Genomic DNA, 241,122 nt, shown 5'->3' with positions numbered 1-241,122 from the left:
CGCTGTGGTGGATGTTTATATTAACTTTTATGTAGTTGTGTGTCTTGTTGCTTTTTTCTGGTATGACTGTGTGGTAAATCAAATTTCACTGCACCTTAAATGGTACACGTGACAATGAAGGACCATTGGACCATTTCTCCTCAAATTCACTTGGACTATCTCTGACATCTCTCTTCCCTTTTTTGATCTCTCCATCTCCATCACAGTGGACAGACTGTAGATTGACGTCCAGTGCAAACTCACCGACTCCCACAGTTACCATGACTGGCCCTCCTCCCATTAGCCTCTTGCAAGGACATCAGTTACTTTCAATTTCTCCGTCTCTCTCACATCTGATCCCAGAGGATACTTTCCGCTCTGGGACATCCGAGATGTCATCTTTCTTCAGTTAATGTGGTTCCCAACCCTATCTGTTGAGGATGGAGCCCTAAATTGTATCCCCTGTGTCCTGAAGTTCTGCACTTGCCCCCTCCCCCTCCCTCCAGACAGAGCAAGAGATCATCTCGTTCTTGCCTTCCCATCCAAAACATTATCCTCCGATGTTATTGCCGTCTTCGACGCGATCCCTCTGCCAGTCACATCTTCCCGTCTCCACCCGTTTCCACTTTACAAAGTGGTTGCTCCCTCCACAACACCTTGGTTTGCTCATCCCTTTGCACCGAGCCCAGCACCTCCCCATGAATTTTTCCCAGTAATCACAGGCGCTCTCACTTCGATACTCCTACCAAGTGAGGCACACGTTCAAATGCAGTGAGACCAAGCAAAGTATAGGCGACTGTTTAGTTGAACACTTGCACGATGTCCTTCAAGGCCTGCTGGAGTTTCCAGTTGCTAACCAACTTTCCTTTCAATTCCCATGCCGACTTTTCTCTCCACCATTTCCAGAATGACGCCTCGTACACAGATATAGTTATAGACTCACACAGCAGAGATACAGGACTTTTAGCCTAACTCGTCCATGCCGGTCAAGATCCAAATCTAAGCTGATCCCATTTGCCCACTTTGGTTCGCAAGTGTCTTTTAAATATCTCCTCCAGCAGCTCATTTCATATACCCACTACCCTCTGTGATTTCTCCCACCACCCTCATCACCCTGCTCCTTTCCCCTCCTTCGTATGTTTATGTCCCATCCCCAAGTCCTGCATTTCCATTTTATGTCTCCCCTTCACCTTCCAACCATATCCTTTCTTACGGCTTTATAGTTCACACTTCCGTTTCTTTTCCTTGTCTGACAGCCTCTCGCCTCTAGCCTTAGTCACTTACTCCACTCAGCTGCCAATCATTCACCCACTCTCCCACCTGCATCTGCTTATCAATTATAGGCACATAAAGCTGGAGTAACTCAGTGGGACAGGCAGCTTCGCTGGAAAGAAGGAATGGGTGACGTTTCGACTCGAAACGTCACCCAATTAGTGACGTTTCTCTCCAGAGATGCAGCCTGTCCCGCTGAGTTACTCCAGCTTTTTGTGTCTGTTTTCAGTTTAAACCAGCATCTGCAGTTCAATCCTACACATTTCATCAGCTTATCAATTGCCAGGCCTTGTCCCACCCTCACCTCTCCTTTCTAGCTTTTACCTCCTCGACTCGACAAAGGGTCTTGACATGAAACATCTTGTCTATTTCCTCCACAAATGGGTCACGCTAAGGAAGGGCAAGGGGCAGAGGCAGGAACGAGTGAGTACTCCAATGTCGGCACACCTTGCAAATAAGTACTCCTGTTTGAGTACGGAAAGGGGTGACAGTCTGCCCGGGGGTAGCGACAGCGGACGGGCCTCCAGCACAGAGACCGGCCCTGTTGCTCCGAAAGGTAGGAAAAAAAGAAGAGGGCAACAGTAATTGAGGACTATTGTTAGGGGGTCGGATAGGCGATTCTGTGGATGCAGTCGGGAGACCAGGATGGTGGTCTGTCTCCCTGGTGCCAAGGTCTCAGACGTGTCTCAACGCATCCAAGATATCCTGAAATCAGAGGGAGAGGAGCCTGAGGTCGTGGTACATATAGGTACAAATGACATAGGTAAAAAAAGGGAAGAGGTCCTGAAGGGAGGATTTAGGGAGTTGGGAGGAGAGTTAAGGAAAAGGACCAAAAAGGTAACAATCTCAGGATTACTGTCTGTACCACGCGACATTGAGAGTAGGAATGGAGCGAGGTGGAGGATAAATGCGTGGCTGAAAGACTGGTGCAGAGGGCAGGGATTCAAGTTTCTGGATCATTGGGACTTCTTTTGGGGAAGGTGGGACCTGTACAGAAAGGATGGGTTGCACTTGAACTCGAGGGGGACCAATATCCTAGCGGGGAAATTTGCAAAGGCCACTGGGGAGACTTTAAACTAGAATGGTTGGGGCGAGGGACTCAAATAGAGAAAGCTAGTAGACAGAATGGGAGGCAGGAAGCAGAAAAGGGAGGCACTTGGACACAAGAGGAGAAAGAAAAAAAAGGAAATAAACAGAGAAGAAGAGACGGGGGGGGGTTTCTTAAATTTGCATATTTTAATGCTAGGAGCATTATAAGAAAGGTGGATGAGCTTAGAGTCTGGATAGACACCTGGAAGTATGATGTTGTGGCGATCAGTGAAACATGGTTGCAGGGCTGTGATTGGAAACTAAATATTCCAGGATTTTGAGCAAATATGTAAGGAGATTGCAGATATTACTAGTAAGCACAAGGTAGTAATTGTGGGAGATTTCAACTTTCCACACATAGACTGGGAAACACATTCTGTAAATGGGCTGGATGGTTTGGAGTTTGTAAAATGTGTGTAGGATAGTTTTTTGCAGCAATACATAGAGGTACATACTAGGGGAGGGGCAGTGCTGGACCTCCTGTTAGGAAATTAGACGGGACAGGTGGAGGAGGTATGCGTTGGGGAGCACTTTGGGTCCAGTGATCACAATACCATTAGTTTCAATATAATTATGGAGAAGGTCAGAACTGGACCTAGGGTTGAGATTTTTGATTGGAGAAAGGCTAACTTTGATGAGATGCAAGATGATTTAAAAGGAGTGAACTGGGACATTTTGTTTTATTGGAAAGATGTAGAAGAAAAATGGAGGGCATTTAAAGGGGACATTTTAGTACAGAATCTTTATGTTCCCCTGTTTGGTTGAAATAGGAAGGAAACAGTAAAAATTGGAAAGAGCCCTGGTTTTCAAGGGAAATTGGACATCTTGTTCCGAAAAAGAGGGAGATCTACAGTGGAAGTGGTGGTGGCATGTTCGTTGGTATCATTTAAAAATAAATTGGATAGGCATATGGATGAGAAGAGAATGGAGGGTTATGGTATGAGTGCAGGCAGGTGGGACTAAGGGAAAAAAAGTTGTTCGGCATGGACTTGTAGGACCGAGATGGCCTGTTTCCGTGCTGTAATTGTTATATAGTTATATGGTTAAATGTTTTCTGATCTGCTGAGTTCCTCCAGCACATTGTTTTTTGCTTAATGATCGTAACGGTTTAATACACTTGTCTGGAACCATATGCAATTCTTGCTTTGTATGGAATGCATTCTGCACTATTCCCTGTTACTACCTATATTAGCCTGGATATAATATCTTCTTCACAATGAATCAAAACACCAAAAGCTGCATCAATTGAATAAATAAATCATGTTGTGAGTTGGTTACATTTAAGTTTTTGAACAAAGTTCAGTTTCAAAAAAACAGTACTCGATCAATTGCATTGGCTACACACTGCAGACTCCACTTACGGTAGCTTGAATTTGAATGCTATTGGTTCAAACTACAGAAGGTAATCACAGCTGGAAAGAATATGGTTAATTCAATCCTTCAAGCATCATCATATTCCTGGACATTATTTATTGTGCAATACTTCAGAAAATCTCTTCTAAGCTTACTGATCAACATGATGTAGTTGAATTATTATCATGTTACCAGTCCTATAAAAACCCCATTCAAAATGATGGGAAAAAAAAGTAGCAAAGAAAGCAAAAAATAATGAACCCAATGACCCAGTTGACAGAGTAGATATATATGATAACCATGTCCATATCAAATCTCCAGCCACGATTGTCATCTTCAAAATCCAGCCTGTAGGCACCATGAGGGAATTGTCTTCTTGCAACAGGATCTGGACGTCTTCCAAAACCTGTGGGAAAGACAACGTTTATGACATATGGAGTCAGTAGTCTTATACAAATGAGAGCAGTAAATCTGGTACATTAAACAGCAGAGCAGTCTAGGCCTTAAGAGAACAGGCATTTATAAAGCAACAATAAAATTTAAGAACTGATGCCTCTTAGCCAAGTATCAGTGTGCACTCAATAGACCACATGACCTCTTTCTGCGTGATGCCGATTCAATTATTGTTCATTTTCAATCTGTAATGAAAACATTACAGAGCAAAACATTGTTAGAAAGCAGAAACTGCAGGAAACACTCAGTAGAGCAGTCCCCATAATAAAAGGTGAATTTATTATGGGGAACAAGGAAATAGCAGAGGAGTTGAACAGGTACTTTGGATCCATCTTCACTACGGAGGATCTGAAGGAAATCCACATTAGACAGAAAAGGTGTTGGGTAGACTGATGGGACTGAAGGCTGATAAATCCCCAGAGCCTGATGGTCTGCATCCCAGGGTACTTAAGGAAGTGGCTCTAGAAATTGTGGACGCACTGGTGATCATTTTCCAATGTTGTATAGATTCAGGATTAGTTCCTGTGGATTGGAAGGTGGCTAATGTTATCCCACTTTTTAAGAAAGGCGGGAGAGGGAAAACAGGGAACTATAGACCAGTTAGCCTGACATCGGTGGTGGGGAAGATGCTGGAGTCAATCATAAAAGATGAAATAGCGGCACATTTGGATAGCAGTAACAGGATTTACGAATGGGAAATCTTGCTTGACTAAACTTCTAGAATTTTTTGAGGATGTAACTAGGAAAATGGACAAGGGAGAGCCAGTGGATGTAGTGTACCTGGACTTTCTGAAAGCATTTGATAAGGTCCCACATAGGAGATTATTGTGCAAAATTAGTGCACATGGTATTGCTGACTGGATAGAAAATTGGTGGGCAGACAGGAAACAAAGAGTAGGGATTAACGGGTCCCTTTCAGAATGGCAGGCAGTGACTAGTGAGGCTGGGACCGCAGCTATTTACAATATAGATTAATGATTTAGATGAAGGGATTCCAAGAAACATTAGCAAATTTGCAGATGACACAAAGCTGGGTGGCAGTGTGAACTGTGAGGAGGTTGCTATGAGAATGCAGGGTGATTTGGACAGGTTAAGTGAGTGGGCAGATGCATGGCAGATGCAGTTTAATGTGTTGGCATGTTGGCCTCCATAACAAGAGGAGTTGAGTATAGGAGCAAAGAGGCCCTTCTGCAGTTGTACAGGGCCCTAGTGAGATCACACCTGGAGTATTGTGTGCAGTTTTGGTCCCCAAATTTGAGGAAGGACATTCTTGCTATTGAGGGAGTGCAGCATAGGTTTACAAGGTTAATTCCCGGGATGACGGGACTGTCATATGCTGAGAGAATGGAGTGGCTGGGCTTGTATACTCTGGAATTTAGAAGGATGAGAGGGAATCTTATTGAAACATATAAGATTATTAAGGGTTTTGACACGCTAGAGGCAGGAAACATGTTCCCGATGTGGGGGGAGTCCAGAACAAGGGGCCACAGTTTAAGAATAAGGGGTAAGCCATTTAGAACGGAAATGAGGAAACACTTTTTCACCCAGAGAGTTGTGAGTTTGTGGAATTCTCTGCCTCAGAGGCTGGTAGAGGTCGATTCTCTGGATACTTTCAAGAGAGAGCTAGATAGGGCTCTTAAAGATAGCAGAGTCAGGGGATATGGGGAGAAGGTAGGAATGGGGTACTGATTGGGGATTATCAGCCATGATCATATTGAATGGCGGTGCTGGCTCGAAGGGTCGAATGGCCTACTCCTGCACCTATTGCCTATTGTCGATTGCTGAGCATTTCCAGCATTTTCCCTTTTTACTTCAGAGTAACGGGATTTACAGATTTTAAAAAATGCTAGTTAGAAATTTGTTTTAATTATTGTGAACTGAATTAAAAAATCAACAAGTTAAAATTGTTCTTACTACGGCATCCCATGAATTTTGTAATTTCTCTTTGATCATCCCTCTTTAAAATAATACCTGCTATGTCTTGAAGGCCTCTGGGCCCCTACATTTATTTCCCCTCGGGTGCAGCTGCACCATGGGTGTTTCTGGCTGTTGGTCAGGATACAATAGGATGACTGCTAAGACCCAAAGGTCAAGAGAAGGGTTATTTATGGGTGTCTTATTAGAAACTTAGAAAAATAGGTGCAGTAGTAGGCCATTCGGCCCCTTTGAGCTAGCACTGCCATTCAATATGATCAACGCTGATCATCTAAAATCAGTACCCCGTTCCTGCTTTATCCCTATATCCCTCGATTCCCTTAACCCTAAGAGCTATATCTGGCACCCTCTTGAAAACATCCAATGAATTGGTCTCCACTGCCTTCTGTAGCAGAGAATTCAACAGATTCACAACTATATCCCGAAACGGATCATGAAATTCTTACTTGTAGCAGCACAACAAATGTGTAAATATAGTACTCTGTAAACACTATTATAAACAACAACAAAAAACATAGATAGAGATATAGAGAGAGATGGAGATATGGGGAGAGAGAGGGTGGAGAGAGAGAGGGAGAGAGAGAGGGATAGGGAGAGGGGGATAGGGAGAGGGGGAGAGAAAGGGGGGGGGGGAGAGGGGGACAGAACAGACAGACAGACAGACAGACAGACAGACACATAGATAGACTCCTGAACCTGGAAGTTACAGTTTTAGGCTCCCATACCCAATGGCACAGGTGAAATGAGAGCGTGGCCAGGGTACACATATACTGAGGTTTGATTTCAAACATTGGATGTGGTCTGATATGGCCAGCAGGAATGCTGCCCAACCCACCTCCCCTCACTCATCTGATAGATATTAAGCCCTTGGATCACAGATCACAAATAACAAAATCCAATTTCACTGATTCAAATCAACACAAACTTTAAAGTTAATACAATTTCACATCAGAACTGCCTCAGTCATTCGAATGTGTATATTATTCAATATCTACAGAGCACTTCAAAATGTTTATTTTCAAAATATGTTGCAATGATGTAAAATATTTAAGTGCATTTAAAAATGCAGAAATCATTGAAAGACAGCCTATAGAATTTCATGAATCAAATTAGTCGGCAACAAACGCCTGGAGTCTTATGTTCTTCACATAACTTGAGTCACATTAATATAAATTAATTTGCAGGATAAATTACGCTAAAAATGTAATTATTGTGGCCTTGTCAAACATAAGGTTTAGCACTACATGCTACAAATCCCAGTTGTGGAGACACTGGTATCGCTGTTTTGTTGTAGGACATTGATCATTCTTTTTTATTCTGGATTTTACTTCGGAGTCACGTGAGTGACGTCGTGAAGAAGCCCGCCCCAGGACGCATTGCGGCATTACGTTTCAGACATGCAAAGCGGCAGCCGGGAGTCAGGGCTCCCGAAGAAACGAGAAAAAATCTAAGTTTAGGTAAGTACTTACCTTTACTGTTACAGCCCCTTTGCGTCTGCTTGTTTCCCGCAGGGCATGCAAGCGGCCCCCTTGGACTCCGGGAGGAGTTTTCCGTTCGAGGGAGGGGAGGAAAGACGCGACTAGGGAGAGAGAGCGCCGGTGGACCATGAATAGGAGCTGTGCCGGTGCCGGTAAACTCTCCACAGGGGCGACATTGAGAGCGCAGGAAGACGGCGCTAGCACTGCGTTGGGGTCCCCTCAGTCCTCGCTCGCTCGAGAGTACTGTCCAGGTGAGGCAGGCAGGCGGGCGGGAGGAGGCTTCCGACATTTGCGGAGCCGTTAAGGGGACCCACTGTGCAGTGCTGGCGTGGAGTGCGCTGCAGCCCGAGTGCAGGTGAGCAGCAGCCCGAGTGCAGAGAGAGAGAGAGCGAGGACCGCTAATCAGCGCCCCGCTCCCGACTCTGCATCAAGCCCGTCAGCATCAGCTGCGGGCTTGGGGGGGAAATGCTGCACCTGCCCGCTCGACGAAAGGACGTCGTTGGGCAGCAAACAGGGGTGGACCGCTTAGCGGGCGGTCCGCAAACCCGACACCGCGACCGAGCCAGCCCGCTAGCACCTGAGCAGCGGGCTGGATGTGTGTAAAACCCGGCGGTGGAGCTGACATCGGACTGGGACGTCTCTCCACCCAGGAGGGGGAGAGACAGCCGCCTGAGCTGCAGGAGCGGCTCTTGGGCATTGGAAAGGTGAGTTTGCAGTTGTGTTTTATTACAGATTTCAGGAACTCAACGCAAAAAACTCGCAAAGAGAAACTGCCCTGCTCCAACTCTACCAGCGGGGCAGCAACCGGCGGCAGCATCGCTCGCAGAGCGTTTTCGCTATCCCTGAGACCGAGCCAAGCCAGTCTCGCCAGAGCCTACACGGCGGACTGGGAAAGCGGCCAGGAAGCCAAACGGCCGGTCGTCTCCGATTCGTCGGAGGGGGACATGTCTCTACCAAAGCAGAGAGAGACAGCCGCCTGAGCTGCACTTAGCAGCTCCTGGAGGGGAAGGTCCACCGGGAACAGCAGCGCTCCCGGCGAGACAGGACAGGCACCTCCTCCATAGTGTCGTTCAGGCACTGCCCTTTGCTACCCTCATACCACGGGTTGGAGCAGGAGGCTAGCATTGGTGACCAGGGCAGGGCTGGTCTGCAAATGGGGCAGGCGGACAAAAATCGGGAGTATGCATGAGGTGCAGGATCAGGAACAGCTGTTGGGTGTCGTGGACCGCTTCGGTAGCAACCCCACGGGCTGGAGCACCGCCGGAGCCAAAACAATGGCAGCCAGCAAGAATATACAGCACCAGAGAGCTATGAGGCCCTTAAGGGGAATAAGCCTAAAACAGCAAAATCTGGAAGTTGTGGGGGCCCTTATGCGGGCATAAAAACTCAAGCTACAGCGGATCCGAAGGCTCCTGATGTCAGCTATCACAGCCTATGCTTGTTCTGTGGAGATAACGAGATCAACACATGCCACCAGAAAGTGCTGGTATTAAGGTGTACCACGATTCGAACTAAATAATCTCTGAAGGGAAATACAACACCTGCCCTCAATCTCAAAGATGCAGGCTTGAGCAAAGCCCAGCAGCGGAGGCAGACTCACTGCTATTTGGGAGAGATCTGAACAAAAAGCTGAAGGAGATCGAAGAGGTATCAAAAACCTTCGGCATCATGAGGGCAGGCCAAGGGACGAGCAAACCACGACTTTCGATAACCTAACAGCAGCACCTCACGGCATCTACCAGTCTATGTCTAGAATATGGGACTGGTGAAAGCTTGGGGCCGCACTATCCCCAAAGATCTTTTAGATCAGGGCCCGCCGCGGACCCCCTGGAAAATGCGCCCCCCCCCCAACGTCGCCAGCACATCCTCAGAACAAAAGCACTCAGAAAACAGAAAACACAAAACCGCCAATAACCATGGAGGTAGGTGGGTCTGGTTCCTACCAGCATATAGAGCGCTTTCTTGGACTATCTTGGCTTTCATATTAATTCAGTCCACGTAACTATAAGGATGCCAAGAGACAACATAGTTGAATTGGCACAAACAAGCACAAAGTAATGGTCAAACTACCAACTACTCGACAAATAACAGAGTAATTGGGAAAAAATGGTACCATTTCTGTCTACATCATTCAGATGTTAGTATCAAAAACAACATATAGGTTGTCATTGAGCATCTCATGAAGTTACCCACTGAAGTAATATCAGAAAGACAGTGGTGGGGTTACCACTTATACTGGGCATTAATTATCTAAAAAATGTTTGGGTGAATTTTATGAGTTTTAAAGCACTTGCATGTATGGGTATAAATAGACTACACTATGGAGGTGGCCTATATTAACCATATGGCAGCATAAAGTCGGTATCATATGAGAAGTTGGTCAAACCAATTTGGCAATGGTATATCCATAGAGGTATTTGACTATCAACAACTTACCTGCCCGGTAAGCAAAATACAGTGACAGACAACAGGTCACATAATATTAAGGACTACATCAATTAGATGTTTTCATATAAAGTTAACAAAACTATTAAGCTATATGATGCAACAGATATTAATGCATTTCATTGTCGCTGTACTGTACACTGACAATGACAATTAAAATGGAATGTGAAACTGATATCGATTATTTGCATTAACGCTATATCACCAGGTGTTCGGGGATGTCCTATGTATGTCGCGGGGGGAAACCAGACCCTGGGCCAGTGGAATCCTCATTAAAAAATTTCTCTGGGACAGATAGTTCCAGCAGAAAGATCGTCAGCTATATATATTAACTTTTCTGACCTATAGGTCATGTTGTCATTCAAGAATGTATTTATAATATTGATAGACAAATGCGTTCACGCTGCATTGGTGAAATTAATTCTATGTATTTTTCCCTTCTGCCTCACCAATCGAGAACAACGCACAGTACAAAAGGATTCTGCTTCAGGTATTTGATAGTACCTGACGGACTTACGCAGGCCTTGTTTCACTTCACGCCATGACATGGCTGTTGAAACTTGGATGGTGTTTTTCCAGTACCCAGAATTATTAATATCGGAGCCGGGCACAAATCAACTGTGCCATGAGAAATAAGCTCCTGAGCTGCAGATTCTGCGCAAGCCTCTGGGACTGGGATTGTTATACTGAATAATCGACACCATGTCAGCATCCTTTTGAACATCCACTGGACTACAACACTTGTCCAGCATCAAGAGAAGTACTGCAAGGATAAAGGGGAAAACCTACTCATCCGATACAGGTACTACGAACTGGAATTCCTGGAGAACCTTCATCATGATGAAGGATTCGGCTACAGTGCCATCAACACAGCTAGAATTGCCCTGCCTGTTCTTTTTCAAAACAGCTACAGGACAACAGGCCATGGGGTCACTGGCTGGTGGTAAATTTGAAGGGTATTAAAACTCTAAACCCCTAGACTAGGTACACCTATATATGGGATGTCACAGTGGTTAACCACACTTCAGGGGAACCCACAAGCCAGAGTCCTAAACCTGAACCTTCTATGCACTAAAAACATATGTTAAAGGCACATGGAGCAGCACAGAGTGTCCAGTCACTACTCCTATTTTCAACTAGACACCATGCTCACAGCTTCAGACCAGATCTCTATCATTTGTTCAGGGAATGGTCAAACCAGACCAGGAACACCTTATCCAGTCATAAAGAAACGGGCTACCCGCCAGAAAACACGGTATGTGCCAAGACCCTATTACCTTACATAGACACAACCTAATTATGCGAGGGAGATGAAAAGCCTTGTGGGTTGGTCACAAAACACCTTGTGGTCGGGTAACAAGCCTTTTTTGAAATGGCTCAAGCAGGTTAAAGCTCCTGGGATAAAACTAACATGTATAAAGTTGTCATCCCACAGGAGAAGCTTCCACGTCAACGGCAAAAGAATGGACGTGCCTGTAAACCACATCCTGGCTACAGCAGAATAGTGGGGGTAAAACGTTCAGAGAAATAAATTTATTATAAACTGTTGACAAAACCTGTTTTTATTTGCAGGAAAATTCCAATCTGCAAATATTCAAATTAGCCAAGGGGAGCATTTAAAATTCTTCAGTGTTATTGTAAAATACCATTGGTTTTTTCTATAAACAGAATCATTGGTTGATTATGATAACACGCTTCCTCCCTCAAAGGCTTCGGCAGCGAGTGATATAAGCTGTTACACGGTTTGAAATCACAGAGCTTTGAAATCTTCACGAAGTCACTCACGTGACTCCGAAGTAAAATAGTAAGATTAAACGAGAACTTACCAGTTTGAAGTTTGATCTGTATTTTATGAGGAGTTACGATGAGGGATTACGTGCCCTCCGCTCCCACCCTCATTACATGGATCAAACTGATAATTGATGTCTCTTTATTCTTTACTATGTTACTTCAAATACGTGTCTGTCTGTGATTCCACACCGCTGCTTTGAAGTTATGCCGCAATGCGTCCTGGGGCGGGCTTCTTCACGTAATCCCTCATCGTAACTCCTCATAAATACAGATCAAACTTCAAACTGGTAAGTTCTCGTTTAATCTTACTATTTTAATTCATGTATTGTGTTTTTTTAATATATAATTTATGGTGCTTTTATAAGTGATATACTAAGATTTTCACAATACACAATACAATTTATTTGTCACTTGAACCTCACAGAGGCTCAAATGAAATGTTGTTTCTGCAGTCATACACACAAGAAAAAAAGACCCAAGACACAACACAATTTACACAGACATCCATCACAGCGCATCTCCTCCTCGCTGTGATGGAAGGCAAAAAACGTATCTCTCCCCTGCACTCCCCATTCCCCTCCCGATGTTAAAGTCAAAGCCCCCGGCGGGCGATGGCAATTGTCCCGCGGCCATTAAAGCCACGCTGGGTGATGCAAGGCCACACTCCGAGTCTTGTTGTTGGAGCCCCCGGCGGGCGCTAGCAAAGTCCCGCAGCCATTCCAAGCCACGCCGGGCGATGTCAGGCCCCGCTCCAGGTACTCCTCGACCCCGCGACTCGGGCGGGAGAAGTCGCCGCTGCAGAAGCCCCGAAAAGCGGTCTCCCAGCAGGGACTCGCGGGCTCCCGATGTTACCGTCTACCAGACCTGCGGTAAGCCTTCGAATCCCCGGGGTCGGGTCGCAGCAGCGCGCCACCATCGCCTCTCCCGCTCCGGACTCGGCCAGCTGGTGAGTAGCTCCGCAGCTCCGCGACGGGAGCCCCAGGACGTTCCTGCTGGTGGCCGCTCCACGTTGCCAGGCCCCAACGACACGGAGACTCGACAGGGAAAAGGTCAGGTTCTCCGTGCAGGGGATAGATTTAAAAAAGTTTCCCCCTCCCATCCCCCACACACATACACACACATACACATAAAAATATATAATAAAAACTACATTCAAACGGGACAAAAAAATAACAAAAAGACAGACGGACTGCAGTAATGTTGTCCCTTGTCTGGACCTTGAGTCCAAAATAACGTTTATGATTATTTATTATTATGTGGGATAAAAGCATCTTCTAGCTATGTGCTGAAGAAGAGGCCAGAGATTATTATGTGGATTAACAAGGTTGTATTTTAAGCACCACAATATAATCTTCCTGGAGATTACAACGTGGTAGTTCCTAGTTGATGAAAAGAGCCTTTGAATTGTGATGCATGAGATTTATTTATTGCCGACTTCAGCACCACCATTGACTTAAACCCGTGATAAAATGTCTATAAAAAAAAGACAGACAAAACTGAAACAAGCAACCAACCAACAGTGGCAATAACATTTACAAAGTAGACTGCTCCAACTTGCTGAGGCATTTTAAACAGCACTTCCCATACACACATTCTCTCCCCAAAAAAGACAAATGGAAGAAAGGTGTAACAACAAGATCTCCTGCACGTCATAGAAACATAGAAAATAGGTGCAGGAGTAGGCCATTTGGCCCTTCGAGCCTGCCACCGCCATTCAATATGATCATGGCAGATCATCCAACAACCTTCGACTCAGTATCCCGTACTTGCCTTCTCTCCATACCCCCTGATCCCTTTAGCCACAAGGGCCACATCTAACTCCCTCTTAAATATAGCCATGTGGTTGTTACATGGAAAAGTATTCCCTCTTTACCATTTCTGTTAGAGACAACCAAATAACTCAAAGATAGACACAAAATTCTGGAGTAACTCAGCGGGACAGGCAGCCTCTTCTTCAGACTGAAAGTCATGGGAAAGGGAAACAAGAGATATAGACCATGATGTAGAGAGGTATAGAACAAATGAATGAAAGATATGCCAAAAAGTAACAATGATAAAGGAAACAGTTCATTGTTAGCTGTAGCTAGATGAGAGTGAAAGCTGGAGTGACGGGTGGTGGAGGGATGGAGAGAGAGGGAAATGTAGGGGTTACTTGAAATTGGAAAAATCAATATTCATACCGCTGGGTTGTAAGCTGCCCAAGCGAAATATGAAATGCTGTTCCTCCAATTTGCATTTAGCCTCACTCTGACAATGGAGGAGGCCAAGGACAGGAAGGTCAGTGTGGGAATGGGAAGGAAAATTAAAGTGTTTAGCATCTGGGAGATCAGGTAGGCCCAGGCGCACTAAGGTGTTCAGCGAAACGATCGCCCAGACTACGATGGTCTCTCCGATGTATAAGAGTCCACATCTTGAACAAGGGATACAATAGGTGAGGTTGGAGGAGGTACAAGTGAACCTCTGCAAAACCTGAAAGGATTGTCGGGGTCACTGGACAGACTCGAGGGAGGAGGTATAGGGACAGGTGTTACATCTCCTGAGGTTACAGGGGAAGGTCTCTGGGGAGGTGGTGGTTTGGGTGGGAAGGGATGAGATACCAGGGAGTTGCATAGGGAATGGTCTCTGCAGAAGTCGGAAAGGGGTGGAGATGGAAAGATGTGGCAAGTGGTGGGATCCCGTTGGAAATATTGGGGGAATTATGTTTTGTATGCGACGGCTGATGGGGTGAAAGGAAAGGACTAGGTGGACTATGTCCCTGTTGCGACTATGGAGGAGGGAACAAGGGCGAGCTGCGGGGTACCAAGGAGACACGTGTGAGGGCCTCATCTATGATGAAAGAGGCGAACCCCCGTTCCCTAAAGAATGAGGACATCTCAGATGTCCTGATTTGGAACACCTCATCTTGGGCACAGATGTGGAATAGACAGAGGAATTGGGAGTAGGGGATAGAGTCTTTGCAGGAAGCAACGTGGGAAGAAGAACCAAATAATTGACCACCCTAACCATTCATTCCATCTACACGGTGACGCGGTGGTAGGACTGCTGCCTCGCAGCACCAGAGACCTGGGTTTGATCTTGACCACAGGTGCTGTTTGTAAATGTTCCCTGTGGATTTTCTCTGGGTGTTCTGGTTTCCTCCCACATTTCAAAGAAGTGCAAGTTTATAGCTTAATTGGCTTCTGTAAATTGCCCCTAGTGTGTAGGATGCAAAGTGGTATAACATAGAACTAGTATATGGGTGATTAATGGTGGTGATGACTCAGTGGGCCTAAGGGCATATGCTCTATCTCTAAATTAAACTAAACTAATGAAGTTTAAACTAAACTAAACCTTCAAGTGGCTGTAATGGTGTACTATCTATTAAATACGTGGCAGGTTGCTGCTCAGTCTAGTCTGACAGTTTCTCCCAAACTTGTTATGCCTACCACCATGGGCAATGTCCAAGTAATACACCAGCCTGACTCATATAATGAAGGTGCTCCCACTGTGCTGTTTGGACCACAATTTTTGCATTTAGACCAAATGACATTGAAAGATGAAATACTTTGAGGTGTCAAGGTGGTGTAATTCAAGATGGCAGCACATTATAGTAATCAGGATTACTGAGAGTCTGAATACGGTATTTTCACCACAGACACTACTTTCCAAATCAATGAATTTCAAAGGAAAATTGAATAATTTGCAAATGCAACTTTTTAATTCAAAAGAGCAGAATTGAATTAGTTCCGTCACCTACTGCCACCTCAATGAAACCATTCATTTAGACATCACTTTCAGTGCTCCAGCTTTTTATTTTCATGGAACAGTGGATTTGCCGATAAATTTGATTGTACTTTTTGGAATTTGGTTTTGACAATAATTATGATAGACAAAATCCAAGTATGAATTGGTATTTAAACAAGATATTCCTTGGAGTTTACTCAACTATCCCCACTGAAGCAACATCCTTCTTTCTTTCAATGACTTTCTTCACTTCATTATCTCAGGCATGAGAAAAATCTGGCACCTCCAGTCATTTTAACCAACAGCCAGTTCACCATCAGTGAGTGACACTCTTTATGCAACTGAAAATGGTGTTTAAAACATCATTTAGTACCAAATGTTTTATTGGACTACCACTTTCCACAGTGACTTAATTATTTCTGAGTAGTCAAAAGGCTTTGGAGATGAGCTTCTTGGTGACCTGATACCTAAAAATAATCAACTTAGAGAGCATCTGTAAAAATCTGAAGAAGGGTATCGACCTGAAACGTCACCCATTCCTTCTCTCCAGAGAGGCTGCCTGTCCAGCTGAGTTACTCCAGCATTTTGTGTCTATCTTCTCCATATAAGCTGCCTGACCCGCTCCAGCAGTTTGTGCTTTACGCCAGATTCTAGTATCAGCAATTCCTTGTGTCTGGCATAATTTCATGTTGTCTTATGGACACGATGGATGTCTACGTTAACCTAAATCTTTTCCTCAGTACCAGAGGACCATTAGGTGGGCTACTCCAAGAGCATTTTAAGTCTACCCATACTTCACACCAAGAGACATTGTATTGAATTTGACATTTTATGGATAAATGCAGTACCATGGTAAACACTTAAGACTACTGCATTTCATGTAAACATGTTTTTTTGTTATTGTTGAAGGGTTTAAAATTGCAACAGAATTGCAGCCTTTATATATTCTAGATTACCTGCAATCAATTCACTGAAAAAATAAAAATAAATAAGCCACAAGATCATGTTTTTCACTCTTGGTCTCCTTTATTTGCTCGATAATGACTTCTCCTTCCAACCATCATGTTTTTGACACAAACACAGATTACCATGCTTGTAGTGAGTAACCGAATCTAATTAGCCCATTATGGTAGGTTCACAGGTCATTAGCTTGGAGCTTACTGTCATAAAATGTGTGAGATTTGTTCTTTCTTAGTTAAACTGTGACACACAATTATCACAAGTTTAGTAACATAAAGATAGCGATCAAATCGTCCTACGAAAATAAACTTTTTTTGTGACTTCTATGTATTAGGGCTCTGTGGGCTAAGAATATGAATAAGTTTGGAGGAAATATCACAAGGGCCCAAATTATCTGGAGTGTTATCAGGCAATTGAACCATCCTTCAAACAACTATAGTGCAGTCCTGTGCTACTATCTACGTCATTGGAGATCCTCGGACTATTTTTGATCGGACTTTACTGGCACCAAATGTTAGTTATTCTCTTTATCATGTATCTGTCCACTGTGGATGGCTTGAATGTAATTAAGTATTGTCTTTCCACTGACTGGTTAGCACGCAACAAAAGTTTTTCCACTGGACAATAAACTAAACACTACTAAACAAAGGTTCCTTTATTGGTGTGTACACCAACCAGCCTGGTTTCTGATTTTAACTGTCGATTTAAAATGCTAAAAGAATGACTCAACAATAACAACTTGATTTATATTGTCTTTTTAAAATACTAAAATGGCCCAAGGCATTTCTGAGGGTTCTAAAAGACAATCTGAACTGAGACACATAAGTATATAATAAAGCAAATGACCGAAAGGTTGATCTAAGTGGCAAGTGGTTGAAAGGAGGACAGTACAGAAATATCATTTTACGCATGATCACCAGGTGCAAGGATAACTTTTTCCCAACAACCATCAGGCTCTTGAACACTACACAACACTGACCTCAACTATGAAACATGGACTATCTTTGGTTGCACTAAGAACTTCAGGAAATCTTTCTACTGGTTATTACTTTTGTGTTTTTTTTGGGTTATTATACACTATCTATGTGTATTGTGTTTATGGGCCAGTTATGTGGCTGCAAATAAACATTTCATTGTTCCATTGTTCCATTGACAGTACATGTGGCAATTAAACACTCTTGAAATCACTGTGTGGCAGTGGCAGAGAGAGCAAATATGTATGAGTGGGTGCCAATCAAGTGGGTGACCTTGCTCTGGATGTTAAGCTTGTTGAGTGTAATAGACAATAGGCAATAGGTGCAGGAGTAGGCCATTCGGCCCTTTGAGCCAGCTCCGCAATTCACTGTGATCATGGCTGTGATCAATCAGTACCCCGTTCCTGCCTTCTCCCCGTATCCATTGGCTCCGCTATCTTTATGAGATCTATCTAACTCTCTCTTAAAAGCCATCCATAGAATTGACAAGCCCAGTCGCACCATTCTTTCAACATATGACAATCCCGCCATCCCGGGATTTAACTTTGTGAACCTACGCTGTACTCCCTCAATAGCAAGAATGTCCTTCCACAAATTTGGAGACCAAAACTGCGCTCAATACTCCAGGTGTGGTCTCACTGGGGCCCTGTACAACTGTAGAAGGACCTCTTTGCTCCTGTACTCAACTCTTGTTATGAAGGCCAACATGCCATCAGCTTTCTTTACTGCCTGCTGTACCTGCATGCTTACTTTCAGTGACTGGTGAACAAGGACACCCAGATCAAGTTGTACTTCCCCTTTCCTCACATGACACCATTCAGATAATAATCTGCCTTCCTGTTCTTGCCACCAAAGTGGATAACCTCACATTTATCCACATTAAACTGCATCTGCCCACTCACCCAACCTGTCCAAGTCACCCTGCATCCTCATAACATCCTCCTCAAAGTTCACACTGCCACCCAGCTTTGTGTCATCTGCAAATTTGCTAATGTTATTCTTAATCCCTTCATCTAAATCATTAATGTATATTGCAAATAGCTGTGGTACCCTACCCCCAATACCATGTGCTCTAATTCTGCCCACTAATCTCCCATGTGGGATCTTATCAAAGCCTTTCTGAAAGTCCAGGTACACTACATCCACTGGCTCTCCCATGTCCATTTTCCAAGTTACATCCTCAAATGATCCAGAAGATTAGTCAAGCATGATTTCCCCTTTGTATATCCATGTTGACTCAGTACAATCCTGTTACTGCTATCCAAATCTACTGCTATTTCATCTTTTATAATTGACCAGCATCTTCCCCACCACCGATGTCAGACTAACTGGTTTATAATTCCCTGTTTTCTCATCAGGCCCTGGAGATTTATCAGCCTCCAGTCCCATCAGTCTACCCAACACCATTTCCTGCCTAATGTGAATTTCCTTCACTTCCTCCGTCATCCGAGGTCCTCTGGCCACTAGTACATCTGGGAGATTGATTGTGTCTTCCGTAGTGAAGACAGATCCAAAGTACCTGTTCAACTCGTCTGCCATTTCCTTGTTCCCCATAATAAATGCAGTCACCCGTGCAAGTGGGAAGTATTTTCCATCATCCTGTTTTACGCCTTGTAGATGGTGGAATGGATTTGAGGATTCTGGAGTGGAATTATTGGGTTAGTCCAGCCTCTTAACTACTCTTGTAGCTACAGAAGCCCAGTCCTGTATGTCTCTGGTCAATGGTGTCGATGGTAGGGTATTAAAAGTCAGGAGAGTTTGAGTTAGTTTTGTGTTTAATTGTCATATGTGGAGAAACAGAACAGTGAAATTCTTATTTGCAGCAGCAAGACAGGTTTGTAATCACAGTATTCACTAGATAATATAATGAACAAGAAGAATTGCAATAATTTAAAAAACCCAATATAGTGCAAAAACAAACCAATGCCTAAAGTCCCCAGTACAACCAAAGCAGTTTGTATTTCATAAGTTATAAGGTCATATGACCTTATAGGGGTCAAAGTACCTGTTCAACAAATAAATAGGGGTAGAATTATGCAATTTGGCCCATCAAGTCAATCATGGGTGATCTATCCCTCCCTCCTAACCCCATTCTCCTGCCTTCTCCCCATAATCTCTGATACCTATTTCTGCCTTACAAATATCTACTGATGGCCTCCTCAACCTTCTAATGCAAGGAATTCCACAGATTCACCACCCTCTGACTAAATAAATTTCTCATCTCCTTCGTAAAATGTCCAATTCTGAGGCTATCTAGTCCTGGACTCTCCCATGAGTGGAAATTACTTCTTCAGAGAATTCAAGCAAATTTGTCAGGCAAGACCTCCTCTTCACAAACCCATGCTGACTCCGGCCTAGTGCAAAGTTTTGTTGTAGTTTATAGTGTTCAATAGTCTGGTGGTTGTTTGGAAGAAGCTGTTCATGGACCTGGATGTTAATTTTCAGACCCCTATACCTTCTTCATAGAATGGTAACAAAGTTAAATGTTTGAGATAATAATTACAACATTTTCTTTTCAATGTCTTTATTTTCTGATGAATTGTGAAACAACTGAATGCTGTGTCATTGTGGAACAATTAAAACGGGTGATGGTCTCAAACCCCAAATTAAAGAATCACAAATCCCTCATATGATTACGGGGCTAGAGGAGATAGAGTGACAAGGTGAGACCACAGTCTGATAGAACTTGAACATTTAAAAATAGTATTTAACTGGGAGTCCGTTTTTGTCAGAGAGCATGGGGTGCCAAGTAAGATAAAGGCTGCAGTGTTTTGGATGACCTTAAGCCTATGGGCCTAGGCCAATTAAGGGCAGTTAGGAGTGTGAAAACTACTTGTGACAATGACACAGATGAAGTTTTCAGTTGACATAAGGGCAACATCTGTTGGTTATAGATGTTAAATTACTGATGGAATGATGTGATCTGAAGCAACACCAAATATGCAAATTGTGCCGTTCAGCTTCACACAAAGTTCATGGAAGGGAATAGTTAAGATTGCTGCAAAATGGTCTGCAGTAAATATAGCATTTGTGGAAGTGTTTTCATTATTAAAATTTGAATGTATCTTCACTTTTTCCGGAAAAAGTATATATTTTACTTTATTTTCATTAACTCAATAAAACAGAATTTTCCTGATTTATTATATTAAATCTTAATGTGGTCATATGCATGGTGTTGCATTGCAATACACGTCTGTAGTCAACAACTTGTTTATTTGATCTAAAAATCACAACATAAAAACCATTATGAACATTTTTTCTTGATTAGGACCTATGTTGCTTCTTTTCATTCCTTAATTTTCCAAAATAAATGTTCAGTAACTGGATCTAAACTGTGCTTAGAAAACCCAGTTGTTTGTGCAGAAAATGTTGAGACATTGAAGCATTTCCTTACCCCCTAAGACTTTGATCAGTCTCCTGCAGCTAGGCAATGGCCACTTTGCACAGCTTGCTTTTTGAAAGCTTTGTCTTCTGACTAAATACTCCTCAGAGAATAAACTTTTCATAGTGGTGTTCAATTCTATAAGCAGAAAAGAAGAAAGGATATTAGAAGTTGTTGTTAATTAAAACTTATGTATGTTTGCATGTCAGTCTCTGAAGTAAAAAGAGTGTTAATTAAAATGTCACCAAATCCTCAGCTTCGTTTTGCTGTTGTGGAGAACTGAGCAATGAAGGAAAGCCACATCCAAAATGATAGAAAGGGAAAAATTGAAGGGAATTTCATCAAAGCTGTTGTCTAGCTTTGCACCATATTTGTGATGGAATGGAGAAGGTTGGTGAATTTGCTTCAGCTCCTAACGTCAGAGATGGCCAAGGCAACAAGCAGCTGACTGTTGAGAATCTCAAGGTCAATCTGCAGTTTGGCCTAATTAGTAGACAGCAGCTGTGGTTGTGATGGGACATGGCAGTAGAAGTTGACGCCATGAGTAACTGAAAAGAATTTGGCCATAGTTCATATTCCCAGTATGAACATGACTTTTGCTGAAGTTTTGCTGACCGTGTCAATGAATTTGCCGATAGACAAGATGGGACAACAATACCTTCATTGTTAAATAGTCTGCTGGCCCTCATGCAGGATCATACAGGAAGAATGATCAGGTTGGATTGGTGACTATGCAACCATATAAAACAGTAATCAGGCATTTCATGTGGGGGACGAAGAAGTCAATTTCATTGAAAGAAACAAAAAATTTAAAGTCGCTGCTGATTTGGTTGCAGAAGGTTTTCATTGGCATACCACACTCACAGTGGCTTAAATGTGTCTTTAAATGTAAAGGATAATAAATGTTTTCAAGCGTATAGGCTACCTATTGTACATATTCATATATTCAGTTTCAATGCTCCTGATTGTCAATCCATTCACTATCTTGGGTATTCCATTTCTCTATACACTCACAATGTACAGGCATTGACCTTTTTACAACAGCAGCATACTAAAGCCAGAAAGCACTTGGGAATATCACCATCTGCAAGATCACTTCCAAATTACATATTATCCAGATCTGGAAATATATCGGGATCTCTCCTTTGGCATTGGATCAGAATCCTATAGCTTTTAACCTAATATCACAGTTGGAGGGGCTTTTCCTCCAAAAATGCAAAGAATATAATATTGAGTATAGAATTATTTATTTATTAAGTATAGAAGTTGGGACGTTATATCACAGTTGTACAAGACATTGGTGAAGCCGAATTTGAAGTATTGTGTTCAGTTTTGGTCATATGTTCTATGAAGTATGTCATTAAGATGGAAAGAGTGCAGACAAGATTTATGAAGATGTTTCCAGGATTCAAGGGCCTGAGTTACAGTGAAAGGTTGGGCAGGGAAGGACTTTACTCCTTGGAGCAGTGGAGGATGAGGGGTGATCTTACGGTAGTGTATAATATCATGAGGGGAAGAGATAGGGTGAATGCCCAGAGTCTTTTAAGCAGGGAGGGGAATCAAAAATCAGAGGTCATGGGTTTAAGGTGAGAGGGATAAAATTTAATACGAACCTGAGGGGCAACTTTTTCACAAAGAAGGAATAGAGAGATATGGGCAAAACGCAGGCAAATGGGACTATCTTAGATGAGGTATCTAGGTCGTCATGGATGAGTTGGGCCAAAGGGCCTGTTTCTGTGCTATATGAATCTGTGACTGAGCCAAGAAAGCTGCTGTCCACCATTTCCTTAAAGACCATTAGAAGTATCCACCAAATAAGGATCATGCCATTAAGATCTACATCCTAATTGCAAATATTTTATAAAATGCCACATTCCTCAGCTCTTTTCATACTTTCTTCTTTGCACATCATTTTAGAGGTCACTTGTCCACAGTTGATTCATGGGGAAAATCAAAATAATATTCCAAATTATGTTAATAAATCCTAATAGCAAGTACACAGATATGATTTAGTATATAAACATTAGGAAGGTTTAAATGACAAATTTTGTTTTTAGGTTGGTTTTGGGGCTATGTAATGTGAATTAATGTGTAAGGTTAATGTAACAATTGTTTGCATGACCACTGTTATAAGATCATTTATTTTCTGCAGCCCTGCATCATAGTCTTGCTGATTCATTCCTTGTACTGTTCTAGTCACCTTATTACTTATCACTTCAGACTGACCCGTCTGCAGAATGGTCTTGACACGAAACATCACCCATTACTTCTATCCGGAGGTGCTGCCTGTCCCGCTGAGTTACTCCGGCATTTTGTGACTGTTTTGGGTTTAAACCAGCATCTGTACTTCCTTTCTACGCATTTTTAACTACCCTGCCATTTTCAAAGATTTGTGTATGTAAACTCACTTGCTTTTCTGTTGATACACCCTTTTCAAAGATTTGTATTCCCTCTCCTCATTCTTCTTCTCAAAATGAATTAAATTTCATGTTTCTTTTAAATCTGTTTATATGTGATCATTAAGTTGGTGGAAGAAACATAATTTACTGTTTATTTATACATCCAATTAAAATAATAATTCCACTCAACTTGATATAGTCCCTAAGGGCTGCACAGTGGTGCAGTGGTAGAATGCTGCCTTACAGCGCCAGAGACATGGGTTCGATCCCTACTACGGGTGCTGTCTGTACGAAGTTTGTACGTTTTCCCCGTGACCTGCGTGGCTTTTCTCCGTGATCTCTGGTTTCCTCCCACACTCCAAAGATGTACAGGTTTGTCTCTAGTGTGTGCAGGATAGTGCTAGTGTGCTGGGATCGCTGGTCAGTGTGGGCTCAGTGGGCCGAAGACTTTGTTTCCGCACTGTATCTCTAAGCTAAAAAACCTAAACACTGAAAGCCAAACACTTCTGGGATGAGCATGTCAAAAGTTGAATGTTGTGAATTCAAAGTTAGGTTTGAATGTAAGAACCATTAGAATGTAATATGTTAGCTGTTTGATGGTTACAGACTGACCCCGCATCAAAACAACTCTCAAAGCCAGTTGGCCATTTGTTTTCTGCTGGAAATTAAGAGTAATGGGGTAATATTTAAGAGCATTTCACCACTTGAAGTAGTTCTGAAATTTCAGTGATACCTTTGCCAATCACAATTTGTCAATCGTTGCAAATCCTCAAGTAGAAATTTTGTAAATGGCTGTTCAACATGGGAATAAATTCTAATGAAAATGTTAAATTTATGTCAGAGCTACTCGCAGACATATTTGAGGGTATTAATTCAAAAGTTTAAATGCATTTGGTTTGGGATTAAATTACAACATTTGTCTTTTTATTCTTAAATAAACTGATAGAAATTTCTCAGTAACACAGAAATGCGAGTTTTTTTTCAAATGAAAGAAATCTTCCTCACAACTGGAAATTCGATTTAAAGTCCTTGACCTCAGCACAGTAATAGAGTAATACATGAAGCTAACTGAAGTGAGGGGTTGTGTGGGCCTGAAAGATTAGAGAATATTTTGTGGTACATGAGATGGTTGCAGCTGACATAAAACATGTTTGCAGCAGAGCAAATAGCCCTGCCCTATTAAAGAGGTCAGATCTGGGAGGGTGACAAACAATAGCAAACAAACAGCCCACAGGAATGTTCTCTGATGATGTCAAGTGGACTATTGCAGTCTGGAGTAACATCCATGACAATACAAATGAAGATAAACGGGAAAGACAATTGCTCTGCTGGCTCCAGAAAGGCAGAGTTTGAAATAACCACAGGATGCAAAAGAGATTAAAGAAGCCACACACTTGTTCCTAGAATAAGAAAGCTCTGCAGTAATGCAGGGATTGCTAATAGGTCTGTGAACACAGCTGGGCACCAGATGAAATGTGGCTTTCAATAACAGGTCTGTTGTTTACAATGACCTTTGAGAGGATGTGATATTGATTGATTGAATCAAAGCTATGGTTTGTTATGATTGGATACTGACCGGAGGCAGGGTAACTTCTCGGGTTTGTCAAGAACGATAGCAAAATGTCTTGTTAAGCCAAATGTTCTTCTATGACGCATGGCCTTAAAACTGGATGATACAGGCCAAGTAACAATACTCAGGGTATAGTAATCACTCTGGCTTATGATCCTTAAGTCAACCCAGAGCTCTGTATATGGGTACTCAAACAAACCGGTGACCTAACAAAATATTTAAATCCTTTAACTTCATTGTAATCCTGAATGTTCTGGCACACTCAGAGCAGTTAGCACTTGCACCCATGCAATGTTATCGACCGGAGGTTTCTTAACATCAATATTTGTTCAATTTCATGGAGACACTGAAAAAAGATTCTATTGCAGACAGTACTTGTAAAAGAAACGGGGAGAAAATGTCTGTGAGGTTTCTCCTTGCTACATGTGCAGGAATGCTATAACCCATATTTTAAACATTTCATCCACGGTTTCACTGATCTATAGCAAGAGGCTGTGATATTGGAAGAAAAAGAATTCTCCAAGTCTCTCTCATGGAACATATATTTTGAAATATTTTGCTTTGTACCTGTTTGGAAATAGACTCTTGTGATGATGGTGCGGCACAAAGGGCACGGCGTACTGGTCGGGTTGTCCTTTGCAAGGGTCCGAAGACAGGGTTCACAAAAGATGTGATGGCACGGGTAGCACATGTATGGACTGAAGAAAATATCCAGACAGACGGCACAAATGTAGCCTTTCTTCTCCCAATTGATTTCATCATCATCATCTGAAGTGGTTAGGCTGGAACTGGAAGCCTGAAAAACGAAATATCTTCTTTTAAACGCAACATTAATAATTTATTGAATGCATCAAGAGTGCAAATATCTGGCATATTATAGTAGGCCTATCAAACATACATTAGGTTAACCAGTGGGCCAGGTTCAATTGTTTTTCTTTGCTTTTAGCTTTGTTTAGTTTTGAGATGCAGCCTGGAAACAGGCCCTTTGGCCCACCGAGTACATACTAACCATCAATCATCTGTACAATAGTTCTATGTTATCCCACTTTCGCAGTCTCCATACATTAGGAATAATTTACATAAGCCAATTAACCCACAAACCCGTGCGTCTTTGCAATGTGGGAGGAGAAAACCCAGCGGTCATAGGGAGAATGTACAAACTCCACATAGAAAGCATCCGTAGTCAGGATTGAACCTGGGTCTCGGGTGCTGTGAGGTTGCAACTCTACTGCTGCGTCACTGTTCCGCTTTCTTAATTGATTGAAAAACCAAAATGGTGGATTCCTAATGCAGAGATCAAACTCCCTAAAACCAAGTTTTTGTTGAAAGGCTTAACACAACAAAGAACTTTGTGGGCAATTCTGGGATCAAGCTAAAGCTTTATTGATTTTTGGTACAGCCATTTTGATTGATAGGAGGTAATTCCTATCAGATTCTGTGAAATTGTTCACTTAACAAACTGTAAATGATTCTTCAGTGTGGTATCCTTAGGAAAACTTTGACATCTGTAGTAACTGAATGGTGCTGCACAGAACCATTCTATACGAGAGATTTTTCATCCATTGGAACAACACATCCCAATCTTTCTCAAACTTCCTAATTTTTAGTTCAATACTAAGGCTCCCATATTTACTATTCTTTAAGGGAGCAAGTTCCCAATGCCCGCAAGCTGAGTGATGGAAAATTCCTCTCGTCTTCACTCTAATTCTTGTGCAATCACAGTACAGCTATGCACCCGAATAATGACCCCTTGCTAAAATAATTAGTTAATTTCCATTCACTGTCCATATCCATTATAATTTTATATGTTTCAATTAACTCGCCACAATGCGTCTTCTGCTCTAAATAAAACGTTGTCTTTTAATTTTTCCTCACAGCTCTAATTCTATGGGCAACATTTTTGTAAATGTCTTTTGTACAATCTTGCATACTAGCAAATCTGGTAATGTGATGATAGACCTATAAGCAGTATTCTAATATTCTACCCCAAAGCCTAACACAAATATAACTTCCTGTTGCAATTTACTAAGGCTCGGCTACTAAAGGGAATTATACAAACGTCTTGTTCAAAGTCAAATGAGCTCTTAAGGCAGACATCAATATTTTGGGGAATTTTAAACAGCATAACTGGAAATGCACTCTTCAGTAGAATATCCTGGATTAAATTTAAAATCATGAGAAAGAAGGCTTTGCTCCTATGCCACATTCTATTAAAATCTTGTTTTCTCAGGATTGTACTCATTTCAAGGATGTGAAGGAGAAACTATTGCAAAGAAAAATTTCGATTGAATATGCAAATATATAATTACTCTCTATTTAATTCATTGCTCATGGGAAGAAATGAGAAGATGTTCTCCTAACTTAAGAACAGTGCAGAGATATGATACATTTATCGAACACTCCGGGCCATACTAACCCATCTAAATCTACAATGTATTTTGTTTTCATTGCTCTACCATCATACGTTTTTTTTTTACTTGCACAAAAATCATAATGAATTATGGTAATCTAGTCCCTTCCCTTCCCCAGTTGATGCACTACATAGTGAAATACAGCAGATGCTGCAAATCTGAAAGTAAAACAAAAAATCCTGTACTAGCAATGTTCAGCAGGTGAGGCAGCATCTGCAGAGAGAAAGAATTTTAACGTTTCAGGTTGATGATTTTTCATTGCAACGGTTTTTATTTCAGCTTGGAAAGTGTACTAAAGATTATAACCATGCTTCAGATAAACATTATTCCTCATAATTCACAAGTAAAAGGACCATCAATTGTCATAACATCGACAGCTATGAAAACAATTAATCTTATGGCAAAATAAGTAACTTCAGACTTTGCACAAAAACAATTCACAACTTGTCTTTGTTGCTTCACATTAGGTTAGGTGAAAATAATTGCTTTCTAAATGAAATGAGCTTGGGTGATCAGAAGTCAGTTTCCCAGAAGGCACAAACTCCAGCTAAGAACACTTTTAAAGCCCCAATTAACAGCAGGAAGGCGACATGGCACAATGTAATAATTATAAACGCTCTTTTAGTAGGTAATAGCCTTAAAATGTGGTTGAGATTCATGTGCAAAGAGGAGATGAGATTTGTTAACAAAACAAATACGTATGTATTGGGAGATTTATGTCTATTTTATGGTCCACATGATTGACGTCGTGTAATGAGGAAAATCGTACATGACGCAATTTTGATCTGCTGCACTGAATGGATTAACGTAGAAAGCATATAAAGCATGCAGGGGTCAAAAACATCCTTGTGCAATGCCCACTTGAGGTTTCCCTTGTGAATTTGATTCATGTTGATGAAATTAACACTCAATAAGGGCCACATACAGAAAAGCAGGTCTGAACAACTGGTGCAATCATTGCACTGGAGCTATTTAAAGAGATCAATTACTTGCAGTTGCCAGGGGAATCATTTGAAGCTGAGCTCACTGGCAAGGGCTGGTACTAAAAGTCTTGGAGTGACACTTGTTGAATCTTTAACTGAAAGTTGCTTCTTAAAAAGATTGGAATAATTTATTGGAGAAAATATTCCACTCTCAAATATTCCACTCTTTCTTTTAACCTTAGCGAAGAGACCTATCACTTTCTGCAGTTTACTATCATGGAATTCTCCATGAACAAAGAACCTGCGGGGCACCATAGACCTTCCACTAGTGGGAGAGTCTAGGACTAGAGGTTATATCCTCAGAAGTAAAGGGTGTTCCTTTAAGAAGGAGATGAGGAGGAATTTCTTTAGTCAGAGGATGGTGAATCTGTGGCATTCTTTGCCACAGAAGGATGTGGAGGCCAAGTCAATGGATATTTTTAAGGCAGAGATAGATAGATTCTTGATTAGTATGGGTCAGGAGTTATGGGGAGAAAGCAGGAGAATGGGATTAGGAGGGAGAGATAGATCAGCCATGATTGAATAATAATGGTGGAGTAGAGTTGATGGGCCGAAGGGCCTAATTTTGGTTCTGGTTGATTCTACTCCTATCACATGGCTTTATTATCTCAACTGTGCCTTCTCAATGGCAACGCTGTTCTTGCTAGCACCACCCTTAATGCCAAATGAGGATTAGCAACAAATTTGGTCCAAGTTATATTATCTAATCATTACATAACAATAAACAACGTGAACCCTGTCTTCTCATAAAACATATTACCGTCCCTCTTTAAAGACCAAACTAATTTTCACAATTGCACAAATCATGAAAGTCAGAAATAAGGAAAGCAAAAATTTAAATATTTTGCATTTTTAATCAGTTCATCAGTTTAGTTTATTGTCACAAGTACCAAGGTACAGTGAAAAGCTTTTGTTGGGTGCTAACCAGTCAGCGGAAAGACAATACATGATAAAGGAATAATGTTTAGTGCAAGATGAAGCTCATAAAGTCCGATCAAGAGTAGGAAGGGACTGGGGATGCTGGAGATAGATACAAACTGAAGATAAACACAAAATGCTGGAGTAACTCAGCGGGTCAGATCGATCAAGTCCGATCAAGGATAATCCAATGTTCATCACTAAGGTAGATAGTAATAGGTAATAATCATAGCATATGCTCCTGTGCCTTGCCTTACTTAGTTTACGACTTCCAGCAGCGTTTGTATACCTTATTAATCCAGTGCAGTCCTCCCATATTGTCTCCACAAGTTGAGGGTAATTATTCCCATAAATGTAGTGATTGAAGGCAGTTTTTAAAGGTGAACTCAATGGCCTGGCTTTGGACAGAACTGACTCACCATGAGTGGTGGCAGGCTGTACTGATAACTGACTGGCAATTGTGAGAATAATGTTGGGGGGAGCATGAACGCTGTCATTCTGAGAGGGCAGACAACTTCATCGGGAGCCAGGGAGCTCCAACCCGGCGCGGCCCTGTCGGCTTCGGAAGCCGCGGTCCCCAGCTAGGAAGCGGCCGTTCCAGGTGGCCCAGCCGCTGTGAGGACTCTCCCGACGTCGGGGCAACACAACCCGGCCAGAACGGCCAGGAACATCAGGCCTCCATAGAGGCAATAGCGGTGGCCTCAATAGGCCTGACTTTGGGTGAACTGGGGATGAGGACTGGACATTGTGCCTTCCCCCACAGTGGTATCCACTGTGGGGGGATGATTTTTTTGTGTGTAAGTAAACAAGTTAGTCTGTGTCCAAGATGGCTGTCGGAAGGGAGAGTGGACGCTGGCGTGCTTTAGCTGCCGCTGCTCTCTCTTCACATTGTGTTTTATGATTTTTTGTCTTTGGAGCGATTTCTGTCTTTAATTTGTGTATTGGTGATGTCCTTATTATTCTTTTTACTCCGACTATATGTTTTTTTCCCTTCTGTTAATTTCTGTAAGGTGTCCTTGAGACTTTGAAAGGCGCCCGAAAATAAAATTTATTATTATTATTATTAACTTGCTCTCCATGGAACCCATGGAATCTGATGAACAGTTTGCTGAAGCGGTGAGGTACCCTCAAAGTAAACAGTGGAATAGAAGGCTATGATAGCAGAGGTCCAAGCATGTAGTGATGAGTAATGTATGCTCTGCCATCAGACCTTGTACCATGGTAAGTTTATGTGTTGAAATGTCACAGGCCACTATTTTGATGGTGAAAAAAATTCCATGCGTTGTACACAGCCCCATGCTGGATTCCACCATTTCTGAATAAGATTCCACCATTTCTCAAATACGATTTTGGGTAAACCAAACAATGCCACAAACGTCTTGTGTACATGCTCATCAACTTTCATATTCCCACTTTGAGCTGTTGTTCTGATGAGCCAGCACACTGAGTAACCTTTCCCTTGGCCTGCACTAACTCATAACTTCCAATCTCAACTCTGAACGTCTGTCAGCAAAGTGTCAGGACCTGAGCTTCCGAGTATCAGTTGCATTGACCTTGTTCTTTCCTCTTCCATGCTCTATCTATTGTAGATAGACACAAAATGCTGGAGTAAGTCAGCGGGCCAGGCAGCATATCTGGAGAAAAAGAATAGGTGTCGTTTCGAGTCGAGACCTTTCTTCAGACTGAGAGCCAGGGGAAAGGGAAACTAGAGGCAAGATACAAGATACATTTATTTGTCACATGTACCAATTGGTACAGTGAAATGTGTGGCATGAAAAGGTACAAAGAACAAATGAATGATTCATACAAGCTTTTCATTGTACCTTGATAAACCTAGACCTATGTTGAAATGGCATCAAGGAAAAACACATACTATTCCATACTGTGTCAAGGAAGTTGTTTGTTGCATTTAATCCATATAACATTGCAACTTCATACTTGCATAAGAAGGGAAAACATATTTAGCTGGTGACTTCTTCCCTAAATGTGTCAAAATAATACATCAGAATCTTGAAAGTGGAATTCCATTCTACAATTTCACCTTCAATGTTTGGTTTAATCATGGATTACAAGTGTTAAATCTGAACCAAGTACACATACATTACAATATAAAAATGTCCCCCACCAAAGTTTCACCAGGATGATGCAATTCTGTTGATATTTCTTGTCCAAATCCGGTAACATTGCTTTTGTTTCTGCTAACCCAAGGGTTCCCAATATAGAAACCATCTAATGAGATATCATTAACACTGTGAGGTGTCTATACTGTTATGTTTTTGCTCCATGGATAGAATTGCTTTGTACTATTCTAGGAATTCATCACAGTATGGATGTTATTTCCACATGCATAGATCTGCTTCGGACTGCCAAGCTGTTCTATATATTTTACAATTCGTTGAACTATCTTATCCCAGACAACAGTTTATTTTTTTTTAATTAAGAAACTAAAATAATCTTAACTGGGAGTCAGTATCATTTACCCAAAGTGGAGATCAGTCTTTAAAGTGCTTTGGATTTGAATGCAAACTTTAATGAGGCGTTTCTTCGAAATTATTTGATTAGCACATGGATACTCAATAGAATTAGTTTCCTGTTATAATGTTAGAAATATTAATCTGTTCAAAAGAAATTAGCTGGGACTTAAATAAAAATAGTAAACAAAGAAATATTAAATGAAATTCTTAAGCATTTAAATTTAGAAGTTGGAGCCTTAAGTGCATAAAAGCAATTTATTCTTTCTAGGCTGAGCTGCAATCATTTCTTGCAGAAATTGTGCCCATCAGGATATTGCCTGAATATGTGTGCCGTTCATCTTGGTGCATTGACATTTTTTTGGCTTCAGTTATGCATCTAATGGCATCACAAGTTGTACACTGGCCATTTCCACTCACTGCTGGCAGACATTGGAGATCTTGGATACAGCCAATGGCCTTCATCAAAAGCTCACAGAAAACTCAGACACGCTCAGCACTGAGATTGCCAAAGGGTCTAAGATTCTGCTCTGACTGATAGTTTGTGCACGGCATCTGTCAACCTCAGTCTCCAAAGCCCAGGATATTTGAAATCTCATTACTTGCTACTTTATCACTGATTGCAGACTTTTTATACACTTCACATTCGGGCCACTTGCTGAAATAGCTGCTTGGTTGATAAGGCTCGCTCACATTGAGATGGGGTCAGCTGCAACATGGGACGTGATCATGGAAAATGATTGATTGGCTAGATATGCTCACGCAAAGAGGATTATTGTGTCTCCTTCTCCCCTGTGTCCATCCTCTCCTGAAGGCAGACTTTTATATAGCTTAGTCAATGATCAGTATAGCAAATAAGTGTTTCACTCAACTTCCTATAGAAACGATACAGGTCCCATAATATTAATATGCATGATCCATATGCACGATTGCACTGCAGTGGTGACATTCTTAACATGGTTATGGCCAATTTACAATGTTTCAATGGGAAGATGTAAAATGTTTAGTTTAGTTTAGAAAATGTAGATTGGCTATTGTTTCAACCTGTGTGAGTTTGAGCTCTTTACAGAAAATAAGCAGCATGGCCCTTTGACCCACTTAGTCCATGTCTTTCTCACGTCAATGCCACCTATCAAGTAGCTTTCATACAAATCCCATTTACCAGAGTCTGTTCTTTAACCTGCTTTGGCGATTTAAGTGCACTACCAGATGCCTCTTACATTTTATGGGAGTACCTGCCTCACAGGTAGTGTGTTCCTTGTTGCAAGCACACTCACACTGATAAAAACAAACACACTGAAAAGATCTTCCTCAAATTCTCTCTAAACTACTTACCACTCACCTCAAATCTATAATTTCTCACCTTTGGTATCCTTACTGTAGGGACATTATATTGATCAGCTGGTAAATGGGCAGAGCATTGGTAGGGGGAATTTAATCCTGATATGGGCAGATGGAATTTGATCCCTCACGGATCTTTGGACATGCACCAAGGTCTCTGATCATCAATTCTCCCTCGGACCTACCGATCATTCTATACATCGCGCCTTATTAGGAAAGGCAAGGATTGATATGAGGAAAGTCAGCATGGATTTGTTGATCGGAGATTCTAGGTGACTTCTCCAAGAGAGTTTAGAACATAAAATGCATTATCTCCCGCTTACCAGCTTTAAATTCCATCTGCCCATATCAGGATTGAATTCCCCCTGCTGCAGCTCGACCAATTTACCAGCTGCTCAGTATCATTCTGGACCCTACATCTATTCTCCTTACTGTCATCCACAACCAACAAATTTCATGTTATCTGCAAATTTACTAATCAAGCCTCCCACATTCATATCTATGTTGTTAATGTAAATAGTAAATAGCAACAGTCTCAGCATTGATTCCTGAAGTAGGTATGTTACAAAACCTACCTGAATCGTGTCTGAGTATCTGCCCCACCCCGTGTGCGCGATTCTGGCGCTGTTTAGAGGGGGCGGGTTTAAAACGCGATTTTTACTAGGCTGTTGCAATCGAAAATGTTCAGCCTAGTAAATCATTAACGGAAAATCGCTGGAAGACCCTGTCGCAAAAGGTATTATTAATTTTTATGGCCTTGTATAATAGTTATAGTAGTTTAAAAATCACTCTCTCAAACCGCAACCTCTCGCAGCCCCAGGGTTTTATAAAGCAAACAATTAAAGGTATGTACCTTATTTTTACATTAAAAGGGGCTTCTTAAGAACCCTGTATATAAAGTTTTCTATAGCGAATAGTTCATTTTGGGCTCTTTATATCCCGCAGTATTTTTCTGGGCATTTGAGGGCACAAATCCAGCGCAATGTGAACGTTCTAAACCAGCGCGTTCACAGGAACCCACTAGAAAGCTGATTTAAATTGACTTTAATTTACAGCAATTGAACACTAAATTCCTTCCATTTGGCCTATAAATTGATGTAAATGAGATTTAAAAATCATGTTTTATTGTGAATTATTTGTGAATATTATTTGGACACTTAGGCTATTTAAAAATGTTAATCATTTATTAAGAAATTGATAGATGTTTAGATCTAGTAATTGAAGTTTGAAATTAGCTACAATTGGGTAACTAACTAATTATATGCTTTAATTTCAGGTCCTCCAAGTAAGATTATTTTATATTTGTTTCAGAATGGTTCAATCTATGATAACTGAAAATTTCATTCAGTTCTCTTAATTTTTAAGAAGGTTATGGGCTTTTGACTGTCCTCGATCACAGCTTTTTTGTTATGTCCATAGAAAATCAATAGGGAACAAGATGCTAATTTCCGAGTATGAAAATGGCCATAACCTTTTTATTACTTGAGATATGAAAGTGAATTAGGTGTCAAATTAAACTTATTGTTATGCTTTATCTGATGGGATAAATTGCAGAATTGATTTTTTAAATCTCAAAATTTTGTAACATTGCTACCTGAAGTACGCTGCTAGTCATAGGCTTCCAATCACAAAAGCAACCCTTCACCATCACCCTCCGGCTCCTGTAACTATATCAATTTTGAATTAAATTTGTCAATTGTCAAATATATAAGGGAACTCAAGGTAAAGGAACCGCTAGGATGTAGTGACCATAATATGATACATTTTAATCTACAATTTGAGAGGGAGAGGGTTAAATCAGAAGTGTCAGTGTTGCAGTTGAACAAAGGGGACTATGAAGGCATGAGAGAGGAGCTGGCCAAGGTCAACTGGAAAAGGATCCTAGCAGGAATGACGATGGAACAGCAATGGCAGGAATTTCTGGGCATAATCCAGAAGATGCAGGATCATTGCATTCCAAAGAAGAAGAAAGATTTTAAGGGGAGTAAGAGGCCGACAGGGGAAGTTAGGGATGGAATAAAATTAAAAGAAAATGTGTATAACATAACAAAGAGTAGCAGGAAGCCAGAGGATTGGGAAGCTTTCAAAGGACAACAGAAGGTAACACAAAGGGCAATATGGGGTGAAAAGATGAAGTACGAGGGTATGCTGGCCAAGAATGTAAAGAAGGATAGTAAAAGCTTCCTGAGGTATGTTAAGAGAAAAAGATTAGTAAAGACAAATGTGGGTCCCTTGAAGGCAGAAACAGGCGAAATTATTATGGGGAACAAGAAAATGGCAGAAGAGTTCAACAGATACTTTGGTTCTGTCTTCACGAAGGAAAACACTAACAATCTTCCCTATAGTAAGGATACCAAAGGTGAGAAATTATAGATTTGAGGTGAGTGGTAAGTAGTTTAGAGAGAATTTGAGCTGGCTCTAGAAATATTGGACGCATTGGTGATAATTTTCCAATGTTCTATAGATTCAGGATCAGTTCCTGTGGATTGGAGGGTAGCTAATGTTATCCCACTTTTCAAGAAAGGAGTGAGTGAGAAAACGGGGAATTATAGACCAGTTAGCCCGACATTGGTGGTGGGAAAGATGCTGGAGTCAATTACAACGGAGCATTTGGATTGCAGTAAAAGGATTGGTCCAAATCAGCATGGAATTATGAAGGGGAAATCCTGCTTGACTAATCTTCTGGAATTTTTTGAGGATGCGACAAGTAAAATGAATGAAGAAGAGCCACAGGATGTAGTGTATCTAGACTTTCAGAAAGCCTTTGATAAGGTCCCACACAGGAGTTAGTGGGCAAAATTAGAGCACATGGTATTGGGGGGTATTGACATGGATAGAGATTTAGTTGGCAGACAGGAACAAAGAGTAGGAATAAACAGGTCCCTGTCAGAATGGCACGCAGTGGCGATTGGAATGCCGCAAGGCTCGGTGCTGGGGCCGCAACTATTTACAATATATATAAATAATTTAGATGATGGGATTAAAAGTAATACTAGCAAGTTTGCAGATGACACAAAGCTGGTTGGCAGTGTGAACTGCGAACAGGATGTTAGGCGGCTGCAGGTTGACTTGGACAGGTTGAGTGAGTGGGCAAATGCATGGCAGATGCAGTATAATGTAGATAAATGTCGGGTTATCCACTTTGGCAGCAATAACAAGGAGGCAGATTATTATCTCAATGGTGTCAGATTAGGAAAAAGGGAAGTGCAATGAGACCTGGGTGTCCTTGTATACCAGTCACTGAAAATAAACATGCAGGTACAGCAGGCAGTGAAGAAAGCTAATGGCATGTTGGACTTCATAACAAGAGGATTTGAGTATAGGAGTAAAAAAATTCTTCTGCAGTTGTACAGGACCCTGGTGAGGCCACATCTGGAGAATTGTGTGCAGTTTTGGTCTCCTAATTTGAGGAAGGACATCCTTGCTATTGAGGCCGTGCAGCGTAGGTTCACGAGGTTAATCACTGGGATGGCGGAACCGTCATATGAGGAAAGATTGGAAAGACTGGGCTTGTATTCACTGGAATTTAGAAGGATGAGAGGATATCTTATAGAAACATATAAAATTATAAAAAGACTGGATAAGTCTGAATGCAGGAAAATGTTTCCCAATGTTGGGGAGTCCAGAACCAGGAGCCACAGTAGAATAAAGGGTAGGCCATTTAATACTGAGATCAGAAAAAAAAAATTCACCCAGAGATTTGTAAATTTGTGGAATTCTCTGCCACAGAAGGCAGTAGAGGCCAATTCAGTGGATGAATTTAAAAGAGAGCCAGATAGAGCTATAGGGGCTAGCGGGAATCAAGGGATATGGGGAGAAGGCAGGCACGGGTTATTGATTGTGGATGATCAGCCATGATCACATTGAATGGCGGTGCAGGCTCGAAGGGCCAAATGGCCTCCTCCTGCACCTATTTTCTATGTTTCTATCTTACTGAGGTCCATGAAATGCATGCCAACCTCACTGCCCTTATCAACATATTTTGTCTTCTTTTCAAACACTCGCTTAAATTAGTCACCCAAGATCTCCAATCAACAAATCCATGCTGACTTTTTCCAGATTACTCCTTTCCAAATTTTTAAGAAATAGTTCCAGTAATTTCCTACAACCGATGTTAGATAAACTAAGATATAATGATGTGGCTCATCCTATTGCCCTTCGTGAATAAACGTAGAATATGGAGCTTGAATTAGTGTTTGGGACTACGATGTTGTGGCCATTGCGGAAACGTGGTTGTGAGAGAGAAATGACTGGCCGCTCAATGTTCCGGGGTTTCATTGTTTCAGTCGTCGTCGAAAGGGAGGCAAAAGAGGTGGAGAAGTTGCATCAGGGAGATTGTCACAGCGGCAGTCTTATTAGTAACTTGGAGAAGAAACTAGTTGGAGGCTACATGGGTGGAGCTTAAAGGTGTAAGCACTCTGACAAGATTGTAGTATAGGACCCCCCCAATAGTAGGTAGGAAATAGAGAAACATATATGTTGACAGATTACTGAAAGATGCCAGAGCATTTAGTTGGTGACTTTAACTTCCCTAATATTAACTGGAATTTGCTCAATGCCAAAGGCATAGACGGAGCAGAATTTGTGAGGTGTATCCACGCGGGTTTCTTGATACAGTTTGTGGATAGTCCAACCCGAGAAGGGAACATACTGGAATTTGTGTTGGGAAATGAGCCCGGCCAGGTGACTGGTGCTTAGTTTAGTTTAGTTTAGTTTAGCTTAGAGATACAGCGCAGAAACAGGCCTTTCGGCCCGCCGGGTCCATGCCGACCAGCAATCCCCGCACATTAACACTATCCTATACCCACTAGGGACAATTTTTACATTTATCAAGCCAATTAACCTAATACCTGTACGTCTTTGGAATGTGGGAGGAAACCGAAGATCTCAGAGAAACCCACGCAGGTCACGGGGAGAATGTACAAATTCCGTACAGACAGCACCCATAATCAGGATCGAAAATGTTACCTATCCATTTTCTTCAGAGATGCTGCCTGACCCGCATTTTGTGTCTAGATATAAGTTTTAAGATTGTTTTGAATAGGGAGAAGGCTGGACCTTGCAGGAAGGTACAAAATTGGGATAAGCCATACTACAACATTATTAGGCAGGAGCTCGGGAGGTACACTGGGAGCAGTTCTTATTGGGTAAGTCCACATCTAACATGAGTATGGTTTAAAGATGTTCAGACAAGGCCTTTGAAGAATATAAATAGAGGAAAGAATTCAAGCAGATGATTATAATGGCCATAAGGGGCTACAAAATGGTTTTGGCAAGTTGGATTAAAGGAAATCCCAAAACGTTTTCACAGGACTGTTTATTGTCACGTGTACCAATTAAGGTTCAGTGAAATTCGATTACCTGCATTAAAAATAAGAAAGTAACCAGGGAAAAGGTAGGATCGCTGAAGGATAAAGAAGGGAATTTGTGCTTGGAGGTCTGGGGAAGTAAACGAGGTACTAAATAAGTACTTTGCATCAAGATGGGTGTAGAAGGCAGTGAAATCAGTGCTATATCTTATCCTAGGCAGTAGAGCATGTTGATCATTGACAAAAGACTGACACAAAGCATCTCCTGGATGCACTGTAAACATTTATCCCCATATAATCCTGTTACACTAAGGTGATCCAAGTTAATATTATGGAAGTTGAAATCCTCTACTACCATAACCTATTCCTCTTGAAACAGATGTGCTCCTCAATCTGTGGCTGCCTTCAGCATAATCCCAGCCTACTGACTGCCCCACTTCTACTTCTATGTTTTACCTGTATGGCCTTATTTGAAGAATGTTCTAGGTCATCCTCCTTCATTACTGCAGTGATGATAATAGACAATAGACAATAGGTGCAGGAATTGGCCATTCGGCCCTTCGAGCCAGCACCGCCATTTAATGTGATCATGGCTGATCATCCCCAATCAGTACCCCGTTCCTGCCTTCTCCCCATATCCCCTGATTCCACTATTTTTAAGAGCCCTATCCAGCTCCCTCTTGAAAGCATCCAGAGAACCTGCCTCCACCACCCTCTGAGGCAGAGAATTCCACGCTCACAACTCTCTGTAAGTAAGAGTGTTTCCTCGTCTCCGTTCTAAATGGCTTACTCCTTAACTCTCCCAACATCGGGAACATGTTTCCTGCCTCTAGCGTGTCCATGCCCTTAACAATCTTATATGTTTTAATGAGATCCCCTCTCAACCTTCTAAATTCCAGAGTGTACAAGCCCAGCCACTCCATTCTCTCAGCATATGACAGTCCCGCCATCCCGGGAATTAACCTTGTAAACCTACGCTGCACTCCCTCAATAGCAAAAATGTCCTTCCTCAAATTAGGGGACCAAATACTTCAGGTGTGGTCTTACTAGGGCTCTGGACAACCTCCTTGCCTCCTCCTCCTCTATATCCCCCCAACTTCTATATCTTGTAACGCAGGCTTGTCAGTCCTGCCCTTCTATCAACCATGTCTCAGTAATTGCAAAAAGATGATATTCCCATATGCTGATCAATGCTCTCCAATCCTCTGCCCTCCCACTCAGGCACCTTGCATTAAACGTGAAGCAATTTAATCTTCCAAACATCCCAAGTACCTAATCATACACATGGCTGCTCTGCCTACTGAACTGACCTAGTTTTGCTTCTACATTTGACTGAACCTTGCTCCAACTGTGTCCCAAGCCCCAGCCAAATTAATTTAAAATCTGCCCAACAGCATGAGCAAACCTCCCAGCGAGAAGATTGGACCTGTTCTGGTTCAGGAAAAACTCCTCGTGCATATGCAGTTACCATCTATCCCAGAAATGTTCCAATGATTCAAAACTCGAAAACGTTTCTTCCTGCACTATTCCATGAGCACACATTCCTCTGATCTGTATTCCTATTCCTTTACTTAGTAGTTGTGGCACCGGATGTAATCCAGAGAGGACCTGTTTGTTAGTCTGTTATCCAGTTTGTTAACCTGACCTCATTTCTTTCTCTAACCATTCTGTTGCTTCTATTTTGTTGTTTATCTTCCTTCTAAAGAATTCTTCACAACAATGCAGTGACATCTCTAACACTGACATCAATGAGGCAACATACCAGTCACGTTCATGGCCATCGAATTGCATGACTGTTCCATTTACACTCGAGTCTGCTATGACCATAACTCTCTCAGTCCTTTCCTCTCCTATTGTCCAGGAAGCGATGCTGGTGGATGATAAAGCTGATAGGGGGTGAAATTGGTAAGACTGGTGGGTGTGATGATGGGTGGAGAATGGTGTCTTTGTATGAGAGTGGGAAGAGGGAAACCATCCTCAAGAAGAGAAGATGGGTAAAGGAATCTATCTGAGTGGAATTCTCACCCTAGTGTTGCACTGCTCAAGGGGCAATGCTCTGTGTGTGCCCAAAGGCAAAAGCATCACATAATATTGTGACCTAATTTCCTGGACAATGCTCTAACTGAGTGTTACATGGTTATTAATAACGTATGCACATCTGGTATATTACTATTTGGGCAGGCATGATCCATGTTCAACAGAGCCCAGACAATTTTCACTTCAACCCAGATATCACGTTCCATTCCAGACAGAATTGATTTTCATACAGATAGTGTGAAAGGTGTGGTGTTTCATGTGTCTGTTTCAGGGCACCAATCTCAACCAGTCGAATTACAATCAATGCTGCAACCATGTCTGTTTAGTTCCTCCGTCTACCTTTGAAATGACCACTCTCACAAAGTTCCTCTTCCATTGCAATATTTGGCAACTCAGCCAATTTATTTTCCTAATTACTGATTAGTTACTTTCTATTCATAAGTTAAATCAGACAGTGTAAATCAGTGGTCATGCCATCTGTTTCTTCAACAATGCAGTGGGTAAATCATTGCATATTCGTTTATTCCATGATTTGTAATGGGTTCGAGAACATTTTGTTTCTTTATATCTTTTACAAGTCTCAACAACAATTAATCTGTGCTAAATACTTCCTCTCACATCAACACCTTTGATTCCCCAGAAAACACATGAACATTGCTTCCATGTCACATCGTTCACATGCTTTTAGGATTAATTTTCACTTAATTAATACTGGCTGACTTGTTTTTTTTCACACTTCTCTAGTTTCAGTGCTGTCCTGTACCAGGACCATTCTTTTACACGCATTTCTCTCCTTAAAAATGGGCAGCAATTGATTACTTTAGGTTTAGGTGTATTATTGTCACATGTACCCAGTTATTGCAAAAACCTTTTGTTTGCAAGCTAGCCAAACAAATCAGATAATATTATATGCAAATACAATCAAGCCAAACAGAAATATAAAAGGTAATTCGTAGAGAGGAAAAAACCCGTGCAGAATATAGTTTCTCAGCATTGTAGCTTACCAGTTCCAGAGATAAAGACCAATGTCAGCAAAGAAGTAGCTTCGAAAAACAGGACTGTACCCTAGCTTATGAAAGAACTGTTCAGGTCAGATAACAGTGGGGAACACGCTGTTGCTTAGTCTGGTGGTATATGCTTTCAGGCTTCTGTACCTTCTGCCAAATGGGAGGGGGGAGAAGTGGTAATGACCGGGGTTGATAAGGTCCTCGTTTATGCTGACTGTGTTCGTGGGATAGTGTGAAATGTAGATGGAATCAATGGTGGGATAGACAACATAAGCTGGAGTAAATCAGTGGGTCAGACAGCATCTCTGGAGAAAAGGAATAGGTTCAAGTTCAAATTACATTTATTGTCACATGAAGTCTGCTCTATGAGATGGACTGGGTTACATCCACAACTCTACAATTGCAGGCAGTGAAGCAGGCAGTGAAGAAAGCGAAGGCTTTCGACAAGGTCTCGCGTAAGAGATTAGTATGCAAACTTAAAGCACACGGTATTGGGGGTTCGGTATTGATGTGGATAGAGAACTGGCTGGCAGACAGGAAGCAAAGAGTAGGAGTAAACGGGTCCTTTTCAGAATGGCAGGCAGTGACTAGTGGGGTACCGCAAGGCTCAGTGCTGGGACCACAGCTATTTACAATATATATTAATGATTTGGACGAGGGAATTTAATGCAACATCTCCAAGTTTGAGGATGACACAAAGCTGGGGGGCAGTGTTAGCTGTGAAGAGGATGCTAGGAGTCTTCAAGGTGACTTGGATGGGTTGGGTGAGTGGGCAAATGCATGGCAGATGCAGTATAATGTGGATAAATGTGAGGTTATCCACTTTGGTGGCAAGAACAGGAAAGTAGACTATTATCTGAATGGTGGCCGATTAGGAAAAGGGGAGATGCAACGAGACCTGTGTGTCATGGTACACCAGTCATTGAAAGTACGCATGTAGGTGCAGCAGGCAGTGAAGAAAGCGAATGGTATAACCATATAACCATATAACAATTACAGCACAGAAACAGGCCATCTCGACCCTTCTAGTCCGTGCCGAACACATAATCTCCCCTAGTCCCATATACCTGCGCTCAGACCATAACGCTCCATTCCCTTCCCATCCATATAACTATCCAATTTATTTTTAAATGATAAAAACGAACCTGCCTCCACCACCTTCACTGGAAGCTCATTCCACACAGCTACCACTCTCTGAGTAAAGAAGTTCCCCCTCATGTTACCCCTAAACTTCAGTCCCTTAATTCTCATGTCATGTCCCCTTGTTTGAATCTTCCCTACTCTCAGTGGGAAAAGCTTTTCCACGTCAACTCTGTCTATCCCTCTCATCATTTTAAAAACCTCTATCAAGTCCCCCCTTAACCTTCTGCGCTCCAAAGAATAAAGCCCTAACTTGTTCAACCTTTCTCTGTAACTTAGTTGCTGAAACCCAGGCAACATTCTAGTAAATCTCCTCTGTACTCTCTCTCTATTTTGTTGACATCCTTCCTATAATTAGGCGACCAAAATTGTACACCATACTCCAGAATTGGCCTCACCAATGCCTTGTACAATTTTAACATTACATCCCAACTCCTATACTCAATGCTCTGATTTATAAAGGCCAGCACACCAAAAGCTTTCTTTACCACCCTATCTACATGAGATTCCACTTTCAGGGAACTGTGCACAGTTATTCCCAGATCCCTCTGTTCACCTACATTCTTCAATTCCCTACCTTTACCATGTACGTCCTATTTTGATTTGTCCTGCCAAAATGTAGCACCTCACACTTATCAGCATTAAACTCCATCTGCCATCTTTCAGCCCACTCTTCCAACTGGCATAAATCTCTCTGTAGACTTTGAAACTCTACTTCATTACCCGCAACCCCACCTATCTTAGTATCATCTGCATACTTACTAATCCAATTTACCACACCATCATCCAGATCATTGATGTACATGACAAACAACAGTGGACCCAACACAGATCCCTGTGGCACCCCACTCGTCACTGGCCTCCAACCTGACAAACAACCATCCACCATTACTCTCTGGCATCTCCCATTCAGCCACTGTTGAATCCATCTTGCTACTCCACCATTAATACCCAACCATTGAACCTTCTTAACCAACCTTCCATGAGGAACCTTGTCAAAGGCCTTACTGAAGTCCATATACACAACATCCACTGCTTTACCCTCATCAATTTCCCGAGTAACATCTTCAAAAAATTCAAGAAGATTAGTTAAACATGACCTTCCAGGCACAAATCCATGTTGACTGTTCCTAATCAGACCCTGTTTATCCAGATGCTTATATATATTATCTCTAAGTATTCTTTCCATTAATTTGCCCACCACTGACGTCAAACTAACAGGTCTATAATTGCTAGGTTTACTCTTAGACCCCTTTTTAAACAATGGAACAACATGCGCAGTACGCCAATCCTCCGGCACTATTCCCGTTTCTAATGACATTTGAAATATTTCTGCCATAGCCCCTGCTATTTCTACACTAACTTCCCTCAATGTCCTAGGGAATATCCTGTCTGGACCTGGAGACTTATCCACTTTTATATTTCTCAAAAGTGTCAGTACTTCCTCTTCTTTGATCCTCATAGTTTCCATAGCTACTCTACTTGTTTCCCTTACCTCACATAATTCAATATCCTTCTCCTTGGTGAATACCGAAGAAAAGAAACTGTTCAATATCTCCCCCATCTTTTTTGGCTCTGCAGATAGTTGTCCACTCTGACTCTCTAATGGACCAATTTTATCCCTCGTTATCCTTTTGCTATTAATATAGCGGTAGAAACCCTTCGGATTTACTTTTACCTTACTTGCCAAAGCAACCTCATTTCTTCTTTTAGCTTTTCTAATTTCTTTCTTAAGATTCTTTTTACATTTTTTATACTCCTCAAGCACCTCATTTACTCCATGCTGCCTATAATTATTGTAGATCTCCCTCTTTTTCCGAACCAAGTGTCCAATTTCCCTTGAAAACCATGGCTCTTTACAAATTTTACGATTTCCTTTCAACCAAACAGGGACATAAAGTTTCTGTACTCTTAAAATTTCACCTTGAAATGTACTCCATTTCTCTTCCACATCTTTCCCATAAAACAAACTGTCCCAATTTACTCCTTTTAAATCCTCGCATCTCCTCAAAGTTAGCCTTTCTCCAATCAAAAATCTCAACCCTAGGTCCAGTTTTGTCCCTCTCCATAATTATATTGAAACTAATGTTAGCATTCATAGCAAAAGGATTTGAGTATAGGAGCAGGGAGGTTCTACTGCAGTTGTACAGGGCCTTGGTGACACCACACCTGGAGTATTGCGTACAGTTTTGGGCTCCTAATCTGAGGAAAAACATTCTTGCCATAGAGGGAGTACAGAGAAGGTTCACCAGACTGATTCCTCCTCCGTCCCGTTAATATGGATGGGGGTGTGCTTGCCGCCCCTAGACCTTCTGTAGTCCATAATGACTCCTTAAGTTGTCCTATGACAACTTAAAATATATTGTTGTCATAGATCAAAGGCAATCTTCTAGATATGACAGAAGGCACTGAATTTTAAGCTAATGTCTCATATGTGATATTAAATTTGAAATAATATTTCCATGTCCAGGCTTTAAATGGGAATGAGAATCAAAGCAAAGGGGCTTAGTGCGGTAATGTCTGCTGCACTATGTCGCGACGAGTGGGGCGATGCCGAACATAGCACTCTGACCCGACAGTCCCCTCGACCCGAGTAGTAGCAGTCAAATATGGGACAAGGGCGGTCCCGTATGGGACAAATCAATTTAGCCCAATATACAGGAGGTCCCGGCTAATACGGGGCAGTTGGCAACCCTAGCCATAAACTTGCAGAATGGTGGAGTAGGGGGGTGGGACTGATTGGCTTACTTGTTCATAACTTTCATTTGTTATTTCCTTACAATCATGTGTAATGTTGTTATATTGATCAGAAACTTCTGAAACGCTATTCATCCAAAAAAATGCAAAGATATTCTACAGAAATGCTGAAGAAATTGACAGGCAAATAGGAAGGCCGTTTCAGAAACTTGGAAGGGATGGATAATGAAGCTTTTTTAGAAGATAGTCTCAAGGGGAAGGCATGCATAAGAATTTAAGTTTCAAACCACAGCACAATAGTGCCTGTCAGTGATTTTGGAGCGAAAGATATCAGAGCTGGAGTAGCAGATGGTACAAAACGGAGAGAAGACATTTTATACACTGACAAAACCATGAAAGCCTGCAGCAAATTAAGTGAGAAATTTTATTTTGTGAAACTAATGGCAAACAAAAGCTCTGCTATTCACGTTCTGCTTGGCAGAGGAATGTGAAAAGCAGAGCACATTTCTTGCTGTCGCAAGGATAGCTGAAGAGCATCTTATATATAGCAAGGACGTGATTAAATGGGGAAAGGAGCTTGTTGTTAGCAGGTTCTGTCAACCCAAGCAGTGCAATACAGAAGTTAGGGTTCAGTACATGACCCCCACATTACAGCCATTCTGGTAACAGAAATTTACTCTTAGGATCAAATCACTATCCATAAATTTGTGATATGGAATAAAATTTGCTCATTTGAAATTCAAGGTGGACATAAAATAAATAAACACAAAATAAGCAATAAATGTTGCCTATTTATAGTTTTAGTTATTAAATACTGTAGAGCAATATGATTTGGATATGACATTACTCAGTCGATTGAGTTGGCAGTCACAAGTAAGTCCCTCCTTTGTCATGCAAGCTTCAGCCTGAAGTCATGAGAACATACATGGCAGAGTGCAGCACTGCCTTGCGCTTCACCTGGGAGGCTCAGCATAGAGTCATACAGTGTGGAGACAGGCCCTTTGGCCCAACTTGCCTACCCGACTAACATGCTGCATCTAAACTAGCCCAACTTTTCTGTGTTTGGCCCATATCCATCTGAACCTATCCTATCCATGTACCTGTCTAATTGCTTTTTAAACGTTGTGATAGTCCCTGCCTCAACCACCTCCTCCGGCAGCTCATTTTATACACCCACCGCCCTTTCCCCCTTCACCTTAATGGGTAGTTTACACGGGGCGACTTGACGCAAGATGTAGCCAGAGTGGAGTGGTCGTGGTCTAGCACGATATCACACGATATAACGGGGGGTAGACCAAGAGTTCCCATGGTACTCGGCAATTCTGTCATTTGTGCGAGTGACTTGTCCGTCTCCCGATCTTTCCCGAATCAACATCGTGGACTGTAGTGTAGTTAATCACGTGGCACAAATGATGTTACTTTGTTGTCACACACTCTATTCGTTTTTTTCACCCGAGCTCTTTAATGAGCTGAAGAATAATCTGTTTTTTTAGACAAATGTTGTTTGGTGTGATGCACCTTCTCTCAATATGTGCAAGAAGTCGTCTTTTTATTTTGTCAAATATGAATAAAGACTGTATCTCACATTGACCGTGATTATTGTGTTATTTTGTGATCTACTGAGAGGTGAAACTTTCAGTCTGAAGAAACTTTCGGCCCGAAACGCCACCCGTTCCTTCTCTCCAGAGATGCTGCCTGTCCCGCTGAGTTGCTCCAAGCAACTGGTGTCTATCTTCAAAGGACTGACCAGGACTGCCTCTCTCTCTCTCTCTCTCTCTCTCTCTCTCTCTCTCTCTCTCTCCTCCCTCTCTCTCTCCCCCTCCCTCTCTCTCTCTCACACAGGCATGAATGGATGAACTCCGCGGGCCAGGCAGCATCTACAGAGAGAAATGGACAGACGACCCATTCTTCAGGCTGCCCTATGTCTCTCTCCCCCCCCCCCCCCCCTCACCCCCCCACTCTCCCACCCACACACGCGAATGCTGGAGAAACTCAGCGGGTGCAGCGGTGCCGAAACGTTGTCTATTTCCTTCGTTCCATAGATGTTGCTGCACCCGCTGAGTTCTCCAGCATTTCTCTCTGTAGATGCTGCCTGGCCCGCGGAGTTCATCCATTCACGCCTGTGTGAGAGGGAGGGGGGGAGAGGGAGAGAGAGAGAGAGAGAGAGGGAGGGAGAGGGGGGGAGAGCGGGGGAGAGATTGTCCTGGTCAGTCCTTTGAAGATAGACACCAGTTGCTTGGAGCAACTCAGCGGGACAGGCAGCATCTCTGGAGAGAAGGAACGGGTGGCGTTTCGGGTCGAGAGCCTTCTTCACACTCTCCCTCCCTCACTCTCACACAGGCATGAATGGAGGAACTCCGCGGGCCAGGCAGCATTTACGTTCCTTCTCTCCCGAGATGCTGCCTGTCCCGCTGAGTTGCTCCAAGCAAATGGTGTCTATCTTCAAAGGACTGACCAGGACTGCTCTCGCTCTCTCTCTCTCTCGTCTGTCCCTCTCTCTCTGTATAGGTGGTCCGGCCCGCGCAGAGTTCATCCATTCACGCCTGTGTGAGAGGGAGGGAGAGAGAGAGAGAGAGAGAGAGACGCACACACAAGGTGGATGCGAAATCTTACCTGCCTGTTTCAGTGACAGACACCCACCGCCAGTAAATGAAGACACCCCCATCTTTCAGACAAAAAGAGACACACTGACATTAATGAAATGCTTAGCTAGTTTTATTAGATTTGTATGTAAATAGCAAACTGGCTGGATTCACTCAATCCAACTTCCGGGTTCACCGTTGGCAGGAGTTCCCACGGTGACCGCAAGAGTTACTACCGATATCGCACGGGACACTTCGTTCATAAAATGTTGCAATACTCAACCACAAGTGCACAAGACACTCTTGGACAAATTCAAACATGTTTGAATTTTCTCCCGAGTACCCAAGGTACACGATTAACTGCCGTTAGCGCCACGGTGGTCCACGAATGCCGTATTGTTACCGCACGAGGTTCCACGATGTCAAACTCTGGTTACCTCTTGCGTCAAGTCGCACCGTGAAAAGGGGGTTTAAACCTATGCCCTCTGGTTCTCGATACCCCTACTCTGGGCAAGAGAGTCTGTGCATCAACCTGTTCTATTCCTCTCATGACTTTATACGCTGCTGTAAGATCACTCCTCATCCTCTTGCACTGCAGGGAGTCCGAGCCTGCTCAAACTGGAAACATTGTCAAGCTTGAAAGGATTCAGAGAAGATTTACGAGGATGCTGCCAGGACCAGAGGGTGTGAGCTATAAGGGCCTGTCCCACTTACGCAACTTTTCAGCAAATGTCTGCGACCTGCAAGCTCGGGGGCACGTGCCTAAAAAAATGGGAGCTGGATCGACCATCAGCACACACGCACAAACACATCGCAAAGGCAGGAGCCAGGGAAAGCGGGGGAGCGCTGTCTGAAATTCACACGGTGCAAAGCCAAGGTGATACCAGCGATGAACAGGAAGGTAAAAGACGGCTGGCACAGTGCACAGTAATTCCTTTAAAAAGAGCGGAGAGAAGGGGGAGGGAGAATGAGGGAGGGGAGAAGGGGGGGGGGGGGGGGGGAGGGGGGGGTGGGGGGAAGAAGGGGGAGAGAAGGGGGGGGGGAGGGGGGGTAGGAGGGGGGGGGAGAGGGGGGTAGAAGGGGAAGTAGAAGGAGGGGGTAAAAGGGGGGGAGAAGGGGGGAAGAAGAAGGGGGGGGGGGGGAGACACTTTTAAGAAGCCAGACAACTTTTAATAAAGTTTAGCGGGCATTTAACATTACAGGTCAGTTTTCCTTGGTTCTGAAAACTCGTGCTTAAGTTTTTTCCCCCCAATGAGCCAATTAAAATTCACGTTCAGCAAAGGAGATTGCCTACGGCTACCTCAACTAATTATAACTACATGGCAACCCGACTACAAGTTGAAAGGAACCATGCCGACCAATTTTTAATCGGGGAAGATTTTTCAGCATGTTGAAAATTTTTCCTTGCCCAAACTGAGGCCGCGAGTATGCGAGAACTTCTCTCGAGCATGAAGGAGAGTTACAGTGACCTCCTAGGACCACATGTCGACCATGCTGCGAGTTTGTGGTGAGCGCAAACTCTTCTAAACTCGCAAATTAGGTCGCCATAGTGGGACAGGCCCTTTAGGGAGAGGTCGAGTAAGGCTGGGTCTCTATTCCTTGGAGCACAGGAAGGTGAGGGGTGATCTTATAGAGGTGTACAAAATCATGATAGGAATAGATCGGGTAGATGCACACTTGCCCAGAGTAGGGGAATCGAGGACCAGAGGACATAGGTTCAAGGTGAAGGGGAAAAGATTTAATAGGAATCTGAGGGGTAACTTTTTCACACAAAGGGTGTGGAACAAGCTGCCAGATGAAGTAGTTGAGGCTGGGACTATTCCAACATTTAAGAAACATTTAGACAGGTGCATGGGTAGGACAGGTTTGGAGGGATATGGATCAAGCGCAGGCAGGTGGAACTAGTGTAGCTGGACATGTTGGCCGCTGTGAGCAATTGGGCCGAAGGGACTGTTTCACAATGTATCACTCTATGACTCTATCCGCTCAGACCCTTGAGTTGTGGCAACATCCTTGTAAATCTTCTCTGCACCCTCTCCAATTTGACAACATCTTTTCCATAACATGGTGCTCAGAGCTGAACACAAGACTGCAAATATGGCCTCACAAATGTATTATATAACAGCAACATTACCTCCAAACTTCAAAAATCAATACTCTGATGAAGGCCAATGTGTCAAAAGCCTTTTTGACCGCCCCATCTACCTGTGTTGCACCTTATTATCTTCCTGCCCCACGTTCCCATATTCAGTGGGAAGATGCATAGGACAACTCCATGGCAGTTTTCTTCATGGGTGGTAGTGACACGTCTATTGTCTATTGTCTATTGACATGATACATATTTATATCTTAAGACCAGCAATGGAGAGCGCCTGGAGCCGTTGGTGTAGTGAGATTTTCTGCCACTTATGTTATGCCACTGCTGTATAGAAGAACATGATTTATAATAAGAGGAAGAATAGATAGAGTGAATGCACAGACTCTTTTAGCCAGGGTAGTTTAGTTTAGTTTATTGTCACGTGTGAAAAGCTATTGTTGCGTGATAACCAGTCAGTAGAATGACTATACACGATTACAATCGATCCATTTACAGCGTGTAGATACATGATATGGGAATAACGTTTAGTGCAAGGTAAAGCCAGCAAAGTCCGACCAAGGATAGTCCAAGGGTCATCAAAGAGGTAGATAGCAGTTCAGCACTGCTTTCTGGTTGTGGTCGGATGGTTCAGTTGCCTGATAACAGCTGGGAAGAAACTGTCCCCGAATCTGGTGGTATTTGTTTTCACATTTCTAAACTTTTTGCCTGATGGGAGAGTGGAGAAGAGGGAGTAGACAGGGTGCAACTCTTCCTTGATTATGCCACTGGCCTTGCCGAGGCAGCGTGAGGTAGAAATATAGTCAATAGAAGGGAGGTTAGTTTGTGTGATGGTCTGGGCTGCTTCCACAATTCACTGCAATTTCTTGCGGTCTTGGATGGAGCTGTTCTCAAACCAAGCTGTGATGCATCCAGATAAAATGCTTTCTATGGTGCATCTGTAGAAGTTGGTGAGAGTTGTTGGGTACATGCCAAACATCCTAAGCCTTCTAAGGAAGTAAAGGCATTGGTGTGCTTTCTTGGTCGTTGCTTCAATATGGGTGATCCTGGAGAAGTTGTGAATCAAAACAAGAGGACATAAGTTTTGAATCAAAACAAGAGTAGGTGAATAAAAACAAGAGGGAATATCTTTAACCCGTGAGGAACAAGATTTGGGTAAATATGGAATGAGCTGCCAGAGGAGGTAGCTGAGACAGTTACTATAACAACATTTGAAAAACAATTGAACAAATACATGGATAGGAAAGATTTAGATCAGGGGTCGGCAACCTACGGCCCCCAAATCATCCGGCCTGCAGGCGTTTTTTTCCCAGTAATTATCCGGCCCGCAGACTTCCATGATCTCCAGTAACTCCTGGGCCCAAGGCCACGGTGCCCAGGCTTGGTGACGAAAGGACGCAAGGAGGTCGCAATGGCGGAGCCGCCGAACGGATGTTGATCTTAAATTGTGCTTAAGATGAACACAATTTAAGTTGAGATGGACAAGCAATGCCATTCTCGTAGCGCCCTGCCATTCGACCCTGAAACTGTGGTGGGAAGTGGCTGTAAAAGGACAGCGCTGCTGGGGGAGGGGGGGAAGAATTTATTTCCACAGAGTGTTGGGAGTCTTGCGCAAGTCGGCACAGGTCAAACTTGGCTGGGTTGCCAGGGGTAAAGTTGCGGGGAGGGCAGGAGCATTGAGAAGGATGGGTTTGGGGATCATGCCAACAACTCATTCTCTCACTCAGTAGCTCGGGCGCTGCGAGCGGCCGCCGGGACCGGACAGCGGAACTGGCTGTCACCTCAGCGCCTTCTGCCGGCTGCCCGCCAGCCAGCCACGGTGTCCTTTAGCGCAGGCGCAACCGGTGGAAGTGGTGGTTGGCGGGTAGCTATTGGGCAGAAGGCTGGCTGCAACGTCCTGGGCTCTCTCTCTCTCTCTCTCCCCATTATGTGATCTCCCTGAGCCAGGAAGTTCCCGTCCCTCAGACATGAACCACACAGCGCATTGTGCGACAGGCGAAGATGGAGGCTCCACGGTCCTCATTGCTTCCTTGAAGGAGTTTCACATCTTCCTTTCTACTGAACCAAACCCTTGATCCTGTCCCGCCAGCCTTTTTTCTAAATTTAGCAACTCAAAATGGGGGTGCGTCTTCGTCGCCGTGAAATACGGTAACTCAAATTTCACTGGTTAAGTGACAATAAACGCGAAGTTGATCTCGAGCGTTGTTTCAATACCAGTCTCAAACTAATTCCGATGTTCAAAGTCAAGGTCAAAGTCAAATTTATTTCACATGCATCTGAAAAAACAAACACACAATACACAATAGAATTTAACACAAACATCCACCACAGCATTCTTCACAGTGGTGGAAGGCAACAAAGTTCAGTCAGTCCTCCTCCCTTGTTCATCCGTGGTCGGAGCCATAACTCTCCGTAGTTGCCGCTAAGGACAACCGGATGTACAGGCCCTCTAGTTGGGAGGAATCCAAACACTGATGTCGGGACAGTCAAACACACTCCGCGGCTTGAAGTGCCCAAATCGGCACTTTCCTACCGGAGACGGCAGCCCCAAGATGTTATAGGCCGCAGGTCGGCGGTCGTATCTCTTCTCCGATGATTCCCGGCAAGCGATCCCAAATTCCGGATGGTAAGTCCACTCCACGCCCGCGGCCAGAAGGTCCGCAGAGCACAGCCCCATGATGCCAAAGTCAGTAGGCCAGCGATTGGAGCAGTCCTCTCTGGCGACCCCCGGCAATGGAAAAGTCCACGTTGCGCCTGCTGCTGAAGCTCCGGGCCCGACTCCGGGAAAGGCCGCTCCAATCCATGCTGTTAGGCTGTGAGTGGGGTGACATGGAAAAAGTCACCCCTCCGTAAAGGAGGCCTCCGAAAAACAGTTTCCCCCTTTCCCCCCCCCCCACCACCCCCCATACAAGACACACCGAGAAACACCTAAACAAACATTTGGACACACCAAAAAAATAAAAAAAGTCGAAATAACGAACACGCTGTTCCAATGTTCGATCAATTCAGAATCCGTTCCTGTGGATTGGAGGATAGTTAACGTTATCCCACTTTTCAAGAAAGGAGCGAGAGAGAAAACAGGGAATGACACACCATTACCGCTCACCAGTGGTGGGAAATGCCCCTATGCACAATTATCAAAGAGGCCAACCCCTGGTTTAGAGGGATAGCAGTAAAAGGATGGGTCCAAGTCAACATGATATATGACAGGGAATCATGGATGACTAATCTCCAAGGGGTTTTTTGAGGATGTGACAACTCCACAAAGGATGAAGCCTTATGCCAGTAAATGTAGTGTATCTAGACTTAGGTAGGCATAATTCTCCGTGCCTTTCAACGGCAGCACTTGTAACACGCGAAGGTCTGTGCAGCCCATGTGCCATCGGTGCTGCTTCAAGCCGTCAATGACTAGCGGGGCTGAAGGCAGCTGAAATTCTGCCTTTGCTGATTATTTTCGCATGTGCGGCAGCCTACAGAATCAGTTCAGCACAAGCTCCTGGAGGATTTTTCAACGGATTGTCCCATTTTTTTCAGAAAGTATCTTAGAGAAACAAAGAGGGAGAAGACACACCAGTTTGTGTGACAATGGTGTAGTATGTGGACAATTATCAAAGAGGTGCTATAATGGGGCATTTGGATAGCAGTAAAAGGATTAGTCCAAGTCAACATGGATTTATGAAAGGGAATCATGCATGACTAATCTTCTGGAATTTTTTGAGGATGTGACAGGAGGGATCGGGGATGAAGGCCATGCCAAGGAGGGAATGTAGGGATCAGGCCCAGGTGCGGCATAATTCTCCGCGCCTTTCAAGCGGCAGCGCATTGTGGCACGCGAAGGTCTGTGCAGCCCATGTGCCATCGATGCTGCTTCAAGCCGTCAATGACTAGCGGGGCTGAAGGCAGCTGAAATTCTGCCTTTGCTGTACTGCGCATGCGCGGCAGCCTACTGAGCATGTGCAGCACAAGCTCCTTGGCGGGTCTTTCAAATATGGTGCTTATTTTTTCAGAGAACCTTAGGAAACTAAGAGAGAAGAATAGATAGTGTACCAATAACGTATGGGATCTCTTGGTGCTATCTCCGTCTGAAATACCGTATTTCCCGGCCGTTTGCCGGCCTCACTCATGTCAGCCTCTTCCGGCAAATCTTTAAACTCAGACAGCGCGATCAAGGGATTGAGGTTACTCGGCTGTGGGAATTTAAGGATTTGCGGCTGACATGAGCAAAGCCGGCGAGCGGCAGGTGAGAGATGTTCAGTCGGAAAGCAGTGCCAGAGGTGAGCGGGCCGGCAGAAAGCACTGAAGTGGCGGCCGCTCGCAGCCACTCGAGCTGCTTCCTTCCCCAGAAGTGGTGGCCAGTTCTGCCGTCCGTGCCCGGAGCACTGTGGCAGCGGTGAGTGAGTGATTTGCTGACATAATCCCCGACCCCCACCTTCTCAACACCCCTGCCCTCCCCGCAACTTTACACCTGGCACAACCTCTCCACACGCTGTGAAAGGAACTCATGTTTTTCCCACCATCTCTCCATCTGCCTTCATCTCTCCATCCCCATCTATTCAGTAGTTAAAAAAATGAAAGAGATTTGGAAGCTTTGGGCAAATTGAATTGTTACATATTTTTATTTTTTATTTTTATGGAGAGAACAATCTGCGCATGCGCGGTTTAAATTTTTTTTAAAAAGCCGACTGATTGCCTACCCGAAGTATTCACTCACGGCACGTTTGGGCTTTATACTCCTGGCACCCCCGGAAGGGGAGTTACCTTCATCGTGGTGATTGACAGGCCAGAGGACCAATCAGCTCATCTCAAGATTTTTTAAACATTCATAACTTTTTTATTTTTCATCGATCGGAAAAATCCTCGGGGCTGCCTCAGCAGAGTAGGACTTTGAGTAGTCTTTTTCTAAAATCGATAGGGGTGGGGCGCTGCTCTGGCAGCAGCCATGTCAGCAGTGCGTCAGTTTTTTAAACTTTTTCTTATTTTTTAGTATGTTTTAAAGTATGTATTTTGTGTTTCTTTGTGTGTCTTGTGCGGGGGGTGGTGTGGGGGGGTAAGGGTGAAACCGCTTCGATCGCCTCCTCCATGGAGAGGCGACTTTTTGCCACGTCGCCTCCCCCGTGGCCTAACATCAAGGATCGGCGTGGCCTTTCCCGGAGATGCGCCCGGGGCTTCAGCGGCGGGTGCAGCGTGGACTCTCGGCGTGGAGCGGGTGAGCCCTCGCTGGGGCTCGCTGGAGGGGAGCGCTCCGTTTTGCTGGCCCGGGGCAGCCGGAAGCCTGGTCGCAGCCTGAAGTCGCGGTCTGCAGAGCTCCAACTGGTGCGGCGTCTACAGCCTCGTGGGGGACCCGGGGGAAGAAGAAGCCATCAATGCCGGCCCGCAGCCAACTTCTACCGTGGGGCCGGCATGGACTAACCAACACCCCTGGAGGGGAGCTTCGACCGCCGGCCCTGCAGTCTACGGTGCTTCTGGCTGCGGCGGAGACTTTAAATCTCAACCGCCGGCCTGCGGACTACAACAACTTAAAGCCGCGGTCTCCGGTGAGGAAGAGCTGATCCTGGACTGACTCTGGACTCTGGTCTGGTCCACGGAGGGGAAATAGAGGAGGATTGGCCAAATTTTTGTGCCTTCCACCACAGTGATGAATACTGTGGTGGATGTTTGTGTTACATTTTTTATTGTGGTTGTGTGTTCTTTATTATTGTATCGCTGCTGACAACCCAAAATTGCACCAGCCTGGCTGTGTGGTCATTAAAATACAATACAATACAATAGAATACAGTGCAGACAGGAAGTGGTCAAGATGAGACTTTTAGTTATTTAGATATTTTTTAAAAGGATAAGAAAATGATTCTGCTGTTTAATATAACCAGGTTTAGGATGACATTCCTAAGGAACAACTAGGCCAGGCCACCATCAATCATCACAACGATGGCCACTCTCTCTCTCATCAGGAAAGAGGCATAGAAATGTGAAAACGCACACCATATAACCATAAAACCATATAACAATTACAGCACGGAAACAGGCCATCTCGGCCCTACAAGTCCATGCCGAACAAATTTTTTTCCCCTTAGTCCCACCTGCCTGCACTCGTACCATAACCCTCCATTCCCTTCTCATCCATATGCCTATCCAATTTATTTTTAAATGATACCAATGAACCTGCCTCCACCACTTCCACTGGGAGCTCATTCCACACCGCCACCACTCTCTGCGTAAAGAAGTTCCCCCTCATATTACCCCTAAACTTCTGTCCCTTAATTCTGAAGTCATGTCCTCTTGTTTGAATCTTCCCTATTCTCAAAGGGAAAAAGCTTGTCCACATCAACTCTGTCTATCCCTCTCATCATTTTAAAGACCTCTATCAAGTCCCCCCTTAACCTTCTGCGCTCCAAAGAATAAAGCCCTAACTTGTTCAACCTTTTGTTCACACCTCCAGACTGTTTCTTCCCAGCTGCTATCAGACAACTTAACCATCCTACCAACAACTAGAGAGCAGTCCTGAGACCCTTGGGCTATCTTGGATCAGACTTTATTGGACTTTATTTTATCTTGCACTAAACGTTATTCGCTTTATTCGCTTTAGCATGTATCTGCACACTGTGGACGGATCGATTCCAATCATGTATTGTCATTCTGCTGACTGGTTAGCATGTGACAAAAGCTTTTCACTGTACCTCGGTACATGTGACAATAAACTAAAATAAACTAAATATTTACTGTATTAGTGAGACTAATAGTTATTTTATTTGAGGCACAGATGTAAACCTATGTTTCTGAAAAGCAGAAAGCCACCACTTCCACTGTTTGATGGCATGCAAGCATGAGCTTTTCACTGTAGAAACAACTGCAGAAGCTGGTTTACAGACGGAGTGCTGGCGTAATTCAACAGGTAAGGTATCTTTTCCAGCAAACATGGATAGGTGACGTTTTGAGTTGGGGCACTTTTTCAGACTGATGGTCGTGGGGGGGGGGGGGGGGGGGGGGGGGGGGGGGGGGGGGGGTAAGGAGGCTGGAAGAGAAGAGGGCCAGGATAAAGCCAGTCTGAAAAAGGGTCTTGGCCCAAAACGTCACCCATTCCTTCTCTCCAGAGATGCTACCTGTCCTGCTCAGTTACTCCAGCTTTTGGTGTCTATCTTATGGATGTACGTGAGGGGGGTTTTGATGATTAGACATAGGCCCGAAATGAAAAGACAGAGTTCTTCTAGGTGAGCCAGAGGTTCACATGCACCTCCTCTCACCTTATTTGCCGTATCCTGTGTTGCCAATGTGGCCTCCTGTTCTCCAGCCAGACCAAGCAAAGACTCAGCGACCATTTTGGCGATCATTTGGACTCAGGCCTACTGGATCTCTCAGTTGCAAGCCATTTAACTCCTCTTCTCATTCCCATACTACTCTTCCTGCCGCTGGCCTCCTCCATTGCCAGTGTAAGGCCACACAGAAAGTGGAGAAACACCACTTCATATTCCACTTGGAATGCTTCCAGCCCAACAGTTGGAACACTGAATTTTCCAATTTTAGATACTAACCATACCCCCCCCCCCCCCCCCCCCCCCCATGTACTCCCACCTGGACTTGATCCTATTTCTCCCCTCCCTCATTTTCCACCTGCATTCCTCCCTCTAGTTTCACAATTCTTCAATCCTTTTGACTCATTGCCTTTTCATCTCTAGCCTTTGTCTGATCACCTATTACTTGCCAGGCTTTGTCCTGGCCCTCCTTTCTTCCAGCTTCCAGCTTCCTGCGCCCCCCCACCCAACTACAATAAGTCTGATGAAGGGTCTGATCCGAAACGTCACCTATCCATGTTCTGCAGAGAAACTACCTGACCTGACCGCTGAGTTACTCCAGCACTGTGTCTTTGTTTTATAAACCAGCACCTGGAGTTCCTTGTTTAGCCCTTGTGGCTAAAGGGATCAGGGGGAATGGAGAGAAGGCAGGTACGGGATACTGAGTTGGATGATCAGCCATGATCATATTGAATGGCGGTGCAGGCTCCAAGGGCCGAATGGCCTACTCCTGCACCTATTTTCTATGTTTCTATGTTTCCATCCCCCAGAGTATACTACACTATCCAATTTTGACATTGGTGATGTAAAACCTCAGATGACTCAAAGCACTATATTTTCATTCCCTGCTGCTTTTGTTTGTTGGCCCATGTAAGGCATTCTGAATTCTGGCCCTATCCTCCCTTCCTGCGATTATTCCTGACCTTCCATCTCTCCATCCTTTTTTGTTGACTTTAAAATGAAACCACAATTCACATTTTAAAGTTAATTTCAAAAGCAAACAGATGGAAACGCAGAAAAATTGTGTAACTAATTGAAAACCTTTAAAGTTATTAGGGATGGAGAGTAGGGTCGAGGGTGTGTTATTTGTGATATCCGTCTACATGGAAAAACTGCTTCTTTATCATGCGTATTATTCCTATTAACAGGCAGTTCGTGGTAAGAGTCACAGAGAGAGTGATAGAGTCATACAATGTAGAAACAGGCCCTTTAACCCAACTTGCTAAATCAACCAACATGTCCCATCTACACGTCCCACCTGCCTACATTTGGCCCACATCCCTCCTATCCATGTACTTGTCTAAATGTTTCTTAAACATTGTAATAATACCTGCAAATAGTAGGTACTATGAATAATTTAAAAAAATCAGTGTGTGCAAAGCTCATAGGTTTCCATGAGCATATGTCCTAAATTGCAATTCCCATAAGTTCTAATTCTAAAACATTTAATGCTCACCCTTTCAATTAAGTCTTATTATAAGAAAGCTATCCCTAGTGAGGAAATGTGCTACTTGCAATCAGATCAGCTTGGCTGTGTAGGAAGGATGATAACTCCTCAAATTCCAACCCACTTCTGCACACTTCATATGTAGTTTCCACATTACTGTGATAGGTTCTTATACAATCCACATTGTTTTTATCCCATAATTGGCAGTGTTCCTTTAGCCCTCTTGGCCCTCAGCTTTTGAATGCCATTCCTAAACCTTAACCCACACTGGTAATACTCAGCAGGCCAGTTATATGGAGAGAGAAACAAACCTAACATGTCAGATTGATGACTCTTCAATAGATGCAGCTATGACTTGATGAATATTTTCCAGATTGTTTTTATTACAGCTTTTCTTATAAATTGTAATTGTTGATGCAATTATTCAAATGTTTAGATCTAACACTGTCAAAATAGTTCAATGCCTATCAGTATGACTATTGTTAAAAGAGGGCATTTCAGACATTAGCTTTCTATTAGAAAAATACAAAAGCAAATACTGTAAATACTGCAAATCCATTATAAAAGCTGAACATGCTGGAAATACTAATTAGGTCAGGCAGCAGATGCACAACAAAGACAATTGTAGCAATTCAGGTCATTGGACAAAACCAGTTTGCAGTTCATTGTTCAGTTTTGGTACATTTGACAATTAAACACTCGTGACTCTTGAACCTCGGGACTCTATCCCACAGCAACCTCTATAGGCAGGGCTGCCAACATTGGGTGAGAGTTGGGAGTGAGAAATTGTGAGAGACCAAGCCCGAGGGAGCGTAGCGAGAGGAGGATGTCCCCCCTCCCATTGGTACGGAACTTTTGCATTTTCAGCTTGAAGTTGTGCAATATGGTGCATACTATAGCGAGACTTTTAACTTACACTTGAATGCAATATTTATGCTTTAAATTGGATTAGCTATGAATAAGGCTAGACTAAATTACATTCCTAATTACATTCCACAGTAGAGCCCAGGCTCTGATCAACACGTGCAGCACATGAATGATCTTAGTGTATTCATGTATGGAAATCAGATTATAATCAAGCACTTGGCCCATGTTGACCAACCTGGGTCTCACTGCACACCTGGTACTACTCCTGACCCTGACTCCAGTTGCATACCTTCTCTCATTCCTGTCCCTGAGTCCAGCCTTACACCTGGCCCCCTATTCTACCCTGATCATAGCTGCTTACCTGCTTAGGTTCCCAGTGCTGAACACTCCCCTGGTCCCAGCTTTGACTGCACACCTAGTACTATTCCAGACCTTGACCCTGGATGCACACTTGACCTTGCTCCTAGCCCCTCTGCACTGACAATATATCTGGCCCACACATAAAGCCCATATCTGACCCCCTAGACTTAACGTATTACGTTCAAGTCCACAGGTGCTTATCTAGTGCAGTAATCTTTTATGGGGCACTTCACAGACCAGATTATGGATAACAAAATTTACTACATCTTGTTATCTAACATGCTAGTTAGTTTGTCAAAGAAGTCATCAATTGGTTGAACACAATTTCTCATCCATAAAATTATATTCACTCAGTTGTACAAGTATTCTGTTACCATTTCTTTCATTTTCGTAACAGACTGTCCTGAAGTAATTTTCACCCCCAATATTTTCAGTATTTTGCTGTCTTCCTCTCAGCTGCGACTTTTCCGAAATGCAAATTGTGATCAGCGCAAGAATTTGGCGAAATGCATGGGAGTTGGGAGCCCTGCCTCTCTATCCCCCTCTCTTCCCCCTCACTCACACCTCTCTCTCTCTCTCTCTCTCTCTCTCTCTGTGTCCCTCTCTCTCTCCCTCTCTCTCTCCCCTCTCTCTCTCTCTCCACCTCTCTTTCTCTCTCCTTCTCTCTATCCCTCTCCCTCACTCTCCTCCCCACTCTCTCTCTCTCTCTCTCACCCCCCCTTTCTCTCTCCCCCTCTCTCCCTCCTCTCCCCCTCCTTCCTCTCTCGTCCTCTCTCCTCTCTCTCCCTCCTAACTCTCTCCCCTCTTTCCCCTAACTCTCTCTCCCCCTCTCTCCCTCCCTCTCCCCTATCTTTCTTCTCTCTCCCGTCTCTCTCTCTCTCCTCCCCTCCCTCACGTCTTTCTCTATATATCTCCCCCCTCTCCCTCTCTCTCCCTTTCCCTCTCTACCCAGCGCCTAGACTCCTCTCTTTCCCCCCTCTCTCTCCCCTCTCTCTCTCTCCCCCCCCCCCCCCCCACCCCCCCCCCCCCCCCCCCACCCCCTCCACGCCCCCCCCCCCCTCCCCCCTCCCCCATTTCTCCCTCCCATCTCACTCTCCCCCCCTTGCTCTCTCTCCCCCTCTCCCTCCCCCTCTCTCTTTTTTCTCTCTCTCTTTCTCTTTGCCCCCCCTCTCTCTCTCTCCTCCCCCCTTTCTCTCCCCCCTCTCTCCCTCCCCCCTCTCTCCCTCTTCCCCCTCTCTCTCTTTTACCCCCCTCTCCTTTTTCCCTCTCCCCTCCTCCCTCCACCCCTCCCTCTTACCCTCCCCTCTCTCTCTCCCCCCTCTCCCCCTCCCCCTCTCCCTCTCTCTCTCCCCCCTCTCTCCTCCCTCTCCCTATATCTCTCCCCTACCTCTCTCCCCCTTCTCTCCCTCCCTATCTCTGTCCCTACCTATCTCTCCCTCTTCTCTCCTCTCTCTATCCCCTCTCTGTCTCCCTCTTCTCTCTCCCCATTTTCTCCCCCTCTTTCTCTCCCCTCTCAACCACCTCTCTCTCTCCCCCTGTCTCCTTCCCCTCTCTCTCTCCGCCTCCCTTTGAGAGTCTCTGTGCCGAAACTTCACGGCAGCGGCGCAACACTTCCGACGGCCCGGGGGACTCTTGCACTGAGGCTCCATGGCCAGAGCTGCAGCGTGCGACCTGCCAGCCCCGCAAACACTCGCCAGCCCCGGCTCTCCGCATCTGTACCCGCCGCTGATTCTGCTTCCATCCTTCCCTCAGCCCTGGCTCTCCAACACCCGCGGCCCATGCAGTTTATCTGAGTTTTTACATTTTCGTTGATCACAGAATTTCTCACACACAGCGTGAGAAATTTGTGATCAGCGTGAGAGTGTGAGAATTTGACTACGGGTGCTGTCTGTATGGAGTTTATACGTTCTTCCTGTGACTACGTGGGTTTTCTCCGGCTGCTCCAGTTTCCTCCCACATTCCAAATACGTGCAGGTTTGTAGGTTAATTGGCTATGGTAAAATTGTAAATCGTCCCTTGTTTGTAGGATAGTGAGTGTGTGCGGGCTGATGGCTGATCAGAGTTCTCGGTGGCCCAAAGGGCCTGTTTTTGCACTGTATCTCTAAAGTCTAAAAGTAAAGTCTAAAGTCAGAAGCAATCTCTGGGAAACCTGGTGACCACAAGCCTGCATTCTTGCCTCAGTACTTTTCCCAACCTTGCATAACACTTCAAGTAAACTTCACATGGGAATGGAGCTAATGATGAGGGCTAAGGGGGACAATTTCAACCCATGATGACTACATTCCAGACCATGGGCAAACCGCAGTATTCAAGCTACAGTAAGTGTTTACACTACTCAGGGATTGAGGTTCAGGTCATCATCACCTTGTTCAATAAAGTCCATGACAAGATGGGCCTTAAATCAACAGCTGCAGGACAATGGTCGTCTATCAATCTGCAGAAACAAATAACTGCAAATGCTAGTCAATACTCAAAAGGACACAGAAGTGCTGGAGTAACTCGGCAGATCAGGCAGCAACACAGGATAACATGGAGAGGCGACGCTTCGGATCGAGACCCTTCTGAAGACCTGCCGTGTTACTCCAGCACTTTGTGTCCTTTTCTACCAACCTGTCACTGCTACATCACACTATCCAATGAGACATGGTAAAACCTTAGACAAAGATATCTTGGGATAAACAGTAGGTAGACATTAATGATGAAATCCACCATTGCCTACATTGTGCCAGCGCAGCTTTTGATAAATTGAGAAAAAGATTATTTGAAAATCAAGAGCTCAGACCTGGTACAAAACTCATGGTCTACTGGGCAGCAGTGACTCCTGGCCTTCTACAGGCCTCTAAAACTTGGACTACCTACAACAGGAGTATCTTTCCCCTAACTGTGGTAACAGCATGTACCTTGCTACCACAAGTAGATGGGGTTAATAGCGACATCATCAATGTCTACCTCAGATTCAGATTCAGATTCAATTTTAATTGTCATTGTCAGTGTACAGTACAGAGACAACGAAATGCAAACGATACCTATGTCCCAAGGTATCATTGTCTAGGGTATTGCTATGCCTCCTAGGATAGTGTAGTGTAGTTGGGACAGGTTGGTCAATGAGGTTAATAGCAAAGATGCAAGTTAGTTAAATATTTCAGGGGGAAAGGATATACAAAAAGGGTTCAATTAGAGTTTGTTTTTTAAGTGGAGTTAGGAAACATTTCTGCTTTCAAAGAACTGTAGAAGATTGGAAATGTTTCCCCATAAACACCATTTGATACTCTCCCAATTTTAAATCTGAGGTTGATTGACTTTGTTTGCCAAGGGGATTAAATGATTATGGAACAAAGAAATACAGTGTTAGCTGGTCTAATGTCATAGATCAGCCACTGAATGCCAGAACAAGTTTCAGGAGTTAAATTACCCACTTCTGCTCCCATTTTACAATGGAGGGGGAAGAGGAGGTTTGTGTTCAGAATAAATGCCAACATGAAGCAATGGGGCTAAGTGATGTATTTTGGTGCTCCGTATTGTAAGAGCCATTGCACTGGACATTGAGTTTAATGTCATCTGTCAGACAAAGGCAGTGACAGTGTCAAGGGCCTGTCCCACTTAGGTGACTCTTTAGGCGACTGCCAGGGACTAGTTTTAATGGAATTCACCTACGACACCTGGCGACAACCTACGACAGCACCTACGTCAACCCACGACAGCAAAAAATGTAGCCACTATTGCCAAAAGTTTTGCAGTAGTCGCCCAAAAAATCGCCTTTGTGGGACAGACCCTTAACTCCCCCAGAACTACACTGAATTATCAGCTGGAATCACACTGATTTTGTGACTCAGCAAAAATACCACCACTGAGTCTTGCCTGATACTTTAAATCTTTAAGGACAAACTTGATTAGGTAATGCAAGTTTAATATCCCTTCTGAATACAATGTTTACTTCCATTTCACAAATGCAGATAGCAATAAGTTATGGAGAGAAGGCAGGAGAATAAGGATGAGAGGGTAAAAGAGATCAGCCATGATTGAATGGTGGAGCAGGCTCGATGGACTAAATGGCCTAATTCTGCTCCCATGTCTTATGGTCATAATGGTTATGGCTGAAAAATGAAAATCCTGTACAAAAGATCATTTTTCAAAGTTATCATGGGATATTCTGTAAGAAATCCATTGATCTCACACCAAAACACTTATGGGAACCTTTACAATGTATTGAAAAATGCATAATCATAAAAATATTTATGACCGAGTAAGGGTCTACCTGAACGGGCTCGAGTCCGCAGTGTTCGAAGAAACTTCTCCAAGCCCGATGAGTCTCGGGAGAAGCGGCAGCTGAGGTCGCAGTGCGAGCGCCACAATCCGCATTCACCAACCTGCCGCTTGTGCGGCTTCTTGGGGCGACCTGCTGCTGCTTCTTGGGGCGCTGCTGGTGTGGTTAATTCTGCACCCTGGGATGCTGCTGGTGTGGTGACTGGGGGGGGGGGGGGGGGGGGGGGGAGGATGGGGGGAGAGAGAGAGAGGCCGGGGGAGGGGAGATGAGGGGGTGGAGAGGAGGGGGGGAGAGGAGATGGGGAGAGGAGGGAGGAGAGGAGGGGGGGAGAGAGGAGAGGGGGAGAGGGGGGGGGTAACAGTGTGCAGCAGGGAGCAGGCGTCAACCAAAGGAGGAGGGATGGGTGGGGGGGACGACACTCGCAGCGCGAGCAAGACGGCGCAGACTTCAAAGTTTGTCAGACTTTTGAAGATTTTCATTAATAACTCGAGAAATAAAGCATGAAATTTTCAGATTAGACGCTTTGGACTCCAGGGGAAAAATCTCTAATTATTAAACTCTGATCTTGGGTGTGTGAAATCTTTACTGTTAGCGCGTCGTTTTTTCGAGAAGATGTGATTATACACAAATAAACACACACACGAACAAACACACACACATCCAAGATCAGACTTTTAATAGTTACTAGACCAAGTGGGACCAGTTGGGTCCCGTCCCCTCAACGCGTGGTTGCCGGGGGGGGGGGAGGGGGGGCAGGGGGCAGCCTGCGGTGTCACACACACACACACTAACCACTCCCCTTGATATTATATTAATATCATTCATTCACTCCTTTTACCCCATCCCCGCTCTATCCACTCATGCATAGCCCCCAACTCACAGGTGCGAAACAGATCCATTGTGACGTCATCACGTCATCAGCCAAAGCAAGGCGGGGTTTTTTTCTAAGTTCTTTTTCATTTTTGAACGTTTTGATTATTAACTCGAGAAATAAAGCATGAATTTTGCAGGTAAGACGATTTCGGAGTCCATGGGATAAATCTCTACCAGAATATGTAAAAATGTTACCGTTAGAGCATCGTTTTTTCGAGCAGATGGATTGTACACTCACACACACACACCCAAGATCAGAGTTTAATAATTATATAGAGATATGATATGATCAAATGTACTACACAGTTTCTGTGTAGTACATTCTATTGCATTTGTGAGAAATACCGATTTCCCCCACAAAACATTGATTGTCAGCTATCAAAATACGGAAATGCTCGATGGAACTTGGCAGCTCTGCAATTATTCACAATCACATTGTGTTTGAGAATTCAAAATGTGATTTGTGATCTTGTTTATGAGTCATCATGGAACTAGAATTTGTTATAATAGTATGACAGTGAAATAGGTTAGTTTGAAAGCGATCATAGTACATGACGGAAATTGATATTCACATCACTATTCCATGTTGAAATTGATGTGATGTGAAGTTGTTAGGTCAGGAGGACCATTAAAGGTGCACCGCACACACTAACACAGTCTAACAGTAACAGGCAATCAAATCAACACACATAACATTTTCTAAAAAAGGTTTTCTTTACTGCAAAAACTTACAGTATTTTATGTGCAGTTTTTGCATGCTCCTTTATAACAGTTTACATACCATTTTACAACAGTACAACTTGATTATTCAAACAAGGACAATTTAAATTCGTGATTTAAAAAATGTATACGACAATGAACCCATTCATCCCATTTCACCCACTCATTACTCTTGACTCAACCACAATTATTTCTGAAACATTGGTCATAGATTTGGTGCAAAAATGCTCCAAAATAAGGTTCAGAGTGCACTTGAGAGCATCTAAAACCCCAGAGCTTCCAGGGCACTTAAACGGGCCCTGGACCCCGGCCGCGAGGGGCTTCACACTCATGATGTGCGCTGCACTCACATTATTTTACATAAAATGTTTGTAATCCTGTCATGCCCCCACCCCCTCTTTTTGAAAAGCTTTGTACGGACCTGATGTCGGTCAGTAGTCTGTTACCTGCGATGGAGATTGTGAGGTCTAGAAACGGTAGGGAGATGTTGGAAATGGTCCAGGTGAATTTGAGTGCCAGATAGAAGTTAGTGGTGAAATGGATGAAGTCAGTGAGCTCTGCATGGATGCAGGAGGTAGCACCACTGCAGTCGTCAATGTAGCGGAGGTAGAGTTCAGGGATAGGGCCACGGTATGCCTCGAACAAGGATTGTTCGATGTACCCTACAAAGAGGCAGGCATAGCTAGGGCCCATGCGCGTGCCCATAGCTACGCCTTGGAGGAAATGGGAGGAGTCAAAGGAAAATTTGTTGAGGGTAAAGACCAGCTCCGCTAGGTCGAGGAGAGTATCGGTAGATGGGGATTGGTTGGATCTGCGGTCAAGGAAGAAACAGAGGGCTTTAAGATCCTCCTGATGGTGGATGGAGGTGCAGAGTGAAATGACATCCATGGTGAAGATGAGGGAATGGGTGCCTGGGAAACAGAAGTCATGGAGGAGACGAAGAGCGTGTGAGGTGTCTTGGACATAGGTAGGAAGGGATTTGACAAGGGAGGGATTTGACCAGGTGGTATAGGATGAAGTTGAGGTATGTGGAAATAAGTTTGGTGGGACAAGAGCAAGCAGAAACAATGGGTCTGCCAGGATAGTCAGAATAGTGGATTTTGGGGAGAAGGTAAAATCGGGCCATGTGGGGCTGGGGAACTATGAGATTGGAGGCTTGGGTGGGCAGGGAGCCGGAAGTGCTGAGGCCAGTGATAGTGTGTGAGATAATGGCCTGGTGCTCGCCTGTGGGGTCATGGTCCAGGGATAAGTAGGAAGATGTGTCTGAGAGTTGGCACCTGGCCACAGACTGGTAGAGATCAGCGCGCCAGACTACCACTGCACCTCCCTTGTCGGCAGGTTTGTTGCAGAGTGAGTGGAGGGCTGTACGTTCGGGGGAGGAGAGGTGAGAGTGAGAAAGGGTAGTGGAAAAGATGAGGCGGATAATGCCCTGCCGGCAGATTAAAATAAAAAGGTCAAAAGCAGATAGATGGCCATGAGGGGGAGTCCAAGAGGGGATCCGTTGGAGAAGGGGTCATCACTAGGGGGTGAGAACTCCTTCCCATGGCAAAACGCTTGGATGCGGAGGCGACAGAAGAAGAGCTCCACATCGTGGCGGACGCGGAACTCATTGAGGTGGGGACGGAGGGGAACAAAGGTGAGGCCTCTGCTGAGGACAGACCGTTCGGATTCAGAGGGGGCAAGGTCAGGGGGGATGGTGAATACATGGCAAGGATGGGGGTTGAGGCTGGAGGAAGGCAGGTGAGTGGGCTGAGACCGCTTCATTCTATCAACATATGACAGTCCCGCCATCCTGGGAATTAACCTGGTGAACATAAGCTGCACTCAATAGCAAGAATTCCTCAAATGGGGAGACCAAAACAGTTGTATAGGGCCCTAGTGAGACACACAATACTCCAGGTGTGGTCTCACTAGGGCCCTATACAACTGCAGAAGGACCTCTTTGCTCTTATACCCAACTCCTCTTTTTATGAAGGGCAATATGCCATTTGCTTTCTTCACTGCCTGCTGTACCTGCATGCTTACTTTCATTGACTGATGAACAAGGACTCCCGATCCTGTTGTACTTACCCTTTTCCCAACTTGACTCCATTTAGATACTAATCTGCCTTCCTGTTTTTGCCACCAAAGTGGATAACCTCACATTTATCCACATTAAACTGCATCTGCCATGCATCTGCCCACTCACCCAACCTGTCCAAGTCACCCTGCATCCTCATAGCATCCTCTTCACAGTTCACAATACGACCCAGACTATGTAAACATAGTACTCTGCAAACACCATGATAAACAACAAAAAAAAGAGTTCAGTATATATAAAAATTAAACAAGCAAGAATAGTACAAAGACAAAAACAATGCCCCCCAAGCCTATGTCGTTTGGAGTTTATTTGGAAGTTGTAATGTTTAAAAGCCTGATGGGTGTTGGGAAGAAGCTGCTCCCGAACGTGGATGTTACTGTATTCAGACACGTATACCTTCTCTCCGGTGGCAGGGGAGAAATTAGTCTATGCCAACGTCCGTGATGATACTGGTTGCCTTTTTGTGGCCGTGACACTTGCAGATCCCTTCGATGATGGGGACGTCAGTAACCCGTGATGGACTGGGCAGTGTTCACCACTTTTTGCAATCTTCTTAGTTCTCGGCCGTTGGAGTTACCGAACCAAGCCGTGATTCAACCAGGAAATATGCTCTCTACTGTTCACCTTACCGAATCTCCTCAATCTTCTCAAGAACTAGAAGCATTGATGGACTTTCTTTATGATTGCATCAGTGTTCTGGGTCCAGGGCAGATCTTCAGATGTGTATACCCAGGAATTTGAAGATTTTGACTCTCTTCACCCCCGTCCCATTGGTGAAGACAGGTCTGTGGTTCCTTGGTCTTCTTCTTCCACAGCCAACAATCAGTTCCTTGGTTTTACTGGCGTTGAGAGCAAGGTTGTTGTTCTGGCACCGTTCGGTCAGTCGATCAATCTCCCTCCTATACTCTGCCTTATCATCATCTGTAATTCGTCCAACAAAGATGGTTAGGTTGTCAGCAAATTTGAAGGTGGAGTTGGAACAGTGTGCAGCTACATAGTCACGGATATAGAGTGAGTAGAGCAGGGGTCTGAGCACACAGCCTTGAGGTGCTCCTGTGCTGATGGTTTTCGATGAAGAAGTGTAGTTGCCAATTTGTACTGATTGTGTTTTGTTGACGAGGAGGTCGAGGACCCCACCATCTGAAATGAGTAAAAACGTTGCCCCTCAGATTCCTATTAAATCTTTCTCCTCTCACCCTATGTCGTCCTCTGGTTCTTGATTTCCCCCTCCCTGGATAAGGTACTCTGTGCATTCACTCTTTCTATTCTTCTCATTATGAATCATATTCTTCGATGCAGTGGAAGGCTAACATCCTGTGCAAACCTTACCAAAAGACTTCTGCCAATCTAAAAGCACTACATTACTTGATTCCTCCTTGTTGACTCTACTTTATATATCCTAAAAGAATTCAAATTATAATACATATCCTGCTTCTTGGCCTGAAACTAAATACAAAACTGCTCTTGCTCTTCCTGGTCTTGATACATACAATATATTTGAATGCAAGATGGGAATTCTAGAACTTAATACCTTTTACAGTCAATATTAAGGGAATTGAATCAAGGGAATTGAGCCTCAGGTCTCGCACCAGCAGGCTAAGGAACAGCTTCTTCCAAAACACCATTACCCTGCTGATCTCACAGGCCCGGCCCTCTTACTATTACCGATATAGTGACTTTGCATATGTCAGTAATTGGCCCACAACTTTATTCCTCTCCCTTGGATTTTATGAAGATCAAAAGTGGACATTCAATAGTGTTATTGCTTCATGTTTGTTCTTTTGTGCATTCAACACGGTCTCACTTGATGTTCCTTCTTATATCTTGCCCCATCTCAAAGCTGTTTCCACAGAATTCTGTGATTTTGCTGGTTTTCAGTTAAAATTGCATTCAAAACCAATTGATTTAAAAAAAATTCTCAACATTGTTGATCCAGTCCTGCTATGTTTTTTAAAATAAGTGCTTTCTGCATTGTGTCAAATTGCTGTTGCCACAAGATAGGAATGGAATTCTGTTTAATGAAGGACAACAGGCAGGAATACTCCATTTGACAGAAGCACATGTCCTGCTGATCATCACACGGTGTTGACAGCAACTATGGAGTTATTCTTGATCAAAATGCTCCAGCTGTAAAAGTGAATGCAGCAACAATTGCAGAATGTAATGAGTGAGAAGGTGAAATAGAATAACCAATCCCACTTTGTAGAGGAGTTTTGTAAAATTTAACTGCACTATCATGTTTTTTTCATAACTTTATAAAACTTTACAAATGGGAATTTGTTTTTGTCAATTTTCACTGTCTTATATTTTTCTAAACATTTGGATTGTTGGAGGAAGTAATATGTTTAATTAATCCATTTAGTTGCCTGATTATCATCAACTACATGCCATTCTTAGCACAAACATGGAAAATTCTGCAATACCGCACTCATATTACTTGTACTGCTTCAAATACTGATTAGAATGAAACATGCTTACATTTTGTAATTATCATATTTTCATTTACATGGTTGATATTACACCAGTTTCACTTTATCAAGTTAAAATCAGTAACTGTTCAAGAAACAATTTTCTTAGTTTAGAGATTCGGCATGGTAACAGATTCTTCGGCCCACGCCAACCATCAATTTCTCGTTCATTCTAGTTTTATGTTATCCCACTTTCGCATCCACTGCCTACAAAGTAGGGCCATTTTTAAAAGAAAGAGGCCAATTAACCTCAATATGATCAGCCATGATCATATTGAATGGCGGTGCAGGCTCGAAGGGCCGAATGGCCTACTCCTGCACCTATTTTCTATGTTTCTATGTTTCTAACCTACAAATCCGCATCTTTGGTATGTGGGAGGAAGCCAGAGCACCCGGAGGTAACCCTTGTGGTCACAGGGAGAATGTATAAATTCCACATAGACAGCACCCGAGGTCAAAATCGAACCTAGATCTCTGGTACTGTGAGGCAGCAGGTCCATCAGCTGAGCCACTGTGCTGCCCTTAATGTGATGTGGAAAACATCAACATTCAGCTAAATGATAAATAGTTCAATGTGAAATAGTTGATTTCTCAGACAAGTAGACAAACTTGTACATGGACTTGGTAGAATATTATACTTTGCAATGCAAAGCTTACTCCTGTGACCTTCAAGACAGATCATATTATTTCAGATACTAGAAATGAGGTAGATTCTAAAATAATACAGCAGCCCATCTATCAATGTGAGTAAACAATAACTCAATGTTTGCCTTGATCCAAAAATGAAGTCACTGAAGCACAGCTTCAACCTTCACCATGTAGCAACCATTGTGATTAATCTGCCAGAAACATTCCACTGCAGCTAATTTAACTGATATGGAAAGACAGAAACTTCATTTCAAAAACAGTACAAAGATTTATGAACTGTCAGTTCTGACACCTCAAACAAATTTAATGAAAAGTGGTTTACTTACAATATAAAACACAACTGTTTACTGATGTGCCTTTCCCCCTTAATGCTAATTAGATACTATAAATCTTAGGCCTGAAGAATTGCGAAGCAAGATTCCTAACACTTTTCTTTCTGTCCTGTACAAAATTTGATGGAAAACTTGGCAACTCTTCTGCTTTTACCTTTGACTTCCAATCTGCTTCAGTTCCTCCAGTACAATCTTTGGCTTTTCTTTTATTTGTTCATGTAGAACAACTGGTACTTATTTGTGCTGTTAGGTCTATCTTTCTGCACTTGTTTTTTCTGTCATTACAATTGCCCATTTTACTGGTCTGTCTATTACTTCCTCTTCATTGATTACTATATCTCTGTGATTTGTGTCATCTACTAAAAGTATTTCATGTGGTCATAAGTGAGCAGAATTAGGCTATTTGGCCCATCAAGTCGACTCCGCCATTCAATCATAGCTGATCTATCCATCTCTCCCAACTCCATTCTCCTGCCTTCTCTCCATAAACCCCGACACCTGTACTAATCAAGATTCTATTTATCTCTGCTATAAACATATCCATTGATGGCCTCCACAGCCTTCTGTGGCAAAGAATTGACTAAAGAAATTCCTTCTAATCTTCTTCCTAAAGGAACGTCCTTCAATTCTGAGGCAATGACCTCTAATCCTAGACTCTCTCACTGGTGGAAACATCCTCTCCACATGCACTCTATCCTTTCACTATTCGGTACATTTCAATGAGGTCTCCCCTCATTCTTCTAAATTCCAGCGAGTACTGGCCCAGTAAGTTAACCTACTCATTCCCGGGATCATTCTGGTAAACCTCCTCTGGACCCTCTCCAGGGCCAGCAGATCCTTCCTCAGGTATGGTGCCCAAAACTGCTCACAACACTTCAACTGCGGCCTGACCAGTGCCTTATAGACCTAAAGCATTACATCCCTGTTTTTATATACAAGCCCTCTGGAAATAAATGCTAGAATTGTGTTTGCTTTCTGTACTACCGATTCAACTTGCAGATAGCAGATTACTTGCAGATTATTGGAAATCCCACATTGTCAAGTCCATATGCACCTCAGATTGCTGGGTTTTCGCCACATTTGGGAAATAGTCTACGCCTTTATTCCTACTACCAAAATGCATGACTCTACACTTTGCCACACTATATTCCATCTGCCATTTCTCTGCCTACTCTCCCAACCTGTCCAAGCCCTTCTGTAGAGTCCCTGCTTTCTCCACTCTACCTGCCCCTCCACCTATTTTCAGACCATCTGCAAACTTGGCCACAAGGTCTTCAAACTCCTCGTCCAAATCATTAATATACAACATTAAGAGTAGTGGCCCCAGCAACCGACTGCTGCGGAACTGACAGCCAAACAGAAAAAAGCCCCTTTTATTGCCACTCTTTGCCTTCTGCCATCCACCCAACCTGCTATCAATGCTAGTACCTGCCTTTTGATACCATGGGATCTCATCTTTCTTAGCAGTCTCACGTGTGGCACCTTATTAAAGCTTTCTGACTAACATCTACTGACTCTCCTTTGTCTGTCCTGCTCTTTACTTCTCAAAGAATTCCAGAATTCTTGTTTCAATTTCAGGGAGAATTAAAGCTGGAGTCATCCCAATCTATTGCCTTTTCACCATGCAAAATGTTTACCTTTCAAGCTTTTGGCCAATTACCTTTTGAATATTATCAATTTTTATTTATCAGAAATATATCTCCATGTCAGTTCTATTCTTTGGTCAATTACATTTATTATTACTCATGGAGACACTACAAACAATTTCTCACCACTTACTCTAACAAAACTGTTCATTGTTTGAATCTTATAATACCCCGACCAATGCAACCATATAATAACCATATATCAATTACAGCACGGAAACAGGCCATCTCAACCCTTCTAGTCCGTGCCGAACACATAATCTCCCCTAGTCCCATATACATGCGCTCAGACCATAACCCTCCATTCCCTTCCCATCCATATAACTATCCAATTTATTTTTAAATGATAAAAACGAACCTGCCTCCACCACCTTCACTGGAAGCTCATTCCACACAGCTACCACTATCTGAGTAAAGAAGTTCCCCCTCATGTTACCCCTAAACTTCAGTCCCTTAATTCTCAAGTCATGTCCCCTTGTTTGAATGTTCTCTACTCTCAGTGGGAAAAGCTTTTCCACGTCAACTCTGTCTATCCCTCCCATCATTTAAAAAACCTCTATCAAGTCCCCCCTTAACCTTCTGCGCTCCAAAGAATAAAGCCCTAACTTGTTCAACCTTTCTCTGTAACTTAGTTGCTGAAACCCAGGCAACATTCTAGTAAATCTCCTCTGTGCAAGCAACCATTCTATTTGCCTTCTTGACCGAAGATCTTGGAGAAAGCCCACGCGGTTACGGAGAGAACGTACAAATTCCGTACGTACAGCACCCATAGTCGGGATCAAACCCGTAGTCGGGATCAAACCACGTTCTCCCCGTGACCTGCGTGGGTTTTCTCCAAGATCTTTGGTTTCCTCCAACACTCCAAAGACTTACAGGTTTGTAGGTTAATTGGCTTGGTATAAATGTAAATTGTAGGATAGTGTTACTGTAAAACTTGGAACAATTTATTTCAGCCTTTACTGGGGCTTTATTATACTTTAATTGTCCACTATAACTGAGTAACCGAGTATTTTTATATGCAGTTGAAGCGCCAAGGCAATTATCATTACATGCAGTTGGAGCACCAAGGCAAATTCCTTGTATGTAAATACTTGGCCAATAAACGTATTAATTCGTGTTTAAGAAGGAACTGCAGATGCTGGAGAATCGAAGGTTACACAAAAAAGCTGGAGAAACTCAGCGGGTGCAGCAGCATCTATGGAGCGAAGGAAATAGGCAACGTTTCGGGCCGAAACCCTTCTTCAAAGAAACCCTTCTTCAAAAACCCCCGCCCACCTCCGCCCCCGATCAGTCTGAAGAAGGGTTTTGACCCGAAACGTTGCCTATTTCCTTCGCTCCATAGATGCTGCTGCACCCGCTGAGTTTCTCCAGCTTTTTTGTGTAACAAACGTATTCATTCATTCATTAATTCATTAATTCATTCATTCTTTCAAGAAAGATAGAAAGAAAGAACTGCAGTTGATGATTAATACATAAAAGGACACAAAGTACGGGAGTAATTCCGGGTCAGGCAGCATCTCTGGAGAACATGGATAGGTGACATTGGGACCCTTCTTCAGACATTAAATCCACTGAGTTAGTCGTAACTTGGAGAAAACCCACGCGGTTAGTCGTTAGTCATAAACGGGCATGTCCTGTCAGTGGCAGCAGCAGCTGAAGAAAACGCTGTCCCCCTGGCTCCAGGGGCTACAACTTGAGCCGCAACAACATCAATGAGACAACTTGAGCCACATCAATGAGAGAGTGCGGAGAGTGAAGAAAGGTTTGCTGGTGCACTTTGAGAGCTGGAGATGACGTTGGAAGCCGGGACGGGGGAAGTGGTATGAGCCGTGGTGGCTTCGGCAGGTCACCCCGCTATAACCAAAATCCGTTGTAAAGGAGTCCGTTCAAACAAGGATTTACTGTACAGACCACAAAAAACCATTAAAAAAAGATATATATATATTTATATTTTTTATTAGAAGCAATTGTACAAGAATAAAACAGTCGGCATGTAAAATTATACAATTATTGTACAGCTGCAATTTTGAACAATTAACCTAAAAATGAGAGAAAAATAGACAGAAGGAACATGAGAAGGAAAAGGTGAAAAGTGAAAAGATAGGACCCCTAGACTACCAAAGTAGTGTGGCCAAAGAGTGAGTAAAGGTATAAGAGAGGAAATGGAAAAAAGAAAAAAAAGAAAAAAAGATAGTGGTAATATACCTGCCCCTCATCCCCTCCCCCCCCACCCACCCACCTCACCCAACCCATAGATGGATTTAAATCCAAAGTTGTGTTGCTCCATACTATCCTTGTAAGAATTCGGTAAAGGGTGTCCATGTATTGAAAAAATTATCTGTTTTTTCTGCCAAGACGAGCCTAATATTTTCCAAATATAGTGTCTCGGGCATGTTTGTAATCCACACCTTTACAGTAGGGACTGATGTGTGTTTCCAAAATTTGAGTATTAATTTTTTTGCTGTTATCAGGCCATAATTAAGGAAACGCCTTTGAAATAGTGTTAGCTCAGAACAGGCTTCTGACATACCTAGAGTAATCAATTCTGTGTCGGAGTCCAATTTTATTTTAAGTATTTTAGAAAAAAATTCAAAAATTCCCCTCCGGACGTTATGTAGCTTTATACAGGAGGCAAAAGAATGGTTGCTTCCTGAAGGAGATATTTATCACAAATAGGGGAGACATTTGGGAAGATCTTATTCAGTTTAGACTTTGAATAATAACGTTTATGCAGTATTTTAAATTTTATTAACGAATGCCTAACGTTAAGAAAACAGTTATGTATATATAGGTTTTCCTCCCAGCTATCTTTTAAAATTGTTAGGCCCTATTCATCTTCCCAAGCTTTAAAAGGGTATTATAAAGGTACAATATTAACTTATTTGAATCCGAGTTTCTATTCATGCATTTGTCTAGTATGTCTGGAACCATATATTGACAGTCTTGGGTATGTGATTTGAGATAGTCTCATATTTGAGTGTTGGCTACCTTTCAGATGATATTTCAACTGTAATTCTTGAAATGAGATTTAAGGGTTGACCACTTGTTTCCAGATTCGTATGGTACTATGGATAATTGGGTTTTTCTCATGTACTGATTTCTTCAGATTTATGGGAGACAGAAGAATCATGCCTATATTAAAAGGCAAACAATCTTCTCTCTCCATTGTTAACCAGTTTACCTGTTGGCATGTATTGTCCATCCAATAGATTACATTTTTATTTGTTCGTTGCCCAGTAATAGTACAAAAAATTAGGAAGAGCCAGTCCGCCAATTTCTTTGGATTTACATAAATGTCGTTTATGGAATCTGTGTGTTTTATAATCCCAAATAAAGTTTGTGATCACAGAATCCAGTTTTTTTTTTAATTTTAGTGAGAAAAATCGGTATTGATTAAAATAGCTACAGGATTTGTGGAAGGAATATCATCTTTATGGCATTTATTCTACCTATGAGGGAAATCGGAAGCGTTTTTCAAAATTGAGTAAGGACATTTAGTTTGGTAATTAATGGTGGAAAGTTTGCTTGAAATAGAGAAGTATATTTTCTAGTTACGTAAACTCCAAGATATTTAAATTTTTCCGTAGCAATTCTAAAAGGAAATTTTAGAAGTTGTGTCGGATCTTGAGGTTTTATGACATAATTTCACTTTTGTTCCAGTTTATTCTATATCCTGAAAAGGAACCGAATTCCTCAATAAGATTTAGTATGTTTAGAATACTAACTTGGGAATTGGTGATATATAGTAGTACGTAATGTGCATACAACGATATTTTATTATTAGAATATTTAGTATTATAGCCATGAATATTCGGATGTACTCTTATGCTTTCTGCTAAAGGTTCAATCGCAAGGGCAAATAACAGAGGTGATAACCCACACCCCTGTCTATTGCCCCTGGATAACTGAAATTTAGGTGAGAGTGTTTGATTAGTCAGTATTCTGGCAGTCGGCTTGTCATATAACAATTTTATCCATGAAATAAACTTTTCTCCTAATTGAAATGTTTGCAATACTGTAAAAAGATATTTCCATTCTACTTGGTCAAATGCTTTTTCTGCATCTAGTGAAATAATTGATAAGTTTTCTTTTATCGTTCTATGTGAGTGCATTATATTAAACAAGCGTCTCAAGTTATTGATTGAAGGTCTCTTGGGTATAAACCAGTTTGATCAGAATGTATTAATTTACTAATGTACTTGTTTAGTCTTCTTGCCAGGGTTTTAGCTAATATTTTCTGATCTGTATTTAGCAGAGCTATTGCTCTATATGATCCTGGCTCATCAAGATCTTTATCTTTTTTGGGTATCAGTGTAATAGTTGATTCGGCTAAAGTTTGTGGTAGCGTTTGTTCTTTAAATGTGTATATATGAAGGGCTTGTAAATACAGGGAGATTAATTCATAATTTTTTTAATACAATTAATTACTAAACCCATCTGGGCCTGGTTTTACCATTATTCAGTGAATTAATAGTCTCTTCAATTTCTTTTATTGTGATCTGCGCACGTTCCGCCACGTTAAGTGATGGAAGATTGCAATTTTCGAGGTAGTTTTTAATTTTTATCGTTTCTACTGGAGTTTTAGATGTGTATAAATGTTGATAAAATTGTAAAAAATCTTTTGTTAATATCTTTAGGGAGTGTAAACAACTCACATTTTTCTGAATAGTATGATCTTTTTCCATTTTTCTCAACTGGCGTGCCAGAAGTTTATGCGGTTTGTCGCCAAATTCAAAGTTTTTCTGATTAGTAATTTGAAATAACCTGATAACTCTTGCAGAGAGAATTTGATTTAACTTGAATTTTACTACTGCTATTTTATTATGTTTATCCATAGAAGGATCTATAGCATTTTCTGAATCCAGCTGTCTGATCTGTTCTTCTAATTCCAGTTGTTCCATCCTATTATTTTTATTTTGATATGCTTGATATTAAATAATAGAACCTCTAATAAAGGCCTTAAAATATTCCCATAATAACGAAGCCGAGATACCTGGTGTATCATTTGTCTCATAAAAAAAATCCATCTGTTGCTTCAGATATTCACAGCAAGCTGGGTCAGTTAATATTTGAGGATTAAATCTCCAGAACATTTTTTTATTGTACATTCAATTAGAGGAGAATGATCAGAAATAATAATATTATTATGATATTTGGGATTTGTTATAAAAGATATTAATTTTGTGTCCACCAGAAAATAATCAACACATGTATACGTTTATGCACGACTGAATAGAAAGAATATTCTCTTCCGGATGGATTCGCAATCCTCCATACGTCTATTATATTTGTATTTTTTATATAAGAAAACCAAAAATTAGATTGGTTTATTTTCCCAGAAGTATCACTGCAACTTATTTCCTGGTTTAGTTGCCTCTCAGGTGATTAGAATCATTAAAAAAAGATCATCACTGGACAAGTGATTAATTGCAGTTCTTTGACCAAAACAGTCGCCTTCCCGCCCGCTAACAATGAACCATTCTACATGTCCTTGAGCATCGTCTGCTTTGATGTCATTTTCACACCTTACTCTTTCATTTCTCTAATCTCCCCCTCCCCCTCCTCTGAAGAAGAGTCTCAACCCGAAATGTAACACACTCCTTCTCTCCAGAGATGCTGTCTGTCCTGCCGAGCTCCTCCAGCATTTTGTGTCTATCTTCGGTGTAAAACCAGCATCTGCAGTTCCTTTCTTCACTTTAACTCCCCTTCCCGTTCCCAAACTGACCCTTCTGTCCTGAGCCTCCTCCACTGCAAGAATGAGGCCAAACGCAAATTGGAGGAACTGCACCTCATATTTTGCTTGGGTAAACCCAGCGGTATGAATATTGATTTCTCTAACTTCAAGTAACCCTTACATTCCCTCTCTTTCCATCCCTCCCCCACCCTAGTTATCGTACTAGTTGCACTGTCATCCTGCAGGGTTTCAATGTTTGTATCACTCATTATCTTCTCCACAGCCAACAATGCACCTTTGTGTGCTCCACCTTTCCTTTATCATTGTTGCTGGCTTCTATCTGATTTTTTACATATCTTTCATTAATTTGTTCTATGTACCTCATCATATCTCTCGTTTCCCTCTCCCCTGACTCTATCTGAAGATGGGTCTCGACCTGAAATGTCAACCATTGCTTCTCTCCAGAGATGCTGCCTGTTCTGCTGAGTTACTCCAACATTTTGTGCCTATCTTCGGTGTAAATGAGCATCTGCAGTTCCTTCCTACCCAGCAGAACACTTGCCTATTTTTGGTGATGCAAGTTGGTTCAACTAGAGAATTTAGAGAAACTGTAATCAAGTGCAAAATAAAATGTCCCAAGCTTTATCCTTTTCTTAAATAATCGTTATTTTTTTTTTAACAGTATTCCCTTTTGTGTTGCAGTAGTGAATACACTTAAATTGCACCTCCTTTCCAGGAAATACTGTAAAGATAATGCCCATGACAAGTAAAACACACCATCCAGCAATAATCTGCAAATGTACTGAATGTTTTGTTTACCCACAATAAAGACTGCACATTCTCAAAGTGATTCACGCTGTGCAGCGGAAATGTATTTACTGGCAGCATCAGAAACTGTAGATGCTGGAATTTTAAGCAACATACTAACTGCTGGGGGAACAGCAGGCCAGGCAGACAAGTGAAGTTTCAGAGATAGACACAACATGCCGGAGTAACTCAGCGGGTCAGGCAGCATCTCTGGAGAATAAGAATAGAATTGATAGAATTGATTTGCCACACAACCAGGGTCGGTGGAATTTGGGTTGTCAGCAGCGGTACAATAATAAAGAACACACAACCACAATAAAAATGTAACACAAACATCCACCACAGCATTCATCACTGTGGTGGAAGGCACAAAATTTGGCCAATCCTCCTCCATTTCCCCCCAGTGGACAGGACCAGAGTCCAGAATCAGTCCAGGATCGGCTCTTCCTCACCGGAGACCGCGGCTTTAAGTTGGTGTAGGCCGCAGGCCGGCGTTCGAGATTTAAAGTCTCCGCCGCAGCCAGAAGCACCGTAGACTGCAGGGCCGGCAGTCGAAGCTCCCCTACAGTGGTGATGTTAAGTTCACGCCGGGACCACGGTAGAAGTTGGCCGCGAGCCGGCAGTGATGGCTTCTTCAGGCCTGGCAACAGATGACGTAAGAACGGTGGACACCATAATGGCCCATTATTGGCTGGGGAAGGTGTGATAACAAGAGGGATATAAGGATGCAACCATTGGAGCTGGTAGGACAACTAGAGTGGGGGAGGAGAGAGGGGAGGGAATGCAGGGATTACTTAAAATTATGAAATCACTCTAACAGTGGAGAAGGCCCAGGGGAGAAAGTTCAGTATGGGAATGGGAAGGGGTTTAAAATGTTTAGCAACCAAGAGATCACATAGGCCACGGCAGAGTGAGCACAAGTGTTCAGTGAAGCGATCTCCAAGTCTACGCTGGAACTCGCCATTATAGAGGAGCCCACACCAGGAACACCGAGTGCAGTAGATGAGGTACAAGTAAACCTGCCTCACTGCCGGGGACCCGGGATGAAGTCGAGGGTGGAGGCATCAGGCCAGGTGGCGCAGCGGTAGAGTTACTGCCTTACAGCAAAATGCAGCGCCAGAGACCCGGGTTTGATCCCGACTACGGGCGTTGTCTATACGGAGTTTGTACGTTCTTCCCGTGACCTGTGTGGGTTTTCTCCGAGATCTTCGGTTTCCTCCCACACTCCAAAGACGTACAGGTTTGTAGGTAAATTGGCTTGATTAATTGGCTTGATAAAATAAAATGCAAAATTGTCCAAGTTGGCGATATGCAGAATACTGCCCTGCCAACTACAAAATTCAGAAGGTTCAGAAGGTGTTGCATCTCCTGCGGTTGCAGGAGAAAGTCCCTGTTTAGGTGGAAAGGGATGAGTGAAACGGAGTTTTTAGGGTATGGTCTCTGCAGAAAGGGGTGGAAATGGGAAGATGTGACCAATGGTGGGATTGCTTTGGACGTGACAAAGATGTTGGAGAATTACGTGGTGTATGCGAAGGCTGATGGGGTGTAAGATGAGGACTAGACTCTGTCCCTGTTGCGGCTGGACGGAGAGGGATTAAGAATGGAGTCACATGATACAGACGTTTCGGAATGGGCTCCTTCTTCAGGGTCAGAGAGTAGAAGAGAGCGTGGAAGGTGTGGGTCATTCCTGCTGCTGAACGCTTCATCAATTATGTGAAGATAAGAAAGGCTGTTAGCTGCAGCACTGACCTCTAATTGGCAATATTGGCAGTGTTGGACATTGATGTCAACTAAATCTATTTACCCTTCAAAATGTGGCATCCAACGTGACTATTATGTAGATATTGTGACCAAACAGAGCTGACCTTTGCTGCCATAATCTCTTACTAATATGCACAGAGTCAAAAACAACAGTAGGAATCTTTCAATCTTCGTTCACCATTCTGAGAAGCTGCTCTGGTCTTGTACACACTCAAATGAAGTGAATATCCAAAAGTTTGAACTTTACTTCAAATATCAGCATGTAAGAACATGAAATGTTTTTTTTTTTTAAATTGAAGGCACTTTACACAAAATGGATTGATTAATCTCCTGACATTTGTTTTACAGAGTCTGTGTGGACCTGAGACAGCTCAAGGTGGGAACATAATGTGAAGCTCATTGCTCACTTCCAGCAATATGTTGCCTTCCTGATGGAAACAGAATGATGTTCTGTCATACAGTAGTTGTCGTCTGTCATTGCTATCTACCGCTCACCAAAACAAAGCTTGACACAAGGCCCAGAAATTCCGATTATGGTGTTCTGCGGAAGTGACATTGGATATCCATCCTTATCAGGTCAAAAGGTTCAGAAGTGAACTTTGCACAATGGACCTGATTGCATTAAGCAAAAGGATTTTAGATAATTTCATTTGCTCAGTACATAAAAAATATTGCATTTGGCAAAAGAACCGCTTGTCCCATAAGTTGGTGCTGGAGGATACCGGCAACTCCAATATCAACAGGCATGCCAGAAAAAGGTTCTGTGTATTTTCTAGTTTTGTTGCTCGATTCTTCCTTAGATCTCGAAATTAAGATAGCATCGGGAAATCTGTAAATCAACCTCAAGAGCCATTTAAACCATTTCCCACCTAAATTGAGCATCAGAACCATGCTCCAGATTCAGAATACTCATGATTAACATTTTATAGTTTAACTAACAATTCGTAAATTAACATTTGTTATACGTTTCTCAAAACTTGTTTTAGCTTACTTTTTTTTTGGTTTGGATTATTGATCAAAAACAAGATAACCTGCTGTCTTTCAAAGCCAGATTGTACATGGCGTGTAAACCTCTGAAAAATAGCACTTGTCACAAAAAGCCTATAAACATTCAACAGAAGTTATTAAGTTATATTAAATATTTGCAAAATACCAGTTAGTTCTTAGATGGAATATTGTGATCAATTATGAATATTTTACTACAGGAATGAGCAAATGCCTTAGAGACAATGTAGTGGAAACTTACAAGTATAGTAATAGGACAAACATATTTCAGTTAGTTGAAACCATGGGAAAAACAAGAGTTCTCAGTGCACAGATGACAAGGAGAGATTTGATATGGTTATTCAAAGTCTTAAAAGGTTTTATTCAATAAATATAAGGGGAATGTTTTTTTCCAGTGACATAGTGTCAGTAACTACAACAAACAGATTTAGGCCGACTGACAACAAGAATGATAAGCCACACAAAAGAAACAAAAATGCATAGAAAGCTGTGCGTAATGTGATAGAGCTCAGGGTGTACATTCAATAAATAGATAAATACATCAATTGATAAAATGCTACAGGAAAAGAGCAAGGAAGTAGCACAATGGTACAGCTCAGTCAAAGAAACAAAACAAGCATGAAGCCACAAGAGATTGCAGATGCTGATTTACCTGAAGAGATGGATGATAGGTCCCAAACCTACACCTGATCTATCCATTTCTCTCCACAGATGCTGCCTGAGCTGCTATATTCCTCCAGCAGTTTGTTTTTGCTCAACAAAACCAAATACTGGACCGAATGGCTGACTTCTGTGTTGGATTAACTGTGATCTGAGACTGTAAATAATTTGATATAATAACAGCACATGCAGTAAGGCACACAATAAATACCCCACACATCTATCTACACATTAATCATGCAGTTTTAGTAACTGTACTAACTTGTGTTACTTGTCAGTCATAGAGATACAGCATTTACCGCTAATCTCCCGTTTATGCTAGTCTTGCATTAATCGCGTTTTTTATTGTTGCCATAGTCTTTTCAACTAGCCAAATATCAAATGTCAGGTAAAAGACAGTTTCTCTTGACAACCTATCATCCTCTCTCAGTGTTCCTACATCTTGACCAGGTCTTGGAGGAAACATAAACTTAGAAACACAGAAAATAGATGCAGGATTAGGCCATTTGGTTTCTTCGACCCAGCATCACCATTCAATATGATGATAGCTGATCATCCAAAATCAGTACCCCGCTCCTGCTTTCTCCCCATATCCCTTGATTCCTTCATTAGCCCTAAGAGCTATATCTAACTCTCTCTTGAAAACATCCAGTGTATTGGCATCCACTGCCTTCTGTGGCAGAGAATTCCACAGATTCACAATTCCCTGGGTGAAAAGGTTTTCCTCATCTCAGTCCTAAGTGACCTACCCCTTATTCTTAAACAGTGACCTCTGGTTCTGGACTCCCCCAACATCAGGAGCATTTATCCTGCATCTAGCCTGTCCAATCCCTTAATAATTTTATGTTTCTATGATCCCCTCTCATTCTTCTAAATTCCAGTGAATACAAGCCCAGTCGATCCATTCTTTCATCATATGTCAGTCCCGCCACCCCGGTAATTAACCTGGTGAACCAACGCTGCACTCCCTCAATAGCAAGAGTTCTTTCCTCAAATGAAGAAACCAAATGAACACTGAAGGGAGCAAGACAGAAAATGGTTGGGAGACTTCACTGTCCATGTACAAGTGTGGCATAGTGCTACCATCAATCCCTGAACTGGCCAGGTCCTGAAGGTCATAATTGTTAGACTGGATCTGCAGCAGTCGGTGAGTGAACCAACACAAGGGATAAATCAACGTCCTCATTCTCACTAATCCACGACTACAACACATTCATGTAGAGGCAAGACCTTGTTTCAGGTGTTATGTGGCAGTGCAATCTATGTAAATGAGAGAGACAGACTAGGCAGCTCAAAACTGACAGTCCATGACACAAAGTGGACCAGTGGAAACGTACACCACAATAATCTGTAATGGCATCATTTGGTGTGTCCTACCTCTTCCATTACTATCAAAGTATAAACCCTTGTTCAGTGAGAAGAGCAGAACGGGATGCTAGGAACAGCACCAAGTGTGGTCTCAACATCATGAAACTGCAACAAAGAACTACATACATGCTAAACAGCAAGCAATCAACAGAATTCCTGCAAATAAAAACTCCAGAACCTGGAAATCCCACAATTTGGAGAGCACTTAGCGGGCCAAGCAGGACCAGAAGGGGGGCTACGTGAGGATGCTGTTCATAGACTACAGTTCAGCCTTCAACACGATAGTCCCCACCAGACTGGCCGGGAAGCTACTGGAATTGGGGCTCAACACCTCCCTGTGTGCCTGGATCCTGGACTTTCTCACCGCCAGGCCCCAGGTAGTCAAGATGGGAGGGAATACATCGAAGTCCCTCACCCTGAGCACAGGATCGCCCCAGGGTTGCGTCCTCAGCCCCCTATTGTACTCCCTGTACACACATGACTGTGTGGCTAGGTTCAGCTCCAATTCAATAATTAAGTTTGCTGATGACACTGTGGTGGTGGGCCTGATCTCAGACAATGATGAGAGGGCCTACCGGGAGGAGGTGGCTGATCTAGCACTCTGGTGCCAGGAGAACAGCCTCCTCTTGAACATCAAAAAAACGAAGGAGCTGATCATGGACTTTAGGAGGGCACATCATCCGAGGACGTACATCATCCGAGGACGTACACTCTATTGAGTATAAATGGGGATCCTGTGGATAGGGTGAACTGTTTTAAATATCTGGGAGTGCACATCTCTGAGGATATGACATGGTCATCACACGCCTCAGCACTGGTGAGTAAGGCAAGGCAGCGCCTTTACCACCTCAGGCAATTGAGGAAATTCAGAGTGTTTCCGAGGATCCTACAGTGCTTCTACGCAGCGGCGGTGGAAAGCATCTTGTCCGGGAACATTACCATCTGGTTCGGGAATTGCTCTGCCAAGGACAAGAAGGCTCTGCAGAGAGTAGTGCGTTCGGCCGAACGCACTATGGGAACTTCACTCACCCCCCTGCAGGAACTATACGCATGAGTGTCAATCTTCAAAGCAGCGGTGTGAAATCACAGACAACAGTTATTGAACTGAACATAGTAAGATAAGAGAACCATAATACCAGTTGACCTTTATGATAGAGGGTGGGCGAGGAGGGCACGTAATCCCTCAACGTTACTCCTCATAAAATAAAGATCAAACTTCAAACTGGTAAGTTCTCGTTTAATCTTACTATTTTCCTTCGGAGTCACGTGAGTGACTTCGTGAAGAAGCCCGCTCAGGGCGCAGGCGCGGCATTACGCCCAGCAAGTGCAACAGCGGCGGCAGCTGGAGTCAGGCTCTCCAGCTGCACTTTAAAACGCACCATCAGGTAAGTGAACGGTGCGTTGGGAAACCGGAGGGAGTTGGTGTTGGTTCTTTGTTAGGAAACATGTCCCAACGCAGAAAACTCGCTCATAGACCTGCCCGTGCTTTAACTCCACCGGAGGAGTCGATTCCAGCGGGGCAGCAACCGGCGGTACTACCGCTTGAACAGCGGTTTGAAATTCCCCAGACCGAGCCGGTCCCAGTCACGCCAGAGCCTACACGGCGGGCTGGGAAAGCCACCCGGAAGACAAACCGGCCGGTCGATTCCGACTCGTCGGAGGGGGAAATGTCCACCCCAAAGCGGGGGAGAGACAGCCGCCTAAGCTGCATCCAGCAGCTATTGGAGGGGATGGTCTACCGAGAGCAGCAGCGCTCTCGGACAGACAGGACAGGCGCCCCCTCCATGGTGTCGAGCCCGGCACCTCCCTTTGCGACCTCGGACCAGGAATTGGAGGTTAGCATCGGTGACCAGGGCAGGGCTGGTCTGAATATGGGGCAGGCGGAAGGAGTCGAAAGAGAGCAGGGTGTGCAGGAAGAACAGCTGCTGGGTGTTGTAAGCCGATTTGTCGCTACCCCACGGGTTGGAGCACCGCTGGAGCCAAGGATGGCGGCCAGCATTAACCATCTCTCCAATAAACCACTTCAGGAGAAGGTGCTTGCCCAAGTGCTGGAGGAGCACACAGCCCCGGACAATTGTGAGGCTCTCAAAGTAAAGAGTCTCAATCCTCAAATCTGGGGCAATGTGGGGGGACCAATTCGGGCACAGGAAGTCAAACTTCAGCGCATACTTCGCCTCCTCACGTCGGCAATTACAGCCTATGCGCGGTGTGTCCAGACGGAGGAGATGACCACACACCAACAAGATGTGCTTGCACTAATGTGCACAACTCAATATGAGTTAAATAATCTGCGCAGAGAGAACATCAGGCCTGCCCTCAATCCAAAGTTTGCAGGGTTATGCAAAACACCATCAGTCGAGTCCGACTCATTGTTATTCGGGAAGGACCTGAATAAACAACTAAAGGATATGGAGGAGGCATCCAAGACCTTTAGCCTCATGAGGGCAGTACCAGTGACAAACATACCAAAGCCTTTAATTACACCCAGGCGGCAGCACACCACTGTATCTACCAGTCGGCGTCCCGAATATGCGACTGGTCAAAGCTTGGGGCCGCACTATCCCCAGAGACCTTTTTTAGGTCAGGGCCCGCCGCGGACCCCCTGGAAAATGCGCCTCCCCCCAACATCGCCAGCACGTCGACAGGGAAGAACATTGCGAAAGAAAAAACCACAACCCCGCCAATAACCATGGAGGTAGGTGGATCTGGTTCCTACCCGCATATCGAGAATAAGGGTGACTTACTAACGGGTGGAAGGTTACACTTGTTCAAAGAAGCATGGGGAAGGATCACTGATGATAAATATATACTTAATAGTATTCGAGGGTATAAAATAGAATTTATCTCAAAAATACCGCCAGTTCAACACGGGCCCGAAAGGGTATTTGTGCTCTCCAATAAGGAACAACAGGAGGGACAAGCTGAACTGGTGAGGCTTATAAACAAAGGGGTCATAGAAAAAACTAGTCATGAGCCCTTGGAATTTGTTTCCAACATATTTACTAAAAGTAAAAAGGATGGTGGATGTCGCATCATCATTGACTTAACATCCCTGAATGAATTTGTTAAGTATATACATTTCAAAATGGAAACGTTTGTAACTGCTAGACAACTGATTTCCAAAGGATACTATATGGCCAGCATTGATCTCAAAGATGCTTACTATCTGGTACCTATACATAAGGATTATAGCAGATATCTTAAATTTATCTGGATGGGGGAGCTTTGGCAGTATAAAGCACTGCCTAATGGGCTTACTTCAGCTCCAAGACTATTCACAAAAATATTAAAACCAGCCATGGCAACGTTAAGGAAACTTAACCATATAGTCATGGCATATTTGGACGACATCCTCATAGTTGGGAAAACTATGGAATTGGCTGTAGCAGCAGTATCAGCTACTAAACAGCTCCTAGAGACTCTAGGCTTTGTCTTACATCCAGATAAATCCAAGTTAAATCCATCCACAATTATGGACTACCTGGGTTTCACAATTAACTCAGTCCAAATGACTATTACCCTGCCAAGGGGAAAGATGATTGCATTAGTACAATCATGTAATAACTTAAAGATAAACAAAAAACCAACTATTCGACAAGTGGCAGCAGTAATTGGCAAAATGGTAGCAGCATTTCCAGCTATCCAATTTGGACCTTTGCACTATCAAAATTTACAAAGAGCAAAGATAAAGGCACTAAAACAACATAAAGGTCATTATGACCGAGTCATGAGTTTACCCCCTGAAGCAATATCAGAGCTACAGTGGTGGATACAAAATATTTGGCACAGTTATAGTCCTATTGTTATTACTAATGCTACTGTAGTACTCCAAACAGATGCTAGTGCTCAAGGCTGGGGAGCAACTAACTCCATATCCAGCACAGGTGGTAGATGGACTAACTTAGAATCATCATTACTATCTACACTGGGCATTAATTCTTTGGAAATGTTGGGCGCCTTTTATGGTTTAAAAGCATATGTATCCAATATGCATCACTTGCATGTTAGATTACAAATAGATAATACTACGGTGGTGGCTTACATTAACCATATGGGCGGCATAAAATCTTTATCATGCGACAAATTGGTCAATACGATTTGGCAATGGTGTGTCGAAAGACATATTTGGCTTTCAGCTACCTATCTACCAGGTAAGCTAAATACAGTGGCAGACACCAGGTCACGCAAATTCAATGACAACATCGAATGGATGTTAAATCCTAAAACATTCGCTAAAATTGTAAAGCAATATGGGAAGCCAGATATAGATTTATTTGCATCAAGACTGAATCACCAACTACCTATCTATGTCGCGTGGGAACCAGATCCAGAGGCAGCAGCGGTAGATGCATTCACGCTGGATTGGGGAAAGTTTGTTTTCTATGCCTTTCCTCCCTTCTGCCTCATCAGTCGGGTACTTCGAAAAATCCAGATGGATTCAGCATCTGGAATTTTGGTAGTGCCCGACTGGCCTACACAGCCATGGTTCCCAATACTCCATGACATGGTGGTGGAAGCACCTATGGTGTTCCCCAGTCATCCAGGGTTACTGACTCACCCAGTGTCCGGCATCAGCCACCCATGCCATCAAGACATGAATCTCCTGGGTTGCAGATTCTAGACCGACCTTATCTGGACCTGGGATTATCACAACAAACCATCACCACCATTCAGCATCCCTGAGAACATCTACAAAGAGGCAGTACCTAACCAACATCAGGAAATGGGAGAGGTACTGCCAGGAAACGGGGACTGCTTACGAAACAGCCACAGTAGCGAATGTTCTAGAGTTCCTGGCCGATTTACATCATCGTGAAGATATGAGCTACAGTGCCATCAACACGGCACGTAGTGCACTCTCCAACTACCTCAAACCTGCAGGACATCAGCCCATGGGGTCCCATCCGCTGGTGGTCAAACTAATGAGGGGCATATTTAACAGCAAGCCCCCCAAGCCTAGATATACTCAAATTTGGGATGTCAGTATTGTGCTCGCATACCTTCGGGACAGACCACCAGCAAGATCTCTCAGTTTAGAGCAATTGACATTAAAAACGCTCATGCTGATGGCTCTAGTATCTGCTCAGAGGGTCCAGTCATTACATAAACTTCGACTGGACAGCATGGAAACAACGTCAGATCAGATAACCTTCACAATACAAGGTCTGATAAAGCAATCCAGGCCAGGAACATCCAACACGCTAGTGGCATTCCGGTTGCAGATTCTAGACCGACCTTATCTGGACCTGGGATTATCGCAACAAACCATCACCACCATGTCAGCATACCCACCAGAGCCACGATTGTGTGTTGTGACCCACATAAAAATTTACATTGACACAACCCATAATATCCGAGGAAGTGAGAGAGCCTTATGGGTCAGCCACAAAAAACCACATGGCAGGGTAACGAGCCAGACCATTTCAAGATGGTTAAAACAGGTATTGGAAGCTGCTGGGATAGACATTAATGTATATAAATCTCATTCCACCAGGGCAGCATCCACATCATCGGCAGCAAGGATGGATGTGCCTATTGACATTATCCTCAACAAAGCAGGATGGTCAAGGGAATCCACATTCCGAACATTTTATCACAAGCCGTTGGTGAAACCTGATGTATTTGCAGCCAGAATTTTAGAAACTGCAAATATTTAATTTAAAGCCCGGGGGAGCTATTTTGTTTTTGTTGTTGTTAATAAATACCGTTTTGTTTTCAAAACAGATTCATTGGTTGATTACAATAACACTTCCTTCCTCAAGAGCTTTCGGTAGTGAGTGAGTAAAACTGTTACACGGTTTGAAATCACAGAGCTTTGAAATCTTCACGAAGTCACTCACGTGACTCCGAAGTAAAATAGTAAGATTAAACGAGAACTTACCATTTTGAAGTTTGATCTGTATTTTATGAGGAGTTACGATGAGGGATTACGTGCCCTCCGCTCCCACCCTCATTACATGGATCAAACTGATAATTGATGTCTCTTTATTCTTTACTATGTTACTTCAAATACGTGTCTGTCTGTGATTCCACACCGCTGCTTGGGAGCATGCCGCGCCTGCGCCCTGAGCGGGCTTCTTCACGTAATCCCTCATCGTAACTCCTCATAAAATACAGATCAAACTTCAAACTGGTAAGTTCTCGTTTAATCTTACTATTTTACTTCGGAGTCACGTGAGTGACTACGTGAAGATTTTAAAGCTCTGTGATTTCATGCCGTGGAAAACGAGTCCAGGCGTCATACACTGCATCAGTAGGCCAATGATGAGTGAACATTAATATTGCATTCAGACATGACATTGATATAGACATGTTGATGCTATTAATGAACAATAGTGGCAATAGTAACCACCCTCAACGGGGAGGAAACATACCTAACATAGAGTTGGCAAATACCCCCAATCTGGCAATGGTTGTTCTGAATATTTGGACAGATCAATAGTTTGACCATCCTGCTGCTGAGGTATAGGTGTCCTGGTGGAGTAAGACTCAAATGTCAATGTTCACTCCTGTATAGGCCAGACCCATTTAATCCTCTGGAGAAGGTTTGTAGTGATTCCTTCTAACGAGGTTTTATGAAACTAACAACATTGCTAGTCAGAGTCTATAAGGCTCTTAGGGACCTTGACATACTGGTGTAGATGCGTGATTACACGCAACCCAAGGTCCATGGGATATGCAACATCTAGTTTGGTCTAATGTCCCTGTCTTCTCTGCTTGGCTTATCATAAACAAACCATGTTATTATGGCCCGCAGATATGATATCCTATCCAGTGTAGCAATGACTGGACCCGTAGCGCTGTACTCAGCACCATGGCATAACCACTAGTAAGTGAGTTTGACCAAAGACAGGGATGTTGCTAGTGCCCATCGGCGAAATGACGTAGCACAATGTTAACAACCCATATCTCTACGTCCCTAGACCTGGGAGGTTTTAAGTTGACGATACCCTTCATAATCTAGACATCAGAGGGTGAGACCGAACAGAGTGGTTTATGTTCCCCACAGCCAAATGATGAGGAGGTACTTCAGGCGCAGTAAATGGAATATTAACTTAATGTTATAATCCCATAAAACTGAATTTCAAGATGTCAGTCGTGCCGAGTTAAACGTAAAGAAGCATAAACAATACTTTCCATCTCCTATGAGGAATGCTGCTATTTGATGCTATTCCTGCAATCTGCAGTGAGCACTCCCAATACTTTAGGTTTGACAACCCGAGCCGCAGGAACGGTCTCTGAGTCTGTAAGTCAATGATTTGATTATATCATGCAAAGGATGGTTTCAACATCACAACTGTACCAGCATCTTTGTGTCCAGAAATAACCATGTAAGGTTTTATGCTCATTCCCCACATTAGCGCGAACCATGGGTAAATAACCCAGGCAGACACTATCAAAAGCCGGAAGCGGGAATTTTGCTGAATATTGCAAGACCCGTCCTATGAGGCCAAATGGAGGAAGACATAAAAAAACATTCCTCTCTAGTGTAGCGAGAATGCTCCCTTCGCCACTAATATGCCTCCTATTTTTTGCAATTGGTGATTGAGCCTGGATGCAAGCATCTCGATCGTTATTGTACTTCCGGTGGCGCTGGTGCCAGCAGCCTCCACCTACAGCCCGGTATCTTTTTGTTTTTTTGTTTATTTTTGTTATGTTAAAAGTGTTTTTTTTTTGTGTTTTTTGGTGTCTTTATGTGGGGGAAGAGGGCACGGTGCGGGGGATACCGTACTTCAGCCGCTTCCTGGTGAGGACGCGACTATTATTCGAGTCGCGTCCTCCCCCCCCCCCCCCCCACACAGCGGCCTACCTACCTGGATTGGCGCAGCCTTTCCTGCCGGGATCGACCGGAGCTCCAGCAACGGCGGGACAGCGCTGAAACATCGCGGGGCTGGTGATGCCTTGCCGGGGGTCGCCGTCTGGAGCCCGGAGTGCTGGACCTGCTGCCGACATCATGGAGCTGCGGGTTGCAGAGCTCCCAACGCGGGCGGCGCTGACTACAACGCGGGGTCCTGCGACTCTGCCCAGCTCGACCTGCGGACTCGGGAGCTGCAGACTCCGGCAGCGGGAGGCGGCTGATCGGGAGGTCCGGGCCGCTGAGGAGGAGGATACTCACCGTCGGGGTTCGGCGTCGGCGTCGGCGTTCCACCAGCCCGGCGTGAGGGCCTGAACATCGGGCCACCCGGGGCGGCGACTGCGGGTGCTCGGAAGGCCCCGACTACGGATGGACACGGAGGGGAGGCTGGCTGGACTATGGTGCCGTCCTCACCTGGGTGCCATTTATATTATGTTGTGTTGTGGACTTTTTGTGTTTGTGCTTTTGTTAAATTTTTAATTCAACTTCAATTTTATTTTTAATATGTTTTATTATTTATTTATTATTTATTTTTATTATTTTTCTTGTGATTTTTTTAACGATACTGCTGTACGGGAAATTCATTTCGTTGTCTCAAAGTGAGGCAACGACAATAAAATTTGAATACAAGAATACAAGATTATTGTTCCATCGATCCACAATGTCATTAAATACCTTGTGATCGCACATTCATTCTGTGTTGTTATTGATTTGCATGATAATACACCAGTGCTAAATGCAGTTAGGTAAAACTATCACCGGTTACTTTGATTTGATTGTACCTTAGTGATTAACATATACCACCACCAAAGTGTATCACCTTGGACTTGTGCATGCAGATTATGCAGATTCACACACCCTTTAACGAACAGAATGCACCTGGTGTCCATTGGCAGTTGATACCATGACTGAACAATTGATAACATGCTAATCCCATCTGCCTCCGTAACTAGAGATGGTATTAGTAAATTTCCCATCTTTGAGCAATAGCATCAGTTTGGGAATGACTGAAGATTTACGGATGAGCGGTTTAGTGGAGCTACACTGAATACTGTTCATCCACCATTGTGACTTTGATAGTTTCAGCTGGGAATAGCAGATGTCTAATCTTTTGTCTCAGAGCCGAATCCCAGACAAATAAATGTATTCCAATAATCAATAGTTTCAGTTGGTATCAGCTTAATTTAAATTTAACTGGACGGGTTAGAACCCCAATTTCTCAAATATAGCTATGTGGCTGATGAGGCTAATTTAGTAAGATTCAGTATTCAATATCATCCAGATTGGTCATAACACTTATTTGTTAGCTCTGTGCAGTCGAAGCACTGATTGTAGTGATTTGGTAAATAATCTGGAAACTGAAGTTAGCCCATTTTGCAACGCGTCTGAGTGTATCATGCCTCATCCAGTTCAATTTCAAATATCTCCGAACCCTGGGAGCGGAAATGATCACATGGAAGTTATTCAGAAATGTCTATACTGCACATGCGGGTTGAGGCTGTTGACAATGATCAGTTCACATCTCCATAATTGTGAGCCTGCCTTGAAAGACAACTCCAACCATACCTATTGTGCAGTATAAACTAATCTCATGTTATCCCAAACCAGGGTAAATATTCAAACCAGTGTAAATATTACCAACTTGTATCCGTGAAAGGAGACATCATCGATGTGGCTCCCTACCTTCACACCACCGGATGGGGAACTTCCAGGAGTTGCCTCAATCAGCTTTATCCTTCCACATCCAAATGGGAGGACTTATGCAACCCGACCCAGGAGCTGCCTCAACCATGTGTGCATGATTTTGCACTTCTGCTCCTGGGAGGTAGAGGAGCTCGGGTACGGGGTTGGCGCATCTTCCAGGAAGGCCGTTCTGGGCTGTGGCCTAAAAAAGACCATTGTCCTGGTTGTACGGCCTTCAAGCTTTCACCAGCTTCAGTGTATCATGGTTTGCTGGTGGGTGCGTAGGGGTGCTGCCGTCGGAGATGTGAGGTCTTGCGTGATGATGTGTCCTTCATGAGCCCAACGGCCCTTGTTTCATCAGCTTGCCCAAATGGCAGTATCCCCCTGATAGCTGTTCACCGCAGGGACACTGAGCGAAACCCAGTTCCCTGGTGCTGGGCCTGCTCCTGCTGCTGGTTGTGTTGTTCCTGCACCCCCTGCACACTTGTGGTATCTTCAGCCAAACCCCTGTCTTCAGAGTCAGCCCAGAAGTGACTCCTAATGCTCCCCTGTCGAGGGAGATGTATTTTGCAGCCCTCGATAAGGTGCTGCCATGGGCGTCCTAGGACCCCATGGTGACTAGACTCCATATACCGGAGCATGTCACATTGGAGCATCTGCTCCATCAACCGCTCCATGCGGGATATGCGATCACAGTCGCTCCCGCCGGCAGTGAGTCTTCACAGCCCGACTCGTCCGAGTCTTCGGGCCTGTCCGACTTCTGCTTGGTCTTCCCGCCAGTCTGTGGTGTCGATTCCGACTGTGCAGGTGCCAGGTCGGAGACTGCTGATTAATAGCGATCCAGGTGCAGACTATCGCTGCTGACTGTCCGCAATTCCGCGGTCCTCCGCAGTCAGTCTGGATGCGGTCCATTCCTGTAATATTCTCACAAAATAGCACAAAACGACCTTAGAGTTAGGAATTTACCTGCATGTCCTGTTTTAAACCTTCTGCAGGGGCAACGTTCCTCCCGAGCCTGGTCTCCTGGTCGTAGTTTGTTGCAGCTGGGGTTCCCTCTGTTGCCCTTGTAGAAAGGCTTCCATTGTCGGGTATTTCTCCCCCGAGCTTTACCTCCGCGGTCCCTGTAGCAGGGCTTCTCCGTGATGTTCTCCAGTCGGGGCTCCCCCCCCCCCCCCCCCCCCCTTGAGCTGGGTAACCCCGCAGTAACTGCAGACGGGATATCCCCGCGGTCCCTATAAAAGGGATAGCCGCGATTACAAAGACGGGGGGGGTATCCTGCTCTAGGTGCCACCAGCACCAATATGAAGCCGCTGGTTTTGCTGCCAGTGGCTCGGAAGGCGAATCCACCGCTGCCCGCTCCCCGCATTCCGCGGTCTCCCGAGCGGGTTCTCCACCTATATGAAGCTGCTGGCTCCACCACCAGCGGCTCGAAAGGCGAATCAACCTCCGCCCGCTACTCGCATTCTGAGGTCTCCCGAGCGACTCGTTCCGTGGGCAGGCATGCCCGTGACGGGGTTCCCTGGAAGTTCGTGACTGGGGTTCCCCCTTCGTCCTGACTTTGCCCCGGACTTTTAGCAGGACCTCTAAGTGGAGGTTCCTGCAAGAGGATGAAAACCTGAAAAAGTTTTTTAAAAACTTATCTCAGGTCTGCTGCTGGCAGGAGAATCACGTCCACCCTGCCAGTCGTAACGCAATGCGATAGACTATATAGAAACATAGAAAATAGGTGCAGGAGTAGGCCATTCGGCCCTTCGAGCCTGCACCGCCATTCAATATGATCATGGCTGATCATCCAACTGAGTATCCTGTTCCTGCCTTCTCTCCATACCCCCTGATCCCTTTGTCGACAAGGGCCACATCTAACGCCCTCTTAAATATAGCCAATGAACTGGCCTGAACTAACCTCTGTGGCAGAGAGTTCCAGAGATTCACCACTCTGTGTGAAAAAAGTTTTCCTCATCTCGGTCCTAAAAGATTTCCCCCTTATCCTTAAAATATGACCCCTTGTTCTAGACTTCCCCAACATCGGGAACAATCTTCCTGCATCTAGCCTGTCCAACCCGTTAAGAATTTTGTAAGTTTCTATAAGATCCCCCCTCAATCTTCTAAATTCTAGCGAGTACAAACCGAGTCTACCCAGTCTTTCTTCAGATGAAAGTCCTGACATCCCAGGAATCAGTCTGGTGAACCTTCTCTGTACTCCCTCTATGGCAAGAATGTCTTTCCTCAGATTTAGGAGACCAAAACTGTACGCAATACTCCAGGTGTGGTCTCACCAAGACCCTGTACAACTGCAGTAGAACCTCCCTGCTCCTATACTCAAATCCTTTTGCTATGACACGCATGGGTACTGGCGGGGTCTTCACGTAGTCTCCGAAGTAAAATTGCTGTTATTATACCTGCCTCAAGGACTTCATCCAGTAGCTCATTTCATTAACCACCATCTTATGTGTGAAAAAGACTGCATCTCAGGTTCCTTTTACATCTTCTCTCTGTCACCTTAAACTTATGCCCTTTGTTTACCCATTAGTTGCCTAATGTTATCAGGTAACTGAACCATTCTGTAACCATCTAGAGCGCAGTCCTGAGTTACCATCTACTTCATGGAAGATCCTCAGACTATCTTTAATGTGACTTTACTGGACCTTATCTTGTACTAAACATTCTTCCTTTTATCCTGTGCTTGTACACTGTGGACGGCACGATTGTAATCATGCATAGTCTTTTCGCTGACTGGACAGCACGCAACAAAAAACGTTTCATTGTATCCTCGGTACATGTGACAATAAACTAAACTAAACTAATCTTCCGTCCAAGTGATATCAAGAAATAGCCTGATACAGTCCAGGCGAATTGACCAACATCCCAGCTGAAGCACTGAGGATTTGTGCTCCAGAATGAACCACACCAACAGCTAAGCTGTTTCAATACAATGACAACACTGCCATTTACGCAACTATGTGGAGACTTGCCCAGGAATATTCTGTTCAACAAACGGCAGGACTAACCCAATCAACATGCTGATGGATGATATTTTTGACAGGAATATCAAGCAAAAGCTACTTATCAATGCCCACTTTGTGTTTTGCCACAACCATTTGATTCCAGACTGATTGTATCCTTCGTTCAAATATGACCAAATAACTAAATTCCAGATGTGAGGTGAGAATGGCTGCCATTGATATCAAAGCAGCATTTGGCTAATAGTGGTTCAAGGAGCCTTGGCAAAATTGTAGGCATTTGCATCAGGGGGCAAAACTCCAAATGTTGGAGCCATACCTCACACAAAGGAAGAAGGCAATAATTGAAGATCAATCATCCCAATACCAGGGCATCCCAATACAACGTCCTTATTGAGGTGTTCGTGGTCCAACCATCTTCAGGCAATTTACTGATGATCTTCCTTCTATCCTAAGGTCAGAAGTGGGGCTATTCACTGTTGATTGCAGTGTCCCACTCAACTTCACTAGAAAATGAACCAATCCAGGACTGCATGCAGCAAGATCTAGACAACATTCAAGCAGAGGTGCATGTGAAAGGAAACTACAAAAATGTCAAGCAATAACCAGGTCAGAGTGAAGCGTGTCTAACCATCCATCCACCATACAAATCAACATCCTGTGGTTTACACTGAACGGAAGTGTAATAAACGTACAATGGTTATGAGATGGACAGAGCTTGGCAAACTGCAATGAATAGCTCACCTCCTAAGTCCAACTGAAAACCACAAATTGGAAGCATGCTGAAATACTTTCCAATTATGTGGATGCGTGCAATTCCTACAACTCTCAAAATATTTGATACCAATCATGACAAAGCTGCCCCCTTGACTGGACCTTTATCAATCACACAAAATATTAATTTCCTCCGCCACTGATGCACAATGGCAGCAATGTGCATCTTCTACAAAATGCAGTGCAGTTACTTACAGGTTATCATGTCAGCTCCGCCCAAACCCATCACCTTCATCGCTAGAAAGGACAAAGGCATTAGGTGTTTGGGAGCATTGTCACTTGCAGTTACATGGTACTTGATCTGCATTAAACAGAACAGTACAGCACAAAAACAGGCCCTTCAGTCCACAATGTCTGTGCCAAACATGATGCCCAAACCATAATTTATCGCTTATTTGCAAATAACCCATTTTCCTCCATGTCCCGCCTGCCTATCTATCCAAAGGCTTTGAAATGCCACTAACATACTTGTTTCATCCACCACATTCCAGGTACTCATTAACCTCTAGGAAAAAAACTTGCCCTGCACATTTCCTTTAAACTTTGCCCATCTCGCCTTAAAGCTGGTGACTTTATCTTTATCTGGCTGTGACTTCTGGCATTTAGGAGGAGCAGAAGGGTTAACAGTAGGGCGGTGGCAAAAAGACAAAGATTGCTTATCCGAGGAGCTCATAAAATCATGGCCAGAATAGAACAGATAGCAAACACCATTAAAAATCTTGGTATGCCATTCAATAAAAGCAGAATTTGCTGTATTCACTTAATGCATGTCCTGATAGCATGTCCAAATGTTGTAAAATACTGCATTCTCCGACTCACCATGTAATTGTTGGAAATATGATATCACTGACCAGCAGCTGAGTGTCATATGATAGTGGGTCCAAAACACATCATATAGTACAGTCTGAACATGAGGTTATGTTCCTCATATTTTGGTTTACGACTATCACCAATGAATCTTTGCAAAGTCATTGTGAAGGCTTTGCTGTGCAATAAAATACAAAGTTCTGGGGAATTCAGTGGGTCAGGCAGTGACCATGCAGGGCATGGACAAGCGACGTTTTGCGTTGGGTCCTTTTTTCAGACTGATTAGAATAGAGGGGAAGAAAGCTGAAAAAGAGGTGGGGTGGGACAAGGCTGGTAGCTACAGGGGAGCGGGGTGATCAGCACATGGGTGGGGTAACTTAGCGAGAAGGAGACAAACAGGGGTCAGATAAGGAAAGAAGAGAACTGTGATGTAAAGCTGAAGGGAGGGATATTGTTGGAAGGGGACACGGGGGAGGGCACTGATGGAAGCCTAGGACTCAGATGGGAGATGAGCGTACAGAGGAGGGGAAAGGAGCAGGGTAACTGCCATGGTGGGAAATTGTGGAAGAGATATGTGTGTACTGAGTTGGGGGGCACGGGAAAAAGAGGTAGAGGGGCTATTACTTGGGGAATGGGGAATTCCATTTCATACCATTGGGTTGTAAACTACCCAAGTGGAATACAAGGTACTGTTCCTCCAGTTCGTATGTAATTTCACTCTGGCAGTAAAGGAGGTCAAGGACAGAAAGGTCAGCATGGAAATGGGAAAGTGAGTTAAAATAGTTAGCAATCGGGAGCTCCAGCAGGCGGACAGAGTGATTGGTTTACTGTTTTTATTATGATTGGTTTACTGTTTTTTTATGATTGGTTTACTGTTTTTAACATTGTGTTTTTTACCTGATTTTAACTATTTATTCTGTTCCATCAGGGACTGGATTGTTTTTTTTAGTGTTATTATGTGAGAAGTGTTTTAAATTTCATGTGCGAGGCTCCGCTATTCACTGGGAAACGTCTTTTCATTTTGCACTGTACTTGTTGCTTGCAAGATGACAATAAAGGTTGATTGATTGATTGATTGATTGATTGACGTGTTCGGTAAAAAGGTCACATAGTCTACGCATGGACTTGCCAATGCAAAGGAGGCCACATCTGGAGCACTGAATGCAATAGATAAGGGTTGGAAGAAGTGCACATGATCACCTTTTTTTATGTGGAAGAGCTATGGCCAAGGACTGCTCTCACCCCAACCAGACTGTTTACCCTCCTACCATCTGGGAGGCACTACAGGTCTCTCAAGTCAAGTCAAGTCAAGTTTATTTGTCACATACACATACGAGATGTGCAGTGAAATGAAAGTGGCAATGCTCGCGGACTTTTGTGCAAAAGACAAACAACAAAACAACCAAGCAAATTATAAACACAATCATAACACGCATATTCTTTTACATAATAAATAATGGAAGGAAAAATGTTCAGTAGAGTTAGTCCCTGGTGAGATAGGCGTTTACAGTCCGAATTGCCTCGGGGAAGAAACTCCTTCTCAACCTCTCCGTTCTCACCGCATGGCAACGGAGGCGTTTGCCTGACCGTTGCAGGGGTGGAAGGGGTCTCCTATGATTTTATTTGCTCTGGAGTTGCACCTCCTGTTGTATAGTTCCTGCAGGGGGGCGAGTGAAGTTCCCATAGTGCGTTCGGCCGAACGCACTACTCTCTGCAGAGCCTTCTTGTCCTTGGCAGAGCAATTCCCAAACCAGATGGTAATGTTCCCGGACAAGATGCTTTCCACCGCCGCTGCGTAGAAGCACTGGAGGATCCTCGGAGACACTCTGAATTTCCTCAATTGCCTGAGGTGGTAAAGGCGCTGCCTTGCCTTACTCACGAGTGCTGAGGCGTGTGATGACCATGTCATATCCTCAGAGATGTGGACTCCCAGATATTTAAAACAGTTCACCCTATCCACAGGATCCCCATTTATCCTCAATGGAGTGTACGTCCTCGGATGATGTGCCCTCCTAAAGTCCATGATCAGCTCCTTCATTTTTTTGATGTTCAAAAGGAGGCTGTTCTCCTGGCACCAGAGTGCTAGATCAGCCACCTCCTCCCGGTAGGCCTTCTCGTCGTTGTCTGAGATCAGGCCCACCACCACAGTGTCATCAGGCCCACCACCACGTTGCTGGACCAGCATGTCCAGGAACAGCTTCTTCCCTGCGGCTGTTACATTAGTCAACACTGTACCTCGGTGATTGCCAATCACCCCCCCCCCGGACACTCCTTCTACCAGGAAAAAAAATAATTGCACTACCATGAATGTATACACTTAAATATATTTATTTATTGCTCATATTCTATGTCGCTCTTCTAGGAGATGCTAACTGCATTTTGTTGTCTCTGTACTGTACACTGCACAATGACAATAAAGTTTGAATCTGAATCTGAATCTGGGCAGGCCCTAGATGGACATGTAGGGATGGGCATCACATCTCCTGTGGTTGCAGGGATAAAATGCCCGAGGAGGGTCAGGTTGGGTGGGAAGGAATGAGCGAACATAGGAGTTGCGGAGAATCCCGGGTGGGGTGGTATTTTACAATACATTGTTTAGACACATTACAAACTTTTCGAAATATCAACTTTTATTTCACGATTTGGGCATGGGGCCAACATTTTTTGCATTTCCATAATTGCCCTGGCAAAGGTGGTGATGAACTGTAATCTCTCTGGTATAGGGATTTCCATGACACAAGATGGGTAGGGAATTCCACAATTTAGATCCAATTAAAAATATGTTGAAGGAAATGGTTCCAGTTGCACATCATCCTGACACTATGCTGCTGGTCAAGAACCTCACCCTAGTGCTCAGCGCCTCATGCGGTCCACAGCATCTATCTCCTTTGTTGAAGTGTGACGTGTTAAAATGGATAGAAATTATTGCACTGTAAAAGCCAACTATCATAATGGCACAGTGGCAGAGTTGTTGCCTTATAGCACTAGAGACCCAGGTTCGATCCTGACTACAGGTGCTGTATGTACAGAGTTTGTATGTTCCCCTGTGACTGCGTGGATTTTCTCCTGGTGCTCCAGTTTCCTCCCACACTCCAAGGACGTACAGGATTGTAGGTTAATTGGCTTTGGCAAATTGTCCTTAGTGTGTAGCATAGTGCACAAGGATCACTGGTCGGTGCAGACTCGGTGGGCCGAAGGGCTTGTTTCCGTACTGTATCTCTAAAACTAAAACAGATGAAAATATAACTGGATAGCTACTTAAGCTAGTAATATGTACTTAATAACATATTCCTCTGTTCACAATTTTTATTCTGCCTTTTTATTCCAGTTACTGATTCTATTATAATAGCAAGCAGATTAATGTCATATTATATGTTTTCAGTTTAAATCATTATCAGTAGTTTTTAACCTTGCAATTCCTGTTAATTGTAAGGAACGTTACTCGGTTACACTTGCGAGTGCTCTGGGATTTATGCATCAATGAAGATCCATTACAACTAAGTAATTGTGCAGTGCAGCTTGCCATCTTTGATAAGAATAAATTCTTCAAAGTTGGAGTTTAACTATCAGTTGCTTACTTTCACAAATCAGTTATAAAGACGAAAAATCAGCTTCAATCTCCTCTAAACAGATCTGTTTAAACAAACGTTTAAAGAAACTGATTATTGGTTAAGCAAGCAATGTGCTCACATTACCAGTTGCATTTTAGTTTAGAGATACAGTGCAGAAACAAGCCCTTCGGCCCACAGAATTCACATTGACCAACAAACCCATACACACTCGGGCCAATTTACAATTGTTTTCCCAAAGCCAATTAACCTACAAACGTGTATGTGTTTGGATTGTGGAAGGAAACCGCAGCACCCCGGGGTACACCCACCCAGTCACAGGGAGATCAGGATCGAACCCGGGTCTCTGGCACTGTAAGGCAGCAACTCTACCGCTGCGCCACCATGCACCCCCTATTTGAGTTGCAAAAAGGCTGGCGGGACAGGATCAAGGGTTTGGTTTAGTCAGTAGAAAGGAAGATGTGAAACCCCTTCAAGGAGGCAATCTGGACCGGGCAGTCTCCATCTTCGCCTGCCCACTATAGGCTGTGTGTATCAGGTCTGAGGGACGGGGACTTCCTGGCTCAGGGCGATCACAAAACGGGGAGAGAGGGAGAGAGAGAGAGAGAGAGAGAGAGAGAGAGAGAGAGAGAGTGGCGGCCGATTCTGCTGTCCAGTCCCGGCGGCCACTATCAGCCACCTAGGTTGGCTGTGTGCCCCGCAAATGGCTGCAGTTCCCAGGTCCGCTCAGTTGCCCCAGGTCTGGCTGTTGTGGCCAGGTCAGCCTCCTTACCCCAGGTCTGGCTGCAGTTCCCAAGTCAGCTCGCCTGCCCCGGAACTGGCTGTAGCGCCCAGGTCGGCTGGCAGCCTAGCGGTAGCGCCCAGGTGCCCTGGGACTGGCTGCAGTTCCCAGGGCGCAAAAACGAGTTGAAAAAAAACGCTTGCGGGCCGGTTAAGTTCGGGTTACGGGCCGGATCCGAGCTGTAGGTTGCCGAACCCTGTGTAAGGCATTGCCCCCCTCCATGTTTTGGCCCAAGTCTATCTTTCTTGGCTAACAAGCTAACCTTTGGCCTCCAAGACGCAGGTACATTTCCGGGCCTTATTTTAGGGTAAAAAATTGCGTCTTCATTGCCGGGAAATTCGATAAGTATCTATAAGGTAATTCAAGGGCAAAACTGAACTAACATTACATTCCAACTTATTTATAATTGAGATCACAATGAGTATGGTTTAGCAATAAATCGGTGACTCTGATAACACAATGAGCATAAGATCATGTTGCGCCCCTAATGTTATAAAATCCACTGTCACAGGAGATCCACGTGTTTTTATAAAAATAGTATTTACATTTTTTTTTAATGAAACAGTAATTAATTGAAACACACCACTGGCACCTTATGTTTGATCCTTAAATCACCACCTTTACTTCAGCTGGAGCAATTTCCAAAGCCCGTTGTAGAGGTCAGTCTAACTACAGCCCTCCCTATTGATGTACTGCCTACCTTGTTAAGTCTACCTGGAAACAAACTGTTTCTTGCCCATTTTGTCTCCAATGTTTTGATCGCTAGTTTGGATTGGCACTGGCATACATTCAATCAAAGCCAATCCTGGCCTCAGTGACACTGTTTAAAGCCAACATGGCATAAGCATTGGGAAAAATAGACAGGGTGATCCCATTGAATTTTCGATCCATTTCCTGTAAGGGCCATCTGAATCAGATTCAGCCCCACCTTCCTGGTCTGGCTAATATGTGACTTCAGACCCACAGTAAAGCGACCAACTCATTTTGATATTGACACCATCACAGTAACTAAATAATGTCATGACAAAGCTGCCCCCTTGATTGGAACTTTATCAATCACACTAAACACTAATTTCCTACACCACTGATGCACAATGGCTGCAATGTGCATCTTCTACATAATGCAGTGCAGTTACTTACAGGTTACCATGTCAGCTCTGCCCAAACCCATCACCTTCATCACTAGAAAGGACAAAGGCATTAGGTATTTGGGAGCATTGTCACTTGCAGTTACATGATACTTGATCTGCATAAAACAGAACAGTACAGCACAAAAACAGGCCCTTCAGTCCACAATGTCTGTGACAAACATAATGCCTAAACCATAATTTATCGCTTATTTGCAAATAACTCATTTTCCTCCATATCCCGCCTGCCTATCTATCCAAAGGCTTTGAAATGCCACTAACGTACCCGTTTCATCCACCACATTCCAGGTACTCATCAACCTCTAGGAATAATGTCTCTGCTGACATTAATACCAACAGCATAGACTCCATCTATCTATCTATATACAAAAGTCTCATCTTGTTTCTGTGTGTGAGTGTGTGTACTTGTGTTATCTATTGTGTTATAGTGTATCTTCAGCAAAACGATACACGGTAGCATTGAAATATTTGCAGAACCTTACTGAAAAATTTCCCCGTCGGTTTTGTTAAGTTTCCTTCAGATCAGATATTATATTTCAAAAGTTATTGGTGATTAAAGTTTTTTAAAAAGCCGACTTTGAAAATAATAGTGGCTTCTGAGAGAGACAGTCTTCCAGCAGCTTCCAGTGATGATGCCACAATGCCATCTCACAGTCCACCAATCACAATGGCCTCTCATTTACGTAGGCTGCTGAGTCCAACAATGACATCACAATGGGACCTGCCCATGAAGTCTTCAAGCCCACACCATTGCCAATGGTAATGGCAGCCATGACTTCGTGAATTTTACCCCCAGCCCTCTCCCCACGGCTCACTCCCCGGAGCCCACTCCCCACAGAATTTTGAGAGAATTTTGGAGATGCCCCTCTCTGGCATTGGTGGCCCAATCGTTGAGCAGCAGCAGCATCACCATTAGCAGAATCACGTGGGAAGGATTTATTGGTTCCACGGAGCGCTAACACCGATTCAAGTAGAGTCCACTCATTGGCTCCAGGAAGCGCTGACTGCCCCACTCCCCCACCCCCCCACGTGGAAAGGATTGATTGGCTCCAGGGAGCGCTGACGGGTTACGTTGGGGGACCAGGCCTCCCTTGAGGACTAGGGGTGAGTGGTGCAATATTTTAGTTGGGGGAATGGGTGAGCGGTGGAAACAGGTTGCGTTGGGGGAACGGGTTAGTGGTGGGTTATTGTGTTGGGGGACAGGGCCCAACGCGTCCCACTTGGTCTAGTATTTATATAAAACTATGGATAATATTAACCTCTAAAGCTCATGGTACTGCCTCCTGGTGGTCACCAGGTCTTTTTGTTTTAATATCTGAAAATATACGATAGAAGATAAAATAAGACAGAAACAAAATATGTAATAAATCAATAAAACCCGGGAGATTGAGAAATTCATCAAAAAGGCAGGCAAAACCATAAAGCACTATTGAACTGTATAAATGCACAACAAAAATTCCAATAAACGTAACTTCTTTTAACATTTACCTGATGAAGAAATGTATTTTAGGGCCGGCTATTAATACTGCACAAATTTAAATGAGATTCAGTGCTCTCTGCTGGCAGATATTCCCCATTGCTTGCTTCACAAAGTACTATTATTTAACTGATCTCAAGTTGTCTGCAAATTAATTACAATATGGGACATAGGGACTGTTATTTTGCACAGAACAAATCTCTCAGCTGTGGTTTATTTTTGAATGTTTACCACTTATTGTGGAAGTTGCAACCTATCTTAGTAGATGGGAGATTCCTGACAGTTGCACCAAAAGGAAGAACATACCACAAGCAATAGTTTTAGTTTTAGAGATACAGCATGGAAACAGGTCCTTTGGCCCACCGAGTCTGCAGTGACCAGCAGTAATTCCCCCACATTAACACTATCCTAGTCACACACTACGGACAATTTACACTTATACCAAACCAATTAACCAACAAACCTGTACTTCTTTGGAGTGTGGGAGGAAGATCTCGGAGAAAACCTATGCAGGTCACGGGGAGAACGTACTAACTCCGTACAGACAGCATCCGTAGTCAGGATCAAACCCGGATCTCTGGTGCTGTGAGGTAGCAACTCTACCACTGTGCCCACTTGCTGCTGGGTAACAAATGCCTTACAGCTGTGTGGTCATATTAAAATCATTTGTCACTATATTGATGTGAATAACATTAAAAATATATCTTTTATGATCCTTCTAACTTATTTGCTGAAGTATGTCATGTTATTACATAGTATTACAAAGTAAGTATGTATTCTCCACAGGTATGTATGACCGACGTATGTATGTATTCTTCACAGGAATAAATTTGCTATCTGTAGCCTATAAGGGACTCAAAACCCACAGTAATGTGACCTTTGAAACAGCATGTAGTCTACGTATGAGTCAGCATTGGGCAGTAAATGTTGCACTTGCTCACAAGTAAATTGAGATTAACTGCGAAGTTATGTCCTGATACAAGATATATAGAGCTCTGAATTCACCTCATACTCCGGCGGGTAATCGAACTACCTCAGTGCCACAGAGCTGGATGGCACTGCTCTATTCACAGAAGGCAGTTTTTTAATATTTTTCCACATTTAATATAATTATAAGTGACATATAAATGACCAGATTGCAGCAGCAGCAAAAAATAAATAAATGTAAAGAATGGAGCCAGCAAAGAGCTGGGTATAGTTGGTCAGACAATGGGCAAGACTGAACTGAATATTGTTCAGTAATAGAAAATAACAACAAAAGAATGCCAAACTTTCTTTTAAACCAATAATTGTCCTAACTAAATGAAATTATACTCTACCCTTCCATTGCATGAAATGAATACATTCAGGTACAGCAACAAATATTCTACCTCAAATAAAACTGCTAATCGGTTTTCATTTACGTAGAGTATAAGGGAACATGGACTGAACCAAAGTTTACCAAAAGGATTAAATGTTCATGTAATCAGTTTTGAATTATTGCTATACTGAGATCTGTGTGCTCTCTTTTTATCCGAGATCTGTCCATCTTGAATCATGTTAACAGACTTTGATGTTAGGTCTCCATTGAAAAGCACCAAAATATATGCTTCGTTTAAGAAGGAACTGCAGATGCTGGAAAATCGAAGGTAGGCAAAAATGCTGGAGAAACTCAGCAGGTGAGGTAGCATCTATGGAGCGTAGGAAATAGGCATCGTTTCGGGCTGAAACCCTTCTTCAGACTGATGTGAGGGGGGGGGGGGGGGGGGGGGGGGGGCGCGGGAAGAAGAAAGGAAGAGAAGGAACCAGTGGACTGAGGGAGAGCTGAGATGGGGAGGAGAAAGTAAGGACTACCTGATATTAGAGACGTAAATGTTCATACCGCTGGGGTGCAGATTGCCCAAGCGAAATATGAGGTGCTGCTCCTCCAATTTACGGTGGTCCTCACTCTGGCCGTGGAGGAGGCCGAGGACAGAAAGGCCGGATTTGAAATGGGAGGGGGAGTTGAAGTGCTGAGTCACCGGGAGATCAGGTTGGTTATTGCGAACCGAGCGGAGGTGTTCGGCGAAGCGATTGCCAAGCCTACGCTTGGTCTCACCGATGTGGAGCATAGAAACATAGATAATACGTGCAGGAGGAGGCCATTTGGCCCTTCGAGCCAGCACCGCCATTCATTGTGATCATGGCTGATCGTCCCCTATCAATAACCCGTGCCTGCCTTCTTCCCATATCCCTTGACTCCACTAGCCCCTAGAGCTCTATCTAACTCTCTCTTAAGTCCATCCAGTGACTTGGCCTCCACTGCCCTCTGTGGCAGGGAATTCCATAAATTCACAAATCTCTGGTGAAAAAGTTTTTTTCTCACCTCAGGCTTAAATAACCTCCCCTTTATTCTAAGACTGCGGCCCCTGGTTCTGGTCTCACCCAACATTGGGAACATTTTTCCTGCATCTAGCTTGTCCAGTTCTTTTATAATTTTATACGTTTCTATAAGAACCCCCTCATCCTTCTAAACTCCAGTGAATACAAGCCTAGTCTTTCAATCTTTCCTCATGACAGTCCCGCCATTCCAGGGATAAATCTCGTGAACCTACGCTGCACTGCCTCAATCACAAGGATGTCCTTCCTCAAATTAGGAGACCAAAACTGTACACAATACTCCAGATGTGGTCTCACCAGAGCCCTATACAACTGCAGAAGAACCTCTTTACTCCTATACTGAGTATACTCTACTCTTTGCTACCGGCCAACCAATTTTCTATCCGTCAACACCCTACCCCCAATACCATGTGCTCTAATTTTAGTAACCAGTCTCCCATGCGGGACCTTATCAAAGGCTTTCTGAAAGTCTAGATACACTACATCCACTGGCACCCATTCATCCATTTTACTTGTCACATCCTCAAATAAATCCCAGAAGATTAGTCAAGCATGATTTCCCTTTCATAAATCCATGTTGACTTGGACTAGTCCTTTTACTGCTGTCCAAATGCCCCATTATTACCTCTTTAATAATTGACTCCAGCATCTTTCCCACCACCGAAGTCAGGCTAACTGGTCTGCAATTCCCGGTTTTCTCTCTCGCTCCATTCTTGAAAAGTGGGATAACATTAGCTATCCTCCCATCCACAGGAACTGATCCTGAATCTATTGAACAATGGAAAATGATCACCAACGCGTCCACTATTTCTAGAGTCACCTCCCTGAGGACCCTGGGATGCAGACCATTAGGTCCAGGGGATTTATCATCCGTCAGTCCCATTAGCCTACCCAATACTATTTCCCGCCTAATGAAAATGTCTTTCAGTTCCTCTACCCCCTTAGATCCTCTGTCCTCCATTACATCTGGGAGATTGTTTGTGTCTTCCTTAATGAAGATAGATCCGAAGTACCTGTTCAACTCTTCTGCCATTTCCTTGTTGGCCGTAATAATTTCACCCGTGTCTGCCTTCAAGGGACCCACATTTGACTTTGCTACTCTTTTTCCCTTAGCATACCTAAAGAAGCTTTTACTGATCTTCTCTATATTCTTGGCCAGCTTCCCTTCGTACTTCATCTTTTCAGCCCGTATTGCCCGTTTTGTTTCTTTCTGTTGTCGTATGAAAGTTTCCCAATCCTCTGGCTTCCGGCTACTCTTTGCTGTGTTATACATCTTTTCTTTTAGTTTTATTCTATCCCTAACTTCTCTTGTCAGCCACGGTTGCCTCCTACTCCCATTAGAATCTTTCTTCCTTTTTGGAATGAAATGATCCTGCGTCTTCCGGATTATGCCCAGAAATTCCTGCCATTGCTGTTCCACTGTCTTTCCTGCTAGGATCCCTTTCCAGTCTACCTTGGCCAGCTCCCCTCTCATGCCTTCATAGTCCCCTTTGTTCAACTGCATCACTGACACTTCTGATTTAACGTTCTCCTTCTCAAATTGCAGATTAAAACTAATCATAGTATGATCACTACCTCCAAGCGGTTCCTTTACCTCGCGTTCTCTTATCATATCTGGTTCATTGGACAACACTAAATCCAGAATTGCCTTTTCTCTGGTCGGCTCCATTACAAGCTGCTCTAAGAATCCATCTCGGAGGCATTCTACAAACTCTCTTTCTTGAGGTCCTGAACCAACCTGATTCAAACTGTTCAGAATTGGTAGACACAAAATTCTGGAGTAAGTCAGCGGGTCACGCAGCATCTCTGGAGAAACAGGTGACGTTTTGGGTTGGAACCCTCCTTCAAACTTCCTTCAGATCCGACCTGAAACGTCTCCTATTCCTCTTCTCCAGAGATGCTGCCTGACCTGTTGATTTACTCCAGCAATTTGTGTCCATCTTTGGTAAAACCCAGCACCTGCAGTTCTTTCCTACACTGTTCTGAGTTGGCATGTGCATAGACAATTTTGCATTTCACACTATTTACATTGTCTCAAAACTTAAATGTACAATCTTCCATTAGAATGGAGAGGGAATATTGCAGATAAGAGTACAAAGTTACAAAGTGGAATGGAGTTGTTATCAGAGAGAGGCAGGCTAATGTGTGAAAGTGTGAGATCATTCGCTTTGGAATTCAAGAAAGAAACATTGGATATTTTATAAATGGCAAGAAGCCAAAACTATTAAGTTTCAAAAGATTTGGGAATGCAGGAATGCAAATCATTTAAAATTTGAAAGCAGCTACAATAGCCTCTGGAATAACAATTGTAAGTAGTATTATCAGACTCCATATGAAGCACTGCATTCAAAGGGAATGTAAGAATACCTACAAAACAGAAGCAAAAATTGGCCATCAGGGCCCTCTGAGCCTGCATGCCATTAATCAAGACCATGACTCATCTTTCACCTAAGTGCCACTTTCTAACACATGGCCAATATCCCTTCATATACAGAAATCTATTTATCTCTGCTTTGATTGAACACAATGACTAAGATTATACAGCTCTCCTGGGTGGGTAAGTCCAAATGTTCACCAATATGAGTAAAGAAATATTTCCTTGACAGTGCTCATAAGCTTACTCCTTCTGAATCTGTCACCCAATGCCACAGATTCCTCAGTTAGGAAAAACATCGCTCCCTGCACCTAACCTGACAAGACCTTTAAGAATAATGCAAGTTTTTTAATGAGATAGAAACATAGAAATTAGGTGCAGGAGTAGGCCATTCAGCCCTTCGAGCCTGCACCGCCATTCAATATGATCATGGCTGATCATCCAACAGTATCCCGTACCTGTCTTCTCTCCATACCCTCTGATCCCTTTAGCCACAAGGGCCACATCTAACTCCCTCTTAAATATAGCCAATGAACTGGCCTCGACTACCCTCTGCGGCAGAGAGTTCCAGAGATTCACCACTCTCTGTGTGAAAAAAGTTCTTCTCATCTCGGTTTTAAAGGATTCCCCCTTATCCTTAAGCTGTGACCCCTTGTCCTGGACTTCCCCAACATCGGGAGCAATCTTCCTGCATCTAGCCTGTCCAACCCCTTAAGAATTTTGTAAGTTTCTATAAGATCCCCCCTCAATCTTCTAAATAAATTCTAGAGAGTATAAACCAAGTCTATCCAGTCTTTCTTCATAAGACAGTCCTGACATCCCAGGAATCAGTCTGGTGAACCTTCTCTGCACTCCCTCTATGGCAATAATGTCCTTCCTCAGATTTGGAGACCAAAACTGTACGCAATACTCCAGGTGTGGTCTCACCAAGACCCTGTACAACTGCAGTAGAACCTCCCTGCTCCTATACTCAAATCCTCATTTTATTCTTCTAAAGAAGAGAAAACAGGCCAGGTTTACTCAAAAAAGCCACAAACTATTGGAGTAACTCAGCAGGTCAGGCAGCATCTTTGGAGAACCAAGATCGGTGACATTTCGGGTCAGGACGTATCTTCAGACTCTCACCACGACCCTCACCACGTTCCAAGTCACTCACAGGCCAGGCCTACCAACGCCGACACCACTTCTCAACCTCTCCGTTCTCACCGCATGGCAACGGAGGCGTTTGCCTGACCGTAGCAGCTGGAACAGTCCGTTGCAGGGGTGGAAGGGGTCTCCTATGATTTTATTTGCTCTGGAGTTGCACCTCCTGTTGTATAGTTCCTGCAGGGGGGTGAGTGAAGTTCCCATAGTGCGTTCGGCCGAACGCACTACTCTCTGCAGAGCCTTCTTGTCCTTGGCAGAGCAATTCCCAAACCAGATGGTAATGTTCCCGGACAAGATGCTTTCCACCGCCGCTGCGTAGAAGCACTGGAGGATCCTCAGAGACACTCTGAATTTCCTCAATTGCCTGAGGTGGTAAAGGCGCTGCCTTGCCTTACTCACGAGTGCTGAGGCGTGTGATGCCCATGTCATATCCTCAGAGATGTGGACTCCCAGATATTTAAAACAGTTCACCCTATCCACAGGACGTCACCTATCCAGAGATGCTGTCTGATCCGCTGAACTACTCCAGCACTTTATGTCCTTTTTTGTAAAGCAGCGTTTCTTGTCAACCTGCATTGCCTTGTTTCTACAGCCTTGTTTACCCAATCACTTCTCCTACTGTATTTATCCAGTTCAGTGAATCTTCGCTGCACTCCCTCATAGTTAAAGAGACTAACACTGCACACAGTATTTAACTGTGTTATCAACAGCTGGAGTTTACAAATGCAATTAGGCTTTCCTGATCAGTCTGAAGAAGGGTCCTGACCTAAAACATTGTTTATTTATTATCCCCACAGATGCTGCCTGATCCTCTGCGTTCCTCCAGCACTTTGTGGTTTGCTCAAGATTCCAGCACCTGCAGCTTCTTGTATCTCCATGACTTCCTTAATCTTCTATTCAAATCCTCATGTGATAAAGACCAGCATATCATGTGCCCTGGTCACATGGTTGCACAGGTCAAATAGACCATATCATAGACTGTATGGATATTTCAAAGCATGGGAATAAATAAAAATGATCAATATTTATTTTATTCTGCAGGATCACGCATTTCAGATACCGATCTGAAAGTAAAACATTTTTTCTTTCATTTATCACTTGTTTTGCTTCCCAACAGTGTGCCAAATCATTTCAGATGTCCAGGATTTATCAATTCCCTTCAAACTTTTCTTACAGTACATTAGTTTGATTGCTATCGTTAGACTTACATTATTATGCTGCATTTTGTTGTCTCTGTACTGTACACTGACAATGACAATTAAAGTTGAATCTGAATCTGAATACAAGTTTGATAACTAATCAAATGTTGTGCGTGGGCAGGTTCACAGCATGTTGTTTTTTAATAGAAATTTGTATTTCTACAGGTTGAAGCAGGGTACAAAAATGGTATGCAGCACTCCAGGGATCAACACACAATTAAAGCCTGACTTTCTTAAACTAACTACATATTTGGACAATGTACTTCATTGCGGGATGGTTCACATTGTGCTGCAGTGCATAGAAGAAGTTTAGCAAACATCCACTAATCCACAATAATATGTAACAGACCAAGTGCCACAAATAGGAAGAAAATACATGCTTGTACAGATTCATACAAATCCAACTTAAACTGGTTACATTAACTAGAACTAACTGATATTTGAATCATTTTTGATCTCCTTTATCGCAACCTTTTTTCTGCTTCCCTTGTTCTTGCGACGATATGGATCAATTAGTCGAGAAGGAAAGTTTATCTCCCACTCAATTTAGCCAAAACTATTTATTTGGTCCTGAACAATTTGTTTTTTATTTCACTGAAAGACTTCAATATCCAAACCAAATGCTGTTTTTCTACATTACAATGGTGATTACATTGAGTACACCATTGGCTATAAAGTGCTGAGGTTGTGAAAGCAAATATTGCTTTGATTTTAATGTACCTCCATTTCTTATCAAACTTGACGTACTTGAGATACAATTATAATCACAGAATACAACATTTCTGCAACCATTTGACCGCTAACGTCAGTGCTGATTGAAGAAGGTGACCGACCCTAATCCCATTTGACAAAAATAGGTTTGAGACCCTGTAGATTGCAACTCATGATAACGTAAGCATCTGGTAATTTTTAAATGCAACATGGGGCTTTGCCTCTACCGCATTCACAGGCAGTAAGTTCCAGTTCATACTACCTTACTTACACATTTATTATGACACAGAGAGTGGCCATTCAGTCAGCAGGTCCATGCCCTTAACCAACAGAGCAATCTTATTATTCTGGGTAGATTTCAGGAATAAGAAAGAGGTAATCACAATCATGGCGTATAACTAGCAGGTTCACAAAGAGACTGGCATCGGTTTCAGGAGATCCATTCCAACTAGATCCACCAGGATTGAACCATCTGAATTCCAGGAGAAGTTGGGAAATGCTGCGAGATTTACTTGCAAAGTGCTTTCTTCACAATCCCAACCTGCCAGAACGACGATGGAGATCGCGTGTGCATCCCCTTCCCCACTATAGGAAGGAACTTTTAGCATCCCCAGGACCTGATGGTCTGCATCCCAGGGTACTTAAGGAATAGGCTCTAGATATTGTGGATGCATTGGTGATCATTTTCTAATGCTCTATAGATTCAGGATCAGTTCCTGTGGATTGGAGAGTAGCTAATGTTATCCCACTTTTTAAGAAAGGTGGGAGAGAGAAAACGGGGAATTATAGACCAGTTAGCCTGACATTGGTGGTGGGGAAGATGCTGGAGTCAATTATAAAAGATGCGATAGCTGCACATTTGGATAGCAGTCACAGGATCGGCCCGAGTCAGCATGGGTTTACGAAGGGGAAATCCTGCTTGACTAATCTTCTGGGATTTTTTGAGGATGTAACTAGGAAAATGGACAAGGGAGAGCCAGTGGATGTAGTTTACCTGGACTTTCAGAAAGCATTTGATAAGGTCCCACATAGGAGATTAGTGGGCAAAATTAGGGCACATGATATTGTGGGTAGGGTGCTGGATAGAAAATTGGTTGGCAGACAGGAAACAAAGAGTGGGGATTAACGGGTCCCTTTCAGAAAGGCAGGCGCTGTGGTACCGCACGGCTTGGCGCTGGTACTGTAGCTATTTACAATATACATCAATGATTTAGATGAAGTGATTCAAAGTAACATTAACAAATTTGCAGATGACACAAAGCTGGGTGGCAGTGTGAACTGTGAGGTGGATGCTATGAGAATGCAGGGTGACTTGAACAGTTGGATGAGTGGGCAGATGCATGGCAGATGCAGTATAATGTGGAGTAATGTGGGGTTATTCAGTTTGGTAGCAAAAACAGGAAGACAGATTATTATCTAAATGGTGTCAAGTTGGGAAAATGTGAAGTACAACGGGATCAGGGGGTCCTTGTTCATTAGTCAATTAAAGTAAGCATGCAGGTACAGCAGGCAGTGAAGAAAGCAAATGGCATGTTGGCCTTCATAACAAGAGCAGTTGAGTATAGGAGCAAAGATGTCCTTCTGCAGTTGTACAGGGCCCGAGTGAGACCCCACCTGGAATATTGTGTGCAGTTTTGGTCCCAAAATTTGAGGAGGGACATTTTTTCTATTGAGGGAGTGCAGAGTAGCTTCACAAGGTTAATTCCCAGGATGGCGGGACTGCCATATGCTGAGAGAATGGAGCGGCTGGGCTTAGACACTCTGGAATTTAGAAGGATGAGAGGGTATCTTATTGAAACATATAAGATTATTAAGGGTTTGGACACGCTAGAGGCAGAAAACATGTTCCCGATGTTGGGGGAGTCCAGAACCAGGGGCCACAGTTCAAGAGTAAGCGGTAGGCCATTTAGAACAGAGATGAGAAACACTTTTTCACACAGAGAGTTGTGAGTCTGTGGAATTCTCTGCCCCAGAGGGCGGTGGAGGCCGGTTCTCTGGATGCTTTCAAGAGAGAGCTAGATAGGGCTCTTAAAGATAGCAGAGTCAGGAGATATGGGGAGAAGGCAGCAACGGGGTACTGATTGTGGATGATCAGCCATGATCTCATTGAATGGCGGTGCTGGCTCGAAGGGACGAATGGCCTACTCCTGCGCCTATTGTCTATTATATACTTCTCAATCTTTACATTATACACCTGACATTCAGCATTCAAAATTACAGAGCATTTTATGTTTACTTTACAAGACCCATAAATTACATTCAAAGATTGTAAAGATAGTAAAAACATTCCTAATTGTAATCTAATACAGTAATTTCAAATAAAATGCAATAATACTTTTACACTCCATCAAAATACTTTTATTTTGTTTAAAAATACTTTCGCCTTGCTTACGTAGTTTTTGGAATCACAGCTACAGTAAAGTACATAAATGTATTCACCATTCAGTCCGAATGGTTTCTCATCGTTCGTCACTTCATACTAATCTGCATTAACTTGCATCAATGCACATTTCGCCAGTCTCTCTGTAGTGTTCACGTCTACTTTGTGACCTCCTTACTGTTAACATATTTCCAAGTTGCGCCAATTACAAATTTGGAAATTTTACATAACGGCCATGTCTGCTATTAATATTGAAAATAACAGCAGCCATTATACTAAACCCTGAGGAACAGTTATTCTTTCGCCAGTCTGAGAACAACTTTTTTTCTAACATTCGGTCCCGAAGACAATTTTTTGTTCATGCTGTCACTGACCCGTTGATTCTAATTTCAATGTGGACAATGTTGCATTGGTCATTTTTATAACATTTATTAATGGCTCCTAATTTTCAATCTGATATAATAATATTAACAGTACTGCATATAGAATATCTCAGCACTGACCTGTTTTTGTTCCTTCAATTTGCTCTGCTGCCATCGTTGCCATCTCCGCTGTTTCCTCTTCAAACTCTTAAGTTTATTTCTCTGCCGTTTACTTAATGGTCTATCTCCGACAGTGGAGAAAATGGGGATGCACGGTGCAGGATCATCACAAGGATTACTTGTACCTGCTTCATGTCCTTCCTCCCACTCCTCTACATCACTTGCCTCAGTACTTAAATCGGGTGACCAGCCTCTAACAATGGAGGAAATGTGAGCACTTTTGCTCTTGCGGAGTCTTGGCACAGATGGACCAGGATCACCATCTTCGCAGTATTCTTCAGCAGGATGATTTCGGAACGACTGAGGACTCAACACAAAATCAGAGTCTTTAACATATTGACTGCGAAAGAGAGCCACATTCAATGCTTCATGTGTAGTTAGTTGCAGATTAGTATCTTCTGCCAGAGGAATCTGCTGCATAGGAGTAGCAGTCTCATCTATGTGATTCATTATAAGCCCACAAGAAGATGATCGCGGACACAATCCATGAATGCCAGCAAAACTGACAGATGTGTCCTTTGAGTTAGTGCGGTTAAAATCCAGACTGAGAGACTTTTTATGAAAACCTTTCACTGCACATCTGGCTCTCACTGGCTGTGAAGCAGAAGAGCAAGGCTGTGGATAAGCTGCTTTGAAGTTAAATTCATTCCTGTCAACTTCTACAATTCCTCTGCTGCATGATCTTGCCTCCAGGCAAAGTGCATCAGTCATTCGTTCATGAGCCATCTTCCTCGAATGGTTCTGCCTGTAGCGGGACAAGCTGCTTTCTGTCCCATGCTCCATCTTCGCCAATGTTTCCAACCCGTGCATGTATTGCAGTTTACGCAAGGATTTCACCTCCGCGGACTCACTGATTCTGATTAAACGTGGCGGCTCATAGTCAGTCCGACTCTTACAGATATGCACAGTCACTGTCTGCCCACAGGGGCATTTGGCAGGGCAGACAAAGTTAAAATCCCCTAGACGGGCCCCACAACGCGGGCAGTTCAGCCTCCCATTTGTCCACCATGACTATGGGAAAAAAACAAACAACAATCTGGTCATTGTCATGAAAAAGCGGGAAAGTGACCACATCAACTATTTCATTCAATTTAGAGGGTCAGCTTTTCTATTCTATGGGTCATGTGGAATCTAGTATTTCATTGAAAAGCCCACACAACGGCGTGATCTGGCAGATTGGGTGGGTTCACAGCGCACCAGAGCAGCAGTTCAGAAAATACATATTATTCTGTTGTGCCTGAAAATTCCACACTAGTGCTTTCACAGCAAATAATGTAAGTGGCTTGATAAACACTGACCAGACGCATGCCATTGAACTTAGATGATAAAGAAAGCTTTCAAAATTATCTGAAAACTGTAGTCTGAATGTACTAAAAAACGTATCTGATTTCTACTTCAAAAACACCAATTAAAATGCTGAAAAGATGCTCCATTGCTATTTCAGAATTGATAAAAAAAATGTTATACACTGTTGAAAATTATTGTTAATTAGTCAAAGCAAACAATTTATGTTCCTTTCATTTGATGACTGGAAAAAAGTTGTGATTTGTTTTGAAATGGCACCAATTATATTTTGATCACAGCGGGTGCAAATTTGCCACATTGCTTATTTTTAAGTATTCTAATTTGGGACTTGCTCCAAACTAAATAGTGATTTTGCCTGTTTTCCTAAAATACACATTACGAATTTAGTTTTCCTAAAATACACATTGCAACTCAGTAAAGATTTTCTCAGAGATCAAATGTTATGGAACAAAATAATCCTTGGGAAGTGGTGAATATTAACATCACGCAATGAAAACTGGGTACGAGTTCTTGTTACTGATGATGCAAGAAATTACAAAAATCTACTATCATTATATGTTGATTACAAAAGCAAATTAAGTCAATTGCATTAAAGAGATATTGGCACTGCGGGAGAATGAATACAAGACAACAGGAAAATCTGTTTCCATTTACGTCAAGATTCATAAAATATAATCAATGTTTCTCAATGTGTAAACAAAATGATGAAGGTAATGCCGAGAGCCATGCAACATGGAGGCTTAGTCGCAGCCATTTAATATGAAGATAAAAAGCAATTTCCTCACTCGGAGTTGTGTATCTTTGCAAATCTCTCAGCGCTGAAGTTGTTTAAGTACCTTCAAGGTCGAGATTTTTGCATCAAACCTAGTCTTAGTCAAAAGGATCATGGGAAGATACATGATTAAAAATTGGTCGACTATCACATTAAATTGAGGATGCTCAAGATGCCACTTGGTACACTCTGATTCAGATTCATATTAGTTTCAGATTAGTTTATTGTGGTACATACCAGGGTGCAATGAAATTCATGGTTCACATGAAATTTGTAGAGTAAACAATAAATACAATGAGTGCAAAAATATATACAATAACAACTGCAAAACAGACAGAACGGTGCAAAGATTGTAGCAAAGACTAGTGCAATATGAAGTAGTACAAGAATACATCCTAAAGAACAATACTGGAATAACTGAACAAATCTACTTCTAATGCTTTTATAATCAAACTATTGCCACCTCTTTTTTCACATTAGAAGAGCATCAAGAGAAAAATGCTATGCAACCCAGGAGATTACTTAAACAGGATAAATACCTGCCAGGAATGGCACCTGATAGCTGGAGTCTTCTGATAGAGCCAAAGACAATATTTTTTAAAAAGGACATGTTTTAAATAAATAAATACATACATAAATATATAGATAAATAGATAAATAAGTAAATATATAGAATACTATTCTGTTGTTAAAGATGGTGAAAACTTCTCAGTTACAGAAGTCCGGGTAATTCAGATTCTTGTGTGAATGATGTCCTGAATGTAACACGGCAAAAACGCTAGTTTTTTGCTATTTAAAAATAATCAAATCGGCGGTACACAGTGGAGAGTTAATGAAAGAACCTACACAATTAAAAGTTGGAATTGAATTATAGGCTGGAAGTTCTTTTCCAGTTATTAAAATAAACACAAGAGAGACAAATCTAAGAATAGTAAAATTAGTACTTACTACTTCAATTAAAATATGCAATTTAATCATTTTGGTGGAATCCTGCGGATAAATTAACGTCTTCTTCTGGTTCATTTTCATTGCTAAACTTTGCAAATTATTTTTTGAAATTTAGACACGAAAAAGCATTGAGCAGATAAGATTTTATCTACCACTCTACTTATTTACTGCATGCAATAAATAGCCAAGTTTAAAACACGGTTCAAATAACCTTTCCCCTCTAGTGGGGAAGGTCCTCACCACTTCTGTTTCATACTATGTGACTCGAGACTCAAAGTGTCAATGATGAAAGAAGTTACAAGAATTTTAATTCAGAACTAACTGTATGGTGGACCATCTCCACCACTGACACCCTTGAAAATGCTTTTCTCCCCAAGGATATAGAGGCTTCTAAAACTGGAGGGCAGAGGGTGAGACGTGAGGCAAGATTTAAGCAGGGACCTCAGGGGCAATATTTTCATTCAGACAACTGTTTCGTCAACAACTTCAAGTTGTATATTAATGATTTGGACGAGGGGATTGAAGGCTTTGTGGCCAAATTTGCAGATGATACGAAAATACATGGAAGGGCAGATAGTGTAGAGAAAGCAGGGAGTCTGCAGAAAGACTTGGATAGGTTGGAAGAGTGGGCAGAGAAGTAGCAGATGCAATATAGCGTAGCAAAATGTGGAGTCACGCATTTTGGTAGTGAGAATAAAGGCATAGATTATTTTCTAATTGGGGAGAGAATCCAGAAATCGGAGGAGCAAAGGAACTTGGTGCAGGATTCCCAAAAAGTTAATCTGCAAGTAGTAAAGAAAGCAAATGCAGTGCTAGTATTTATTTCGAGAGGGCTTGTATACAAACGCAAGGATGTAATGCTGCGGCTCTATTAGGGGCTGGTCAGGCTGCATTTGGAATATTATGAGGAATTTTGGGCACCATACCTGAGGAAGGATGTGCTGGCTCTGGAGAGGGTCCGGAGGAGGTTTACAAGCATGATCCCAGGAATTAGTAGATTAACATATGATGAGCATTTGACAGCACTGGGCCCATATTTGCTGGAGTTTAGAAGAATGAGGGGGAACCTCATTGAAACGTACAGAAAAGTGAAAGGTATGGGTAGTGGATGTGGAGAGGATATTTCCATTAGTGGGAGAGTCTAGGACTAGAGGCCATAGCTTCAGAATTAAAGGACGTTCTTTTAGGAAGGAGATGAAGATATATTTCTCTAGTGGGTGAGAGTGGTGAATTTGGAATTCTTTGGGGGCTGTGGGGGCAAAGTCAGTAGATATATTTAAGGCAGAGATAGATTGATTCTTGATTAGTACGAATGTCAGAGGTTATGGGGAGAAGGCAGGAAATGGAATTATGAGGGAGATATAGATCAGCCGTGATGGAATGGTGGAGTAGACTTGATGGGCCGAATGGCCTAATTCTACTCCTATCACTTATGATCTTATGATCATAGGGGCCTAGATTTGACCCATTTCTGATTACATGTTGCACGTAAAGCAGTAATCACTTCTCCAAATTGAAACCTTTCTGCTATGTTTCCTGCATTCAACATTTTAAATTCATCATTATTTACCTTTTCTATCTCTTTTCTTATCCACTCTGGAGCAGACTCTAAATTCACATGCCAAATTGTACAGTTGATTTGCCCAGCATTCTAAAACAAAGAAAAAATAAACCTGTAAAATAATAAAGGCCATTTAATTTACTTCACCATAAAGAAGAAGGCAAGAAACATACAGCAAACAGAAGTTAGGAGAAACTATGAAACATTCAGTCTAACATGTCTATCATCTCATTGAGAGGATTGTAACTGAAGTTTTCTCTTCGAATTCTCACCAGCTTTGGTTCTGAAGACTAAAATTGGAGTTGTAAGTTAAAATATGAAGAAAAAGAGAGGAGACAGTAAACTTGTGGGAGAGCTGGGAAGGGGAGGGGAAGGAGGGAGAAATCAAGGACTACCTGAAATTGGAAAAGTCAATGTTCATACCACTGGGGTGTAAACTACCCAAGTGAAATATGATGTGCTGTTCCTCCAATTTGCACTGGGCCTCACTCTGGCAATGGAGGAGGCCCAGGATTGCAAGGTCGGATTCCTCGGCAACATCCCTCTTTTTCTGCGACGAAGGCACAAAAAGTTCATTTAGAAGATTACCCATATGGTCCACCTCCATCTTTTTAGATTGAATCCCTGTTAAGGCCACACATTCCTTAGTTATCCCCTTGTTCTTTGGCTATTCTTTGATCTGTTGCCCGTATATTTTCATGTAGTTCCATTCCTACAGTTTTTTTATATTCTTCCAGGTTTTCTGGTGCAAAATGTTCTTAACATCTGACACATACTTTCCCATTTTGATCTTATCTTACTTTGTATGTACTTTGTCAGCCAGGCAGCTCTTGAATTGTCCTCTTAAATGTTGCCTATTACTTCAAGAATAATTTGCCTTTAAGTGTTTGTTACAAGTCCACTTTTGTTAAAGCAATTCTCACCTGCATAAAATTGGGCTTACCCCAATTTAAAACCTTCTCTCTTCTTCTTAAATAATTATGCTAAATGTAATTTAATTATGATTACCAACACAAAAATTGCTTCCCTACTAATAATCCTTCCATCCACACAACTTCATAAGAAATGGGAGCAAGCGAAGGGTATGTAGCCCTTTAATCCTACAACTGTATTCGACAGGTCGGGGGGAGTTTCCCCCCTGCCATGGGTACCATGTAATCCCGTGCTACCTGCTCCATGGTCGGATAGTAGGCGACTAAACCGTAACCCCCACTTGGTTTGCCAGGTGAGGAGGGGGCTGTGGACCCCCAGCAGGACCAAAAACAAGACCTGTCAAAGGGCGGATGAGCTTCTAGCGAGCCAATGGGCATCCACACTTCAGTAGAAGTTGCAATCACTGTTGTACATAGCATTGTAAGGAATGATGATAAAGCACACACACCAAAATCATATACTTCCAGCAACGGAGAACAGAGACGTGTGGTGCGTCCGTCACCGATCCCGTTGGAGACCAGCACCACTGTGTCGCTAATGTTGTCAACGGTGATGAATTGATTTGAATGTATTCAACAAGATCAAGGCTATTATCTCACCTCATCTTCATTTACTTTATCTATCTCGATATATGTTTGATTCCTGTAATATTCAAACTTCTACTCATTTTAGTTTTGAATGAAATGAACAGCTGAACATTCCCAGCCCTCCAAATCAGTCAAAACAAAATCACGTAAAATCTCAAAGCTAAATTTTCGAGAGATATATTTATTGCCAGCTAATGATACGTGGCATTTATGTTACTAAAGATGAATTGTACCTGTGTATTGGATGGCTCTATCCCTTGTGAAATGGACAAACTACCAGCATCCAATACCAATCTTCGACATTTCCAGCATCGTAGAATACCTTCCATTTATGAATTCTAAGCGGATCATCATATGCCTGGGAGATAATGAGCATGAAATAATTACAAATAGGTCATCAGAAATAATTAAAAGGCAAAGCTTAAATTGAACATTCTGCCCTTGTGGCAAAAGGGATCAGGAGGTATGGAGAGAAGGCAGGTACAGGATACTGAGTTGGATGATCAGCCATGATCATATTGAATGGCGGTGCAGGCTCGAAGGGCCGAATGGCCTACTCCTGCACCTATTTTCTATGTTTCTATATATGAGAAATTAAAGTTGTATTAAACCAAATCATAACACTAATTTTGGTGAAACATTTAAATTTGAAGTGTCTGAAAATTTATTTTTTATCACGTCATTAGAATTTATGTTCACAGTACCAATAAGATCAGCTAAAAATTGCAAATTACAACTTAGTAGATTTATAACTAATTTCTTGCAGAAAATGTATGATTAACAATGAAACTAACCATTCATGAAGCATCTTAGGAGGTGATATTTAAGAGATTTGCTCCTGTTAACATTTTCCTTATTCATTAAATATTATTGTAGTCAAAAATCAGCAGAGAGGCCATTATTTAAAGCGATGCAATTAAAAAAAAAGTAACATCAAGAATAAGCTCTGTTATAATCAATCTTGAAACTTTGTCACAAACATGGAACATCTTCAACTCAGATACACCCACAGGCTTTGCTATAACACTTCAATACACACACAACACGTCATATATTTCAGAACTTTATTCACAATATTTATCTGTTCATGAAAATAATAATTTTAATAAAATATTAATTCATAATAAAGATGAATTCGCAAATAACAATTTTCAGTCATGAATTCATCTTTATTATGAATTAATATTTGAGTTAAGAACGTGCACCGTGCACGTACGTGTTCGGTTGCAATACTTTTTCATTCCCAATAACAGCTTTAGAGTTATTTAGAGATAGTGGAAAGGCATTGGGATGTCAGGAGGTTGATTGTTACCACAGGATACTCCTTCTCCAATCTGTTCTTGTAGCACAATATTTATGTGGCTGGTCCATTTGAGTTCCTCATCAATAGTTTGCCCAGAATGGTATTGGCGAAAGAGACTTAGTGATAGTAATGTGTTAAAGAGCAAGGATATGTTGTTAACATTTTTCTTGCTGTGAATGATTATTTGGTCATTGTCTTGAAATTTTCCTTGAGTACCATCAATTTTTGATTTTATCAGGAATCCTCATGCAACAATGATCAAATAAGAGTACTATATTTTACATCACCGCTAGGGTTCAGTTGTTTCGTCCAAGTTTATATCAGAGCATGATAATCTGAAGGACTATGTGATACACCTTAACATTTCTGTGCCTGAATACTCTGTGCACTCACCCTATCTATTCCCCTCACGATTTTGTACACCTCCATTGACTTGAGAATTAAGGGACATAAGTTTAGGGGTAACATGAGGGGGAACTTCTTTACTCAGAGAGTGGTAGCTGTGTGGAATGAGCTTCCAGTGGAAGTAGTGGAGGCAGGTTCGATTTTATCATTTAAAAATACATTGGATAGGTATATGGACGGGAAAGGAATGGAGGGTTATGGTCTGAGTGCAGGTAGATGGGACTAGGGGAAAATAAGTGTTCGGCACGGACTTGAAGGGCCGAGATGGCCTGTTTCCGTGCTGTAATTGTTATATGGTTATATAGTTATAAGACATTCCCACAGCCTCCTGCGCTCGAAGGAATAATATCCTAGCCTGCCCAACCTCTCTGCCCAACCTCTCAGCCCCTCAAGTCCTAACCGATCTCATATCCAGCTTAATGGCATCCTTCCTGTAGCATGGTGACCAGAACTGAACAGATCTCTCCATATGCGACCACACGAACATCTTGTGCAACTGTAACATAAAATACCAATTTTTATAGTCACCACCCTGACTGATGAAGATGAATGTGTCAAAAGCCTTCTTGACCACCATATCTAACTGTGACTACACTTTCAGGGAATTATGTATCTGTACTCCCAAATCCCTCTGGTCAACCCTCTCCAAGTTCCTGCCATTCACTGTGAAAGGCCGGCACTGGTTTAACTTCCCAAAATGCTGCACCTTGCACTTATCTGCATTAAACCTCTTTCACCATTCCCCAGCCTACTTGCCCAGCTGATCAAGATCCTGCAGTGATTTTTTTTGTAACCATCTTCACTGTCTACGATACCACCCACTTTGGCGTCATCTGCAAACTTACTAATCATGCCTTGTACATTCTCATCCAAATCACTGATATAAACCACAAACAGCACTGGGCCCAGCACCGATCCCCAAGGCACAGCACGTCACAGTCTGAAAAACATCCTTCAACCATTACCCTCTGCTTCAATCCATGGATCCATTGTTTCCACTTGGCTAGCTCTACCTGAATCCCATGCGATCTAACCTTCCAGAGCAGCCTACCATGCGGAACCTTATTGAACTTCCTTGCTGAAGTCCATAAATGCAATGTCTTTGACCTTGGCCTCATCAACATTTTCGGTTATCTCTTCAAAATCGCAATCAACTTCGTAAGACATGATCACCCACTTATAAACCCACGTGGACTATCCCAACTCAGTCCCTGCTGTCCAGATGCATGTATCTCTAAAACCTCAGAATCCTCTACAGTAACTCGCCTACCACAGATGTTAGGGTCACTGGTCTGTAGTTCCCTGGATTCTCCTTGCAGCCTTTCTTCAATAGAGGCACAACATTAGCCACCCTCCAGTCTTCTGGCCCATCACCCGTGTCTAATGACGAAAAGACCACATCATGAGTAACAAATGAAGTATACTAAATTGGAAAGTACAAGTAGGTCACTGGTTTACCTGACATTTTTATTTGGGGATTCGGATGGTGAGACGCATGAAGGTAAAATTGCAGATGTTGCATTTCCTGTCATTGCATTTGAAACTATCAGAAGTCGTCGTCAGTTTGTTATTCAAGGAACGGTCCTTTCACAAACTGTAAGCTGAAGGGAAGGAAAGATATGTTAGGTGGAGGCATCATTGGAAGTATTAGAGATGGCAAAATTCTACGTTTAATTGTATACAATTATACAATAGAAATATGTTTTCATCTGATGTCCATATAAATAACAGCAAGCTTCGTTTTTTGCATAATTAGGGCTAATCTCCTGTTACCTAGAGACACACCCTGATCTGGGTCCAGAGAGTCTATTTTACAAAATCAAAAGCCTCCTGGAATTCAATGGCATTGTCTACACATTGGCAGGGCTTCTACTATCACAATGAAGTTGTCACCCTAAAACGTCTCTCTCAATGTGAGCCGAAGGGATCGTTCCTGTGTTCTAGTTTGGAATTAATGCTTTACATCTGGAGGGAATGGACAGGCGTATTTCAGGTCCGAACCCTTCTTCATACCTGCAATGGCATCTATTCATTCCCTCTGTAGCTGCAACCTGACCCGCTGATTTCCACCAGCACTTTGATTTTTGCACAAGATTCAAGCATCTGCAATATCTTGTGTATCTCAGATCTAAATGACAGTCAATTTGGTTGATAAGTTGATAAGAGTGAGGCAGACCACGAACAGTGCCCTGCATAATGTTTGGGACAAAGACCCATCATTTATTTATTTGCCTCTGTTCTCCACAAGTTGAGATATGTAATAGAAAAATAATCACATGTGGTTAAAGTGCATATTATCAGATTTTAATAAAGGCTATTTTTAAACATTTTGGTTTCACCATGTAGAAATTACAGCAGTGTTTATACATAGTTGCCCCATTTCAGGGCAACATAATGTTTGGGACCCAGCAATGCCATGTAAATGAAAGTAGTCATGTTAAGTATGTTGTTGCCTATCCTTTGCATGCAATGACTGTTGGTCTGCGATTCATGGACAACACCAGGGTCTTTTCTGGTGATACTCTGCCAGGCCTGTATTGCAGCCATCTTTAACGTTTGCTTGTTTTGGGGGCTAGTCCCCTTCAGTTTTCCCTTCAGCAGATAAAAGGCATGCTCAATTGGGTTCAGATCGGGTGATTGACCTGGCCACTCAAGAATTTACAATTTTTTAGCTTTGAAAAACTCCTTTGTTGTTTTAGCAGTATGTTTAGGATCATTGTCTTGCTGTAGAATGAACCGCCGGCCAATGAGTTTTGAGTAATTTGTTTGAACTTGAGCAGATGGGATGGATGTGTCTATACACTTCAGAATTCATTACGCTACTACCATCAGCAGTTGTATCATCAATGAAGATAAGTGAGCCAGTACCTTCAGCAGCCATACATGCCCAGGCCATAATACCACTTGACAATATGCACTTTAATCACATGTGATTTTTTTTAAATGACATATCTCAAATTGTGGAGTACAGAGGCAAATAAATAAACGATGGGTCTTTGTCCCAAACATTATGGAGGGCGCTGTACCCATGGCATTCATTGAGCATGACCATGTCTGAGACCATTTTACCAGAAACTCAACTGTAGCAGCTACATAACTACAAAACGCTACCGATTCGACTTGCAGATTAACTTTTTGGGAATCCTGCACCAGCACTCCCATGTCCCTTTGCACCTCCGATTTCTGGATTCTTTCTCGATTTAGAAAATAGTTGACGCCTTTATTCCTACTACTCCACACTTTGCTACACTACGTTAAATCTGCCCACTCTCCCAACCTCTCAAGTTCAAGTTCAAGTTCACATTTATTGCCACAAGCACCAATTGAGGTACAGTGGAATTTGATTTACCATGCAGCCATACAAACAAAAGAGCGCAATACACAATAGAATATAACTTGAACATCCACCACAGTGGAATCAACATTCTTCACTGTGGTGGAAGGCAGTAACTTTGTCGGTCCTCCTCCTTTGTTCATCCATGGTCGGGGCCATGAACCCTCCACAGTCGCCACTACGGATGGCTCGATGTACAATCTCCAAGTCGTTCTGCAAAGTCCCTGCTTTCTCTACACCACCTGCCCTTCCACCTATTTCCGTATCAACCGCAAACTTAGCCACACAGCCTTCAATCCCCTCGTCCAAATCATTAATATACAAAGTGAAGAATAGCGCCCTCAGCACCGACCCCTGCGGAACTCCGCTAGTCACTGGCAACCAACCAGAAAATGCCCCCTTTATTGCCACTCTTTGTCTTCTGCCATCCAGCCAACCTACTATCAATGCTAGTACCTGCCCTTTGATACCACGGGCTCTCATCTTCCTTAGCAGCTTCACATGTGGCACCTTATCAAAGGTTTTCTTAAAATCTAAGTAAACGCCATCTATGACTCTCCTTTGTCTGTCCTATTTACTTCTTCAAAGAATTCCAGCAAACTTGTCAAGCAAGACCTCCCCTTCACAAAGCCATGCTGAGTTTGGCCTATTTTATCGTGAACTTCTAAGTACTCTGTATCCTCATCCTTTCTAATGGACCCTAAAATCTTATCGATCACCAAAGAGACTAACCGGTTCCCACTATTCTGCTTTGCTCCCTTCTTGTGCAGCGGGGTAATATTGGCAATTTTCCAATCATCTGGAACCTATCCTACCTCTAGTGATTATTGAAATATCATTGTCAATGCTTCCACAATCTCTAAAGCTACCTCTTTCAGAACACTAGGATGCAGTCCATCTGATCCAGGTGACTTATCCACCTTCACCCCTTTCAGCTTCCCAAGCACCTTCTTCCTAGTAATAGCCACTCCACTAACTTCCACCCCCTGACTCTCTTGAATTTCAGGCACGTTGCTGGTGTCTTCCACTGTGAAGACTGATGCAAAAAAGTTATTCAACTCGGCTGCCATTTCTTTATTCCCCATTATCACTTGTCCTGCATCATTCTCCAGTGGTCCAACTTCCACTCTTGCCTCTTTCTTAATCTATATATAACTGAATAAACACTAGGTATCCTATTTTATATTATTGGCTAGCTTACCTTCATATTTCATCTTTTCTCCCCGTATTGCCTTTTTAGTTACCTTCTGTTGTTCTTTAAAAGCTTCCCAGTCCTCTGGCTTCCCGCTAATCTTTGCTATGTTATATGCCTTCTCTTTTAGTTTTATACTGTCCTTGACTCCCCTTGTCAGCCACGTCGCCTCGTTGTCCCCCTAGAATCTTTCTTCCTCTTTGGAATGAAAAGATCCTGCGTCTTCCGGATTATTTCCAGAAATACCTGCCATTGCTGTTCCATCGTGCACCCAGGTTATGTGCCCTTTCCAGTCAACTTTGGCAGTTCCTCCCTCATTCCCCTTTGCTCAGCTGCAATACCAACACTTAATTTCACCTTCTCCCTCTCAAATTGTAAATTAAAACATATTATGTTGTGGTCGCAACATCCTAGTGCTTCCTTTACCTTGAGTTCCCTTATCAAATCCGGTTCATTACATAACACTAAATCCAAAATTGCCTTTTCCTTGGTAGGATCCACTACAAGCTGCTCTAAGAATCCATCTCAGAGGCACTAGAAAAATTCCCTTTCTCGGGGTCCATTACCAACCTGATTTCCCCAGTTTACCTGTATATTGAAATGGTATACATGACCACCGTAGCATTGGCTTTCTTACGTGCCAATTTTGTATCCTAATCCTGGCTACTGTTTGGAGGCCTGTAAATAACTCCCATTAGAGTATTTTTACCCTTCTGATTTCTTAGCTCCATCCACAATGACTCTACATCTTCTGATCCCATGTCACCCCTTGTTAAAGACTGAAGTTAATTCCTAACCAACAGCTACCCCACACCTTTCTGTCTTTCTGATAGGATGTATAACCCCGAATCCCTTGCAACCGTAATGCCTACAACATCATATTTGCCAATTTCTAATTGTGCTACAAGCTCATCCACTTTGTTCCTTCTGCTACATGCATTCAAATATAATACCTTCAATTCGGTGTTGACCAACCCTTCTCTCTCTCAACCATCCCAATTTTGCCTGACCTTACTCTCTTCTCCCTTTTTAAACTTTCTGTCCTGTTATTTCTGGAGACTTCCGTGACCTTCCCTGCACTCTCTTTCCCTTTAACGGTAGCATATGCTTCCACGTTGTTGACTCCACCCCCCCCACTATTCAGTTTAAACCCATCCGTGCAGCTCTAGCAGACCTGCCAGCCAGAATGTTGGTCCCTTAACCTCCAGTTAAGGTGCAACTTGTCCCTTTTGTACAGGTCACCCCTGGCCCAGAAGAGATCCCAATGGCGGAGAGAACTAAATCCCTGCCCCCTGCACCAACTTCTCAGCCACACATTCAGCTCCCCTATCTGTCTGTTCCTACCCTCACTAGCATGAGGTACTGGCAGCAAACCAGAGATAACTACCCTGGAGGTCTTGTACAACTATAACATAACGTCCCAACCTGTATACATAATTAATTCCCTATCAGACGAAAGTCAGCATGCCAAGAGCTTTCTTCACCACTCCATCTACCTGGGACTCCACTTTCAGGGGATTATGTATGTGCTTGTTGATCTATAACATTCCCCAGGATCCCATTGTGAAGGCCCTGTCCTGGTTTAACTTCCGAAAAAGCAACACCTCACAGTCATTTAATCAAACTCCATTAGATTATTTAAATATTTAGAGACATTCAAAACTTTTTTAAGTGATATAAGTAACATATGTTTTCAAAAATGATTAACAATCTAAAAAATAATTACACACAAAATAAAGTTAAAAAATGCTTTCCCCCTTTATAATCCACACCTTCTTTTCTAAGCCTCAGATAATGAACTAATTGTTAGTGATAATGCATATGCCTGCCAGATGGCATTCGTCCAATATTTCATTGGTGGAAAAAGAGTGCTGCAATTAACTTGTGTGCACGGTTCTGCCATTCCCATGCGAAGAAGGCAGCCAACAGTATCTTACGCAGACTCTTATTTTAAGTTTCCAATGCTGCCTGTGCTAACTCAAATAAAAATGTGTGAGAACACACATCGACCTGGTGACATCCATTGGTGATACAAGACAAGATGAGGCCTTCTGTTTGTGAACCTTGGGGGAAAAAGAGTGAGTGAGAAATGAGGCCGAGCCCAATTTAGAGTCTGCCTTTCCTTTTGTAAAATATGCCACATGTTTATAGCAGCAACATTTTACTTACAGGTTCATCTGAGAATTAAAAAAAAGTAATAATGATTCACAAGAAATGCAACAACGTCTGAAGGAACGTTTAAACATGTTTCTGAAGAAAGGCCTGATTTAAATGCAACTTTCTCTATTGCTAAAAATGTTTTAAAGGAATGATGCCTGTTAAATCTTACCTGTTCTATATATTTTTAAACATACCTGTTCTATATATTTTTAAACAATAAGAAACTGCAGTCTGAACTGATAGTGCCTGTTTGTTAATGTTCCACTACGACATACGTGGTAAAACATATTTTCTTCCATTCAGAAATAGAGCATTTAAGTTACACAGCCGTGCTCATGGAGCACAGCATACGTTATGCCAGCTGGCCGTCAGCGTTAGTATAGTACCGTTATACAATGTAATGGGTGGCATGCATTATATGTGTAGTGGAGATTATAAAAGGCATGGATTAATACAGGTTAATCTAGAGTGCCCTAGTAACATCAACCATTGCTACTAAAACGGATTAATTGCTCATTGGTCACTCACCTCAATACTAGCATTGATAGCAGGTAGGCTGGATAGCAGAAGGCAAAGAGTGGGCAATAAAGGGTTGGCTGCCAATGACTAGTGGAGTGCCGCAGGGGTTGGTGCTGGGACCGCTTATATATTCACGTTGTATATTAATGCTTTGGATGAGGGGATTGAAGGCTTTGTGGCCACGTTAGCGGATGATATGAAAATAGGTGGAGGGGCAGGTAGTGTAGAGAAAGTAGGGACTGCAGAAGGACTTGGACAGGTAGGGAAAGTGGGCAGAGAAGTGGCAGATGGAATATAGTGTAGCAAAATGTGGAGTCATACATTTTGGTCGTAGGAATAAAGGTGTTGACTATTTTCTAAATGGGGAGAGAATTCAGAAATCGGAGATGCAAAGGGATTTGGGAGCTGGTGCAGGATTCCCAACAAGTTAATATGCTAGTCGAATCGGTAGTAAAGAAGGCATACGCAATGCTAACATTTATTTCAAGAGGGCTAGGATACAATAACAGGGATGTAATGCCACTTTTGCAATATTGTGAGCAATTTTGGGCACCATATCCGAGGAAGGATGTGCTGGTTCTGGAGTGTCCAGAGGAGGTTTACAAGAAATACCCAGGAATGAGTGGGTTAACATCGGATGCACGTTTGACAGCACTGAGCCTGTACTTGCTATAGTTTAGAAGAATGACGGGGGGAAAATCTATTTCACCCATTTTTCAGTTTTGGCATGTTGAACAGCTTGAAGACATCATAGCTTCTGAATGCAAATAAACTCATGAAACTGGAAAATTACAGCAATTAACTGTGAAGAGAGAACTTCCATGATACAACGCTGCTCGATGTTAGTGGGCAGCTATCCTTGATGCAAGTGGCTAATTGACTGCAAAATGCAGGCAACTCTCAAGTTGTGTTATTACTTTATATTCAAAGCATTTCTTGCCTATTTCTGGATGCACATAGGCCTGCTGTTCATTTCTAAAATTATGCACTCGTGTTCTTTTAATTGCTATTTATTTCTACATGAATTCATTTCATCCACTTTCAATTAAATAAATGTCAAATCAAAAATGAAAATATAGTCACGCAGGCTTTGCATAAAAATAGCAAATTTAGTTTTCTTTGCTTGAACTCCATGTTCTGAAATAAGATTTGACATCTCATGGACCTAGTATGCTTTGTAAAAAGAACATTTGTTATAAATATGCCAAAGTTATGTTGTATGTATTGCTCGCTAGTATTATTCCTTTTATACTTTACCCTTTATGTTTCTATTAAACAGGCATTTTGCCTCCTTTCCCTTTGTGCCAAGAATCAACACCCCAAAACAGATTATCAACAGGCTAATGTGCAGCCAACTGCATGGCCTTTGCAAATTCTTTGCTTAAAAATGAGCTCCCGATCCTATCAATTCCTTTCCATGCACGAATATTGAGCTTTTCTTGACATGCTGGCTTAAGAGCTTGCTTCCAACGGAATGTGGATCAGTTACAGATACGGGCAGAGTAATGGCAGATGGAGTATAATCCAAGCTATTGTGAGGTGTTGAACTTTGGTAGGCCAAATTTAAGGAGAAAGTGTTCAATTAATGGCAAGACGCTTAATAGCATTGATGTACCGAGGGATCTTGATTTCTTGGTCCATAACTACCTGAAAGTAGCAATACGTATAAGTAGGTGATAAAGGCAATCTGTGGTATACTTGCCTTCATTGGTCATGGTATTGATAGGAAGAGTCAAGTTGTCATGTTACAGCTTTATCAAACTTTGGTTAACCCTTATTTGGCGTATTGCATGCAGTTCTGGTCACCCAATTAGAGGAAGAATGTAGAGGGTTTGACGAGGGTGTAGAAGTGGTTTACCAGAATGCTGCCTGGATTGGAGGATGTAGCTATATGAGGAGGTTGGGCAAACTTGGATTGGTTACTCTGGCACGTCGGAGTTTGAGGAGAGACCCAAGAGAAGTACATCAAATTATGAGATGCATAGATAGGGTAGGGTAGATAGAAAAAGACGTAATCTTTTATCTCATGATGAAAATGTCAAAGCCTAGAAGGCAGAGCTTCAAGATCAGAGAGGGAAATGATTGACAGACCACGGATCTAGTGTTGAAGTCATCTTTAACTATAACATATAGCAGAACGGTACAGCAGGGTGTTAGTTCATCACTACCACTTCCAAGACTACTTAATGTAGGAAGTGGGTGTTAATATAAAGCATACATTAAGGTGGGGTAAATGATGCTACACTACTCTGATTGGTTCACATGCAATAACCAATCTACATCCTTCCCCATAAAGAGTAGAGATAGTTAGGCAAAGGTTAAACACATGGATTTAAACATACTCGCCGTATCTGTCAGGCGGTCTACTAATACGACCCGAATACTTACGGACAAACCTCTCTCCCTCCGTACAAGAAAAGTTAGTGGGGAGGGAGGCAGTGAACCCGGAAAGGAGAAAGCAGCTGGGGACACTTGAGGCGACCGGTGGGGTGAGCATGCGGTACAGGTAATGTTGTTAGACGGGATTGCCGTCCCTGGCGGAGAGCGCACTCTGGGACTAGTGGTAGCAGCAGCAGCAGAGGGTTTAAACAGCAGGGGTGGCGCAAAGGGATCGGCTGGATGTGGACGCGGTTCTTTTACAAGCAGCAAGTGTTGGTGGCTCCGTCTGTACAGGGCACCATCGGCGTTGACAAGGTAGGAGCGAGGTTCCTTAGACGGGCCGACAACGAAACCCAGACGGGAATGTCCCATGGTAGTCTGCAAACGGACGACTTGGCCCTGCAGTAGCGGTTTCAGTGGTTTACTGGACTTGTCATAAGAACGCTTCTGAATGTTGTGTTTCTCCTGAATGCGCTTCTGGACCGCGGCTGGCTTAAGCACCTGTGGCATCAGCTGTTGCTGAAGGATCGGAGGTGGTGTTGTCCGAGACATCAGGCGTTGAGCTGGTGAGCCCAGGACCTCATCTCTGGAGATGTTTCTAAGGTTTAAAAGGTCTAGATAAACATCTGACTTGGCCAGGTGGGAGCGAGCGTTCCATTGGTTGGCAAAGTGTTTAAATGCGTAGCTGGTGAATTGTCTTCCATTGTCAGTTTGCAGACGAACTGGGGGAGATGTGTGGGGCAAGATTTTTTACAGAGTGCAGCGTGACTGGGACATGCTGACATGGATGGTGATGGAAGCAGACACAATAGTGGCATTTAAGAGGATTTCTAATAGGCACGTGGATATGCATGGAATGGAGGTAGGGAGATTAGTTTAACTTGGCATCATGCTTGGAACAGAAGGGCCTGTTCTTGTGCTGTTCTTTGTCCTATGTTATGTCTTATAATATAGGACCTAATTGCCCATTAATTCAGATGAATTCTCAATTTTCTTGATGATGATGATAATGATAAGAATAATTAATTCTGTAACTACCATTATATTAACAATTATTTTACAATTTTAATGTTTCAATTCCTTAATGCATTAACCTTCTGATTAAGTAAATCACAAAGCAGAGCAACTCTAGCTCTTGTATATGACATTGATTCTAAAATACTTGGCTATTCACAGCATTCAAAGGATGATGCGTTAAAAGTAAAGTTAGGCTAAGGAAGGTTAGATTCTTAATAGTCAAAATTTGTCAACATGTAAATGTTGTCATTTTAGAGATTTGGAATGATCCAATGTCACTACCTGGAAAGGACTTATCCTGGTGATTAATGATCCCACGCATCTATCCGAATTTCAAGTCTACCAATTTTTTTTTTTTTTCAGTTTCAACAGTTTGTTGGAGTGGTATGAATGTTCATTTGAATATTCCAGCCAATCAAAGAATCTTCTGTTTCTTCATTGTTTGTGATGGAGGTCAAATCCCAGTGGTTTCACTGTGAGGTCTGTGACCTCTCCATTGTTGGTGTTGGCATCTTTCCAGTCTCTGCGCCATTCAGTCTTGGAGTCAAAGTCTTCCAGGTATTTGACTGATGACCAGAATGGCGTGCGGGACTTCAGGCGCATGTTGAGTAGATTGTTCAAGTCAGTGTGGATGGGAAGGTCAGGGTTAGCCTCGATGGTGCACCAATCTTTCAACATCCTCTCCCTTCTGCGTATGCTGGGAGGGGCGATATGAGAGAGGACAGGGAGCCACTGCAAAAGCGTTGACTTAAGCATCCCTGTGATGAACCGCATTGCAGAGTTAAGGACAGTGTCAACTCGTTTGGTGTGGCAGCAATTAGCCCAAGCTGTTGATCAAAACTTGGCTGTTGAGTGGACTAGGGCTGAGTTTGCAGTACAGAGGGTGTGTGCATTGGATCCCCAGCTGTTGCCTGCAAGTTTCCTGATGATGTTGACCCTTGCTTTCAGTTTATCAGCCACATTCATCCGGTGTTCACGATAGGTGAGGGTGCGATCCAGGGCAACTCCAAAGTACTTGGGGAATTCTTCATTCGTCACCGGCTTACCACAAAAGGACACTCGGAGATTTGCTTTGGTGAGCCGATTGCTGAGGTGAAAGGCAGTGACAGTTGTCTTAGATGGGTTAGGGCGAAGTCGCCAGAAGGTGAAGTACTCCTCCATCCCCTTCAAGTCTTGGGTTAGCACTCTGCTGATATCCTCAAGGGCAGCTCCCTGGTGGGCAAGGGCAAGGTCATCTGCATATGCAAATTTCCTGGACAAGGCAGTTGGCATGTCACTCACATAAATGTTGAAGAGTAGGGGAGCTAGGATAGAGCCCTGGAGGAGACCATCATTCAGGTCCTGACAGTACTGGTCTGGTTCCCAAGTGAGACCCCAAATCTACAGTTGCTGAGGATGGTTGAGAGGGCACGCATGGTGGTTTGGCACTTCAGGATTCTGGAAGCTTTCAGCAACAGACCATGTCTCCACACGGTGTCATAAGCTGATGACAGATCGATGAGATCACCACCAGTTTTCAGGGCATGATGCAAGCCAACCTTTATATTGGTAGTGAGGGCAAGGACTTGATCTGCGCAGCTTCTACCAGGTCTAAAGCCAGTTTGCTCTCTGGGCAGAACAGGATCTACCAATGGAGAAATCCTGGCAAGCAGGAGGCACTCAAACAGCTGTAGGATGTACACAAAAAGGAGATGGGTCGGTAACCAGCTGGATCATCAGTAAATTATGAAAGAATCAAAGAATATTCCACTGTCAATAAATAGCCAAGTATCATAAAAAAAAGGATCAGCTACCTTCTGCTCCTTCCTTGATTTCATTATTGTCTGTTTCTCCCTCCTGCCGCCTGCCGCAGTTTGAAATTCTATTTCATGCCATTTAGCCAGTTCCCACTGCCGTCAAATTAATGATCACATGGCTCTTTTTGCATTTGTTAAATAATATATTGATCATATTCACATACCTAATATTATTCCTAATAATTACAAACAGTAGGAGAGCAATAGGCAATTAAACTTACTCAGCTGAAAGGTTTGTGCTCAGTGCCACAAACTACTCACATAACCATGCCATCACTCATTATGGAGAATATCTGGGGATGTGGTAAGCCTGGTCAAAGTTAATGCATATAATTTTCTGGATGTAGCAAACTCTCAGGATTTTCTAAGATTTTCTAAACTTTAGGAACCTTCAAAATGTTCTAAATTGCCCAGATCCTTTTGTTTTCTGCCCAATGTTTGTACTTCTACACAATGGGCAACTCCTGAACAAGCCTCTTTGCACAAACCTTGCACAGGCAACCAAGAAGATTGATGAGGGCAGGGTAGTAGATGTTATCTACATGGGCTTTAGTAAGGCATTTGACAAGGTGCCGCCTGTCAGGCTTTGGCACTGTGTGCATAAATCAAATGTAATCTAGGCACCACATGCAAGCACACTGCCATAAGGTGGCAGGCATAAATTTGGGCACGTTATTCAAAAAATAGGGGTATTAAATTAAACTTTGCTAAAAATTAGTACAAAATCGTGAGAGGAATGGATCGGGTAAACGGAAAGTCTCTTGCCGAGAGTGGGGAAATCGAGAAACTGGGGACATAGGTTTAAGGTGAGGGGGAAAGATTTAATAGGAACCTGCGAGATAACTTTTTGTTTACACATAGGGTGATGCATGTGTATGGAACAAGCTGTCGGAGGAGGTAGTTGAGGCAGGTACTATTGCCGTGTTTAAGAAACATTTAGACAGTTCAGCCCCTGTCCCACGATGCGAGTTTCCCCAATAGCTCTCCCGAGTTTAAAAAAAACTACTCGGGTCGAGGAGACTGTCGGGCCAGAGTGCCGCTACTACTCTGTAATCATCAGAGGGCTCGCTTACAGACAGACCCTCGATCTGATACAACAGCGTGCGTGCGTGTTGCATGTGCTGTTGTCGTCATGCACGAGTGATTCACCTGTCATCCAATCACAGGCCCCCTTATGCGCATCAGTTATACGCTATATTTTGCCAATTCCTGCCAAAACAAAAAAGTTCCAGTAACGTCTGGTGTTGTTCGGTTGGTTTGGCATATGCAAATACGGATAAACTTGCAAAAAAGAAGACTGTGCAGCTATGACAGGCAATGGGAAGCAAAAAGACGTGGGTTAAGCCAGTCAGCGGTGACTCGACGAAGGCCTTCTGAACTTTATGCCTCAATTCTCAATTGGGAATTCTCAATTGGCCATTGAGGGAGAATAACCTAACCGCATGCTTCCACAGAAGTGCACAAGAAGGCCACACTACCTACAAGCAATATTGGTGCATTATTCGTGAAATCTACTGTGGAAAATGACAAAACGCGGCAAGTGAAGCCTCGTATGTGTACTATACAGTTAAACACGGACTCAGCTACAACAGCACCGACTGTCTTGCTAAGCTCAACGGTGCTTTGTTTAATGATTCAAATGTTGTGAAGAAGATACACTTGGAAAGAATGAAAGCTGAGATGATTACAATGAATGTTTTTAGACCAAATACTGTGCGGGATATTATGAATGATCTGCCCTCGACCGAAGAAGGTGAGCCCACGGATTTCCTAGTTGCCACCGATGCCTCAAACAAGGGAGATAGTAAAATGTTTCTAGTGTGCATGAGATATTTCTCCGTCTGATGGAGGGCAGTGTAAGTTACTTGACTTTTATGCAGACAATGATGAAACTGCAAATGGTATACATCAATCTCTATTGAGCTGTCTGGAAAAGTATAAACTGGATATTAGACACGTCACAGCTTATGCAGCTAATAATGCCAATGTAAACTTTGGAAAACACCACTCAGTTTACCAGTTTTTGAGCAGTGCCAACAATCGCATTCTGAAAGCTAAATGCCCAGCTCACATAGCTCATAACGCCTGCAGCCAAGCCTGAGATCAGCTGTCAGTGGATATTGAGACAATTGTTCTAAAGGTCTACAGCCACTTCTCAATATCTGGCGTGAAATACCGTGTCATGTTTGCACACAATGGCTCTCCCTTCATCCAGCTGTCAAATGTCTCCTGCAAAGCTGGCCAGCTCTTACGTCATACATGACGAGGATTTTTGAGGATAAAGAAAAAACTGGAGCTACTGAAATTTATCTGTGCTTTTTCCACAAGAAGCACAGGGTGTGTTTTTGACCAAGTCGTAAAAAAGCTGGAGGAAACAAAGCTCTGCATCACAGATGTTTACGAGGAAGCTCGAAAGTTCAAAATGACGATGCTTCAGCGGAAACAGGACAGCTTTTTTGGATACCAGACCAAGCAGCTGATGGACAAAAAGTGCCAGCACAAAGGTCCAAGCAGCAACAGGACTTTGTGAAGTTCTATGACTGTGTCATTACATACATTGACAAGTGGTTTGATTTCTCACCAGAAAATGTAATGATGAAACTGAAACCGATCGGCCTCTATGAGGAGCTCTCCTTCACTGACCTGTGGCAGGTGGTGGCTGCCCTTAAAATGACAGAGACCGTCTATATGGACCAACTCTATGAAGTTGTGCTAGCCAGGAGGAAACACAGAAAGCCAGACAGGATACCACAAAATCCACCAGTGAGAAGTGTGTGGCAAAACATAGGGAAAGCCAACTTGATCAACATGTTCCGGATTGTCTCATTTGTCCTCAGTGCGTCAGGCTTAAATGCCTTTGTAGAAAGGATCTTCTCTCTGATGACCATTAAATGGTCAGAGTCAAGAAACAGATGCAGCACAGAGCTGATTAAAAATGAACTTCAAATATCTGTGAACTGTGACTTGTCGTTAGAACACCTCTCTGGCTGTGCAAAAGGACAAAGGACTGCTTGAATCAGTCAAGAGCAGCAAGAAATATCCATGGAAAAAAGTAGACTTGGTGGGCCCCTCCCTCTTTTCCAGTGATTATATGTCTACTCTATAGGCACATACAGATAGGGTTATTTGGTGTTATTTCATGTCTGACTGGTCGTCAGATTATGCTGTGTTATAATTTGTTATAATTTGGTGTTACATTTCATGTAAACACTGAAGATATGGTTCATATATTGGATTTGTTTACCTATTCAGGGTCTTTGGGTTTTTTTTCTCTCTCTCGCTTTTGAAAAAGGTCACTGTTACCATCTACCAGTCCCCTTGGTCACTTCATCCCGGGCCTGCACCAGACCCACACCGCCGCGGCACGCCACCTTTTGTCCCTTATTTGGGAGTGAGAAAGTTGGCAACCCTACTTGGAGGTCAAGTCTATTGCTCAAAAGTAGCCACATAGGGGTGGTGAAGAAGCTAGGCTCAGTCTGAAGAAGAGTCTCGATCTGAACCGCCACCCATTTAGAAACATAGAAATTAGGTGCAAGAGTAGGCCTTTCGGCCCTTCGAACCTGCACCGCCATTCAATATGATCATGGCTGATTTCTTCTATACAGAGATGCTGCCTGGCCCGCTGAGTCATTCCAGCATTTTGTGTCTATCTTTGGAGAAAAAGGAGCCTCTGTAGTTCTTTCCCACCCATTTGGTAGGTTCACATGTCGAGGAATTGAACAGTAAAGTTGAAAGTTCATGCTGCTTGACCTGCTGAGTATTTCCAACAGTTGCTGTTTTAAATCAGATTTACATCAACTATATTTTTTCTAACATATTAAATTTGAGCCATTTAACTGGTTAATCCAAGCACAAGTGTCAGCGGGGAACCCTAACACCCTGCTGGGTTTTCATCAAACTACTAACCTAAAATTGTTTCACAGCACACCTCTCAGACACGATTAAAATCATCCCACCAGTCATGAAGACGGCTGAGCAAAACTAGGTCAAGGAAAGGTTACCTTGTCCCTTTCGCAGAAGGCACAAGTGAGGACAACAGTTGCACACCTTCACCTTGTGCACACACACACCAGGTGCTTGGCAGGTTGCACACACACACTAAACCAAAGATACTAGAGGAGCGCTCCTCTATAATCTTTGCACTAAACAAGCCGATACAGGAGCAATGGTGCCTGTCGAGCTCGGCCGTGCACCGGGCCCAATCCCCGGGCTCAGCGCCGCTCCCCACACCCACAGCCGAGCCCATCTCAACCGCGTCCTCAAGGCAGCCCCAGCCCCAGCCCCAGCCGGCCGTCTGCAGCCCCGACCCCCTGCAGCCCCGACCCCCTGCACCGCACCCGGGCTCATCTCACCGCCACCGCCACCCGCTCCCGGGCCCGGGCCCGTCTCCCCGCAATCTCCCCGCTCCCGGGCCCGGGCCCGTCTCCCCCGCAATCTCCCCGCTCTCTGGCCCGGGCCCGTCTCCGTCTCACCGCCCGCTGCTCCTTTCGGCTTCTCCAGTATCTTTGCTTTCGGCTGCTTGTTTCATTTCTCTTACCCCCCCTCGGCTCTTTCCTTCACCTCCAGTTCCTTCTCTCCGTCTCCCTCACTGTGCGAGACCAAAATCTCCTTGAAGCTTCTTTTTCCATGATGTGTAATTTCATTCTTACCGCATTTTGATTTATCCAACCGGCAAAGCAATGTGAATGTAATAAAACATCTTTAAACGGGAGGTAAGAACGGGACGCCTTAGAACACGGGAGCTGATGTTTTTGATCGGTAGCGTAAAGTCACTTCATTGGGGCTCTTTGAAGAACAATGTTTTAACACAAAGTTCTGAAAACGCAAAACTTTTCAACAGATTGCCTCTTGTATCATTTGCACATGAAATAAACTGCTGGAGGAACTGCTGGAGGAACTCGATGTTAGGCAGCATCTGCAGGGGGAATAGACAGCCACGGATTCCCGTTCCCTCCACTAATGCTGCCAGACCCGCTGAATTCTTTGTTTCACTTAAAGGAACTGCAGATGCTGGAAAATCTACTAACAGTCTGAAGAAGGTTTCGACCCGAAACGTTGCCTATTTCCTTCGCTCCACAGATGCTGCCTCACCCGCTGAGTTTCTCCAGCATTTTAGTTTACCGCTGAATTCTTTGTGGGTTTTTGCATTGCATCTGAGCTCAATTAATGTTTAACTTCTCACCATACTACTTCATTAACATAAAAATCGTTTGCATCAAATAATTCCCAACAATTTTTTATGTTCCTTTAAGACATAAATGCTTTATTAATAGTAATCTAACACACAAACAGGACCTTCGTCCCAACTTGCCTATGCCGACCAAGATGTCCCTTTTGCACTGGTCCCAACTGGCTGCATTTGGCCCATATCCCACTAAACCTTTCCTATCCAATTACCTGTCCAAATATGTTTTAAATATTGTTATAGTACCTGCTTCAACTGGGCAGCTCATTCCATGTACCCACCACGTAAAAACATTGCCCTTCAGCTTCATTTTAAATCATTCCTCTCTCATGTTAAACCTATGTCCACTGGTTCTTGATTCCCCTACTCTGGGTAAAAGCTTCTGTGCGTTCATCTGATTGATTCATCTCATGATCTTATATATCTCTATAAGGTCACCTCTCAGCTTCCTGCACTCCAAGGGATAGTCTGCGCCTGCCCAACCTCACCCTCAAATCTTGCAACATCCTTGGATATAGTCTGCATTCTTTCTAACTGAACAACATCCTTCCTAAACCAGGGTGACCAAAACTGAACACAATACTCCAAATGAGGCAGCGCCAACATCTTGTACACCTGTAACATTACAACTTCTATACTCAAAACTCTGACTGATGAAGGCTAATGTACCGAGTCTTTTTGACCACCCTATCTACCCGTGATGCCACTTTTAGAACTTTGTACCTACACTCCCAGATCCCTCTGCTCAACAACACCCCCAAGGCCCTGCTGTTCATAGTGAAGATCATGTCCTGGTTTGACTTTCCAAAATGCAGCACCTTGCACCTATCTGTGTTAAATTCCATTAACAACTCCTCACATCACTTACCCAACTGACCAAGACCTTGTTGTAATTTTTGATAACCATCTTTGCTATCTACAATACCTCCCACTTTAGTGTCATCTATAAATTTACTAATCATACCTTCTACATTCTTATCCAAATCATTGATATGAACCACAAACATCAATGGGTCCAGCACCGATCCCTGAGGCACACCACTAGTCACAGGCCTCCAGTTCAAGAAACAACCTTCCATCATCACCCCCTTCCTTTCATACAGCCAATTCTCTTTCCAGTCGGTAGCTCTCCCTGGATCCTATGCAATCTAATCTTCCAAAGCACCCTACCATGAGTTATAGGGAGAGGTGGAGTAGGCTGGCACTCTATTCTCTGGAGCACAGGAGGATGAGGGGTGATCTTATAGAATATTGTATAAAATCATTAGAGGAATAGATTGGCCAGATGCACAAAGTCTCTTGCCCAGAGTAGGAATCAAGAACCAGAGGACATAGGTTTAAGGTGAAGAGGAAAAGATTTAATAGGAATCTGGGAGATAAAATTTTCACACAAAGGGTGGTGGATGTATGGAACAAGCTGCCAGAGGAGGTAGTTGAGGCTGGGACAGTCCCAACATTTAAGATACAGTTAGACAGATACATGGATAGGACTGGTTTGGAGGGATATGGACCAAATGCAGGCAGGTGGGACCATGTAGCTGGGACATGTTGGCCGGTGTGGGCAAGTAGGACTCAAGGGCCTGTTTCCACACAGTATCACTCTATGAAGTGGAACCTTATCAAATGCCTTGCTGAAGTCCATATAGACAACATCTAGGGCTTTGCCCTCATCAGCGTTTCTAGTTACTTATTCAAAATACTCAATCAGATTTGTAACACACAATCTCTCATGTACAAAACCATGCCGACTATCCTTAATTAGCTCTTATATATCCAAATACATATATATTTTATCAATCAAAATCCTCTCCACTAACTTGCTTACCAAAGATGTTTCAGAGCAGAATATATGTGAAACATTGCATTTAAAAAATTGGGTTAGATAATGCTAGCAGTGGTTTTCTTTTCAAACCTCCAGCACACAGTTTATATACTGATTACAATCCAAAGGAAGCCATTCAGACTATCATGTATGTGCTAGCTCCTGACTGAGACAATCCCTTAGTGCCATTCCTGTGAAGGGGATTGGCCAAGAAATTATTAATTACTTAATCTTTACTCGGTTTCTTTTAATAATTTTAAGCATTTTGTTTAACTGTATTATGGTTTAATTAATTTGATGTTTTTTTTTAATGATTTGTACTGGCACAGTGGTGCAGCAGTTGATGCTATAAGACCATAAGACATAGGAGTAGAATTAGACCATTCGACCATCGCGTCTATTCCACCATTCAATCATGGCTGATCTATTTTTATCTCTCAATCCCGTTCTCTTGTCTTTTTCTAGTAACCTTTGACGCCCTTACTATTCAAGAACCTATCAATCTCGGCTTTAAAAATACCCAAAGTCGTCACATCCATAGCCGTAAATTCCACAAAATCACCACCTTCTCGTAATTGATTCTGTCTTGAAATTGTGGGGGGGGGGGGGGGGGTGCATAATTGTTTGATCCTATTTTCTTGTGCATGGTCCAATAGGTTTAGGTGAATAGGTTTCACACGGAAAAGTGAATTTGCATTGGAAAATGACTGACATTACCCCTACACATTCCAAATGCCCAGTACATCTATCTATCTGCTTGTACACAGAACCACATTATTTGCCCAACACAATACAGATGCCTCTGAATCCTCAATTGATTTTTACACCACAGCCCTGTGTTTTTCTGTGCAATTACTGGGCCATTGGGTACAGTTCTGAAATGCATGTCCTGAACAGTTAAGATAGCTGAAGTCACATCTTCGCTCATGGTTATTAATTATCCCTGTTACTTTCTGTATTGTGGCATTCACTTCCAACTATTTCAAGTATCTTCCCAACAACTTGACCCCTGTCCATAATAACTATGCAACTTTGATGAAATTGTTTCATGTTCCCTTTTAATTTTCATTATTGTTCATTCTGTGCATCTGATGCCTCATTCCCACATATCAAGGAACTGCTGAGATTTGGTCATTTCAGTCCTACCACTACATGCCCTACTTGGTCTATCAGTAGAATAGTACTTGGGTGCCCCCTGGAGGTATTAATTTGAAGACTATAAACCATTACTTAGAGGAACAGTTTTTAATGTGAAAGATCAAAGTTACCATGAAAATAATTTTTGGATTAGTGATCAAATTTTACCATTTTTGATCCATGTCCAATTAACTTTGGAGTTATCAAATTAAACTCTGGGCCTTACTTAAGTTGCCCCTGTTTAACGGGTGCAGTCATTGCACACATTAATGCATTAATCAATGCAGTCGTGAAGGAGAGGAGGAAGTACTATGTCTTATTGCGGAGTCATATTTCTCTGAATAATGTTGATTTTTTTTAATGACACTGCAGCTACACTTGTCTTTGCGCATGCTTAATATTCTACCAAGCTCCTCCATTAAAATTTGCATTTGGTGGATTGGCCTGGTTTGGTTTAGGTCAAGTGATGATCTATAATCTGTCAATTTGCAGCTACTGTACTCACCCGCAGCCACCATGCTGATCTGGCTGATTCCTCTAAAATGCTTGCCAATGTTGAACTTAAAGTTATTTTCAGAAATAAATGGGTAACAAAAATTTATCAAAAAAACTAATGTCAGCAAAAGGGGGGCGGCTGTCTGTTGCGCTAGTACGGGTGTTGCGGGCTGAAGGTACTGGTTTCCAGAGGGCTAGTATAGACATTGTTGGCCGTATGGATGCTTGGGCAGGCATCCAACTGTTGCAACGATTTTAAAAGCCTAGCCAAGGCAAACAATTGGGCTGCAGCCACCCGACAACCAAAATTCATTTTGTGAGCACAAACTTGTTTAAAAAAGGCGAGGCAAACAATTGGGCTGCAGACACCCGACAACCAAAATTCATTTTGTGAACACAAACTTATTAAAAAAGGAGAGGCAAACAATTGGGCTGCAGACACCTGACAACCAAAATTCATTTTGTGAACACAAACTTGTTAAAAAGGGCTGCAGCCACTTTACAACCGCATCAAGGGGACTCACCGTGGAGTAGACGTGCGTTCAGTGTCATTCGCAGCTCAGAGAGCCGTGACCCTCTCGCTTCCTGGTCTGGCAGAGACTGAGTGAGGCACGACACTTCCTGGTTTCATAGTCCCTCCCCCTGCGGATGCAGCAGAGAGAATGGGGAATTTTGTAAAAACATTAATATCTCTGTCATTTTTCATCGACGGAATAAATCCTCCACACTCATAGGGCGGAGGGGGGCTCTGAGCGAGGTGGCCAAAAATGACGGCCGTAGGTGGCGGCGTTCTCTCAGAAATCGCAGCACAGTCGGCAAATGCGGTCAAGATCAGAAATTTAGTAATATACTAGACCAAGTGCAGACCCGTTGGGTCTGTTCCCCCAATGTGCGGTTTTGGGGGGGGGGGGGGGGGGGGCAATGCAGCGTCAACATGCAGCGTCTCACACACTAACTATCCCCCCCCCGCACTCACGCTAATTACCCCCCTTGATATTATATTAATATTATTAATTTGCTCCTTTTACCCCATAACCACCCTATCTACTGACGCATAGCCCCCAAATTGCAGTCACATCTAGAGGGGGGGGGGGGGGAGTAGAGAGTGAGGGCTGAGAGAGAATGGACAGAGACAGAGAGAGAGAGGCAGACACAGGGAGAGGGGGGAGAGGGAGAGTGGGGTGGCGAGGAGGAGAAGAGGGAGGGTGGGGAGGGAGAGGAGGGGGAGGAGGAGAGAGAGAGAGAGGGTGAGTGAGGGGGATAGAGAGGGGGTGCTGAGAGGGGGGTGAGGGGGAGAGGAGGAGGAGGGGGAGCAGGGAGGGGGGGGAGGGGGTAGGGTGGAGGGAAGGGGGTTAGGGATGTGTGGAGGGGAGGGGGGGTTAGGCGGGAGGGGGTGGAGATGGAGGGGGGTGGGGAGGAGGGGAGGAGGAGAGAGAGGAGTGGGAGGGGAGAGGGAGGGGGAGAGAGTGGGTAGAGAAGAGGAGGGGAGGAGAGAGAGAGTGGAGGGAGAGGAGGGGAGGAGAGAGGAGAAGGGGGGAGAGGAGAGGGGAGGGGGGGGGGGAGAGGGGGGGGAGAGGGGTGTGAGGGTGGGGGGATGGGGGAGAGGAGGAGGGGGGAGAGGTTGGGGGGAGAGGGAGGGAGAGAAACTTCAGGAAGTTAATAGCGGCTACAGAGAGAGAGAGAAGGTGAAAAGCTTCTAAAAAATAACATACATCGGAATTAACAGATGAGAGGGAGAGAGAGAGAGGAGAGAGGAGTGAGGGAGAGAGAGAGAGAGAGAGAGAGAGAGAGAGAGAGAGAGAGAGAGAGAGAGAGAGAGAGAGAGAGAGAGAGAGAGAGAAGAGAGAGAGAGAGAGAGAGAGAGAGAGAGAGAGAGGAGAGAGGGGGGGAGAGAGAGAGAGGGATAGGGAGATGGTGAAAGAGAGAGAGAGGTGGGGAGAGAGAACAGGGGAGAGAGAGAGGGAGTGCCTTTTTACTTCAACCCAAACCCCACAAACCACCATTTGCAGGCATTGCTTACTCACAGTTGTGTAGACATATGTTCAGTCATTCAGAGCTCAGAGTGCCCTCCAGACTGCTTGAGGCACACCACTTCCTGGTTTTATAGCCCTACCCCCTCCCTCCAGCGGGGGCAGCAGAGAGAATGGGGAATTTTGTAAAAGCAGTAATATCGCTGTCATTTTTCATTGACGGGAAAAATCCTCGGCACACACGCGGCGGAGGGGGGCTCTGAGCGAGGTGGCCAAAAAAAATGACAGCCGTAGGTGGCGGCGTTCTCTCGGAAATCGCAGCACAGATGGCCAAAAGCAGTCAAGAACAGAGATTTAGTAATATAGATTGATAGATGTTTCCTATTCCCAACTCTAAGTTTCCGATGGAAAAGCTTTAGCCTGAAACATTAACTATATTTCAACCTCAAAAAGTTGATGTTTGAACAGCTGAGCATTTCCAGGTTTTGCTGTTTATTTTAGATGTCTAGCCTCCATGGTATTTTACGTCACAATGCAAATTAAAATCAACAATTTACATTATGGAGTGGATATATTATCAGAAGGCCTTTACAATTGAATTATTATATTTGTCTTGCCTTTGCAACTTTGTTATTAATTTTGTTAAAAAGGCAGAAATTTATGATGAAATTAATCATTGTTTTCAGTATACTAGAATCCTTTGCGGAATTCTCTGCCCCAGAGGGTGGTGGAGGCTGGTTCTCTGGATGCTTTCAAGGGAGAGCTAGATAGAGCTCTTAGGGATAGCAGAGTTAAGGGATATGGATAAGAAGGCAGGAACGGGGTAATGATTATGGATGATCAGCCATGATCACATTGAATGGTCGAATGGCCTACTCCTGCACCTATCGTCTATTGTCTATTTGCCCAGAGGAAAAAAAAGGTGTCTGAAAATCAAGAATTTAAACCTGGCAGAAATCTCATGATTACCTAGGCAACATAGATCAATAAACCTAGAACAGTACAGCACAGGAAAGAGTACTTTAACCCATTATATCCATGCCAAATATGATGCCAAGTTAATTTAATCTCCTCTACCATCACATGATCCATACCCCTCTATTCCTTGTATATCCATGTATCTAAAAGTTCCAATCTAAACGTTTCTCCAATACCACATTCGTATGAACCTTTATACCTCCTTTGTTACTGAGGCTCATGCAACTTACCTTAAGTATCTCAAAGCACTAAAGAGATACTACAAATGTTGTCTCCATGAGATGTACTGGCAGAATAAGCAAACCAATGTCTGTGGTTTTCCACAGGTCATCATCCCCAACAATGCCCTTCATTGGCTCTGATCAGCACATAGTTTACATGCCCTACATACCCTCCCGAAACCTATGCACTGTTCTGAGCTATGTCAAGATTACAAACTTCTCAATGTAGCCCATGAACAACGCATGCGTATGTGCTTACACACACGCATGTTGCCATCTGACTTTTTGCCTTGTCTTTGTCATCCAGACAATTACACAGATGGTGACCAATGCTCTCTAAGGATACCTGATTTAATTGTCTATTTGGGAGCAAGAATTTTCATTGTTCCATTTCAGGACAAATGACAATAAAACACTCTTGGCGACTACAGGTGACGTGCTGGTAAACTGGAGGATAGCTACTGCTGTGCCTCTTTTTAAGAAAGGTTGCTAAGAAAAATGTGGGAATTACAGATTGGTAAACCTGTGATGGGTAAGGTATAGGAGGGGATTCTGAGAGACAGAAACTGCTTGCATTTGGTAAGGCAAGGACTCAATAGGATAGTCAGCATGGATTTATACAATACAATACAATACCGTTTATTTGTCATTTGAACCTCACATGAAGTTCAAACGAAATTTGGTTTCTGCAGTCATACAAGAAAAGAACCAAGATACACACCAACACAATTTACACAAACATCCATCACAGTGAATCTCCTCCTCACTGTGATGGAAGGCAAAGTTTTGTCTCTCCCCTGCTCTCCATTCCTCTCCCGAAGTCAAAGTCAAAGCCCCCGGAGGGCGCTAGCAAGTCCCACGGCGACTTAAAGCCGCCCTGGGCGATGTAAGGCCCTGCTCCGGGTCCCGATGTTGGAGCCCCTGGTGGGCGCTAGCAAGTCCGCGGCCATTTAAAGCCGCGCGGGGCGATGTAAGGCCCCGCTCAAGGTCACTTTCAACCCCGCAATTCGAGCGGGAGAAGTCGCCGTTGCCGGTGCCCCGCAAAGCGGTCTCCCACCAGGGACCCGCGAGCTCCCGGTGTCACCATCCACCGGAGTCGGGTCGCAGCAGCGCGCCACCGCAGCTCTCCACGCTCCGAAGCCGGCCAGCTCTACGATGGTAGGTCCGCAGCTCCGCAGGCTCCGTGACGAGCTGTCGTTCTGGTTGGAGGCCGCTCCACGGTGCTGGGCCCCAACGGCAACGGAGACCCGACAGGGAAAGGTCAGGTCCCCGTACAGGAAAGAGATCTAAAAGTTTCCCCCACCCACCCCCCCCCCCACACATACACAGTCAAAAACCCACCACAAACTATACATTCAACAGGACTATAAAATAAAAAAAGACAGACGGACTGCAGAGGCCGCTGCGACATCGGTCGTGCCGCCAACCCAGAAGTGATTACATTAGTAATCACATCTCACTATTTTGATTGAGTGTTTTGAAGAGATGACCCAGAAGATTGATGAGGGGATGTTGTCTACATGGACTTTAGCAAGACCTATGATAAGGAATTCGATTTGTACAAATTCACTTGTACTTCCGGTGGCGCTGGTGCCAGCAGCCTCCACCTACAGCCCGGTATCTTTTTGGTTTTTTTTGTTATGTTAAAAGTGTATTTTTTTTTTGTTTTTTTTGTGTTTTTTATGTGGGGGAAGAGGGCACGGTGGGGGGGATACCGCACTTCAGCCGCTTCCTGGTGAGGACGCGACTATTTTTCCGGTCGCGGCCCCCCCCCCCCCCCACCAGCGGATTGGCGCTGGATTGGCGCGGCCTTTCCTGCTGGGATCGACCGGAGCTCCAGCAGCGGCGGGACAGCGCTGGAACATCGCGGGGCTGGCGATGCCTTACCGGGGGTCGCCGTCTGGAGCCCGGAGTGCTGGACCTGCTGCACCAACATCAAGGAGCTGCGGTTTGCAGAGCTCCCAACGCGGGCGGCGCTGATGGACAGCGCGGGGTCCTGCGACTCTGCCCAGCTCGACCTGTGGACTCAGGAGCTGCAGACTCCGGCAGCGGGAGGCGGCTGATCAGAAGGTCCGGGCCGCTGAGGAGGAGGATGCTCACCGTCGGGGCTCGGCGTCAGCGTTCCACCAGCCCGGCGTGAGGGCCTGAACATCGGGCCACCCGGGGCGGCGACTGCAGGTGCTCGGAAGGCCCCGACTACGGATGGACACGGAGGGGAGGCTGGCTGGACTATGGTGCCGTCCTCACCTGGGTGCCATTTATGTTATGTTGTGTTGTGGACTTTTTGTGTTTGTGCTTTTGTTAAATTTTTAATTCAATTTCAATTTTATTTTTTTAATATGTTTTATTATTTATTTATTATTTATTTTTATTATTTTTCTTGTGATTTTTTTTAACGATACTGCTGTACGGGAAATTCATTTCGTTGTCTCAAAGTGAGGCAACGACAATAAAATTTGAATACAAGAATACAAGAATACAAGAATGCATAGTAGGGTGGTCTTGATGGTTAGATCATATGGATTCCAGAGGGAACCAGCTAATTGAATACAAAGCTTGAAAGTAGGAAACAGAATGTGGTGGTGGAGGCCAGTATCAAGTGGAGTACCTTAGGGATCAATGTTCATGGAGCTATTGCTTCACAGCTGTAATGATCCATGTTCAATCCTGATCTCCAGTGCCATCTGTGCAGTACTTACACATTTTCTCTGTATCTAGGAATAGGAATAGGAATACTTTATTGTCACATGTAACTAGGTACAGTGAGATTCTTTGCTTGCATACACAATGTATACAAATAGCAGTCACCAAGGCGCTGACAAAGGCTCCCGTTTTGATTCCCCTCCACCAACAGTTCCCCCACGCCGGGTCCTCCGTAGTTCTTCCCCTCCCCCCTCACGGTGATCTTCCACGCTCTCATCGACCGTCGACCCACGAGGCATTGCCACCACCGCTTGGCTTCACCACCGCCGAGGTCCCATTGTCGCGAGGCTTCACCGCTGCTGCCGCCGAGGCCTCACTGCGGTCAACGTCCCACTTCACGCCTCCATGGTGCCGACTCAGGCTCCAGCAACGGGCTCCGTCGGTTGCTTCACCCAACGCACACTTCTACCCGGCCGAGCCCCGACCCAGGTTTCTACACGCCGATCCGGGAGGCATGGAGACCGTGGCGCCTCGATAAAGGCCTCCGGCCGTGTGCCACTGCCCATCGGGAAGCCTTCCGGCCGCACGGGTTGTGAGTTTCCTTTTGGTGGTCTCGTATCCTCCCACATTCCAAAGTTGTGTGGATTGGAAAGTTCATTGGTCGCTCTAAATTACATCTAATGTTATGATGATTGATAGTCTCAGTCGTCACGGTAGCACAGCGGTAGAGTTGCTGCCTTACAGATCGAGACTATGGGTGCTGTCTGTATGGAGTTTGTACGTTCTCCCCGTGATCTGCGTGGGCTTTCTCCGAGGTCTTTGGTTTCCTCCCACACTCCAAAGACGTACAGGTTTGTAGGTTAATTGCTTGAATTGCTTAATTGAGTTTAGGAGACTGAGGGGTGATCTTATAGAGCTGTACAGGGCGGTACGGTGGTGCAATGGTAGAGTTGTTGCCTTACAGTGCCAGTAGACCTGGGTTTGATCCTGATTATGGGTGCTTGTCTGTATGGAATTTGAACCTTCTCCCCACGACCTGTGTGGGTTTTCTCTGAGATCTTCGGTTTCCTCAACACATTCCAAAGTTGTACAGGTTTGTAAGCTAATTGGTTTGGTATAAATGTAATATTGTCCCTAGTGTGTGTAGGATAGTGTTAGTGTGGGGGGATCGCTGGTCAGTGCGGACTCTGTGGGCCAAAGGGCCTGTTTCTGCACTGTATCTTTAAACTAAACTATATAAAATCATCAATGACATAGATTGTGAATGTACACAGACTTTTTCTGTGGGTTAGGGAACCAGAACTAGAAAGCTTTAAGGTGAGAGGGGAATGGTAATAGGAACCTGAGGCAACCTTTCTCACACAGAGGGTGGTGCATGTTATGGAACAAGCTGCAACAAGAAGTGGTTGAAACAGGTACAATAACAATATTTAAAAGGCATTTGGACTCGTAGGTGAACAGGCAAGGTGCAGAGGATTATGGTTTAAATGTGAGCATCTTGGGCAGCATGGATAAATTGGGCTGAAGGGCCTGTTTCCATACTGTACGATTCTATATCTCTAAGATGAATGACATTTAACACTGATTTATCATTTCTAACTTCCTCACACCAGCTGCAAGTTTTAGATGATAATTTCAAGATAAATTGAGTATTCTCTCTTTTTGCACTCACTCAACTTTATGTCAGCTTCAAATTCAATCAGGTTTGGTTCCTGAATCAGACACCAAAATAACAATAGTAAGTAACAAATAACTAAAATTGCTGCAATTATATTGAACTTCTTTGTGGAAATGGTGGTGTTATCACAAAAGGGTATCTCAGTTGGGTAGATTTCCTATTGAATTCTGACTGGAGAGCATCTTGGGTAGGTCACACGGTACTGAAATTTCTTCTGAAGCCAGAATCATATAAAGTTAGAACCATTAATGCTGTGCGATACTCACAATAAAAAAAATCTTTGTGCTTCTCCTGGAACTAGCAACATGCTGTGGAGAGCCATTAGTTATGAGATAGTTGGTTCTTCTTATGGGCCTGTCCCACTTACGCAACTTTTTCGGCGACTTACCGGCATCTGTCATAGGTCGTTGCAGGTCACTGAAAATGTTCAACATGTTGAAAATCCAGCGGCGACCTGAACAAGGTACGAACGACTCTTTGGGCGACTACACATGACCATACAGGCTTCACCCCACAAAACGTCGCCAGGGTGTTGCCTGTATGGTCATGCATAGTCTCCTCACTCGTCCAAATATCATAATATTTAAATTATATGTGCACTGCTAGAGATGAGATTCGACCGGTGAGACCGACGTCGGGCAGACCCATAGTGGTGGGTGACTCCATTCTCCGAGGTGTGGACTGGAGATTCTGCGGAGGCAGGCGAGACGCGAGGATGGTCTGTTGCCTCCCTGGTGCCAGGGTTCAAGATGTCACAAACCGAATTCAGAACATCCTCGAGAGGGAAGGTGAACAGTCGGCAGTAGTTGTGCACGTGGGCACAAACAACATCGGGAAGAGGAGGAAGGAGGTTCTGCAACACGAGTTCAGAGAGTTAGGCAGAAGACTGAAAAGCAGAACTTCTAGGGTGGTTATCTCTGGATTGCTTCCAGTACCTCGTGCTAGTGAGGACAGGAATAGGGAGATAGGTGATCTGAATGTGTGGTTGAATGTTGAGGGACTGGTGCAGGGAGCAAGGATTTAGATTTATAGACCACTGGGATCTCTTCTGGTGTAGGGGTTACACCTTAACTGAAGGGGGACTGACGTTCTGGCAGGCAGGTTTGCTAGGGCTACACATGTGGGTTTAAACTAAATAATGGGGGGAGGGATTGACAAATTGGGAGTATAAAGATGGAGTTAATGGGGAAGTGAGTTCAGGAAAAGTTACAAAAGATTCTCGAATTAATCGGAAGGCAAGTTCTAGAAGGGATAAGAGAGTAAGGTCAGGGCCAATTGCGAATGGGGACGTGAATACGGAGGTCAAAGCGTTGTATTTGAATGCGCAAAGCATAAGAAATAAAGTGGACGAGCTTGAGGCTCAGTTGGAAATTGGCAAGTATGATGTTGTGGGAATAACAGAGGCAAGGCTGCAAGAGGGCCAGGGCTGGGAACTGAATATTTAAGGGTATACCTCCTAAACGAAAAGACAGACAGGTGGGCAGAGGGGGTGGGGTAACTCTGTTGATGAGGAATGAAATTCAGTCCCTTGCAAGGGGTGACATTGAAACAGGAGATGTGGAGTCAGTAAGGATAGAACCAAGGAATTATAAAGGGTAAAAAGACCCTAATGGGACATCTACAGGCTCCCAAACAGTAACCTGGACATAGGGTGCAAGTTGAATCAAGAGTTAAAAAATTGGCATGTCGTAAAGGTAATTCTACAGTTGTTATGGGAGATTTCAACATGCAGGTAGACTGGGAAAATCAGGTTGTTACTGGACCCCAAGAAAGGGAGTTTGTGGAGTGCCTCCATGATGGATTCTTAGAGAAGCTTGTACTGGAGCCTACCAGGGAGAAGGCAATTCTGGATTTAGTGTTGTGTAATGAACCGTATTTGATAAGGGAACTTGAGGTTAAGGAGCCATTAGGAGGTAGTGACCATAATATGGCAAGTTTTAATCTACAATTTGAGAGGAAGAAGGGTAAATTGGAGATGTCAGTGTTACAAAGGGGACTATGGAGCCATGAGGAAGGAGGTTGGCCAAAGTTGACTGGAAAGATACCCTAGCAGGGATGATAGTGGAACAGCAATGGCAGGTATTTCTGGCAGAGAGAGGGAGGGCAGAGAGAGAGGACCCGACCTGAGGACCCGACCTGAGGACCTGACCTGACCCGAGCACCCGACCCGAGAACTCGACCCGTGGACCCGACGGCTCGGTCCCGTCCCCTCAACAAGGGCAGAGAGGGGGTGACGTGGACTCGACGAGCGGGGCAGGCCTGACTTGCTTTTGGAGCGGGGGGCAATAAGAGTCTTGCATAACGGGGGGGGGAGGAGGGCGAGGTCAGGGGATTGACGTCACTCGCAGCGCGAGGAAGAAGGGCACGCTGACCCATTGTGGCATCATCAGCAAAAGACAGTTGTTTTTAAATTCAACTTTTTGTCAGATTTTGGAACATTTTCAGTAATAACTCGAGAAATAAAGCATGAAATTTTCAGATAAGACGATTTCGGACTCCATGGGAAAAATCTCTACCGGAATATATAAAAATGTTACCATTAGCTAGTTTTTTCGAGAAGATGTGATTATATACAAACAAACATATAAACACAAACACGCATCCACATACAAGATTAGACTTTTAAGTATATAGATATACAAACAAAGATTGTAAACTTGCGAATTTTAGTCAACCAGTAGATAATCACGATTGAAATTTATCATTAAGAATTACTGCAGTCTAGTGTGCTACATGCATCTTTTGATGTAAGCTTTCTGATGTTGTCAAGAGTCAAGCGTGTTTTATTATAATATGTCCCGAAATGGAACAATGAAATTCTTACTTGGAGTAAGAGCACAACATGTTTGTAAACACATTACTCAATAGTACTCGCAGTTCCCAGTTGCTAGGCTTTGAATCTTCCCTTTTTCTCCCTCACTAATTACCCATAATTTGCCTCAATTCTTTCATTATGGCTTTCAGTATGGGTCCAACATTCTGCACCCTACCATCTCAGATCTATTCTACCCACCAAATTCATGGTCTCATCTACCATTCCATTCTTGACAATATTCCAACAGGAATCTTACAAAGACATGGATTCTCCGTTACAGTGAAAGGCCAACGCTGTTCTTGTTATCATTTGAAATGTCTTGGAGGTCCCATAGTCGGAATATTTTTGAATAATTGTGAGAATAATTAGTCCAGGAAATGAGGATTAAATACTGATCATAGAGCTGGCAGGAAGGGAGCCTGGAGTGAAATGAATAAAAAGGGATTGCAGGCTACACTTGTTGGTAGGGGAGATGGAGTGAAAGCAAATCAAGAAATACTCACAAAGATGAAAGATAGTGATTTTCAAAGGAACAAGGAGAACAAAGGAATTATAAGGACATGGTGAGATCAAGGAGGAATTCAAAATATGAAAGGGACTCGGAAAGTTATTTAATCTGTAATGTTCATTGAACTTGCTTCACATACAACAATTATTGTGCATCAAAATTCTTTGCAATGAACTTGTATTTTAATTCTTTCCATTCAAAAACAGCATAATATCTTTCATGTGCACTGCTTGCTTTCCTGTCGGATCATTCTTTTGCTATTTCTTTGATAGGTTTATGACGTTCTTGTAGATTACACATCTTGTGTGATTATAAACAGGATACTAGTAGACCAACCCCTTCAATATGACTCAGAAAGGGTTTTAAGAATGCACGGCAGTGATTGGACACATGCATGAGATGACACAGCCTCTTCATAAGATGTGTAGGAAGCGGAGGAACTGAATGCAGACAGTGCCCAAGAGCTTTGTTCATTACTACCCTGATTGTCCGGATGCCTATACTGTACTACTGTGAAGTTTAGCCTGCAAGAAAGAAATAATCATAAAATCATCAGGGAACCAAAAGAGGTAATTCAGCCCAATGAATATGTGCCAGCCCTTTGTTGAACAATCCATTCAGTCTTATTCCTTCATAGTTGTTCCATGTCCTTGAAAATTCTTCATATTCAAATATTTATCTAATTATCTAACTATCTCTGGAAAACCTGGTTGAATCAACACTTTGTATCTTGCCGCTAATGGATCTCTTGTCAATCATTTTAACCCTATGGCCTCTAGTATTTCATGCTTTTGCTAATAGGAACAGATTTATTCACACTATCTAAACTCTTTGACGTATCTTTCATCCCTATTTAATCTCCTGTCAAACATTTCCAATCGACAGAGAGCAGTCCCAGATTCTCCAGCCCATCCTCATAATCACAGTTGTTCATTCCTACTCCAACTCCAAGTTTGCGGATGACCCATAGCTGAATGGCAGTGTGAGCTGAGAGGAGGAGGCTATGAGGCTGCAGGGTTACTTGGATAGATTGGGTGAGTGGGCAGATGCATGGCAGATGCAGTACAAAGTGGGTAAATGTGAGGTTAGCCACTTCGGTGGCAAGAACAAGAAGGCAGATTATTATCTGAATGGTTTCAGATTAGGAAAAGGGAAGGTGCATCGAGACCTTGGTGTCTTTGTACATCAGTTACTGAAAGTAAGCATGCAAGTGGAAAAAGCAGAAACGGGGTACTGATTTTGGATGATCAGCCATGATCATATTGAATGGCAGTGCTGGCATGAAGGGCCAAATGGTCTACTCCTGCACCCATTTTCTATCTTTCTAACTCCTACATGCTGCAACCTCCGTGCTTTCAGCAGAGGCAAGAGCACAGTGCTCAGGTCCTAAATGCTACCAGAATCTTTCCCTGGGTAACTTAATACTCCTATGTAACTAACTGAATGGATGTGGGATAACACATAAGAATGGAGAATGCCACCTTCTCAAGTGCATCCGCTCTTCCTAAATAGCTTTTCTGCTCATATACAGGATACTAAATAGACAAGGATGGAAGTCCTTCCTCCTATTACAAGTATAATATATGCCTTGCAATCTTTTGTTGGAGGTCATAGTGATGGAAGATCTGGACTTGCATCCACTACAATTCGTGTACAGCAACAATAGATCAACCTAGGATACAATCTCTCTGGCTCTGCACACTGCCTGGACTACTCGAATAATAACAACACATGAATCAGGCAACAGCTCAGCGTTCAACACCATCTTCCCCTCTAAACTTATCATCAAATTCAGAGGTAGACAAAAATGCTGGAGAAGCCCAGCGGGTGAGGCAGCATCTATGGAGCGAAGGAATAGGTGACGTTTCAAGCAAGACCCTTCTTCAGACTGATGTGGGGGTGGGGGCGGGAAGAAGAAAGGAAGAGGCGGAGACAGTAGGCTGTGGGAGAGCTGGGAATGGGAGGGGAAGGAGGGAGAAAACAAGGACTACCTGAAAATGGAGGTCAATGTTCATACCGCTTGGGTGTAAACTACCAGGTTGGTAAATGCGAACGATCAGGTTGTTGAGCGGAGCGGAGGTGTTGGGCAAAGCGATCGCCAAGCCTGTCTCTCCCGGTGGCTCAGCACCTCAACTCCCCCTCCCATACCAAATCCGACCTTTCTTTCCTGGGCTGCCTCCATGGCCAGAGTAAGTCCCACCACAAATTGGAGGAGCAGCACCTCATATTTTGCTTGGGCAGTTTACACCCCAGCAGAATGAACATTGACTTCTCCAATTTCAGGTAGTCCTTGCTTTCTCCCTTCTTCCCCTCCCCTTCCAAGCTCTCCCATAGCCAATTGTCTCCGCCTCCTCCTTTCTTCTTCCCACACCCTCCCAGCCCCACATCAGTCTGAAGAAGGGTCTCGACCCGAAACGTCACCTATTCTTTCGCTCCATAGATGCTGCCTCACCCACTCAGTTTATCCAGCATTTTTGTCTACCTTCGATTTTTCCAGCATCTGCAGTTCTTTCTTAAACATCAAATTCAGAGAACTGGTTCTCTGCTCATCCTTAAGTAATTGGATGATTGACTTCCTAATCGGCAGATCACAATCAGCATGAATTGGCAACAACACTTCCTCTTTAATAACTATCAACACAGGATCACCTCAAAGCTGCGTGCTCATTCACCTTTTATACTCTCTATATACTCATGACTGTGCAGACACGTGGGCATGTTTAAATTCACCCACAATACGATTGTTGTTGGACAAATAATGGGTAAAAATGAGTCAGAGTCAGGAGAGAGATTGATAATCTTAATGGACGTTGCAAGAACTACCATCATTTGCACAATATTAGCAAGACGAAGAAAAGGACTTCAGAAGAGAAAGCCAGGTATCCACGGACCTGTCTTCATTGATCGAATGGAAATGGAGAGAGTCAACAGCATCAAATTCCTGGGTGCATATACTTGCAGATCTGTTCTGTGCTCAGCACATCGTTGCAATTACACAGAAAGATCATCAACACCTTTACTTCCATCAAACTTTGAGGAGATTCAAACAAATATTATTTTCGAACATACAGCTATGCAGAAGAGAGCCACTGTCTCTTGCCTCAAGGCTTGGTTCAGCAGTTTGAAAGTCCAGGAACAATGGAGAATACAGAGAGTGGTAAACACTGCTTGGTCCATTACAGCCACTGACCTCCCCACAATGAAGGAATGTCTCAAAAAAGCAAAATGTCTCAAAAAATATTATCATAGATCCACACCCCCCGGGCCACACTCACTTTGCTACTAATAACAGGAAGAAGGTACAGGAGCCTGAAAACCAGGACAACCAAGTTCAAGAACAGCATCTTTGCTGGCCTGTGAAACTTCAGCAAGGAAGAATTTAATTATTCCATTATCAGTACATATGACAATGAAACACTCTTGATTTTTGACTCCTGACTCAACCAATTTGTTGGTTGTGAAGTTTGGTGCACTGCAAAGGTAGCCATTTTTTCATGAAATTATTACAAAGGCCTGCAGTGTCATACGGATCCCTCTGAAGACAGAAATCTCAAGACATTGCAATTAAAGTCGGACAGAATGCTGATGGTAGGTAACAAGCTAAAGGACCTACTTTTTTGATGATGTTTAAGATGTTTTTTTGTAAGCCTTAATGTACCAGAATGAATGATTTGATGTCCAGATATAGGACCTTATTGCACACCATGAAGGTTAAAATGTATATAAGAAAGAACTGCAAATGCTGGTTTAAATTGAAGGTAGACACAAAATGCTGGAGTAACTCAGCGGGACAGGCAGCATCTCTGGAGAGAAGGAATAGGTGCCATTTCAGGTTGAGTCTGAAGAAGGGTCTCGACACCCATTCCTTCTCTCCAGAGATGCTGTCTGTCCCACTGAGTTACTCCAGCATTTTGTGTCTACCGAGTGAAAATTTACCTTGGTTACTGATAGTTGCCGAGGCTTTAGCTATGCACCTACTATTAGGCTCAGGTATTTTAACTTTTAAACTGGATTGATACAGTTCAGAAAAATTGGAGCTATCTTTCCAAAATTTTCTAGACTTGTCTAATATGTTATCAATATTAGGATAATATTCTGTAATATCCAGCCCTCAACTTAATCTGAAAAAAAGGGTACCAGCTTTGAAGGTGGCATCACAAGTAGATAGGGTGGATAAGAAGGCTTTTGGCACATTAACACATTAGAGACTACTCTTGCCAGGGTATAAATTGGGTGGCCATGTGCTTTATATAAGACGTTGGTGAGTATTGTCATATAAGAAGCCTTTTAGAGTATTGTGTTCAGTTTTGCTCACCATGCTATAGGAAAGATGTTGTCAATTTAGATAGGGTACAGAGAAGATTTACAGAAGAAGGATGTTACCAGGACTTGAGGGTCTAAGTATAGTGAGAGGTTGAGCAGGCTGGAACTCTATTGGTGGACCGTTGAGGATGAGGGGTGATCTTATAGAGGTGAATAAAATTATGAGAGGAATAGATCAGCTAGATGTAGCAATGTTACAAAATTTTGAGATTGCAAATTTATCTCATCAGAAAAAGCATCAAAAGAAGTTTAATTTGACACCTAATTCACTTTCATATCTTCGGTATTAAAAAAGTAATGGCCATTTTCATACTCAGAAATTAGCATCTTGTTCCATTGCTTTTCCATTGACTTAACACAAAAGCTGTGGTCGAGGACAGTCAAAAGCCCATAACTTTCTTAAAAATTAAGAGAACTGAATGACATTTTCAGTTATTATAGATTGAAGCATTCTAAAACAAATATAAAACATCTTACTTGGATGACCTGAAATTAAAGCATATCATTAGTTAATTACCTAATTGTAGCTAATTACAAAATTCACCGTTGTGACGGAAATAGTAATAAACACCCAGACTGCCTTGAAAATTCAAAAATGTGATCTTCTCAAAATCAGAACTTTAATATTATTGTATAATATGCTGTTAGATAGGTAAATAAATTACAATTTCTAGCAATAGACCAAGTCTTTATGGAGAAGATCAGTTGCTAGCTGGTACATTAGCATATCATAATCAGTAGCATCATCATACTCCTCAGATTGTAATCAATAAGCAACTCTGTACACCTAGTTTTTCCTCAACTTCTCAATTTTGGCTTTGTAAACTACAAGTTTTTGCTCTTCAAACCACGCATGCCATGCCTTTCTGCCCACTACTTTCCCATTAACAATGTCCTGTAGATTCCATTTCTTAAGAAAAGGATATATTTTTTAAATAGCCTAAGTATCCTAAGATTCACACAAGAATTCACAATATAACATGATTTTTAAATCTCACTGTCATGAATTTATATCCCAGATGGAAGTAATTTAATGTTTAATTCCTATATATTAATCTGGAAACATCCACCCAAAATATAATAAAATTATTTTTTTTTGCACAATGCATGCGACTCAAACTGTTGTGAATATTTAGTTTAAAAACAATGAACACGGAAAGAGAATAACACAAAATATAGACAATTTAGACGGCATATCTCAAAAAAATATGGACATATTAATCATATTGCTACTGGAACGCGATCGATTGGAACGTTGCATTTGCGGTGAATTTGAACCCCATATCGGCAGGAAAAACACTGCCGGTTCGTATGGGGCCCAAATCACATTTTCGCAACGTAAAATTAGATTAAAGCCATCCCAAGAAGCAAGATTATATGTAAAACTAGACTAAGTGGGACCCATTGGGTCCCAGCATCACACGGGAGGGCTGGTCACCAACGCAATATTCCACCTCTCCACCAATTCCAATATTGCTCGCCAGTGGGGGAGGGGGGGGGGGGGGGGGGGGGGGCTTTCTGTTGCGCTAGTATGGGTGTTGCGGACCGAAGGTACTGGTTTCCAGAGGGCTAGTATAGGCATTGTCGGCCGAATGGATTCATGGGCTGGCAGCCAACTGTTGCAACGATTTTAAAAGCCAAGCCAAGGCAAACAGTTTGGCTGCAGCCACCCGACAACCAAAATTCATTTTGTGAACACAAACTTTTTAAAAAGGCGAGGCAAACAATTGGGCAGCAGCCACCTTACAGCCGCATCGAGGGGGACTCACCATGGAGTAGACGTGCGTTCTGTGTTGTTCGCAGCTCAGAGAGCCGTGACCCTCTCGCTTCCTGGGTCTGGCAGAGACTGAGTGAGGGACTAAACTTCCGGGTTTTATAGTCCCTCTCCCCTGCTGCCAGCGGGGGCAGCAGAGAGAATCTTTTAAAAACATTAATATCTCTCTGAGTTTTCATCGATGGGAAAAGTCCTCTGGTCCCGGAAGGCGGAGGGGGACTCTGAGCAAGGTCGCCAAAAATGACAGCCATAGGTGGCGCCGTTCTCTCAGAAATCGCAGCACAGTGGGCCAAAAGCGGTCAAGATCAGAATTTTAGTAATATATAGATAGATACACGACTTACTCTTTGTAAGTTGTAGGCATTGAGGGCGTTCTAAGTCACTTTTTATTTTAATCCATACATTAAATTGTCCAGCGATTTTGTTTTTAAAAATATAGCGCGAACGGGAGTCGGATTGATTTTTCTTCAGCAGCTTAGCAGCCCAAGGAAGTCCGCCTCCGATAGGCAGTACAAACCGGAATTTTAATCCCGCCCCCCCCCCCTCAAAGGCGCCAAAGTTGCGCACACGGCCAGTGGCAGAACTGCAGTGCCACTGAAGGTAAGTATTGTAACATCGCTACTAGGTGCACGGAGTCTTTTGCCCAGAGTAGGTGAATCGAGGACCTGAGGACATAGGTTTAAGGTGAAGGGGGAAAGATTTAATAGGAAACTGAGGAGTAACATTTTCATACAAAGGGTGGTGGGTGTATGGAAAGTTCTGCCAGGGTAGGTAGTTAAAGAAGGGACTATTGCAATGTTTAAGAAACAATTATTCAGGTACATGGATAGGACATGTTTAGAGGGATATGGACCAAACACAGGCAGATGGGACTAGTGTAGATGGGACATGTTGGTCTGTGTGGGCAAGTTGGGCTGGTGCCTGTTTCCATAGAAACATAGAAAATAGGTGCAGGAGTAGGCCATTCGGCCCTTCGAGCCATCACCACCACCCAATATGATCATGGCTGATCATCCAAAACCAGTACCCCATTCCTGCTTTTCCCTATATCCCTTGATTCTGTTAGCTCCAATAGCTAAATCTAACTCTCATTGAAGACATCCAGTGAATTGGCCTCCACTGCCTTCTATGGCAGGGAATTCCATAGATTCACAACTGTTTGGGTGGAAACGTTTTTCCTCGTCTCAGTCCTAAATGGCCTACCCCTTATTCTTAAACTGTGAGCCCTGGTTGTGGACTCTCCCAACATCAGGAAATGTTTTCCTGCATCTAGCCTGTCCAAACCCTTAAGTATTTTATATGTTTCTATAAGATCCCGTCTCATCCTTCTAAATTCCAGCTAATACAAGCCCAATCGACCCATTCTTTCCTCATATGTCAGTCCAGCCATCCTGGGTATTCACCTATTCAGATAATAATCTGCCTTCCTGTCCTTGCCACCGAAGTGGATAACCTCACATTTATCCACTTTATACTGCATCTGCCATGCATCTGCCCACTCACCCAAACTATCCAAGTCACCCTGCAGCCTTATAGCATCCTCCTCGCAGCTCACACTGCCACCCAGCTTTGTGTCATCCGCAAACTTGGAGGTGTTACATTTAATTTCCTCGTCTAAATCGTTAATATATATTGTAAATAACTGGGGTCCCAGCACTGAGCCTTGCGGCACCCCTCTTGTCACTGCCTGCCATTCTGCCATTCAAAGGACCCTGTTCATTCCTACTCATTGAGTTCCACACTGTATGATTCTAAGAGCGGAGTCAGGGGATATAGGGAGAAGGCAGGAAAGGGGTACTGATTGTGGATGATCAGCCATGATCACATTGAATGGCGGTGCTGGCTCGAAGAGCCGAATGGCCTACTCCTGCACCTATTGTCTATTGTCTATGACTCAAAGACTATGACCAGCACTTATATTAATCAACGTACTGTTTATTCTTCTTTTATGGCCATAATAATTATGACCTATTATTTGTGAATTACAGATCATTTATTGAATGGTTGTATTGTTAATATTTCTATTTTAAATGATTGATAAAACATCCAGCTTCCCTGTGCAATGTGCTACCAGCTGCAGTTTCAGATGTTCTACTTCTGACAATGTGATAGAAATCGTAGACAAAACAAAGCCCCAATATTCATCACTGGTATTCTTCATTCACCAAAGCAGCCGAATTAGGATTCTTTAACATGATCATTTATTTCCTCTGCTCCAACCAATTTATCTCAGTATATTTTTGGAGTATTCATTAGTCTCTTTTCAGAGACTTTATTCAGCATTTTCTGAAAATGAGACTGTGAAATACAACAATGCTCTTTGAAAATGAACTGGCTTTTAACACTATATCTACATATTCTCGTCTGCACATTTATTAAGAAATCATATTCTCAACTATGCTTAATGATAACGTGGAGTGAACAATTCAATCCAATTTGTTAAATACTATTGGTTTATAATTTTCTTTTTAATGGCAAGAGAAGTCTTTTAAAGCATACAAACATGATGAGCCGAAAAGGGTCAGCTGGTCAAAATTAGTTACTTCATATTCAAAGCATCTTGATGAAACATCTCCATTGTCCTTACCCAATCTGAATTTACTGCTGAAAATTAGAATTAGAGCAGAATCTATGGCTAGTAAATAAAGATTCTGGCAATTTTCTCCATGGGCCATGCTGACCATTCACCCATACGCTAGTTTTATGTTATCCCATTTTCGCATCCTATGTACACAAGTGGCAATGTAAAGAAACCAATTAACCTGCATTCATTTGGAATGTGGGAGGAAACAGGAGCAACCGGAGAAAACCCACGCAGTCACAGGGAGAACATACAGTCCAAACCCCACACTGGCGCCACCTATAGTCAGGATGAATCCAGGTTTCTGGCACTACGAGGCAGTAGCTCTACTGCTGTACAACTGCGCCATTATGAGTGGGTCACCATTTCTTGATCTTGTTGAATTTCCAACATGAAAGGAAGATTGGAGGAAATTTTATTTTACATTCTAAAGAAATCGTAAAAAGGGAACTGCAGAGCAGAAAGATATTTCTACCTGGGCAGCACCTGGCATCCTGCTCCTAAGTTAACCTGCATTAGACGGTAGGCTTGGTGAAGCAATGCTTTACGACCAGGGATGCAGTCCTTGGAATACATCCACTGCCAGGGCTGGTAGTGGAGGCAGAAGCTTTTAGATAGGGAAATGGATCTTTAAGGAGATGGATATGGATCACATGCAGGCTGGCATCTTGGCATCTAGGCACTTGTACCCAAGGTCTCTCTGTTCTAAACACTTCCCAAGGCCCTGTCATTCACTAAGTCTGAAGAAGGGTTTCGGCCCGAAACGTCGCCTATTTCCTTTGCTCCATAGAGCTTAAGTTAAATTCTATCTGCAGTCCCTTTGTCTACTTTCCTAGTTGATCAAGATCCTGTTGTAATAATAATAATAATAATAATAATAATAATAATAATAAACTTTATTACGGACTCAAGCTCCAGACAAGGGGCAACATTACATTAAAAATGCATTGCATATTAAATATCATAAATACATATAAAAGCTTGGTATATCACTTATAAAAACATCATAATTTATATTAAAAAACACAATGCTTAAGTTAAAAATCCAGATTAAAAGATGATCAATGTCCTACAACGAGACAACGATACCAGTGTCTGTCTCCACAGCTGGGATTCGCAGCATGTAGTGCTAACCCTTATGTTTGACAAGGCACAATAAGCACATTTTTAGAGTCATTTATCCTGCAAATGAATTTATACATGTGGTGTCTTAGGATAGCTTCTAAAGTACTGACTCCTGCAGCCACAAATATATTACTGGCACTACACCATCTAGGTTGCCTTAGCAGTGTTCTCATGGCATCGTTATATGCCACCTTTAGTCTCTGCATACTTGTCTTTAAATAGTTCGACCACAGGTGCGCAGTGTAGAGTGGTGTGCAGTATGCTCTAAATAGCGACATCTTCACCACATCTGCACACGCACCAAATTTACGCAAGAGAATATTCACCTGTACATACAGCACGCGTCGTTGCCTATAAATATCCTCATCATCTGTCATTTGTTCTGTAATAATAAGCCCTAGATATTTTATCTTATTACAGACACTAAGATTATTGTCAGACAATTTAAAATCAGGATATTTTAGACATTTATCGTCTTTGGTTCTACAGATTATAACAGCACTCTTGCTAGCATTATATTTAATGTCATGTTCCACACCATACACAGAACATATAGTAAGGAGCTGCTGGAGACCAGTACTAGATGGACTAAAGACCACAAGATCATCTACATGCATAATATGGTTCACTAAAATATTACCAATCACACACCCAGTGTTACAGGCTTTCAATTGTTTAGACAGATCATCAATATATAGATATGTTGTAAACTTAGATAATATTTTTCACTGTCTGCCACTCAGCCAATATTTGGGTAATCTGCAAACTTCTGAATAATGCAATCTACATTCTCATCCAAATTATTAAGATATATGACAAATAACAGGGGATCCAGTAGCACACGTGTCACAGGCCTTTAATCTAAAAAATAACCCTCCACTATCTGAGGAACGGTTTCGGTCCGAAACGTTGCCTAATCCTGCACTCCATAGATGCTGCTGCACCTGCTGAGTTTCTCCAGCATTTTTGTGTGCCTTCGATTTTCCAGCATCTGCAGTTCCTTCTTAAACACCTCCACTACCATGATCTGACACCTTCCAACTGAGTAGCTCTTCCTGTGTCTCATTTTCCTGACACCCTACTATGTGGGTTGTCCAAAGCTTTTCTAAAGACAATGTAGGCAATGTCCACTGCACCATTGTCAATATATTTGGTCACCTCTAAAAAATGCAATCAAATTTGGGAATTTGGGAGCCATGATCTTCCACTCACAAAGCTATGCCGATCATCTCTTATTAGTACAGGTATTTGCATTTCTGAATGCAGATAAATATTATCTCTCAGAATTCCTTCAAATAACTTTTCCTGACTTGTCCTAGCAGCCTTTCTTAAATAAAGGCATAACATTAGTCACCCTTCAGTCTTCTGTACCCCACCATTGGCTAAGGTGGATGCAAGAATCACTGCTAGGAATTTTTTCCCTTGTTCCCCACATGTCATAGAATACATTTGGTCAGCTCCCCTTCCTATTTCCGTCAACCTTTCTGTTCTGGGCCTCCTCTATTGCCAGAGTGAGGCTACACACAAACTGGAGGAACAACACCTCATATTTTGCTTGGGTAACTTACAACCCAACGATATGTGATTTCAACAATTTTAGGTAACTTACCAACATCCCCTCTCCCCCTTCATTTCTCTCCTTCATCTCTTTCCTGTGCCACACCTGGATGTGCACCCATTTCTCCCACTATCCACATCCTCTTTTCCTTTCCCCCAGCTCCTTCTACCCCTTCATCTGGCCCCACAATTTATGCTTCTTCCCTCCTTATTTCAGAACAATTCACTACTTTTCATCTGTGGCATTTGGCCCGCCACTATTTCTCTTCCAACTTTCTTATTCCTACTGTAATCTGTGAAGAATGGTGCCAACCTCATAACAACGCGTATCCATCCAGAGATACTCCTGACCCACTGAAATCCCAGCAGTTTACACAGGGATTTATCTGCCTTTAGGTGCCTCAAGACTGCCAACATCCTTTTTATAATATTGATATGTTTCAGGACATCATTGCTCTCTTTCCTGAATTCTCTGGCTTCCATAACCTTCTCCACAGTAAATATGGACAAGCGTCATACCTCATCCGTCTCCCGTGACTCCACACATTGACGACCACACTTAACCTTCAGGGTACAATCTTTCTCTGGGCATCCTTTTGATCTTAATGTACGTACACAATCTCTCAGGATTCTTATTTACGTTATCTGCCAAGGATATCTCTGTCCGCTTTTGTGCTCTCCTGATTTCCTTCTTAAGTTGGGTGTTAGGAGGAAGATTGTATTAGATAGTGTGAAATGGAAAAAGGCAATGGACAATCAAGCAGCAAACAGGCTTATTCAAATGAAATTTAAAAAAATGAAAATTGCTAGAAACACTCAATAATTCAGGCAATATTTGTGGAAAGAAAACCAGATAATGTTTCAAGTCAAAAACCCTTCACGGCAACTTATTTCTGATGAAAAGTCGTCAGCCTGAGGCATTAACACTCTTACCCTTTCTGCAGATCCTGCGTGATTCACCTCGAGATTGTTTACACTTGTGATATTTCTACTTGCCTTTCAGCCTTGCAGCAACTGCAGAACTTTGAATTTTAAAAACTTGGCAAAGAACAGATGAATGTTGTGAAGGTGAAGATGCCTATCAGTAAATCCATTTTAAAAGTTGTTCTGCCAGGGTATTGTCATTAAGATTGTTGAATAAAATCTCTGGAAAACTGCATTTATTTTTAGCCGCTCTGGCAAATCACATTCACCTTTTGTAACTGTGATTTTGTGGGGAGAAATTACCCTATTTTAATAATTTTTGTAAATATTATCTGTCAACCAGGCAAGGTACTCAAGTTGAACCAAAGCAGATGAATATAGTCAATTAAAATCCAAGCAATCATTTCACCAACTATGAGAAAAAAACATACATTTTAACTCATTCTTCGTCTAATCTTATCATATCCTTATTTCTCGTGCATTTTTCTAGATATCTCTTATTACTGGTATTTGTGCTATTTGCCTCATATGTTCCCTTGTGGTGGGAGCTTCCATTTTCTCGAGCTAGAAGCAAAGAAGTCCCATCTGAATTCTCTTTTGAATTTATTTGGAACTGAATTATATTTATGGATCCTGACTTTGGTCTTTAAACTTGTGGAACTATTTCCATGTCCACCCAGTCAATTCCTCTCATAACTATATATTCATCCATCAGACTACTGCTCTGAAGAAGAAAACAAATATACAGTCTGTTCAAACTTCTCTCGTGTTTTCAGCTTGTTCAATGCTTATATTTGCCTTGTATTATGGAAACCAGAATTCTGGATTCTATTATTTTGACTTTATTGATAAAATTCCTATTTCCTCTCTATTTGATTGTAGAGGAGATGCTGAAATAAACACTCTTCGCAAATTGCATTTTCAAAACCTACTGATTGAATCACATCTTCAGGCGGTGGTGTAATTGTGAGGTGGTCAGAGTGCTGCAAGACAGATACGTCACTGATGAGGCATCATTAGTGTTCCATTTCATTTATATGATACTTTGAATTATCGTCATCCTACAACAGTGATAAATAGCAGAAGAGTGATTTCCAGATTATGATTTTATTTCCATAAATCATTGAGTCAATTTTCATGCCAAACCTTTAATCCGGTAATACTATATAAAACGAAGCACTGTATACTATATAAAACTGAACACCCATTGAATTCAGAATTATTTTATGTGCTAAATTAATGCAACTGTCGTTATTTTGTTAGTTCTCAGTAATTCTGACATATTCTATGGATTAAGCCCCAAATCATGTACTGCTCATGGTGCCAATACATCAGCTAATTATACTTTCCAAAGTATTACCTAATTACACAGTCAAATGATATCAGAAAATATGAATAATTCAAAGCTCAATTCAACAGAAAAACACAGTAATCAAATTTGGCCTTGAGCTATTTTCAAGGCCACGTTTAGCTGACACAATTGCTGAAGGAAATTTTCATCTTTAGTTTGTTAAAATATGTGAATTTAAAAGCAAGTACTTGGTTTGCAATAAAAGGCCAACCTTTTTATCCACATTTCAATGAATCTACAATATGTAAAAAGTAAATATCAAATATTATTCTCTTTATGAGCATGTAGTTCACATAAAATTAATGATGCTGATTTTATGGTATTATATAACATGCAAACTAATTTTCTTCAATTGAAATATTATAAAACTGTCAATGTGTGTGGAAAAGATGAGGGCAAGGAAGTACCTGAAAAATCCTTAAATAAATGTTGGGGTTTGAAATGAATAAATGTGAGAAAATGCCATGGGATTCAAAACTGTGATATATAAGTCACTAAAGACACTAATTGACCTTTGCATGTAAAATGGTTAAATCAGTGAAAACGGTATAAACATCGATTACAGAAAATAAATAAAGCTGTATTTAAAAAGAGCTCTTTTGAATTGCAGAATGTGCCAGAAAGAAACCTAACAAAGCCAGTTCCCTGTTCCTGGATGTGCCAGGCGTCAAATGGTTTCTTTACACATCCAAAGCTCATTGTTCTATGACTTCCTGTCCTGACTTCACATGGCCCCTCCCGCCACACTCATACCAGAGTTCTCACCATTGACTCCATTTACACTTTACTCACTATAACCACCGGGTGGCACCCGCAATAATAATAATAATAATAATAATAATAAATTTTATTTATTGGGCGCTTTTCAGGCATCTCAAGGACACCTTACATAGGTTAACAGGAATATAAACATATAATCAGAAAATAAATAATAAAGACATCACAGGAACACAAATTAAAAACAGAATTCAGTCAAAAAACAAAAATCAAAAACACAATGTGAAGAGAGAGCAGCGGCAGCTAAAGCGCGCCAGCGTCCACTCTCCCTTCACGGCAGCCATCTTGGACAAAGACTAACAGGATTACCTTACAGATAAAAAAATCATCCCCCCACAGTGGATACCACTGTGGGAAAGGCACACTGTCCAGTCCCCATCCCCAATTTCACCCCAAAGTCAGGCCTATTGAGGCCACCGCAATTGCCTCTACGGAGGCCCGATGTTCCTGGCCGTTCTCACCGGGTGATCTTGCCCCGGCGTCGGGAGAGTCCTCTCAGCGGCTGGGCCACCTGGAACGGCCGCTTCCTAGCTGGAGACTGCGGCTTCCGAAGCCGACAAGGCCGCGCCGGTTTGGAGCTCCGAGGCTCCCGATGTTGAAATCAGCGCCGCCCGCTCTGCTCCGCAGACCCGCAGCCCGGAGGTGTTGAACACGGCGGTCCAGCTCACCAGAGCTCCAGCGCGTCGATCCAGCGAGGCGACCCAGGCAAGGCATCGCCCGCTCCGCTCCACGATGGCGCTCCAGCGCTACGCCGCCACCGCGGCCGAGGTGCTGGCCGGACCCCGCCAGGAAACGGCGCTCCAAGCCCGCTGGTAGGCCACAAGGACGGGTCGTCGGGCAGCCCGGAGAAAGAGCTGCCTCACCGACCAGGTAGGGACCTAGAAGTAAAATTGACCCCTACCCCCCACATTAAAAAGTCCATTTCTCCAGACATCACTAACCAGGACTCACTAAAAACTTAAAAAAAAAACGAATTAAAACGGACGGCTGCTGGCTCCTCCTCCTCTAAAAGCGTCTCGTCAACAGTCTGTCGTGTCCCTTCTCTGTTATTATTATTTTAAGTATGACTTAAATGTATGTTTTAATGTTTTAATGTTTCTTGGTTAGTTTATGTGGGGAGAGAGGGGGGGAAGGATAGGGGGAAATTGTCCCTAGTCTGCAGGACGCAACCGGTGCACTGGTATTTGATGGTCGGCACGGTACGCGGTGGGCCGAATGACCCTCCCTTTGAGAATGTTCTGCAGCTGCACCGAGACATCCGGGACCCTTGCACTAGGGAGGCAAATGACCATCCTGGAGTGCTATTTGCTACCACGGAATCTCCTGTCTGTCCCCCTAACTATTGAGCCGCCTACCATAATTGCTCTGCCTGACTTCATCCCACCCCGCTGTGCCTCAGACCCAGGGCCGGTGCCACAGACCTGACTGCTGCTGCTCTTCACTGAACTGTCATCCCCCTCAACAGTATCCAACACAGTATGTCTCATTTGCAAGGGAATGGTCACAGTGGATTCCTGAACTCTTTTCCTACTAACTTTCCTGGTAGTCATCCATCTCGTCTCCATCTGCAACTTTGGTGTGAGCCACTCACAATAGAAACATAGAAACATAGAAACATAGAAATTAGGTGCAGGAGTAGGCCATTCGGCCCTTCGAGCCTGCACCGCCATTTAATATGATCATGGCTGATCATCCAACTCAGTATCCCGTACCTGCCTTTTCTCCATACCCTCTGATCCCCTTGGCCACAAGGGCCACATCTAACTCCCTCTTAAATATAGCCAATGAACTGGCCTCATCTACCCTCTGTGGCAGAGGGTTCCAGAGATTCACCACTCTCTGTGTGAAAAAAAGTTCTCCTCATCTCGGTTTTAACGGATTTCCCCCTTATCCTTAAGCTGTTCCCGCTTGTCCTGGACTTCCCCAACATGGAAACAATCTTCCTGCATCTAGCCTGTCCAACCCCTAAGAATAGTTCCTATCTATGACTTCCTCACTCTCCCAGATGAGCCTAAGGGCATCCAGCTGCAGCTCCAGTTCCGTAAAGCAATCTTTAAAGAGCTGCTGCACCTTCCTGCAGGTGTGGCTCTCAGGCATACTGGCCATCTTCCTGAGTTCCCACATCCCACAGGCCGAGCACTCCACAACATTAAGCTTCCATCCCACCTTACCATGGTCAAGTTACATTCTGAAACAATGTTATCCAATAGAATCTGATAATGATATACAAAAATATAATCAAGCCAACCTCAAATGCAATAGGTAGAGCAAAGGGGAAGATATAGTTCTCAGCATTGTAGTGCACAAGTTCTATAGACAAAGTCCAATGTCCGCAATGGGGTAGTGAAAAATCAGGGAGTACCCTTGTTTGTGGTAGGACCATTCAGAAGGCCGATAACCGAGGGGAAGAAGCAGTTCTGGATACTAGCGATGAGCTCATTCAAGCTTCCGTTTCTTCTGCCGGATGGGAACGGGGAGATGAACAAATGATTCAGTGCATCGTGCCATCGTGAAGCGGCTGATGGCTCGAGGCTGCCCAGAAGCAAGAGCCAGACTTCCACCAGCAGCAGCTCTCCTCCAGAAACAAACTCCAATGAGAGCAGGTTAACCTCAGTGTTACTTTGTTTACGGGTTTCAAATTGGCGTTCGTTTATACTTATCTCGCTGATGATGACATTATACAAATGAGATTTAGGGAACAGGGGTGTCGTGCAGGGAGCATTCGCCTTTAATTCTGACTAACTCTTACTTGATATTCACTGTTGTTTTTCTTGATCCCAGTAGCAGTTGATATTGTTGACACTCCCTCCTTTGGCGTTCTCACAGATCTTCTATTTTTCATCTATATTCTACCATTTTCCAATTTGTTAGTTAGTTTAATTTATTGTCACATGTACCAAAGTACAGTGAAAAGCTTTTGATTTTGGCGTGCTATCCAGTCAGCAGAAAGGGTATACATGATTACAATCAAGCTGTCCACAGTGTACAGAAACAGGATAAAGGGTATAATGTTTAGTGCAAGAAAATCCTGTAAAGTCCGATTAAAAATAGTCCGAGGGTCTCCAATGTGGTATATGGTAGGTCAGGACCGCTGTCCAGTTGGTGATAGGATAGTTCAGTTACCTGATAACAGCTGGGAAGAAACTGTCCCTGAATCTGGAGGTGTGCGTTTCCACACTTCTGTACCTCTTGCCTGATAGGAGAGGGGAGATGAGGCAATGTTTGGGGTGAGACTCGCAGATTATAGATTTATGTTGATGACACTGAACTTCATCTCATTGCAGATGGACACAAAATGTTGGAGTAACTCAGCGGGACAAGCAGCATCTCTGGAGAGAAGGAAAATCTGTTCATCTCACTGGCAGCATTCTCAAATTCCTCAGCTGTTAGATTTATGGTGTTGACTCGCTGACACTTAATTAGAACATAGAACATTGGTTGTAGAACAGTGCAGTACAGGAACTGGCCCTTCAGCTCACAATGTAAGCACCGAACACGAAACAAAGTTAATCTAATCTCTGCCCAGCATGTAATACATGTTCCTCCATTCCCTCCAATTAATGAAGGATAAGAAGGAGTCCTCCCCCACTTAAAATTAGGAATAATGCAGTCATTTTCTTTGGCCCTTATCACAAAATCTGGCTCCCTGACCATCACATCCAGTCATAGATACTGTCTAAAACCAGACCAGGCCATCTACAGACGTGTTGATTTATTTGACCCCAAGGGGAGTTCTTCACTGGATATCCACTGCATTACTATGACTGCCTTTACTTTCCCCATCTTTTTGACATAATCTAAATCTTACTTTGACTCAGCTCATCCAGAGCTCATCCACATTATTGTTATGTCAAAGTTTGACTTCATCTCCATGATTGTAGCCAGTTTCCTGTCTTCTACAAAACCCATGTGGAGGCACTTAAAATCAATCTGCTTCAAGCATTGCAATATTAGGTTTATGTTTATTATTGTCTCTGAGGTACACTGAAAAGCTTTGTTTTTCTTTGGTATCCAAACGGATCAGGTATAACATGCATAAATACAATCAATGCAAACTCAAGTACAATAGGTAGAGCAAAGGGGAAGATACAGAATGCACAATATATTTTTCAGCATTGTAGTGCAGTTCCATAGACAAAGTCTAATGTACTATCCATATTCAGTATTGATGTGGATAGAGAACTGGCTGGCAGACGGGAAGCAAAGAGTAGGAGTAAACGGGTCCCTTTCAGAATGGCAGGCAGTGACTAGTGGGGTACCGCAAGGCTCAGTGCTGGGACCCCAGCTATTTACAATATATATTAATGATTTGGACGAGGGAATTGAATGCAACATCTCCAAGTTTGTGGATGACACGAAACTGGGGGGCAGTGTTAACTGTGAGGAGGATGCTAGGAGGCTGCAAGATGACTTGGATAGGCTGGGTGAGTGGGCAAATGCATGGCAAATGCAGTATAATGTGGATAAATGTGAGGTTATCCACTTTGGTGGCAAAAACAGGAAAGTAGACTATTACCTGAATGGTAGCCGATTAGGAAAAGGGGAGATGCAACGAGACCTGGGTGTCATGGTACACCAGTCATTGAAAGTAGGCATGCAGGTGCAGCAGGCAGTGAAGAAAGCGCATGGTATGTTAGCATTCATAGCAAAAGGGTTTGAATATAGGAGCAGGGAGCTTCTACTGCAGTTGTACAGGGTCTTGGTGAGACCACACCTGGAGTATTGCATGCAGTTTTGGTCTCCTAATCTGAGGAAGGACATTCTTGCCATTGAGGGAGTACAGATAAGGTTCACCAGACTGATTCCTGGGATGTCAGGACTTTCATATGAAGAAAGACTGGATAGGTTTGGCTTGTACTCGCTATAATTTAGAAGATTTAGGGGGGATCTTAAAGAAACTTACAAAATTCTTAAGGAGTTGGACAGGCTAGATGCAGGAGGATTGTTCCCGATGTTGGGGAAGTCCAGAACAAGGGGTCACAGTTTAAGGATAAAGGGGAAATCTTTTAGGACTGAGATGAGAAAAACATTTTTTACACAGAAAGTGGTGAATCTCTGGAATTCTCCGCCACAGAATTTAGTTGAGGCCAGTTCATTGGCTATATTTAAGAGGGAGTTAGATGTGGCCCTTGTGGCTAAAGGGATCAGGGGGTATGGAGAGAAGGCAGGTACGGGATACTGAGTTGGATGATCAGCCATGATCATATTGAATGGTGGTGCATGCTCGAAGAGCCGAATGGCCTACTACTGCACCTATTTTCTATGCTTCTTAGACCGCTTAGAAGCCTCATAACACAGAGGATGAAGCTGTTCCTGAGTCTGGTGGCGAGCTGGTAACTTGTTCTGGATGGGAGCAGGGAAAAGAAGGAATGAGCTGGGTGAGACAAATCTATGATTATGTTGGCTACCTCTGTGAGACAGCACGGTGTAAATGGAGTCATTGGTGGGAAGACAGGTAACCTCCTTTTCCCCCTTTCTCTCTTTCGTGTGCCCCTCTAATGCAGAAGGGAAAAAACTAAATGTAATGTTATTTACTTCTTCCTTCAGCTGAGAAAATCCTCTGTTTTCAAATACTTTGGCTGATGCTGAAAATAACAATACTTCACGATGGTTTCAAATTTCTCTAAATGTTTATGACTGTACTCACGGATACCAACCTTAATTACAATGAATTTCAGTACTGCAATGGCATTTTAAGAGTAATTAGTAAAATGCCAGAAAACTGATAATTACAGGAGACCTGGTAGGATTGGTTTTGAAGGAAAAAAAGCGTTTGCGTCTTCTGCCTGATTTTCAATCCCAAAACTGGTCAGATTGCTCTTCCATCTGGAATGTCACCTGCTTCTTTCTCCACAGATGCTAGTTTTCCAGCTGTTACCAGGCAACTGAACAGTCCTCTCATCAGATGGAATAGGGCCCTGACCTCCCATGTACTCCATGGGAAACATTTGAACTATCTTTAATCAGACTTTATGGGACCTTAATGTTATATCTTGCACTACATGTTGCACCCTTTATCTTTTGACTGTATTCATGCATTGCTTTTACTTTGGCTGGTTAGCAGGCAAACAAAATATTTTCACTGTACCTCGGTACACGGAACAATAATAAACTAAACTTTCCAATCTGCTAAGTGGTGAACCTGTGGAATTCTTTGCCACAGAAGGCGGTGGTGGCCATCAGTGGATATATTTAAGGCAGAGATAGATAGATTCTTGATTAGTACAGGTGTCAGAGGTAACAAAGGACAAAGGACATTTATTGTCACATACACCAATTGGTGCAGTGAAATTCGAGTTGCCATTGCAGCACACAAATAAACATAAAAATAACAAAAACACATAAAAACACGATGGAATTTAATATCGTAACAATACTATAAAAAATCTGTGGAATCCCTAAAAAAAATAGATAAAAAAAAACAAAGGAAAAAAAAAAATCCCCCCACAGAACTTGCCATTGCAGCACACAAATAAAATAAACATAACACGATGGAATTTAATATTATACATAACAAACATCCCCTACAGTGGGATCAGTGTTTCCCACTGTGAGGGAAGGCACCAAAGTTCAGTCCACTTCATCTGTTTACCCGTGGTCGGAGCCTATTTGAGGCCTCCGCAGTTGCTGCTACAGCAGCCCGATGTTTTAGGCCGTCTCATAGAAACATAGAAACATAGAAAATAGGTGCAGGGGCCTGCATCGCCATTCAATATGATCATGGCTGATCATCCAACTCAGTATCCCATACCTGCCTTCTCTCCATACCCCCTGATCCCTTTAGCCACAAGGGCCACATCTAGCTCCCTCTTAAATATAGCCAATGAACTGGCCTCAACTACCTTCTGTGGCAGAGAATTCCACAGATTCACCACTCTCGCCGGATGATGGAACTTCGGCGTTGGAAGAACGCGCTCAGCGGCTTGGAGTTCCGAAACGGCCGCTTCCTACCGGAGACTGCGGCTCTCGAAGTCCAGAGGCCGCGCTGGGTGGAGCTCCAACACTGGCAACCTCAGCGAAAGATCCCAGGCTCCGCGGTGTTTAAAATCAGCGCTGCCGTGGCTGGAAGCTGACCACAGCTCCGCAGCTCCGTAGACCACAGCTCCACGATGTTGAAGTCCGCACTCTGGAGCTCCACACAGCGACCCGGGTAAAGCATCGCCCATTCTGCGATGATACTTCACTGCTGTGCTGCCGCTGAAGTTGCAGCTCGAAGCCCTGTACCAGTCTCCGACAGGAAAGGCTGCCTCAATCCATGTGGTAAGCTGCGAGGAGGGGGAGAAGGTGCGGCTTGGAGGAAAGACGCATCCTCGACCCAGGTCGAGGACGCTGGAAAAAACGGTTTCCCCCCTCCCCCGCCCCCACCCCCCACATAAAAGGAGTAAAAGGCCTCCAGAAGAAAACCATTGACAAACTAAAAATTAAAAAAAAGGTGAAAGACGAACAGCTGCAGGCGAGGCTGCCACACTCGATTGTTGCGGGGAGAAGGCAGGAGAATGGTGTTAGAAGGGAGAGATAGATCAGCCATGATTGAATGGCGGAGTAGACTTGATGGGCCGAATGGCCTAATCCTAATCATCACATGATCGTATGATCTATGTGTTTTTAACTTTTCGATTTTTACTATTAGATACAAAGCATCAAAGTGCCCAGGCACAAACCTACTGGACACTGAGAGGTGGGTGTTACCTCATCTGGCAGCATGAGAGCACCGGTCACGTGAAGCCCTGTCTGCGATAAATCTCTCCCCAGCCAGAAGCTGATCTGGGTCATGTGTATCAGCATCCACCGCACATAGTGGCAATGTGCTTTATAGTTCTGGCCGCAGAGCCAGCACACAGACCGGCAATCAAGATTGCAATCTCGTGCAACACTGTAGCTTCAACATCTCTCCCCTCTGTTGTGGGGATCATTTGTGCTGTTAACCGGTTGTCAAAGATCAAATGATTGCAGCAAGTCAAGAGTATTTTATTGTCATGTGTCCCAGATAGAACAATGACATTATTACTTGCAGCATTCATGTACTTTATGAATAACAAACACAACACTTTATTGAGCAAAGTGCGGCACAGTGGTGCAACAGTAGAGTTGCTGACCTACAGCGCCAGAGACCCGGGTTTGATCATCACTACGGGTACCCTCTCTATGGAGTTTACACGTTCTCCCTTTGACTGCGTGGGTTTTTCTCTGGGTGCTCCAGTTTCCTCCCTCAGATCAAAGACGTGCAGGTTTGTAAGTTAATTGGCTTTTGTAAATTGCCCCTAGGGTGTGGGATAGGACTAGTGTATGGTTGGTTGCTGGTTGGCGCAGACTGGGTGAGCCGAAGGCCTGTTTCCACTCTGTATCTCTATACTAAACTAAATTAAACAAAGCACTGGACAAAACGAATGGGTCAGGCAACATCTGTGCAGGGAATGGATTGTTTTGGATTGGAACCTTTCTTAATACTAATAGGAATATGGGGGAGAAAACTGGAAAGGAGAGGCGGGGACAAAAGAAGGCCAAGAGTGATGGGTGGATACAATTCCTTTGGACTCAACATTTTATTGTTGCCCAATATGACTGCCATTACAACAGGGGAACACCCATCCCCTTGTGCCTCTCTCATGATTCAATGTGTTCACTGCTGATCCATGTGTTAATTCTATCCGATGGCCTTGCCCTCTTAATTCAGATAATTTCTGTCTAGTAATAATTAGTCTTAATATAAAATTCAGCAACACTACGTACAGAAGGTCTGGTGCTCTTTGTTCACGCCTCCATCACATGAGGCAGACTTCTGTTTCCTGCCACCATATTTATTTGACTTTCTTATGGCTTTTGCTGCTATTTCTTTTGTCTCGCAGATTTTACATAAGACTGAACAGCATAATTTAAATGAATAGGCGGCATTTCTTCACCTATCCAGGTCCTCCAGAGATGCTGCCTGACCCACTGAGTTACTCCAACACTTGGTCTATTTGTTTGTAAACCAGCATCTGCAGTCCCTTGTGTCAGCATAATTTAAATATTTGCATTCTTGCAAAAGATTAAACCGTTTCTCCCTGCAGAGCTGATTTGATTTAAATGGTCACATGAAATGATTAGTCTGCAGCTCTCAAGGATCTTTTGTGTGCATATTTTTCTTGTCCCAATGCTGGACTCATCACAGACTTTATCATAGATAAGGAATTCCGACCAATGTTACAGAATGCTAAGACATTAAATAAAAATGGCATTCGCAAGCACTAAGCTCTTTATGTCCACAGCAGTTTAGCTTTCCATCTGGACAGATTACTCCAGAATGTGTGATTAAACACTCAAGCCAGCATAATCGAAGTCAGAAGATGATCTGCTGAAGTTGTGCAGTGCCCCAGTCAAACTGTGTCTTGAGCGCTGTGATTATCTTAAGTCACCAAGATATGGAAAAGCATTTGGTGACCAAATAAAAAGTTGTTTCCAAATCTGTCAGAGAATTTAATGTCAAGGCAAGATTACAGAAGCTCAAGTCTTTAGCACTGGAGGGTGGCAGCCTAATCTAAATCTAATACACGGCATTGAAAGGCAGAGGTGCTTTTAACATTGAGCATTCCTTTCAACTATGCACAAATATTCAAGTAAAAGCAGAGACATATAAACAAAATGATTTCAGTGGCCTCCAACAGACTTTCCTCAAATAGGTAGTGGAGGCTTATCAAGTAAATAAAGAGGAAAAATCTGTCTTTTATTACACATTTTAATTAAGATTAGCCGTATGGCAACCCATGTCAATATTTATATTGTGTACTTAATATTTTGGTCATTTTTGGAACATAAAACCTTGTGATTTCCTGTCAGAATAATTTAGACGATCAAAACCAGCTCAGGAGGTCATTCTGGTACGGGCGAGGCCATGCATCATCCTCTCTGCCGCAGCTAGGAGAACTAGGTCTTGTGAATCAGCCTTCCTGACCACCCTATCTATCTGCAATGTCACTTTCAAGGAGCTATGTACTTGCACTCCTCTTCCCTACAATACTCCCTACAATACTCCCCAGGCCCTGCCATTCACTGTTTGACTTCCAAAATACAACACATCGCACTGATCTGCATTAAATACAACACATTTCTCAGCACCTACCCAACTGGTCATTAAACTCCATGAACCATTTCTCAGTCCCCCTACCCAACTGGTCAAGATCCTGCTGTAATTTTCAATTAGCATCTTTGTTGTCTACAGTGCCACCCACTTTAATGGCATTTGCACACATAAGGGCCTGTCCCACTTGGTTGTCATTTGTGCGCCATTTACGCAACCTGGTAGCGTGTGGGTACCATGTGGGTAACGCTTGGAGTGGAGTGGCGTAGAGAAGTGTGGAGTTGCGCACAGTATCGCTCCAGGATTTCGTTCTGCACTAAATCATCGCGCGCCACCAGCCTGTCGCGTAAATGATGGCCAAGTGGGATACCCTGGCGCGGCGCAACGTCTCGCCTCCAACAGCAGCAGAAGCATGGAAGCGATCGCCGAACTCGGCCTGTGGCTCATGGACCCGGATCCGCCCCCACTCCTACTCCCAGAGCGGGGCCAAGACGATTGGAGATAGACGCAAAATGCAGGAGTAACTCAGCGGGACCGGCAGCATCTCTGGAGAGAATCAATGGGTGATATTTTGGGTCGAGACCCTTCTTCAGACTGAAGAAAAGTCTCGACCCGAAACATCATGTAGTGGCCATTTGGCCTGTTTTGCTTCTCACTGATGGGCATGTGCCTTTAAATTTTAGACTGCCCGTTATATTGTGGGTGGGATTTATGACGTGTTTTTGGGTGTGTTTGGAACATGCACAGAAGTTTCGTTTTTAGATTAGTTTGGGTAGACGATGGGGAAGGTGCGGGATCATACATGGTAGAAGACACAAATAATCTCCCAGATGCACTGGAGGACAGAGGATCTAAGAGGGTAGAGGAACTGAAATAAATTTTCATTAGGCTAATGGGACTGAAAGATGATATATCCCCTGGGCCTGATGGTCTGCATCGCAGTGTCCTCAGAGAGGTGGCTCTAGAAATAGTGGATGCACTGGTGCTAATTTTCCAATGTTCAATAGATTCAGGATCAGTTCCTGTGGATTGGAGGATAGCTAATGTTATCCCACTTTTCAAGAAAGGAGCGAGAGAGAAAATGAGGAATTACAGACCGGTTAGCCTGACTTCAATGGTGGGAAAGATGCTGGAGTCATTTATTAAAGAGGTAATAATGGGGCATTTGGATAGCAGTAAAAGGATTAGTCCAAGTCAACATGGATTTATGAAAAGGAAATCGTGCCTGACTAATCTTCTGGAATTTTTTGAGGATGTGACAAGTAAAATGGATGAAGGGGTGCCAGTGGATGTAGTGTATCTAGACTTTCAGAAAGCATTTGACAAGGTCCCGCATGGGAGACTGGTGACTAAAATTAGAGCACATGGTATTGGGGGTAGGGTGTTGACATGGATAGAAAATTGGTTGGCAGACCGGAAGCAAACAGTAGGAGTGAACGGGTCCTTTTCAGAATGGCAGGCAGTGGCTAGTGGCGTGCCGTAAGGCTCGGTGTTGGGGCTGCAACTGTTTACTATATATATTAATGATTTGGAAGAGGGAATTAGGAGCAGCACTAGCAAGTTTGCGGATGACACAAAGCTGGGTGGCAGTGTGAACTGTGAAGAGAATGTTAGGAGATTGCAGGTGACCTGGACAGGTTGAGTGAGTGGGCAGATGCGTGGCAGATGCAGTATAATATAGATAAATGTGAGGTTATCCATTTTGGCGGCAAAAACAAAGGGGCAGATTATTATCTCAATGGGGTTAGGTTAGGTAAGGGGGAGGTGCAGCGAGACCTGGGCATCCTTGTATACCCGTCACTGAAAGTTGACGTAGGTACAGCAGGCAGTGAAGAAAGCTAATGGAATGTTGGCCTTCATAACAAGAGGATTTCAGTATAGGAGTAAAGAGGTTCTTCTGCAGTTGTATAGGGCTCTGGTGAGACCACATCTGGAGTATTGTGTACAGTTTTGGTCTCCTAATTTGAGGAAGAACATCCTTGTGATTGAGGCAGTGCAGCGTAGGTTCACGAGATTGATCCCTGGGATGGCGGGACTGTCATAGAAGCTAGATGCTAGATAGATGCAGGAAAAATGTTCCCAATGTAGGGCGTGTCCAGAACCAGGTGCCATAGTCTGAGAATAAAGGGGAGGTCATTTAAGACTGAGGTGAGAAAAAATATTTTCATCTAGAGAGTTGTGAATTTATGGAATTCCCTGCCACAGAGAGCAGTGGATGAGAGTTAGATAGAGCTCTAGGGGCTAGTGGAGTCAAGGGATATGGGAGAAGGCATGCACGGGTTATTGATAGGGGATGATCAGTCATGATCACAATGAATGGCGGAGCTCGCTCGAAGGGCCGAATGGCCTCCTCCTGCACCTATTTTCTATGTTCTATGTTTCTATCTTTCATGCGGGGTCCATGGGAGATCTAAAGGAGATCTTGTGGGATCATGCGGGCCATGCGGGCCACATGCCAGATCATTCCATTGTTACGGAGACATGAGGAGTTTTCTAATGTCTAGGGTAATAGCTGGAGTTCGGAGAAGATTGCAGTAACGAGTCGGAAGAAATTTGGATATATCTTACTGTTTTCTATCAACAATAAAGCATTTATTCATCAACAATCTTAGGGATTGTAACACCCAATCCTACTAACCAATCAAAAGACTGTGTTTTTAAGCAATATCTGCAAAGAAGCTCTGAAAGTCTCTGTGAGTGAGCTTGCATACATTTTGAAGACACCCCCTTCAACCATTCTCATCTAAATAGCGGCTAGGGTGCTAATTATCTGAAAGATATGAAAATATGCCGCTACACATCATCCATTCCTTCTCTCCAGAGATGCTGCCATTCCCGCTGAGTTACTCCTGCATTTTATGTCTATCTTCAAATGACGTCTCACGCTCCAAACAGCTGTGCGGGCGCCTGATGACGCACGCGACCAGTTGCTGTCGTGTGTCAGTCACTACCAGCCTGTCGCGTAAATGACGGCCAAGTGGGACAGGCCCTTTATTATTCATAACCATATAACAATTACAGCACGGAAACAGGCCATCTCGGCCCTACAAGTCCGTGCCGAACAGCTTTTTACCCTTAGTCCCACCTGCCTGCACTCATACCATAACCCTCCATTCCCTTCTCATCCATATGCCTATCCAATTTATTTTTAAATGATACCAACGAACCTGCCTCCACCACTTCCACTGGAAGCTCATTCCACACCGCTACCACTCTCTGAGTAAAGAAGTTCCCCCTCATGTTACCCTAAACTTCTGTCCCTTAATTCTGAAGTCATGTCCTCTTGTTTGAATCTTCCCTATTCTCAAAGGGAAAAGCTGGTCCACATCAACTCTGTCTATCCCTCTCATCATTTTAAAGACCTCTATCAAGCCCCCCCTTAACCTTCTGCGCTCCAGAGAATAAAGACCTAACTTATTCAACCTTTCTCTGTAACTTAGTTGTTGATTCATGCCGTATACAATTTGTTTTGATGACTGCTTTCCTGAGGCAGCATAACAATCATCCTTCCTACCAACTGATTAATATCATTATTGTATAGCCTAAAACTGTCCAACATCAATGTTCATGCTATCTGCATACTTATATGTTAAAATGCATAACCTGGCAGCTTGCTTTGTAGCCAATATTCTTTGTGTAAACACCAACTACCAGATGTCCAGACTACCCCTGGTCTTCTTAAACTGAAAATTTAGAGACTGTTGATTTCCCCTAAACAATTAACTTGAAAAAAAATCGACAACATTTATTTTAGTTTAGAGATACAACGCGGACAGGCCCTTCGGTCCACTGAGTCCGCGCCGACCAGCGATCCCCGCACATTAATACTATCCTTCACACACTAGGGACAATTTTTACATTTGGACAGCCAATTTACCTACAAATCTGTACATCTTTGGTGTGTGGGAGGAAACCAAAGATTTCGGAGAAAGCCCACGCGGTCATGGGGAGAGCGTACCAACTCTGTACAGACATCTGTATTCAAATTTATTGTCTTTGTCTCAATTAGAGACAACAAAATGAATTTCCCTTTACAGTCAGTATCATAAAAATAAATAAATAATAAATAATAAAACATATTAAAAATAAAATAGAATTTTTAAAAAAAAAGCACAAACACAGAAAGTCCACGACACAACATAACACAATGGCACCAAGGTGAGGAAGGCACCATAGTCCAGCCAGCCTCCCCTTCCGATCTTCCCAGATGTTCACCCGTGGTCGGGGCCTTCCGAGCACCCGCAGTCGCCATCCCGGGCGGCCCAATGCTCAGGCCCTCACGCCGGGCCGATGGAACGCCGACGCCGAACCCCGGCGGTGAAAATCCTCCTAAGCGGCCCGGACCTCCCGATCAGCCGCCTCCCACCGTAGTCCGCAGCTCTCGAGTCCGCAGGCCGAGCCGGGCAGAGTCGCAGGGCCCCACGATGTTTGTCAGCCCCGCCCGCGTTGGGAGCTCCGCAAACCACAGCTCCATGATGTTGGTGCAGCAGGTCCAGCACTCCGGGCTCCAGACGGCGATCCCCGGCAAAGCATCGCCAGCCCCGCGATGAATCAGCGCTGTCCCGCCGCTGCTGGAGCTCTGGTCGGTCCAGGCAGGAAAGGCCGCGCCAATCCAGTAGGTAGGCCGCTGGGGGGGGGGGGGGGGGGGGGTGAGGACGAGGACGCGACTTGAACAATAGTCGCGTCCTCTCCAGGAAGTGACTGAAGGACAGTGTCCCCCTTACCGTGCCCTCTTTCCCCACATTAAAACATAAAAAACCCCATCAAAAACACACTTCAACATAACAAAACAAAATGAAAAAACAAAAAGATACGGGAAGGTGGAGGCAGCTGGCACCAGCGCCACCGAGAGTACAACACCCGTAGTCGGGATTGAACCCGGGTCTCTGGCGCTGCAAGCGCTGTAAGGCAGAACTCTATCGCTGCGCCACCGTGCCGGTTTGATTTAGAAAACTTGAACCAATCACCCCAAAGTTAGCACTCTGAGAAGAGATACAACTATTTATGCCTGTTGACAAAACACTGCACAATTACTTACTTTGGAAAACATGCCTTGAATATTTTCCCCAGTAAAGGCGTTTGAAGACAATAAAGTGAAGTGCTGCATGAGCCAGCATGGAGTTTTTATTCGTACAACCGCAAGTTAGATGCTAATGATTCATAGAAAACCTTGGGCTATTATTGGGGAATAAGTAATAAAAATACTGCAATAATATTTCAAAGTTCAACAACTCTGAAACATCCAGACCCATCGGGAATATGCAAAAATTAATTTGTTAAGTCTACGGTTCAGATCTAGATGAAACATTATCCTAATATGATTAGTTAGATTGCTCATTTTAGCTAATCTGATTGATGAAATGTAATTGCATTTAAAATGATTCAATATCACTATTTGAGGAAACAACAGGATACGTAGCATTCGTTAGCTGTATATAACCAAGTCCAAAATAGACAATAGACGATAGACGATAGACGATAGACGATAGACGATAGACGATAGACGATAGACGATAGACGATAGACGATAGACAATAGACGATAGACGATAGACGATAGACGATAGACGATAGACAATAGACAATAGACAATAGACAATGGACAATGGACAATGGTCAATGGTCAATGGACGATAGACGATAGACAATGGACAATAGACAATAGACAATAGACAATAGACAATAGGTGCAGGAGTTGGCCATTCGGCCCTTCGAGCCAGCACCGCCATTCAATGTGATCATGGCTGATCATCCCCAATCAGTACCCCGTTCCTGCCTTCTCCCCATATCCCCCGACTCCGCTATTTTTAACAGCCTTGTCTAGCTCTTTCTTGAAAGCATCCAGAGAACATGCCTCCACCGCCGTCTGAGGCAGAGAATTCCACAGACTCACCACTCTCTGTGAGAAAAAGTGTTTCCTCGTCTCGGTTCTAAATGGCTTACTCCTTATTCTTAAACTGTGGCCCCTGATTCTGGACTCCCCCAACGTCGGGAACATGTTCGCTCCCTCTAGCGTGTCCAAGCACTTAACAATCTTATATGTTTCAATGAGATATCCTCTCATCCTTCTAAACTCCAGAGTGTACAAGCCCAGCTGCTCCATTCTCTCAGCATGTGACAGTCCCGCCATCCCGGAAATTAACCTTGTAAACCTACGCTGCACTCCCTCAATAGCAAAAATGTCCTTTCTCAAATTAGGGGACCAAAACTCCAGGTGTGGTCTCACTAGGGCTCTGTACAACTGCAGAAGGACCTCTTTGCTTCTATATTCAATTCCTCTTGTTATACAGGCCAACATGCCATTTGCTTTCTTCACTGCCTGCTTTATATGCATGCTTACTTTCCCAGACTGATGAACAAGGACCTCCAGATCCCGTTGTACTTCCCCTTTTCCCAACTTGACGCCATTTAGATAGTAATCTGCCTTCCTGTTTTTGCTACCAAAGTGGATAACCTCACATTTATCCACATTAAACTTCATCTACCATGCATCTGCCCACTCCCCCAACCTGTCCAAGTCACCCTGCATTCTCATAGCATCCTCCTCACAGTTCACACTGCCACCCAGCTTTGTGACACCTGCAAATTTGCTAATGTTACTTTGAATCCCTTCATCCAAATCATTGATGTATATTGTAAATAGCTGCGGTCCCAGCACCAAGCCTTGCGGTACCCCACTAGTCACTGCCTGCCATTCTGAAAGGCACCCGTTAATCCCTACTCTTTGTTTCCTGTCTGCCAACCACTTCTCTATCCATGTCAGCACTTTACCCCCCAATACCATGTGCCCAGTTGCCCAAAATCAGTTATATTATTTTATTAGATGGATATATGCGCCATTTCAAAGCAACTTTTCTAATCATTTTCAATGCATAGCTAATTTAATTATCAGGAAGTATAACACAGTAATTTCCCTAATTGTTTTTCACAGGAATCCATGTAATTTATTATCTTGAAAAATTACTCTGTGCAAACTCCACATATGTTGCCGACCCTCTGAGTTCCTCCAGCATTTAGTTTTTTCATGTGCAGCATGTGCTGTTTCTTGTATCTTGATTTCTAATCCTTGCTTATCAAGAAGTTGTCCACCTCTGCCTTTAAGGTAGTCAATGTTTCCTCTTTGTGGAAGATTGTTCCAAAGGGTCACAATCTTCAGAGAAAAAAAACCACACTAACTATTTCCTACCAAAATAGACAATTTCACAATGTTGCATTTTATATTTTAATTGCCAGGTCTTTGCACATTCACTGAGCCACTTTTCCTCTGCCGTCTTCTTAGCATTTTATCTTTTGTCATGGAGTTATAGTGCACCAGAATATATCTTTGTCCATCATATCTAGGAGCGGAGCATGGGATCTCTCTCTGAGATCGCCAGTGTTGGAGCTCCGACCAGCGCGGCCCGTGGACTTCGGGAGTCGCAGTCTCCGGTATGAAGCGTCAGTTCCAGACACTCCAAGCTGCAGAGAGTGTTCTCCCGACGCTCCATCATCCGGTGAGAGGGCCTGAAATATCGGGCCGCCATTGCGGCGACTGTGGAGGCCTCATATAGGCCCCGACCACGGGGCGAACAAGAGGAAGAGGACTGGAATTTGCTGCTTTCTCTCACAGTGGTAACCATTGTGGGGGGATGTTTTTATGTTTAATGTTAAATTCTTCTCTAATGTTGTGTCTTATTTTTATTGGTGTGCTGCAAATGGCAACTCAAATTTCACTACACCAATTGGTATATGTGACAATAAATGTCCTTTGTCCTTGTCCTATAGTATGTGCTTCAACTACCTCCCTTGGCACCTCACTCCATATACCCAATTTTCCTCTGTGTGAAAAAGTTGCCTCTCATGTTCCTAATAAATTCATTCCCCCTTCACGTTGAATAAATGTCCTCTGGTTCTTTATTCCCCTGGTCTGGATAAAAGATTCTAGGCCCAACTGGCCCAGGCGGAGTTCCTGGCTGTGTCCTTAGTGGACCAACTAGCGGGAGTAGTTGCAGACATCTTTAATCTCTCCCGACTCTCTTCTGAGGTACTCACCTGCTTCAAGAAGATCACCATATTCTCGGTGCCGACGAAAAGTAAGACCTCGTGCTTAAACGACTACGTCCAGTGGCCTTGACACCCACCATCATGAAATGTTTTGAGAGACTAGTTATGGAACACATTAAAATCCAGTCTACCAAGCGCCGTTGCCCCCACTGCAGTTCACCTACCGCCACAACAGGTCCACGGACGATGCCATTTCCCTAGCCCTACACTTATCCCCAGAACACCTGGATAAGAGAGACACCCATGTCAGACACCTATCCATAGACTACAGCTTTGCCTTTAATACCATTATACCATCCAAACTTATCACCAAACTCATGGGACTTGATGTCAGTACTCATCTCTGCAACTCGATCCTCGACTTCCTGGCCAACAGACCCCAATCAGTGAGGATAGAGGATAAATCATCCTCTACAATAATCCTCAACACTGGTGCTCTGCACGGATGCGTTCTCAGCTCCTCCGTTCTTTACTCTTTGTACACCCACGACTGTGCAGCCATGTACAAATCTAATTTAATTTTCAAATTCGCAGACAACACCACCATTGTGGGCCGGATTTCAAATAATGATGAGAGAGTACAGGAAGGAGATTGAGAATCTCATGTCCTGGTGTCGAGACAACAACCTTTCTCATAATGTCAACAAAACAAAGGAGATAGGGATGGACTTCAGGAAGCAAAGCAGGTCACATACCCTAGTTTGCATTGACGGTGCCGTAGAGATGGTTGAAAACTTCAAATTCCTAGGAGTCAATATCACCAACAACTTCACATGAACCACCCATATTGATGCAACGACCAAGAAATCATACCAACGCCTCTACTTCCTTAGAAGGCTTAGGAGGTTTGGCCTGTGCCCGACAGCTCTCACCTACAGATGCATAGAAAGCATTTTATCAGGATGCATCACAGCTTGGTTTAGGAACAGCTCCATCCAAGACCGCAAGAATTTGCAGTGAATTGAGGACACAGCCCAGACCATCACACAAACCAACCTCCCTTCTATTGATCCCATTTATACCTCACACTGCCTCAAGGACGAGTTGCCCCCTGGCCACTGACTCTTCTTCCCTCTCCCATCAGGCAAAAGGTATAGAAGTGTGAAAATGCACACCTCCAGATTCATGGACAGTTTCTTCCCAGCTGTTATCAGGCAACTGAATCAACCTACCACAACCAGAGAGCAGAGTTGAACTACTATCTACCTCATTGATGACCCTCGGCTTTACCTTGCACAAAATGTTATTCCCTTATCATGTATCGATGCACTGTAAATGGCTCAATTGGAATCATGTTTCATCTTTCTGCTGACTGGTTAGCACGAAACAAAAGCTTTTCATTGTACCTCGGTACACGTGACAATAAACTAAACTGGAAGACGCTGTGTATTCACCCTATCTATTCCCCTCACGATTGTATATACCTCTATAACATTACCCCTCAGCCTCCTCTGCTCTAAGGAATAAAGTACTAGCTTGCACAACCTCTCGGCTCTCTATCAAGTCCTGGCAAGATCCTTGTAAATCTTCACTGCACTGTTTCTAGTTTTATGACATCATTCCTACAGCAAGCTGACCAAAGCTGAACATAATACGCCAAATGCGGCCTCACCAACTTCTTGTAACATAACATCCCAACTTCTATACTCAATACCCTGACTGATGAAGGTCAATGGTACTAAAACCCCTCTTGACCACCCACTCTTCAGGGAACAATGTACCTGGACTCCTAGACCCCTCAGCTCTTCAATGCTTCCCAGAGCCCTGCCATTCACAGTGAAGGTCCTGCCCTGGTCTAATCTCCCAAAATCCAACACCTCGCACTTTTCAGCATTAAATGTTATTAACCATTCCTCAGCCCACTTGCCCAGCTGATCACGATCTTGCTGATTACTATCTTCATTATCTATGATACCACCCATTTTATTTATCTTCTGCAAACTTACTAATCATGCCTTATTATGTTGACTGCTTCCCTGAGGCAGCATAACGATCATGCCTTGTACAGTCCTTCCTACCGAGGTCACTCTGTAGCTGCCCTCTATCAACACAACATTTCATATTGTCTGCATGCTTATTAATTTTACTTTCTACATTTATATCCTAACCATTAATGTATATAATAATCATTAAGTCTCCCCGCAGCATGTAATATAGTAAAACTATTTACTGAATAGTTTTTAATATCACAAAAAAAGGCAATCAGCCCAGCATGTGTAGGGAGGAACTGCAGATGCTGGTTTAAACCAAAGACAGACACAGGAAGCTGGTGTAACTCAGTGGGTCAGGCAGCATCCCTGGAGAAAAGGAAAAGGTGACTTTTTGGGTCGAGACCTTTCTTCAGATGGTGACGTTTTAGGTCGAGACCCTTTATCAGACATCTCTCAATCAGCCAATTGATGAAAGCCAATGTGCCCAACTTGTTTTGCATGTTATCCAGACAAATCATCCTGTAGATTGTAGATGAACACATCAGATAGTGCAAAAGAGAAATAAGCAGAGTACAGAATATAGTGTTACAGCTGCAGATTTAAAAAAAATGCAAATGCAGATTTAAAAAAAATGCAAGAACATGGATGTAGATTAGAAGATTGGAAACGTATCCTTAGCACATGAGGTCTATTCAAGGGGCTGGCACAAGGGAAGGAATATCATCACAGGGAGCCACATGAGTGGCAAGGGTGTTTTGTTTAAAGACCGACGAGAACACTACTAAAGGTGACACCATTAAATGTATATACTAGACTAAGTGCAGACCCGTTGGGTCTGTTCCCCCAACGTGCGGTTGTGGGGGAAGAGGCGGCATGCAGCGTCACACACACTAACTATCCCCCCCCCCCCCCCCGCACTCACGCTAATTATATTATATTATATTAATATCATTAATTTGCTCCTTTTACCCCATAACCACCCTATCTACTGACGCATAGCCCCCAACTTGCAGTCACATCTAGAGAGGGGGGGAGGGGGGGAGGTAGAGAGTGAGGGCAGAGAGAGAAGGGGCAGAGACACAGAGAGAGGGGCAAGAGGGAGAGGGAGTGGCGAGGAGGAGAAGAGGGAGGGTGGGTGAGAGAGGGGAAAGGTGGCGGGTGTAGGGGAGGAGGGGGGAGGGTGAGGGGGAGAGAGGTGAGGGGAGGGGGGGGGGGGAGAGGGGAGAGGGGAGGGGAGGGGGAGGGAGAGAGGGAGGGGCGGGGGAGAGGGGGGGAGCAGGGAGGGTGGAGGGAAGGGGGTAGGGAGGTGTGGAGGGGAGGGGGGTTTAGGGGAGGGAGGTGGGGGAGAGGGGGGGGATGGAGGGGAGGAGGGGGAGAAGGGAGAAAGAGGGGAGAAAGCGAGGGGGGGAGGAGGGGGGGGGGGGGGGGAGAGGGGGGGGGGAGGGAGAGAGGGGGGGAGGGGGAAGACAAGTCCCACACCCCCCCATCTTGAGTGATGCATCGACCAAGGGAGATGCTTCAAATCAGTGGGACATTTATTTAATTCTTAGGGAGAGGAGAGGGGAGGAGAGGGGGGGAGAGGAGAGGGGGAGAGGAGAGGGGGAGAGGAGGAGGGGTAGAGGGAGGAGAGGAGGGGGGCGAGGGGAGAGAGGCGAGGAGGGAGTGAGGGGGGGGGGTTTAAGAGGTGCTGAGAGGGGGGTGATGTGAGGGGAGGGGGAGAGGTGGGAGCGGGAGGGGGAGGGGGGTGGGAGGGGAGGGGGGGGGGGGGGTTGTGAGGAGAGGGGGGTTAGAGGAGGGACAGTGGCGGGGGTGGAGGGGGGGAAGGGGAGGAGGGGGGGAGGGGAGAGGAAGGGGGGGAGTGGAGAGGAGAGGGGGGGGAGAGGAGGGGGGAGAGGAGAGGGGGGGGGAGAGAGAGAGAGGGGGGAGAGGAGAGAGGGGGGGAGAGGAGAGGTGGGGGAGGGAGAGGAGAGGGGTGTGGAGAGGGGGGAGAGGAGAGGGGGGGAGAGGAGATGGGGGAGAGGAGAGGTGGGGGGGAGGAGAGGAGAGGGGGGGGGAGGAGGGGGGGAGGAGAGGAGAGGGGAGGAGGATAGGAGAGAAGAGGGGAGGAGAGGGAAAGGAAAGGAGAGGAGAGGAGAGGGGGAGAGGAGAGGGGGAGAGGGGGGGGAGAGGAGAGGGGGGGGAGAGGAGGAGGAGGGGGGGAGAGGAGAGGGGGAGGGAGAGGAGAGGGGGGGAGAGGAGAGGGTGCGGGGGAGAGGAGGAGGGGGGGGAGGAGGGAGAGGGGGGGGAGAGGAGGGGTGGGGAAAAGGAGGGAGGGAGTGGGGGAGGGGGGGGGGGGGGGGGGGGGGGGGGGGGGGGGGGAGGAGAGAGGGGGGGGAGAGAGAGGAGTGCCTTTTTTATTTCTACCCAAACCCCTAAACAACCATTTGCAGGCAGTGCTTTTTTACTTTAACCATATTTTCATTTTCAAACCACATTAAGGGTACTCACTCACAGTTGTGTGGAAATGTGTTCAGTGTTATTCACAGCTCAGAGAAACGTGACCCTCTGCCTCCCTCCAGCTTGCAGACTAATTGAGGCACACCACTTCCTGGTTTTATAGTCCATCCCCCCTGCCGCCAGTGGGGGCAGCAGAGAGAATGGGGAATTTTGTAAAATCATTACTATCTCTGTCATTTTTCATCAACTGAAAAAATCCTCAGCACACATGCGGCGGAGGGGGGCTTTGAGCGAGGTGGCCAAAAATGACGGCCGTAGGTGGCGGCGTTCTCTCGGAAATCGCAGCACAGATCGCCAAAAGCGGTCAAGAACAGACTTTTAGTAATATATAGATAGATGTATGAAAGGTTTTTTGCACTGTTTTCGTTTTGCATGTATTTTTTATTCTGAAAAGTTATTTTTGAAATAATTATTTTTTAAAGGACTGAGTGGCTGCAGGTGCTTCTGGAAGACCACCGTGTGATGTGAAAGACCCTCTTTGGTCTGCCTGAAACCTGTTGGTCTTCCAGCACAGCGAGATGCCCATTAGGGAATGATGCTGACTGGCCCATTCCAGACTGCAGGAGTACATGCTGGGGATGCACTGGAGCTTTGTGCAGCCAATGCGAATGCTCTGTGGGGGAGCACCATTGCCAAGGATCCTTTCGCTGTTGAAAATTGAAGGACAGAATCCAGTGGGGCCATCCTTCAAACAAGGGAAAGGATATCACCCCACGGGGCCACGTGAATGGCAAGGATGTTTTCTTTAAAGATAGTTGCAAACACTACTGATTATGATCTAATTGAATGCATAGACACACTGAGAATGTATGAAGAGTGTTTGTACAGTGTTTTGTGTTGTATGTATATTTTTATTCTGAATAAAGTTTATTTTCAAAGTAAATTTTTTAAAGAACTTTTAGTGCTCACATTGTTTTGCGTATTCTCAGAAGCATAATTTATTCAATCATTTTTCATGCCAAAATGTAAATATGCCAATTATATGAACCCTGTGATCAGCTGCACAGTGCACATGTAGATTGCAAATTCTTGATACTTCATTGTTTCAAAACAAAATCAAAACAAAAAAATTCCAATTATAGACTTTAAATGAATGAATGCTGAGGAGACCATCTGCTTAGTAAAAGGCTGCAACTGGATTCATGCTCCTTGAAGCTGGATCCCATATAATAACATTAATGTGATGGGGGTTGAGGGCTGACCATTTCACTGATGCACAGGTCAACATACACCAGGCATTGATTAGTCCTGATTTTTGACGCTGTGGGTCGGAGGGGGAAGAACATTATTTATTTCAGTGAAGGCAGTGGAATGGAAATGCATATTTCCCACTACCACCAACACTCACTCACCACAGTCCTTCTAATGCCTCACATTTGATTGTGACACTCTTAAGGATGCTGTCCTGGCTACTGGTAATTCAGCACACTCGCCCTACTCCTTCCCCCCAAATGCCTCCCCCTCCACCTCTTCATCACACCCTCTCCCCCACCCCACCCTCCCTCCACCCTCCTACCACCCTCCCTCTCGACTCCCCTCCCTCTACCTCCTTCCCCCACACCACCCTCTCCCCTCCTCCCCTCACTCCCCCTCTCTTCCCTTCCCCCATGCCTCCCCACCACCTCTCCATCACACCCTCTCCCCTACCCCACCCACCCACCCCCTCGCCACCCCCCTCTGCCTCTTCCCCCAGACCACCCTTTCCCCCTCCTCCTTCCTACCTCCTCCTCCTCACACCTCTCCTCCTCCCCTCCCCCACCCCCACCTCCTCTCTCCCTGATCTTGCCATTCTCCCCCCTTCCTTCCTCTCCCCCTCCCCCCCCCACCCCCCCCCCCCCTCTCCCCCCCCCCCTCCCCCCTCTCTCCTCCTCCCTGCCCCCCTCTTCCCCTCTCCCCCTCCTCCCCCTCTCCCCCATCCACATGAACTCTGCATGAATGTGGTCAGGCCTTCCAGCACTTATGCTGGGGCATCTTCTACAGGGCCTGCTCCCAATTAAACCTGATGCAGGATTTGCAGGTCCTATTTGAACGATGGTTTCATAGCTTCAAGGGAAAAAAGGCAAGACTAAGGTAAGGTACATTTCTAAAATTGTTTATACTTGCTTTGATCCTTTTAATTATATACAAATGTTATTGGGCGATTTGTTAAATATCTAATAATGTTTAAATGTAATAATTTATTCAATTGTTAATGATTTTTCGAAAACATTTTCAGTGCGATTCAGTGTTGGCAGTGTTGTTCCATTCTGCCCACTTGACTGGACTGAGCAGCAGGTGACCTTGTTGAATGGGTCATGATCTTTCCATTCATATTCAGCCTTCCTAATGTAACTCAGACAAGCATGCAATCACAGCTGGGAGTAGAGCAGCATGCTACTTTCAGCAGGTGATGGATGATTGAAATCCCAATCCCATCTTCCCTAAATTGGTAAATGGAAATCCTGCTGTGCTAAGAACATTATTCCAAATTATGCAAGAGAGAAGAAAGAAGGATAATGGAGTGAATGATGTCGGAAGCCTTTCTGTTTTCTGCATTGAACCAAAAGGTTTGGAGCAGGAACTGAATTTCACTCTACATAATAATCATATTAATCCATTATAGCCCAGAGACAGTAATTAATTACACAGAAACCCAACTGCAAACTCACCAGAGAACAAAGTGTAGACATTTTTAAATAGTGCCGGGTTTTTTCGGTGATGTTCCGATGAAAATTGATTATTTCTAGAATGGATGAGGAATGGGATCATTTCCAAGTGGAAATATGCCACGCTAGGAATTTGAACAAATGCTTCCACTTGCAGGGATAATCGAAGTTTGACACAAAATATGCATGGAATGACATAAGGCCCCCTGCAATACTCTTTTATTCCTCAATGATTTCTGGGAAATTAGGTCATATTTTGTCCGGAGGTGGATCTGAGTAATCAGCTTTTAATATTGTTGCTTTCTGAATGGGCCTCAATGTAAACCTCACTCAGAAAGGTTTCCTTGCTTACCTACTCCCCCAACTCCTGGCCCTCTTTCTCCAAGTGACCACCTTGAATTTATCATGTGACCTGATAATTTCTTTTCAATGGTTTGGAATGGACAGTACACAAAGTGAAGTGCCTAAGACCATTCAGGAAGTCTTGACACTTTTGAATTTAACTGCAATAGGTCCACAACCAATTTTCACTCTACAATTTAATCATATTAATTATATATCCACTGCGTTAACTTGTTCTCAACTTTCTGGGTTTTCATTGGAAACTGGGCACCTAGATGATGACAGAACTTTCAGTATAGCTTCCCCAGCACCAAGGATCATCTGGGCTGAACAATGCTTCCACTGGTAAGATATTCACTAAAATGAAACAAAAATCTTTGGAAATCTAACTACCTTGAAGGTAAGGTTGAAAGGGTCACACTAATGGAAATCTAATCAACTAAGCACTTATTCTTAGCTTTCACTCATTGTGAATATCAGGAAATCATAAGCATATCCTAGAATTCATAAATAGATTGAAAATATCTTAAATCAAAAATACTGGTTTCAGTATTCCATTCAGAAACAAGTGAATCAGGTCACACCAGCTTTAGAAGAACCAGGCTGCATTGAATAATTTGTATTCGTACTCAATCATTGTTCACTTAATGAGTGCTGTGAAATTCTTGTGATCAAAGTTGATTTATTTGTATTCTTTTCATTCTTTGCTGCACGGCCATGCTCACTGCCAATCAAAAATAAGTGTTTGCCTGCTTGATATTGGATAACCATCAGACTGTAGCAGAGTAGTTAAGAGACAGTGTTCTGGACTATTGATGCAGAGACACCAGTTTCAATTCTGCATGGCACTGGGGGATTTCAATACAAATAATTGAACACCTCTGGAATTAAACAGTAAGAGTCTCCGTAACTGCAACAACAAAAATTTCAGATCAGGGTAATATGCCATCCTTACCCTGAATGGGCTATACATGATTCCAGACCCATTAGTGTGGTTGACTGTTGCTATTGAACTAGAGATCAGTACTGATTAGAGATAAACAATAAATGCTACATTGTCAATGATAATGGCATCTCTTAAACTACTAAATAAGACTCACTTTAGACTTCTCATACATTGCGGAAGCAGGCCCATCGGTCCACCGAGTCCATGCTGACCAGCGATTATCCTCTGCACTAACATTTTCCTACACATTAGGAACAATTTCCAATTTTCACTGAAGCCAATTAGCCTACAAATAGTTCCATAAAAATTATTGTTCTTAATTCTGCACCTTCTGTTAGCATTGGATTGTTATGTATAAAGTTTAACACATTTCTTTTTAAACGGTTAGGTTGGTTACAAATGGTAAGTGTCAACAGGATCATTAACAGCATAGATGCATTGCAAGATAATGGATAATATAATTTACTCATGGTCTGGCAGGCATTTAAGTAAATTATTGGTGATTAATGTTTATCTCTCGAGGCACAGTTGGTTCTGCTGCTCTGTGTGCTTTGATGAGAAATGTCTGAGGGCATTCTTTTACTAAAATAAGTGATTTAGCATCTCTCTTCCTCTTTTCAATCCAAAATAGGTGCACCTCATTTGTAAAATCAAATCATGTTCCTTCCCTTACAATCGGGTTTTTTTGTTTTATGTAATAATTTGTCATCTTCAAATTAATGTCCATTTAATGAATAGCTTTTAATCCAGCACAAACCGCGAGAGTTGAAGGATTGCTTTGTTGGTGCCTGGTGCTGCATTTACCCAGATAAGAGGCATGCAATGTATAAATGCAACATGTGGCAAGGTACTTATGAATAATATGTGCATTAAATTGTATGTTATGCTTCAGTAATAAGATACAGCACTGAAATCTTTCTTCCTTAAATACAATCCTGATTGTCGTTAGGTTTCAACAGTGATGTTGCATAGCTTTAACTCTTCTCTATCATTCGGTAACAACTCGATTGCTTCTGTGTGATTGGACAAGGAACCTTAGATGATTATTAATTTCCTCCAGTTACATACGGGGATGAGCACAGCCACTATTTTATCTCCAGCCATAAATATCGGACACTTGACATGTAATCTACATTTACAATGTCTCTGTCTCAAACAGACTACTTACAATTTTATTCATGTATTTAATCTGGGATTTAGCCTCCAGTGCGGAAGCTGTTTCATCCGATCTGTTACGTTGCCAACCCATTTTGTCTGCTGCTGAGAACTCCAATTGTTTTCTTTCTATGAATTCTGCTCATTCAGTTCCAACCCTGCCCCCACCCTGGTGCTATGTTCACATTACATTGTCCCTTTCTGTATTTGCAGTCTTCTACACACTTTTGAACCATATTATTATTATATATAAATATATTCTCCTGATTCCAAACATATGCTATTCATTTGGTGGGTTTGCCTTAAGCCTCCTGGTTTAAAATTCTCTTTTAAAATAATTTTGCCCGTATTGCTTCAGCTCCTTGATGGGGCCATGTTTAGTTTAGAGTTACAGCGCGGAAACAGGACCTTTGGCCCACCTAGTCAGTGCCGACCAGTGACCACCCTGTACACCAGCACCATCTTACATGCTGGGGATTATTTACAATTCTTACCAAAGCCAATTAACCTACAGACCTGTACGTCTTTGGAATGTGTGAGGAAACCAGTGCTCCCGGAGAAAACCCACACACCCTCACAACGTACAAACTGTGTACAGAGAGCACCCAGAGTCAGGATTGAACCCTGGTCTCTGGTGCTGTAAGGCAGCAACTCTACCGCTGCACCACTGGGCTGCACTCAGAACCATTTAAGGTTTTATTCACTATTCATAATGTATATTTTATTAACTTAGTGTCAGCCTAAATAGAGCCCGGTACAATGAGAATTTCACTGCAGCATATTAAGAAAAGGTCTATTATTTGCGTGGATCATTTTGGACCTGCTATAATTCCTCGTTACGTTATGTTACGAATTTATGCAATTAGATTTTTCATTGTTGAGGATACTTTAGATTTTCCATTGTTGAGGATACTTTTTGAGTTTAACAGGTTTTTGGCATTTTGTTAGATTTTCTATTCACTGCTAGCGAAGAAACAATGTGGGGGGTTAACTACATATTTTATCTGGGGTTAATTTTGCTTCAACCAGTTTTATGAGTGATCAGAATTAGCTACTAGGTTTAAAACCTGTGACTGGATTGTGAAACTTGCCATTTTAGCTACAACATTAAATATTTACAATAAATGTTACAATTCCAGATGAAAATGTAATTAAAAGTTTAACGTAAGTAGGTTACTGAATGGATATGCTGATCAATCAGAAATTGAATGTGAGATACGGAATCTATCACAATCTTATTGAATGGTGAAGCAAGGTTTTCATAACCTATTCCTGCTCTTGTTTAATTCATGTAACTATTACCTGTCCTTGTACACAATGCCAAGGAACAGAAATAAATGTACATATCATGTAAACCTTGTGAGATATTTCCCTAAACTGTACATGATATTTTTCTGTGTAGTCTGTTCTCTGAACCATAATTGCTCACCACATTAGAATATAACTTTATGTGGCTTGACTGAGAATTATTTAATTCTTACATGATTCTGCCCACTGCCATTTGGTTGAAAAATGCTGCCAGAATTAATGAAATTAGTGGTTCTTACAAGTTTATGTTGTGGATCTACATGTTCTACCAACCACTTGAATTAATCATTATTATTCTATTAAATCATGTTCTTTGGCTAATCAGGAAATTCTCAATTATGTTTCATGCATTGAGATGATCAGTCCAATCACCTCAAATTAAACGAATTGTTGGAATACCTTTTCATTACCTGCTGCTAATTTCATGCTGCGGTAATCTCAGAAAAGAAGAAATTTTGGATTGAAAATTAATTGAAACAAATTGTATCCAACATTAGTAGTTATTGAGAAATATAATAGAAGTGACTGAGCTAAAGGTTTCAAATTAACGTTAATGGTAAATTCTGAAAATTCACTCTAATGGTCTATGATGGAATCTAAACTGCATTAAATAATCACTATTACCTACCATACAATGGTATCTATTATCTATAAACCTTTGCTAAACAATCTCTCGCAGATGGAGTATAAGGCAGAGAGAATCTGACAAGCATGCTAAAACAATCAGGCAAAAACAAAAGAACAGAAGAAAGCAATCAGCAAAACAAAATAGGTTCAAAATTAACAAAAAGAAGAAAAATCCATTCTGAAGGTCAATTGGATCTAACGGTTGGTTCCCTCCCCCACACATCGCACTATAAACAGCTTACAATGGCCTGTTTCCTTTATCATCATTTCCTTTTTGCATCTTTCATTCATTGTTCTTTATCTCTCCACATCACCGTCTATATCTCTTGTTTCCCTTATCCATAACCAGTCTGAAGAAGGGTCTCGACCCAAAACGTCACCCCTTCCTTCTCTCCAGAGATGCTGAGTTATTCCAGCTTTTTGTGTCAATTTTCTGAAAAGAAGCCAATCTGACGTGAATTAAGACACCATTGGCAGATTTAGTCAGCTAATCCATCCTGTATGGGAACTTTGCTGCATGTTTCTCTTGAACGATGGTGATATGAGAAATAATTCAGATCTTTTTATAAGCTTAAAGTTGTCCTGTTGCACACTAAAAACGAAATTGCCTCTTGATGTGGTGATGATTAATGGTCCTATGCAGTTCATCAGTTCTCTCAGTTAAAATCAATGTGGCCCCAATGCAAAGAACACAATATTCCTCTTGTCATATTAATCATAGGTAAGGAATATCATGTTTGAATAAAAGGTTAAACCCCATAATGGAAACTGATACTACAGCTTTAATTCAATTTTAATATTGATAATGATATATATTAAATTAGTGAAAATAGATAAGTGCTCTTGATCGTATTGATCTCTGGTCAAATAATTGATCATGACGTAACATATGATCTTGTAATAGGGATACATAGTATTTAATATCTGAGTCACACAATATGTAGCAGATATACGAGTCAATTAATAAGTAAAATACACTTCCATAAAGATGCAGAGTGGGCTAAAGAATTAGTGTATCAAGTTGAATTCTGTGGAGAGGAGTATAATTAAGAGGTAGGCTGGAGATGGAGTATAATTAAGAGGCACGCATTGGAGCTGATTTTTATCCCCATAAAATTTATGAAAAATGAAAGTTATTTAAAAGAGTTACAATATGTTAATTGATTAGATGCTTGTTTTATTTAAATGTAGATAGAATGACAAGAAGGAAATGGAAAAGTGAATTGGAGAAAATAAGGAAAGGCAAACTTTCAGATGGTGCCTTTCATGGCATGAGGATGTCCAAAAGTGCCAATTAATTATCTCTCAAAGATTTAACATAAGATACCCGACAGCCAGTATGTGAGCAGAAAGCTGTCACAAGCAGAAGAGTGATAAATGGCAAGACAATTTGATTAATGATTCAGAGAGAAGGCTCAGCATCAGTCAATGAAAAATCCTCCATTCCTCTTTGCAGTAATCTCATGGGACTTGCAACAACCTAGCTTAGCATCTTAACTGGTTCAGCAACTTGAATGCCCAGGAATGAAGAAGATTGCAAAAAGTGGCAAACACTGCTGTCCATCACAGGTACTGACTTCCCCACCATTGAAGGAATCTATAAGAGTCGCTGTCTCAAAAAGGTAGCCAACATCATCGGTAACCCACATCACCTGCCATGTGCTCATTTCACTCCTGCCATTTGGAAGAAGGTATAGGAGCCTGACAACTGTAACGTCCAGTTGCAGGAGCATTTCCCCACCCCACAACCATCAGGCTATTAAACACTACAAGCTTTAAATAGGCTCTGAACTACATAGACTCAGGGGTATTATTTTTCACTTTGATACTAGTATTGTTTATTTATATAAATATAAACTCCAGCATAAAATGATGGATATATATTTTACATAGTCATTATGCTGCTGCAAGTAAGAATTTCATTGTTCCATTTCGGGACATCTATCTATATTACTAAAACTCTTTGTTTGGGCTGGCAATGTGTCACTCTGCTCTGCTTTTGGTATCTTCTTCCAAACGCTCTACCACATCCTTCCCATTTTCACATGTTCTACTCACATTTTTCCCGTCGAAACGATAAACATCTTCCCATCGCATTACGAGCTATATTTCTGAAGTTATTCATGATTTAAAGTTTCAAAAAAAGCCAAAACTGTTTTCTCAGACAGCATCCAGTGATGAGTCACAATGACTTTCACAGTGCACCAATCACAATGGGCTCTCAAGCTGTCCAGGCCCTGGTGCTGCTCTACGACCTGGGTAGGCCCTGAGGCAGGGAATGGGAGTGAGGGGAGGAGGATGAGGGCAATGAGGAGGAGGGAGATGGGGGAGGGACTCTACCCCCCTCCCTCTATACCTCCTCCCCCTCCCTGTCTAACCCCCTCCCACTCTAGGGAGTTGTGAGTCATAGCTCCTGTGGATTTTGAAGAAACAGCAGCAAAGAAAAGCAGGGAGAAAGCACTGATTGGCTCTAGCCCGAGTGAGTGGAGAGTTAGAAGTGAGTCAGAGGGGTAAAACAGTTTAAAAAGAGAGGCATAGCACAGACAGATTTAACTCAGAGCTCCTGTGGATTTTGAAGAAACAGCAGCAAAGAGAAGGAGGAAAAAGCACTGATTGAGTCAGAGGGGAGAAACAGTTTAAAACTGAGGAATTTGGTTTGTAAATTTGTAAATTAGGCAATTTATCAGTCAATATAAGCAGGACGGCTCTTAGGGAGTGGCAGTGAGGGAGCAGCCTTGTGAGAAAAATGCGAGTCTTTGGCTCAAGAGTCTTTGGTGAGGAGGCTGAGGAGAGGAGGCTACGTAAAATGCTGGAGAGGTAGAGATGAAAGAAGGAGATGTGAAGCAAGCTGATTCAGTGTAATGCTTGCAGTATGTGGGAGGTCAAGGACACTGCTGGTGCCTCTGGCTGCTACAAATGTGAGAAGTGCATCCAGGTACAGCTTCTGAAGGACCGTGTTGGGGAACTGGAGAAGCAAGTGGATGACCTCAGGTTCATCCGAGAAACGGGGTCATTCCTCGACAAATCCTACAGTAAGATTGTTAAACCTAAGGTACTGGAGGAGAGAATGTGGGTGACAGTGAGAAAGGGAGGGAAACATGGAATGCAAACGTCCCCGGGTGTTGTACCTCTTGTGAACAGGGTCACCCACTTAGAAGCTGTCGGGACAGAAGACGTTATCACACTGAGCGGCGGACTGGCTTGCAAAGCAAAAAGGGCTGTTGAGCCAAAACCAAAGAGGCCAACGTCAGGCAACGCCATTGTAGTTGGAGACTCCATTGTGAGAGGTACGGACAGGGGTTTCTGCGGCAACAGGCGGGATTCGAGGAAGGTGTGTTGCCTCCCTGGTGCCAGGATCCAGGATGTCATGGACAGAGTGCAGAAAATCCTCAAAGGCGAAGGTGAACAGCCGGAGGTTGTAGTACATGTCGGCACAAACGATGTTGGAAAGAAGGGGATGAATATTCTGCAGCGTGACTTTAGAGAGCTCGGAAAAACGCTGAAAACCGGGACCTCCAGGGTGGTTATCTCTGGTTTGATTCCAGTTCCTCGAGCTAGTGAGAGCAGGAACAGGGAGATACGGGACCTGAATGTGTGGCTGAGGAACTGGTGCAGGGGGCAGCGATTTAGATTCTTAGACCACTGGGATCTGTTTTGGAGAACTGTACAAAAGGGACGGATTGCATCTTAACAGGTAGGGGACCAGCATTCTGGCAGGCAGGTTTGCCATTGCTACATGGGTGGTTATAAACTGAATAAGAGGGGTGGGGTAGTTGAAGATAGAGTTAAAGGGAAAGAAAGTAAAGGGATGGTTAATGACCCCAGAATTAATGGGAAAGTAAGCTCACAAAGGGATAGGAGGGTATGGCCAAGTGTAATAGGGATCAATGTGAAAGGTGAGATGCGTAAGGAATTAAAAGTATTGTATATGAATGTGCGAAGTATAAGAGGTAAAGTAGATGAGCTTGAGGCTCAGTTAGAGGTTGGTAGATATGACATTATGGGGATTACTGAGACATGGCTGCAGGAGGGTTTGTCCTGGGAACTTAATATTCAGGGTTATACATCCTATAGAAAGGACAGGCAGGTGGGCAGAGGAGGGGGTAGCTCTGCTGGTGAGGGATGGAATTCAGTCCCTTGCGAGGGAAGACATAGGGACTGACAAGGTAGAGTCACTGTGGATTGAGTTGAGGAATTGTAAAGGCAAGAAGCCACTAATTGGTGTTATGTACAGACCCCCAAATAGTAGCCCGGATGTAGGGTGTAAGTTGCAGCAGGAGTTAAAACTGTCATGTAATAAAGGTAATGCCACTGTGGTGTTGGGGGTTTCAATATGCAGGTAGACTGAGAAAATCAGGTTGGTTCAGGACCCCAAGATAGAGAGTTTGTAGAATGTCTCCGAGATGGATTCTTAGAGCAGCTTGTAATGGAGCCGACCAGAGAAAAGGCAATTAGGGATTTAGTGTTGTCCAATGAACCAGGTATGATAAGAGAACTCGAGGCAAAGGAACCGTTTGGAGGTAGTGATCATAATAGGATTAGTTTTAATCTGCAATTTGAGAAGGAGAAGGGTAAATCAGAAGTGTCAGTGATGCAGTTGAACAAAGGGGACTATGAAGGCATGAGAGGGGAGCTGGCGAAGGTAGACTGGAAAGGGATCCTAGCAGGAATGACGGTGGAACAGCAATGGCAGGAATTTCTGGGCATAATCCAGAAGACGCAGGATCATTTCATTACAAAAAGGAAGAAAGATTCTAAGGGGAGTAGGAGGCAACCGTGGCTGACAAGAGAAGTTAGGGATAGAATAAAACTAAAAGAAAAGATGTACAACACAGCAAAGAGTAGCCGGAAGCCAGAGGATTGGGAAACTTTCATAGGACAACAGAAGGAAACAAAACGGGCAATACGGGCTAAAAAGATGAAGTACGAAGGGAAGCTGGCCAGGAATCTATAAAGAAGTAAAAGCTTCTTTAGATATGTTAAAGGAAAAAGTGTAGCAAAGCCAAATGTGGGTCCCTTGAAGGCAGACACGGGTGAAATTATTATGGGCCACAAGGAAATGGCAGAAGAGTTGAATAGGTACTTCGGATCTGTCTTCACTAAGGAAGCCACAAACAATCTCCCAGATGAACTGGAGGACAGAGGATCTAAGGGGGTAGAGGAACGGAAAGACATTTTTATTAGGTGAGAAATAGTATTGGGTAGGCTAATGGGACTGAAGGATGATAAATCCCCTGGGCCTGATGGTCTGCATCCCAGGGTCCTCAGGGAGGTGGCTCTAGAAATAGTGAACGCTTTGGTGATCATTTTCCAATGTTCGATAGATTCAGGATCAGTTCCTGTGAATTGGAGGATAGTTAATGTTATCCCACTTTTCAAGAAAGGAGCGAGAGAGAAAACAGGGAATTTCAGACCAGTTAGCCTAACTTTGGTGGTGGGAAAGATGCTGGAGTCAATTATTAAAGAGGTAATAATGGGGCATTTGTGTAGCAATAAAAGGATTAGTCCAAGCCAACATGGATTTATGAAAGGGAAATCATGCTTGACTAATCTTCTGGAATCTTTTGAGGATGTGACAAGTAAAATGGATGAAGGGGTGGCAGTGGATGTAGTGTATCTAGACTTTCAGAAAGCCTTTGATAAGGTCCCGCACAGGAGACTGGTGATGAAAATTAGAGCACATGGTATTGGGGGTAGGGTGTTGACATGGATAGAAAATTGGTTGGCAGACCGGAAGCAAACAGTAGGAGTGAACGGGTCCTTTTCAGAATGGCAGGCAGTGGCGAGTGGAGTGCCGCAAGGCTCGGTGTTGGGTCCGCAACTGTTTACCATACATATTAATGATTTGGAAGATGGAATTAGGAGCAACACTAGCACGTTTGCAGATGACACAAAGCTGGGTGGCAGTGTGAACTGTGAAGAGGATGTTAGGAGGTTGCAGGGTGACCTGGACAGGTTGAGTGAGTGGGCAGATGCGTGGCAGATGCAGTATAATATAGATGAATGTGAGGTTATTCAGTTTGGTGGCAAAAACAAGGGGGCAGATTATTATCTCAATGGGGTTAGGTTAGGTAAGGGGGAGGTGCAGCGAGATCTGGGCGTCCTTGTATACCCGTCACTGAAAGTTGACGTAGGTACAGCAGGCAGTGAAGAAAGCTAATGGAATGTTGGCCTTCATAACAAGAGGATTTCAGTATTGGAGTAGAGAGGTTCTTCTTCTTTGTTTTGTTTTTGATTAATTACATGTCTGCACTGAGTAGGAGCTGCTTTTAATCTCATTGTACATGTGTATAGTGACAATAAAATGGCATTCAATCATTCATTCATTCATTCATTCATTCTGCAATTGTATAGGGCTCTGGTGTGACCACATCTGGAGTATTGTGTACAGTTTTGGTCTCCTAATTTGAGGAAGGACATCCTTGTGATTGAGGCAGTGCAATACAGGTTCACGAGATTGATCCCTGGGATGGCCGGACTGTCATATGAGGAAAGATTAAAAAGACTAGGATTGTATTCACTGAAGTTTAGAAGCATTAGGGGGGTTCTTATCGAAACTTATAAAAGGACAGGACAAACTAGATGCAGGAAATATGTTCCCAATGTTGGGCGAGTCCAGAACCAGGTACCACAGTCTTAAAATAAATTTAAGACTGAGGTGAGAAAAACTTTTTCACCCAGACAGTTGTGAATTTATGGAATTCCCTGCCACAGAGGGCAGTGGAGGCCAAGTCACTGGATGGATTTAACAGAGAGTTGGATAGAGCTCTAGGAGCTAATGGAGTCAAGGTATATGGGAAGAAGGCAGACATGGGTTATTGATAGGGGACGATCAGCCATAATCACAATGAATGGTGGTGCTGGCTTGAAGGGCCGAATGGCCTCCTCCTGCACCTATTTTCTATGTTTCTATGAGTATTGGGACCCATGGGTGTTGTGGAATATTGCATTTGAGGACCAGCCCTCCCCTGTGATGCCTCCCCCCCCCCCACCCCCGCATTGGGGGATGGGACCCAATGGGTCCCACTTGATCTAGTGTGACTATAAAATACTGTTGACTTCCTCTCTTTTGATCTGAAAGGCAGCATGTACCAATATACTATGCTCACTCAGCACTGCACTGAATGCACACTCACATGTTAGTGGAATATGAAACATCAGCGTTCGATCCAAAAGTCAAGGTACTGTTAAATAACTGAGCCATGCTGACACCAACTAAACTAATATAAAGAAAATAATAACTTATCTCTTATGGCGAAACATATCGCAATGGCTAAACATTTAATTGTCATCCAATACTCAGGTGCTTAGGGCAGTTATTTCAAACCTAAGAATTAGTAAATGGCTCATCCAGTTTCCTACAAATAAATGCTTGAAATTTGTAGCCACCTCCCTTTTTATCCCCATCGGTGCCCACTGATGTGTTCAATAAATAGGTTTCTCTGAGCAGGAGAGGTGATGGAGTGCATACCCAGTGGAATAATAGACAATGTCACCCACTTGAATATTACAGTGTGTTGACTGAAGGATGTGGAGGAATGCAGAATATCTTGGACAGGAAGTAAATTGGAACAGTTTTTCCAAGCCAGCATTATGATTTAAACAGTATAATAACATTTCAGGGGATCCGTGGTTTTCCAGTTAATTCAGTTTTACTCTTCACAGATGCTGCCTAACCTATATGGTTTTGTAGTGTATTTCTGTTCTCCAGTGTTTTCTGTTCTTTGTTACTAATTCAGATTTCCAACATCTACAGTACTTTGTGTTTGTCGTTTCAGCAATAGCTTCTAGCCTTGTTCAGGAAGAGATGGGGCGCCCGACAGGGATTATTTCTGAAGAGGGGGGTCTCGACCCGAAACGCCACCCATTTCTTCTCTCCAGACATGCTGCCTGTTTCGCTGAGTTACTCCAGCGTTTTGTATCAAGGATTATTCCGGTGTCCTGCGACGTTCCATTTTAGCTGTTCCATACTAAACCTTGTCTTGGGACCTATGGACCGCACTATGATACAAATATGATAACAACGTAGGCAACAGTGAAATGAAAGAAAGGAAAACACCGTATACATTTTTATGATCAATAGTTTGCAGAACTGATCTGCTTGAACTTAATAATTCAAGTTACCTTGAGCATTCAACAGAAATCCTGAGCTATTTCTCTGGAAAAGGGTTTATTTAAATAATTCAGATTGATCAGCTTGCGTGAAGGAGACTTTCTTGTGTGGTAGCTTATATGAATAAAGTAATGAAAGAATATAATTGCATCTCGTCAGTCGTTCCATTCCCACTGGCGACGCTGCTATTAAAATGAAAAAAGAGAAATCTTCAAAATATCTGGATCGCTATTAAAGTCAATCTGAGATATGATGAACTAACTTCTGCCGAGCTAATGAAGTTTTGAATTATTGAAGCCACAGAACTGAAGTTTCAAAATTCTAATTGTTGCATTATCTAGGGGAAGCCCAGTAGAGTATTTCCCCTGTTCCAAATTAGATTGATTCCGTTTGGGAGACGGGTCTTATTCTCTGCGGTCTGTGCGAGCATTCTTCGGGCGGGCTCTGCTGTTTGATCGGTGGTCACCTGTTTATTGATCTCTAGGTGGCAGCAAATCTCCTTTGCGCTTTGAGTGGTGCGCTATCCGTGGTGCTGAAAGTACAAATACAGCGAAACAGGTGTCTCCGTTGCATGGGCGAAATTGTAAAGAAACTATTTAATCGATGGTTGTAAGATGACGGTATTTTACCTTTTTAATTAATATTATAATTACGTTTACCTCACCAAACGGCGGCAAACAAATATCACCCGTAATGTAAAAAGCTTGCTGTACTTTTTACTCTGCCCGCTAATTACACTTATAACTCAGCGTAGCTCTACCCATGCAGCAGTGCAACGGGTTTATAGTTCCATTAACACTGTATATTTGATCCCTACATTTGGCTGATTAACCATTATACATGAAGAGACAGAGCTCTATTTAGCTTCGATGCTTTGGGTTGTTCAGAAGTGTTCAACAATGTGAAATCTCTCAACCCTGTAATTTGGAAAATAACGCACGGGAAAAAAAAGTTATGGAAGCCGAAGATGTTAATGATGAAATAATTCTTTATCGGGTGTTACTTCACACTCAAATGTAAATTCGTAGCTAATTGTTAACATTTGTTTTTAATACTGTAGTTTTCAAGTTTCGGCTGCAACAGAATATACAGCAAAAACAAACGGCAACAGATGAGGAAAGGTGAACGGACCCCCGGCTGCACCACTAGAAACAAGCAAGAGACACATTTCATTCTTAATGTCATCACGTTGGGAAAGATACGCGCAGAAAACGGCCGAGCGACGTGAGCTAATGACCAACGCCGTCCGTATTATTGATCCAAGAATCAGACCTGGTTGAGGCATAATGAGAAGAAAATTTGTATTTTTTGGACGTGGGAAATCTGGATACTCGAGGCGTGAGTCAAAAGGAACAAATGAGGAGGAAAAATGCAGCCGTGCTCCTAGCCGCTCTCAGTTGCACCAACATCAGTACCAGTAAGGAAAGGCGCACTCCAGAGACCTATTAGCTATCTGACGTATCCTGGACGGCGGTATATATTAATTCACTCAGTCATCATTCGTTGAGCGAAACGCCAATGATTTATAGAAATAAGAAAATGTGGCGACGTGTTCGATGTGTTTAGGACTTCACCTTCTCATTTAAATAATGTAGTTTCGCCGGGAATTTGCAGACCGCACGCTTGACACAACTTCTCCTCGGCTCCTTGGCGATCTCACCATGGAAATGTACAACGACAGCACCTTTTCCTACTCGGGGTTCACCAAGGAAAACAATACGAACTTTTCGGAGGTGACGCTGAGTTACCAGATTATAACTTCACTGTTTATAGGAACTATGATCCTCTGCTCTATTATTGGGAATGCTTGTGTGATCGCCGCTATAGCACTGGAGCGTTCTCTACAAAATGTAGCCAACTATCTAATAGGGTCACTTGCTGTCACCGATCTGATGGTGTCGGTGTTGGTACTACCCATGGCTGCTCTGTATCAAGTTCTGAACAAATGGACCCTGGGACAGGTAACCTGTGACATTTTTATCTCTTTAGATGTGTTATGTTGTACATCTTCTATCCTGCACCTTTGCGCGATTGCTTTGGACAGATACTGGGCTATTACTGATCCAATAGACTATGTGAACAAGAGGACTCCGAGACGAGCCGCTATTCTAATAAGCTTGACATGGCTGGTCGGATTTTTAATTTCAATCCCACCCATGTTAGGCTGGAGAAAGCCCGAAGACAGAGCTGATCCCGATGCTTGTAATATTAGTCAAGACCCCGGCTATACCATTTATTCCACTTTCGGTGCCTTTTACATCCCGCTAATATTGATGTTAGTCCTGTATGGAAGGATATTCAAAGCCGCCAGGTTCCGCATACGCAAAACGGTGAAGAAATCGGAGAAGCAAAAAGTAGCAGACACTTGCCTGACTGTTTCTCCAGCCGTCGCGCAAAAGAAAAGCAACGGTGAGAACAGCAAGAACTGGAGGAGGAGCGTGGAGCCCAAGCCTGCCTGCATCAACGGGGCCACTCGGCACGGGGAAGAAGGGCCAGCTTTAGAAGTTATCGAGCTGCACCACTACCACCCCAAAGGTCACCTTCCTCTGCCCAGCCACACCAACAGCCAATTGACATTTTGCTTTGAGGCGAGGAATGATAAGAACGTTGAAGCCAAGAGAAAAGTGGCCCTCGCCCGCGAGCGGAAAACGGTGAAAACTTTGGGCATCATTATGGGCACCTTCATCTTCTGCTGGTTGCCATTTTTCATCGTTGCCCTTGTACTGCCATTCTGTGGACCGCACTGTTACATGCCAATGTGGCTCCACGCAGTCATCAACTGGCAAGGCTATTCCAATTCTCTCCTAAATCCCATAATTTATGCTTATTTCAATAAGGATTTCCAAAGTGCTTTCAAAAAAATTGTAAAATGCAAGTTCTGCAGGCAATAATTCAACCATCATTCCAAATTCATTACTGTGGTGCATTAGTCCAAAAACAAACCATACAATTTTAACGTAATGTATTTAACATTTATTTTAGTCTGTACTTGTGGCACGAAGACAACTGGATTCAACTTGTATCAGATTGGCATTGCTGTACACATGACAACATTCGTGCTGACATCACATTTCAAACAACATTTCAAATTAGAAGACAAAGGCCTATCCAGTTTCGATATAATCGTTGTTTCCTTGAAACCTAATTGGAAAGTGTCCGTGTTGTTCTGCGATTTAACCACGCAATTCTGGACCTTGTATCCGCAGCTGTCAATGTGCCGAGCTAAGCGGCACCATTTGTAGACGAAAACTGATACCTGTCTTCACTTGATGTGTGTCTCACAACCCCACGTATGCCGTGTGCTGAGGTTTTCTGCTAGTCTTTACTTTTGTGATTTTTTTCGAAGTTGCAGAGTTGGGCCAGTGATCGTTCGCAATCAGTAACAGTGACTTCCACTTAATGCAAAATAAAACTCGCCAGTTAAAAGAAAATACATGCTTGTGTGCGTTTATTGAACTGCGTACAATGCAGGGACAGTGGGGCCGAAATTCATACCATTTATCCCACTGCCTCCAGCGATGCATTAACTTATGTAAACAATTTCATGGTGTTAGGTAATTGGCATGAAAATAAATTGTTTTAATTTAACTGATGAGAGTGCTCCATGGCTAGAAACTGCTGTATGGATCCAGCAACAGAGTGGTTAGAAGCTACTATACAGATAATTAAATACCTGAATATCGAGGCGAGTATAATCAAACTCCCCCTCCCCAACCCATTCTGGAAAATTATAGCCCTTAGGAAAAAATGGACGATTTAAATGCACATGGACTCGTATAAACAAGTACAGAAATATCATAAAAATCCTCTCAGGTTCACTGGAGCCCCGAAGGACGTTTAAATATTTATGTGGCTTGGGTTATAAATGACCCACTCCAGTAGTTGAATCTTAACGGCCATCTGAAATGGGGGGCGAATCCGTTAACTGATAGACCAACACGTCTCCAAATCATCAGGTTTATTGTAGCCTGAGCTGTTTAACAGAAAGTTAAACAATACATCAAATGCAAATAGTCTTTTGTGCAATCTGCGGTGACGGGTGGTTATGTTACGCCTGTAATTTAAGCAGCAGTTAAAAGGCAGGTATTTGACACAAATGTCGATTTATAATTATATGAAGCATTAATTGTTTGATGATGCATATTGCACCTGTCATATTTCAGTAACCCGTCTTCTTAACTGTAAGAAGATCATCGACCAACTCCAGAAAACTGGAGACTATCCAAGACTGTGTCAACAAGTCACATGAACTGTGACTTACTTACTGGTCTGGATTTGTTTCTTCCCAGTCCCGGCCCAGTTCCAGTTCGACGACATTGGACTCCATTAAGTAAAGTCTTCTGAAATAATGTTCTGATCGATTTCAATTTATTGCGGTTCAATCTATCACTCTTTTCTACAACCTCATTGTATCCCGACAGCGCTATTTAATGATCTCTAACGAAGGGCGGTGATCATTTCAATGACTCCTTGCCTCCTAATGCAAGGCACTATGTAGATTCGTAGGTGCTCTCCCCGCAAGCCCTGTCACCTGTCACCTGCCCCATAAGATTGAGTGCCTTCTGAGGAAGGGTAAATCTGGCTATTGGCTTGGAGGGTCGCTTTAGAAACAGAGCTGAGATGATGGGGAAAGTTGGCGGATGAGAGAAGCCAATGTTAACGAATAAACGTGCGGGTAAAACGCCGAACAGGTGTAGGCGCTGTCGTGCTCCTGTTTCAACTGGATGTCACTTGAAACCAATCAGGGTAATACAGATGATATATACAAAATGCTGGAGTAACTCAGCGGGACAGGCAGCAGCTCTAGATAGAAGGAATGGGGGACGTGTCGGGTCAAGACCCTTGTTCAGAATACCGATTGTCGTTTAGAGTAAAGCAACACTCGGTTGACACAGAAAGACACAATGTGAATTCTCGGCCGAGGAGAACGATAGGCAAATCCTCAACCCCCCCCCCCCCCCCCCCCCGAACAATGGGTAGTTCACAACTGCTACTAGAATGCCCTTAGCGGAAGGATGTGACCAGGTTAGTGCTGTAACACTTGGAGCAGATCTTCCTGGTGAATATCATACTGCTAGAATGACCCACGCCCCAGCCGCACCATCATCCCACAGCACCCAGTCTTGAAGAAAACGCATTCTTTACGCATTATTCATTTTGGAGAACATTCCCACGTTTAAATACAACGTTGTCAGGTAAAATGTTTATGTGGTGGGACGTGAGGCTATTAAACCTGTGCCCGCAATCTAGAGGTCATCATTTTGAATTAGAAATCTGGAAGGAACCTCAAACCCTTCTGAACTCAGACTCTAATTGCTCCCGTGGTGGTAGCTCTGCTTGGTTTCGGTAATTTAAGGCAAAAACCTTTATTTTGGCAACGTTGCGATTTGTTTGGAGCCAATATAGTTGAAGCCAACAAAAATATTACATAATGCAAACTGTACCAATATACAACGTCATCATCAATGTAGCAGAGCACCTCAGAGATATTTATAATTGTGACCAACTTCAAGGAAGAAGACAATTTCTATACCGGTGAACTACAGAAGGGTTTCTAGTTATCTATCACAGGGTGGATTTTTTTTTTGCCAGGATCCTTCAGAATTTTCTCCTGATTCCCTCTACCAAATAGATTCCCTCTGAATCACACTGCAGATTATATCCAATTCGAGGCAGAATGGACAGCTTCATTTCAAAATAACTACAAGAATAACGGAAGAAAATGCATCCTCCATTTAACCAGGCTTTTTCTTTTAAACTCACCAATTACGAGGGACTGTGGAGCACCCTCTTCACATGCAGCTGGGCACAGAAATATGTCTCCATCTTATAATGCTCTCCATGATGACCTGTATGCAGTAGGTCCACATCAGAGCAAATGTCAGTGAAGACCATGTCAAACAAAGTTGCACCATTGTTCTCACACTTTTCCAATTCTGTCTCATCTCAATGTTGCTTCCAACCTACACCAAACTTGCCAGTGGACCCAATCTTCAGAACTAATGGGAAACTGCTCAACCTATGATGATTATACCCCAGAAAAAAAGATTACCTGAACCTGCGTAGTTAATTTGTATTATACAGATAATACTTGCATTTGCAAAAAAGCACAGAGGTTGACCTCCAGGCTGTTTACTGAAGCATTTGTTATTATACATTACAGATGCAAAGCAAATGTCCTCCAACAACTTGCCTGAACTTGCCTCAACTCTTGCCCTGCCCCTAATCATATAGATTTGTTGGAAAATTGTGGAAAACAAGGATGACCTGATATTTCGGCATCCATTGACTGTTGAAAATAGATGCAAATTGAAAGTCACTTTGCCTTCAATGCACCAACACAGCCTTTAGCAACCTAGGCTGCACACCTGGCAGAAAGGTTACAGCAGGAATCTTCTTTTCTGCATGCTTCAGAAACCTGGACTGCCTGCAGCAGGTATCGCAAGGCGCTGGAAAGATTCTGCCTGTGCTGCCTCTATAACATCCTCCAAATTCACCGGGCAGATCGAGAACCAATGTCACTGTCCACCCCCAGACCAACATATCCAACACTGAGGTCCAGCTACATTGAGTTGACTATGTTGGTAAGGCCATATTGTTTGTATAAAGGCATGAATGTTAATAATAATAATAATGACAATAATATTTGCACTTTGCACTTTAGTCATTATTTTCTCATACAATCACAACTCACTTTCTGGTTATAGACTGTCAGAATCAGAATATTTCTTGGCAGCTCTGTGTGGCAAGTTCAGGATTTGAGGATCTGGGCCCATTGCACACCCAAACACAATAAGCAGCCCACAGTATGAATTTCAATACAGTGCTTTGTTCTGAATGTTGATTAATCCATCCAACCAGAATTTTGATTGATATGATATAATTACAACAGTACAATACTGAGAAGGCTCCATTTATATTCCTATTAGTAGGTTGAAGTGTAATGATGAGACATTATTTCAAATGGAAGTGGAAATCAGTATAATTATCCACCATAAAACATAATCCAGAAAATTACAGTGGCCATTTTTTCAACTACAGTTGCCACGAACTCTTGTGAATAAATGGGTCAAGAAAGGACATCATGCAAATTTAAGTCTGCAATTGTACTTCAAATAGTGTATTTTAAGATCACACCTCAGTGGTAAATGTATAGCACAATTGGAACCGAGGCCCCGACCACGGATGAACACGGAGGGGAGGCTGGCTGGACTATGGTGCCATCCTCACCTTGGTGCCATTTATGTTATGTTGTGTCGTGGACTTTCTGTGTTTGTGCTTTTTTTAAAATTCAATTTCAATTTTATTTTTAATATGTTTTATTATTTATTTATTATTATTTATTTTTTTGTGATTTTTTTTTAATGATACTGCCTGTAAGGGAAATTCATTTCGGTGTCTCAAATTGAGACAATGACAATAAATTTGAATACAATACAATACAATACAATACATTTGGCCTTGAAACTTTGCAAGTTCTTGGAATAATCTGAGTCCAATCTATTTGCTCTGACTCATCAGTTGTCTTCCAGAATTATTGGAAGTCAAACTCAAACAAAGTATTTTCTCTTTAAATAGGCAATGCCTTCTACCTCAGGTTTTTCCTACAGCAATGCATTTACCGTCCAAAATTATTTTAAGAGGTTTTGCTAATTAATTTTAACACATCTATCCAAATTATCACAATATATCCAATCTTCCTTTCTTCTCTGTTGGGTTTGAATGTTTCCCCATCTTTTCCTTTTATTTTGTTTGAGTCATTCCATTATGCTTTGTTCCACCTGCAGTCTCGAATGACCTTCATCAATATCACAAATTATATTTGGTATGATCATCGCTTACTGTAGTACAATAGTAAATTATATATCCACATCTTACTTAACCTCTCCACAGACTTTGACATGGTTGATCACCCAAATCTCTTCCAAAGCTTCTCTTCCATTAATAACTTGCTTAGTTTTACCCAGCAAATTCTTGTCTATTCAATCAAAGTTGGACACTCATTGTTAATGGCTTCTCTTCATGCTGCTGCAATATTATATCCACAATCTATTAGACCATCCTTGGGCAAATCTGATTTGTAATTTGCAAGATGCTCCTCATTAATCCAATTGAACAACATGTCAGCCTTAAAATTCACCTCACCACCACCGTTTTGACTTTATCAACATCTCTAATTTGCCAGCCTTGTATTGACTGTGAAGAAAATTCTACCAACTTATGTTTTCAAATTCGAGAGTAAACTTTTGTTTGCTCTCCATCAATGTGTGTGTGTGTGTCTCTCTCTATCAATAACCAGAGGCAGAACATTTCAGATTCAGATTCAATTTTATCATTTGCAAATTTGATCTCATTGCGTTCGACAATGAGATGACCCTCCAATCACACATGCCCTTTATCACCTCTGTAAGGATACTCTAATGATGAAGCTCACATCCATGCCTTTGTTGTTTCCAAGCTTGGTTGTTCTAATCCATTCCTGACCAACATCCTATTTTTAATTTTACATAATTTTGAAGTTATCTGAAAGTCTGCTGCCACATCCTAATCCTCATCAAGTTCTCTCCATTTACAAACCCTCGCTCAATGATTTTACAATGAGGTTTAATGTAGCTGAGCCTAAATTTTAAAATTCTTATCTCTGTTCTCTGATTACTGCATACCTTCACATTTTAGTAACTCCGCAATCATGAAGAATATAAACCTTTGTTCACTCTGCCCTCTGTACTCACCTAACTTTGGCATCTTGTGTCCCCCTAGTTTCAACTACTGCAGCATAATAATGAATATCAAATGCATGCCGTCCAAAATTGTATTTACCTCCTTCCATCTTCACTGGATCCACATGAGAAGCATGCACATCAAAGACCAGAAACCTCCGAACCTGTTATCACCATCACCAGTAGCCAAAACCAATGCATCCATAATGGAAGGAGCCATGTCTTTTGGTGAATGGATCTTCTATACTTCTCTACCACTTCTGCTTTAAAGCTTCTCCTTAACTTCTCCTTAATCCTTATGCTGTTAACTAAGATGATATCATCTGTTCATAATGCCTTATGTGGCTAAGTGTCAGATTTATTTGATAATAGAAATGGAGAAATGCATATGTACTTAATAAATTTGTGAAGCACTTTGGGACATGCAGTATTATTACATAGAAACACAGAAAATAGGTGCAGGAGTAGGCCATTCGGTCCTTCGAGCCTGCACCGCCATTCAATATGATCATGGCTGATCATCCAACTCAGTATCCCATCCCTGCCTTTTCTCCATAACCCCTGACCCCTTTAGCCACAAGGGCCACATCTAACTCCCTCTTAAATATAGCCAATGAACTGGCTATGAAATGATTTTCTCATCTCGGTCCTAAAAGATTTCCCTCTTATCCTTAAACTGTGACCCCTAGTTCTGGACTTCCCCAACATCGGGAATAATCTTCCTGCATCTAGCCTGTCCAACCCCTTAAGAATTTTGTAAGTTTCTATAAGATCCCCCCTCAATCTTCTAAATTCTAGCGTGTACAAGCCGAGTCTATCCAGTCTTTAACAATGCTACATAAATCTATTTTTTTCTGGTTGTATCATTCTTTTCTGATCAATGTTGGTGAGGGATGAAATACAGTCCCTTGCGAGGGTTGACATAGGGACTGACGATGTAGAGTCGCTGTGGATAGAATTGAGAAATTGTAAAGGTAAGAAGACACTAAAGGGAGTTATCTACAAGCCCCCAAATAGTAGCCTGGATATAAGGTGCAAGTTGCAGCAAGTTAAAATTGGCATGTAACAAAGGTAATGCGAGAGACAAAACGGGGAATTATAGACTAGTTAGCCTGACATCGGTGGTGGGGAAGATGCTGGAGTCAATTATTAAAGAAGTATTAACGGCGCATTTGGATAGCAGTAAAAGGATTTGTCCAAGGCAGCATGGATTTTTGAAAGGGAAATCCTGCATGACTAATCTTCTGGAACTTTTTGAGGATGTGACAAGTAAAATGGATGGAGAGCCAGTGGATGTAGTGTATCTGGACTTTCAGTAAGCCTTTGATAAGGTCACACACAGGAGATTAGTGGGCAAAATTAGAGCACATGGTACTGGAGGTAGAGTATTGGCATGGATAGAGAATTGGTTGGCAGACAGGAAACAAAGAGTAGGAATAAACGGGTTCCTGTCAGAAATGGCAGGCAGTGGCAAGTGGAGTGCCGCAAGGCTCAGTGCTGGGGCCGCAACTATTTACAATATATATTTATGATGGAATTAAAAGTAACACTAGCAAATTTGCAGATGACACAAAGCTGGGTGGCAGTGTGAACTGTGAAGAGGATGCTAGGAGGTTCAGGGTGACTTGGACAGGCTGAGTGAGTGGGTAGATTCACGGCAGATGCAGTATAATGTAGAAAAATGTGAGGTTATCCACTTGGGCGGCAAGAACAAGAAGGCAAATTATTATCTCAATGGTGTCAGATTAGGAAAAAAGGAAGTGCAACGAGACCTGGGTGTCCTTGTACACCAGTCACTGAAAGTAAACATGCAGGTACAGCAGGCAGTGAAGAAAGCTAATGGCATGTTGGCCTTCATAACAAGAAGATTTGAGTATAGGAGTAAAGAAGTTTTTCTGCAGTTGTACAGGGCCCTGGCGAGACCACATCTGGAGTATTGCGTACAGTTTTGGTCTCCTAATTTGAGAAAGGACATCCTTGCTATTGAGGCAGTGCAGCGTAGTTTCATGATGTTAATCTCATGGATGGCGGGACTCTCATTTGAGGAAAGATTGGAAAGACTGGGCTTGTATTCACTGGAATTTAGAAGGATGAGAGGGTATCTTATAGAAACATATAAAATTATAAAAGGACTGGATAAGCTAGATGCAGGAAAAATTTTCCCAATGTTGGGAGAGTCCAGATCCAGGGGCCACAGTCTAAGATTAAAAGGGACGCCATTTAAAACTTTGATGAGAAAAAACATTTTTGCCCAGAGTAGAGAATTTGTGGAATTCTCTGCCACAGAAGGCAGTGGATGAATTTAAAAGAGAGTTAGATAGAGCTCTATTGGGCTAGCAGAATCAAGGGGTATGGGGAGAAGGCAGCAACGGGCTACTGATTGTGGATGATCAGCTATGATCACAATGAATGGCGGAGCAGGCTCGAAGGGCCAAATGGCTTCCTCTTGCACCTATTTTGTGTTTCTATGTTTAATATTAATTTGATATCTTCATTGTCAGCATTCCTCAGCATGGGTAAAGCCATTCCCTATGGATATGATCTGAAGACTTATTTAAAATTATTATTTGAACAAGAACATCTTGGCAACACATCACTTCATTTATTTTAGCAAAGTGGAAAAAAAAAAGAAAATGTTCTCCAGTGCAATATTAGCAAATTATCTCCATAGCTAGGTTTGCAATTTAAGTGGAGTGAATCCTCAAAAAGTATGTAAATATAAAGCAATGAAAAATCAAATTCTGAAGAGCAGATCAAAGAGCTATCAGGGAGAGAAAAAACTTGGTTATAATCCTTCTTCAAGATCAAAAAGAATCAAGAGCAAGTGAGCAATTGAGTGGGATTTGAACAAAGGAGTAGAGGAAAATTAAAGAGATGGGTGAAAAGTTTAAAGAAAACATTAACTTTAAAACAAAATTGACAGATTCTTGATTAGTAAGGGTGTCAGGTGTTACGGGGAGAAGGCAGAATAATGGGATTGTGAGGGAAAGGTAGATCAGCCATGATTGAATGGCAGAGTAGTGCCTAAAAGGTCTGTCCCACTTTTCCGAGTTATTCACGAATTCTCCCGAGTTTTCAAACTCGCAGAATGTTCGTAAAGAGTCCGTAGGAGGCGGTAGGAGTCCGTGGATATATCGTAGCGGCTCGTTATGCCAGCCGTAGGTACTCGGGGCAGCAGGTAAGTCTGGACGTTTTTTCGGCCTGATGAAAAATGTCCACGGGTAAAATATTAGCCCCGAGTACCTATGGCTGACATAACGAGCCACTACGAAATATCCACGGACTCCTACGGACTCGTTACGAACATTTTGCGAGTTTGAAAACTCGGGAGAATTCGTGAATAACTCAGGAGAATTTGTGAATAACTCGGGAAAGTGGGACAGGCCCTTGATTCTGCTCCTAGAACTTATGAACTTATGCAACCAGTAAAGAGCATCAAAAGAACATGAAAATAAGTGAGGAAATCACGAACAGCTGAGACTGAGAGGTAGGTCAGGTGTAAAATGGAAACAGAAATGCGAAAATAGGTATTTACTGCATTTGTCATCTAAATCATGCAAAGAGAAGGTTGGCAGCTGACACTGAGTAGGTTGGGTACTAACGAAGATAGACCTTCCTGTATGCAATGCAGATATAAAAGCATTCTTGCTCACATCCTTCAATAAAGTATGTAAAAGTATGTAAAACAAAGTCCCATTATTTCCCTACATATGGCCTGTTATGAAAGTTTGTCCAATCACCCCCACCCCCGGACACTCCTCCCACAGGAAAAACACTATGTCTGTATACATGTAAATATATTTATTTATTGAAATCATATTCTATGTCGCTCTTCCAGGGAGATGCTAACTGCATTTCGTTGTCTCTGTACTGTACACTGACAATGACAATTAAAGTTGAATCTGAATCTGAATCTGAATCTGAACTAAAAAGATAAATAATCTTTAGCAGAAACTCATTAGCTTGAAGACATTTTTTAAAAATCATTTTCACCCTTAAGGAGCTCTCCCACTGTGGCGACCTAATTGGTAAGTTTAGAAGAGTTTAGGAGAATTTGGAAAAAATGTCATGTTGAAGACCTCCTTCGATTATGTAGAAGACCTCCTTCGACCCCCTTCAACTATGTTGAAGACTAGCTTTGACCAGCTTCGACTAGCTTAGGGAAAATTGGACACCGAATAGTGGTGAAGATAACCTCCTTTGATCTCCTTCCACTATGTTGAAGACTATCTACGACTCCCTTTGATTATCTTCGACTACCCTCGATTACTTACGAATAACATGCCGACCTACTATGGCCTACTTCGACTAAACCTACGAGTAAAAAAGTATCGATTTTTTTCCATGGCAACCTTTTTTTACTCGCGGGCATTTTTCAGCATGTTGAAAGATACGCCGCGACCTAACTGAGGCCTTGAGTACACGGGGACTACTCTTGAGCATGAAGGAGAGTTACAAAGACCTCCTAGGACCTCGTGTCAACCATGCTGCAAGTATGAGTCGAGGGCAAACTCTTCTAAACTCGCGGATTAGGTCGCCGCAGTGGGACAGCCCCTTTACTTCAGTTGCAGTTGTTTTGTTTCATTGAGATTTTTATATGATATCATTCCTGAACTGCAATCCCACTCTACTCCTTCTGCGATCTGCATACATTTTTTCTCAAGTTCTGCCTAAATGTATTGTAATATTAGGCAACTTCTATTTCTGTTGTGCTAATAGGCTTTGTGTAAATATTGTCATATTAAATGGAAATAGTACAGGAGGGTGACAGAAAACTTAGTGTAATGGCATCAGGATAATAACCTCTCTCTCAATGTCAGTTAGATGGAGGAGCTAATTAATGACTTCAGGAAGCATGGTGCAGTACATGCTTCAAGTGATATCAATGGTGCAGATGTGGAAATGGTTGAGAGCTTCAAGTTCCTAGGCATTAATAGCACGAAACATTTGTTGTGGACCAACCACATCCATGCAACAGCACATGAGGTACACCAATGCCTCTACTTCCTGAGGAGACTGAATAAATTTGGCATGCCTCCCGTGATTCTTAAAAACATCTGCAGATCAAGATGCAGCATAGAAAGCATACTGTCGGGTTGTATCACAACTTGGTTTTGGAACGGCTCTGCCCAAGATCACAAGAAATTACCGAGAGTTGTAGATATAGCCCAGTCCATCACAAAGACCAGACTTTCCACCATTGACTCCATCGACGCCACGCTGCTTCGAAAAAGCAGCCAATATAATCAAAGACTTGCTTCACCCTAGTTATTCCTTCTTGTATCTGTTTGCATCCACCAAGAGGTACAGAAGTGTGAAAGCACGCACCACCAGACTCTGGAACAGCATCTTCCCTGTTGTAATCAAGTTTCTGAACGATCCATCCATAAGCTGGGGCACTGTTTAATTCACATCTGTCCCAGTTTGTCAATGCAACTGTTGTGTTCCAATAGCGCTACAATGCTGAGAATAATAATCTGTGCATTGTATCACCCCCTTTGCTCTATCTATTGTACATGAGTTTGACCTGATTGTATTTATGTGTGTTATATCTGATCATTTTGAATAGAATGCAAGACAAAGCTGTCCACTGTACTTAAGAACATGTGACAATAATAAAGCTAAACCCAGTTTAATCAAGATTTCTATCAAATCTCCATCGAAGGAGACACTGTGTTCAAATGTTGTCTATATTGGAGACTTTAGATCCGATGAAACATCTGTCCAAGAGGATAGCGGACAAATAGGCTTGTAGTATCATTTAGTAACCAAAACATGGTTCAATTTTGATTTTGGGGCAAAGCTGGAAGTTTGTGCTCTGCTAACATGATAACAACATGTCTAAATTGTGGCCAAGCAGCCAATTGAACCAACAGTCGACTTTAATTATACAATAAGTGGCCAATCTAAGATGTTTAAGGTCCTGACTTGACAATTTTCTTAGACCATTTTCCCAAACGTGCTCCAAATAGCCAGACAAAGCTAAATAATGCAGCTTTCATGAAGTTGAAGTGGAAACTGATGTGTTAGTTAAACAGTTTAAATTCGCTTAATGAAGGTAATGCGAGCAAATAAATATATTGAAGAATTTTCTAATGCAGTCAGGAACCAATTCAGTCAATGAATTTAATCTACTACTAAATCATTTACTTAACCGTTCCCCTTAAACGCAAGTGATTACATAAATGAGATTCAGAAGATTCAAGTAAATCATGAAAATGTTTAAAAAGCTAATTGCATGATATTTCACAAAACACTTTGAAGGCCATGGAACTTGACATATAATGATCAGCTGTGAATTAGTGATAGTCTCCCCAGATTTTGTAGGATACTAGACCAAGTGGGTCCCGTCCCCTCAATGCCCGGTTCAGGGGGGGAGGGGGGGGAGGCGGCCTGTGGCATCACACACACACACACACTAACCACCCCCCACATATACACACTAACCACACCCCTTGATATTATATTAATATTATTCATTCACTCCTTTTACCCCATCCCCTGCCCTATCCACTCACGCATAGCCCCCAACTGCGCAGACAGAGAGGGAGAGGGAGAGGGATAGAGAGAGAGAGAGGGGGGCAGAGAGAGGTGGTAGAGAGAGAGAGAGAGAGAGAGGGGCAGAGAGAGAGAGAGAGAGAGAGAGAGAGAGAGAGAGAGAGAGAGAGAGAGTGGGAGAGAGAGAGAGAGAGAGAGAGAGAGAGAGAGAGAGAGAGAGAGAGAGAGCGAGAGAGAGAGAGAGAGAGAGAGAGAGGAGAGAGAGAGAGGCAGAGAGAGAGAGAGAGGGAGAGAGAGAGAGAGAGAGAGAGAGAGAGAGAGGGGAGGAGAGAGAGAGAGATGGGGAGAGGGGAGAGAGTGGGAGAGAGAGAGAGAGGAGAGAGAGAGGAGGGGGGAGAGAGGGGGGGGGAAGGGGGGAGGGGGAGAGGGGGGGAGAGAGGGAGAGAGAGGGGGAAGGGAGAGAGAGAGAGAGAGAGTGTCTTTCTCAGCTCCAGTGGCTGAGAAGTTTTAAGCAGCCTTTCAAGGATTCTGTCGATGGGAAAGGAACAGAGGCAGAGGGACATCATAGCTTAACTTATTGTTGGACTGTTGAAACTTTCCATTGCTTTAAAAAATTCCTCCATAAGTGTGGAAATCCTTGAGACTTCTCTACATTGTCGAGGGAGCAGGGACCGGCTGTCATTGGCGGACTGCCAAGAGTGCCTGGATATCGAGGGCTTGAAGTTTTTCGGTGTCTTTGTCGTGTTTTGGCACTGTTTCTCTGCCCTAAAGTCATTTTGCACAGTGCGGCTGCCTGGCTTAATGTGAAGAAGGTGCTTTTGCGTTCGGCAAAACAGGGTGAGCTGCTTTCGGATGTGGATGAGCTGGGAATTTTCCTTCTTCAGCTGGAGGACTTTGTTTTTTGAGGATTGCTTTGGACTGTGACTGTCCCTGGGAATTAATTTGCTGAGCTGCTGGGGTGCCGGGAGCTGGTTTGTGCCTCTGCCTGGATGGCGATGGCGGGGGCTCGGCCGAAGGCGAGGAGCTACGCAGCAGTGACATCAGCAGCGGAAGCGAGGACATCTGAACATGAGCCTCATGTTGACTTGGACTGGGACAGTTTTGGTATCTCGGTTCAAACTGGGCCCCAGATGTCCAGGGGAGTAATTACGAAGGCTATGAATGCCCTTCTTGGTAGGGGGGCTATTGTCTCTTCCGAGCTCGAGAGGGGAAAGGTTGAGATGATATTGAAGACCCGGGAGGATGTGGTCAAAGTGTTGGAGAGGGGGATTTCAGTGGGGGGGGGGGGGTCCATATACAGGTGGACCCATGGGTGTCCAGGGTGAGACCGGTTCTCCTGCGGAGTTGCCCCACATGTATTCCGGATGCGACACTCTTTCCACACCTGTCTCAGATTGGGGAGGTGCGGTCTAAGTGCTTTAGGCTCATGCACCCTGGGGGGGACCCGGAGGAAAAAAGGATTCTCAGTTTCAAGTTCAAGGGATTCTCAGTTGCCTCGGTGATCCGGGGCAGCGGGGATAGCCCTTCTGGGTCTGCAAGTTCCGCCTTGGGGACCCGGGGCAGCAAGGGCCCCCGCCCCCTACATCCTGAACCTGAGGGGGTGGCTGAAGGTGAGGCACAGGGTGAGGGTGGAGAGAAATGGGAGCTGAAGAAGAAGAAGAAGAATAAGCAGATAAAGACCACCCAAGCGAGTCAAAAGCAGGAGGGTGTGCTACTGCCGAGTGTGGAGATCACCCAAGGGGCGCCTGTCAGCTCTAGTGAGGTCCAGAGTGCAACTGCCGTGGCCCAGCAAGGAGCTGAGGTGGCTCTGACGGGGGTAGGGAAGGTAAAACGTGCGGGTGGTAAAGTGGCTGGGGGTAGTGTGGAGGAGGAAGGACCTTTCATTATAGAGGTTACCACACCGCCGCATGCTAGTGGGATAAAAAGGAGGATTGGGCCTGGCGAGGAAGAGCAAGGATGTGGGTCCAAAGTTAGGGGGGTGTATTTTTCCAGACCTTCCACCACCGATGTGGTTGGAGGTCAGGAAATGACGTCGTCTGGGTTGGAGGTTGAGCCTCCACTTCAGGGATCTCCCGAGGGTACCATAAGATCAGGTGATAGGGTAGACCCCTCTGGAGCTGTCTCCTCTTGGCGGGGGGATGTCCTTTCATCTCAGGGGCCCTCCGAGGGAGTTATCTCATCGCGTGTTGAGCTTAGCGCCCCTGGGGGTGTGTCCTCTGGGTCAGAGGAGGTCCCCTCGTTTCAGAGGCCCACTGAGGGTGTTGGCACGCTAGAGGGTGGGGTAAGCTCCTCTGGTAGTGCGGACCCTGAGACAGGGGATGAGCAGAGTCAGACCAAGGGGGGGGGGGGGGGGGGGGGGGGGTGTGGGGGGAGTGGTGTACCAATCTATGCTCAATATTAGAGCAAATGGAGGTGCTGAGATGTGTATTGTACTGCCGGCTGAGTTGGCAGGGGAGAGTAAAAAAGCAAGTGGAGAGCCTCTGGGTGTTGCCAGTGGAGGGGGTGCTTTAGGTGCTGTGGAGGTCGGAGTTATTTCAGGCAGTGACCTTCTTTCAGTTTCTGGGGGTGCCAGTTTACCACAGACCCTGGGGGTGCCTCTTGTTTTTTCTTCCCCAGGCCCAGGTATAGAGGGTGAGGACAGAGCGCAGGAGCCCAGCCAGTCAGTGGGCTGCGTGATGCGGATAGGGGCTTCGGGATCCTTCCCCGGCATTGATCCTGGGGGTGGTGCCATGCCGGAGGAGAGGGAGAGTGATGGGGCCAGTTTGTGTGGAGGGGTTGGCGAAATTCCAGAGAGCTCTGGTCTTTTGACTTCCGAAAACGACCTTGGTGATGCTGAGCGTGTCGTGTCAGGTGCGAGTAACTTGGCCGATAGCCCAGGAACCAAGGACGAGTCTCATGCAATTGTTATCTGTGAGGTGCGGGAGTTTCTAAAAACAAGCCGTACCAGCAGGACAAAGATTGATGCTGCTAAGAGACGGTGGGCTGATCTGCCGCACTTAGTTAAAACTCTCGAGGCTATCCTTGCCACCAAGGATAGTGATCATCCTGGCTCTGAGCAGTGCCAGCTTAGGGACTTTTTGGAGTTCCTAAGAGAGAGGGCTACAGAGCCCACGAGGAGAAGTGTGAGGGTTTCAATTTAGTGTGCCAGTGAATTCAAGGTAGCTACATTAAACTTAAATGGGAGTAGAGCGAGTTTTCGCAGATTCCAGCTTTTATCGGTCCTTAGGGAGGGGAAATTTGCAGTGTGTTTTCTGCAGGAGACGCACACTGTTGTTAGTGATGAACCCACCTGGAGGTTGGAGTGGGAAGGAGAGGTCTATATGAGTCATCTTAGCTCAAATTCAAGTGGGGTGGCCATTCTGTTGGCTCAGAATTTCCTGCCCAATGTTATAAAAGTGCAAGAAGTTGTGCGAGGACGTTTGCTCCATTTGGCCGTGATCCTGGACGGCATGCCATTGCATTTCATTAACGTGTATGCCCCCAGCTCCGGCACGATGCAGGCCGGCCTACTTCAGGAGGTGATTGGTCTGTTGAGCACTATTGATAGGGGAGAGTGTGTCTTCCTTGGGGGGGACTTTAACTGCACACTTGAGGTGCGAGACCGTTCTGGTAATCAGTGCGCTCCTGCTGTAGTAAAGAAGCTGAGAGGGTTGATTGATTCTTTTGAGTTGGTTGATGCGTGGCGGGACCTCAACCCAGATTCCACGGCTTTTTCGCGGAGGTCTGAGGGCGGTGATTCCCACATTGATCGAATATACATTTCCCGAGCGCATGTTTCCCGTGTCTCAGTGGCCTCAATGCAGCTGGTGCCATGCTCGGACCACTGTCTGGTGCGTGTGGACTTTAATCCGGCGTGTGCTCGGGCTGGGTCAGCGAACTGGCACTTTAATAACCGGCTGCTGGAGGATCGGTGTTTCCGGGAGTCATTCAGTCGGTTTTGGGTGAGGTGGAGAGAGAGGCAGAGGTGCTTCTCTTCCCTAAGGCAGTGGTGGGATGTGGGGAAAGCTTACATCCGTCTTTTTTGTAAGGAATACACGTGGGGGTCGACCGGGCGGCGGGACTCAGCGGTCGAGAGGCTTGAGAGGGAGCTGATGGACGCAAAGTCTCGCCTAGGTCAGGTTGGAGGTGACTCTTGCGAATGGGGTGTGTTTCAGGAGAAGAAGGAAGCCTTGAGGAACCTGCAACTTGAACGGTCCCGAGGCGCTTACGTGAGGGCGCGGGTCCAGATGCTGCACGATCTGGATCGAGCTTCGCCTTTCTTTTTCTCTCTGGAGAAGGGGCATAGAGCTGCTCGCAGATGATGGCTCCTCTGTCACAGATCCAGAGAGGATTAGTGCCTTGGTCAGGTCCTTTTACGGGTCCCTGTTCTCCGCAGGTGGATTCAGCGGGGAAGCTTAACAGGACCTGTGGGAGGGTCTACCGATTGTAGATAGGGAGGTGGCCGATTTTCTTGATGGCCCTTTATCTTTGGAGGAGTTGACTCGTGCATTGCATCAGCTCAGGAGGGGTAAGTAAGGAGTTTGTAAGAGCCTTCTGGGGTATCCTGGGGGGTGATTACATGTTGGTTCTGGGGGAGAGCCTGGCGACAGGGGAGCTGCCCCTTTCGTGGCGTCGAGCAGTGGTTGTCCTGCTGCCCAAGAAGGGGGAACTCCGCTTGTTGAAAATCTGGCGCCCGGTCTCTCTCCTATGCACAGAGTATAAAGTATTTGCACGGGCGATGGCAAATCACCTGGGCTCTGTGCTGTCTCAATTGATTCACCATGACCAGTCCTACACAGTCCCTGGCCGGTCCATCCAGGATAACATCCACCTGGTTAGGGACCTGATTCATCTAGCACAGGGTACTGGTCAGTCAGCTGCTTTTCTGTCTCTTGATCAGGAGAAGGCTTTTGATAGGGTAGAGCATGAATACCTTTTCGGGACGTTGCAAGCGTTTGGATTTGGACCGCATTTTGTGGCCCGGGTCCGCCTCTTGTATGCTGCAGTGGAGTGCCTTGTGAAGGTTAATGGTGCGTTGTTGGTTCCCTTTCATTTTGGGAGGGGGGTCCGTCAGGGGTGCCCCATGTCGGGTCAGTTGTACTCGGTCTGTGTGGAGCCGTTCCTGTGTCTTCTTCGGAGGAGGTTGACAGGCCTGGCCCTACCGGGCCCGGGGGTGGAGGTGGTTCTTTCGGCGTATGCCGATGATGTACTCCTTATGTTCACCGATCCTGGTGACCTGCGGAGGATGCGTGATTGCCAGAAGATTTTCTCGGATGCATCTTCTGCCAGGATTAATTGGAGCAAGTGCTCTGGACTTTTAGTGGGTCAGTGGCAGGTGGACTCCCTGTCAGAGGAGATGGCAATGTTTGCGTGGAGCAACACACACCTCCTCTATCTGTGGGTGTACCTGAGTCCCACTGAGGATGCTTGGCCGACAAACTGACAGGAGTTGGAGACGAAAGTGGTTGCCAGGCTGGGGCGCTGGTCAGGCCTGCTTGGAGTTCTTTCTTTTCAGGGGAGGGTGTTGGTCATAAACCAGCTGGTGGCCTCCATGTTATGGTATCGGCTGGCTACTCTTGTCCCGCCTTCCATTTTTGTAAATGCTTTACAGAAGAAGCTGGTGGACTTCTTTTGGGGAAATAGGAAGCACTGGGTTTCCGCAGCTGTCCTGAGTCTCCCGTTAGAGGAGGGCGGCCAGTCCTTGGTATGCGTGCGTACCCAGGTTGCGGCTCTCCACCTCAGGACTCTGAGGAGGTATATGTATATAGAGAACCCCCCCAGATGGCACGCTTTGGCCACGTATTGTTTCCGACGGGGTCGTTGTCTAAGGGAGGTCTTGCGGCTCCCGGTGGCGAGCATCAGTCGACCCGCCCTAAAGGGCTTGCCTGTTTTCTACCGGGATGTGTTAAGAGTGAGGAATCTGGTTGTTTTCAGCCAGCGTGTTGCTCCACGAGGGGAGGGAGATGTTGCGGCTGTGGGAGTGGCTGGTCCTCACCGAATCATGGCGGGTGTCGAGGAAAGGCGTGCGCCTAGAGTGGTTTTGAATGAGCTCTTACCCGCTCCGTCAGATCTGCTCATCGGGCCTCGGTTCCGAATATATCTCGGGCACCGGCTCCACACAACCTGAGCCGCCTTTCGGAGATGATTAGCGTGCCGTTTCGTGACGCGAAGAGACGCACATTGTACAGAATGTTCCTGCACATTCTGCACCTCCTTGCCTACGTCTCCCGTCCCGACACACCATGGCGGACGGTGTTACCACCTGAAGGAGGGGAAGGTCCCCAGTGGGGGTCCCTCTACAAGGGAGTTGTCCCCCTATACGTGGGGGACCTGGGGTGGAGAGTGCTGCACAGAGCGGTGGCGTGTAACAAACTTTTGAGTCGGTTCACGGACTCGTCCGCTGCGTGTATTTTCTGTGGCGAGGAAGAGACCGTGTTCCACGTTTATATGGAGTGTGAGAGACTCCTGCCCCTGTACCAATATCTGAAGGGGTTGTTCCTAAAGTTCTGGTTGCATTTTAGTCCTTCGATTCTTGTGTTTGGACACAAGGCAGGGTGTGGGGAGAGCCAAGTGGGAGGGTGGGACCTACCTGTCGGTCTTCTCCTGGGCCTGGCCAAGATGGCCATATGCGGGTCCAGGCAGCAGGCGGTTGATGGTCAGGCTAGAGTCGCCTGCCTGCCCCTCTTTCGGGCCTACGTCCGTGCACGTGTGTCCCTGGAGAGGGAACATGCGGTGTTCACGGGGACTTTGGAGGTATTCCGTGGGCGCTGGTCACCGCGTGGGGTTGAGAGTATTGTGAATAATGATTGTAATGTTGTACTATAATGACACTTGATATAATGTAATTTCTTTTTTGTTTATGACTTGATCTGTTGTATCATTTGTTGCGTCGAATAAAGTCTTGGAATTGAAAAAAAAAGAGAGAGAGAGAGAGAGAGAGAGACAGAGAGAGAGAGGGGCGGAGACAGAGGAGGCAGAGAGGGAGAGAGAGGGGGCAGAGAGGGAGAGAGAGAGAGAGAGAGAGAGAGAGAGACAGAGAGAGAGAGAGAGAGAGAGACAGAGAGGGAGAGAGACAGAGACATAGACAGAGACAGAGAGAGAGGCAGAGACGAGACAGAGAGAGAGGGGCAGAGACGGACAGAGGACCCGAGGACATGAGAGATCGGCCGCTCCAGTATAAGGCCCGACTTGCTCATTCTTTCTGCGTCTTTTGAATAACCGGGGGTAGAGGTTAGGGAGAGGGGTCTGGGGGTGACATCACTCGCAGCACGTGGAAGTAAGATGGCACGGAGCTGAAACCCATTGTGACATCATCAGCGAAAGACAGTAGTTTTAAATTCAAAGTTTTCTCATATTTTTAAACATTTTCAGTAATAAGTCAAGAAATAAAGCATGACATTTTCAGATAAGCAGTTTTGGACTTGACAGGAAAAATGTCAACCGGAATAAGTAAATATTTTATCATAGAAATATCGTAGCGTAGATTTTTCTGCAAAAATTTAATAACACACAAACACACACATACAAGATCAGACTTTTAGAGTTTTATAGATAGATATACAGTATATAGATAGATAGATAGATAGATAGATATAACTGGTAGGCAATTGGGTTCAATTCAGACGTCCTGTGATATCTCAATGATATCTTGGGTTCCTTCTGAGTGCTCTTGATTTCTTGCACATCTCACAGATGTACGCTATGTTACGTTAGTTTACTGCAATGAATTCCCCACAGTGCAGGCGGTAGGAAGAAAATTAGGGGAAGTTTAGCTTAAATTCAGTTTAGAGATATAGCATAGCAACAGGCCCTTGGGCCCATCCAGTTCATGCTGCCCACCATTACCCATACAGTTTTTCCACATTATCCCACTTTTGCATCCTACGCACTAGGGACCAGATGCAGAAGCCAATTTACCAACAACCTGCATGCCTTTGGAATGTGAGAGGAAACCGGGGCACCTGGAGGAAACCCACACGGTCGCAGAGAGAATGTACACACTCCACACAGCCAATGCCCATAGTCAGGATCAAACCTTGAGTCTCTGGTGCTGTGAGGCATCAGCTCTACTGCTGCACTGTTTTGCTGCAATTGATGGTTATTTGAGAGAGAATAGATTGCAAGGAAATGTGAGGGAATGGGACTGATGGGAATGCTATGAGAAGTTATATTAACTCAATGGATCGACAAGTGTCCGTCTATGTCATAAGAAAATAGAGCACATTCCATGCAAGTTACCCAAATAAGGTGCTGGAAAATCACCGCAAGCCCATTTTCTGCCATTTGCCGGGATCCAAACGGAAGTTTGATTTTGGAACAATTAGGAAATTTTGGCGAAGGATAGTCAAAGTTCAGGGAACACGTTATGAGCACATTGCAATGAAAGTGAAGTAGCATTATGTGATTTACTGTATTTTTTCACACTGTCTTCAAAACTGACTTTAGGCTTTGCTAAGGGCAGGAACACCGTGGATGAATTCTATACACCTAAAATGTAGCAACGGTATATGTAATGACCAAATCTGCAAAATATCAAGCAAAAATAGTAAAACGGGTAATTTTACAAGCTTTTAAAATATTTCCATGATCCAACTGTCCCCATAAATCAATAGCCCTCATACCTAGGATTGGTAAATAGTTCAAGCACTTGATATGGTAAATTCCATTTCATGCCTCATTTATGTGATTGACATGATCTTTATGTGATTTGGGGTAAATGTACCTATAGAAAATCATATTAATAATTAAATGAAGAGGTAATTGGCCGCTGATGCTCTGCTCTTTAATGGAAACATACCAATCTTTCATGTGATTGACAGTTTGAAATAATAAGTTGTGTAGGAACAAAGGAAATTAAAACCGATTCTTTGAAGGAGGATATAGTAGAAAGCGTCACCAAAGCAAATAAATTAATAATGGTTCCAGGTTTTATATATTAAATGTAAAAATATTAAAGGCAAGATTCTTCCACAAATTATATCGGCATCAATAAACTAGGCATGATTTCTGTTCTGCCCTGAAGTTTTGCACACGTAGGTTACGTATATAAATTTATATAAAAGCACACCTAATCTAATCAATAATTGAACACTAAAATGCCCATTCCAAACCCATCATATTTGAACTGCTAATAAGGAGAACTACAACTTCCTCTAATCTTGTTTCCATAGTAGCGTGGAACAAATGCAATTCCTGACCTTGTTGGAGCACAGAAAGTCTCAGAAATACAAGGGTGATTACTCTGATTATTTTATTATATTATATTTTTCTTTTATGAAAGAACATGTAGGCTATGAGAGAGCAACATGAAAGACCTACGGTTATCATAGTCAAACAGTTATACAGCATGGAAACAAGCCCTTTGGCCCATTTCATCCCCATTAGCAAACATCCCCCATCTAAACTATTCCCATTTGCCTGCTTTTAACCCATTCTAATCCTTTTCTAACCAAGTACATCTCCAAATGTCGATCTTAAATAATTAAAAATCCAAAATAATCTTAATCCCAATATATTAATATTGCTGCAGCTCTTCAGCGCTCACAACGCCGGAGACCCGGATTCGATCCCGACTACTGGTGCTTTATATGTACGAAGTTTGTATGTTCGCCCGTGATCGTGTGGCTTTTCTCTGAGATCTTTGGTTTCTTCCCACACTCCAAAGACGTATAGGTTTGCAGGTTAATTGCCTTGGTGTGTGTGTAAATGATCCCTAGTGTGTGCAGGATAGTGTTATTGTGCAGGGATCACTGGTCGCTGTGAGCTCGGAGGGCCGAAGAGCCTGTTTCTGTGCTCTATATCTAAAGTAAACATTGTGTTTGTACCATCCTCAACCACTTCCTTCCATATATGTACCATCATCTGTGTGAAAAGGTTGCCTCTCAGGTTACTATTAAATACGTTCTTAAAACTATGCCCTCAGATTCTTCATCACACAGAGGATAACAAATCCTAATCAGTCAGAAGAAGAGTCTGAAACAGAAATGTAATATATATATTCCCTCCATAGAGGCTGCCTGACCCGCTGAGTTTCTCCAACACTTTGTTTTTTGCTCAAATCTTTGAAAAGTTCTGCCACAGGAGGCTGTAGAAGGTCAGCTGCTGAGATTATTCAAACATCTGCCTATCAAATAACCTATCTCACCTGTGTTGGGCTATTACCTGCCAGGCTTGTCCTGCCCTACTTTCTTCCAGCTTTCTTTGGCCTCCCCTAGAATCAGTTTGAAGGAGGATCACAACCCAAAATGTTGCCTATCCATGTTCTCCTGAGATGCTGCCTGACCTGCTGAGCTACTTCAGCAGTCTGTGTCTTCTTCTGATCCTATTAAAGTTGAAGAACATGCAATAATGTGGATGGGCTACTCCTGCTTCGGTTTTTAAGAGGCAGGCGTTTATGAAGGTGGGATCGGGCACAGAGGGGAGCTTCATCGTGGAGCATAGGAGTGCCCCCTACCACGTGCGTTGAAGGTGAGGAGAGGCACGGTGTCATGCGTGCAAAATGTTTGGACACTTACACAGGGATTGTGCCAATCGCCGGGCTGCTGCGACAAATCCCAACGCAGCAGCCCAGGAATGCACTGCTGACCCATCCGGGGCTGTCAGTTCCGCCTCGGTGACCCTGGCAGCACTGGAGGTCCATCTGGGGATGCCAGCTCCACCTTAGCTGGCCAGGGCAGTGCTGCCACCCGCCCCCCATGTCCTGTACCTGTGGCGGTGGATGGTGAGGGGGAGTGGGAGGGATGGCAGGTGCAGAGGAGGAAGAAGTCCAACAGGAAGAATAAACAGCTCCAAGTGAGTCAACTGCAAGCAGATGGGTCCACGCCCATTCCTGAGCCCACCCAAAGGGTGCCTGCTGGCCCGGGAAAGGTCCAGGAGGCACCTGGCGTGATTCAGCAAGGAGCTGAGGAGGTTCAGAAGGGAGCTGGGGAGGTTGATCCAGGCGATGGAAAAGAGGAAGCTGGTAGTGTGGAGGCGGAGGACTCTTCCTTTATGAAGGTCACCGTACCGCCGCACATCAGCGGGCCAAAAGAAGGCGTGGGCCCCGTGAGGGTGAGCAAGGCCCTGGGCACAAAGTCAGGGGCCGCCTACCTCGAGATCTTCCACCCTCTTTGAGGATGGTGGCCCAGGACTAATATCCTCTGGGCCGGAGGATGCCCTTTCATTTCCGGGCCTTCCAAGGGTCTTAACTCACCAGCTGTTGGGGGTGGATTCTCTGGAATTGTATCCCCTGGGACGGAGGACGAGCAGACACAGCCTGGGGGAGTCTCGAGTGTAGGGGTGGTTTCCCAGCCTGTACTCCTCATTAGAGGCACAAGAGTAGCTGAGGGGTGTGCTGACCCACCGGCTGAGGTAGAAGGGGAGACAATACAATACAATACAATACAATAAGGTTTTATTCGTCACATTGCACATAAAGTGCAAGTGAAATGAATGTGCCAGCAGCGGTACAATAATAAAGAACACACAATACACAATAACAATTTAACACAAACATCCACCACAGCATTCATCATTGTGGTGGAAGGCACAAAATTTGGCCAGTCCTCCTCCATTTTCCCCTGTGGTCGGGACCTCAACCCTCCTGGCTCCTGGATTGGGAAGGGGTGGGGGGGTCTACCTGAGCCAGCTCAGCCCAAATTCGAGTGGGGTGGCCTTCCTGTTGGCCCCGACTTTCCAGCCAGAGGTCCTGAAAGTGCAGGAAGTTGTGCCAGGCCATTTGCTCTATCTAGCCATGTGCCTGGATGGCATGCTGTTACATTTCATTAACGTGTATGCCCCCAGCACTGGCACGATGCAGGCCTGCCTACTTCAGGAGGCGACTGATCTGCTGAGCATTATTGATTGCGGAGAGTGTGTCTGCCTTGGGGGGGAGGGGGGATTTCAATTACACCCTTGAGGTGCGAGATCGCTCTGGTACTCAGTGTGCCCCTGCAGTAGCGAAGAAGTTGAGAGGTTTGATTGATTCCTTTCAGTTGGTTGATCCGTGGCGGAGTTTCCACCCTGATTCCAACGCTTTTTCGCGGAGGTCTGAGGGAGGTGGTTCCCGTATCGATCGCATGTACATCTCCGCAGCGGACGGCTCTTGTGTCACGGCGGCCTCTATGCGGCCGGTGCCATGCTCGGACCACTGCCTGGTGTGAGTGGACTTTATCCCAGCGCGCACACGGGCATGGTCTGCATACTGGCACTTTATTAATCGCCGATTCCAGGAGTCATTCAGTCGGTTTTGGGTGAAGTGGAGAGAGAGGCAGAGGAGCTTCCCTTCCCTTTGGCATTGGTGGGATATGGGAAATGCTTACATCCGTCTCTTTTGTTAGGAGTATACGTGGGGGTCGACCAGAAGGCGGGACGCGGTAGTCAAACTACTCGAGAGGGAGTTACACGACACATAGTCTCGCTTGGATCGGATCGGTGAGGACTCCTGTGAGTGGACAGAGTATCAGGAGAGGAAGGAAGCGCTGAGGGACCTGCAGCTTGAGCGGTCCTGAGGTGCTTACGTGAGGTCGCGGGTCCAGATGCTGCACGAACTGGACCGAGCTTCACCTTTCTTTTTCTTTCTGGAAAAGGGCGAGCTGCTCGCGGATGATGGCTCCTCTGTCTAGAGAAGATCAGTTGTTGTTCTCTGCAGATGGTTTCAGCGGGGAGGGTCAGCGGGTCCTGTGGGAGGGTCAACCGACTGTAGATATAGAGGCATTTGAACTCCTTGATGACCCCTTATCATTGGAGGAGTTGACTCATGCCCTGCACCAGCTCAAGACGGGCACGTACCTTGGGCTGGATGGGCTGACGGTAGAGTTTGTTAGAGCCTCTGGGATGTCCTGGGGGGTGACTACATGAAGGTCCTGGGGGAGAACCTGGTGACCGGGGAGATGCCCCTCTCGTGGCGTAGGGCAGTCGTTGTCCTGCTGCCCAAGAAGAGCGAACTCCGCCCGTTGAAGAACTGGCGCCCAGTCTCTCTCCTCTGTACAGAGTATAAAGCCTTGCCATGGGCAACGGCAAATCGCCTGGGTCCCGTGCTGTCCTAACTGATCCTATACAGTCCCTGGCCGGTCCATTCAGGGTAACATCCACAGGGTAACATGAACTGGTTAGTCAGCTGCTTTTCTGTCCCTCGATCAGGAGAAGGCTTTTGAAAGGGTAGATCATGATTACCTTTTCGGGACTGCAAGCGTTCAGATTTGGACCGCATTTTGTAGCCCGGGTCCGGCTTTTGTACGCCACAGCGGAGCGTCTCATGAAGGTCAACGGTGCGTTGTTGGCTCCCATTCACTTTGGGAGGGGGGTACGCCAGGGGTGTCCCATATCTGGTCAGTTGTACTCGGTCTGTGTGGAACCGTTCCTGTGTCTTCTTCAGAGGCGGTTGACGAGCCTGGCTCTACCAGGACCGGGAGGTGGAGGTGGATTTCTCAGCCTTTGCCGATGATGTGCTCCTTACATTCACTGACCCTGTTGACCTGCGGAGGGTGCGTGACTGCCAGCAGATTTTCTCGGCTGCATCGTCCACCAGGATCAACTGGAGTAAGTGTTCTGGACTTTTGGTGGGTCAGTGGCGGGTAGACGCCCGGCCGGAGGAGATGGCATCGTATGCATGGAGCACCACGCACCTCCTCTACCTGGGGGTCTACCTGAGTCTCACTGAGGATGCTTGGCCAGCGAACTGGCAGGAGCTGGAGATGAAAGTCATCGCCCGGCTGGGACGCTGGTCAGGCTCGCTTAGTGTTCTTTCTTTCCAGGGTAGAGTGCTGGTCATATACCAGCTGGTGGCCTCCAAGTAATGGTATTGGCAGGCCACTCTTGTCCTGCCCTCTAGCTTTGCAACCACGACACAGAAAAAGCTAGTGTGTTTCTTTTAGGGAGATAGGAAGCACTGGGTTTCCGCAGTGGTCCTGAGTCTCCCGTTAGAGGATGTTGGCCAGTTCTTGGTATGCGTGCGCATCGAGGTGGTGGCTCTCTGTCTCAGGACTCTGAGGAGGTACGTGTACACGGAGCACCCCCCCCCCAGATGGCACGCTCTGGCCACGTATTCTTTCCGCTGGGGCCGTTGCCTAAGGGGTGTTTCGCGGCTCCTGGTGGCGGGCATCAGTCAACCCACCACACGGGGTCTGCCTAGCTTCTGCCTCGATGTGTTATGAGTGAGGAATGTGGTTATCTTCAGCCAGCGCGTTGTTCTTCAGGGGGAGGGGGGTGTTGGAACTGCGAGGGGGGCCGTTCCTCACGCTGTCACGGTCGATGTCGAGGAGAGGCGTGTGCTCGGAGTGATTCTCACCGAACTTACCCCCGCTCCACCGGAATTGATCATCGGGCCCAGCCTCCGGAATATTTCCCGGGATCCGGCCCTACACAACGTGAGCCACCTTTCCGAGATGCGCAGGGTGCTGTTCCGTGACGTGGAGAGATGATGAAAATCAATGAAATGATTCAATTTATTGTCATTGTCAGTGTACAGTACAGAGACAACGAAATGCATTTTTAGCATCTCCCTTGAAAGGGAGACACAGGGCGTCGCGGTGTGCCCGCGCCTGCCGCCGTAACATTCCATTACAGGCAAAGGTGGGTGAAGTGTCTTGCCCAAGGACACAACGACAGTATGCACTCCAAGCGGGATTTGAACCGGCTACCTTCCGGTCGCCAGCCGAACTCTTAGCCCATTGTGCTATCTGTCGTCCTGATGCGTACTGTACAGGATGCTCCTGCACACTCTACACCTCCTCGCCTTTGTCTTCCGTCCGGACATGCCATGGCAGTCCATGTTACCACCTGACGGTGGGGGCGGTCCCCAGTGGAGGTCTCTCTACAAAGGAGCTCTCCCCCTTTACATTGGGGAGCTGGGGTGGACATTGTTGTACAGAGCTGCGGTGTGTAATAAACTTTTGAGTTGGTTCACAGACTCGCCAACTGCCCGTAACTTCTGTGGTGAGGAAGAGACCCTGTTCCACGTTTATATGGAGTATGTGAGGTTACTGCCCCTGTATGAACATCTGAAGGGGCTGCTCCTCAAGTTTTGGTTGTATTTTAGTCCCACGATCTTGGTGCTTGGGCACAGGGCAGGGAGTTGGGAAGGCCAATGGGGAAGGTGGGATCTCTCTGTCGGCTTGCTCCTGGGCCTGGCTAAGATGGCCATTCGCGGGTCCAGGCAGCGGGCGGTCGATGGTCACACCAGAATTGGCTGCCTGCCCCTCTTCTGAGCCTTCGTCCATGCTCGCGTGTCCCTGGAGAGGGAACACGCGGTGTCCACAGCGACTCTGGAGGTCTTCCGTTGAGGCTGGTCGCCGCGGGGAGGCAAGAGTATTGTAGATAAAGATTACACTATTGTACTATAATGGCCGCTTGATGTAGTGTGACCATTGAATGTTTATGTACTTGTGGTGCTCTATAATATGCAATTGTTGAATAAAGTCCTTGAAATGGAAAAAAAAAGAGAGCGAGAGAAACAATTAGCAATAATTGGTGCATCATTTTCCCTTTACGTGATTCATTTTGTACTCATCTCATCCCAACCGTAGCCTTGATGAAATTCTTTCCCAGTCACAATTTTTTTTTCTTATCAAAGAGAAACGTATTCTTGTTGCTGATAGTTCCAGCTCTTAATGTCTTTGATTCGATAAATGAAGCAGATGGACCTATTTGTAACTGCAGTGACAATTTTGATAGATTTCAGTTTCACATAATTGGTTATTTTCTTCTAATATTTGAAATGGCTCAGACGTTCGAGGTTGCCTTGACAGTCGCATCACTTCAGTGCAAAGGGGCTCCAGAGGCAGCAATATTATCTTTCTATTGTAGTTTCTGCTCAAATGGCTTGTTGAAGTGTCCATTTAAAATGTTTCAGCTGAATTCTGTGATAGGAGAGGATGATGGAAAGATTGCCACTTTCCCCCCAACTTATCAATTTTATCAGTGGCTCTGAACAGCAATAGAATACTAAGCAACAGTACATATTTGACTGGAGACCATTGAGATTGCAATATGCAGTTTATTACCGCAAAAATGTTTTTTTAATTCAAAATGTTACAAAGGTATTTTCACAATAGTGCTCCTTATTATTTTCTTACTTGTGTTATTCTGTCACTAGATATGAATATAGAGAGCAAATGTTTCAACACTGTGATTGTCGTGCTCAAGCTGTAGTCTTCCCAATGTCATCTCAGTTCACGCACTCTTTCTAGTTGTGTTCTGCAGACCAGACAATGGTGTTTGTTATCTACATTTTAAAAAAATTGGATGACAATGAAGTTAAGTTAATGAATAAATCTGCAGATGACAACAGCTTTGGTGATACAATGGTCACTGAGGAAGGATATCTAAGTTTACAACTGGACCTAGATCTGGAAGGTGGGGGCAAGTATGGCAAATAGAATTTAACTCTGACAGGTGTGAAGTGCTGCACTTTGCAACGTCAAACTGGAGCAGGATGTATACAGTAGGTGGGGGAGGTCTGGAGAGTGTTGCAGAACAGAGAGATCTGATAGTACAGGTTTACTGAAAGTGAAGAAAGTTGGATAATGTGGTGAAGAAGGCGTTTGGCACTCTTGTCCTATTTGGGAAGATAATTGAGTATAAATGTAGGAACATCATGATGCAGCCATACGTCGTTAGTGAGACCACATGGAGTACAGTGTGCAGTTCTGCTCATTCAGCTATCGGTGAAGGATAGAATGCAAAATAGATTCATTAAGGTGGAAAGGATGCAGAGACTGCTCTCACCCCAACCATGGACTGTTTACCCTCCTACCATCCGGGAGGCGCTACAGGTCTCTCCGTTGCCGAACCAGCAGGTCGAGGAACAGCTTCTTCCTGGCGGCTGTCACTCTACTGAACAACGTACCTCGGTGACTGCCAATCACCACCCCCCCCCCGGACACTTATTATTATTTATTCAAATCATGTGCTATGTCGCTCTTCCAGGGAGATGCTAAATGCATTTCGTTGTCTCTTTACTGTACACTGACAATGACAATTAAAATTGAATCTGAATCTGAATCTGAGATGTCCACCATGATGTCACTTGGGCTTGCAAGCTTGAGCTCTGGGAAGAGGTTCGATAGGTTGGGACTTTTTCATTAGAGCATGGGAGGCTGAAGGATTACCCTTTTGAAGTGTATACAATCATGAGGGCCATTGAAAAGTAAATGCCCACTGTCCCTTTCCCAAGGTAGAAGACTAATATTAAAGGGCATAGATATAAGGTGAGAGGGGAGAGTTTAAGTGGGACCTCAGAGGCAAACTTTTCATTCAGAGGATAGTACATATCTGGAATGAGCTGCTAGAGGAATCTACAGAAGTGGGTACAATTATGACTTTTAAAAGACACTCGACTAAGTGCAGACCAGTTGGGTCTGTTCCCTCAACGTGTGGTTGCAGGGGAGGGGGGTTGCTGCATGCGGCATCACACACACTAACTATCCCTCCCCCCCGCACACACGCTACCTGCCCCCCTTGATATATTAATATTTTTAATTTGCATCTTTTATCCCATAACCGCCCTATCCACTGATGCATAGCCCCCAACTCGCAGGCGCATCTAGAAAGGGAGGTTGGGGGTGGGGGGGGGGGGGGGTAGAGAGTGAGGGCAGAGAGAGAATGGGGAGAGACAGAGAGAGGGGCAGAGACAGAAGGGCAAGAGACAGAGGGAGAGAGGAGTGGAGGGGAGGAGGAGTGGGAGGGTGGGCAAGGGGGGGAGGGTGGGGGAGGAGGGGTGAGAGAGATGAGAGGAGAGAGAGAAGGGAGGAGAGAGAGAGGGAGAGAAGGGGAGAGGGGGGAAGGGGAGGGGAGGGAGGGGGTGGGGAGGGGATGGGTGGAGGGGAGGGGGAAGGGGGTTTAGGGGAGGGAGGGTGGGGGAGGGGCAAGGGGGTAGGGGGAGAGGAAGGGGGAGAGAGAGAGAGGGAGGGGGGGAGAGAGAGAGAGAGGGGAGAGAGAAATGGGGAGAGAGAGAGATGGGGAGAGAGGGGGGAGAGACAGAGAGAGCGAAATGCGTCACGTGTTCAGAATATTCTGGAAATGAAGCGTCCGCGTCTCATGCATGAAAGCTGTCGGCAGCTCTACGGAATTCAGGGGAGGTTTTAGCGGGACCACGTGAAGGTTGCAATCTCCCACACCTGTCCCATCGTGATGGCATATGTAAATAAGATCCATTGTGATCGTACATCTGTGAGATGGCACCGTGACTCTTGCAGCAGTTTGATTTTAGTGGGACCTCGTGAAGTTTCCAATCACTCACCCCTGTCTGATTGTGATGTCATATATGTAAATGAGGCCCATTGTGATTGGACATCTGTGAGATGGCACTGTGACTCATGCAGCATTTGATTTTAATTTTTTTTGATGTTTTGTGAACAATTTTATTCAAAATCTGGGGAAATAATTG

General features: G+C 43.8%; 2 protein-coding genes across 9 annotated transcripts; one reads left to right on the top strand and one right to left on the bottom strand.

Annotated features, from left to right (window-relative positions):
* Positions 1–3,581: 3,581 nt before the first annotated feature.
* rnf180a (ring finger protein 180a) lies at positions 3,582–145,316 on the bottom strand. 8 transcript variants are annotated; one of them, XM_055634922.1, is made up of 9 exons: positions 140,685–140,914; positions 125,097–125,239; positions 124,909–125,018; positions 122,164–122,288; positions 120,420–120,500; positions 115,786–116,835; positions 25,371–25,599; positions 20,847–20,972; positions 3,582–4,099 (listed from the first exon to the last, which is right to left on the bottom strand). In XM_055634922.1, the coding sequence occupies exons 4-9, from the start codon at positions 122,257–122,259 to the stop codon at positions 3,906–3,908; spliced, it is 1,776 nt and encodes a 591-aa protein (XP_055490897.1). In that variant the 5' UTR covers positions 122,260–122,288; positions 124,909–125,018; positions 125,097–125,239; positions 140,685–140,914; the 3' UTR covers positions 3,582–3,905. The 8 variants fall into 8 exon arrangements, with proteins under 8 accessions (XP_055490897.1, XP_055490914.1, XP_055490908.1 ...); XM_055634939.1 differs by having other exon boundaries at positions 125,102–125,239; XM_055634933.1 differs by lacking the exons at positions 124,909–125,018; positions 140,685–140,914 and adding an exon at positions 145,199–145,316.
* A 63,260-nt stretch (positions 145,317–208,576) lies between these two features.
* htr1aa (5-hydroxytryptamine (serotonin) receptor 1A a) lies at positions 208,577–210,978 on the top strand. The gene has a single exon (XM_055637980.1). It carries the CDS (start codon positions 209,223–209,225, stop codon positions 210,450–210,452), a length of 1,230 nt encoding a protein of 409 aa, XP_055493955.1. The 5' UTR covers positions 208,577–209,222; the 3' UTR covers positions 210,453–210,978.
* Positions 210,979–241,122: the final 30,144 nt, after the last annotated feature.

The sequence above is a fragment of the Leucoraja erinacea genome, chromosome 1 (assembly GCF_028641065.1).
Source record: "Leucoraja erinacea ecotype New England chromosome 1, Leri_hhj_1, whole genome shotgun sequence".
Taxonomy (NCBI): domain Eukaryota; kingdom Metazoa; phylum Chordata; class Chondrichthyes; order Rajiformes; family Rajidae; genus Leucoraja; species Leucoraja erinaceus.
This window is presented reverse-complemented; position numbering and strand designations above follow the sequence as displayed.

What these genes read in the sequence shown, in the direction of transcription:
- rnf180a (XM_055634933.1), bottom strand. Translation starts at nt 122,259, where the DNA reads ATGGAAGGTATTCTACGATGCTGGAAATGTCGAAGATTGGTATTGGAT. An exon ending in TAAGAAAAGAGATAGAAAAG is followed by an intron (nt 116,836 to 120,419) that starts GTAAATAATGAT and finishes TTTTTCCCATAG; the next exon opens with TCATGGTGGACAAATGGGAG. An exon ending in AAGAGTCTATTTCCAAACAG is followed by an intron (nt 20,973 to 25,370) that starts GTACAAAGCAAA and finishes TTCTGCTTATAG; the next exon opens with AATTGAACACCACTATGAAA.
- htr1aa (XM_055637980.1), top strand. Translation starts at nt 209,223, where the DNA reads ATGGAAATGTACAACGACAGCACCTTTTCCTACTCGGGGTTCACCAAG.